This window comes from Aquila chrysaetos, chromosome 3 (assembly GCF_900496995.4).
Source record: "Aquila chrysaetos chrysaetos chromosome 3, bAquChr1.4, whole genome shotgun sequence".
In the NCBI taxonomy this organism is placed as follows: Eukaryota; Metazoa; Chordata; class Aves; order Accipitriformes; family Accipitridae; genus Aquila; species Aquila chrysaetos.
Window position 1 is genome coordinate 72,295,900 of NC_044006.1, and position 288,358 is coordinate 72,584,257.

The window sequence follows — 288,358 nt, forward strand, 5'->3', positions numbered from 1 at the left end:
ATGCCTGAGATTTTCTTAATGGTGCATGCACATTTTGCTGGCTCCTTTCCTCTGCTCTCCTTAAAATACGTTTGTTCTTGAATATTGTAGGGCTGAGGTCCTAGATTTATTTTTTTGGCATTGTAACAAATAGAAAGACACCATACCATCAGACAGAGTGGGAGGAAAGAGGTGACTTTATCCTCATCTGAGGAACTAACAGATTAAATAATTTGCCCAAGCTCATACAGAATGTTTGTATCATCAGCTCAGGGGACTGAAACCAGGTCTTTTTTCAGAGTTTTGATCACAGGACAAGTTTTATCATCCTGATCTGCTATATTTTCACACTGAAATATATTACTTACCTCTAGAACAGGTAAAACTTCCTTACAAAGAATATTTGTAAGGAACGTGTCCCCATCCAGTCAGCAGATCTATTGTGGATGACTCCCAGTTTTCTTCCGTAATTTGTGTATTTGCACTGCAGAGTTTGGAATAAACGAAGTTCATCTGTATTGAGATGTGATACAGCACTGGCAAGAACAGTCATATCAGACAAGTTTAAGTTAATAAATAGATAAATAGAAGTACAAATCAGAAGTTGGCTGGTCTGAAATCCAACATATTATAACATATTATAAATCCACAAATGTGAAGGTTCAGCTGAGGAAGGAGTAGAAGGGAATGTGTCTCTTTCAATGAAATCGTAATGTCCTGTTTATTCCAACCACCCAAATGATAGCTCATAAATCTTATTTGATTGCCTAATAAATGCTAAGTTACTTGTACAAAAGAGGAGCAGCTCTGGCAGAGTTTGAGGCTTAGCCTAGAGCAGTCCCCAGTCTGGCTGGGAGTGGTTAAAAGAGTCTCCTGCACGACTACTCCTTGGTGGTTGTCTCTCTCCATAATTTTCAGTCTGGAGGCTTTCTGTCATGCTCATATGAAAGTTTTTGGAATTTTGGAAACATTCCTGAGAGAGGAAAATCAGTTTTGGCCCACATCTATTCTTGTAGTCTGAGGTCGGGAAACAGCACAGCAATGGGATCAGAAGGAAGGGTCTTGCATTTTAGTTGCAGTCCTATGAAGCACTTAGAGCATGAAAAAGTGATGTAATTACATATGTTTGAGCACTCATGTAAGTGAAAGGCAGGAAAAGAGGCCTGTCTTGCCATAACCCAGGTGTGGACCAGGGCAGGATGGGTGTATTCAGCTGTCAGAGATGCAAAGGACTCTTCACTCTAACCCACTGGCTGCAATTATGCTCCCAGTGTTCATTTGCTGGGTTGAAGTTTCCTGGCCATATCTCTCTGCCACTACATGAACTTTCCTGGAAATGTTGACCAAATATAGCTTAAATGATATCTTTTTCTTCTTCTGAGAACATATGAAGATATGAAAATCTGTATTTTTTTTTTTTTTTAATTTTAACATGGAAGTCACAGTTGGAAGTGTTGGCCTGTGTTTGAATAGACCAGCAAATAACTGCCTTTAAAAGGGAGAATGGGGCTTGGAAATGGATCTAACAGTAAGATTGCTTGTTTATCATTGCAACGAGTAACATGATGAGATGTGTCTACTTTAATTTCCACTAATTTGGCAAGTTACTGGAGTAACTCTAGGTCCAGATTTTCAGAAGATCTTGGAGGCTTTTGAGTGTGTCTGAAAATCTGGCTCTTATTTTAGGTGTCTAAATGGGAATCAAACACTTGTAAAATAATCTAGCCCAGTTGTGGGTGCTGAGCACTTAAAAATCTGGCCTTCAGTTCTCGAGAAAATCTGGCTGCTAACATGTTTTAAGACTGAAAAAAGCATGGCTAGAACATCAAGCCAAAGGAAACAATTTGTCTTGTAATGACAGGGTTGAGAGGTAGATGATATTCTTTTAAATAAGTACAGTACCTAGGTCTGGATGATCTCTGCTTCCAACTAGATGAGGATATAAAGACACTGGTAATGAGATTCATTACAGCAGCTTTCTAATCTCTTTCGCTACAAAATACATTACATTTGGAATTTAACTGTGTGTGCAGCACACCAGGTGGCCAAGCTGCTTTTACTGGGAGAAAATAAAGAAGCTGAAATGCACTGCTATATAGTGCTCTTAATGCCTAATAATGTCATAGAGGAAGAAGTATGTTCTTGCTCTCTGTTGCTGATGACTGCCGAGCGAAGCACATGTTATACAAAGTCACATATGCTGGAGAATAACGCTGCTGCGGGAGCCCTTAGCTCACTGGTATGTGACACTGCAATGTGATTAGGAAAGAAATTACATACTGGCAAAGAGCTTTCCCCCATTTTGGGAGTGAGAGAGAAGAATTACCCCCCTGGAAATGTTATATCTGAGTGAATTTACTTTTCCACGGGCTGATATTCTTCTAAGGAAGAAGGATGTTCTAGCTGTTGCTCAGCAAAAAGGACATTTTTTTACTTTATTGGCCCAAAGTGGTCACAGGGTTGTGGACCAAATTCCACCTTGGGTGAAGAGGGGAGGATTTCACCAGTTTCAGGGGAATTTGAGTCTGAGGTTTGTGTTGCGCTGAATTTGAATATGGAGACTTAAAAATAGGGCTTCTAGTTCACATCCCAGTCTCTGAGGTGTTCTTGCTAACGGTGGAGGTGTGTTGACATGGCAACTCCCTAAATCTAGCCCTGAATGCTGTAAGCTTAGCTCCTGGCCCACCAGGACTCGAAACTCTTCTGAATGAAAGACTAAGTCAAGGCTTTCCGTCCGCTGAGGGTGACACTTTATCATATAGGTGAAGTTGGCCTTTGTGGGTTTTTCTCCTAATCTCATAAAAGCCCTCAGATATTTTGCATTTTAATTTAATAAGAACAGAGCTGTGCTGCTCACCTGTAGTATTTGGTCATAATAAAACTGTGGCAAACACCATTTCTCTCCCCCGGTACCTGAGCTTTCTGTGATGCAGAATTACTTTACCTTTTTCTTTTCCCTCTCTTCTTTTTGGTGCTGAGCAGAAGTTCCTGCTAGGATTGGTAGGAAGCCGTGGACAGGCTGTAAAGCACAGTGCAAGTATTGAATGCTCTTCCCAGCTGTTTGTTGTGGATCAGATTTGCTCTTTGTCATGGGCTGGGATCCAGTTGCAGGACAGATGCTTTACAGTTTTGTTTATTGGATTTGCTACACAAAGAGTTGTGCTCCACATTGACAGGGAGCAGGTGGCTTGTAGAAAGAAAAAAAAAAAAACCCACACCATGTTTTTGTATTTTTTTGATGGTTTACAGATTCTTGTCACATACTGATTGCAGCTGGATGTGCAAAAAGGCAGGGCTGGAGGTATCCATGCAGGCTGCCATCCCGTATCGCTCAGACGCAAACACTGATGCACCAGGACTTGTGTTTTCTCCAGAGCTCGGGGATGCTCACACCATGGCCCATGGGCAAGCTTGGCCAGCTCATAACCTCCTTTCCCATACCCTTCTCCCATGACTTCTTACTCCTCTTAATGCTGTGGACCATGTGGGTGTCTCTGGCAGTCTACCATGTTAGGTCCCAGAAACCCTGGAGAACCCCTGAGGAGTGACCAAAACGCACCCAAGCCTCACTATGTAGTACCTACATACACACGTGTGGCAGGTCGTGTGGCAGGTCTGCTTCCACCTCTTGTCACGTACAGGACTCCTGCCTGTCATTGCATGGACGGAACTATCATTTTGGTGACAATTATGTTGGATGTCTCCTTCACTGTCTTCACTGATGTCAGGGATGTTGCTTAGAATGGAACGAGAAATGAAGTTATCAAAATATGTAGGTAAATGGAGCATTGATTCACTTGAAAAGACAGCAGGAAACTGAATAGACCACTAAAGCCTGACTTTTGGTTTTGGTCCCAAATAGAGCTAAGCAGTAGCTGTGCTCCCTTCATGACCTTCTGTTTCCTCCATCATGTGACCAGACATGAGCCCTTGTGCAGCCAAAATTTAGGTGTCTCCCAGTCCTTGCTGGATCTCTGAGCATAACAGTCATATAAAGGTACGTGCAAGAAGTTCCCCTTATGGGACTGAGGGATACTTATGCGAGGTCCATGTGAAACCCCACATCCCTGGGGACTCCAAAGGAAAGAGAAACAGCAGCAAAAAATAGACTAGTTTGTGTAGCTATCCATGGAATGCCTTCACCGCATAATTTTAAGGCAAAATCCAGGGGGGGGGGGGATATGGAGGGCTGTTAAAAAATAACCATATAAAAGACTGAGGAGTCATCGCTGTCAGGACATTTCCATGTCTGCGTGATTCCTCCATGCTATGTTGGTTGTGCAGAGCACAACTGGTGATCTCTCAGGGATTTTTTCAAGCACTGCTAGCCAGTTATACAGAAATGCTTGGACAGTGGGACCAGCATTCAGACCCTAACTCATAAACAGAAGTTGAAAAACCACACTGCCATGTAGTACGACTGCCATTCTGGTGTGCTTAGCCATGCAATTATTTCTGCGTATCAAAGCATGGATAAGAGCACTTTCACTCATGAGTTTGTGCAGCAAGCACTGGTGAAGCCATGTGAAAATCTCCATGCCCTGTTCTCAGCCTGCAGTTGAAGGGTAGATGAGGATGAGGATGACACACGTGGTCCTGGCAGCATGAAGGAGCAGATGAGGAGCCAGGATCCTTTTATTCATAGTCGCGATGATCGGTGTGTGAGCAACCCTGATGTCAGCATAGGTTTGTATAAACCAGTCAAGTTAATTAAGTGTGAATAGGTGCGGATTTGGGAAAGCTCAGCCTCTATTAGTGGCAAAATCACAAACAGGAAAAGGAGCTGACTTTGTGAGACCGCTCACAGCCAGCAGGTTGCCTGGCTCTGGGCATGACTGAAGAGCTTCTGTGGAAATTTAGGAACTAAGGAGAGAAATTGTTTTACTTTAATACACAGGGAGGTTAACAGGCGCCCACTGGAACCCTTTTAATTGGCAAGTAGCCCCACAGAGGCTGGGACATGTTAAAATAATCATCCTGGTAACCCAAAGCACAACTGGGCTAAAAGTGTACACATCTATCTTGTGAATTCCTTAAATAATAAACACTGGACAAAGTTCAATAAACAACCAGATCAAATCTTGCTGAGGAGGGACTGGGAAAGCAGCTAGACAGAAGTGTCTTTTGGGCAATGCTCTGCAAAGAGGAGAAAATCACAGAGACGCAGGCTGGAACTGATGTCTGCTCTGGAAAGATTTACTGGCAATGTGAGGTGAAGTGTTTTGGGCAGGGCAGGTGCCTTTTATTCATGTTCTGAAGCAGGAGTTAGAAAACTTTTCCAAGGGCTGAATCAGCCTTTCGGACTCGTTCAGTGGACCAGAAATTAACGTCAGTCCGTAATAATGCCAAAAAACAATATGTCCATGAGCTGTATGAAATGGAATTGCGGCTTGTGGAAGGGCTACAAGTTCTCCATTCACACGTCTAAAGTACGTGGGATTCAGTGCAACAAATCTCTTTTCTACAGCCTTCCTCACTATCTATTACTTCTCTTTGTTGGGGAAAAGTTTAGTGTCCCTAAATCACCATCAACTCAAAGTATGCCCTCCCTGAAGCATCGTTATAGTTCCTTGCTAATGAAAGTACTTTTCTAAACTCCTGGCATGAATCTACCATATGATGCCTTCAAGAAACCCCATAGCTGGGATGACTGGACCAGTCAGCTTGGTCCCAGCTGAGCGGTAGGGATTAGATGCTGTGGCAGGATGAACCCAAGCAGAGGCAGCTTGAGGGTACTCCCAGGAAGAATTTGTAACCCATTCCATCCCTCTTCCCTGGTGAATCCCAGTCCAGACCTGGCGGATAAGGTTTATGGTGTTTTATGTAGTGCTGGGAGGAGGTAGGCTGTGGTGTTGTGCAGTTGGGTGTGTGGGTGGGTGGGCTTTTGGGGGGGATATGAGGGATGTAGACCGTGGTGGGATCCGTGGGGTCGTATATAGGAGGGCAGTGGTGCCACGCATGGGGCTGAGGGAGGTGGATAACACGTAGGGGAGGGCCGTGGGGCTGTGTGGAGGGGTCAGGGTTCACTTGCAGACATTGTATTGAGGTTGCTGGTGTATCCTGGATAAATATTGCTGTGACATTACCGTCCTTGAAAAGGAAAAGGTTTCGGTATCTCTTTTTTAGCCAAAATGGAGAGATCTCAGCCTTGTGGATATAACACCCTTGTCATGTTTAACGAGATACGTGTGAACTGCTGGCTTTCCTACAGCCTACCTGCGCTTTCGCCTAAGCCGTTATGCCAGGCCTCTTATCACGCAACACTTTGCTGTTTGCACCTTGCTGATGGGTTGTCAAGACGGTGCACGGGAATGTCACCGCGCAGTTTGTCACCGTGCCGTCTGAGTGGAAGCAGGCGGCAATGACGTGCAGGTCTCCTTCCCTGCCCACCTCCTCCCCGCTCTGCTGCTCACGGCAACATCCCCGTGACTCCTTCCAGCAGGCAGATGTGACTGGGGGGAGTCTCTGAGGGCTCCGGGTCTCTTCTGTGGGTCGGAGGATGGAGTTCAGCCTTTCCCCGCGGTGGTACTGCAATTCCCAACCGCAGGGCAGCAGCACGAGGAGGGGTGCCGGGTCCCGGCTGTGGGTGCTAGAGGGGAGACAGCCCACCCAAACCCACTGTTGATATAGGTATTGATTTCTGCAGAGAAAAAATCTTCTCTCACAATCTCATTCTCTGCCATTTTGTCCAAGTGCAAAACCAGTTAAAGAAGGAAGTAAGACTTCTGCCCTCATGGCAGGTTAATGCTTGGGCCTTGCAAGGCTGTTTCTCTTGGGATGAGCAAGCAGCTACGTGGGCCAAGTACTGGACTGATATTATTTTGTTTATTCATGAAAAAATGTTAACAAAATCCTGTTTCTCTAAATGCAATGGAGGCAATGAACAGGCAGCCCCCTTGACCTAAAAACTCTGAATGCAAGCATCTTGTCTTTTTGTCCCTCCTTAAGACCCTGCTTTTGTAAGACTTCGTGTCGCCAACATAAATCCTTGGCTAAGCATGGCCAAAAGCAGGGAATTACTCCTTTAGGAGGCTTCAGACCCAGCCAGAGGGAGCTGATGTGGGGTAAGACCACAGGCAGCACTGCCCAGTGCTCATGGATCAACACGACTTGACCAAAGCCGAGCCCTGGCAGAGTTCCTGGCTATGATGGGGTCAAGCTTGATATTCCATCCAAATCCTCCGTATCTTGGTGAGTAGCTCCCCAGTGCCTGCTAGTATTATTACAGCAAGTGGCAAGTGAGTCCCCAGCTGAGCAGGGAATGGACCCTGCATGTCCTACTGCCATCCATCCCCTTGCCCAAAGCACTTGAGTATGACAAAGGAGGACCTTGACTCTGCAGATGAGCTCTGAAAGGTGAAGCAGTGGTGAGCTGTAGGTATTTATAGGTGGAGCCTTAATGGAGGAGCAGCACTCATCAAATCAGTTAGGTTGCTGGTGGGGCTGGTTGTAAACAGACTAATGCTGAATTGCCGTCAAGTCTCAAAAGGACAATAGCGTGAGTAAAACAGCAATTTATGGTTGTGGTGGGCTTTGAATGAAGTGACCTCTACAATGGGCCTCCAGGAAATGAGATAGGGGAAGCTAGATGGGAGCTGGATCACACAGGTTTCAGTTATGCCTCTTGAACACAGAGAGCCAAAATATTACACGTAGAAAGGTGAAAGGGAATACTTGCCATGATTTGAAACACTCTCTCGCCTGCCTCCTAAGTATTTTTAAAACCGAAGGAGAATGTCAGACCTTTGTCTTGCATGAAGAATGAGTTAATTTCCTATAGAAGTATGAACATTTTGCATGACCAGCAGAGCCAGCGTGGAATGCACAGAGCTATCTGTGCAACAGTGGATAATATGTACACTTTGCTGTATGCGGTTTGTCCCCCCGAAATGTTGGCTGAGTCTTTAGCTGCTTCCCAAATCTTGGTCCTAGGAAAGTCACTGGGATCTTTCTTCCTGCATTCAAGTGGGTGAAGATTTATGCTGAGGAACACTTCTGCCTGGGTCTAGCTCTGCAGAGTGTGTTTGGTCGTCCCACGGAGGTCAAAGAAGAGTGGTCATTTGTAGGAAAGCCTCCTGCTGCTGCCCCTCTGGGGCTGATGTTCCCAGGGAGGGGAGAAACTTCCTACATGAAACAGAGTGGAGGATTTACACCCACATAGCTTCAGATGGGATTCATCTGGTGTAGTTTATGGATCTAAAAGACAGTTTTAGATGCAAATTCAGAGTTTGAGTTTGAAGCAGTCAGTCTGGGCATCCTTTATAGCCAAGTGAAGGGAGAAAGGGCATTCAGCTCCTCCAAGAGGTACCCACAGAGCCCCTGTACTATTTGAGCTCATGTCTGACCACCATAAAGAGAAAGCTCTGGCCCAGATGTCTAATTTACAGAAGCCTAAGGTATTCGTGATCAGACCCAAATCAGCCAAATCAGGTCTGTTCTCCTTTTGTCTTAATGTTACAAACCTAAGGAGGAAGCAATGTGTTGCTGCAAAAATAATGCCAGCAGGATTTCTTCATTTCCTCTGTTTCCTAGCTCCAGGGGGGACAACGATCTGCATGGGCGATGAGTCAAGGTTTCCGATGCTACCTCCCTGTGTCAGCATGGATCCGGTCACATGCAGATTTGGATCAGCTTGCTAAGAGGGTGAGAGGGACCTGAAGCGGACCTTGCTTAAACAAAATTGAATTAACCTGGGGGGAATCAGCACCTAGAAGCTTCTTTTTTTTGCCTAAATTTGACTCTTTGGAAACATTGACTCAATGTATTACTGCAGGTAGAGCCCATCTCTTAACACAGCGTAGCTCAGCTGGTCCTTCTCAGAGCAATCAGCATCTCTTGTGGGCACTGGTTGCTGGACCAGTGTATTCATGTAAAAGTTTTGGCCTCTGTGGGATTGTGTAAATGTGTCTTTCTCAAGTTGCCCTTGAAAATTGGCCAGATCCCTGGATTCAATTTGCCTGGACTTAGTAGACAATGGGATGACAACATGAAGGATTTATGGGATGTGCCCTGCACGTCTCCGAAGTCAGCATCCTCACAATACAGGGACAAAATTTGGTCCTGGTTGCAGTAACCTCAGGCTTGTCGCTGTATCTTGTAGCACCATCAGAGGCACACAATGTAAATGTTTATTGCCTTCTTTTCATGGGCCTGTGTCTTGTGTTTTGAGTTTCATGCAATGCAGTGAGGAGGGCCTCCGGAGAGCGGTGTTATAAAAGAGCCAGAGGCCAGTTGCCTATGAGACTCCAGCCCAGAGAAAAGTCCCCGCAGTTTGACTCCATCAGGGCAGCAGGGTATTGAGAACAAGGGAAAATTGAGTCAGCCGCAGGATGCCATCCGGTCTTTAGGGCGGACAAATGCATGTAATCTCGGTCAGGGCTGTAAAAGCAGCATTGCTAGGCTGGAGGAGAGGAATGCATGGCCAGGGAGCTGCGATAATGGAAGGAGGGGCTCGGAAGAAAGAGGAGAGGAGCAGCATTCGCTTTCCCTATCTGCGAACTCGATGCAGAGAGACATTCGTAGTCTCCAATAAGCAGTTCATTTATCTTAATACCTTTTTACTCCATCGCTAGAAGAGTGATCCCAATTAAGGCAGCCCAGCAGGGCTTCCTGTATAAACCTCCTAACACCGCCAGTTACGTTATTTGCTACAACCAGCCAGAGTTATGATCACCAGTGAAAAATAAGCTTCCTATCTGGCAGCTGGCCAGATTCATCCTAGCAAAACGACAGAGTAGAAGGACTGGGAGAGGGAATGCATTGAAATGTAAAACAGTTAACATTTCTACAATATATGTCAGCATCCACCAAGCAGTGTGGGCAATTAAGTAATGTTACATTGTACACTTCACCTTGGAAGAAAAGCTCATTTTGATGGAATAAAATACCCAAATGCCACAGACTCTACTGCTGGTTTCACATCTAAAGCAGTGTTTTCCCTTCTATGCACAACGCTTAGCACAGAATTAAGAGGGGGAAAAAAAAGCAGCATGATTTTAGACTTAGAAGATAAGTAAAAGTGTGGGCCTTCTGCCAAGTTTCTCACCATTTAGCAGTACTGAGATGGGATAAAGAGCAGATTTCTGACTGCTTCCCACAGCCACTTTTCTAGTTTTGCAGAGCTGTTTTATATTAGAAAATTGTTGAAAATCTTTCATTGCATCTTTTCTTCCTCTGATTTAAGGGATCTTCGTGTCTCCTCCTCCCCCTGCTTTTCAGTGGAAGCAGCCTCTATAGGGGCCCTGACCTCGCACTGCATGGGAGCAGTTTGCTTGCAGGAATGATAAAGCTCTTTAGCAGAGTGACCAGGGAGATTAGTTGTGGCTGCATATGTCAGTACTGCTGCACTACTTTTTTTTTAAGGTAGGGGTGTGCCAAAATTAAGTGTCATAGCACTGCTGGAAATCTTCCACATCACCCTATGGACAGCCTTGAAACTTGGTGACTTTGCTGAAAAATAAAACTGTATGTGCATCTGGGCTGTTAGTCTGAATAGCTGAACTCGAGAGATTAATGGAAATTGCCTGTTGCTTGAGTTCACCAGAAGGGAAAACCTGTCTTTCAAAAAAAAAAAAAAAAAAAAAAAAAAAAGAAAAGAGAGAAAAAAAAGGATATAAGCAAAAAAATGTAGTCTCTAAATTCCTGTGGGTTCTATTAAAATTCTTCCTCTGCTGGCATGTTATTGGAGAGCCTTTAGCTTTGAGAACTGATTGTCCAGTACTGCTGGCTTGTCTTTTTTAAAACCTAGATGCTGACTGGAACCAGATGAAAAATTTTAACTCAAATGTCTATTAGGGAACTAATTCTGGGAGGAATTCAACAGACTTTCAGGCTCATTTCTGATACACCCGGAGGCTGAATTGGTAAAGAGATACGCTGCAGAGCAATAGAAGGAGAGGAATGGGGAAGGAGAGAACAAAAAAAAAGTGGCAAAAGTGTTTGCAGGGCTGGGAGGTGGAGGGGCAACATTTTAACTAGGTCTTCTTTTGCCTTTGGTCCATGAATCTCACGATTGTTACTGTTAGTTTAGTCATTAAACATGATAAAATCATGAGATTCAAGGAAGAAAGCTCCTATTTGGAGCTATGCAAAGTTTTCAAGAGGTGTTTTGGATACACAAACTGTTGTTAAGCAAATGTAAAATGGCTTTTTCTTTTTTTCTAAACCTCTCTGTTTGGGGCATTGGAGCCTGGTGCTGCATCTTCCTTTGGTGTGGTATTTTGGAAATTTGTTGGGCTCAGATTCTGAATGCAGGCTCTGCTCTTAACACTTTGAGGGTGTAGGAGGCTGGCTTTGATATTTTGCATAGGTTCTGCTGAACCTATTTCAAGCTGCAGTTTGATGGTTTACACAAGAAAATAGCCGAAGAAAGTAACATTTAAAACCTGATTGTTCATGAACTACCAAAGCCAGGAGAAACTGTGTGTAATGGGAGAGCTGGGAATCCCAATTTTGTAGAGATTCCCTTCTGGTCATCAATTTTATGCTTCCGAATAGTTGCTGGTCTTTCCTACTAGGCAGGAAATCAGTTTTTCAGACCTCCCAGAATACCCAGAAGAGCAAAACTGGGTTTCTCAGGCAGCCAGGACCAAATGACTGCCAACAATGCCATGTCTAACAGCGGGATGGTTATTCAAATGGCAACAGAAAGTCCCCCTAGAAAGCATCCGTGTGCCATTAGGGACATCTGAGCCATGGGGACTCCACTGCATTCAGTTGTCAAACACAAAATGTCCTTCTGCCACCGCTTCACCATGGGGTATGTTGCCTCAACCGGCTAAACCCTTTGCTGTTATGGACATGTGTGCAAATTGTTTTCTGGACTTTGGCTTACCATTTATCTAGAGCTTTTTTGATAGCAGAAAACCTCCTGTTCTTTGTTTGCGGTACAGCTCTGACACAGACAAAATGTCCAAAAGGTCTAAGGCACCAATCCTGCAAGGACTTAGCCTCCTGAACACATTGACTTAATTGGGACTACCTGAGCTTATCGTTAAGCCTACAGCCAAGCCTTTCCTGGGCTGAAGCCTGGATTAGTAACCAGGACAATAAACTGCTGGTGGTGGCTTAGAATGCCAAGTAGCAGGTCTAAAACATTTAGATGTCCGAGGCCTGAATCCAAAGAAAACAGATTCTATATTTCCATATTTTGAACTGACCTGTATGACATGGGGTCTTTTTTAATGTTCCCACAGCATTCTGTTAATCCCTATTCCTTGTATTAACTGGAAAATGAACGTACTGCCTGGGGTAGCAGCTTGGTTTACCTTCATGGAACGGCTCTGGTTGCACGCCAGCTCGAGCAATAGGCTAGCGGGATCTATGTTTTTCCTGGGTTGTTTTCTGTTGTGTTCACTATTATCCTTCTTATCTCTTTGGCCTTTTAATGATTGCAGTGGTCCTGTTAGTTTGCAGCAACATTCAAAGATCATTATGTGTTTCCAAAAATCTTTGGATATAAACCACTCTGTTAACTGAATGCTGTAGTTGTCAGTGTGTCCTCTTACACCCAAATAATGAACATTATGACCCTCCTATCCTTCTTCCAAGCTTCCCTTTTTCCAGCTAATACCCTTTTAATGCCTTTTTAACCATCTGAGACTATTAATGGTGGCAACTCCAAGCACCTTCTCCTGCTGTTGCTTCCCATATGGCCTCTGAAATGGGACCCAGTAGCTTGAATGGTGTCTAGCTATGGCAAATCCCTCCCACAGTCGATGGGAGTTTTTTCTGTGGAGGACAGTGGGTGATGGATCGGGCCGAATGAACTGGTCACTCACATTTATAAACACGGATGTGGCAGGTTGGGGGACACACAGTCAACTCCTGCAAGTGTGCTTGTGAGGCTTTAGTCTGCTCCCTTAAAAAGCAATTCATTTACTGTTCCTTGGTAAGATTCCTGGTCTGTTTAACAGGACAAATTCATCCTCTGCCTGACCTTGGTGAGTTTTATGGCAGCACTGCATGTAGCTTCTGTGCTCAGCTGAGATAGCTCTGGGTAAAACCAGCAGTGGGGCGAGCCAATCTGTCATTTTCTTAAGGATCACTGCTACAAGCACAAAACACTATCAGCGAAATGTCCCTTAAATATGAAATCCTATTACATGTTCTGGAGAATGAATACAGAAAATACCCCTGTGTAAGCTGAGACAGCAAGTAGCCCAGTACCAGTGCCCTGAGTTCCCTTTCTTTGTGTGGTGTCCTGGTGCTATTTTAGTCCCAAATAATCCAGGACAACTTCTGTGAGCAAGGGGCTCCTCTGTGTACAAAAAGCCTGGGCTAATCTGTGATATGGAGAGCAAATTCAGCCCATGGCTTGAATGCACTATGCAATCTCCAGGTTTCCTGAGCCCCTGTGAAATTAGGTAAAGCAATGCTCTGACAGCCCCAGCACACCCAGTTGGTAGTCACCCACCAACAAACTCATATTGCCCTACCCAAGATATGGAAAGATCCCATTCCTTCTTGTCCCAGTTTCAGCAAGAGGGGAAATGAGGCTTAAAGCCTGTCTTTGCTCTCACTAATTCTAGTTCTCTTGGCTAGATGGGTAAAATTCATCTCCACTATAAACATCTTCAAATATTTACATACAATAACAATTATGGGCATTTTGATTTAAATGATTAAAACACCAGGCTTGACTAGACACTAATTGCTATTGATTGTTTAATGATATTGTGGAATGGTAATGCAGGCTTCATATTGACAGTCAAAAGCAATTGACCGAAAAGTCATTATCCATTTTTAGCCTTACAAGTAAACTGCCTGAATTTTGATTGAAAAATATTGTACTAAATGTAGAAAAACCTCCTAAAGAAAAAGGATGCAGACTCTAACCTCCATATTATTGAAAGCATTTAAATTACTCTTCTGACCACACAGTGGGAATACAAGAAGAAATTTAACCTTCATTTCCAGAAGGAAGCTTTGACTACAGTCAGTGGTTAGAGCACTAATCTTTTGGTTCTGGGACTGGGATTTAAGTTCCTTCTCTGATTTTTATGTGCAGTATGTTTATGGCCTCATCTCACTCCTATAATTGGCATTGCATTTCATCACAAAACCATTATACATAATTTAGCTGTGTTCTTCATAGGTCAGACCTGAGTAGAAGGTCACATTGGAGCTACCTAAACCATATGCATTCTGAAGATAAACACTGAATCTTGATTTTCATTTTGCTGCCAACTCTTTCTTTTTTTTTTTTTTTTATGGGAAAGGGGGAAGGGAGGATGCAAGGAAAATCCTGAAAAATGCTGTATTTTATCAGTAACAGTATACTTTTAGTGTTCTCTCTGTATATTATTATGGATACAGCTTGCACCATAAAGTAGAAACCTACTGGGTAAGATCAAGGGTCCACAAACTCACCATCTTCTCTCTGATCATGACCAGTATGGGAACTGTGACAATATTATTGGAGCTAATGTTCCTCAAAGGTGTATGCAAATTAAGGCAGAATCAAAGCAGAATCATGGACCTACAGAACGCTGAGCCGTTGGGAGGATCAGAGCTGGACCAGGGCTTACACAGAGCTAACCAGCTCCAGAATAATCATCCTGATGTTGGCCAAGACCAGCTTCTGCATCTCATTTCTTTTAGCGGTTGTCCAGGTTTCAAATCAGATCCAAGTTCAGGAACCAGATTAATCATCCCCAGAGAAGTAACCTCGGTGGATTTCAGTTCAACAGTTGAATTCTGCCCCTCCTGAAAACAGAAAGTCATAGTTAATATGTGAAACAGGAATGAACCTTGAATTAAAGGAAGGATTTGAGGAAGTGACCTGGTAATTGTAGGGTGGGCACCAGCTAAGCAATCTGAATATCCAGAAACCTCCAGCCGTTTCCCACACAGGCATTTTCCAGGACTTCTCTGCGAACGGGTCAAAACGTGGCTGGGTGAATTGCAGTGGTAAGACCGGTGGGCAGAGCCATTAGAAAATCCAGCCATGCACACAACATGGAGCCTGGCACCCAGAGGGGTGTACTCTGGGTATTTCTTTGTCTTCTAGCTGTTTGCACTGGGGTGAGCTGTCTCCCATGCTTAGACTGTCTTGATCACAGTCAATGGGAGGGAAAACAGAACGGCTCCACCAATAAACTCAGGAGAGAGAAGCACAATTTAGGCACTTAAATTAATTAAGAAAAACACACCTTTTCTGTATCATTTATTGTGATACTCAGGAATCTTTTCTAAGAAGCTGAAAGCAGTCACTATTCTAATCAGTACACTGAAATCTCATCTTCTCCCCTTGTTCGAAGTACAAAGCTATTTCATTACAACTCCAAGAGGATGGGCTGCTAAATAGGATGCCTCGATCAATATTAAATCACAACTGCTTTAAGAACAAAAATATACACTTTGATAATTGCACTGTAACCCCATTATATGACAGGTATAAACCACGGCTGCTAATGAGTTGTCATAAAATAACATGAAAGCAATCAAATAAATTTATAAATAGTAATTTTGTTTTGAAATAATTCAGAATGTATTTTCCTACATGGAATATTCAAAATTTACTTTTAAATACTTTTCTGCAGGAAATGTGCAAAATATTTGCATATGCTACAATAAAGAAGGAAAACGAATATTAAAAGGTTTTACCTGCCCACCAAGCACAAATCGTGCCCTTTCAGCCTAGCAATGCTACGAGGTTTGTTTCAAGGTAAGGCCAACGTTTTCAAATATTTGTTTTCACTGGCATACCCCTAAAATCTAAACATAATCAACTAAAAGTAGCCTGATTTTTACAAGACTGTTGAACCTTCAGTGTCTATAGAAGCTGAGAACAATTTTTATTCATCTTTAAGGCCAGAAAACCTTCAGAACAGCTCATGAAAAAAAAAAAAAATCACATCACTACCATACCAGTCCTAGTGGTATATCCAGCTAAAAATTCTCTTCAAGAAAGAAATCTCATTTTGGCTGGGATAACACAATCTATGGAGAATCTTTCTTTATCCTTGGTATTCTGCTAAATTTCTGCATTAGTTGGCTTTTAGGAAAGGAAAGGAGCATGGGCATTTTTCTATTTAAAATAAGTTGAACTTCCAGGTGCTGAATCTAGCTGATAAAGTTTCTTTGCTGAAAAGCACTTTAGGAGCTGGTGTTCACGCACTACGAAGATGCTTGATGATGCATAATTACCATTGAGATTGCTCAGTTTTAGGCTCAGTTCTGGGAACTTTGGTGCTTTCCTGCAACTTTGCAGAGACTATTGCCCTGTTTGGGAAAGGAAGGGAAAAACGACTTCCTCTAGTGCTCGGTGGCACTGAGAAGCTGGGAGTCAGGTACTCTGCTCCCTGCTTTTGAATGACAGAAGACATGAGCCTAATATGGGATGACAGCTTCTCTGATGTGTGCAGTTCTTCTCTAACACCATGGTCATTCCCTGTGCTGTTCTTACATGAAGAGCACACGCTTCTCCTCTCCATGAGCATTTAATTGTAGAGTGGAAAGTCACTGGCCAAGCTTCATTGCTTGATTTGTATGCTATTTCATTGGAATTTTAGGTGCCTCACCCTGAGAAAGATCAGAGGTGGTATAGTCCAGGTTGCCTAATGTACCTAAGTACCTTTTCTTATAACAGAGTTTGACCCTTCTGAATAACTGCAGACTAGACTCCAGCCTACCTAAGTTTGGTGCCTTGCCTCTTTGCCTGACAATACTGGGAGGCAGTGGGAAGCCCTCAGTGCCAGCATTCAGCAGGGAATCTGGTCTACCAGGCTAAAAAAAAGGGTGTGTGGTGGTGACAGCAGCAATGCTGTTATTTTGTACAGTGGTATATCCAGCCAGGAAGAAGACCCTGGTCTCTAAGTCACGCTCAGCAGGAGGAGGATGGCACCCCTTCTGTCCACCCCAGTCTGTGCCAAACAGCGTTGGGATTATCTCTGCCTTCATCACTCTCCTAGGGCTGCAGAGCAGCCAGGACTGGCAGAGTCATAGGGCTGGCCAGAGAGAAAGGAGACATCTAACTTTAGCCTAACCGTAAGGGCTCTTAGCTGGAGGAAATCAAAACTGGGCTCCAGGCCCAGCTTCCTGGCAATCCCATGCAGTTTTCTTTAACTCGTCAATGGGGTAACAGTGAAGAAGTCTGTAGCAGGGACCTGAAGCCTAGATCTTTTCCCTTGACCACCGGCCACTCCTTTCCCCAGTTTTTACCTAGTCCTTGGGAAACGTCTTTCAACCTCTTTTCTCTCCTGGAAATTTTTGTATTCCTGCCTGCAGACATAGCCCAGCTGCAAGGGAAGAGTGCAAGAGCAGACACTTCTAGGTTGTCTTCTATCCTCGCAGTTAAGGACCTCTCAGGAGATAGGAAACAGGGAGACTAGTCTCCCCTGGACTGAGAAGACATAAACTACGGCATCCTGCTGTGGGTGAGCATTTAATTGCCAGAAAAATGGGCCAGAGGCTGGTGACATCTCCACCACCATGTACTGCCATCTTTGCTGCAGCCCTAATCACGTCTCTGCACCTCTAGCAAAATAAGAGATGGCCATCGTCTTCTGGATTAAGGACATCTGGTGATGGTTGGTGACCACAGCTATGCAGCCAGCGATCTTTCAGGCTTAGTGTACTTAGCCATCTCCAGGGCAAGGCAGACTTGGTGTATACACAGGCTGTTTGGGACTGTTGATGAATTTCAAATGTTTAGGTCTCATTTGAAGCAGGATTTGAGCTAGCTAGATCCTTTTGTAAATGACTAAAAATGGTTTATATGTTTGTGCCTTAATATGTGATCTTTTGATAGGATTCACAAGTATTGAGCTGGGAAATGAAATGCTTTTGAAATGTCTGGCTAGGAAAATGCAATGGCTTTAATTCAAGTCACAGAGACTTTCTCTGTTTATTTCAGGATACTCAGTCACCAATTCTGGTATAATCCTATGCACACTGGAATTAGAGATGGAGAGAAGAGCTTTATGTGTTTCTTTCCAAGATCTCTTTTTCTTAAGTGATTGGTGCTCTCCCCTTAAATTGAAAAGTTTCTATTCGAAGTGTGAAACTTCAATTATGGGTGGTGGTGTCTTCTGTATATACATTCCACCTATCTTTATATCTGACCTTTCTGGTGTTAACAAGAGAATTACTAAGCATCTAATAGGTAAAGTGCTCTGAAAAAAAAAGCATGTAGGCACTTTTACTACAGCTTTGTTTTTACTGCGGATTGAATAAGCTGGAATGCAATGCAGGTATTAATTACAATCCCTTTTGCTGTGTAATCAGAATATAGGCAATACTTTCCACTTTCCTGGCAGTGGCCCTGATCCAGCAAAGCACTTAGATGTAGGAATAGTCCCATTCAAATGGGCAGGAATTTTATAGGATCGGAGTCAAAGCGTGTGTGAAAGGGATTTTTTGTCTGTGTGTGAAAACATGTATGTCCACATATATATAATCCAGATGAAATTTTTTTGTTAAATTCTTAAAAAACAATTCTCTAATTTCCGAATATTAGCGTCAGACCTAAAAGGAGGCAAATGTTATTGTTCGCTTCACAGCAGTTACTGTGAGGCCTCTGTCTGTTTGATAGTACTCCTACTAACCCGCATGTAGCACCATGCCAAGGTGGCCATATGACCCTGGGAAAAGAGCTGGCTGGTGGGATGAGTGGGAAGAAGTTGTTCGTCCATCCATGTAGACATGCCCTTAGTCATGCTGAGTGAATCACATTTTAAAGAAAAAAAAAAAAAGAATTCCTAGATGAGAACGTCCAGTTCTTTTGGATTTATGATAGCACAGTCTGAAGTTAGATCCAAAATTTGTGGCTGACTCTTCCCTCCAATGATCCAAGCCAAAATTCTGGACAGGAATAAATATCCTGGAACTCTTGGAGAGTTTGAGATCCAGACCAAAATTCTGCAATTCATATCCCTCCCCAAGGGATTGCAAGGTATTTTTCAATTGAACGGTTGTTTTCTTCAAATAACGTTAGGCTTCAGAATTTGTCCTTTTGCCTCCAACTCCATTTTGTCACTTGCAAGCAATCTATACTAACACATCCAGGTCAGGCGTCCAAGGTTTACAAATCCATCTTTGCATACCTCTCTCTGTTTCCTTGTCTCATCTTGAAACAGGAATAAAAGCTCTGCGTGCTAGTAAAGTGCAGGGAACTGGTGCTTGCAGTGGGGTTCTCAGCACATGGGTTTTGTTGATTACTTTTTTTGTCCAACTAAGAATGACAAAGAAAAAAATCCTAGGACTTGTATCTGTTAAGGTCTGATTGGACACCACCACAAAGACAGGGAGCAAGCATGGGTGATTAGGGGGCCAGCACTTTGGCTTCCTCCCTAGACCTCTTCTGATTAACCACGTAGACATTCCCTTGCAGTCTTAAGGCCTCAGTCCTCCAAAAATATACAGCTTTGCTTAATTTTGCACATGGAAACTTGATATATGAGAAAATCCATGCAGAGTCAGGGCCCCAGTGAACAAGGCATTGACTGAGAGAAGTACAGTGAGGGAACAGCTTGGTCATGGTCAAAATCAATTGCAAATAGCACCAGGAACAAAATTCTGCTCTCCTTAGCATCAGTCCACTAAACCCTCCCAAGTGACTCCTTCAATAAAGAAGTGTTGTCATCCTCTCCGATGGCCATTGTGTAGCACTGTTACAGGTGGTTCTTGACACTTGGAAATGTGCAAAGATAAGCTCTGGAGTGGGACAGGCAGATAATTCAAAGAACACCTAGAGATCGAGAGAGACTGCAGCTGATTAGATGAGAAAGCAGGAAAGCTGCCTTCTTGCTTCTCCAGAAGAAAATCCTACAAGACCTGGTGGAGTCCCCTAATTCTGTAACACCTGGCAAAGGGTTAAGCACTAGAGAGGCTCCAGCCTAACAGCCACACTTGCTGTGAGTAGTTAGGAGTTCTTTGGCCCATTCTTCACACTTTAGGAGGCCCCTCTCAAAACAAACATACGTCAATAGTTTAGAGGCAGAAACTATCAAGTCATGCTGTGTTACTCAGAAACAGAGAGAAGAAACCGGTATAATGGGAAAAAGAAATGATCTCACCTGCCTGGTGGTAGAGAGACATTTCTCACAACATTTAATCTAAGAACTAGTCTTAGCCGCTGGCCATATCTATCATTCATCATGACTTAATGAGAGAGGAATTGTCTCGCATTGGGTGCAGACCTGTGCAATAGCAACAACAATAAACATTTTTGCACTTATAGTGGAATTCTTTTATCTTTCTTTTTTGTTTCTTTTGACATATTCAGCACCACACAGCAGGGAATAGTTTGGCTTTATATAGACCTGTACCCTCTCTGTGTGCTTTGCAAAGTAATGGATTGGTATAGTAGCAATGATACAGTTGTGCTGCTTGGACTGTCAGCTCAGCAAGGGCTCACTGGTGGATGTGGAGCCTATGGAGATGAGGAGTGCTGGTCAGGGCATCAGAGATATCCTTCTTCTTCAAGCTTTTCAGTGGTAATTTACCAGCAGGATAAAAATATACGTTGCAAAAATCCCACTTAACCGTTGTAATCCTTTGCATTTGGATTCTATTCCTGAGACTATGGTGCAACGAACAGACAACTGGTTTTTCAAACAAGCTAGGTCAGATACTGGATTCATTTTTGCTGGAGTACCATCAGGGTCCATGAAGACCCATAACTATCTGCCTCTCCATCATAGTCCTACAGCACAGTATGTGTCTGTGAATGGTACTGTTTTTCTGCTGCCTTAATTGAGATGAAACATCATCCTTTGGTCACTTCTTTTTTTCCCTATGACTCCTGCTCAAATCAGGTGAACTTGGAGGTGTCACTTCGTATCTGAGTGTGCTTGCAATAAGTAGCGTGCCTTCCAAAATTCCCTCTCTGTCCAGCCACCGTGTGGTACAAGACAATGTGCAGTCATGGCTAAACCTACCAATGTGAAGATCTTATACAGGAAAGGCAACGCTAGCCAAGTTATTGTGAAAGTATATGGAAAAAAGTACCCCACTGATGTCCAGATCACAACCAAAGAGGTATCAAAATATGTTGTTAGCTTTTTAGCGATGTCAAACCCAGCTCTCTAGAGATTTTGTTTTCTGGCAGACAACCGGAGGCAGAAGAATGACAGCCTCAGGTTTTGGTAGAAAAACACCTGGCAAAATAGCAAAAAGGTGAGTGCTTCTTAAAACATAGAGCCCACCCCAGGAAGGGAAGAGAAGTGGATTCAGAGCACTCACAGGCTCTTTAGGAAGATGGCCTTACCTGCCACATAGCCTATGCTGTCCCTCCAGGGCACAAAGATCACAGTGTTTGCCAGATCTGTGATCTACCTAGACCAAAATACAATGTGGCAGTTAAATGAACAAAGTGTGAAGTAAAAAAGGATTCTTTCTCTCCCAAAATCTACACTTCTCTAGACAGTCATTGGAACAGGGGATCAAGAAACAATAGTACATCTAAAAATCACAGCAATTATAGAGTGGAAAAGATGCTGTCAAAAATGCCACCCTTCCTCCCAAATGTGAAGTCTCTTATCCCAAGGAAAGTGGTGATGGGGAGTCTTGGAAAAAAAGGATATCAATATTTAATATTAGTAAACTGGACTTTCCCCCGTTCTTTTTCCCCAGGAGTGTTCTCAGAAAAGTCTGGACTGCTTTTGATTATATTGAAAAGAATCAACCTGAGGCAAACAGTCAGTGTGGAAAACCTTTTCTTATACCACCAAAAGTTTGCAGAGTTGTGAGAAATGGAAAGCAGAACATTTTAATGAAAAGCATTGACTTAGATCAGTAGTAAGCAGTGTTAGCTTCCCTAACAACAATATTGTTTATTCATGGATGAGATTACAAATAACCACATTTCTAAGTACAAATTATGGCATGTGCATAGGAGCTGCTCCAAAACCCCTTGAAGTCCATGAAAGTCTTTCCACCAGTTTCCCTGGATTTTCACTTGGATCAAGCCCAAAGGGCTGAATTTGTTAAAACAGCTTAAGACAGGAGAGTGTTACTTTGAGCTAAAATTTGCAAGGTAATTATAAAAATAGTTGGCCGTTGAAGTAATGTACAGGGAAACCACTGTTTGTTAATGAGAATAGCAATGGGCTTAATATGTCTAACTGGAGGTAATAAATAAATCAGTCTCAGATTGAGAGTCTGGGTAGTTACCTGAAGCTAGGGTAAAAGAAGCTCTAATGTTCTGACATATGTTGTATAATAGGGACTGAATTTGATAAGAATTTTGGAGATTTGTCTAGAGACAATAGAGCTTTAATAGTTGAGTGCTTTTTTATAAACCTTCTTAAATTATTGTTACTTGAATATAGTACTGGATTACATGTACCAGCTATAGATAAATTTGCGAAGAAAATATTGGATTGAAAAAAAGAAATTAAAGAAAGACTCCAGTCTCACATTGTTTGACGCAAAGCACCAAAACTCAGATCTTTGTATGTCCTGTTCCTATACGACTCGTGTGTACAACCCTTTTGAACTTTTAGGTGATTTTGATCCAATTCAAATAGCTTGCTTCCTTCATTCTATAAATTTCCATCTGTTTTGATCATACTAGTGGAATAGTACAGGTTTCTTCCAGCAGATAAAACAACTCCTTTAAATTCTTGTGGGTGTTAAATGTCTACTACCCCAGTGCTAGTTGTTATAAAAACTAATTCTAAGCTATGTTCCACCTTGAAATGCTTTCATTTGAAATTTCTTCAAGTCTTTTTACAGCGAGCAGGTTATTTGGAAGTTTTTCCTTTTCATTGCCTGTATAAATTCATAGACTGTGTGTCTAATTCCTGTCTGAAGACAGGTACAGGTCTCACCCTGAAGGTCCCTGGAACTGATTCTTTAGAGCATCAGCTAAGGCTTGGTTTGCTTGTACCGGGGTTACCGGATGGAGTTGTTCCCCATATGCAGTGCCCGATTCCTCCTGTACATTTTTTTATAGCTTGGCAAAAATAGAGTTAAGTAGTGGCCAAAATACTGAGCATATCTGGGTGACAGCTCAGTGCACTGTGCGGTCACAGACACTGGCGAGAACCTGATCTGCAGGTGTGGGTTAAGCTTCATGAATATTGGGGTGGAGAACACAGGTCCACAGTATGTGCACGTGGATCTGGTGTGCTAAGTCAGCTGGCTGGATGCAGCACCCATGGCATCCCCCATCTACCTCCTTACTTGCCAGGCATAGATGAAGAGACTCTTTCTGGTACAACCCAACATTGCAAGCTTAGGTGGGATTTATAGGCCACTGGTGCTTGGTCTGTCCTTTGTGAGGACAAGCAAGACTGCTCGGAGCTAAGGCAGGGGACAGGAGGGACTGGGGACAATCTGTCTTTCTGGAAAGCCAAGGGAAGCTCTGTTTATCCAACAGATGCTGCAGCTCTGTCATGAACAGGAGATAAATTCAGACCTGCCTGCCCCCAGCTGAATCCAAACCCAATCCTCCTTCCTTCTCCTCTGGCAGTCTTGGCCCAAAAACAGTGGAGTACTCGTGTCCTGGAGTTGTCCTTTCCTTTTGTGAGCCCTACACACACTCCCACAGGCAGAAACACAGAGATTACTAAATCAGGAATGTTCTGTCTTTGTAGGTGGGAGAAAGAAATGGGAAGGAAGAAGATGTACCTGGAGACAGAATGGGGAAAAGCTACAGAGCTAATTTAGGAAAGATGGCTTACTTAGCACAGCACACAAACACTCAAAGGGACAGCATGCGGAAACACTTAGCAACCTGGGGTGGAAGAGAGAGCTCATTCAAAAGAGCATTTCCAGAACAGGACTGTAAGTGAGGACACAGAGATGTCCTTCTTCCTCTGTACCTAAAGTAGCTTCCTCTCAGCCATCTTCCACCTTCTTTCCCACTGGGGTTTTTTAAGGGCAATAGTTCAGGTGGGTCAGGGAGAAAAAAAACCCTAGCAGTTAGGGTGGCTCAGGCAGGTAAAAGATATGCTCTCCCATTCTTCTCTTCAGCGCAATGAGTCAGTGTCGAGAGGGGTTGACGGCGGTAGTGGAAAGGGGTGACCTTTCTGCATCTGCCCCAAGCCAGGGAGATGGGATGTGAGGCTCCTTGGGAGGAAGGGATCTCGAGGCAGTTTGGGGCATAACTGGTGGGAGGTGAAATAGGATTTACTAATAGTAGGTGAGGACACAGGGTTAAATTGAGGGGTGGCAGCAGGTCTAGCTGCTGGGCAAGGAGACAGGCAGAGCTGTGGGCAAGCAGCGATGGAAACAGTGGGCTTTCCAGGGCTTTCCAGATGACTCTGAAGGCATGCGTAATAAGAAGAGTTGCTTATTAAAAGTGGCAGACTGACCGTTGCGACTTGGCCAGTCTTTCCCGTGCAAACTGTCCCATCCCACTGCATGTGTAGGATGTTTGAAAGGAAATAGGTAAAATCTACAGCTGTTGAGGGGCACTTGGCACAGCGTGGTGAGCAGCACAGCCACAGCAAGGGCAGCCTTGAAGCTTGTTGTGATCCTTCTTCCAAGGGAGCATGCTGCTACTGAAACATCTGCAGCCTCTCAGATGGGCAGGGTTGTTGGGAAAACTGCAAGGAAGTGGTTGAGCCAAAGATCTGAAGCAATAGGAGTCAGGAGAAAGACATCTTAGGAAGATGGGTCTGTTCTGAATATCGCTGAGCAGCTGAAGTGCAGAGGCATCAGCATAAACAGAGCATCTTTGAACACCCAGCTTTCCCCTTTCTCCTCCAAGCTATACGAGCACGGTTCACATGTACAGCAGAGAGGAAGCCCTTCCAGCTGTCTGCCTGGCACGTTCACAGCAAAACAGAAATCATTTTGGCTTTCAATGTCTAGAAAACCCTCATACTTCCTAAAAAAAATAAAAAAGACCCTTTTGTAGCTGAGCAATGTGGGAACAAACTCTGAGTCTTTCTGTTGTTTCATTTATCTTTGTTAATAAGCAAAAATACTAATGGCCTAAATGCATGTGTCGTGGAGATGGCTAGTGTCATTCCGCTCCATCATCTTGCTGATGCTAAAAGGACGCAGTAAGGGACAGTGATGCAATACTGCATCCAGCACACTCTGGTATTATTAATATTGCATTGTGAAAGGCCTTTATCAGCTAGATTAGAGCAGCAGTGGCGGTAACACTAGGAAATGCCTGCGCATTATCAGTACAATAATAATTATATAATTGTGCCCCAGAACCATGCTGTCATTAAAGAGGGCTCTGAGATACAGAAAAATCCAGTGGCTGAATTCTAAAGAAATTCATTTGGCCAAAGTCCCTCTCATCAGTAACCTATTTTTCTGACTATTGAGGAAAGAGGCTGATGATTTTCCTGCTCTGCTCATTTAAGGATCACCTCCAAAATAATGCCCTTTATGAAAAATTTCAATCAGGTTTCAGACCTTATCATAATGCGGAGGCAGCTCTTCTCAGGGTCAGCAACGATTTACATATGTATAGTGTGCTGATCGCAACTTACTGTCAGCTGTTTTATTTTTGGATTTCTCATCTACTTTTCACAGGACAGACCACACAGTCTTGAGCTCAGCTTGGGGAAAAGCGACTGTACGATTTCCAGCATGGCTTTCAGTGAGTTCAGCCCTTACATTACCACATCCACCAACTGATTTAGCAAACAAGATGGGATTTTTTTTTTTTTTTTTTTTTTTTTTTATCCCTCCCACAGCTTTGCCTACCAATTTCCTGAAAATCAAAGCTTTGGGTTCATGCTTTAGTGGAGATAATATCTTTTGTATTGGCAATTAAGCAGCAGTAGGACTGAGCTGTGTGTGAAGTTCAGCTGTGTGTCTCAGACCATTGACACCAAGGCTAATGTATCGCTGAAATCCTCTCCTACCAACCCAAAGCAACATACTCCTTGAATCTTCCACATAAACAGCATAGAAATGGGGCTAAATTCTCCTCTTTGCTTCATCACTTTTATATTGCTCCTCTCCTTTTCCTCCTTTTGCACAATTCAGCTGGAAAAATAGGATCATACCACTGAAGCTTGGGTTCCTGTTCATGAAATCATTGTGTGTTTTTATGAAACACCATTAAATATCAAGTTCGTAACCAGGACTGAAAGCAGGATAGGACCCCAAAACAACAGGCTGCAGAACAAGGATCTTTTTTTGACTCATGAAACTTGCATTCCTGAGAAGTGGCCAATTTCAAGCCATTTACCTGGGGCATGTGGACTCATATCCCAGCACCCCAAGTAGGGAAGGAACATGGATCCCGTTTAGGGCCTTAACCCCACTGCTGTCACTGAGAGACAATAGTTATAAACTGCCCTATTTTTGAGGGTCTGGGTCTTGTTAATACGAATTAGGAGTACTCAGACCTATGAACCAGGGCCAGGTAGGTATCCAGAAGCATGCATAGAACAGTGGTTGTTGGCATGAGTGGGGTTGGGACAGGCATCTGCTATTAAGATGTCTTTTCTGGGTCTGGGTTCTTGCTTTTCTTTGCTCATTTACACTTCTGTAAAAGGGAGGTGATGACTGTGAAAGGCACTTCAGGGTCTGAGCAAGTCAAGGGCAATTGTTTTTCCTCTTTGCTGTAGCAAAAAGAAACCTGATGGAGAATGGAAATGTTTTCCCTCAGAAAGCCTCGTCTCTGTGACACTTTACAGTGTTATCAAGCAAGACACACCTCGCATTGCCCAGTGTACACAACCCCTGATTAATCCCATTAACTTCAGGATCCTCCTCACATGCTTAAATCTAAACACGTGTCTAAGTATTGTGCTAAACTGGGATCCTGGTGCTCTGCTTCTCTGCTTATAAAGCTAGATTGGTTTTATAGCAAGTTCACTTGAGCTTCTTGAATCCATTTGGGAAGCAGCAGCCTAACCTGGAGTACTTTGCTTTTTGTTTCCTATATCTCTTTGAGCCAGGTAAAGATAAAGGCAGCAGAGAGTTTGTGACCACGCAGCATCCAAACACAACATGTCAGAGGCTTTAACATTGTAATTCAACAAAAAAACACATGAAACCAGTTTGTCTGATTTTTACTTTCCCTTGTTAAAACTCACGTCTCCTGTTTCTTCTTCTTCTGTCTCATGATTGCACCTCAGGGCTTCGGTCATGACAGACCTCTCTCCTGCTTATACAAATGCTAAGAAAGGATTCCTGCTTTGAAGAGATTGCAGTCTAATGGAAGATGCTGCAAAGAAAGAAGGAAAGGGAAAGAAGCAACCCTGAGAGGATGTTGAGAACATATGGGTCCTTAGCTGGACAATTAGATGTTTTACAAAAACCATAACCAACGAGTATAAATAGTGTAAGAGCTGATGGATCTGCTACAGCTTTTTCTTTTCTTTCAATATTTGTTCCCTTACTTTGAAAGGTGTTGAAGCTAGGTTTGGAGGATGAAATAGGATGAGTTTTGTCCTTTTCTGAAGAGCAGAATGTTGTTTTTCTTTTTTTTTTTTTTTACCCTTTCATCTTTTTAACACCTCTCCAGGTGTCTGGAATTTCTAAAAAAATAAGTCAGTAGGACAGTAAATTCATCAGTAGAGCTCCCTTTGATCTCCTCAGAATGGATGTCTGCAGATATTCCCCCAAGTCCCCTGTCCACTTCTTATTGACAGATTTGACTGCAACTAAACCGTAGGAGGCCAGAAATAATCTGTCAAAACTCCTTTTTTTTTTTTCCATGTTTCAGTAAACACAGCTCTTTAGGGATAGCATCTGCTTCCTGAAGAAGACTTCCACTTTGGAAGAAAAGCACAAGCATTTACAGGCAATTTCCTTTTCCCTTCCCTTTTCCTCCCTTACCCTGTCTTGCCTTGTCTTCCCTCTATGAATTTTTCTCTTGATATCCTCATGAAGTTGATGTCGTTGCCCATTACCCATAACTCGGTCCCTACACAAGAGTTACTTGCCAAGTGAAGCAATTCAGAGGAGGGTACAGCTCCAGCTGCTCTGACCTTACAGTGGAATAAAAGGCAGTGGGAGGATGAAATTACTGTGATACAGTCTCAAATGGATAAATAAGGAAAGTTTGGGGTCTATGGCTCCTCCCTTCTTTTAAAATCGGTAACACTGGCTTTCCGTGCATTTATTCTAAAAAGTATGTTTTTAAGGTAGGCTGTTATACCTTGTGTACATCTGACTAACCATCTGAATCTCAACTAGTCACCCTCAGCTCCCTCTGCAGTCAGTGGAGATCTGGTCCAGGGAGCCAATGATTCATTTCACCCTAAATTAGATACTTAAAATGGATGAGAGAATCGTGCCTTAGGTGCCTGTTTGTCTCCATTGACTATGAGGGAATGACTCTCTGAGTGACTAACTCACCTGCAGCCATCTACATATAGACATCTGAAGGTTGGTAAGGCAGACCTTGCCTTCTCAGACTGATTTCTGAGGTTTAATTTCATTCTATCTGGTTTTGTGCCACTTCATTCATCCTTTGTTAGCTAATGAACCTAAATTCTGTCCTCGGATGCTGTGAGATGGGCCTTGGAGGATTGGTTTTAATTATTGCAGAATTTGCAAATATTTACATTTCTACTAGTGTATACTGGCAGGTGTGCCTTTTCTTGTGGAAATATATGATTACATTTGTGATATAGACATCAAAAATCTGTTTCATATCCAAGTGGTTTTATTTCTACTAACTATTGAGAAAATAATCATTTACCAGAGAAATAGTTTCTATTAATATTCATTATCATATGCCTTGAAAACCCATACACAAAATGTAATTACAGGCTGTATTAGTTTTGTAATTTGTGCACCTAACTTGCAGGTATTTAAGAACCACACCGGTTATAGTATTGACAGAAACTCTCCACTTGCAGTGTTTCACAGTATCTGGATGGGAAAAGAAAAAATGGTGGAAAGATGTGGGATATTTCCATAGCAGTCTGAGAGAGACAGCCAGGTTGAGCTGTCTGCAGTAATGGAGAGTTTTAAAAGCTTTATATGGAAATTGGAGGAGGAGAAGTTCTTAATGCACGGTTGAGGTATGTATATATTGAAGGGCTTGACTGAAACCGAGGAAGGGTTGGAAGATTTTGAGTTTGACTTCATTTTGGAAATGGAATTTGGAAAATAAACACCAAAATATATGTTAGTTTATCACGGTTCAGTTGGAGATGGAGGAAAAGTGAAGTAATAGCTAACTCAGGCAATTGATTTAATGTTACAGCATGTTGGAAACTTAGCAGCAGATACAAAAAGGAGGAAAAAGACTTAGGGGTGAGATTCATCTCTCCTAACTTCAGGGACAGGATCCATCTCACTGAAATGTGGGCGTATAGAGAGTGATTCACTGACCAAACGTAGGAGTCTGCTTTACAGTGAGACAAATCGCTTCCTAGGCTCTGCCGACCACGTTGACTAGATCCCCAGTGCCGGCAGTGGGAGTGCAGACTTCCAGCTCACATGTAGACTCTTGCATTGCACCATCCTACACTACCTCCTACCCAGGCTGGCTTTAGGGATGGGATTCACTTCGTCTAATTTCAGACATCTCCACAACACACATCTACATCAAGCTGGTCACCCTGGGCTCCCTGCACAGTCAATGGAGAGACACAGGTATTTTTAGGAAATGAGTCATGACAGTGCAGAACTGTCCCTCCCAACTGTTGGGCTACAAAGCCAAAGCCCCTCTTGCTTGATCCTGCAATTCCTGTACACTTGTCTGTATTTAAAAGAAGGAAAGGAGAGGCCATCGCCTCAGTCTTGCTGTAACCTGAAGAACAGGGAGCTGCAGGCTCGCTTTTGCAGAAGGCTTGGAAGCCAGGTTTTCCCTCAGCTCCCTTTCCCCACCTGCAGGTACTCTTCAGCTCAGTCTCTGTGCCTACAGCCAGCTCTAGACGTACAGTCCAGAGGGTGGCATTGCTGTCACCTTGTCCATGGCCCTGATTCAGGCATCGACACCTGCAGCCCAGTGCAACCCCGGACCTCCTTTCGTGGTGCCCCACTCTGCGTGTTCAGAGCTTGAAGTACCTCCAGGCCCTACCTAAACGATGCTAGAGCCCAGCTCTGTACTGTGGCTTCCACACCATGGCCAGGTAACGAGAAGTGCGTCACCATGCACCGCAGGTGTGGGCAAGCACGTCCTTTCTGGGGCTCAGAGCTCATCTGGGTCCCACTCTTGCTGAAACTATTATTTCAGCAAAGTATTTGCCAGAGGGAATTGGTTATGGAAAAGTTCATTGTGATTTTGGCTTGATTTTCACAGAGTTATTAATTTGGGGAAACACTGCTTTACCCGTTCTCGGCTTCTAAGATCTTGTGCCAACAGTGCTCCTAGTTGCGAGACCAATAAAAAAGAAACAAAACCCATCGCTTCCATATTGCTTCTCTCCTTTCCCCAATTTATAAGGTCCCTAGGTGCCTCGCAAACTGCATATACATATGCACAGAGGAGACATTTAGCCATCATTCAGAGGACAGTGACTATTCAGCAGCCAGCTGGACTGTTAAACTGTTGGTTTGGACAGGAAGGGAAGAAAATTGCTAAATGCCAGGGAAAACTGAGGAAGAAATTTAGATAAGTGGGACATAATTACCTGAGCTGGGACTGAGCCAGGACACTAGAGCAAAATATCTTCATTGTTTGGGTTCGCCAGCACCATCAAATCTTCCTGGGTCAGGACTTTGGTCTTTTACTGTGCATGAAAGGGATCACTTCTCCCTGAGCAATGGCACTGTTGGTGGGCTACGATCTGAGCCAACAGCCCCAAAATGTTTCCTTGTAGGACTTTAACCCTGCCACCTCCCCCAGCCCAGATTTGCTTAGCTCTAATAGATGCTTGGAATCACTTCTTTCGAACAAGCAACTGTTGATTTAGTACCAAGCCACAGTTTTTCCAAGTGCAAAACACAAAATATAACAAGCTACACATCTGTCTCTGCATGGAAAGATGCAGTCCAAATCCACTGGAGACAGGAAGAGCTAATTCAGCACTCTTGCCGAGCTCCATTAATCCACATATTTAATACAAACACAACGTTAGAACTAATTCTGGCTCTGATGTAGAAAGCAGATGTAAAGGCTGTTTGTGTGTCAGAAAATCCAGCTTTTCAGATTACCCATCATTTGTGGTTTGGATGTTAATGTGGTAGTCAAACCTCTTAGGATTATCTACCTGTCAAGAAGAGAAAAGTAGTAGTATTTTCTGTTAGGCTAATGTTAAACCACATAAATGAAGTTAGTCCATTGCCAGCTGCCTTAGAGGATTGTCTAAGGATCCACTGTGGTTATCCTGTTTCAGAACTAAAACTTGTTTATCTAGCTTAGTGAACTTAATTATTTGGATTATGTATGGAGGGCAAGATCATCAAAGATGACTCCATTTTCTGTGTTTCAATGTCTGGGTGCTCAGCGAGGTTACACTGGAGGAGGCCAAAATTTGGAGGCTGGCAGCATAACCAGGAGTTCTACCCTGCCGAGTGCTCTACAGGCTCAGATTCTCATGCAGGTATCTGAAAAAAAGCTTCTGTTCCTAAGCCAAAGGCACACAGAAATGCGTAGGGCAGAGAACAAGCAGTTAACACTTATAAATTTCTTTCCCATCCTTTAGGACCTGACCCCTTGAATTCCCTTTGTGTCTCAACTGGCAGGTCCTCACTGCAACAGATTTCAGTTTGCCCTTGAAGCAACGTACGTGACAGCAAGAGGGGAGGGAGTTTGCTGCTGGGGGCAAAGCTGGGACTGGTACAAGTAGCAGTGGAGAGGAGATGGGATGAAAAATACAGCTGGAGTATTCAAAGGTGGCCAGTGCACAATTTCCTGAAAAGTCAGTGGAAAAGGTTTTCCTTCCCCCTAGCCAAAATCTATGAACCCCTCGTTGTGCGGAGGCAACCGCCACCGTGCAGAGGAGCTGGGGCGATAGGTTAGTCCCTGTGCTCTGCAACACGCGCCTCTGCTCCTGGGAAAGACAGGGAAAACAAAGAGCAACATTACCATAAGGTAAAAACTCTTCGGTGGGGGAGGGATTTTAGTGCTGGTTCTTGTGATCTTTACCATCTGTAGAACAGATGGAGCTTCATTATGAGGAAGGGAACACCTTGAGAAGCATTATAATCTCACACCAGCCAGGAGAGAAGCAAAACCTGACTGTAGTCAAGATCTCTCTCAGGGAGGATTTCGGCTTGTGTTTATGAAGGTTTAGGGAGCAGGGAAAAGAGGCTAATGAATGATTGGCCAAAAAAAAAAAAGCTGCCATTAATTTTGTTAGCATCTGAGACAAGAAGAGCAGGAGTGGCTTTATTTAGTTCTCTGTCTGAAATAGCAGAGTGTATATTTTTTAATCCTGGGAAGCAAGCCTCATGCTTGCACCTCAGAGCTGAAGTTAGCTGAGTGGTTTTTTGTTTGCAGGGTTTGGTGCAAAAAACGCATTTATTTTTGTTTGTTTGACCTTTGTGCCTTCGCCCTCTCTCTGCCCTACGAAGTGTCTCTGAATCTGGCATTCTTGCAAATCCCAAACTCGCAGCAAATCTCAGCTCTACCCTTCCGTGTTTTTCCTGCGTTGGCATGCAAATACCAGGAAACCGCAAGATTCATCCAGCTCCCGAGCAGTGGATGCAGCACAGATCGGCGAGGAGGCTGCGCAGGCGTTCCTGCCTGACACGGTCGGGAGAAAGCCGGCCGCAGCAAGCCCTGTAATGGGGGGCACGCAGACCCTTAACCCCCGGCAAGTCTGCACCTGGCTTCTGCACCACAAAGCCATAAATCAGCTGCGGGACACACCAGCGACCCTTGGGTTCCACCACCCTCCTGACAAAACCCAGTTGAGCTTCAAGTGTGAAATGAAATCCAGGTGAGTTAGATGGCTGCAGAAACAACCCCGGGAAGCTCCAAATCCCTAAGGGTCAAAAAATGCAGCTTTGGGGGAGCAGCCTTTGCTCTTCATGATTTCCTAAAATTCCCCTCTGCTAGTTCCCATGGTCAGATATTCCTGAACCTGAAAACTGTAGTTGCTCAGATAACTTGGCATATTTTTGTCACGCTTGCAATGATTGCTGTGTTTGCCTACTAGAGGCCTGAGAAGCATTTTTATGAAACAGCCTTGTCCACTAGATACAGAGGACGGGACTGGGCAGCAGGAGCCCAGCTACAGACTTTCTCCAGCTTCTCCATACAGCTTTTTTTCCTCACCACTCTTTAGCTGTCTTGTCTCTTCCTCTGTGTTTATGCAGTGCCTAGCACTACAGGGCTGGGGTCTCAGCTGAGCTTCTAGCAAGCAGCACCATAATACAATAAAGACATGCTCCTTTAGAAACTCTACCACCTTCCGTGAATAGCTGCAAGTTTGGTTCTGATCCAAGCAACCTTATCCACAAAGTACAGAGAGAACCTGTCATGGTGTGAAATACTGAACTCTGCCTCTATTTGGAGGAAAGCCACAATTTATCAAGCTGAACACCACAAGGAGCGGATCCGTCTGCCTACCTAAATCTTCCTTGCTAGTTAATAGCTAGGCAGGGAGTTTTGTCTCATATTTTTTTTATTTTTCAAAACTCAGAAGATCACTTATTCAAAGTGTAATGACTGCAGTAGATGGGACTTGTAACAGATTCAGAATTAACATAATGATATTTGATAATAATCATAACATTTCATAATATTGATTGCTAGAGAGAACTGACAGCAAAAGAATGTACCAGCTGTCTGTACGTGTAACATCTCCCAGCTTTTTAACTTTGTCTCCTGATGAAAAGTATCAGATGGAAGCTTTATTTATTTCTTTTACTTATTGGGGTATGTTCATTCATAGAGAGAGGGAAGAGAAGTGGTAGAAATGTGCACATTAAAGTATCTTCCCAGGAAGGTAAAGACCTTAAAACCACGATCTTGGCCCAGATGTATTTTCTGACCTCTTGCTCAGCCATGCATGAGCACTGTGAAGAGAAAGCCCTGATCCAGCCCCTCTAGATGCCCATCGGGACCCCATGGGCTCCAGGAGCTTGCCCAAGCCCATGGATGGCGGCTGTGGCTGAAGCTGATTTCAAGAAGGGACTGCTCCCTCACCCTGAAGCCAAGAGCAGTGGCATACTTTATACCTGTATTGCTAAAGCCTTTTTTTTCCTCTTTTCTCCTTCCAGCCTCAGGGTGGCTGCGTCCAAATTGCTTCCTACCCATAGCAGGGTGCACGAACCCCTGAGCCACGCTGGGGACGGAGCCAGAGAGCACGAGCCAAAAAACACCCCAGGGACGGTGCAGCTGTGTGGGTCACTGCAGGCCAGCCCAGTGCATGAAGCCATGATTTTATTTATGGGCACACATGGAGCCTGGATTCTTCATGGGTCCTAATTCAATGGCACATTTAATCCTTTGCTGGACGGAGCTGCTGGGGTGGTGGTGTGGCTCTTCCAGAGGCTAGATGCTTTGAACTTCTTCATTTTTACCATAGTAGATCCCTGCAGATGCCAGGCAGGGATTTAACTTCCCAGGTGCTCAGCAGTTTCTGAAAAGCTACATATGTCAAGAGGAGCATTGAAAATCACTAGTCACATCAGCTAGCATTGTCTGGAAAAAGTGAAGTGTTTCCCAAGACTATGCAAGTTTGAAGAAGAGAAATCAGCCTACCTCTCTCAAATCTTATCCCAGCTCTTTAATTATAAAATCTTACAGTTGGTGAGCTTCTTTTGACCACTCAAAGGAGAATGAACTAGTAAATTTATACTGTGGGGAATTTATATTGTGGGAAATCGTTGCCACTCCTACCACAACTTAAAGGTACGAGTGCTTCTCCGTGCAAAGAAACAATTCAGAGGGTCTGTGCACAGGGATGTATGTGTATTGGAGAGCTCACTTGAGCCTCCAGCCCCCTGCTTTAACTCTTTACCTATGTTCTGTGATGAGTTATATTGCAACCCTGGAAATTTTTGGTGAGCAATTTGTTATGCACGTGCAACGTAATGACATTGCGGCAACATCTGTGGCTGGCGTTTTCTGTCATGCGATGGAGTTTAACAGCAATGCGAAATCAGGGCTGAGAGGCATTATCTGAGAGAGAGGGGGAAGGAAGGAGGGAGAGAGAGTATGTTGACTTAAGAATCCCTCCAAAGAGCATGGGATAAGAAAATAAGGAGACTGGTGGAACAGTCAGTCCTTGTTTGGCTGGCTGGCTGCAGATTGAAAAGATCAAATATTTACTGGTGCTCCCAGCACAGAAGAATAGCTGGATCTCTGGCTGATTGGAAGCAAAGCGATACTGAGCACTGTTAAAATAACATAATGCTTAATGCATAATGCAGTTTTTCAGCCAGCACTCTGGTATTCAGCTATACCTGTACATGGGAAAACTATTCATCACTGCAATAATTTTCTCCTTGGAGAAAGATGAGTTGGGGAAGAAAATATACATTCAGACTGGGGAGATGAGTGATTTTGTAAGGGAAAAAAAAAGCCACTGACGTGAATGGAAAGTAAGCCTTCCACAAAAGAGTTCATCTGCCACTGGCAATGCAGTCCCCTCTGTAGCAGCTGGCTATGCAATGGACAGGAGAAGATGGACAGACTCACTCAGCACCCATCCTCTGCCTGGTCCTTGCTGCAACGCCCGCAGCGCCGGTCCTGCTGCCGTCCTCCTGCGCTGAGACCCAGACAGCAGGCACAGGCGACCAGCCTGCATAAAAACCTGCTTTTTGCAGGGGATGCTGGAGAGCTTTGACTGGCTTTCATTGCTGAACTATCCAAACCCGTGAAAATGAAGGGCTCGTGAATGAGAATGCGCCCCAAGCAGTTGCACTTGTTTTAGGGGTACCTGGTTTAGGAGATGGCAGCAGTGCCGAGGTACCAGCCTGCGTGTTGCGAGCAGTGCATAATGCAGATATGATGTGTCTGAAGATCCCCTTTTTAGTAATCAGGGAAGTAACAAAAGGCACACCCTGAATTTCGGAATTGCTAAGATCCTCTGGTCTAATGACTTCAGCTGGATTTGCAAACACTTGGCACCTCTACAGCCTCAAGCTTTGCTTCTTGGGATGGTGGATATAAAACCAGGAGGACTGCATTAAGCATGGTAGGTGAAAGGAGAATGAGGCTCAAAAGACACATGTGCTTTAGCTTGGTACTCTCCAGCCTTTTAAAGCCTCGGCGAAATCCTGAAGCTTTTACCTAACGTTGATTCGTCCTTGCTCAAGGAAAACATTCTCTTGTTGCAGTGGATAAGTTGCCAGAGGAAATTCTTAAGGATTTCTCTGATAATGAAAAGATGATCGGAATGGCTGTGTAAAAAGCCTAAAATGGTGAGAAAGTAGCAGCAGAGTGGTTTGAGAATAATACATTTGCTTCTCTGTGTGTATAGCTCCACTGCATCTTTTGTGTAAATTCTCAGCATTCCTGGAAAAGAAGAATATCAACCAAAGGTGGCATTCTCCAGGAAACTCTTTGAAAAGAATCATCCTCATATTCATTCACTGGAGACTGCCGATATACTTGTGTGTGAAATTGTAAAGCCTTTTGAGAGAGCAGTTGAATTAAAGTTTGCAGTTGTTGGTCTGTGAGACAAAGAATTTTCCCAAATACATTGTGCTATAATCCCCTCCTCCCCTTTTTCCTGTTAGTCCAAAAGTTGGTCATTTTAAGTAATTGATAAAATTGATGATTTTTAGTTAGTCTGCCCAACAGAGTTTGTTCTAGGAACTGTGGTTGAACCAATTCCTAAACATAAAAAATGGAAAATATTGGAGCAGAAGTGCTTAAAACTTTGTTAGAGATCCTATACCAAAGTTTAATGCAGTGATTCTTTCAGGTGCTGAAAGGTAAAAATTATTATATTAAACATTTCCTATGGTTATTTATCTGTGGATCCAATAACCCAATAATTGACTTGGTGATGGTAGAACATCAAAATGAAGGGTTCATGAATGAGAATGGGGAGAGAGTGGTCCACTCTGCAACAAACTGCTCCATGGTTAAATTCCTGTAGCAAGTCATCAAGTCATGTTCTCTGCTAATGAGCTACAGCCTACAGTTTTTCACCCAGCGTGCTTTTAATTCCCGTGTCTTTCATTTCTCTTGAGGGACTATGGAAGAGACAAGTGAGAAGTTCAGCTGCCATTCAGCCCGCATGCAACTGCAGAATTCAGTCTGAATCAGCCCATCTAGGAGACACTGATTTATTGAAGAGGACTGAACACATTAGAGATGGTCTGCTGGAGATGCGAGAATATATTAAAACACTGAGAGAAACTTCAGGGTCAACCAGATTCAAAATGGAAATCACAGCTGATCTTAGTTAATAAACTATTGGGAAAATGGCAGGAGAAAAGATGATTTTTGATCTTGCCAAGCATGAAGACTTGTTAGTAGGATGGCCAAAGCGCCTTAGATGCTCTCCATAAATGTCAGAGAGAAAAATGCACATACTGGGGAAAAATTTGGTTTATGTGAGAGCTAAATGCCTCATTGGAGAGTCCTGTCTCCCTCAGTTACAGAAGCAGCCTGAGGTGATTAAGTTTCCAACTTAGAAGCCCTAATGAGATGCCCAGTCAGGAATCTTGAACTTGCCACATCCCAGAAATGGTTCCTGGGGAGGGTGAATTTAGATCATTGCTTTTCCATGCAGTGAAGGATGGCTCCCCGGGAGAGGGAGGAGGAAGGCTGAAGCGATGCAAAGGAAAGGGAAGTTTAGAGAGCTGCTGAATACACCCTGGTCTCTGCTTCTCATGCTAAGAAGCAATTGAAATATTAAAGGTAATAAAACATGATTTAGTTCATGCTGTGAACTTCAGTTATTTACTTCAGTTCATGCTTTGCATTTTATCTGCTGGGCCTCAGACTGTCTATGTTGATAAATCACCATGTTCCAAGTACAGAAGGGGGGAAGAACACTTTATTTCATAACTATTTAATTATGAAAGCAGGGGAGGAGGGAAAAATGCATGAATCAATATCACTTTTCCCAGAGTTATCAATATCTCTAGCGTCATCCTTATTTTACCCTTTCTCAGCCAGGGATCTTCATCCCCATTTTAAGGACAGGAATAGTGACTTGCCCAAGAAGCCAGGGATAAAAATGAGGTTTCCAACTATGGTTAACATTTTCCACTCTAAAAAACTGCACAATAACGCTGTGCTATGATTAAAAACCAGCCCCACTACCCCAGGGAGCCTCCGGACCCAAATCCTCCCTGCTGCAAACCCCAAGTTGCACTCACAACTTGTAGCACGAGGAGGTTGCCAACAGCAGCACAGTGATGCTCAGAGAGGAACTGTTCTTGCAGCTTTAGGGGCCTACCCTTAAAATGACAAATTGTAACACTAATTGACAGAGTCCTCGATAATTAAATGGAAGGTTGAAAGTGATTTCCTTTTTTTTCTTGCATTTCTATCCTTTTGCCACCCCCAACAAAGGACAAAACGTCAGTCATAACTTCAACTCAGCAGAGCTTTGTCACTTTATCTCCGTTTTAAATGTTATTTGAATGTTAGCTCTTTACATTTGCTTTTCTTTATTTAATAAAAAAGGCAAACTGATCATAATAGGCATAAAACCGTCATGAGAAGGTCATAAAATGCATATTGCTTACTGAAATGAACAGGGCATCTCCTGTCCTATCTATCTGGTAAATAAATACTGAAGGAAGTTTCTCTATCTTGCTGTTGTTTGTACATTTTTAAGTGCTCCGAGATGGTATAAATTGCCAGATTGACAACTCTGCTTGTTGCCAGAATAGTGACAGCATAGACTGCAGGCAGGGTGAGACACCGTCATGCTAATGTGTTTCAAGCCTGTTTTGGACCAGACTAGGATGAAAGAAAATATGTGGAGTGAAATATCAAGTGTGTGGTCCATGTAATCTTTTGTCTCTATGGTCTAATATAGATGGTGGTTGTATGTGCCAGATTACAGAAGAAAAAAATAAAGGAAAAAAAAAGCCAGCATTAAAATAATTACTAAGCAAAGACTTGGCCAAGATTTACAAATACAGTGATTTCAGTGTGGTTGGATGCCATTATTTCTGGGTGTGCAAATTAAAACACCTTAGAGACCTGATTTTCAGAAAGCATGGAACACTCCTCCTCTGTGAAAACTGTGCTTCTTAAACAGCATGCCTCTCCCGCAAAACCTAAATAATACTTCTGAGTATCCAGCTCACATACAAACAGGACATGAAAATGCCAATAGCTTGTGGCAAGTAGGAAGTTTCTCTCTGTAAATTGCCTTTGGATTCTACCCAACCAAACGTTCATTAAAAAGGAAAGAAATCCCTAGACCCACAGGTTGCTAGGAAGTCCTTTTGAAACCTGAACAATTACTTGGGACCTGATAATATTCCCAGCCCATGAGTCAAATAGGTAGCTTGGGTGCTTTTCCTCCTGCTCCTGGTTTTGTCAAAGTGGGGGGATTTAAAACTATCCAGAGCCTCATCAGTTTTTGCTGACCCAGCGTGTAACATTGAGCCAAAAATCAGGTCAAGTCCATTCTGCTGAAGGTTGCACAGCAAACTATATGTATGCATCTATCATACATATATATGTATCTATACATTATAGCTACCTGTGGGAACAGGAGAAAGGGAAAATTTCCTTCACCTCTACCCTCGATTTGGGAAGAAAAAGGACAAAAGGTACTTTTTTAAACAGAGACGCTGCATGAATTATGGGAAAATTGTTATTTAGAGGGTTGATGAGGATATCCTCTTTAAATAGAAGATGTGGCAAGCTTAACCAATAATTCCACTTTTTAAACCTGCAGGTGGCCCTTCTGATAGACAAAGCAGTAACGTGGGTGTTTTTTCACCTTACCTAGGTGGCAGTTCATGGGCCAGGAGATGCCAGGTCAGCTTTTGGGAGCCCAGTTTCATAATAAACTACAATCTGTGGCTGAAAAACCTGTAAGCCCTCCATTTATCACCTCCACAAGAGCTGCTGTCAAGGCAGAAACATCTCAGCAGAGGTGGGTGTACGCACAGAAGCTGGTGCTGGTGTGTTCCTGCGACGTCTGTACCGACCGACGCAGCTGCGGGAAGGGGAACCCAACTGTGTTGCTTCATCAGCTCTTGCAATTAGCTGCATCTAATCACAGGACCAAACAATAGCAATTGATGAATTAATGAGTTGGCAAGAGACGATCAAGAGAACATATTGTGGCTTTCAGAGCCTTATGACTGACGTTGCGACGTGAAAGAGAAGGAAAGAAAAGCAGGAAAGAACAAATGTTCCCACCCGCTTACCTTCCTGTCCTCAGGAACTGGAAAGGTTAGTGGGCAAAGAGGAAAGCTCCTACAAGAGTTAAAAGACACATCATATGAAACAAACCTTGCGCTGAAGAACCTGCAGTAGATAAAGGAGCAGAGATGGATAGGATGGGAGAAGTGCAGTATCTTTTTCCCCGTAGCCCCCTGAAGCCCCAGTTGGATGCATGAACTCGCACTTCGTTGTGCAGGAGACACATGGCAGAGCCTTGAACTGAACCCACAGCTCCATATTTAGGACAACTTGTAGACAAGTGTTTAACTTTACACATGTGCTGAAGGTCCTTTCGAATGCTTAAGAGCTATCCTAGGAACTCAGAAACAGCAAATGCAGTTCCCTGCCTTTTTAAGTAACCACACCTCTTTCAGAAACTGGTCTCAAGCCATCTTCGGCCCACTGGATATTTTGTTTAATTCCATTCTTGGCCACCACTGACCGGCTGCTTTTATAGCAGGAATGCTCTCCAGCTTAGCCTGGACAACGAACGATACTGCCCTGAGTTGTGACCATGTGATCTTTATCACAAAATCTCTCTGATTAATTTTTGTCCTTTTCTTTTACATATTATTCTTATTCCAGTTATTGCTAAGCTTACACTGCTGGGAAGCGCTCTGGGCTAGGACACCAAACACATTCATACGGTGTTATACATCTCCTTCCTTCTTTGTGATGGAAGGAGTCAGGGAAACTTGTGTCCATGAGTAAGCCTGAAATGAAAAGCAATCCATTGCCACTTCAGTTTGGAAGAGGAGCTGTAGACAAAATGCTAACCTTTGAAAAGCCGTGAGCTTTAGAGACCCCACAAGGCTTCCCATCTTACAAATCACATGCTCTTTGGGGAAGGCGAAGTTTTGGTGCCTTTCCTGGCACATATCTGCGTGATTCCAGTTCAGATGTTGCGTTCATACCCACTGGACACTTAGGAAGATTCCAGAGAGCCAAGGAAGCACTTGGCTGAGCAAAAGAGTTATTCGGGGCTTGAGTCATGGTGGAAATGAACCTCCCTGAACCTTGAGGCCCCAGCCAGGATTGTGAAATCGCTGGGTGTCTGGAGATCTCTCCTCTTCCGTGAATAACAGCTTTGCTCAGTTGACTTTTGGAATCCATCTTTTTTGTCCTATTAATTCTGCAACAACATCTTGGGGGAATTTATCTTAATCCACAACATGCTCATGTTTCTGTGTGTCATAATCTAAATTTAGGCAAAGAGAAAACTACAGTCCACTTATTCTCCCTACTGAAAGAGAGGCTAAGAGGGAGCTTTTACTATTTGCACAAGCTAATGGAGATACATCTCCTAATTCCCTCTTTGCCTCACAGACTTGAAGCTGCTGCTTGCTTGCTGTTAAAGCTGGTAACTGATAATAAAGGTAGCAATTATTTTTACGTTGCAGGATGCCCAGTACAGAGGCTATGCAAGAGCCTCATTACTAAACTGTATTCAATATTTATTCATGTATGTAAATTCCACTGGTCAAAATCTTGACACACTCACAGCATCACATATTTCATTCAGTTTATCCTCTGTAATTGTTCCCAACTGCTCAACAGCTCTGAATGATGAGTCCCATTGAGAGCAGGAGGTACAACGAGTGTAGTGGCTTTTGCTTCATAAATAATCTCCGAAGCTTGAGGACTGCAGATGACCTTGTTGCGTTTGAGTTTGGAGCAAGGAACGCACTGTTGAAAAGCTGTTTGGTGGGTTTGACTTTTACACTGTGTTTACATATGTGTTTCGTTACTTTGTCTTCTTGAGGAGAAGATGGATGGCACAAAGAGGTATAGAGAACATGAGGTGCAAGAGGTGTGTAAGAGTCATCGCTGTAAATAAATTTGATATTTTGACTCTGGTTTGGGGTTCTTCTGAGTATTCATTATACAGAATCACACTGTGCAGTTGGCAGGAGCTGATCTAGTAACTACAATGCATATATATTTTAGGAGCAAAAGTTTAAAAGGGAATGCACACAAGAAAGGGTGGAGATTGAAGAGCAATAGGTTAACATATGTTATGGCTTTTATTTAAAATTTATCTCCTGATTCTTCATCTCTGTCTGGAGGCCATTTTGGCATGACTCTGACTACATTCAGAAGGGCTAGTTCAGTGCAACTTCAAGATCTTGTTAATTCAGAGCCTGAAATGGTGGGCATAGCAACACCCAGATTTTTTCTTAAAACTTTCCTCACATTGATGGCCTTGGCATCATTGGAAATGCTCGGTAACTATTCCTGAACTGCCTGGCATTTGTGCTGCAGAGCTAGTAGTGCTTGACAGTGGTGCAGTCAAAGATAAACCCAAGAAAATGGAGTTCTTACATGTTATTTGGGCAATGTGTTGTTTACTTCTTAGATACATCAATGCTGAAATTTTACCCTGTCCTCACTGCTATGCCCCAGGGTGCTGCCTGCCTCTTAAAGCATCAGCTAGTTGAGCTTGAGGGAGAGAGATCCCTCTGAGAGATCTGAGCATTAATAATACACAGATTATGCCTTCCACCTTCACATAGGGCAATTTGGAAGACACTACTAATGCAAGTACTTGTTGAAAGACAAAATCAAGAGACAAGTATTTTCAGAAGGCAAATCAACACCAGCACAAGGAAAGGAGGAGAACAAAACACCCGAAGTTGTTTAACATATCTGCAACTTGTTTGTTGCTTTAAGCAAGACTTAAGCATTGAAATGAAGCCCAGAGAGGAGATGGAAGAATACAAACTTTATTATTACTACGTGTAAATGTGGATGTTTTTAAAGGAAGACTTGCCACAAGTAATCACAGACTAGAAACTTGCACTGGGGAACCAAAAAGTGAATGGCTGGAGTCCCAAGCCCAGACAAGTGAAAGGTAATCAGCAGGCTCCATCTCTCAGAAGGAAAATAGTGAGGAGACTTGCACTCCCATTTAAAAAACAAACAAAACTGATCTTGGCACAAAACTGATCTTGGCTTTATTATTACTGCCTAAAGTTTAAGAACTGCATGGTAGTGATTATCATTTCATCATGGAGGGAGAGAGACACTGCTCCAGGCTCTGGCTGAAATTACAGCATCTTGTCTTCCACGTACTACTTCTCTGCATCTCCAAGATCACTGCCTATGTGGCAAAAGGCTGTCATTGAAACCTTGGCACGGCCACTGCCTGCTACAGAAAAGACACACTTGCTGAGCTGATGTTCATGGTCCTTTGACATTTGTCCTTTTTTTTATTGTTTTCTTTGAACTAGGTGATGTTAGACTGAAAGCATATGTTGGCTGTTTGTATAAAGAAAATCGTGACCAACCAGCACATATAAATTACAGCTGGTCTTGTTACTTCTTATTAGAAAGAACAAATCTGAGAGGATGTGGTTTGCACTCACCCTGACAAGGTTCTTACATCGTGTCTGTCTCCAGAGCAGGCTTTGGAGCTAAGGAGTTTTGTATTTCTGCTCTTCCATGATGTAAGCTGGCCCATCCACTGAGTTCAGGCTGCGTCACAAGCTTAGCAGGAATTACTGTGAAGAGAGGAGAGTATGAATGATTAAAAGGAGCCTTGACCAGCTAAGCTGCGAAGGCATTTGACAATAAAAGTCTATGTCGCTGTCACAGTAATTAATGCTGAAGAGCATTTTGGTGCCATGAATATTGTACTCAAGGAATTATATCAGGCTGTTAAAAATGCATCATGAGAGGGCACATTTCATTTGACTTAGTTTCAAAAAGGAACAACTAATAATACAAAGACATAAAACCGTGCCAACAGGGAAAATCATCCTTTCTTCTCTTAGGTTGCTGTAACCAGACTCTTTCAATTACAGAGATCCCAAGAATGTGCCCAGTTGTTAAATTTAAGCTTATCAAGATTCCAGCAATACTGTCCGTTGTTGCCAACAACTACCGGGTGTCTCAGACGGGCGCTCTCGACAGAAAAATGAAAGCTTTCCAAAAAATTGCATGCTGAAGCAAAGGTGTTCCACCACATCTTTTATACAGCGTGCAGCTCTGGTCCTCCAACCCCTCCATCTCAAGAAGGAACTATTAGAACTACAAATAAACGGTACTAAAAAGGTGAGAAGGTTGCTTACAAATATAAAAAGGCTTTATTACGAGGAAGCTACATCTGTGCTAGTAAATGAAATGGTCTGGGTCCCTGAGGACAGGTAGCCCAACACAGCTTTCATGTGTATAGCTAAACTCTTCTTCTGCAACAAAACAGGTGGGTCTGCTCCCTGCTGCCTCTTGATCTGTCCTGGGGAAGGAGTAGCATCTTCATTACTGGAGAGTTTAGAGAACAGGTTAAAAAATGCCAGGAATAGTTAAGCTCTACCTGAACCTGCCTTGGGACTGGGATTCGGTATCTTCCTTCCAGCCCCAGTGCTTTCAGTTCTGTTAGTTTATAAATATATCACTTCTTGCCCTAAGACACGCTACAATTTTTCTAGGCATTTTTCAAGTCTTACTTTTAACTCACTTCTGAAGTGGCTGCAGGAGGTGGTGAAGTAATCCTTGTTCATAACAATCTTTGTATTGTATGTCTGCACACAATGTCCCTTGGGATCCAGCCCCGGTACTGGATGTGTACTAGACATGACTATTTTAGCCATCACTTTTCTATTCAAGCTGTAGGATGCTGCTCTGCTCTTCCTTTCATTTGATGGCGTCATCTGTCCTATTCTTCTTGCAGCTTTTTGTTTGTTTTGTGTTTGAGGAACGTTCCTTGATTCTGAACTGAATAGAGAGGTCGCTAATGGAAACCCTGCATCCGAAACACTGGAAGTGAGAGAAAAACTCTGCCCAGCTTTGAGGGACAACTTCTGGTTGTTAGGATCTGTTAAGAAATTGACCTTCATTTTTGTGCCTGCGGCAAGGGAGCCCACCTTCGAAGCACAGCGACAGAGACTAGTCTACTCGGTGTGCATCAGCTTTCTGACTTAATTTCCCAATGACCTGTAGCTTGAGCTGTTATTTGCACCAGGGTGTCCTAGCATTTTACATCCCCTCCATGTGGCTATCGATCTTCATAGGGCAAAGAGCAGCAGCCCTCTGCTCCCCTATTGTAAAGGGAGATGGGAGGAGAGGGTGAGTGGTACCAGGGGACAAAGCTGCCATCTGGGGACTGAGGTCCTGAAAGAATAGATGTTCCAGCTGAGCTTTGTGTTCTTCCCCAAGTGTTAGATACTAAGTCTGATTAATACAGCCTTCTCTTGCTTTGTCATCAAAACCTTTGGTGTTGTCTAAATTCATGAAAAACATGTTTCTTTTACCAACAAATTGATTTGATTTTCTTTGATAAATTATGAGTTATCATATAAGAAGAAGCACTTTGTGTGCCCGGTGACAACTTCCTTTGAGGTAGAGCATATTAATCTGCATACCGCATTTGCTTTGAAGTCAGAACAAAATCCTGAATCGTGATTTGTGTGCATGAAAAAGAGACAGACGGCAAGCTCGGTTCTGTTCTGCTACATCCATGTAAATCCGGATCAATGCCAAGGCTGCAACAGAGATAAGGATTGGGCCCAGTATGTTATCTCCATGCATAGCCCATGCTTGGAAGGAAGCAAGAGACAGGAAACAGAGAAGTGAAAATTCCCCGTTTTAGCTGTATGTCATCTCCCTGGTGAAAGATGTGTTGACCGGAGGATGATCTTGCACATTAAAGGTAATATTGTGTATCTGTATAGAACAGCTTACAGTGAACTAGAAATAAAAAAAGTCAAAGGAAGCAGTTATGGTGGTAAATATCAGTGTGACACAGACAAAATAACTCAAAATGCTTTTTACTGACACAGCGTCAGTAAGATGTAGAGCCTGTTTCTCCACTCATACCAGTTTTACAGCCACATAACTCACCAGACGGCAACAGAATAATCCTTGATTTGTGCTGGTTCAAGAGGGTCAAGCAGTTACCCAAATTTCTTAGTCCACCCTCTCATTTTCTTCTGCCATAATATAACCTCTTCCTTCCCAAAGCTGCCATTGCTGAAGCCTGTGGGCCTCCTGCTCTGACAGCTTTGGTGCTGTGGGACTCGCTGGCTGTGGGAAGATCCTCCTGCCCTATGTTAACATCCCTGAGAAAGGAATTAGACCCCATGTGTGGCTGTCAGCATCCCATTTGCAAAAATCTTGTTCAAAGACAATGTGTATAATGCTGCAGTCCATGGAAACCTAAGTGAAGGAAGCGTTACAGTGGAAGGGAGATATCTTACCTTTTGTTCACCATTCATCACCTTTCTTGCTCTGATCTCCTCTCACTCCTACTCCTTTGACCAAGATATGGACCTAAATATCACCCTTGCATTTGGGTATATTATAATTTGGCTTATGATTTTTAATTCCCACGTGTCTTTGAACACACCTTGCTAAAGGAAAGCTGATGGGTGGGAGAAGGTTAACGCAGAGACGATAATGGAGCAGGAAAAGCAATCACAGGCATCTGTGCTTGGGTAACATGGGAAAACCACAGAATAAAATAAAGAGGTGGTGAAATCATTGGAAAGGACTAGTTTTATTATCGTCATTGTTGGAGTCTGTACCACAGCCTGTAACGCCCAAAACCACAGAAGCAGCTGGTCCACTTCTAGTGAGAGAGCTCCCTGCATTCAGTGTGGTGGAGCTGTGCTCTGCAATGGATGGAGACATTGTACGCCCACCCAGCACAGAAACACTGGGGTGCTGAGGCTGGAAGGTGCCTCTGGAGACCACCTAGTCCAACCACCCTGCTCAGAGCAGGACCAGCAAGAGCAGGTTGCCCAGGACCTATTCTAGCTGGGTTTTTAATATCTCTGAAGGAGATGCCATGCACTCTCTGGGCAACCTGTTTCAGTGTTTGACCACCCGCACTGTAAAAATTTTTTAATTTATTTTAAATGCAATTGTCTGTATTTCAAATTACACCCATTGCCTCTTGTCCTGCCACTGGATAGCACTGAGAAGAATCTGGCTACATCTTCTTTACACCTCCCATTAGGTATTTATGCACATTCATAAGATGCCCCTAAGCTTTCTCTTCTTCAGGCTGAAGAGTTCCAGCTTTTGCAGCCTCTCCTCTTACATCGTATGCTCCAATCCCTTAACCATCTTTGTGGCCCTTAAGTGGGACTCACTCCAGTATGTCCATGTCCTTCTCATACTGGGAGCCCAGAACTGGACCCAGCACTCCAGATGTGTCTCAGTGGTGCTAAGCAGAGGGGGTGGATCAACTTCCTCGACGTGATGGGGATGCTCTTCCTAATGCAGCTCAGAGGGCTGTTGCCTTGCTTTGCTGTAATGGCACATTGCTGCCTCATGTTCGACTAGGACACCTGGGCCTTTTCTGCAAAGATGCCTTCCGGGTGGTTGGCTCCCAGTAGGTACTGGTGCATGAGGTTGCCCCTCCCTAGGCACAGGAGCTGGCATTCCCCCCTGTTGAACTTCATGAGATTCCTGTTGGGCTAATTCTTCAGCCTGTTGAGGTCCCTCTAAATGGCAGCATGACTGTCAGCTACTCCTCCCAGTTTTCCATCATCTGCAAACTTACTGAGAGTGTCACTCTGTCTAGGCAATTAATGGTAGATGTTGAAGAGCATCAACCCCAGTATTGACCCCTGGCGTACACCACTAGTGACTGTCCAGCTCCATTTTGTGCTGCTGCTCACCCCTTGAGGTCAGCAGCTCAGCCAGTTTTCAGCCCACCTCACTGTCCACTTATCTAGCCTGTACTTCATCACTTTGTCAATGAGGATGTTATGAGAGACGCTGTCGTAAACCTTGTTCTAATGAAGATAAACAACATCCACGGCTCTCCGCTCAGCCACCAAATCAGTCACCTCATCGTAAAAGGCTATCGGTTTGGTCAGGCATGATTTCGCCTTCAGAATTCCATGCTGACTACTCCCAATCACCTTCTTGTCCTTCATGTGTGTGGAAAAGGCTTCCAGGAGGATTTGCTCCATCATCATCCTAAGGATCAAGGTAAGGCTGACTGGCCTGCAGTTCCCCAGATCCTCCTTGTTGCCCTTCTTGAAGACCATAGTGACATTTGCTTTCTTCCAGTTCTCAGGCACCACTCCCAGTTGCAATCACCTTTCAAAAATAATTGAGAGTGGTTCATAGTGCCATCAGCCAGGTCCTTCAGCGCTCATGGGTGCATCCCATGAGGTCCCATGGACTTCTGTATATTCAGCTTTTTTAAATGTTCCCTAAGCTGATTCTACTGTACCAGGGGCAAGTCTCTTTGCTCCATACTTTGATATAGGTCTCAGGGTCCTGGGATACCCGAAGGCAAGACTTATCAGTAAAGACAAGTAAAAATCAGCACAACATCCAGCAACAAATAACGAGGCAGCCTTCCTTTTTTCCTTGTCAATAATTACAAGAAATGGTGTATAAACAGAGTTGAAACTAGGTAGCATGTAGTGGCCAATCTGAATAAGATACTAATGCAGCTCAGTCCTTCCTAGTGTTCATGTGATTGCCAAATAAATACTTTTTTTACTAGAATAGCAGCCTCTTTGACCTATCAAGAATGTTACAACCACTAATGCCACAGTTTAGTCTCGTGCATTTTCCTTAGAAGCCTATAAATACTGTAGAGTCTTGCTTATAAATACTGTAGAGTCTTGCCTATAAATACTGTAGAGTCTTACTTACACAGAAGGCAACTGGGGTCTTCAAATGGCTTCCCTTTAAACATACCTCACTGTAGTATTTGAGGTGTTTCTCAGCGTGTGATAGTAAGTGAAACAACCAGAAAGGAAAAGATGCAATCTGGATGGTGTTGGATCTATTTCAACAATTTTTTTGGTGTGTGTTATATCTAAGAGATCATTTGCATCTACACCATCTTTGGCTTTTCTTGAAAAAAAAAAAAAAAAAAAGCTCGATTTTTTTTTTTTTTGCGGAGGGAGGGTGAGGGGGGAAAGAATTGTTTCTGGATCTTATCAAGAAATAAAATAACACAAAGTACATCTTACGAAAGAAGAAGCACACTGTGCCTTTTTTTCCACTGGCCTACTGCCTAAGGGAAACATTCACTGGCAAATCTAAAACTTGTTCAAAACCCTTTGGAGAAGCAGACTATTATTAAATTATTTATTTTATCTTTGAAGTGTTTCCATTTTTATACTGTTAAGGATTTCTCTGTAAAAGCCGGGGTGCCTGAGAATATTTGGCCTGTAGTGATCTTTGAAACATAAGCCTCTTTTTTTCCTCCCTGTCTTTTCTTCTCCCCCACTCTCTCCCTCCCAGTTTCTTCCCAAAATGAATGAGGATCTGTCTGATGCGGAGAGGCTGTACTCATTGGGGAAATTTAAGGAGATCTTTAGTAGCTCGAAACAACCAGAGCTTGGTTTGCACTCTGTTTGCTTAAATTTTTTTTAAGAGAAACAAACCTGGCAGAATCAGAAAGGGTGGGAGACATATTCAAATGCTCTCAAGTGCTTATTAAAATGTTATGTAATTAAATGTTAAGATCACACCTTAGCAGTATCTTTTGAAATAACTGTACTAGCTGAGCCTTCTGAAACCAGCACAGGAAAGCAATTCATTTGCAAGGTTATCGGTCATTGAGGCGTATGCCTTAGGGACCTAATTTAACGGGAGAACTCCCATTGCCTTGCGTGGGCTTGGCCAGGGCCTGAGGAGAGCCCTGCTGTTGTTTCCTAACGCGGTCCTTGCAGGCTCGAAAGACAAAAAACATTGCGTAGCCATATGACAAGCACAGTGCTTTGTGTTGGGGTGAGGCGTCGGTGTGATCCTGACGGGGGGTAGCAGCAGAACTAGCGGGGCTGAGCCCTCCAAGGTGGTGGGTACAGGGTTCGGGAAGGATGCTCCGCTGGGTGCTGGATGCAGAACTGCTGCCAGTGGGAGCTGCGCTACTTGAAGACACAGGGACCATCACTGTCTCTGCAGGATTTCTTACTGGGTAGCAGAAGGAGGGGACACAATATACAGGCTGGCATGTGAGCCTGGTAGAAATGTGCCTTTTAAAACAGCATTATGGGGCTTCCCTTTCCAGTGGTGGCTTTCCAGTTACCACAAGGAGGGTAACTATTAATGCTGCCTCAGGCTCAGGGAGCAGAAAGGGTCCTGAGCGTTGGCTGAAATGGATGTAGAGGTGCAGCCTGGGCGCCGTGAGCATCTGTGTGTCAGCGGCTCCATCCCTCGGTGCGGGAGGTCCCACGCCAAGAGGGTGGGTTGTACGGAGTCGCGTGTGTGGAGGAGTTAGGTAGCGAAAAGGATGGGTTGTCCCATCGGTGGGATTAGGACCGTGCGTGTAAGGGAGAATTTCTATGCAGCTGGGCTGAAGCTGAGCTCGGCAGTGTGGAGTTAGCAGAGTGGCAACGGGAGGGGTAGGACAGGTCCCAGTGCAAAGGGGCTGATGAGGCTGTTGCTGCTGCTTCCTACAGTGGATAACGTGCCAGCTAGTACTAACCCATAATGCTCAATGATCATCATGGGGAATTCCTAGCTCCCACGATTACTGGTAGTGAGATGTTTTCCCTTTTAGCTAGCACTCTGATTGAAGGGCACAGCTAAAATGCACTGAAAGCCTGTACACAACGCTCCATTTATATTGCTGAACTTTATTCCACAAGGGAGGGCTTCTGTGTTGGTCTGTTTTGTCTTGTGCAACCTTCTTGCTTTCTTAACTGCATACGATGATTAGGTAAATGAGTCTGTTCTTTCGGGTAAGTAATGGGCATCCTCACTCTAGTGCAGTCTGGGTCACAGTGGATCATCTCACACTTTTTCACTCAGCATATTGCCTGTCATTAGAAATCTGCTCATCTTTCCTTCATTGCTAAGGCCAGTTAAGTGCACATGGCTGCAAATGCCTTCAGGTGCTGCCTCTGCTCCCACACCTCTCCTTTTACAAAATATTTGAAGCTTAACATGCTGAAAGTGCATCTTGTGAATGGGGACTCTGCTGTCACACATTTAAAACCACACTTTCATGATCACTAGTGTCAGGTCTGTGAGATGCCACATCAGCCACTTCTACAGACCTGAGTTTGGGCAGCCGCATATCTGCACTTCCATGAACTGGCAGGAATGGGACAGGGTAGAAATTTTGCTCCCAGTTGTGGGAAGACTAAACACTTGATCTGGCAGAACAATTCCTGATATGGGGTGAATCTGTGAATAGTTTTGAACAACCAGTAAGCCCCTACCAGATCGATGCTGTATGCCACATGGCCTTTTAGCTCAAGCACTTTGAGCCCAAAGCCAGAAGTGGTGTGTCATCAAACTATGGCTGCTTAAGCTTGCTGCAGGATCCATATCATGATGGGAAAGCATAAGTTCGTAATGCCAGGCTGTCCACTTCATATTTTTTGTGAAATAACTTAAGTGAGTGCAAATAATGATTGTGGGACCCAAAAGCAATATCAAAATATTAATAATTGAGAGGTTTGTGTTATTCTGGGTAGCCAGGACAACAGGCCAGCTTGTGGTTCCAGGGAAATCAGTGGAAGCCAATGAAGCAACATTTCAGCCCTCAAAAAGGCCAAGTTTGGGAGGGGCCCACTAAAGTCAAAGGAACTGTGTGTGCCTCGGAGTGTCCCTGAGGCAACTCCTTCTGTTAGACTGAAGGATTTGAAGAACTGGGTACAAGGACAGAAGGAAAGCCATTTTCCTCGTGTACAACATAAAAATCAGATCCAATAAACACATTATTTTTGTGTCCCCTGAATAACATCAGGTTTTTTTCAGGCTTTTAACATTTTCATCTACTACTTGCAAAGCCCTACACTCTAGCTCCCTCTTAGCAGATGGAAATTGGAGGGGATAAAAAAAAAAAGGCTGTATGTGCTGGCATATCCATATGGCATTCAAGTGAGAAATCACTTGGAACATGGGGCCTCGTGTGGGGTCACAGCCTCCATACGTTCTTTGATAGGTGCAAAGGGTCCTGAAACTTGTTGCTGCTGTGACAGCGGGGGAATGGGGTTGGTATAGCACAGGCTGAAAATCCCTGACAGAGAAGGAGGGGAAGACAAGAGACATGAACAATCCCCAAGGTGTTTAGTTACCTATCTGCCCCTGAAATCTCAGGCACAGTTGAGAAGACAGGCCTGAGTGCTTTTGAATGATTTGCAGCCTCTTGCTGTAAAATTATAATTACATCGGAGCAAATATATGCTGGCTTTATCATGCATAATAAACTCCATCTGAGTGAAACCCTCTCCAGCACGGAGGATCTGCAGAGGATGCTGCGTGCCGTGCGGCGAGGGTTTAAGTGATGCAGGAGCCTCATGTGGGCTTTCTGTCTTACTAGAAGGACATGTGAGGACTGCACGTGCTACAGCAGGAGCACGAGCAGATAAAAGAGACGTTCGTGCATTCTTCTGAGTGGCTCAGTAGTCTGCTCAAGTCACCTGAGCAGCTACTCGAATGCCAAAGACTGGCTTTGAGCAGGGTCTTTTCTCTTGTCCCCTTGCATTATCTAAATCTGTTCTGGTACATCCATCTTTGGCTTTTCATTGACTTCAGCAGGTTTGGCATCAGCCCTGTGTACGCGTGTATCTGTCTCTGTAATTCTCCTAGCTGTTTACATATCTGTCTTATGTATTTATTTTCCCTAGTACCCACCACTGCAATATATAAGGCAGGAATCATCCTCCACAATGCCAATTTCTTTTGGCTTCTTTCCTGTGCGTGTTTGGCTTTGCACTTTTCCTCTAAAGTTACGGCTGGGATTCTCAGTTATTCTTCAATGTTGCTCTAACTCTGCTCAGATGAAGGGTCTACCGCCAGCTTCAATGGGAGCAGACTCAGAGCAGGGCTGAGTTTTTCTGGGTATCCTGCCCTACATGTACAACAGAAATAGCCTGGAGTTGCAGTGTATCCTGCGACAAACAAAAGGTAGTGGACCATGACTTTCCCAGAAGATCAGAAGGGCTTCAGAGACCCTGCAGATCCTTTCCCACTTGACCAGGCTTAAATGTCAGCTGTTGCATCTCTAATTAGGAGTTAAAATAGCTGAGATGGATATATTTTTTGAGAACAAAATATCATGTACAAAAAGGAAACTGGCTGTATTCAAAACTTGATTCAGAATCATACCCACAGCCCCAAACTCCCATATATATAAGTCAGTCAAGGGAACAATCCATTTGTTCACATTCAGAGTGCCAGGAGGAGGCTGCGGAGAAGTCACAGGACTGCAGCACTTGCAGACCTCAGGATCTTCCGAGGCCAGCTCTGGTTCAACCCGTGTTCAGCCTCTTGCCAGCTGGTTGCTGTGATCCTTCCCAAGCTCCTTTGCAGGGAAAATCAGACAACTGATGCTCCAAAACCCACTGAAGCAATGGGGGGTCTTGGGCTGAAATCCAACTCTGTGCAAGACTTTCATCTCACCAGTGCTAGCGATTCAGCTCCAGGACGACAGAGAGACATTAGCTTTGTGCCCCTCAGAGCTCCTTCCCGAAAAGCTGCTAGTTTATGTGCCCTTATATTAAAGACTAATCTTAGTTACAAGCTCTGACATGGACTTCTCATTAGTAACCACCTATGAACTTCAACTGCTTCAGGTCAAGTTGGTTGTTAGTTCTAATTTTTCAAAAGGAAAGAGCTTTGTAGAATATCACCTTTCTCTTCATTTCTTTGCTTGTGCCTAACTGGCCCTTGGAGAGCCTTATAAGAGGTATGCACCTGTAAGGATATGTTCATGTAGCAATAAAACAAAAGACAACCAAATCCAAACGCAGCTAAGACTTGTTAATCTATTGAAGTCCAAAGAGCCAGTCATTATGTATGGACAGCTTTATACCAGACATAAGTATTGCTTGGCATGGGTCCTTCTTTAATTGCATTATACAAACATAACAGAAAATTGACCCAAAGGGGGAAAACAATTTTATCCTTAGAACACTCTTCTGACTAAGTACAGAGCTTTTAATTAAATTCCCTATACAAAGTGACTGCCTGTCTCTCATGTTGAGCCTAATTGATATCAAAGCCATCCTTAAAATCAATATTTTTTTCTGGAAAAAAGAGCAAATACCCTCTCCACCCCAACAGAATTCAATAAATAATTTGATAGTACTTGACTCCTAACTGTAATCTTTGTCTCATTTGAGCAGAATATAAAGTGAAAATTTGTCCCCACCGCCCCCCAGCATTCCCATTGCACCACAAATCAGGAGCCACAAAATGTCAGTATTCCTCCTCAGCAGGTCTGCTGTTTCCATTTATTTCAGCAAACCACGCTGAGCAAGGGAGGAATTTGAAATCTTCAAGTGGCAACACATTTATGCGGCTTTTGTTACCTATTTTATATTTTTCACTTATTTATGATTACGGTTGCAGTTGGATCCCATTAGAAGTCTCAGTAAGATCAAAGGCTTGTTAGAGCAGGCAGTAGACAAACCCATACTCTTTCAAGCCTGCTCGGGAGGGTTTGCAGTGTACGTACCCCTGCTGCAAACCCGTAAGCAGGCGCTTAACTTTACTCCTAGGAAAAAAGGCAAGATGGGGCCCTGCTTTGATAAGACAAACACACAAATCAAAGGAGCGGGCCTTGTTCGTTACCTTTGCTTTCTAAAAAGTCTCCTTCATCTGTCCTTCTTGCTTTGTGCGGGAACCCTGTCAATCTATCTCATCAGAGCTGGCAAGAGAGTTGGTCCCCTTTGCCAGGAGCAGTTTAGAAAACCGAGGGAAAAGAGCAAGAACAAAAATGAAGCTAAACGCTAGGGTGGTTGTTTCTTTTTTTTTCAATTATTCAGCCAGGTTTAGTGAAGCAGGGAGCTGAAAGTCTGGCATTGGTTACTGCCCCGCCAAAAAGACGGTCTAATCGTAAGTCAAAGCAGAGTTAGCATGTGCAGTCCTTTTGCATTGCCTGTTCCTGATAAAAGCAGGAATAATCTCTGCAGAGACCACTGCCTAGCGAGGGAGCACGGACTTGAAAGCTCAGCCCTGATCTTCAGTTTCTGCTCTGTAATGTCTCTCTGTTGATATTGGCCCTTGGGGACTCTTGCTACAAGCACAATTTTCTTTCAAGAGCGTATGCTAATTGTGGCATTATGGGTGTATTTATGATCTCTAGCTGACTGTGGCAGGTAAGATTGGGAGGGAAGTGATACTGAATCTACAGACAGATCACACTCATAAAGCATGATTTTGTGCTTCCCCTGCACTGTGACACCATGAAGCACGAGGCATTAGCATAAAGAGAAACCTGCCTTGGCGTCACTGGAATAAAAATTCATCCATGATTTAGGTAGCCAGCTCCATGGACCTCACAGCAGGCTTGTGCACCAGCATAACGACCTGAAACCTGGTTTTCGTAGGCAGCCAGCGAAGCAGTCTGCCGTCCTGGGCTTTGGAAACGAGGAGAGTCTGGGGGAAGGTTGGGGCATGGAAAGATGATGCTATTTTACCATATTATGCATGGCCCTTTGTTCCAAAAAGCATCATTCATTTAGTCCTGAAAATTAATTAGCTTCCAGAGTGGTCCTGTGCCTTCACACCTTCCCTTCGGTTCACCTCAGAGGCAAAAACCTGGTGGTTGCAGAAGGAGGTAGCCCTCCTAAAAGGTCACTTTTTCAGGGGTTTCTCATTTGGGGTCCGCATCCCATGGTCCTTTTAATATCTTATTGCTGGCTTTGGCAGACAGATGTGATCAGATCACCATGTGAGTGTGTTTGTGCACACCCGAGTCGCATCCTCAGCTGGGATTGCAGGTGGCGGTGGGGAGCCGAGCCAGCGCCCGCGCGGTGCACAGACGGCCCTTGGAGACGGCGTGCGTTCAAACACACCACCGTTTCTCACCTGACATAAACTTGTTTCAGCTACACACAATACAAATAAAATATTTAGCAGAGGCTCGCCGTACATCTGAATGCCAGAGGAAAGTGAGAAGGGCTGGAAATAAATATTGACGTGAAGGTGCCAAGGCTCACGGTTAAGTCAGGTGTATGTGTCGCTATCTTACAGGCTCTGCTAAATGACCAGAGCCTGACTCTGCTCCCAGATGCAATAGTGTAAATCTGAAATAACTCTGCCAATGTTATGGTCACACCACTTCAAAACTGGTGCGTATGAGCCTCTGTCCAGTGGGGCTGAGCATTTCAATGCAGTCAGGAAGACCCAGACCCCCCTTCCTATTAATATTTATGCAGGATTTCTTAGGCGTCTTTGGAAGAGGCACCATAAAATTTCTGTCGCTGTAGGGAGGGCCCTGAAAGAACAATTTGCAGGCAGTTATTATCATTATTAGACATGGTAATTGAATTAGTAGTTATTTAATTATTATTATTAGTGTAATAAATAGTTCTTGCCCTCCTTGGTCCTGCAAAATGCAGGCTGAGGAAATCCCAGTAAGAGGGAAGAGCTCCATTTGGAGACAGCTATTGGAAAAACACTGCAGTGAAGAAGGAACCAGAGGAAATATCCATACTCACCCAGAAGGCAATTTCTGCACACTCTAAAATATTGCAAAAGATGCTACTTCCAGAGGTGCATTTTGGTTCAGGGGGGAGCTACCCTGGGAGCCGAAATTGTTGATTTATATGTACATATATATATTGGGGTTTGCTTCGACACATATATGGCATAGAGGCCCCCGGTGTAACCGGTTAACTTTTCCATGGATAAGTTGCTTTGAGTTATGAGAAACATTTATTTACTGATGGAGGCCGTGTGGTGACAACACAGCCTGTGAGGCAAAGCAGGTGGAAAGAAGGGTCCGTCTTGGCCAGTCTTTAACACGAGCCCAAGAGATAAGTGTTTCCAGTACAACATGCCAAAGCGATGCAGGGAGATTTGTCTCCTACCCAAGCTAATGATGGAGCCATGTCACCATATGTGTGGTTAGTTTCCAGCAGCTCCTCACTTTTTCAGCACGAATGGAGGATGACAGATTGTATATTAGACAAATTACTCTTCTCTCGAAAGCAGCAGTCACAGTGATATCCAAGTGCCTTCTTCACTCTCTCTTCACTGAACAATTTCTGCACCATCATTCAAAGCTCTTTGCAATATAAAGGTGGTCGGTAAGCAAGAATTACAGTGCAGCTCCAGAGCTCCCAGCCAGCGCTTCCCGAGGCTATGCCTGTACCAGCGACCACAGCAGGCGGCCGTCCATCCTCTGATCTTCCTGCCAACTGGCACGGCCATGCTGGCACCCACATGGACAAACCCACTTCTTCTGAAAAAACAGGGTGGCCAGATCCCAGCTGCCCGCTGAGAGCAGCCCTGCAGGCTCCAGCCAGATCCTCGCCAAGGAGGATGCTCGCGGGGACAGTGCCGACATCTCCTGGCTAGGGTTTGAGCCAGGCTCTGGACCTGTGTCCACCCTGCGATGGGTGGCAAAGGGGTCTCCAGGTGTAGCAGGGTGGATTGGTTCCCTGACCTCGGGGCTGCTCCCGGGAAAGTCTTCAAAGAAGCAGATCCAGCAGCACTGTGGGAAGGAGATGGGGAATTGATGTCCTCAGGGGAAGCCTTAGGGATTGCCTCAGACGACAAATTCACTAGTTGCCTCGGGGACAAAAACTGGAAGGCAAACATGCTCCTTAAAAACATCATGTCCCTGGGCACACTTTGGTAGAGATGAACTTTTTTTCACCGTGTTTGCAGCTTTCAGAGACAGATGGTGGTTCCCCTTGCAAGCTCAAATTTTTAAGGCATTTCTGATATTAAAGACTCATCTCAGTTTTCAGTTGAACCCCGAGTCCCCGGTAGTAATTGCCTAAGGATACTGCGTGTAGGGTCACCCAGCTGGTGATGACAACTGGTCTGTAGCGGAGTACCCTCATGGCCTACCCTCTTTTGAGTACAAACCCATAGATCCCATCAGCCACATGTTGTCAGGGGTCCGGTGCTCCACATTACCTTCCTTTCATCTGCGTTCGCTTTTGCCTTGCATCATCCACCTTCCGGCACATCTTCCAGACACCACCCAAACCACAGACCTAATTCTTGGGTTTGCTCTTCAGCAATCGCTTCTGTCCTTCTCTTTGCCCCCTCCTCAAAGTCCTGCTGCTGCTCTCTGTCTCCAGGACATCACTATGGATAGTGCATTGCCCTCTAATGGATAGATTTCAAACTGAGCTCCTCGACCGACCAGAACTGTTGGTAGGATCCTCTGACCCACTCACTAATGAGGCAGGAGACTTGATATCTGCATCCAGGCCACTTTCTATTCCCCGCTTCTCTTGAATCAAAATAAAAAACTTTTTTTTTTTAATAGCACAGACACAGGACTGAATGTTGCAGCTATTTTTAAGAAGAGACAGATGAAATCTGTGCCAGTATGAACCCTGGTTCCTTCGTGTCCATGAATGCTTTAATTGGCTTCAGAGTTAGGAAAGCATTAACAAAGCTGATTTCTGTGATTCCACACATCTGGATTTCAGGGTGCTTTTTTTTTTAGCTTGCCTACTCCTGCTTAAAGTCTTAAGATTTATTTGTATGTTTATAAGATGTTTCTTTTCTCATTATATGTACATTATAGTCACCATTAAAATAGTACAAACAAAAGGAAAAACAGAATGGACTTGCAAGCAGCTGATAATTAATTACACAGAACTTTTGAAAGGGTGGCTTAGCATCTTAAGCAATTTCTTTTGCTGCCAGATACATGGGCTTGTTTTACAAACTACAATCAATCTACCGTTGGGGGGAAAACTGCAAAATGAACTTAGTCATCTGAGCTCATTTTCAGTTTCAAAAACTGAAAGGCTTTGGAGTATAAAGTACCCTCTGCTTTTAATGTCAGTAAATAAGTTGATCTGTTTATATGGTTTTCAATACAAGTAAACTGCTTGCCATTTAAACAAGTTCAATCAGCTGTGAAAATTGACATTTTTAACCATAAAATCAGACTTCATCCTACCATGATATTAAATATTAAGGAATCATTTAAAGGACAGTATACATTTCAGAAACCTGCCTGGAGAGATGAATGCCAATTTCTGCCATTCAGAAATAACGTACAAAAAATGGCCCCTTGGCTTGGGGCCTGCTGTTCTGTAAAAGCCACTTTACAGACTTATTCCAACATGGTAAATCATCATTGCTCTGAGAAGACGTTCAAGCTTCACATTTAGCCCTTGCGTGGCAAAAACTCATCCTCAAAGAGGACTGCCAGCGAGGATGGATGGGAGAAGGGCATCGTATGCTGATGCTCTCCCTGGTGATAACATGTCCGGGTCTCTGGGAGGCTCCGGCAGGGCTCAGCATCCTCCGGTCCCTGGAGCCTGGGGCTTTGCGAGCCTGGGAGGCATCTGCCCAGCCGTACCCTGCCCGTGGAGGCGAGCAGTGGGATTTCCAGCTCCCCTTGCTCATACGCATGGCTGCGCTCGCAAGTGGCACTTGGGAATGGGACATTCCTGCTACCATCGAGACTTCAGAAGGTCTGCACATACTCCTCTGGCCCCTGCCTTCTCTCTTTTTTTTTTTCTTTTCCTTCCTTTTTTTTCCCTGTTTCTATCCAATTTTGGGGACAAAAACCCCGCGCTGCTTCTGACCGGGCTTACAACGGACACAGCTTTTCACAGCTGAACACCCCTGATGTTTTGCCTGTGCCAAAGGGGTCTCATTGTGTAAGGGGTTTCCTTCTGAATAGGACAAAGCAAAACAGCAAAGCAGTGGGATTACTGGGCTGCTGAAGGGAGACAATGGGGAAACAAAACTCAGGCCGGAGAGACATTTATTATTCGGAGGGGCATGGCTGCCCTTACACAATCCCTTTTAAAGCGCTGTGAAGTTTCTCTAACACAATCCAGTTCTGCAGCCAGGCAGAAATCCAGCGCGTTCGAAACCTTTTCATTCCATCCTTAATTTAAAAAATGTGCACCCATTTACTACCACAAACTGCAAGGGTATTAAGGTATAGGAAGATCTAACAACAGGCTTTGGGGTTTCTCTGCTTGAGCACCTCTGGATGTTTCAAGCACCGAACGATGACGGCAGTCAGCCCTTTCCATGCTGACTAGTTGACGTGGAAATCTGAGTGGGTGCAGGTTTCAGTGATCTGCTGCCTGCTGACCGAGCACATCTCTGTCGTTCCCCGTCCCGTACCGGCTTGCTTTTGGCTTCCCGCCTGAATTTTAGCTCTAATTTCCCTCAAATGGCCTGAGGCTTTTCCGCTTGGGGGCAAGGAGAAGGGCCAGCCTTCTCATTGCGGCTGTGGTAGTGATCTGCATCCACGGTGGGGTGAGATTGAAAGGACGGTGTTAATTCTGGGGATGCTGGGGGTACTGGTAGGGTCTGTGTTTGCTCCCTGTGACCGTGGTCCTTTCCTGTCTAGAAATTTTCTCCGGGCCCCCTCCAATGCTGGAAGTTGACCTTACCCATACAGGACCACTCGACGCTGTCTCACTTGTCGCAAGTGCTGGGTATAAGCCCCCCAGATCAGCCCAAGGAATTCATTTCCCCTCAGCTTCCCACACGCCAAGCTGTGACTATCATCTCCCTGCCCTGGGCATAGTGGGGAAAATACTGGAGAGAGAACAGTAACTCATCCCATGGGGCTGCTTGCTATAGGGCTAGCTCTTGGCGCTCCTTTGTTCCCCTACAAAGGCATGAGGAAGGGGGAGAAGCCAGTCCCATCATAAGTAAACAAATGCGCTGAGTTAAATTTTTTAAATGGAGTCATAAATAAAGAACTATCATCGGAGAAGTCCCTAAAGACACTGGTTTTGCTAGGGTTTTTTTTTAATGTTGGCAGCTTCAGCAACTTTTACAGAGATGTCAGAGTAAATAGCCTGCGATCCTACAGCATCTTATAAAAGTCTTTAACAACAAGAAGATTTTTATGCTTTCATATTAGACGGGTTCCTAATAGACATTCTGTTCATGTCTCCTTATTTTATGTAGTGTAGAAAAAAATAATAATCCCTGTCTGCAGCGTTTCTTAAAATGTACATCTTTAGCAATTTCTGACTTAAGGAAGAAAGAACTAGATGCCTTTTGGACAGAAGACGATCAGGGTTTTCTGGGATTTGGAACATCCCATAGCTTCTGCACCGGCCATAAACAGGGAGGGAGGGGAAGAAATGTTTATTCTGTTTAACTTAACGAACAGAAATTTAAGTGAGACTTAATCACACTGTACAGGTAAATTTCCTGATACGCTATTAGAAGGCTCTTTCATCTTGCAGATTAAAGGCAACCTGGGGAAGCTGTTGCACAGTGAGGTAAAGGGTGCATTAACTCTCCTGGCTCAGTTAGCACAAGGTGGGCCACTTCACTTTCAAAGTGGAGTAAATTTTCTCTCATGAGGAGAGTTACTACAAGGAACATTAGTACAGCTTGCTATATGTTTACAACTTGCATTTGGGATAGGGTTGATTTCCCCCCATAGAAGAGGTTAAAACCCTGATGAGATACAGTAGCTGAAAGCTGAATCTCTCAAAATTAAACCTAAAAATGAGCATACACACTTAACCATAGGCATTTTTAGCTCCTGGAACAACTTACCTAAATTCCCCATCATCTGACAACTTTAAATCAAGCCTGGATGCGTTCCTAGAAAATACACTCTAAACCAGCTGAAAGTCAAGAGCCTGACGCGTGATTCCCATAGGGAGGGTCTACAGCCTACATTATGAGGGAGGTGAGACCAAGTGAGCAGAATGGTCTTAGAGCTGCTGAAGCCCATGAACAACATGTTCCACACCACTCTCGACCAACTGCATCTGCCTCCAGAGTGAGTGCCTTTAATAAATCATGGGTTTTTTTTCCTTTCTGTATCAATCACTTGTTTCAACTCTGGAGCTTTCTCAAAGGGAATGTTATAGGGCCCCAAAACCTTCACCTATGGCTGAAATGCAAACAGTGATGGGGTTTTAAAACACGGAGCTGGTTTTACTAAAGTCTCCTTTCTTCCTCATACCTGGAACTCATCCCTAAAACCTTCAGACTCCATACTTTTCTAAATCTACTTCCAAGGTGACAGATAAGGTGAAGCCCACTCAAACTACCTTTGGAGTTGTCTACACTGCAGATGTCCACCTGACCCAGTCACCATGTATAGTGGAAGGAGAGAAATAAGCCTTTGTAAAGACTGATTCTTTTCCAATGTTAGGGTGAGGTGAAGAGTGCCCTGGACTCCCTTGGCTCTACCAACTGGATTGGCAGCGAGCATAGGAGGGCCCGAGGGTGATGAGCTCGGATGGATTTAGAGCCAAGACAGCGTTTCTTGTATCTTGAAACAACCTCCAGAGGAGAATTTAGTGCAACCAGGTTGGAAGGGGGAGGTGGTGGAGGCAATTTTTTATTAAACCTACTGATATCTCTAGCGGAAACCCCAGATAAGCTTCTCAGAGTTGTGTTCCTTCACCAGGGCTGGCAAGAAACAGTAGGCTCTAAGGTAAATACAGGTTAGCTGCAACTGCTAATCCAATTCTCTGCACAGGTCCAGCTGGAGGGCTAGGTGCTGAGGCTGCCAAGAGGTGCCCGCTTGCTAGCAGCACAGTTCCCTGCAATTGCAGGAGCTGTGCTGACTGTGTATAAGGGCAACTCAAGCCTTGCCTGTAGTACCAGCTACCTGCAGCCCTCTCTGAAAACTGGCTTTCTTTTTTCCTTTCCATGCGTGTAAACCATCATCAGAAGGTCAGTGTTTCCTTTGATGTTGTAAACAGACAGCCCGCTGGTTCCATGACTGTGTTTGGCCTATATACTTTTTAAACATCGCTTTCATGGATCTCTAGTCTCTTTATTTCCAGCTATTATCAAATCAGTGCGAACTCACGATGGAGATACTTACAACACTTTACAATGAGGTAGGAATCATTCAAGCTACAATTGCATCTGTTTTTGTTGCAAAGGTATGTCCTTTTCGCTGTTGCTACACTGATAACCTTGGAGGCTTTGTTAAGCCAGAGTGGAAGTTTGGAAGTAAAAAGAGTGTCTATACCAATTCTGGAGATGTGACTGCAACTGAGATGGAGGCCTAATTAGCTTGGTAAGACCACCATGCTCCTGTGGGTACTGTAAGCTTGATTCAAGCTAGTGCACCAATGTGGTGTAGCACAGTGCTGTACAGTCAAGCCAGACTATTCAGAAGTAGATCGGGCATCTCACATTATACAATATATCCATACTAGAGTGTTCATAAGACTTTATAAAGAGGGCTAAGACTGGGCCAAAGGGAATGGCATCCTAGAAGTCGGGATAATTTCTTAACAAGCAAATCTCTTGCACTATGAAATGGTTTCCAGTGGCAGCGCTATTGGTTGAGACATTTAAATCTAGATCTGAAAACAATAAAAACCAGCAATAGGTTACAACCATCCAAAAGGCATCTTCCAGCTCCACTTCCATTGAAACCATGAAAGGAAAAATGGTGATGGATTTACCATCCTGAGTAATTCTGAGGCCATTCCTGGCAGTTGGCACTGGACCTGGTCTGCAAGACTCTACCCAGACACCACCCTCCCTACTCCACTAGCTTATGACTGCTACCAGCTAGTAGGTTAGCCACATTTCTTAAGCAAGATGTAAGAAGTTGTTCAGATCTTCTGCTGAGCCATGACGAAGCCATTGTTCCACCAGGGTGTAACAAGGGCTGCTTTAGATTATTCTGTGCATATCTGTGTTGGCCTTGCTACTATGACATCCAAGGGCACTTCAGCATTAAGAGGGTTTTTTACGCAAACAGCAGGGTAATAGACAGGTTTTATTAAGTGCTTCTAAAATCTCTGCAGACAAATTTAATTCTTTAATGCACAGAGTTCCAAGAATTATCTTGGTGGTTATTGTGCCTTTGAAGCCCAGAACAGCCTGGATACCAAACGCAAAAGGCAAGTACCAACTGGAAGTAGATGGAATTAGGGTTGCTTAGTTGTGTGGAGATGTGAAGTGAGGCTGGGTTCAGACAAGGACCTTCTTGTTGTCAGATTGTGGTTTTCTTGTTTACATTGTTCTTTCTGATCCAGCAAATCTGTTGTAGCTAAGCCACATGTGTGCCTGCTTATAATAATTGGTAAAAACAGAATTGAGGGAGTTCAGCAGTAACCGAAGGCACCAATATCCCTTGACCATTCCTAGAACTGCTGTATCTGAGGAATATGCAGCTGGAGCAATACACTGGGGATCCATCTTACATTCCCCGGACAAAGCAATTTTTATATACCTTAGTCCTAGAAGTTAGAGTCTGCAGATCACAGCAACTCCAGTGGGTCTATAAAATCACAGCTCTTCTTACAATAGAGGAGAGCCTTTGAAGAAAGCAGAAACAAATAGGCTGAATATGGGTTGACTTCCTGATTTGACTCCCTCCTGTTTATCAGGACCCACACCCTGTCTCATTCCCTTTATGCTCTTTATACATCAAATGGCTGAATAGCTACTGTGAGTAAATCTGTCATTATGGGCTTACTTAGCATTCAGACCAACTTTCCTTTTGGATGCAACTTGTGGGATCCTAACTTTGCAGACCTAAGACGACTTGCTTAATTTGTGTTCATACGAACAGAAGCTTGTACGTTTTGAAATGTTACAACCAAATAATCCCATCTGTACTTTGGAGTCTCTAGCAGGCTGACTTACAGTTGCCTTTTTGCAGTAATTATGGAACTTCCTTGGTAGGAAGCATTTCGGCTGAGCTAAACCTCAGTCCTCTCGGCTTTCAGTTTCCTCACAAGATGAGATTTGTAAACCCTGTGGAAAACTTTGCATTTTGCATTTTAATGATCTCTAGGAAGACTGACCACTTAGTGACAGCATCTCCTACCTTCTTCAAACATCTCCAGTCTCCTATACTTCAAAATCCCTGTGAGCTTTCAAGGTGGCAGGAAGGTATTTTTATCTCTAGCCTTTCCCTGACTTTTGGGCATTTCAGTTTTTTCATTATATACAGTGAAGACCCAGAGAAGATAGCTCTCATCTTCCAGTTCGAGCTTTGCCCATCCTCCTGATAATGAAATACACTGTTGCCTGGTTTCTTCCTGCGCAGCATTTTTGGCCATAGGTGGGATACAATGAAGTCTTCACCAACATGAACAATTAAAATAAAATTTCCCTGCTGCTTATTTGTACTGTATTTTGAAAGTATAGTTGAAGATTTTTTTACAAACTGGATTTCTCTGGATCTGGATTTTAGGTCTGAATACAGGTTAATAAGGGTTTTCTAAATGCCAGTCTCCTCCTCCTGTCACTGGTGAGAGTTGCTTAGTATTTCTGAAAAATCAGATCCATTGCTAAAATGTGCTGCCAGACAGAATTTGATATCTATTGTTAAAGTTCATTAGACTGAAGCCAAAAAAAATCCCCGTCTGGTTTGGTGCAAAGCTCTTTTTCCCCTGAGTGCCTTTGGCTACGAATTCTGCATATTCTAATTTCAAAGTATCATTCATTTTCTATTTGGTGATAAATGCTTTCCTGCGTAAGAGTCTTTTGATTGCTCTGCTAATTAAAGTGGATAGTTTCCTTTTATGTTAGGTGACTGGGCTTCTGGGTAACTGCAGTTTGCAGGGAACAGCCAAGGTTATGTGGCAGTGTTTATTACCTTCACTCTCATCACCAATGGGTACATGTTCTGGAGCTCCAAATTCTCAGGAAGGAAATGAATTAAGAAAATGAGGAATTTGTCATTTTGGATGCTTTTTGGTCCCCCTTTCCTAGGAATGGCTTTTCATCTGTTTGCTGTCCCAGATTTGTTACACTGTGAGAAAGTTTTGGTGACTTAAAGGGCACAGAGACAGAAGTAGGAATGGAACTTCCATGTTGTCCCCTTTTCTCCCCTCTGAACCTATTTTGGTCAGCATAGATATTTGTGATAGTGGCACATGAATGTGTTCTGGGAAACTGACTCTTTTGTGAATGCTATTTTAATTGCCAAATGACACTGTGCCTTCACTTCTGCAAAAATGCCTCTCTCTTGATCTGAACTGCTCTGGCAACTGCAGGGGACTTGGTGTGAAATATTAGAGAAAACACAGGAGAATACCCTAAACAGAACAGAAAATGAATAACTATGGCCGGTCAGGGCAACCTATTCAGAGAAAAGCCTCTGCGGGTGGAGATCTAGCTACCCAGGGGACCGTTGTTCTTCCAGGCTGGACTTCTCCTGTGATGGATATGAGCGACAAGCTACCAAAGAAGGGCCTCAAACTATCTCAAGTGAGTATCTGATAAAGGGCACTACTATAAGCAATATAGCAATACTATACCCAGTACCTAAAGGAGGCCTACAAGAAAGCTGGAGAGGGGCTTTTTACAAGGGCATGTAGTGACAGGACAAAGGGTAAAGGCTTTAAACTGAAAGAGGGTAGATTTAGATTAGATGTAAGGAAGAAGTTCTTCACTGTGAGGGTGGTGAGGCAGTGGAAGAGGTTGCCCAGAGAGGTTGTGGATGCCCCATCCCTGGCAGTGTTCAAGGTCAGGTTGGATGGGGCTTTGAGCAACCTGGTCTAGTGGAAGGTGTCCCTGCCCATGGCAGGGGGTTGGAACTAGATGATCTTTAAGGTCCCTTCCAACCCAAACCATTCTAGGATTCTATGATTCTACTATATAAGCAAAACTCTTTCCAGTGAATGGGACTTACAGAATGCATAACAAAAGATCAAGGGAAGATGTGGAAGTTTTGGGGTGTCTCTGGAAAAACGTCACTCACATCTTCAGGATGCTCCTGCCTGTAGACGCGTGTTCCTGCAGGTCTGTAACTATCATGGTCTGTCTGTACCAAGTGTGCACATGGCTTAGGAGTGCTGTTAAAATGTGACATTAGGATCTTTAGCTGTTTTCACACTGCCAAGGTGACCAGGAGCTCTGCTGATGGTATGCAAGTGGTTTTGGTGAGGGCGAAGGTTCCTGTTGTTTCTGAAGTCTATGGAAACTGGTCTTCAGAGCTCACATGGAGCAGGAAGGGGTACAAGCCTTAAAGTTCACCTCCAGAGCTAGTGTCTGAAGGGATCTTAGACTCAACAGGATCAAAACTCATGGACCAAAGTTTGTGTTTAATGTAACATCATGATGACAGTTCTTAGGGAAGCTCTGCTAACCGTCTTACTTCAAGTGAAATTTGGAGATATCTGGAGACCTAGTCTGACTGCTCTTCTCTGAATGCTAAATATTCCCCTCAGAGCCCAGCTTTCCCTGTCCTGAGCAGTGGCAGAAATTGTGAGCCTTGCAGGTCATGTCAGCCAGGCAAAGCAACCATGGATCCAGCATCTGTGTATAGGGTAACTTGGTTTTAGTCAGACCCCTGAAGCAGCAGGAGCCATAAACTGAAAACCTTATAACAACACCATTTTCAGACTCCACAGAAATAGAAGAAACCCAAAGTGAAACTCCTTAGGCTTCAATGCTTTGATCCTCACAGGACTCTACATGACCTGAGCTGGAAGCATTTAAATGATCCTCGCAAACAGAATAAACCTTTGAGGTTAAGAAGAGCTTGGAAGGCAATGTGTGCTGATACCCCCATAACCATGTCTGCCGGATATCATGTGAGGGCAAAAAAAAAAAAAGAAAAAAATTTGCCCTGTTATTGGAGACGTCGCTCTCTGCCTGCCCTGGTTAAGGTGCTGGGGTGCAAGCTGAGATCAGTCCTAGCCCCCACACAACTTTCCCCTTTGTACCTACAGCAGCAGACTGCATGGTACGCTGCATTAGTTATAAAGCTACACTGCACACTACTTTGACTTGTCTATAGTAACCAGGATTTTCCTTTTATAACCCAGACATTATATATTGTCTATATGATTTCCCCAGAACTGGGTCTCCTGTTGTCTCTGATGCAGAGCTGCTGGGTGAATCACCAGCAAGATTAAAGAAGCTGCTATAGTCTTCTTGTTCTTCATTTCCACAGTTGTGCCTCTTCCTTATAAACAGTATCAGAAACGAAGAGCCCAGACCTCAGGAAGCCACAACACAGCCTCCTGGGTCTCGTTTACACAGCATTTCCCATTTCTAGGAGCTGGTGACCTGCAAGAAAGCCACAACCTCCACCTGCAGAGATGCTCCTGTCTGGAAAGCAGAGCACACTTAAACAGAGGGAATCCCGGCTTTCTCAGTCCATGTTTTGTATTTGCATTTGCAGTGACAGATGAGCTTTGCCGCATCTTCAAAGCCGGGCCAGTCTCAGGTGGGTGCCTTTGAAACTTCCCTGCTTACGCTTCAGGAGCTGGATCCCAGGATTTTGCCTTTGGGCCATCCCTACCCAGCAGCTGCATTGCCATTGCTGAACAGTGACTCTGACTTTTGCTACCCTGTTCTGAAACCTCCCTTAAAATGCGGAGGGAACCAGGGGAAAAAAAGACACCGCGACAGACGGGTGAGTCTAACACTCGGCCACTCCAGCTGTAATGGCTGTAACAAGTTGTCATTCATTACCAGGCAGTCTTACTTGTGAAACAAATGTTGTTCACCTTCCAGGTATCCTCTTGTGGGCATGATGCTGACTGCCCTGTGGAGGTTAATTGTCTGTTTAGAAGTGCCACTTTAGAGTAATACGCTGCTAATATGTAGCCAGCAGGTCCCGAAAAATAAATATTCAGCCAAATAATTCTAGAAAGCAGAATTTCTCTGGATGTTATGGAGTCACCATGAATCCTCCTAATAATGCATTTTAAGCCTGGCTGCATTGGTTCACTGCAATCGTAATTCCAGAGCACCCGTAGAGCTGATGTGGATCTGGGGAGTTGTTTAACAGATGGTTTCTTTCAGAAGCTGGATAAGAAGAGCTGCCTGTTAGATACAGGACAAGCAGCTGTGTGAGGATATTTTGAGTGTTCAGGTAGCCTTCCAGCTCAGCACATCTCTGGATTTAGTTGCTAAGTTGGACTGAGTGAAGGTAATGGTTAATATGGATTTGTATAGGTCCAGGAACAGTACAGCTTGTGTTCAGGCAGTAGATCTCTGACTTTAGGAAGAGGATAGGCTGCAGTAACAGTGTATGGAGGGCTCCTTTAAGTCTGAGGCAGCAAGGTTAGGCATGGGAGCAGAGACTGGGGCCAAAACTCTGCCGCCGAGATGAAGATGAGAGGCAGTTGCAGACTCTGGGGACAGTGCTGTTCCCCGAGTTCTCAGTCAGGGTTAGAAGAAAGTTCCTTTCTGTGATTCCTTAACCTTATCACAGGATGATTATTGTAAAGTCCAGGAGAAACACTGTATCATTCCCTATTTCTTTTAGTGTAGCCTATATCTGCATCTTGGTGTGTTTATGCTGAAGGATTGAGTACTGAGGTCATTGGGGGAGAGCCATTACAATCATGTGCCGCTCTGCTAAAGCCAGAAAAGTTGGACTTGCTCAAACCAGCTTCAAGATTTCTTGGTCTTGTAACAACTGAGAGGATGTGGGTCCCCATGGGAATTGTACCATCCATCACTGGGATTTTCAACAGAGGCTGCATGAAGATTTTTGGTCTATTCCTGCCTTGTGAAGTCCCAGAGTTGAATTTACCTTCATACAGCTGTGTCCTTATCTCCTCCAGTTCTTGTAACCACATCTCATTGGCAATGCAAGCCTTGTGCTGTGGTGGGCTTTTTGCCTTCTCTGTGAGAAGATAAACACATGGCAAGACCCACAGCTGTGTGTTTGCCATTAAGGGGAAAGAGTTCCCATCAGCTTTGATGGACACTGGCTTGTGTTTCATATGCAGCTCAAGAGGGGAAAAGCCAGTTCTGGAAGCAATGATGTTTGCTGTTCATATCACATCAGTCATTTCTCGTTGTGGCATGCATAACCAAGTGAGTCGGATGCCTTTCCTTGATGTGGACATTTTTTCTATAGGATGTTTAGTGGCACCCTAGTCAAAGATCAGACTGACCCCTTAAATCCATTGTTAGCACTATGAACAGCATCATGATGAGCAGGTGAGTTTGCTGTAGTAGGAGTGTAATTGTAAAGAAATTCAAATCAATATAGGTCTAATCTAAGTTAAACTGAGCTTTAGGGATTAATCAAATCTTAATTACAGACCAAACCACACAGCCACAGTTATTTCTAAATTCAGTCTGAGCATTCATGCGGGTGCTAGAAACTAAATATCACCTTTTTGCATTACTGTTATTAAACATTACACATCCATAACCTTTTCGGTTGTGAATTATTAATGTGTGTAGTTATACTTTTAATTAAGACAAACTCTTAGGGACAGATTCTACTACTGTTATTTATCTTGTGCCTTTTCCCACCAGGAGCTCCCTTAACTTCAATGGGATGGTTCATGTGACAAGATACTATTAATTTATATTTATTTTTGGAAGAGTGAATAGTGTGTTAGACCGTGTATTCACTGAGGCAACATTCATGTCCAAAATAACTTGAAATCTAAGACCAGCAGACAAGAAGACACAAACTAAAAGAGAAGAAAGAGCGATACAGACAAAGGATGGACAAGCAAGGTAGTAAAATTTATAGCTAACATCACTCCTGTGTCCAGAATAGGTGATAAAGAATTTCTGAAGGTCATAACTGAATTAGGTGAGTGGACAGCGTGAAGGTGCATGACAAGTTAGTATTAGCAGTAGTACTGTTTTGTGGGCTTAGCTGTGGATCAAGGTCTTACTTTGTTAGGCACCATATAAACCCAGATCAAGGTGAGAGTCCTTGCCCTGTTATCCTTCAGTTAAACCATTGCTGGTGAATGTAAAAAAATCCATATAAAAAGAGTGGAAAGGAATTTGAGTACACTTATTAGTTGCAGGTGCACACTACCGTAAGACTGCTGCAATGATAGATGGCAGGGGATCTCAGGATAATTTAAAGGCACTTCAAAAGGTTTAGAAAAATCTTCCATTAATTAAAAAAATATTAATTAAGGCAAAAGAAACTGAGTTATGTTGACTTATATTGGCTCAATACAAGTCCTCTGTGGGGGCTAGTGAGCGTTTATCTCTGCAGCCACTAATTACAGGTGTCTCTTCCAGCCTGGAGGACCTGAGCTGCTGTCAGCAGTGAAAGGTAGTTAGCAGTTCCCCGTTTGGAGTATTGCATGAGGGAAGATGAGCCCAAAAGGGGAATGCACTTGCAGAAAGCTTGAAAAACAATGAAACACCTTGGTAACAGCACTGACCAGCAGAAAATACCTCTGAATCGTTATTGCACCCTTCTCACTTAAGCTTTCAGCTCAGGGTACAGCTTCTGTCAAACAGGCAAACAAAAGGTTGGGATGTGTAAGAAACGGGACAGAGTAAATTTCAGCATGGTATAAAACCAAGGCTTTTCTCTCATCTGGAATGCTATATGTCACTGCCAAGGGAATTAAAGGATGTTCAGATAAGGATGACAAGAATAATTTGAGACCTGGGGAAAAAAAATCTTATATGGAGAGAGATTGAAAAGATAAGTGGTGTTTACGGTGGAAGGGAGCTAAATAAGAAGGTCTGTGATAAAAGCTTGTGCTGTCAGGGCTATGGCAAGGGAAAGAGAGGAATGGTGAAAAGGAACCCCAGAGGTGTGAGCGTGTCCGAGCCTGTGGGCAGAGGTGCTGCCGAGCCCGCTTGGGAAGACATCGGGGTGGAAAAGCCGGGGGCATCGGGAAGGAGCCAGAAATCCTGCTAGGGCTGCGGACTTGACTTGGGCTCCAAAGGCAAGGGACACACACCCGTTGCCAAAACTTCCCGCCCTAACTCTATGCGCTATCAGAAACAGTGAAAAGGGGGCTGGCTCAGCTTTTTTTTTCCACGTCTCCCAACACAAGGCATAAAATAAAAGAGTAGAAGGCAGGAAATTCAAGATTAGTAAGACTTGCCACTGTAGAAAACATGATGGGTTTGTGGATCTCAGTTCCACTGGCTGTTGTAGCGGCCGAGGACTTAACGAGATTCAAAGAGGGACTGACCATTCTTGTGAGAAATTAAAACCCGGTATTGCCACAGTGAACACGAACAGACTGTTTGGAGCAAACAGGCATTCTCCAGCTCCAGGGGTTACACCGCCTCCTAACTATAAGGAGCTGAGATAAGGCCTTCATGCAGAACGTGGTCTCCAGAGGGTTTCCTTGCACGCAGCCTGAGAGAAGGTCCGGGGCAGGATGGAAGCAGGTTGGTTTTGCTGTGGCCAGACACATGCCCCTGAGATACAGCGTCTGTGAGAGGGGCTGTGCTCTGAGAAGGTCAGCTCTCATGCAATTTTAGCTTCCCCCATGGCTTGGGGAAAGCAAGGCAGCTTGGAGCTCTGAATGAAGAAGAGGAGTCCTGGGCTGTACTCACAGCTTCACTGCTGGTTCCTTAGGTGCTGTTCTCCACACCACGGTTTCCTCACATGTAAAATGGCATCAGTGACACTGACCACACTCGAAAGTTTGATGATCGACTACTAAAAGGTGCCACACAAGTGCTAATAACCTGTACTTTTTGGTCACGTAATGTGTGCTTAGGTCCGACAGCGGAACTGTTCCCCAGCAAGAAGCTCCAACTGCCTTTGGTGTCACCATCCTTGCTCCAGACAGCAGTTAAGCATTTCGTCTCCCTCACCTCATTCAGAAAACCGTTCCAGCAAGAGGCTAAATTAAGTTTACCCAAAAGCATTTAATTTAGCTTCACTAAGACAGTTATCCTATATTAGATAAATACCCACTGGGTTTTAAGAGCATATTTGTTTGAAGATTAACTACAAGGCAGAGCTGTTTATCCAGTGGAGCAACTGGATTAACGAGGTGAAAACTGAAGCACCTATCCTATTATACTACAACTGATGACCTAGTTTCGATACTTTGGTGTTTTGATTTATTCTAAGTCACTTCGCCTTGTGCTTCTCCTGCTCCTTCTGTCTAGGCAACGCTGCTGACCTCAGTCTGTCCAGCTTCAGAACGGGGGAACTCAGTTAAAAATGGTTCAGTAGGGTCAATGATATTAAAGGAGTCTTTGGGATGCAGTCTGGGGTCTTTCTCACTCTTCCTCTTTCTTGCCCTGCTCCCAGAACCCCATCCTCCTCCCATCTTTCTGCATTACAGGCTCTCTGCAGACCTCAAATCTTTAGTCTTCAGCTTCTTCTGAAACATCAGTCTTTCTTTTGCAGTAGGTTTGTATTCATTTGTCCAATAATGTTCCTCCAAAGCAAATTCTTTCCATTAGCCAGAGGAAGCAAGTGATTCATGGCTGCGCTGGGCATGCTTCAGTTGCCTGAAGATAGGTGTCTAGTGTCACCTGAGATGGTCTAGCATCTCCGACTTGCTGCTGCATAGGAGCACAAGTAGATTTTATATCGTGCCTACCTGCCCCAGATGTCCTGGATATCCCTACATCCATTTACCACATACCTATTTTTGGCAACAGAGTACTGTATTTTTGTGCCTAATTGGATGCCTCCTCCTTCATTTTGGGATATGAGAAAAAGAAATGGGGATGTGAAAGCATTATGGCTGTAAATTTAGACTTTCAAAGCGAAGGAGCTAAGAGTCAGCTCCTGTTGACTTTGAGCATATTCTCTGAGTTTGTTTGAAAATACCAGCCATGTTCCTTACAAGGCCATAGGTAGCAGTGCTACACAGAGCATCAACAGCATGGCATCACAAACTAGTCATGACAGTCTCACCTGAGCCATTTTTGAAGAGCTGCTTTAATCACAAATCCAGCAAAAAGTTCATCTTTCCAGTGATAAGGAAATCAAAATCTCTAATCTTCCTCTAAACAGAGGGAAATGTGGGGGGTTTTGTTGGTTTTTTTATGCAAAAAACAACTGATATTCTAGACCAAGGATGTGCAGCAGACTAGTCCTTATGGGCATTAGAAAAATGGATCTAACTCCAAATTTGGTGCCAGTTTGAGTGGATCTTTGATCAGAGGGCTTCCAGCGTTCCCTGTCAACGTAAACACTCCTCTCATCTTGTTTTTTATGCAGTGACACATGGGAAATGATGAGTTAGTTGGAGAAAACAAGAATGAGCAGTAGATTATAAGAAGGGCAAGGAACTAGCTTGAAGAGAAACGACCACCAGTTGTGCTGACCTCGTCTATGGGGCTAAAGATAGAGATAGAGCTTGGCACCAAAGGTAGAAGGGAGGGAAAAGAAAATGTGTTGGTGACATAAAGTTGAGAAGCATTGTCGGTACTGAAAGGGCTCCAGATATCCTTCAGGAAAGCCTGGATGACCTCACAGATTGGAATAGCAGAAAAAGGATGAAACTCTAAAATCCTGAATGCATGACCTTGCACTTTGCATTAATTCCCGCCATAATCAGAAATTCTGTGGATTTGCTGTGATTGCAGAGCAGAAAGACCTAGCTGTATTGGTTAATCATCACATCTGAGCTATCAATGTCATGTCACGTCATGTCAGACTAATGCAATCCTGAGATGCATCAAGAGATGCATTTCTAGCAAAGACACAGCTGTATTAATTGCATCGTACAGGCGGCTGATGAGGCCTCTTCTGGAACAGCATGTACAATTCCCATCACTGGTGTTCAAAACTGATAAATTTGGACTGAAACAGGAAGGACCACTGATCAGGGAAATGAACAAACTGCTTTGCAAGAGGAGATTACGGATTTGACTTCTTCAGCCTGGGAAAGACAAATGTATATAATGGCTGCTTATAAACGTATCAGGGAGGTAAACACAAGGGGAGGATAGACCTATTAGCCTGAAGGACAACACTGGCACAAGAATAAACAAGAATGAATTGGCCATAAATTTAAGCTAGTAAGAAGTGTGCAAGCGACAGGAGAAGCGAGTCTGTAGCAGTCTGTTCTCTGAACCATGGAGGAAAAACCTGGTTAGGTTTAAGTTGGAGCATGATCATTTATGAAAGGGGAAATATGGAATCTGCAACTGTTAAAAAAAAAAACCAAAGAGGTACCTTTTAACTTGGAATAACCTTTTTTTTTTTTTTTTGCAAGTCCACAGTCCACAATAATGTTGCATGGATGTGAAAGGAGGAGATGTCAGCTGCAGGATGCCTTTGAGGCAGAACTCCAGCATCCATACTAAAACAAAGTCCTCACTGACATGTAGTGTTGCTGTCGCTTAACTATTCTTCATACGCTGAACCCAAGAGCCCCATTTCTCCAGGCATTCTGCAAGTGCATAGGTGCAGTCCCTGCCCCAAAAGCTTACAAACTAGGGTTGGACTTCTTGTTTTGTTAAAAACGTTTTATGGTGTCTCAGGATACTTTCCCAATGGGGCCAAACCACAGAAATAAATTCACAATATGCTTTTACTGTTCGACTGATATATTAAACTGGATTATAGACTTGTATCATAGGAAATTATACTTGCGCTTTAGTTCCATTAGCCTACTTTAAACATTGGTATTAAAAGCGGATACTTACTTAAATACCAAACTGTGCCTGGGTTATAATCTGTTTCTCTGATATCATAGATCATTTGCAAACCACAAAGCCCCTTTGATCTTGCAGAATGCTCAACTGAACTTAAAAGGAAATTAAATGCAGAGCTCAATTTTTCATTAAATTGTCACCCACTGTTTTAGAGTTATGACTCTTCAGATCTGTTTCTTCTAACAGGTGGACAAACAGAATGTTAATACCATGGTATCTGTGGAGTTATAAAATCTGCACTGAGCAAGAGATTTTCTAATTATTACCGCTTCTTTATTAGCAAGACTAAAATCTCATTTTTCCAAAAAGTCTCAGGACACTCCAAAACACGACTGAAAAATCAGGGCTTTAAAAAACTGGGGACAATTCTGTAGCCTCAGATGGTTTAAGGCAATAAGAGCTGAACAGATTTTATAAAATTGGAGCTGCAAAGATCAGGGCTTATGTGCAATTAAAGAAGTCCTTGATGGGTGTCTTGCCTTTATAAAACCAGATATACTCCTTAAGATCTGCAATACAGATGCAGACTTTGATTATGAACCTAAAACTGCAGCATTAAATCTTGCAGGTGGTTTTACCAGAGACATCAATGGGCGCAGAACCAACCTCCGTGAGAAATTCCCAACTCACTTTATCTCACTAAGCAGGATCTCAGCAATTGTTTTGCACCCTAGAACTGCCTATCTAGCTCCAGCTCCCCAAAACACCAGCTGTGCAATGCCTCGAAGAGGCTGCATCAGGAACCTGGGTGGTATAAGCCATAGGCGTGTGTTGCATGACTCTCTCGCCATCTCATTCTCAGAGAAAAGATCTATTGCAGATCCATCCAGACAGCCTTTGGTGTCTTTAATCCAAACTGCGGCAGGTCACCATTTTAGGCTTGAAAGCCTCCAGGTTTGGCAAAGATTGTGGTTGTAATAGATAGACTTATCAAGCTACCCATTAAGGTCACAGTCTGATGCTGCAGATACAGCAAAGACTGGCTGGAGGGAAAGAAAGAGATTAGGAAGCTGCCTGTTGAATGCATCCATTAGTAACATCCATTCTTTGGGATGAGAGTTAGGGTTGAGTTGTGCTAAGAGCTAAGCAGAATTAAAAGATGACTTGTGCTCCAAACTCATTTATTCATACCAGAAAGCTGTCGGTGAAGGGGAATGACTGCGGTGAGCGAGGCTGCTCTGAGTTTGTAGAGCTTCCGTCTGAATCGGGCACAATTCTCTGCTTCTCATTTCTTTGTTTTGTAGCTGCATTTTGCTTACAACTGGGATTTTTTTTTTTTTTTACTTTTTAATTACAGCAATTTTTTAATTGGAGGAATTTTGGGTGGGTTCTGTCAGGTCCAACAAGTCCTGTTCTTGGAAATCTGTTTTTTTTGGCAGGGTTTTGTACAAATCTCACTCTGGTTTCAGAAAACTTTCTCTTTTGAGAAGTTGGCTGAGCTTTTGTTTGTTCGCACAGTCATCCCTCTCTCCCAGGAAATGCGTTCGGATTGAACGTCTTCTTCTGTGAACAGCCTGGTTGGCTCACCGGGCTGTTAGGAACAGTGTGCTGGCTGCATTTACTGCTTTTATACTAGAACCTTAATGCTCTGACAAGTTGAGAAATGAAGAGCAGAAGATGTTTTTGAACTGTGGAAGGAAAGAAACGGTGAGGGTGTCTGGGCCTAGGTGGGGAGACAGACATCCCTTTTCATCCTGAATTTCAATGAGACTATGAAAGCACAGCTATTATTTCCCAAAAGAGGAGTTTGGAAATACTGGGCAGATGCTTTTATTATAGTAATATAGTCAATGTTAGTACAATAAAAATTAAAGGCAACCGTTTCCTCTGAGCCAGGGAGAGAGAGAAGACACTCTTTGCATACTCTTTTTCCACAAACACTGGAAAGTACTTTAGGATGCTTTGAAAAGCAATGGATTAAGACAGAAGTGTATGAATTGCCATGCCCAAGACCTATTACGAAGCATGGTTAGTATTACAAAAGATTGCAACTGAGGTCTGTCAGCCCAGGTTGTTTTCTCTGAGCCCTGAGGAAACTAGGGTTTTTAACTGTAACCTAGTGGAAAAAAGCCCAAAGGGTTGCCTTTTCCAGGTATATATCTTCAAGATCATAGATGTTCTGAAAAAAATTTCCAAACCAAACTGTTCTAAGTGGATCACCTCTGAGAAATGTCCTCTTCACACTCCTGACACCTGAGTGAGAGCAATTCTACTGGCATGGACTTGGCTGATCCTGAAAGATTTGTCTGTCTGATTGGTTTGAGAATCTTTCCTTAATTAGTAAATCAGTGCATAAAGGAATAGCTCCAAACTCCTTATGAGATTCCTTATGGCTTGGGTCAGGCTCCCATTGACACTCCTCTCCAATAGTGGTAAAAAAGCAGCAAGACTAGGAGTTTCTGTTGAGGTCTTGCTCATCGACCACCCATTGAGCCTCACAATGCCATGCACATGCATACATACGAAGAGAACATCCCTGGCTACAAGGCAACTATAGGAGGAGGCTAAAAAAACCCATACGGGTGCAAACATAGCAGGGAAGCATGAGGCAACAGCAAGATAGTTAAAACTGGCTTGAAAATACCTTGGACCTCTTTACCCCTACCACATCCCCACTGTGGTGTTTTAGCTATTGTGTGCGAACAAAGAGCAGGGAGGAGAAGCTTTAAAAATGGCACTGCAGTCAAAGAACTTTTTAATAATTCTTTACACTTAGCCTCCATTAGTCTTTTAATGTTAATTAGGTCTCCTGGGAAGTAAATGTTCTTCCAGGACAGCCTTTTGCTGGGAGGCAGAGTATGGATTGGAGGGAAGATCATCATTCTTTGGGAACAGAAGGCTCAGAAATCCCCTTTGATAATTGGCAGGTCTGGCTTACTTGCAGATTCCCCATGATAATACCTGTCTATCTGGGTGGGAGAACTAAAACCCAGGAAATCCAATAGAGAGGGTTAAGTCTTCCTTTGTGTGGTCATAATTTTTTAACTTCAGAAAATGATGGGCCCTTACAAACCAGCGCTTAGCCTCTAGCAGCTTGTTGTTGAGGGCTCCTCAGGGCTCTGACTATCATTGATGATGTGTTTGATATGTTTAATGCTTAGATTCAACTAGCAAACTACCAATAATTAGCCCTTAACCAGCAATACTCGGCCTTTGAGAGAAGGGGAGATATATAGTACAGAGGGATGCTGCAAGCTTCCCAGTATGTTTCTGTCTAGGTACTTCAAAACCTGCGATAGCTGGAAAGGCTCCATCCAAGGGGATGACCATTTGCACCATGGTGCTTAGAGGGTCTTGATCCATTTAAGCATTTTGAAGGAACAGCTTACTGACAAGTAAAAAACTTCACCACATCTTCCAGGCTCAGGAGAGCAAGGCTACCAGTATATTTATTATACGACTACATCACATAACCTCCAGACAGAGTATGTTATTAGGATTTATTAGGTTATAATCCTTTTTTGATTAAAAATTATAAATCAGCTCATGTTTGATGTTAACCCATAAATGCATAGCACATGTCAAGCAAGGCGTAGTATACATGGCCCCTGGGCATGCATGGAGGAGCCCACCCTGCTGCTTCGATCGCTTTGCAGAAAATAATGGACCCGATCAAAGGAGTGTGGCCCGTACCGTGTCGGGGACATGGCTTTCAAGAGGTTAACTCTTAGAGATGGAGCATGCTAAGCTGTTGCTTTTGATTTATTGTCCCTCTTTTCTTCTTGTTTCTCCTTGAAACATAAAAGCTTGCAGCCCACAGACTCTTGACATTTCTTTTAAATGCTCTTGTCATTCAGAAATTGCCACAGTCATCTCCCGCAACTTTGCACTTAGTGTTCCCAGCCTGTTTGGGGTTACTTGCAGAAGTTGAAAAGGAAATACGAATAGATTACAGGGCTCAATCCTGCGAGGTGGAGAGTTTTCTAGCTCTGAACCAATAAAGCACTTAACCATTTACTTAACTTCAAGGGTGGGAGTAGTCTGACAGAACTGTGTTACCACTAACTGAATTATAATCTTGAGAATGAAATTGTGAAGATGTCTGCAAAATAAACAGCCACTCTAGCTACTGAGGGCAGGTGACACTGTGTGGGATTTTTAAAGGATCTTGTTGATTTATGAGCACAATTATGGCTTGCACTGGAACCTGCCACTTAAATGCTTTTCTAAAATCTGCTTCACTATGACTTGGGGTTAGGTCCCTGGGCTCCTTGAATTCTCTTTTGCACAGCAGGACTGTTTTTCTGCTCATCCTGACCGTACCACACAGGTCTCCCTCTCTCTAATGCATGCTAATGAAGGATGGAGAGCCTTTCAATGCGCAAGACAGTTCAAGAGGTTTACAACTTATTATCCCAGACCCAAACAGCTCCGTGGGAAACTCAGTCTCTGGCCTTTGTAGCCATTTAGGGTTAAGAATAAAAGTTGAGGGTTAAGAATAAAAGTTAAGAAAATCCTGCGCTTTTGGGAAAGCACCTTTATTTACTTCAACACAATGCAGGAATGCCAGGTGGAGCTTTCATCCATTTATGAGCTGTTGAACTAACAGCACATTTTTTAGCTCTATTAGCTACGTATACGAACAAAGGTAGAGAAAATCAGCTTGTAAATGGCGCTACATTCAATGTGAAAACAAGCATAATACCACCTTCAATATTGCCTTCTGAAAGACAGCCAGAGTGAAGACACCTATCAGGACCGTCACCGATCTCTGATACGAAAGGTCCTATGGTTCTGACCTGGCTGGTGCTGTTGATTACAGATAGTGCTTGGGTTTGGTTTCTCAGCTGTTGCAAACCTTATCCTCCATCCAGTGCTCATCTCCAGGAAACGTTCCCCGTGATCTAGTCCCTGTAGACAATGATATTTTTTTCTTTTCTTGGAAATTTTCTTTATTTATCCTTTTTGGTGGAATTTTTTTTTTTTTTTTTTGTGTGACTAATGCTTCCAAAATCCTTTCCTTTCAGCCCTGAGCACTAGGGAACCTGAATACTAGCCAGCTCTTCTAACGACACGTGGAACTCGTATTTCCTGGCTGAATCCTGACAGTTCACTGGGCAAGAAATCTTTTTTTTTGGTCTCACACACACTGTAAATTGGAATAAAAATCTTAACTTTTTCAAGTTGCTTGTGGCTGAATGTAGCAGTTGTTTCAATGAAAAGGTCATGCAAGAAAAGCATGACACGGTGGTGGCAGATCAAGGTTTCAGACCTCTTCAGAGGAAGGGAATGGACCCAAGTTTTCAACTCCTTGGGTAAGCGCTTGAAGACGAGGTTACTATGGAAAATGTGATCCCTTCTCTTTTCACTGCACCTTTTCAAATGCAGTGCTGCTGGAGTCCAGAGAGCACCTTGCCTTCTGGCTGGGGCATCCCGGGCATTTTGGGCAAGCAGCAGTGCTTGCGGACACCAGAGTGTGTGTACGGGACCTGGATGGGCTTAGCGAAGCCAGGGACATCCCCAGGCATGGCGAACAGCAAAGCTTCAAAGAGTCTTCTCGGGAGCTTTTGCCAGGGAGATGGAGACACAACTTTGCAGTTACCCAAGTGGGAAGGCGTTATTTTTTTCAGTGCAACTGCTGTTTTAAATGTTGCCCTTTGTGATTTGCAAGATGAGGCCTCGGGTGGCTTCGGGAAACCATGCTGCACTGGAGAGGCACAGCTTTCTCTCAGTAATCCTGGGTAAGATAGCAGGGACAAGTGACATGAAAGGTGCGTTTTTCATGACGTACGTGGAAAAGCCAATTACATGTAATTAATGTTGGTTAAATGCTTTGAAGATGAAAAGCTTTTATATAAGTGTGATTAACATCTATTCTGCCAAAATGATTGTCTTTCTCGTGTTTTAAGAAGCTTAATAGCATGCTTCAGCTTTTCAGTGTTTATCTCTGAGATGTGATGACCCCATGTAAAGCATTCACTGGAAAACTATAAGAAAGGCCTTCAGTGGGAGTTGATCTTGGCCACAAACCAAGAGTAAAGAGTGAGACACTGTGGGACACAGATGATTCACCTGTCAACAGCTCAATCTCTCACAAAGATTCCTAATCAGCAAACCAGTTGAGCGATGCTAAAGTATTGTCCTGATACAAGGTCTTAAACTGTGAGCAGTTACTGCAGAATGGCTTATGGAGCCCATGGAAAGATAGTCTGTGCATGCTGGATCCAGTTTTAGAAGGTGCACGGTAAGGTGTACCAGCTTAAGCTTAGCAGGAGTCCAGGATCTGGCACAGGACCGAACAGACACCTCCAAATGGGAATTTTGCCACTGATTTCAATGAACACAAGAAATGACTACATTTTAGCATGCACAAAAATAAGCTGTTATTGACTGAAGGCTTATAGTCGATTGTCTTGCTCCAACATATTTTGCTTTCCACTGTAAATAAAGTGGATTTCATTGTAAACCACTCACAGGAGATGAGAAACAATAAGGGTCGGACACTGAACAATAGGCGTTCTGAGAAAATGGTGAGTTCATACATTGGCAGTTGTTGTTATTTTCTGAAAATGAGTGCAGATGTTTTAGTATGCTGAAATCACTCAAGACTTTTATGGCAGAAAGAGGCCATGGAGTAAATAAACTGGTGACAGGTATAATGAAAGGCATTCAGTTTATTTGCTTGTTCAGAGTTATTTTATTCAAGGGAGCCCTGTTTTGCCTACCACAGGCAAATCCTCGAGACCGTCTTGAAGATGTATCTCCCTGGAAAAAAGAATCATGCAAGATCATGTAGCAAGCCCAGGGCTTCTGGATGACAATCAAATGGGTTACTTAATTCTTTGTAAGCAATTCCTAGAAAGCAACGCTTCCCAGAAGAGACATATATGAAGGCTCCGCTTTTTATTTGCCGGTGGGGAAACACAAGGGCTGTACCTCCAGTAGTGAGGGGAATGCCATTTGAATCGTTTGTGGTGCCGTTGCCAGGAAAAGTGTTCACATATCACCGAACATCATGCTATTGTATCAGCCAGATAAAGATCAGGGAGGTTTGCAGGGCTACAGGAACAGGCAGAGATCACGCTCCTTCCCTCCGCCAGTTAGCTCCGCAGATGAGTTGATCACCTGGTGGGTTAGGACCAGTCCCTGCAGGTTTTCCCTGTACGGAGGAGGTTGCAAGATAGCTCTGAGGGGTTGTTGGGATCACCTTTTTCTCCACCGTTCAGCCAACCCAGCAAAACCCTTCCCCGCACTGCCCTCTCGGCAGTGGGGGGGGAGCGGGTGCCGGGGTCAGTATGTGCCGGGGTCAGGCGGGGTCAGTTCAGTATTAGCAGCAATTGCAGCCATGCTTGCTATCAAGCGCTGGGGCAGGGTCACTCTGAGCTGTCGTCCTTCAGGACACCTCTCCTGAGGTTCAACACGTCCCTCAGAAGCACCAGGGACGGGGCAGTGGGCGGCATTCAGGACTCACAAAGTGCCATCTTTACCCAGCCGCAAGGTCTGTGCTTACCGTGTCAGTCTACACGTGGCAAACCGGGTAAGACAACCCGAGCTTCACTTGGACCTGCTAACTCACACAGAAGATGGATGAGGTCCTCAGGGCTTATCTGTCAGTTCACATGTATTAATACTTTAGCTGCTTTGCCTTCACTGGCATTTTACCTCAGGTTAATTACTCCGTATTTGCTAATGCCATGTAGGAACATGCATTTTTTCCCCCCTGGTGAAGAGAAGCTGGATCCAAAGAAGCACTCACCTTTAGTGCAGCTTGCCAGAGCACTGGCAGCTTTGTCTTTCAAAAATGAGATTGGTAAAAATGTCAAAACTGTTTCCATGAGGCTGTGGCCGCAGGTGGGGATTCCTGCACTCTCCCACCAGGCACCAAGGGGCACTGCTGGAAAAGGGGCATTGCTCGGGCTGGACCTCTCCCTGGCATCTACCGTGCATCAGGTTTTCTAGTCTGCCACCTTTCATAAACACTAAATGCCCTGAAAAAGAGTTTTAGAGGAGAGAGCTGCAAGACGACCAACCTTTCCCTCAAAGGGAAGCGTATGGTAACTTCAGCTTTTGTTCCTGTGACCTGCCCTTGGAGGACTGAAAAGCGCTTTGAGCGCACACCCAGGAGAGCAGGAAATCTTTCCTACGGATCACTTGTAAAATGGCCCGGTTTGAAAAACACGCTGCAGAAAGAATGAAGCCTGACTGCAAAGGAGAGGGGTTTTTTTCGCCCGTGAATAGGATTTCAAACTAGCAGCCAAAGTGAATCATTATACATCCTTGCCATATGCCACTTTCAATCAATAAGGCCTTATGCTCTGCTAACAATCATCCTAAACTATACCTATTAACAAGAACGCACATTTTCATAGTAATATTCCATGCACGTCACCGCACGCAGACTGCAAACAGTCGAGAGCGATCACAGCCGAAGGGAGACGGAGTTTCTGAAACAACGGGCTAAGTGTGTGGATGTACACCACACTGTAGAGGCTGCCGCTCTTACACGTGTAGGCTGGTTTTTGCTTTTAATGGCATACGCTCCTACAGACTGATGTGGTTTTTTCTGTCTTTCAAGTGTATGCTTTCTTGATGACCCAGACTGTTTCTCTCCTGATGACCCAAGACTTTCTCAGAAGTGGCTGATGCACTGAGGATAAAGTGCAGCAACAACCATAGGGGGATGAGATATGGCTTCAGCAGGACCCCTTCAGTTTGGAGGGAGATGACAGCAATCATCATGAACTAATCATCAGTATTAGCTTGTACCTGAACTAATCTCTCTGTGAAGACGTGGAAACCTGCTATAAGAGAGATGCAGGGTTTGAGGGACGTGGTGCAGGAGCAGGAGACGCAGACTTCTTTTCTTACTAATCACGGGGCACCTCTGTAGCCCACCTGCTATTTCTTCTGTCTACTTGTATTGCAAACTCCTCCTGATGGGTGTCGCTTTTCCAAAAATACTGTGCTTGCCGCAGAAGTTATTGACTGAAATGCCACAGTATGAGCTGCTCAGAGCAGCCAAGTCTTACACTATGGGCACGAAGCGCTTGGTAGATTCACCCGACTAAAGCAGAAATCTGCACTTGAGCTAGTCACCCGTGGCTCCCTTGCTAGTCAATGGAGAGCCAGTCAATACAGTCGATAGAGTCTATGGTGATTCATCTCTTCCTAAAGTAGATGGTTAAAGCAGAGCAGATGAATTGCATAATAAAAACACTTATTTCTTCTCGCTGCCTGGAAAGCCCAGTGTGACAGCTCGCATTTAGAAGTCTACTCTGTAAATATCTGAAATGAGGTGAGTCTAATCCCACCACTGCCCTCACAACCTTCCCCTGCCCTGATGCTCCGTGCATCTCAGGCATTTGCCGGTGCAGCTCGCTCTGTATACTGTAGTACAAAGAGAGTTACAGTTGGGCAGAGGGACGCCGGAGCAGAGTGGCAGTCCCACGCTCAGGTAGCTAAAACGTACACCTCTGAGCAACAGCCCACAGCCCCAGACCCTCTCATGTGTCCCCAGACCCCAACCCCACCTGAGTCACGGCCATATGACTCAAAATGCAGGACGTGAGCTGTGCATTGGGATTGCGTCACCCCTGGGTGTCTGGTTGTGCAGGAGCTCAGGCTAGACTATACAAAGTTCTTATGTCTATGGATCCTGGATTAGTAGAGCACGCACAGGATGGCATGGTCCCAATACAACAGCCTTCAAATGCTACCACATAAAAACCCCTTCTATCTTTCCCTCAGAGGGTGAATTTAATCTTTGCTTATTTCTATGTTTTATAACTAAAGGCTGCTTCTGCAACCCTTGTGTAGATATCTTACACATGGTCTATGTGATACCCTTCATGAGTAATCCTCGTGTGTTTTGCAAGGTTCAACATAAAAATTCTTTGCTAATCAAAAGGCATTACTGCTCAGATGTTTCTGTGCTGCAAAATAACCCCCAGTCAATCAACCTCCCCTTCAAACAGTCCCTGTCTGTGCTTATTGCTTTGCAACCTTGTTTCCTGCCAGTAAAGGCTGGAAAGGAGAATGTGCTTACCTTTGAGCAAAGAGCTGTACGACTCTGGGTGTCAGTAATACCACCAAAACATACCTGATGTGGTGCAGTGCCCTTTCGCTGGCTTTCTGTGCAAGCACATATCCGTAATAGCATCATTTGTTGCAGATATTTCACTTAGTTTCTTCCTCTCTGGCACAGTATGCACTCATAGAATCTTGAAGTCCTTATTCCTCAGACAATTCCTCTTGCCTTTGATGAAGATTTGTAATCCTGGAAGGGCTGTGCAAAATTTATACTACTAATTTTTCATATTTGGAGATATTAATGATGTACAAGTTATTGGATTCAGTACAAGATAACTGGCCAAATTGCTGTAGTCTATTTTACATGTGAAGTAAATATAAGTGATCAAAGGATAACTTCTGGCTTGAAAAAGCATTAATACTACTAGTATCAGCTGAAGTAATTAAACTGCATGTATTTGTCTAAACACTTAGTGTAGCTGTTGACCATATGGCATCCTCTCCCTTCTTTTTAACATCCACAGACATTTTGACATCGGCAGGATCTTTAGGAATGAGGGCAGTCAAGCTGGGCAGAAAATAGTTTTCCCATCACGAAAATGCTCAAGATCATGAACACACCCTTACTCCAAATCGGAATGAAAGCTCCAAATCACAGCCCCAGAACCCAGTTCTGGCAATGACAAAACCAACACGGTCCCATCATAGTTTCACATCTGGAAAAAATGGTCAAACACCTCCTAACATTTTTGGCTGCCGTTTCTGGCCGATACAAGACGCACCTGCTTCCAAAGCAGCCCCGCATCCCTGGGGATCCCATGATGGGGGTGCGGGCGCTCCTTTACGGCAGCCACTCGGGGATAAAGTCAAAAGCTGGAGCTGAGCAAACAAGGTGGTGGGTATTTCACACAGAAAGGTTCCTTTTAAATGACTTTAAAGGGCTGGGGCTAGTTGAAAGGCAGATTCGCATCTGCCCATGGCGACTCATCCCTACGGTGTCCCCAGGCACGACGTATTGCATGGTTTGGGACACAGGACTGCTTTCTTACACGTGTCCTCTGTGACTTTTTAGGAAGGATGGCAACTATCGAGACAATTATTTAGTAACCCGTACTATATCCAGAGACGCAGTGCAATCTCACGCTCTTGGCCTGTTGTTTCAAACACAGCCAGTGGGGCCAGTTCTGCACAGACATGTTGAGCTGAATTCAGAGCAAACTCAATTCCTTGTGCTGCAGCTAATTAGAAGGTAATTCCAGTGGGTGAGATACTGGAGAAGAGCTTTAGCCACAGCAAACTGTGATCTCCAGCCAGATTCAAATCCACACCCCCCAGCAACTGCAGAAGTGTTTTTTCTACCCTGCGCAGACCACATTTATTTTGTGTGTCTTCAGTTTTTTCACCCTTCATTTCCCTTTACATAGTTTTATTTTTCCCAGTCAATAAGAATGATTTTATTCTTCTTAATTAGATTTTTTTTTTTAGGTTTCCCATAGTAATTAATGCACTTTTCTTCAGCAGTATAACCTATTACAGTAGTTAAAATGTTAAATCATGACTGCTGCCAGATCTAAGGGACCAAGAAACATAGGTTTTTCAATAGCCACTTTGTCTTCATCTTTTGAATTAGACTGCAGCCTGCTTTACATTTTTGGGTAAGTAATAAGATTTGTTGATTTGAATGAAGAACGATATAAAAATAAATTGCATTGTACTTTTAATTACATGGTCTTAATTTTTGTGGTGACACTCCAGGCTCTCATATAATGTTGTTTAATGTTTACATCTCTTTATTGATTTGATAATTTACATACAAAAATGTCATTTAATTTGCAAATTTCTACATTCGTTGTTGGGGTGCTGTGCTCGTTAAGGAATCAGGGGAATTCTGTGTTTTCCCCCCATCTCCTTCATGCACATGCAGGCACGTATGTTCCATATTTGCTTTTTCTTAGGCACCAAATCCCAGCTACAGAGATGCTTTTCTTCTCCACCGCTGTGAGACCGCGATGCTTTCTATGCTCAACATATCAAACCGGGGGCCTGGTGTGAAATGCATTGCTGCTCCAGGGAGCCGTTTTTTTGGGACTCCTTGGAGGTGGTTGAAGATAGCGGTGGGTAGGTCAAGAGCCACCGCTGGACATGCTAGCCTTGGCAGGCTCTTTCTTCACTTGGAAAGTCAAACACCCTCACGGCACCGAGAGTGGTTTGAGTCCACCCATCCCATGCAGAGGACGTGGTGGAAGCAGATCTTGCAGAAGTCCACAGAAACCATAGGATGAGCCCAGTTAGATCTCCTTTGGTTTAGGGTGAGGATGATGTCCTTAGTGCTCTCCAGATGCCATTCAGAAATAGCTATGAGAACGCAACCAACCAAGAGCAAACCTTCAAACCTTCCTTCCTCCCTCCATCAAAACCAACATCTCTAACCTACCTCTTCCACTCACCTCAGCTCTCTCCGAGAGGAGCAATGGACATTACTCCATCCTGCCCCAGGCAGTGTTAGCCACTTGGCTAACTCCCATCCTTTGTGGACTGGTTTGGAGGCGTTTGTCTTTTAGTTTCAGAGCTCCAGGCATATTTCTGAGTTTCTAAAAGTTAAGCAAAATTAAACTTTTCTTTCAAAAATCCATCACCATAAAACTGTTTTCCCCCCCTCTTCATTAATGATTTACTTTCTGTGGAACAAATGCACCAACTGAGGACAGAATCATTATTAAAATCTCAGTTAACAACACAATATTACTTTGGTCCTTTCATTTCCTCCACTATTATAAAATTCAAGATTCATTTCATCTATTAATATTAGCAATCTATTTTTTTTTTAATTTTGACCAGGCACAAATTAAAGAGGGAATGATATTATGGAAGCGGCACTAGAACTTACTCCTTTTTTTGTAAAATCTATTTTTTCCCCTTCCATCAGTTCTTTCTTTGCATCTAATATTGGCTTCTTTTGCATTGATATTCCCAGTGACTTCATTTGATACCTGGCATTACTCCCATGGAAGTCAACTGGAAGAGGCCAACAGACTTCCTTGGAAAGTGATTAAAATTAAGGGTCAATGAAGAGATGAAGGTTTGGGAGCAAGGGAGCTGGGTTCTGGTCCTAGCCCTGCCACAAAATTGCTCTGTGACCCTGCGCAAGTAATTTTATTTCTCTGTACTGCAGTTCCCATGCATTTAAAATAGGAACAAGAGTGTTTGCTGCTCATCGTTCAGGTCTCCTAGCAAATAAAACATGATGTATAAGAGCTAAATGAGCAAGAAGGCACAGATCCTTCTCTCAAGAAATCTGTGTCCTAGAGTAGCAGCAGACAGTGAGGACAGGGGCAGGACAGAGATGCACTCTTATTTTTCCCCGAGCTCATGAATTGCTCCTGTTCCCTTTATAACAGATCATTGTCAGTGGGTTCTAATGAGATTTCCTTTGTGCCTCCCTAACGCTAAACATAACTGAGATTCCTTTGCAACATTTCACGTGGAAAAGCTCCGCTCATGTGCAGTGTTTCCTTGTCAAAGAAAGGCTGGATTTTTAATGCTCTAGAATAATCAACTTCCACAGTTATGGCACACTTATTTCTTAGCTTGTTTCTGTACCCCTACAATCCTAGGAGCTGCACATCAGCTAAATATGCACGAGATTGCTCTTGCGATCTCCTTGATTGCAAACAGGGGATTGCTATTGTGGCAGGTCTTCCCAAACGCTGAAGCGCTGAATTCCAATGATTTCAGTGGCAACTGGAGGAAACAGGAAAAGAAAGTTGGATAAAGGATTCTAAGAGGCCCCAGGTACAATCAACAATACCTCAACCATCCCTGCAAGATCTTTGTCTAACACCTTCCCGCAGTGACAATTCCACAACAGCCTGTGGGAATATATCCCTGTGCTGAACTATCCATAGCACTGGAAAGTTTTTCCTGATCTTTTACCTACGACTTTCCTGCTGGAGCTGAAGCCTATCACTCGCCCTACTTGAAGAAGGTACAAGGACACATTGTGCCTCTTTGCATCAGCCTTGCACGGATTTGGCAAGTTGCTTTGTCTCAGCTTGGTCCCCTCTTCAGACCACACACTTCTCTCTCTCTCAGCCTTTCCTCAAAAGCAGGTTTTCTACACCTCCAATCATTCTTTTTGCACCTCTTCAGGCTTTTCCCAGCTGAGCTGTGTCTTTCCCGAGGTATGGAAATTGTTCTTGAGCCAACACCCCACCACTGCCAAGCTGAATGGAAAGATTGTCCCATGCCTTCTGCAGTGTGCCCCTCTGAACAGGCATCCCAGGAGGACCGCTGGATTTTTGCAGCACTGGATTTCTGCTGTACTCCCATGCATTGCAGCCCCGGATCTTTTTCCGCACGGTAGCAGCCTGGCCAATTGCTCCTCATCTTGTATTTGAGAAATTGATTTTAACTCCCCTGCCAGGGAGTGCAACATTTTAATTACTTCTGTGGATAAAGCCCGTTGTTCCCATTCTGATCAGGACTTAAGAGATAAGTAAAGCAAAGCCTATCAGAGATCCTGCAGAAGCTTGAGCTGGAACCCAGGCCACCGGAATACCCCCAACCAGTGCCTCTGCCATATGTCCTTCACCCTTCTCATCCTTATTCCATGCCATCCTTATTTTTTTTAAAATCTTTCTTCTCCTCCATTATTAAATTCTTTTCAGATCTGGTGTTAGTAGCCACTGGCAACCATTTAAACTACTGTAGGTGAATAATTACGGGTCTGTGCACTATCCTACAGCATGGATAGGCCACAAAAAATGGGAAACAGATTAGCGGCTTGCTGGATTATTGATAATTTCCTTGCTGCCAGTTCCTCCTTCTCAACACAAGTGAGTGGCATTTGGTGGCAAAAATAAAAGAGGAGATCAGTGGCCTTTCGCCAGGAGAGGGTTGGGTGGATGTGCGGCCAGGGAAGTCAAGACATGAAGTGCAGTCTTCCTGCCAAAGGACCTAATCCCAATTTAGGGGACATCAAGACACCTACAAATAGATAAAAACTTGAGGCTGGCTACAAAAAATATTTCTGTCTTGCTCTTCCAAAATCCACGTAGAGGCACTGCCCATGCCAGGAACCCACAATACCCTGGCATCACAGCCTGCAGGGCTGGCTGCTCTCACTTGTGAATACATTTATCACTGATAATATGCCAAAATGTCCAAGAGTTGAATGCCGGGGAGTGCTGGGAAGGAAAGCAGGTTCTTCTCACAGGCATGACCGAGTGCAGCAGGACTTTACCTGCATCTGTATTGGCAATGTGTCACTCCTGTCTCTCTACAAAATTGATGGAGCAGTGGTTGGATTCTTAACAGAATAGTTTTTATACTTTGTCCTGTTTATGACATGTGGTATGTCCTATGCTATGAAGCTAAGGAAATAGTCTGAGAAAGGGCACTAGGGCAGCTAGGCGAGAAGCAGTTGATGGGAGGGTAAAGAGGTAAGAAAGACCAAGGTGGAAGCCCATGAAAGCCAGATATTGCCTGGATGAGTCCATCAGGGAGTCCTTCAGCATCCCAAAGACCTGCCGTGTAACTGGGAGGGCTGAACCAGGAGAAGTCCCCCAGAGCTGAGGAGCGCACGCTGCAGATGGTGACAAGGGGAGTCCAGGACTTCAGCAAGGGAATTTAGCCCTTGAAATACAGCTAAGCAGCCCAAACGATAGAGCAAGGGTCGTGTTGCGCGGCCAGAAATACGAGGAAGGGACAAAAGAATTGGCCTGTTTTGGCTTTGGCAGGCTGAAGAGAGACAATCTTCCAACAGGTAAAAGCTGGAGCAGAGAGAAAAGCAGGAATCCGTCCCCCATGTGCTCAGTAAGGGCCAAACTGCAGCAGAGAAGGTTGAGGTTACGCAGGGGGAAAACTGTTCTGCAGGTGAAGCTCATGATGTCCTGGGAGCCTGGAGCAATGTGCAGTGCCCAGCACTGCAGGAAGAGGTTGGATGAGCATTTCCTAGGAATGACACAGGTCGAATAAACACTGCGAAAGGGAGGAGGATGGACTGGATGACACCTGAAGATCCCTTCCAACATTCGCTCCCTGCTTGTACATTGCCAGCTGCCAGCGTGTGGGACGAGTTTCCCCCAGGCGGTTTACACCAGCATTTCCCCATGATGAGCAGCAGCAGAGACAGACACTTTATGGTGTAAAAACAAATTCTGGTCCCAATAAAGACAAAAGGAAAACTACCTTGCTAGTGATGGCCAATTCATTAGTCAGTACCATCTAACACAATAATGTTGCACGCTAAAGCTTAGTGCATCTGCCTTGCTCTATTTATACTGTGGTCTTGAGCGTTTATCACCTCCTGCTAATGGCAGTATTTGCCACAAAAACTTAATTATTTGCCTTCTCTGAGAGGGTATTTTTCCTGATTAAAGCCTTCCTGAGAGCAATGCAGGAAGCACTCGGCCCCACCGGGCATTCTTATACCCTAACCACTGAAATCTGGGACAAAGGCCAATAATCTGGGACAAACTCTAAAAATACACCAAACACTCCAGGACATATTTTATTGGTCCTTCCATACATGCCTCGAGTGTGTCAGGAGGCACAAGGCCACAGGTAAGAGTAGTGAAAGTAAACCCTCCAGTGCAGTCCAGCTGGCTGCAGGAGGGATACAGATGCTTTTCTTAAGCAGAGCCACTTCAGAGAGAGACACGGCACCTCCGTATGAACTTTCCCGATGTCAAAGCCTAATTGCAACCAGTTTAAAAACCCCCGAGTCTAGCTTTTTAAACAAAATATTGGAATTTGAAAGATGTTCTTCTGCCAACCAAACACCTGGGGAGGGAGGAAGGCGAGGGAGCTGGAGAGATGACAGGCCTTGGCTCCAGGCTGCTGTAGCCACCAGATGCACTTTAAAACACCTGCATTGCATTTTCAGGTAAAACATCAACAGCTGAAGACAATGTGGGCCAATACCTACTATCTTCTTTTACAGAGGATGGCAACTTAAATGGATAATCTTAGGGAACAGTCTAAGGGCAGTGACAGAACATGCTGTTCTCACTCTGCAGATTCAAGGGTTGCTGTATTCTCAGGCTCTTTTTTAGGTGTTGCAAAACCCCGTGGGATCTGCTGGCAGCCACCCAAAAGAGTGCGGCACTTAAAGCTGCCCTAACCTGGTCCAGACACACTCCAAGCACAGAGGAGGTTGAACACCTTGCCCTTCGCCTGCCACCCCCAGTCGGTGTCAGCAACGTCGGCTGTTGTGCAAAGCAAACCCGAATGACCAGGGCGACTCGGCAGCTCCCAAGCTTGCAGCGCTGCACCCTGACTAACCTTACACCGAGGATGGGAAGATTTTCTTTTGCCCTCTTGCTCGTCCATCTCGCGTAGAGGGTCTGTAGATAACGTCTATGCAAACAAAATGATCTGATGATGGGACCTGTATTTATTTACCTCCAGCTTTTAATGGAAGGACAGAGTGCTTTACGGGCACAGAGCAAGAGATTACTAGACTGCCATTACTGGAGGCTGTCACAGTCACCAGGATTGTCACCAAGAAGCGATTCTGGTGTTGCTACCACCAATTTGGGAGCCCATTTTCCTGACTGGCATCCAGGCAGTCTTAAATGTTTCAAGCAGAAGGGATTTTGCTGCCATAGCACTTGGTAATCTGTTTGGATGGTTAAGTACCATCAACCGATAGAAAACATCTTCCTTCCACCGAATGTACATTGACTTCAACTTACTGCAGCATGCATTCTTGGAAGTTAAGAGAGATATTTATTTTTTTTTTTATGAGCTAAGCATCACCAATGCTGTATTTGTATTTTACAGTGAAACTGAGGCAGAGAGCTCGGAAGCAGGGCATTAAAATGAACGTCTAAAGTTCGGCACTGTAGTCTGTTTACTTCAATACTGTGCTTTTCCTGACTCCGGGCCACCGGCTTTTGCAACAGCCGGAGCTTTTGTACCTGAGGTTCAGGGAAGTTGTTCCGCGAGCTGCAAGAGCAGCACAGCCTGGTGTTTCAGGGCAATTTGAATGCTGGTTTCTCATCACTAAAAAGCACAGTAGCACTTAATGGCGTAAGACAAAGCCAGCGGCCACAGTAACCTTAAGTACAGTGAGTCTTAATGAAGAAAATACCTGAAAGGAACCTCAAACATCAGGCAGACCTTTGACGCTATGCCCTGGTTTAAAAAAAGATAGAAAATGCAGTCCTTTACCAATTAAGCATATACCGTCATTGCAGAATTAGTCATATGATGTCCGTAATCCTCCTTGTCTGAGCACAGAAGTGTCCAACTCGAGTGTGGGCGTGCTTTGGTTCCCGGCTAGCTGGCATGACTTGGGGGTATGGATTAGAGCCTGGATTCTCCTTTTTGGGGGCGGGTAACATGCTAATGGTACAGCTACCTTCCAGCACCAACCATCCGTCCTCCAGAGCCTTCTTGCAATTAAATTCCCCGCCCAATAGGCCAGACAAGTTCTCCTGGATTTAAAGGGAAATAATTATACGATGACTCTGCTGGTTACAGCGGTAAAAGTAATCAGCTATGCCCCAGAAGTCCTAACAAAATCCACGGATGAGTAAATCGACGCTAAAGATCCAACCTGAACAAAGCTTTGGTGTGCGGCTCTGACACCGGCTGACACATGCCGGTTGCTGGTATTTACGCTTTAATCAAAATACAACTGAAAACCAAGGGAAAAGTTCAAATTCTGGAGGATGGCAAAACTGCTGGTTTATGGGCATCTCGGTAACAGACACCTTGGCTTGGTATATTCCCCTCTAATCTGTCAACATCTGATGCCTTGCTCTTTAGTCTGGAGCTAAGAAAAGCTATCAAAAAATACCTTCGTATAGTTTAGGGCCCATTCTGTCTGCCGTATCACTCGCTATTTTTACTGGCTGCACTGAAGCCAGACCGCAAAGGGCAAATTTGTCAACGTGGGTGGGCTTTTTTAGTGTGAAAACCAAGGGCTCGTACAGACAGTAGCAAAGACCATCTGCATCCAAGTCTGGAAGTTCAGGCTCTAATTTAAAGCTGCTTCAAATATAGAAATTCTAGCAAAGTTAATTGTAGCTGCATTACGGAGAGGTGACAGCAGTGAGTCCTTAGAAAGCTGAGGAAGGTTTAAGTCTGCCTCAGGTCTGTTCCCTTTAGAGTCAGGCAAAGCCACCGAGAGCAGAGTCAGGCTAATACTGGGTATAAAACCTGCTGGGAAATTCTGCAGGTGAGATACTGACCATAAAGCAACAGCGTTTCTTGAAAATAGGGATAAAGTTCTTTAGCAACCCCCCCTTATTTCCACACGTTGATAACTGTGCAACATCGCCCTGCTGTATTAACTGGTCTGTGCTTTTAAAAGCTTCCTAATTCTGCTTACAACCGAGAAGTTAGCTTACCATTATATTAAGAAACCTCTTCATAGTGTGGGTTGGTTATTACCGGGAAGCGCTTAATTACAACAAAATGTGTCGTTAAAGCGACAATTTATTTACTCAAGATTATGAATAAAAATAGTTTTTTCTTACCCATGCATTTTGAAATGGGAAGTAGAGGCTGGGATCCCAGGAGTTTCTTTAGGCTGAGTGATTTCCTACAAGCAGCTTTAGGAACCGATATGGAAACTGCAGCCTGCGAACCAGTTTGCTGTCTTGGGTCTGCAGCACGCATTTCTCACCTGTTGCAAGTACTGCCAGTTTTGCTTAAGAAGACTGGAAACGGGTCCCTTTAATTGCACCAGGGCTCTGCAACCTGCAACGAACCAACGCCGAGCTGAAATATAAATCACTGTTAGTGAATACTTGAAGAGATAAAGGAAACGTTGGGTCCCCTTCCCCCAGTATTTTCCATGTTTTATAACACCTCTGTCAGTATAAATTTCCATTCACTGAAGAAATTACATTTCACGAGAGCTACAATAGGATTTTAAGATAAATGACATGCGAGCACTGCAGTTTTGTACAGGCTTAAGTGATCCAAGTATCTTTATCACGTGCGGGGTATCAAAATACATGAATTTGACTTGTTACAACAGTCACACAAGAAAGATTGAGTGTCATATGAGGCTGCAAAGCATAAAACCATCTTAGCTAAAATTTATTTTAGCGCAGGAGGGTTTTTTAACTGTTAAGTATAATTATTTAAAAACGGTCTGAGCTGTGCAGCTCTAACGATAACTGGAAACAGGAAAAAGCTCTTGAAAACGCCGCTTGTAAGGGCACTTCTTGCAAGCGCTGCCTGCTCTTAACACTTGCTACCTTTGTTCATCACTATTTCCGAAATTCTTGGAGGCTGATGAAGTTTTTAAGTGTCATCTTGCTAAGGCTGTAACATTATCTCCAGCGACAATACTCACTCCTGGGCTTTTATGTTGCAAGTAGAGAAAACATTTTAGCTTTTCAGGCGGGTAAACATCTCCCTGTGAAACAATGTAAGCAAGACAGACTGCAATTTAATAAATGAAAATTCAGGGTATCGTTTATCCCGGGGCAAAAATCGCCCTGGGTCCGGCTCTCTATCGGTTTGCTCTTTGCAGCATCGCCTGCAGCAGCGCGCTGTCCAAGTGCAAAAGGCCACGCTACGCCCGCCTTATTGGGTGGCTTTAGGACAACATCCAAAGCGCTCTGGGCCCGTTTCCTCAAAAGCGATGACAGCCGCGTGATAAACGTGCTCCCAGGTCTCTGCCTGTAAAGCGCAAATTCAGGCGCTGCGAAACGGGGCTTTTCATAGCGCAGCGATTAAAAATAGGAGCAGCATTGGCCAGGGAGCGTTTCAGCCTGAGCAGGGACGCAGCTCGAGCGATCGCTACGTTAGACACACTGCCTGCTCCCGAGGGTTAATATTTTCTTGGTATGAACTAAACGTCTCATTTTAGCTAATCGTGGGGATGCCGGTACGGTGAAGCGCTGGGTCGTATTTTATCACCCCACACGTTTCTCCTTACTTCAGCCACTCGGTAGCTGTTTAAGAACTTACTCCTTGACTGAAATAAGCAGAAATATTGACCCGTTACTTGCTTTTGAATGAAATACGCAGCCGTATAGGAAATATTGACCCATTATTTGCCTCTTCTCTTGAGGCTCTAAATGTATCCTGAGCTGCTGCAGCCCATGGCCAGGACATTTGCTTCTCCTTTGACCACTGTTTTGCATTCCCTTTTGCACCCTGCGTGGTCTTCTCAGTGATTTGTCCCACAAGCACCCGGTGACAACATCGGTCCTCGCTGCCTCCAGATTAAAAACCACCCAAACCCTACCTGTGAGCGCTTGTTTCTGAATAAATAGCGATCATCCCTGACCCATCCCTTTGACACACACGTCTCCTTTTTATTTTCCGTCCCCGGTTTGACTAGCTGCGTGACATTACCCACCTTGCTTTTTCCGTGCCACTGACCTGCCCAGCACTAGCTCTTCATGAGCTTGGTTTTGCTGCTTTTTGCTCCAAAACTTATTTTCTTGAGCACTTTTGGTAGCCTTACCAATTGCATTGCCCGTTGGCGCATGCATTAGCTGTAACTTTCCCCCAAGAGTATCGTGTTTAAAGTCGCAACCACTATACTCCTGCCGATGAATTCCTCTTTACTTATAGTAAACATACGAATGAGGTATGATACCATGAATGATACTATTAATTAGTTTATTGCAACTGCACCTAGGAATCCCATTCACAGTTAAGACCTTGTTACGCAAGTGCTGTACGTATATGAAAAAAGTCTCCAGCTTCAGAGAGGTTACAAGCCCTTAATAAAAGCTTCCTGAAGTTTCCTGCGAACTTCTTACTGTAAAAAAATATACGTATTTCTTCTTGGAACAAAACGCGTCTCAAACTTTTAAAAGAATGATTCATATTTACTCTTATCTCCCTCCAGAGGAAAAAGCAAATGGTTTTAGAAATATTTTCAGCCTTACTCCCCGTCGGACAAATTAAGAGGGACCTGACCTGCGATTTACCACCCTGTGCTGACGCGCAGCGTCCGTCGGTGCCGCAGCCCTTTCTCCCGGTGAGTCAGTGGACCTCGCGGACCCAAAGCCTCGGGAATGACCCAACTTCAGCATCTCCCCTTCCTCCTCCTTCCCCTTAAGATTCCTTCGGTGATCCCTAATGCCGTATTATTTAGTTCTAATTAAAATAAATCGCGGGGAGAGTTCAATTCCCGTCACCCTGGCAATAGAAAAAACCTTGTTAACCCTGAAACGCCCTCAACCTGGGGTCTGCTGAGGTTCCCTTCAGCCCTGGCACCCCAGGACACCGTCCCCCACCCATCGCTCCTGCAGGGTCTTGGGCTCAAGGGACTTTTTTTGGGGTGCGGGGGGGGGGGGGGCTCCGGGGCAGGCGGGACACGAGTGGGGAAACCCCATTCTCACGAGCCTGGAAGAGAAGGATTGTTTTTCCTCCGAGGACGCGGTTTATTCCTACCCCTGGGGGTGTGTGGGGGGGGGGCCGCGCTGCTCTCTCCCGTGGGAAGACGGCGGGCGCGGGGGGGGGGGGGGTAAGGGGCTTCCCGGCGGCCACCCCCTTGGCCCCGCGCCCCTCCATCCTCCTCCTCTCCCCCCTCGCCACCCCCGACCCCCGTGTCCGTGTCGCCCAGTCCCGTCCCCCCCCCCGCCTCCCCACGGGGGGGGGGGGGCGGGCGGTGCGCGTCCCTCCGCGGGGCGCGGCCGTGACGGGCAGCGCCGCTCCCCACTCAGCGGCCGCGGAGCCCCCGCGCCGCTCCGCCCCCCTCCAGCCTCTTTGTATCAAACATCCGGGTTTCCCCCCGCTGGCTCCGCTTTGGCTTCTCCTTTTTTTTTTTTTTTTTAGAAGCCATTTTGGACTCGGTTCAGGTTTTTTTTTTTTTTTTTAATTATTAAAAAAAACCCACCCCAAACCAACAACAAAAACAACAAACCTCCCCTTTCCCCTCCCCCTCGCCTTTTTTTTTTTTAAATTTTATTTTTTTTATCCCCCCCCCCCCCTTCCTCCCCATACATGGCAACTCCCGACCCAGCCTCTGCTCCCGCCGCCCCCTCGCTCCGCGCCCCGCGCAGCCCGCGATGCCGCGGCCCGCCGCCGCCGCCGCCAGCCCCGCTCCGCCTCTCTCCGCGCCCGCTCCGCGCCTCCTCCGCGGGCTCTTGCCTTCCGCGCCGCAGCCGCCCTGGATGGGGGGTCGGTAACCTTGCAAAGTTTCGCCGCCGCCGTCTATCGCTGCCGGTGCTGGGAGCGCGTGTGCGTTGCACGGGGAAGCGGCGTGGGGAGCGGGGGGGGGGTGTGTGTGTGTGTGGAGGGGGGGGGGTGTGCGTGTGTTGCGCGCCTTGCACACGGCTGCGCGTGCATTTGCGCGGGGAGGGTGCGCGCACGCGTGTGCGTGTGCGCTCGCCCCTGCTGCTGGGGGAGCCGGAGGGGCTGGGTTGGGAGGAGGAGGAGGAGGAGGAGGAGGAGGAGGAGGAGGGGGAGTCGGTGTGTGGTGCACGCCGCGCTCCCAGCACAAAAGCCCAGGGAAAGAAACTCTTGGAAAGCTCGGAGCTAAACGCCGGGGCCAGGCGGGAGCAGGTCGAACCGTCCGGGGCTGTTCCTCTCCACTGGATACATTTTGCAACTGCGAAGGAATTAAATCCGATTTATTTTCTTCTTTTTTTTTTTTTTTTTTCCCCTCCCCAGGATTTTTTTTTTTCTTTTTTCTTTTTAAGAGAGAGAGGGAGGGCAGAGCCTCGCTTCTCCCCCCTTCTTTCACTCTCTCGATCTTTTTCTTTTTATTTTTGCTTCCCTTGGGGATAGAGGGGCACGCGAGGAAAAAAAAAGTAAAGGAATATGATTGCTTCGTGGCTGACTTTCGCCTTGCTTTGTGGAACTTTCTGTGCAGGTAAGTGCATTTCTGCGTGTTTACCTCCCGCTCGGGCTTACGGTCGCCTCTCCAAATGCAGAATTGAATGGGCCGTGCAATTATTTGCAGCCACCCTCCAAAACAGAGCAGAGCAACCAGCGAGCCTGCAAACTGGGGGAATGACCCCACCGCTGCGATCCGCTTAATTTTTTTTTTTATCGTGATTTTTCCTTTTTTTTTTTTTTTTAATTTCACCCCCCCCCCCCTCACTCCCCCCCCGTTTTCTCCCTGCTCGCAGGACGAGCCTTCCCGTGCTGCTTTTTGTTCCCTTCAGGCAGCCTGTGGGAATTAATGGCAATGTAAACACGGCGCGATATCGAGGAAACTTTACAAAAATGGGCATTTTACTTCTAGGCGGGTGCTGCCGGAGTGGAGCGGGGGCGGAGGGGGGGGGGAAGCCGGTGGTGTGTGTGTGGGGGGGGGTGTGTGTGTGGTGTGGGGGTGTGTGGAGAAGTTGGGAGCAGCGGCAGGAGACCTGGGGGTTACTCCGGAGCCGCTCAGGTAGTGGCCATGTGTGTGCCCCGCTCCTACCGGGCTGCGGTTGTGTAACCCGGGGGGGTGGGTGTGTGTGTGGAATGGGGACACCCCCCCCCCCCCCCGGTTCCCCCTCAGCCCCCCGGGACGCCGCGGTCCCGTTGGGGATTGCCCGTTAGCACGAAACGAGCCGTTTGGGGCTGGCTGGCGCTGCGGGGAGCTGGGAGAAAGTTGGGAAAAAAGGGGGTGTGCGGGGGGGGGGGGGGGGGGGAGCATCCCCCGGGAGGAGGCTTTTTGTGGCGGGGGTGTGTGTGTGTGTTTATTTCGTATGTTCTTCATCCCATTGGTTTTATGGAACTGGGCTGGCCCCCAAACTTCAGCTCCAAGCTGCGGGGTGCGCGTTTTGCCGAGGGACGCGGGGTGGAAGTTAGCCGAAAGCCCGGGCACGGCCGGGGGAGCAGGAGGGGGCACCCGGGCAGCGCTCCGGGGGGGCGGGTGTTCTCTATGGGGTGCTCCATCCCGCAGCCCTCGGGGGGGGGGGGGGGGGGCGAGAGGGGTCAGACCCCCTGTGCCCCCCCTCCAGCACTGAAAACGCGGGCACGCTTGAAATCCCCACTTTCCCTCCTTGGTTTGGTTGTTTTTTGGTTTTTTTTTAATTATTATTATTTTTTCCCCCATTCTTTTTTATTATTGCTGCGTATCCCCCAGGAAGAAACCGAGGCAGCGGTTTTGCCCCCCCCCCCCCTTTGCCTGGTCACCACGACCCCCCCCTGAGCCCCCCTCCCCCAGGGGCTGAGCCTGCCGCCCCCCCCCCCCCGGCGCTGGGCAGTAACTTCTTACGTTACCTCCATTTCCCAGCCCGGGGCGGGGGGCGGTGTGTGTGTGTGGGGGGGGGGGGGGTCGTGGGGGCGTCTGTTTGTGGCCGAGGGCTTCCCGGGGGCAGGGTGTGGGAGGCAGCGAGATGCTGCAACCGTGCCCGTTCCCCGCTCCGCGATGGGCAGCCGGGGAGTTCCCGTCGGTTTTGCCATCGCGGCTTCATTGTATTGCAAAGCGGTGGTGGTGGTGGTGGGGGGGGGTTCCCCGCGTGTGTGTGTGTGTGTCGTGTCCGTCCCCCCCCCCCCCCCCCCCGCCACGCTCCGGGGAAGGGGCTGGCCGGCGGGGCCGGGGTACGGGGCAGGGCGCGGGGGGGAACGGGCGGCGGAGCCGGCCCCGGGGCGCTCCTGCAGCCGGGCTTCCTTTGTTCCGAGTGCCCATTAAATATGCACTGCCACCGCCTGCCTTTGGCATTATAAACAGTGCCATCGCTTAATTGTTTCTTTTTTTTTTTTTTTTTTTTTTTTTTTTTAAGTCACACCGAAAGTGTGAGGCTGGGAGGGGGGCAATAAAAAGGGAGCGGGCAAAAAAAAAAATATTAAAAAAATTAATTTGATGGTGAGCAAAGCCAGCTTGGGTGGTTTTTTGTTTTTTTTTTTTTTTATCTGATCACTGGGACACTTGTACGCAGCTTTGTTTCCATGTGTTAGGAAAGGGGGTTGTGCGGGCTTGTATTTACATAGCAGTGCTGAGGGAGAGCAGGTATTTTGGAAGAAGCAGGCGGTGTGTGTGTGTGTGTGTGTGTGCCATCAGTATTCGTGGTGCTCGGCGTTGCTATCATCACAACAGCTCTCTTGGCTGGAAAATTCTATTATGTGCATAAAGGAGATTTATGGTCAATGTATTTTCTTTCCATATATCTTGGAATCCTTTTATCTCGGGTGATTCAATAAAAGAGATGGCTTCCGGGTTTGGGTTTTTTTGTTGTTGTTGTTTTTGTTTTGGGTATGGGGTTGGGTTTTTGTTTGGTTTTGTTTTTTAACCTGATCCTATGGCTCTGTGCTTATAGTGGCAGAAATCTAAGTTGGAGGAAAAAAGCAATTGCTTTAAAAAAATTAACCCTGAAAGCTCCTTAGATGTATCATGTTATGAAAAAGATAATATGATAGGGCATACCTATGCTGAGTTTTTCTCCCCCCTGAAAATACAATAAAGAAACCCCAGAAGATGAATATAATTCTGTTTATTTGGAAAGGTCCTTTTGAATCATTAAATCAGTGCATTAGCAATTCTGTAAATCCCTCCCTCTCTTTTAAAGCCTTTCTGCCTTTCTCATGATATTTACAAGTATTTATCAATGTGATCTTCATTGTCCAGTTTTTCCTAAAGCTGTTCAGTCAAAAAAAATAAAACAACCTCAGATACCCGAAGTTGCAATGTGTTGCTGTGATTCATAGCACTGGGCTTTGCTTGAAGTATGTCTTTTGTGTGTGTACATGTTAGGACTGTGCAAAAGTGGTGGGCTTTTCGAAAATCGCTTGACCTCCATTGTTGATGCTTCTCATCGCTACCTTGGCTGGCTGTAACAAAGCAAGCACGGGCTGCTATTCTTTAAAAAAAAAAAAAAAAAAAAAAGAAATCTGTTATGCTTAATTTTTGGAATACTGAGGATTCATTGAGGAAAACATTATGTTCATTTTTAGCCCTTTGTTTGCAAATTTTCTGCAGCCCAAATGTTCAGAAATCATGTTTTAATCTATGAGCTTTAGAAAATACAGAAGGTGTAAAAGGATTTGTCTTGCAGAATGCATTGCTAACACGTTTTCCCAAGCCATTACATTACTTTTATTTTGGTGCAAGTTTAAGTAATGCCATGCAGCAATGAACTGTGCTGCAAATGGATCTGGTCTCCTCTTTCACTGTCTTGTATTTATCCTCTTGTGCTTGAGAAAGGGAATAAAACTGGCTTCATTAGCTTGCTAATTAAACACAATGAAGTGCATGGCCCAAGGTTAATGGCAATGGCCTTTAAAAACACAAAACTCTTGAACAGGTGTTTGGGATATATATTTTTTTAATCTGTCATCAAATCTAGATAATTATCCCACCGAGATAACCATTGTCACAGTTCTGTGGAGAAGAAAATGCTATGTTAGAGATGTGAGTGCGCAGTGTATTATTTTTAGTGGCATTATTTATAAACACCTCTCCAGGTCCTGCACAGCCTGTGGTTTAACTCCCCCTGCCCGCCCCCCCCCCCCCCCCCCCCCCCCCCCATTTCAAAGCATCTTCTGCATCCTCCCTTTGATGTATGTTTTTGTGGATCAGGCAGGGTTAAATATTCAGTATCCCTGGACTGGAGTGAGAGTCTAACCTGAGCCTGGGTAGTTAGCTAAAGTATTTACACGCTGAAATTTCTGCCATTTCTTGTGTCTTTGAGCAGCCCATCCAGGCTGTAACGCTCCTGCTCGCTTGGTGAGATAGTAAGAAACAGCCAATTAAAGCGGAGGTCTCTTACTCCCCGCGTTCGAGCTGTCACCAGCCTCCTGTCCACTCTGGTCTCCATCAGCTAAAACACGCTTGTCAGGTTTTTTTGTGCTTTACGTGACGCAACAGTTGTAGACCTCCCCTGCTGCCACTGAATAGATGGTAGAGAAGAAAGAAACAGGCCAGCCTCACTTTTTTCCTCCTTTTTTTTTTTTTTTTTTTTTGGTTGTTTTTGTTCTCTTCTCTCCCTCCCACCATTTTCCCCCTTTCCCCACCACGCACGCACTCCTTGCTTTGCAGATCAGCCTGGAGGGGTTTCCTGGCTTCACCAGTTCTGGGAAGCAGGACACTGGTTCAGATGGAAGAGGAGCAGCTTTTGGAGCGTTTGTAATGGGATGATAAGACCAGCCCAGGAATCCCACTGCTGTGATTTGCATGGTGCCTGTCCACGGGGTGGGTTCCTCTGCAAGAAGTGTTGTAGGTGTAAAAGGAACCAAGGGATGTTTAACTTCATTTATCAAGAGCGAAGGAGGTGGATGGAAGAGATGGTTTGAGGCTGGGCACCCAGCAAAGGTGTACTTGTGTGCTCTGTCCACGTGGTGCCTGTTTCTAGAAAGCCGGGACAACTATAAAATAAAAAGAAGTCAAAGTTGTTCTACTTTGGGCCTTGTCGTGGAAGGTGTTACGGCTGTCATATTTCAGGGCCTACTTTTAGAAGCACTTCTAAAATTTAACGTTAATAGTAGTTGACCGTGTGGAGCTGCGCTAGAATAGTGAGAATTAAATGGGATTTTAGTAGCACTCCATCTTTCAAGCCCCGTAAAATATAACACCTTTTTACCAAACACACCCAGGACAGTTATTTCGAGCTTAATGTAGTAGCTGTAGTCTAAAAGTTGCAGAAGCAACTTGATAACCCTTGTGCTTCTGGCTGTGTGTTCGCTGGATGCCCCTTCTCCAGGGAGTACCGCACCCGGCGCCGGGCTTCTCCTTATGGTGGTGCCTTCCATCCCTCGCCTGGAAATCCGTGTATCCAGCCCCGTCAGCCGGTGCTGGAGAAGCCTTGCTATAATTTGGGAAGGGTGGAGGCAGGGGAGAGAACCTGGTTGAGTTCAGTCATCATCACGACCCAAGTGAAAGCCCTGATGGCGTCTCGCCCTCAGCTTTGGCGACCGAAGAACTACTTATGCACTGGAAAAAGCCGTGCGAAGGCAACTCTTACGAAGTCAGGGTTGGTCGGTACCTGCTTCAGAGTTGGCTTTTTCTTGCCGTTGGACTGAAGGAGGGGTGTCAGAAAGGCGGCAGCATTTTCCAGGTTCCTTGGTCAGCCGCGGGCAGCGATGCGGGCAACGTGGTGCCATGCCTTGGCACTACCGCAGTACCCCGGCTCCGGCGCTCTCGCTGTAACAAAACATTGTGGGAAGTTGGGAAATGGGAACCACGGAGCGTAATCTCTGCTTTAAAGAGGTGTTGTCTTTCTCTTTTATCCTTCCTTGGCCTTTGATTTTAAAACTAGCAGGGGGGTGTGATTTTCTTGCCTGGCCAATAGTGCTGCCTGGATCTGAATTATTCAGTGTAGCACTTGGCATTCTGCACCCTGTTCCCACTTAAGCTCTTTTTCGTCTGTTCCTTCATGTGGAGATTTTCACATCAGTGAAATTGGATGTGTTCAAGAGAGGTGTTTGTGGCCGCAGCATTCACCAGTATAAGCTCTCCTCTCCCCTGCCTTTCCCCTCCATTAACCACTGAGGATCAACTAATGTCTAATCTCTTCTCTTCATTATTACTTCAGCCTGAAATAATTTTGTATCTCTTTAGTCATTTGTACCTTTAAGGTATATTAAAAAAATATACATCACCTCCTTCCTCCCCTGCCCAAAAATCTTCCTTGTAAGTTTTCTTGGAGCCACTCAAGTCAGAGGGGCAGAGAAGTAAATTAAAGATGAAACACTCTGCCTGCATTCTGCAGACCCAGCACATTTTATGCTTAGATTTGAATATAACCATTGGTCTTTTTCACCAATTTTATGTTCTTTTCTTTCTGTCATCTTCCTCCTCTACTACGGTATAGCTTCAATTCAGACTAAAAGTTAAGAGCAGCAATTGTCAGCGTACACTGTAAAATAATAATATGCTTCCCTCCAGCACACAAGTGCCTCTTATTTTGCCAGTATTTGAGTCTTGTTGCTCTGATTATGTTATTGCATGTGGCATTGGTCCATTATGCTACTTAAGAAAAAAATACGTTACTGATGTCTAGGTGCCTTGAAAAAAACGGCTCCTCTTTTGCAAAGTGCTGTTTGTGTAGAGAGAAGGTCCCTGCCCCAAAAACGCTGAGCAGAGGGGCCAAGCATGAACAAATGTTGCTGTCTGCAAGTGCTCCCTGCTGTATCGTGAAGTGGCTTACCCAAGGTCACACCAAATATTTTGTACCTATACTTAAAAAACAAGCTGCATGAGGAAATTTTCTGTATCGGGTAAAATCAGGCTTTAATCTGGTAGTGTGCTCTGGCCACCTTACGCGATTTGGTTTTTTCCTTTTCTTTTGGTGACTTTGTTGGAGGTGGTTGAGGTGGTTTTGCTCTTACAGAAGATCCTTTCCTCCTAGACTGGGTTGCCCGCAAGCAGGGACTGGCTCATGCATACAGGTTTGTAAATTTAAATATAAAAGAAACAGCACAAGGAGGGAGCCCGTTTGTGCTCGGCTGGAGGAAGATGCGAATTACCCGTTTCTCATTAATAATTCTGCAATTTCCAGCTTGGTGTGCCATTTCATCGCAGATTCGGTTTCGGATCTTAGGGGAGCTCTGCGGGAGGAGGGTGCGGGCAGGGCTGCCTTGCAGGCGCTGGGCAGGAGGCAGCCTGGACCCGAAGCACCATTTTTTTGGCTCACCGATAGGTTTGGGAAGCAGGGGCGTATTAAGGAGCTGAAATGAGCCTGTTAAAATGTTTGCACAGGAGCTGTTAGAAGTAAAACTTGTATCCGTGGATGTTTGCATCCTATTCCTATAGTGCGTAATTTATGGGACGTAACAAAAGTTTACCAGGTATTCCCACCTCTTTTATGGCGGGAGTGACTTCTCCGAGAGCTTGGGAGTCAGTGGCAGGGCGTGAGTGTTGCTCCCCATCCTCTTGGGTCCGCGGCTGGTGCTCTGACCACCATATTATGCTTTTTTGTACACCTGGAATTAAATTTGCGGGGACGAATGGCATGTTCTGATAATTTTATGAAACCAGAGGTATCGTTTTGTTTTCTTTCTCCTGTCTCAGTCTGATACTAATAGATCCATATACGAGTTCCTCCTCTTTATTTAAAGAGAATAAAGCAGGTTCACAAAAAGATGCAGCACTTTACAGTCTGAGCTACACTAATTTTCATCTAAGTGGATACTCGTGCAAATTAAGACATGGATTTTGAACTTGACTCTTCATGTCTAACATGTACCCTTGTGTGAGGACGGAAGAAGAAAAACGGGCTCATGGCAGCAGAGGGGGTGTGTTAATCCTCCTCCAGTAAAGCTGGAAATGGAATGTATTGCTGTCAGTTTTATAGAGAAATAAACACAAACTGGGAGAGATGAGTGTGTCTCTGGCACTTCCCAGACCAATCCAAAACCCCAGGCCTGTGCTGAATGAGCCCCCAAACACAGCGGCAAAGGTGGTCATTTTAAAAAGTCCATGGTAGCTGACACTGCCCTGTAGTGTCTTAGGTGCTGTGACTGTCTACCTTTTTTTATTTAAAGCTTTTCCCATTATAGAACTTGTTTTCTAACTGGTAGCAGAAGTTTAAATTTTCTATGTGGTGCCTGTAGTGCTAATGTAATGCTTCTTCCTAATTTATTGCTCCAAGGTGTGAGATTATAAGCCTTTGAGTGGATGAGAGGGATAAAGTTAGCTCCATTTGTGCCTGATCTATCAAATGGGCAGTCTAGGCAGCTAACCCTTCTTTCCTCCGACATTATCTATTTAAAACGCCTTGTGTAATGTGTGCAACTTTTAAAATTTGGCTTTTAGGAATATTTTGCTTATACATAATTTACCTCTGCAGACAGTTTTGAATTCCTGGGGAGGGAGGAATGCAACGTGGGTCTGAAGTGAAGAAATGTTCAATCAAGGCCTGTCTCCTTTTCGTGACTTTTTAAAAGCATTTCATAAAATGAGGGTATTTCAGGCTTTTTAAGCCCCTTTAGTGCTGTTTTCATGCATTGCAGTCTCTGCCTTGCTTCTGTGAACTGGTGGCTGTTGCTGCAGTTTGGCTGAGCTGTCCACAAACTCCCCTCTCCAGTCGCTCTATTTGCCATTGATACTTTCTTTTTCTGGGAGATGAGGGCGTTTAAGCTTTGACACAGTTGATGTTCAGGCCTTTCTCTGAGGCAGCAAGCTGAGCTTTACAGGATTAGAGTTGTAGGGGGACTATGGTACTGGTCTTGGAAGAGCCTGTGAGCTTTGTAGGCGCTCAGGTGTGAGTAAGCATTTGCTTTGCTTCAGACCTGTACGTTACCGTGCGGATTTGCAGAAGTCCCCATACTCAGCAGAGGGAAACTACAGTTGACTTGAGATGCGGCTGCTCAGCAAAGTGCCGATTTGTGGTTATTTTGGTGGTAGCTTTGTCCTGGCAAGTTCACTCCTCGGACAACCGAGACATGGCAATGCAACCTATTGGTGCGCAGCTCACTTGTTTCTCCAAGTCTTTATTTTTCTTTCCCCAGTACTACAACTGAAACACAGCAGGATTTGTGTTGCCACTTTAGCTCCTGAGAGTAATTAATGGGTTAAGAATGCTAATTCCCCTATATATGTGCAGGCTGAGAAATTCAGTTGTCCTTGGGTTTTCATGGTGGGAGTATCCAGTTACAGCTTGGCGGCTATTGGGTAGCTCTCGGCACCCACAACTTATCAGGCACTTTTATTTTTATAGGAAAGTCTTTGCTAAAGCACATTCTTACGCCTGGGGCAAGGCATTTTCCCAAATACCTAGTGCAGTTGCATTGGATAACACTCACCTGCTTGGCTCCTGAAAAGCGAGTTTGGGGTGGTGGCCATAGGCACTGTTGCTGACATACCCGAAGCAGTTCCCTGCTGTGAAATTCCTGTTTAGGCAAGGAGCCTGGGATGCACATGAGATAAAGCTTGGTGTAACCAGAAGGAGAGAGGGATGGTGCATTCGATGCTCGGTGCTGCCTTACTGGGATGTCGGCTCTGGCTGCTGGCAGGCGTGGTGTGGAGTTGTGAGTGCCTGACTGGTGATAATACCGGAGCTAATACCGGAGCCGTAGCATCTCCGGCTGAAATGCTGCGTGCGGACCCTCGGGTGGGGATGCTCTCACGGGGTGGGACCTGCCACAGAGCCGCCTCATCCGTGCTCCTTCGCTTCCTTTGAAATGTTTCGAAGACAAATGCTCTTTTTTTTTTTTTTATTTTTTTTTTTTAGAACAAAACAAAACAAACCCAAACAAAAAACCCACAAAAACCCCAACAACCCAAAACTCGTGGAGATGGACATTTTTATCGGATCACTGTTGTTTAACTGCCTCGCTGTTACAACAGACCTTAGTCCCTTCCTCAGGCTCCTGGAGCATCTTTTTAAAGTGAAAGCGAGAAGCAGGGGCCTGTAGAAAGGGCAGGCTCGGCAAGCTTAGTTATAGCAAGAAATTCCCGTGTAGCTTTTAATCACCTTTTAGAGACTTTGAAGCAACACGGTGGCCCTCTGTTCTTGATTTCCAGGCTTCTTTACACAGGTGATAAAGAAAAGCAAAGTCTGATGGAGCATTTCTGATGAGCACACTTGCTGTTGCTGGGCAGTTCCCCTTGTGGGTGCAGCTTGGTGGCACAAAGCTCGTTTAGCCTGAATTTTGAAGGTGGTGGATGCAAAAAAAAAAAAAAAAAAAACCAAAATCCAAAAAACCCCCACTGAACATACCGTCCCTGCAAGCGCGTGTCCCCACGGCTGTCGCCTGGCTGAAGCCCTGGCACCGTGCCTGTTTGCATCGGCAGGGAGTTTGGCCCAATGCGTCCGTTCCTAGGGGGTTATTTTAACATTTATATTGTACCTGAGATAACTGGGGAAGTCTTTTACAGATAATTTTTATGGCTATAGATAATATTGCGTAGATAGCTTCTGCTGTCATCTAATGGGATGGAGTTAGTCCTGTGAAAAGCAAACATGAGAAACCTTTTTTTTTTTTTTATTGGTAATAGAATTTCCTTTCCCATGCAATCCTGTACAGATTGGCCATTTATTATGTAAATAACAGCTAAAAAGTCCTTCCAAGGTAACTGTAAGCCCCACAGGTAAATGAGATCGCTCCTACCCTGTCAGATAAGTGAGATGCAAGCGTATCTGGCTGTGTAACTGTGTCTATAGGCTCCTTCTCAATGAATTGCTGATGAAAGAAGAAACCCCGAGCAAGGGACGCGCCGTTCTTGCGGCCTGCGCTCGAGAATCGCCCCGTTGATGTCCCCGACGCTTTTTGTGCACGGAAATGATTTCGAACCAGCTAACGTACAAAACTTTGAAGTGCGGTATGGCAAGATAAAGTCGGCTAAAAATAGGTCTGAATATGAAAGCCAGGCGAAAACTCGGAGCAGGGGGAAGCAGAGGGTCGTTTTACAGGCATTGTTGATAGAGTTTCAGGGTCCCAAGAAGGGAAGATGAATGTCTTTCTGTTATAGTAACAGCTGCTCTCTGTCCATTGGGATCTAGTGTTTGCCGATCCAACTCATAATAATTAAACAAAAGAGTTATTTCATAGCAGTCTTGGTGGAGGATTTATGTTGGAATTTTATCTTGCTCCATTTAGACTTTTCTTCGTCTATTAAAGAAAAATACAAAGTTAACCTCTCACCTGGACCTTGCCTCTTGTCAGATCCAGCTAATTACTACTGGGAGGAAGCTAGCCCTTAACTGGGTATTCAGAGTTACATTTAAAAAAAAAAAAAAAATTTCCAAGTTTCACTAATGCACTTGCCCTTAAAGAGCTCTTCAGGGTTTTTGTATCCTGAATCCCCGTGCGGTTGGGTGACCCTGCAGGGTTGTTAGTAGCTCTCTAGTATGGCCGTGTAATGCCACATGCAGATATCTTTTCTTCTTTTCTGGTATTTTTTAGGGATTCTGCCCCCCTCCACCCCTCATTTTGAGAGCTAACAGCTAGTGTGAACAAGCAAACAGCCCCAGAGGAGTCCCAGATGCAGAGCAGAGCAGCATTTTGGGAATGGATCTACACTGTGGGACTTCATTCCCATGTAGTTAACTCTGCAAAACCCCCCGGTATGGGTCAGTCTTAGAGGAGTCACAGAGGTCCGTAGCAAGGAAAAGCTTAGCTACTTAGTACCTTCTCGTGTATTCAGCCACGACTTTTAAGACAATTTGGGGTTACGTCTGCACTCCAGAATAAAACAGTCCCTGGCCAAGTGGCGTGGCACGGCACGGCTGGTGCCATGTGCTTCAATTCTTCTCCCACCCGAGCAGGATGGCCACGCTGGAGCCCTGTCCCTGTCCTGTCCCTTCCCTGGGGCATGGGCTGGGAGAGGCACCGGCCAGAGCTGTGTCACTTGGTCCTCCTCTCTGCAAATCTCTCCTACCGTTTTCTGTCATTTGCCTCTGTCCCTGCAGAGGGTTTCCAGAAGATTGCACCTAGAAATAGCTGGTTTGTAACTCTCTTTCATCGCAATGGCACAGCTTTTTTTTTTTTTTTTTTTTTTAAATACGCTGAAGCTACCATTTCTTGAAGATCACAGGCTTGAATTTATCCAGTGCTGAAGCACCACGAGAAGCTACCTGAAGCCCAGGGCTCCCATGGCAGGATCCTTTCCCAGGTCTTAATGGGATACATACCTCCGTGTAGCTGCCTTTTGAACCCTGTCTGTTAATTTAATACCATTTACCCTTCTCCGAAGGAGAATAGGCCCAGTTGGATGGTAAGGTTAAAACCTGAGCTGTGCTATGTTTATATTAATAATTTCCACTGGTGAAATATGGATCTGAGACTTTCCTCATTCATTTAAACCTCATAGTTAATAGGCAATAGTGGAAATGTACCATGTACATGATTATTGCAGTGACCTGATTTCACATGCATTTCTGATCTAACGTCTGTTTAAAGAAAAAAAAAAAAAAGAATGATATATATATAAAATTGATTTTGGGAGCCCTGGGAAGGAGAAGGAAACCATTTATTTCAACCCCCAAATTCCTTTGAGCTGTAGAAACATTGTCAAAGTAATTGTAGCCTTTTCAATTTTTTCTGTGTAGATTTCTTTCTGTGTAGTCTCAGAAAAACTCTGCTCTGTTGATGGATGTCACTGTTTTTTTACTTGTGACAAATATCTCCCAAGGTATTGTTTGAGTGATGTAAAATTGGTTCATGTGTAAAATTCTAGCTTTTCATGAATACTTTATCATGGATATGTGTTTGCCAGCTTCTTCTGGATTAAGGTGTTATACCTTTAGTGGTTTGCTGCGGGATATCATCTTAATCATTTTTGCTGTAATTTAATCATCTTAATTAAAACTGCATTGCATTGTGGAAAGTAATTTGGGTCTGGAGAGCAGTGGGTTTTGTATTTGGTTTTTTTTTTTTTTTTTTTTGTCTTGTTAGAAGATGGTAATGGTCTTGGCAAGATTCTGCTAAAAATTAGCACAGTGTACAAAAACTCATGTTGCCAAGTTAGTACAGTATTTCTCCAGCTAATTGTGGCCTTGAAGAGTATAATATAAAAGGTCATCTTTGTTAGTGAACTGCAGGCTTCTCCTGCGAGACAGAAATCCATGTCCTTATCAAGGATGAAATCTTGGCTCCTTGGTTACACAATTGAGCTTTGCTGTAATTTGGACATCATTAGGCTCTTTATTAAAGCAGCGGAACACTCTAATCAATCTCGGTGCTTTGCTTTCTTAAACGTACTTCTGTATGCGAATTTGTGTTACGGCTTCCCTTTCTTTCCCTCCTCCACAGACCCCAGGAAAGGGAAGGGTCTGAAGATGAGGTGGGATGAAAAGTTGCTGGTTTCCCCTTTTCAGGGTGTTCTTTGCCCAGAAGGTTCCTATATGTAACAGTGGTTTTGAGAGCTGGGATGTTCAACCTCCTCTTCTCATCTTTTTGTGTTGAGAAGAACCAGGAGGAGACCATTCTGGAAAGAGCAGCCACTCGGTTTGTGATGTTAAACTTAAACAAAAAAACAAGCTCCACAAAACTTTATGAAGCCAAAATTTAATTTAAAAAGTGGTTGGCATTACTTTTTCTTTAAATCCAAACAAAAGGGTTTAATTTTTTGGGGGGTTGGGGGGAAGCCCCAACCCAAAACAGAGCTCTTTCTCTGGCACTGGTCATGAGGCAGAATTGTGGGGGAACGTAAGGGGGTTTTGTGCTTTTGCCCCTTTTTTGTGTTCTGGGTCTTGTTTTCATTAGGGTGTTAGCACTCCCAGGGACGTATTTTTGTGGCTCTGACTTCTGCATCGTAAAACATTGCTGGCGCTTACCATCTCTTTGTTTGATTGCTGCTTCTTTAACCAGCAGATATTTTTCTAGTTGGATAGACAAATGGCTCTTTCCCACTTACTGGACAGCTAGATCTGATTTTGCACAGCTGTAAAAGTTAGACCCATGCTTTGGCAGAGCTTCATTCACAAGGTTTTGGAGACTCTAAATTTTGGTGCTTTCTATCACCTATATTTATTTGGGTGGATGATGTGCTGGAAGCGCCTGTGTCCTTGAGACACACTGGCATTAGAAACGCTTGCAGAGGCAGGAACAGCAGTATCGGATCATCTCTGCAAAGGACTGTCTTCTGCAGTATCCCTTCCAACTTCGCTTTCATACATCTTGAAGATGATAATCTGAGAGTACTACCCCAGTGGGACGTGGAAGTGCTGTTACTTGCACGGACAGATGAGGAGCGGAGCAGAGAGGCAAGCTCTATGGGAGTGATGCTCGGACCCTTGGTGGTGTTTGGGCAAGTTGAAGTCTGTGGTCCCTGATCCCCAAAGACAGGCATGCGTTTGTATGTGGACCTCTAAAGTTCCCATGCTGAGAGGTAGATACCTAGGGTTGTTGTTATTTTGATAATGTACCATATAGATGGCTTTACCTCAAGCACAGATGCTGTGACAAATGCCTAGTTTTGCAGTCGGTTGCTGTAAGTGCTGTGGCTCTGCTCAGAGTAACGTGTTATGCCTTTAAAAATAATGAAAAACTGGACAAGAGCCTGTGTTGTGCTTGTGGATGAAGAAGGCTCTGTCCAGGGACTTTTGGCATCCAGCAACTTCTTTTCAGGAGTCCTGCTTTTCCTTGAATCCGCTTACGGAGGGCTCCCGACCTCATGCCGGTACCACCGTTAGCGGCTGCTTGCTGCATGGATGCATGCCGAGGTGCTCAATGGCAATTGAAATGGGTTGTGCACCACCTCATTTACAACCCCCTGGTTGGTACTTCCCCAGTTTCTGCCTAACAGATACACGTGCTCTTCAGGAGATCTCCCCCGGTTTTGCTGGTTTGTGCAAAAATTTGCTCTTTGAGCAATTATGAGAAGTGAATGTTTCTGCTCTGAAGGGGTGAGCTTTCTTGGGCTGCAAGTTTTTAATGAAAGCTTTAGGTTATGAATGTGTCATCGTCTCATTACTGTTCCTTACCGCTTGGCGTCCTGTTGGTCTAAGCTAGTTTAACTGTCTCCAGCCTAAATTGAGTGCTGCTTTCAGTATTTATAAACTCTACAACTGTTAAAACAAACCAAGCCTCCAGTTGCAGCAGTGGCAATGGGGTTGAAGACAAGGAGTTGTCTCTGAGGAATATAGTCTATTATATGTTGGGTATAAATCAACCTCTGAATTGTGGGTGTTGGGAGGAAAATTTCCTCGGGGACTTGTAATCCAGAATCAGCCTCCCATAAATCTGCTTGGATCTTCTCCTGAAGCGTGTGGCAGTACTGGAGAGCTGATTATGGATGTAGACCATGGACCTGCGAGTGTGAAATACTACTGCTCCTTCCCTTCCATCACCATGTTGGACGGACAGGTCTGAGGAGCAGATTATTTTCAGTATGTTAGAAGTGATGAGTTCATTGTCCTGTTCTCTCCCTCCCCACTCCTTCCCTCCCAGTAAAACCTGCAGACTTGACTTCAGATATTCAGAATTGAAAGCGAACAACACCAAATATAACTAGGTTGGTTTTATTTGCTTTCTGGGGTTTCAGGTGTGAGAACACACTTTGGTTGCATTTTTGTGCTTTTTATATTTCTTTTCCTGTTCCTTGAGGGCTGGAAAATATTTTTCTTTAAATGGAAGGTGATATTTTACATCTTCTAAATGTTTCTGAGGGATGAGTTTGTAGTAGACAAAAATCCAGCTCTTTGCTGGGTAGCGAGAAATCCTGGCAAGGAAGAACAGGGCAGGAACTGATACCACCAAATCTGCAAGGACAGGTTGGCTCTTGCCAGCTGGACGTGACGGTGTGTGAAGTTTGTCATTGCACGTCTTCTTCAAACAAAGGCTTGCTTTTTTTTTTTGCCTTTTTATAGTGCCACCAGGTTGCTAGCAGCTCTCTTAGTGCTGCAGGTTAAGGTACTGCTCGAAGGATGGGTTATGTGAGCAGCTTTGGTCCTTTGGGGGCTTTCCATGAAGAGCAGCATATGATTGCTGTCTCCGAGTTTTTTGTAGTTGATGAAATTTTCCCCAGAAAGGTAAACCATTCTTACGGCAGCTCTAAAATGTCATCCCTACTCTGTGCTAGAAGAACACCAGCGATTAGGGCAGCTTTATTCTCTCCAGTAGCCTGGTAGGTTCATCGACCTCCAGATCCAGGAGGCTGGAGGATCAGGCACCTCCTACAAGACGTAGGACTTGTCCGTACCTCGCGTTGGTCACCTCCTCTTCGTCCTTGCGTCCATCCTGGTTTGCACACTGCTCAGATGTGGCATTTACAGGAGGTTTCCCCTAATGGGAAACATGGCCAGTAGCAAGTGATATATATGGGCTTGGTCTGTGTTTTTTTTATTAACCTTTTTCTTTTATCGCTTCTCATGCAACTTGCCTACTTCTCTTCTTGCCTTTTTTTTTTCTTTTTTTGGTTGTGCTCTCTCAATGTTTTTCTCTCTTTAGAAGAAATTATCTGTTCCGACTTCAGTAAATGTTTTCTCACTTGTCAGAACAAAAGCAGCTGAGCCTGGTGGGTTTTTTGTTCGTGTGTGCGTGCGCGCGCGCAGGGAATGTGTCAGGGTGTTTTTACGGGCACTGCTGCCGAGCTTGTCAGCAGCGGCTGGGCCAGGAAAGCCAGGCTCCTTTATAGATTACATATCTTTACAGATTTTTATCTCCAGTTTGCAGGGAAGGGTAGCCTGAAGTCAGTCTTGACAGTTCAGTTGAGGAGTAGGCTGTAACCACCACTGGTGCAGTGCCTTTGCCAGCTGACTGTGGACAGGGACCCTCTCGTGGCATCTCCTTCACTGGAGAGGTCGTCCTGTGGTGATGGTCGTATTGATCCTTCTGTATTTGCAATGAACTCTGCTCCCTTCCCCTCCCCGTGTGCTTGTTGCTCCTCACAGCTGGAGGAGCCTAACTGGAAGTGGAGAAACCTGTCCCTGCCCTTTCCCCGTTGAGGGGACGGTACTCTCCGACTAGGTCTGTGGAGTCCTAGTGACAAATGATTTGCCATTAGTCAGGAGTCCTTAAAACCCTGCCGGATAAAGGCTTTTTATTTATCTTTCTCCCAAGTAGCTGTTTGGGGGTGGATGCTTGTAATTCTTTATGCATATTTCTTCTCCTGCTCCTTATGTTCACAGGGGCCTGGAGAGGAGCGGAATCAAACCCTCTGGGCTGGAGCATCTCCTGCCCCGGGGTGAGCTCCCGTTCCCAGCATGACCATGCTTGTCAGGTTTTTTTTTTTTTCAAGGTGTGGGCAGCGCCCGCTGTGATCTGATCCATTTTGGCTGCAATCTGAGGATGTTACAGGGTCCTCTTGTGTGTAAGGACATTGGCACTCATCCCTCCCCCTCTTCCCCTCTGGTATCTGGGACGCCCTTATCTACAGCAATTCTGTCCTTTGGTGGAGGATGAGCTGTCAGGAGTTAAATCAGCAGGTAACTGGACTGAATTAAACTGGTAATGCTCTACTAAACCCCTTCTCCCTCCCCTCCAGTCTTTGGAAATGCCTTTTATCTGGACAGTAAATTAAATTATTGTTGTTGATGTTGCTTCAAAGAAGCTGCGAGAATGAGTTAATGGGAGCTCCTGAGAGAAGTCTCCCAAGAAAGACTCCTCTTAGTAAAAAGTTAAGGCATCTTTTTTTCTTCTCTTCCCTAATTTTTCCAAAGTTAGAATAGAAGCGATCATTCTGTCTTTTCAACTTTCATGATACATTTACAAAGAAACAAAAGTCCTATAAATGTCTTAAGTATTATCTTTTCTTGCAGGCTTCATCGTAAAAATATTTATTGAGGCCTCACTGGCTTAAAGTATTGTGGTCAGCATCATGAAAATAGTGTTTTTCTTTGGTGTTTTTTTTTTTTTTTTTTAGTGGTACTTCAGGAGAAAAAAAAAAAAAAAAAAGAAACCAACCCCCTAAGAAAATCCTCATAGCCTGGAAATACTTGTTTCCTTGGCTTTTTGGTATTTCTTTACCAGATAGGAACCTGAAAAGGAAAAGGAGCAGTTCCTTTCTGTTGTCAAAGCTGAGCTAGCAGCAGAAAATGAATGTTTAAAATAATGCTACAATTTAGTAGTATACAAAGGTTCTTTAAAAAAAGATAAGGTATAAAAGGTGTACTTTTTTTTGTGGCTTGGTTTGGGTTTTTTTGAGGGGCGAGAGTGTTGGTTCTTTTTTTTTTTTTTTTTTTTTCCCTTCCCTTTTAATTATCCTGTTTTTGGAGCTGTGGAGGGCCCAGTTCCCAGGGAAGAGAAGGAAGGGGAACGTCAACTATTAACACGATTTGGAGAGGAAGGAGTGGGGTAATGGGAAGATTTGCAGGAAGGGAGACAAGGCGGCCTGTCGGTGCTTCCTTTCACCGCTTCCCTTACTTTTTTGTTTCTTCACCTCTCCTGCCTCCGGATCTTGGTATCACGCGACTTGATGCTTTTGATATCGGCATCTCCTACGCATCTGTTTGTCCCTCTGCTAAACCCTTTCTGTCGAAAGCGTGCTGGCTTTTGTCCGTTGGGGCTGGACAAGTGGCACTTGGGCGTATGGTGGTGTGGGAAGGCGGTGGCACGCGTCGGGGTGCGGGCACACCTGGGGGCTGGCTTGCACAGTGGTTGCTGGAGGTTCCCTGGGATGTGAATTAGTGATTATAAAGTAAAGGGGAGATGTTCCTGAGCTTTCTCAGTACTGATGCCCCCTTTGAATTTCTCATGGAGACATTCATGTTTGTTGTCAGACACGTAGTTGAAAATGCACACCGGCAGTGGGGCACTTGTGGGTCCCGGAGCACCACTTGGAAATCCCTGGTGCCAGGAAAATACGGGGGGGGGGGAAGTGGCTTGGAACGTATTTAAGAGTCTCAGGCTGTTATCTTTTTATGAGATGTAGCTATCTAAATTTTTCTTACTGTTTCCATGTCTGTAAAGACATGGGGCTTACCCCTGTTGTGAGCTGTGGTGGCGTTTAGCCAGGGCTGGAAGCTGGGACTGACGGTAATGAAGATCAGATTTTGGTGCAAGAGATGGACTTTCTGGAAGTGATTGACGAACTAATTCCCCGCATTTGTCAGTGAAAGTACAAACTGGAAATCCTGCCCCCGTGCTGGCCGAGGAAAGACAAAAACCAGTCAGGGAGAGTTTCTGTAACAGGGATATCGCTCCAAAACCCAGCAGCAGTTTCTTGTTTCTTGCCTGGCAGAGCACACTGCAGCCTCTCCTTCTCGAGCAGTCGTGGTGGCTGACACAAACTGTATTTTTCAAGTAAGAAATCATCTTTTCTGCAAAACACAAAGGTCGCCATGTGTATGTGCAAACCTTCCCTCTGTGAAGGGAATAACGTAACCTCTGTCCTTTCGGGCTTCACCTCAGTTGATCTGTACCACATGTCCGTCAAGGTAAGCTGGGTAAGTGGCTAGCAGTCAAGGCAGGAAAAGAGAAATCCCATTTGAGGCTGACCTGATGCCATCTGACATTTTGCTTATTTGAAAAGAGGAGGTTTGGTATGGAAATGGCAGGGCTAGTTCGGAGTTGCTGCAGCCCCTTACGGCATATTCATCTTCAGGGTGAATTACAGCCTTATAAAACAAAAGGTTTTTTTACTCCGTGGTAAAGACTTTTTCTACCATGGGCCACTTAAGTCTGCTTGAATCCTTGATGTGTTTGTGTGCCTCACTTGAAGCATGTTGAGAAACCGTTGTATACCTAGTTAAACATGTGCATTATTAATTCTGTAAAATTAAAGCCTCCTTAATTATACCTCCACTTAGGTTTTATGGATGATGTGGTGCACGTTCCCTACTTGTAAGCAGGGCCAATATATTCTTGCTCTCTCTTTAGCCCTCCTTCTTGGAGAAGCTGGAAGTTTGCAGCGTGCTTCAAAGAAGGAGTTACCACTGCAGCCTGCCTGCTCTCTGGCAGATGCAATCCCCTCCGTTAGGAAGCATTCAGCTACAGGTTACAGAAAATAAAGCACCTCTCCATAGTGTAGTATTTTGTTTTTAAAGGGGGTCTAGAATTTATGAGCATGGGTAGGAAGTTTAGATTGCTGCTCTGCTTGCTTTTTTGGTCTTTGTGAAACGGCCTTAGCTTTGAGGCGTCTTGATACTTTCTGTTGACTTTGTGCCAGGGTGAGGGTTTCTCGAGCCTGCCATCCAGCTTTCCATGACCGTATAGTTTGGCGTGTGCCATCAGCGCACAGCAGATACGAGTGGTCCCGTCTTGGCACGGGAACCCTTACGTGCCCTGCCCTTACTCCAGCTACTGGTATTTGGACTGGCAGAACAGGCACAGCCGCTGCGGAGAAGTTTAAGGCCATGAAATGCCTGTCCTTGGGAACAGAAGTTACTGAAAGTTTGTGTTTTTCTCACTTTTGGTTGGCACATGTGATATCTCCAGGAGGAAAGGCAGCATCTTTTCTGTTCATCCTCTCTTCTCCCAACATCCAGCAGCCGGCTGGCGAGGTGGCTGCTCCTCTGTCCCATCCACATCCCACTTGGTGGACCAGCGTTCTGGGCCAGGGTTGCATTTCTCATCGTGCTCTCCGTTGGGTGCAAGTAAAGAGTGGGAAGAGCCAGAAGAAAGGTCTGATGGTCCCTGTCCCACGAGGACGTAGGGAGGGGAGCGCTGCGGCAGCGAGCAAGCCAAACGCTCTGCCGTTACACTTTCTGCCCATGTCCCCTTCTACAGTTGCATCTCGTCCAACATTCCTGATTTTCCTTGGCCCAGCACTCGTCTCTGAGATACCCTGCTGGGTGCTCTTTAAAACGTATTGTAGTCTGGACATTGGCTCTATGGGGTCTACGGGCCACTGGCCGGGCCGTGGGATGGGAGCCGCTCTCCGAGGCGAGGTCCAGCCCGGCTGCTGCGGGAGCAGGTGGACCGCTGCCATGGCCCTGGGGACATCCGCACAGCCATCCTGCCCCGGAGGGGTGTCGCGATGGGCCAAGGGGTGATGAGGACGTGCGGTTGGTGGGATGTGGGGCGCAGCAGGAAGGTGAACGACATCTGGGGACCCTCAGCAGAGCCATCCCAGGAGAGCAAGTGTCGCTAGCTTCCAGACGCTTGGAGGATGCATGTGGCGGCTCTTCCGTACCCCTTGTTTCCAAGCAGTAGTGTGCATTTCAGAGTGCTATTCAGGATTTTCCTTCTTGGAAGGAATTGCATTGGGTGAAAATCCCCACACGGAAAAGCTGCTGTTGTCCTGGTAGGATCATGTTTTGAGAGTGCCCTCTAATTCGAAATCACAGCTGAACCAAGACTTGCATCTATTTTGGGTTTTTTGTTTTGTTTTGTTTTGCTTGTGTCCTGGTTTCAGCTTGGATAGAGTTAATTTTCTTTCTAGTAGCTGGTATAGTGCTATGTCTTGGATTCAGTATGAGAAGAATGTTGATAACACACTGATGTTTTCAGTTGCTGCTAAGTAGTGTTCATACTAAGTCAAAGATTTTTCAGCTTCTGATGCCCAGCCAGCAAGAAGGCTGGAGGGGCACAAGAAGTTGGGAGGGGACACAGCCAGGACAGCTGACCCAAACTGGCCAAAGGGGTATTCCAGAGCATGTGACGTCATGCCCAGTATATAAACTGGGGGGAGCTGGCCTGGGAGGGATCAGTGCTTGGGAACTAACTGGGCATTGGTTGGCGAGCGGTGAGCAACTGCATTGTGCATCACTTGTTTGGTGTATTCCAATTCTTGTATTATTGTCATTATTACTATTATTACCATAATCATCATCATTATCATTATTACTATTTTCCTCCTTTCTGTCCTATTAAACTGTTTTTACCTCAACCCATGAGTTTTACTTTTCTTTCCCAATTCTCTCCCCCATCCCACTGGGTGGGGGGGAAGTGAGCGAGCGGCTGTGTGGTGCTTAGTTGCTGGCTGGGGTTAAACCATGACAGTTTGCATTCCTAAAAATCATCCAGACTTTTTCTCCTCTTTAGAAGCAGCAGTGCTGCAAACCTCTCCAGCTGCCGTTACAAAATGAGTGAGTTATTTTAGCTAAATTGAGTAGATTGGACTGGAAACACTTCTGGAAATACTGTGCAGGTTGTGGACCAGCTGTTGGCAAAACTAGCCAGGGTTTCATACACACTGGGCCCCAAAAAAGAAATGGTATTTTACCGTAGTGAGTTTTTTTTTTTTTTCCCCCTCTTTATTCCGCTACAAGCACAATCCTGCACTTTTTTAATTAAAATTTGAGCTGTCTCAGCAGTGGGCGTGGGCTGTAAGTCTGTGATGTGAAAGGGCAGTCGTTCCCTTCATGGTAGCTGGTTTCTCTGCTTCCATCGGGTGGTTGGTGACCTGAGACAACAGCATGTGTGAGGGGACAGAGTGGAGGGAGGGTTTTTTTTTCTCTGATAGCAGAGTTTTCCTTGCCTTTCTAACCCCCTTCGTGAGCTGACTCTTCCTCTGCTGCACCCAACGGGTGGCCCAGCGGCAGAGGGAGTAAGGGAAGAATTTACAATAATTGAGGTAACTCAGCAGAGCATCCCGCGGGGAGCAGGAGGGGTCCATCGGGGACAGGTAGACCCGCGCCGATCTTAGTCCAGGCTGGCACTTGTGAACATCTCCGTTTCCTCTAGTGGTCTCTCCGTGTCTGCCTCAGTCTAATGCTCTTGGGCCCAATCCAGCGTGTCAGAAATTTTCTGCCGTCCCAAGAGTGTATCCTAACTCTTTAATTTAGGGCTATGATTGTGCACGAAGCCTTGCGAGCCTCCTTCCTTGCCCGAGCAGCTGGGGCAGGCGCAGCGGGCTGGATGGGACCGAGCACAGAGCAGCCCCAGTGGCATTTGAGTTATTTTTCTTTTGGATGCAGTCAAAAATTCTCCTAGCATCTTCTCCCCTTTTTGATGGGGAGGAATATTATCATCAAGCAAAATGCAGAGAGCCAAATTCTTCAGCCTGATGCTACTCTTATTACTTGTACAGCATGTGTCCTTTTTGACTCCCTTCTTAAATGATTCCCCTTTCCAGTTTGGGTCACTTCTTAATCCATCAGGTTTTCAATCAGGCATGCACAGATAGGAATTTTGTTCTTGTTTTCTTGCTGCACTTGCTTGTTGTCCACTGTCCCGTATCTGGGCAGGTCAGCCAGAGCCAGCTACTCTGTCCTGCCTGTGCAGGAGCAGCAAAGTCCAGACACAGCCTTGCCTCCACTGGCTACAGTAAGCTACCGTCATTTTCTGAATGAATCTAGCTTTAATGCCTTGCTGTCAGGGATATTTGGATGTAAAAGGGACCTTTTCCCCAACCTCCCAAAGGAAAAAACCCTAAACACTTTAAGGGGTTGTATTCACAAGCCTGCAACTTTTTCCAACCAGTTGACCAAGAGGTTGACAGAACTGGTCAGATGCTGCTGGTTACATCCCATCTGCTGCTGAGATACTAAAGGAGTTCTGACTCCCTTAGAACAACTAGAATTAGTCTTTGCAGATTGAGATGTTCCTGCTCTGTACTGAACATAGCATTTGAAAACAAAAGAGGAGGTGGATGCTAGCCCCTCTGTCACTCTTTCTACAGAAAACCTTGGAAGTGCTACAGGAGGAGCTGCTCCCTCCAGTTCCTTGCAGTCTGCCTTGGCCAAAGCCTTGCTTCCATTTTGATGCATTTTTAGCAAAAACATGATACTTGGGAGCGTTGGCAATTCATTTCTTGTCGCAGAGTAGCAGCTGTATGGTGCAAACTCCCGCAGCTAACTTTGCAGCACCAAACTAAGGTTTTTAAACGTCGCTTGTGGTCCAACAACACACGGCTTTAAACAACAGCTTTAAATTAGGCCACACTCAGATTTTGGGGAAGACAAGGCAATGAGGAGCTGCGGCTCGGCGGCTGAGTAAGCGTGTTGTAGCAGTGAGATAAGCTACCGCATCCTCCCTCCTCTGCTGTAAATTTTACTGGAGGTGAGACACAAGTAGGTGACCTCCCAGGACCTCGTTTAACTGTGGGTGAGAACTTCCCCGCTTTGCCTTTGTGACGATTTTAGAGTGGTATAACTATCACGCAATTGTTAACCTTCTGGTAAAAATACAATTTTGGGGGGAATTTTACTCTTTAGCTGCTTTTTCTTAACTTGAGTTGTAGCTTCAATGAAAACACCCATTTCATCCTGCTGTGCACAGGGTCAGAGACCCTGCATACCTCGTCCGAAACCTAAAAGTACTCGGTGAACTCCATGGATAGCTTTACTAGGGGTACTTGAGATTGCGGTATGCTGATACGCTGCTTTAAAATGCTATGTGCGCTATTTGGCTGGGACTTTTCGTTGCGGGCTCCACGTGCTTTGAAAAGCACTGCTCCACTCTAGGCAGGAAAAAGGAGGATCTGAGGGGGCTCAAATTGCCACGATTGGCCTCGGAAATCCTCTCCCCGACTGTGTTGAGCAAGAGTCTTGCTCCTGGCATTGGTGGGGAGGGATATCGCCCTTTGGAAGTGTTTCAGAAGCGTGAAATGCTGTCCCTCCCAGTGTGCCGACCCCGCAAGGCTGAATTTTTCCCCTTCTCTCTCTTGCCAGTGTAATTTTTATACGTGCAAAAATTTTGCCTTGAATTTTTCAAATTTGCATTATCAGCACAAATTACTTTCTCTTCTCTCCTAGGTGTAAAAAACCATTTTGAATGGCCGATCTGCTTTCCGAGGAGTTATTTAAGCGCAGTAGGTCATCAATGTATTGCACGTATTACAGCCATGCCTTGGCATTTGTTTTGCGTTTGTAATCCAACACCCAGCTGCTTCAGCCTCAAACTCCAGGCAGCTATTTAGTGGTTCGGCTAGTGTTGAGGAATGCATTGTGGTGCTGTTTACTTCGTTACGTGCAAGGCTTATATGGAGTACAGTGAGGTTCAATTAAAAAAAAAAAAAACAAAAACAAAACACCAAACTCAAAGCTGAAAACCCAGGCTAGGAAATGAAAGCTTAAGACAGATGTTAACCCAAATCAGGGTAGAGGGACCCAACAAAGAAAATTTGGGTTATATTCTTCAGTCATTGCAAGCATTCTTGATGATGAGAGCAGAGATTACTTACAGTGTGATAGGGAACTGGACCAAGAAAAAAAAAGTATCCATCTACTCCTCTGCTGCAGCTGTTCTGTTGCTTCTCCATCTCTGGCTGAGCAAAAAACACTGAAAAACCCCACCCAGAGCAGTAAATGGGGCTTTCCTCTGGGTATACTGAGTTTTTGCTGGTCCTGATCTAGGTTCATGTTTCCGTTGTAGTCTTGGCGGATGGTTTCACCCAGCATTTCCACATGCCCAAACTCTCTAGTTTTACTGCAGTGCTATGGGGCGAGTTGCCCTGTGCCTTAATTTATATCTAGTGTGGTAGTGAAAGTGCGTGAAGTCAAGGCAAATTGAATTCATTACGTTTAGCTGGATAATTAGGATGCTGCTAGCTGGTTACGTAAAGGGTGGTAGTAAGCAAAGCTTTTGATCAGCTGATGAGGATTTTGTGCGTATTCCTGCTGAGGCTCTCTAAATCTCCTGGGGGGTGAGGAGCAGTGGTGGCTCTTAAGAGGATATAAGGTACTGAAATCTCGCTGCTCCGGGGGAAGGGGGAGAGGACAGAGCTCTTCCCGCTCTTTAGCTGGTGGAGGTTGTCATGATGGTGTCTTCTTGGTCACAGAACAGCTTCTCGTGACAGACGAATGTGTTGTCTCTGAAATAAGGAGTGATTAATGGGGGGCTATTCCCGTCCCCATGCTGTAACAGCTGGCGTTGGAGGGAGGGATCTGAGGATACAGAAAAATTTAGGAAGCTCAGCCCTTGTCCCTGACCGTCACGCTCGTGGATGAATTTGGTGGGGTCAGGATGAGGGTGGTTAGCTGAACTCCCAGTTTGGGCTGACCGCAGCAGGGGAGACATACTGGGTCTTGCCAAAAAAAAGTGAAAAATGTGCTTTTCTGAACTGGGAAGTTCAGCATATGTGTGTGTAGTCTTTTGGAAGAGCCACTGCACTGCAGTGGTACCTGCAAATGCTCCAGCAAACAGGGTGTGATGCTCAGTCATAGGGCTGTGCTGGTCCAAAGTGTTAGTACCTGGCCGGGTCACCTTATGGTTTTGCTGCAAGAAGAGCACGATAACCTTCTCCTCGTGCTTTATAAAGTGTGGGCCCGTTGAACTCGGATTTCTTTAAAAAATAATGTATGGCCTGAAAAGAATAAAAGGTGGGATTGGGATATAAATCTCAAGGCAGCTTGGCTGTGTGACCTGGGCACCCTGCACAGCAGGGTTTTTTTTTTTAAATATTGGGCTAGAGAGCAGTTGTTCTAGTTTTAGGCTTGGGCTGGTGGTTGTGGGGTTTTTTTTTTGTTTGTTTTAACCATTTGTCATTGGGCTTTCTAAAGATGATATCATCCTTTTCAGCTTCTCACTGTTCTTGTGTGGAAGAAACAAGTGATGTTCCCTGTAATGGTACAAGAATAAATCCAGGTAGGCAGTGAGAAGTTCTGAAGTGCTGGATAGACACAGCCAACAGAGCAGGTTTAAAATGCATTTGGGTTTATTTGAGCAAAAAGTCCCTTGGCATATGTAGCTGCATCTGACTTGGCACTTATTTTTTGGGTTCAGAGATCTGCTTTAAAGCTTGTGTATCACTGACACATTTTTGGGGGATGCCGTTATATCCAGCAAGCAAACTGTGCTGGGCTCTAGGCAAGGTTTAATGAGTAAAGGTTGGAGCACTGACCTTTTCCACGTGTATTGTTTTGGATGTGATCCTGTTGTAGAGCCTGGTGTCCGACTGCCCTGCGTTTGCGGCTGGAGTCGGGGCTTTATCAGCCTAACTCAGCATTGCTTATCAAATCCTGGGACAGGAGTTCAGTTTCAGTGCCAAAAGGGGAAGCTCTTTTTTTTTTTTTTTTTTCCTCAGAGGAATGAAATTTGAGGGAAATGAGAGACACTGTGGTCTTCTCCTGCTCCACTTCCCAGGGTGCTGAACTGATGGAGGCTGGGGAGCGAGGTGGGACTCCTCCCCACCGGTCTCCTAAAAATGAGTGCAGAGGCTGCATCCTTTAGAAACAGACCTCTGCATCATGCTCCCGTGTTGAAGAGAGGGGGAAAAAAAGAAATCTACGCCTATTTGTAACAAAGCAAATAAGAAGAACTAGTATTTTATTGAGGGGACTGAGACATCCCTTAATTCCAATAAGCTCTTTGTCGTTTACAGCGGCAGTAAAGAAGGATCTTCCTGCCTCAAAGCTGATGCTTCCAGAAGGGTTTCCTCCATGTACAGAAGCAGTCTCTAGATTCAGAGAGGTGTTGGATCCTGCAAATGTCTTCAGCTGCAAAATGGTTATTATCCAGCTATTTTTGTAGCAGAGGGCACGTAAAAGTGGCTGTGTGGATTTGATTTGCCTGTTTTCCCTGTCACCGTAGGTTAGGTATCTTGTCATACTCTGCAGTGGCTTTCATTAAAGTGGTTTCCAAGCAATAGCACTTCAGTGGTTTTGTTTTCTTTCCTTCTCTCCCTACTTTTCTGTCGGCACATTTCAGGTTTGAGAAGGGTCAAAGAAAGCCAGGCATGTTTTCGGTGCTTTCTCACCTAGCCTTCAAATCCTTCCCTGCAACCTGGAACCAACTCCTACCTGTGCCCCATTTTTCCAGAGTCCCAAACCTTTGCAGTACCAGGCTTATTAAAAACTAGCTGGTGCTTTCTTATATGTTATGGGATAGTCTAAAAATAGCGTGCTGCCCTTTTTAACAGAAGCATGTATTATTAAAGAAAGAATGAATAGGCGACGGAACCAGAATAAAATCCCCCTTCTTCTCACTGAAGACAAGCTTAAAAAACCTCTAAACCAAATTATTTGACCCTTTTGAAAATGCGAGCTCCTCCTTGGGAACTGCAGCATAAACTTTGAGTTTCTCAGCTTGTGGTGAGGTGGTGGTTTGCCTTCACAAATTAAGTACCCAGGTGCTGGGTGGTTTTTTTTTTTTTTTTTCTTCTTTTTTTCTCCAAGAAGAGCAGCAGCAAGGATGGAGCTGGAACAGCATTTTCCTAACCACTCTATGCCCTTGCATTTCTGCCAGGTGCTCGTAGGTGGTTTATATATAGAGATAACGGGGCCGATTGTATTTATCTTGCCTGGGATGTAGCAGTATAAAATACTCCTAAATTGGGCTGGTAGCATCTGACACTGCACAGTCATTCACGCGGGTGCTGCGGTGTGTAAAATGATACTGTGCTGCTGCGGTAGCATCTTATATTCGCTGCTGGCGCAAATGAAGCGAACAAGATGCCCTGTGCCTTTTCTTGTCTGAATGACTGGTTGGGACAAATTATTGCAGGGTGTTTATAAGCAGCAGGCTTTTCTCTTTGGCTCAGTTTTCTGTGTGTTGCTGGTTGAATAACAGTGTGTATAATAAGCAATTAATGTCTATACATTTAATTTTAAAGGACACTGTAAATAACAGGTTTTACTTCCCTCCTTCCCCCAACTGTTGCATTGAATTTCACTCCCTTTAATTATACTAACAAATGTGAAAAAATTATAAATATTTATAGTGGACTGGGTGGCTTTATTCCATGAGTGAGTGAATGTCCCAAGGTTGATTATAATCTTCCATTCAATCACAGATCAAAAGTATCTATTATACAACTTCAAGAATGAAACATCAAACTTCTGCCAAAGGCAGAATGAAACAACATCAGATGTCAGGAACATTGTTAGTACGAACCGTGGTGTGACTGGCCAATACGTTTTTGTTATACCTGTTCCTGAGCAGCTAAAAAGTGAATTATATGGCTGTAATTCTGGTGTGACAGTGCATTTTAGATGCTGCCAATAACTAATTTTTGGAAGACAAATGTCAAGCATTGTGCTTTGACATTGACTTTGATTCAGCGCGTCTTTCAGAGTTTTAACTTGTTAAAGGATTTAGCGTAAAACCTCTACTTTCAATATTGCATTTATATCCCAGGTTTCTCTCTGACAATCTGAGTTTCTTCCCGTATCCTTTCCACGCGTGCTGGGCACAGGAGAAGCCATCCTCCTGGCAGACCAGGGGGTTACTGGAAATGCTGTATATCCATTCATCTTGAAGAGTATTAGCAGCATAACCCTTTGTATGTCCTCAAAAATTTTTTTACTTAGTTTTCTGCCTTTTTTCCTCACTTGAGAAATGCTGTGCCATTACAGAGATGGGTCTTCTCTTGCTGCAGTAAGAATATATAGTTTCAAGTGGAGCTGTGGAAGGGTTGACTGTTGATCACTTGGTGGAAAGTAAGAGCTAAAAGTTTGATATTGTTTAAAACTGGTTGGTTTGAATCAGCGTATGCCTGCTTTTGCTTTATGAGTGTATGGTTGAGAAGAAAGGAAAAAAATATCTCAGCTTTCACCACTGAACATTTGATTGTCACTTTAGTGTTAGTGCTGTGAGAAGCTCTCGGCGGATGAATTCCTCAGTCTGTGTGCTTCATCTCTGTTAAACTGCTGGGACTGCTTCTCTGGGCTCTGGTTGTGTATCTACACCAAGCTGCTCCAAAGAGGAGCTGTCTGAGGTTTTGGAAATGAGGGGAAAAATTTCATCTCTATCTTATATATATGTGTGTGTATATATATATAAAAATTAGAAAAATAATATATATTAAAAAAGCATTGCAGCTATAACCACTGAATAATGGTCTGTTTGATTGAAATTTTATTTAAAAGAAAATGAAGAGAAGACTTTCAAACCTTCTTTCAGTTCTTTATTAGCTATTCTTCTTTGTATCATCCAACTGCTGTAAGCCAGCCAGGTAGACTTTTAATGGTACGGATTGTATTTTATAAAGAGTCCAGCATAATGGAGTCCTAACTGGAGCCCATAATAGAGACAGTGATCATTATTGGCAATAAAAATGGGCAAATTTGCTGGAAGTGTCTTGTGATTTTATAACTTTAGATGTCTGTCTTACATTATGCTTAAATAAACGTGTCTCAAATTAGGAATTTAGGGCTTAAATTGGACTAATATTCCCACAAGTTTCATGATTTTTGTTTTGACTTTGAAGAGCTGAAATAAAATGACTTTGGTTTATTGCTCACCCCCCTCCCTTTTCATTATTGAAGAGCACTGAAGTGACAGTATTTTAAATGTGGTCAGATGAAATGTTGGTTATGTAACTTACTGTTCAACTGCAAATAGCAGGTTTGAGCTGAGGCTTGAGTAGAAGACATGTCAGACATAGATTTCCATCCTTTTTGTTGTTTGTTGGGTTTGTTTTTTTTTTACTTTTTAGTTTTTAAAGTAAGCTGCAGTGATGGGCAAATGCTATATACTCTTTTGTGTCTCTCCTGGCATTTGCTCCTTTGGCCTTTCCTCTCCAGCTACCAACCCTCCAGTCATTCCCACTGCGTCACCTCTATGAACATCCCCCAGCCTTTCCTTCCCCCTTTCAAAGTTTCCTCCATGCCCAGTATCACACGATCTTTTTTTAAGCTCCTTTTCCGCATCTTTAAAGATTCTTAACAGCTCCCTCTCTGGTCGCTTAGGTGATGTGGTGCTTTGCTGTGTCACTCGGACGATGACAACCTTAATCATCCGTTTGTGTGGCAATCCTGCGGGCGGGTGTCCCCGGCTGCTCTTTCATGTGCTCCTTAAACGGGTCCATGAAGATGCTTCTTTTTCCTCCAAATTGTTCTTTAAGACTCCAGAGATCCTACAGAGAGTTGGTACTCACACATGCTAGGAGAAAGGCCCTTTTGATTTGCTCAGATAGATAGTTCAGGGAATCCTGGAGATACAGTTCCATAGGAGGCTGAGGGTTTTAACTTTCCAAACCCCATGAATTTTAGATGGTGCCTCTGTAAAATCACATTATCTGTGTGTCTTGTTGTGAATTTCTGTTCTTATCTCTATTGCTCTCCCTTTCCGTTGTTTCTTCTCGCATTAAATTGCAAATGATGGAGTGGCAGCACAGAGGGAGGAAGGCCGGGAACCTTTCCTTATGTGCTTGAATGGCTCCTACCACACTGAGAGCTTGGTCCTGTTTCATACCTTTCAATACTACTTAATATAGACCTTTTCATTGAGTGACATGCATAATTCCCCAACAACACTGTCTACTGGCACCTTCCTGGGGCTAGCTTGTGCTCCCTGCATGGGCGGGCAGCTTTCGCATGTCTTTATATAGACCACAGTAATGTTGAGATACTCAACAACGACCCATTTTATTTTCTTCTAGCCCCTTCCCAAAGTTGGAGTAAATTACTTACGTGGCATGGTTGCTGGTAAGGCTCCTGGTAGTCTAGCTCTTGTAAGTCAACCGAAACTGGTTGTGAAATGCTTCTCCTGTACTTTAACCTCAAGTTGTGCCATGCTGGGTCTCAACAGGCATGCAGTGGGAAAGAGGACTTGTGCTCACCATGCTGGCTCTGCGGTGGGCATTTGCCATGTAGCTTTTGTCGTGTGTAATAAAAGTCATATTTACGGATTGGTAGCACGCACTGTCCCGTTCCTGAATGGCGCTGATTTGTACTTCACAGCCCAGGAGGCACCCAAGTGTGCGCCAAGGGTGAGAGCGGTTGAAGCTAACTGGGAGCCAAGTGCAAGAAGGAGGAGGAGAAAGCAAGGTCCTAATTTTTCTAAAGGAAAGCATGGCTGAACACCTGCTGTTCCCCAACAGAATAATATGAATTTGCATCAAAAAGGGGTCCCAATCAGTTGTGCTGGCTGCTTTTGAGGAGAGCAGTTGTGTCTGGAGGCATTCTGTTGGGGGAGATGTCTTCCAGTGAAAGCATTTTCCACACAACGGCCGTGGGGCCCACCCTGCGGCTGGCATTTAGAGAGGGGTGGAAATGCTATTTAAATTTCAAATGGACTCAAGTTTTCACAGTTGCCATGTCAATAGATCAAGTTCCTTGAAATACATTTTAAGCGGAGTTTACACAGAGCCGCAGGAGCCCGCATTGACTCCAAGGCCTGCCTTTATTGTGCCTCCAGCAGCGGTAAGTCAATATGGCATATTGAAAGCAGCTCTGCTCCGCCGCCGAGTGAAAGTTAGCAAATTCCCCCCCGGTCTCCTTCCAGCTCTTTTCTTGGGTAGCAGCATGTTTAACTAACTGAAATGGTCTTTTTTTCTTTTTCTTTTTGACTTGTTTTGGGAAGGTGGTAATTAGATCAGGCTATCAAACTCATCATGCCTTCCAAAATGCCTGTCCAGTCAAGGCTGAAAAACCAGCGTGACACAAGGGAAGGTAGGAGGAAAACAAGGGTGACCGGGGCGGGGGTGGTGCTGATAAGGGCTGACAGTTGCTTAGTACAGAACAATAGAAAATAAAACTCGGAAAACTAGACTGGCCAGAAGAGTCCTCCTATTTTGTTGCAGGAGCTGATAAAGGTTGCAAACCATAACTCCTGTGGTCCCAGGAGCAACATCCTCTGGGAGTGACCCGATCTGACCCTCCCTCCGTTACCCTTGCCTACTTGTGGTTCTCACTCATTTATCTTCCCTCCCTATCCAAAATAGCTCCAAACCTTGTAGGTCCAGGCTTGCAGCAGGTGTGGGTTGTGGGCAGAGACTGCTGGAGATGGGGTTGTCTCCAAACAGAGGTGGGATGGGAGCTCCCAGCGTGTCTGGAGGTGGCTGCTCCTGGGAAAGGCTCTAGACCTTGTCATTAACTTCCCCAACTGATCCATCAGGGTGCAAATGTATCCGACATAAATGCCATGAGTTAAAACCGCTTGATTTTTTTCCCCCTCCTGGTTTTTTTTTTCCTGGGGGAATGGTGCACGGAGCAATGCGTTGTGCTTTTGCGCGCTGCTGTTCATGGCTGACGCTGGAATCAAATTTTGTCTCTGGTCTTCTGGCGTGCGTCTGCATTTGGTGTGTGGGTGCGTGCAGTGAGTCTGCAGCGCTGGAAACTGTCGTCTTTGATTTCTACAAGACGTGTTTGAAATGCTTGTGGAGATGTTGTGTGCGCTTCCTTCTCCATCATCCGCTCATGCATAAGAAATAGTCGTTTCTCCTTGATGTGACTACCATCCAGGCTGTCCCTATTAAAGATGCTCGTTAACTATTTCTTGCTGCGCGTTCCCAATGGATACCTGAATCTGAACGTCCTCATGCCTGGTGAGCAGATGCCAGCAGGTACTTCTGATTTTGAGTTTGACCTGCTTCGATATTTCAAGATGTGGCATGTTTCTAGCTATCTGCGGTCCTCCTCTTTGCGCTGGTGTAGCGTGTGAGGAAGCCGGAGCAGTACGCAAGCTGGAGTCTAGACTTTGAATTTTAAATGCTCTGGTATGAGTTGTTTTGTTTCTGTTTGGATTGCGCCTACCACTTTTATAGCCTAGTGCTACCCTGCCAGGATAAATCACTCTTGAGGTGACCACGCATTTCCTGAGAAATACTGTTAACTTAAGCAAGCAAACGAATGACCTGGCAAATCGCCGTGTGATGTTGGGCACTGATGGTGGAGCCTTTGATTCTGCAACCCAGGGAATGTTGCTCTCCCTTTTCCAGGGCTCTGGTAAAGCTCTGTTATTGTGGTACTCAAAAAAGGATGGCTAGATTTGCATTCTACCAGAAATAGAGGGTAGCATAGGAGAAACATATGCCTTGATTCCTAAATGGGGTAAAAGAAGATATTTAGGAAGGAAAAACAGTTCTGTGACTAATTATTTTTAATTGTTTTCTTTTTAAAAAAAGATCAAGATTGTTAGAGTGCATCTTCCCCTCCAAAACATCTACAAGTGATCAGGCTACCAAACAGACTAATTAGATGTCAAATAGACTTCAGTTCTTAAATTGGTTTAGTTACACAATGCAAAACATCACATTGAGAAACAGATGGTGTGTCATTTTTAATATGTCTTGTAACTTGCCTGAAACCACTTCAAAGTTTCCTTAAAGAAAATATTGCTACTACTGACCAAAAGAGATGCCACTGAGCATGTTTCAGTATAACAGCAAGATGTTGGGCCAGTGTTTTGCAAATACTGTCGGTGCCTTCAGAGGCTTAGAAGTAGAGGTATCTTTTTAAAGGAGTTTATATTCAGTGAATAAAGAGCTGGTGCTCTTTTAGAAAATTGGGACCTTTTAAGGTTGGACAAATTGGACACCAAAAAATCAAGGCTATAATATAATTAGTTCTGAAAAATTCTTTCTCTGTGCGCAGACTGTATAGTTCAATTGGAAAGCCTTTTGGGGCACGCGTTCCTTAGAAATGCCTGTGTTGCACTGGAATCTAAAAGACACATTGAATACGAATATGGAGAACCAGAAACCCCGCAGCAGCGGGGGGAACCCTTAGCCTCATTTGCAAAAACATGAAAATGGTTCAATATCTTGTAACTCGAGTCATTACAGCATTAATAAAAACAGCATTAAGTGCTGCCAGGCTGTTCCATTGCAACCTTAATTACTGAAAGAGTAGGAAATGAGTGTTTGGGTGAAAAACAGGTTTAGGATTGTGGTGGAGACTAAGTAATACTGAAGTGGAGGGAGGGCTGTGCTTGAGTGATCAAAACTAGGAGATAACCTCAGCTGTATTTTGCATCCATACCCAAAGCTATGCTGCAGTGGCTTTGGAGGGTGTATTTGTTGCATAGGTGGAAAAGTCCATGAGATGCTGACAATAGCAATGAAAATGAGCTCGGTAGTTGGTGAAGAGATGAGATTTTTTTTGATAGGCTCTAGTATATATAAAAGGTCAGTTTAAGTATCCTTAGATGATTTAATGCTTGAAGAAACACGTCTTCCCATTAGAGGTTTCTTTAAATATTATTAGAAGAGTATCAGTTTGCCTTGGGGTGAAAATCAGAAAATAAATCAGTATAGGCAAAACAAGGCAGAGGGTTTAATTTCTCTCTAATATTCTTCATTCATACACAGCGTTAATTTCATTACTTAAAATTTGTTTTTTCTGAAGGAAAGTAATAAATGCAAAGGATTAGTTCCAAATTAATATTTTAACCTGTTGTGCAAACTTTAGAAATATCTTCTTCTTTTATCACAAAATAATCCAAAATGGTGGAATTTCCTCCCTCCCTTCCATCCCAAGCTCTTAAATGGCAGGAGGAGCAGGCTAAGCTTTGCTGCGGGGGATCCTTGTGTCAAAGATACTTAATTGCCTTCGAGTCTACTAATCTAATATATGAACAAATACCGCAGCAATTAATCGTGTTGATTTAAAACCCATTTCCCCTCTTTTTTTTTTTCCCCGCTTCCCCCTCCCCAAATCTCTTTACATATTCATCCTGTTGGCGACAGACCATCGGTTGTGAAATTGGGTGATGTATTGACGTTTTTGGGTTGAAAAGCTATGGCTCACAGGGTGAGTGCTACTTTAGGAGGGAGGGAGGAGATGGAGGAGTTGGTTTGGACGCGTTGGCGGTGGGGGATGCTTTCTGCTGGGATGAGGTGTTGTCTAAAACTGCTGTTGCATGTGGGACCTTTGGTTATCCCCATGGGGAAAGAGGAAAAACCAGGCTGGATGACACCTTGCCTGGGCAGAGAAGAGGGGAGCTGGCCCTTTTGAGTTATTTTCGCACCCTTTAGTCCCCCCTGCTGGTAACACAGTTTATAATTAACCTCATTAATATGGTATACAGGGCCTCAATCAATCTCTGGGCTATTGCTCCCAAGGATATCTTGCTAAAGGACTATACGATAAGCGTGTTTGGCACCAGAACGTGCTGAAGATCTTTGTCCATGGCGCTAATTGCTTGTGTCGTCCTTCTCCCTGCTGCCAGCTACACACGGTTCTGGAGATTTTCCTGAATGGCAACAAGTTTCCTTGGAAGGAAAACAACCTTGACTGTACTTTAGATAATTTTATATGGCAGCAGTCATTTTTCAGTGCAGCTCTGGGGGATTTGAGGAGGTGGAGGCAGTTTGGAGGGGGACCCAGTGTGGACCCAGCGGAGACCTGGGTGGTTTTGAAAGGTGCTTCTCACCTTTGGGTACTTCAGAAAAATCTGATTCTAAGTGAAAATAACGCCCATACTAAAGGCGTAGAATAAAAGAAGCAATGAGCAGGGTCACTTGCCCTTATCTTTTTTTCTGGCTTCCCCAAAACGGGAGGGCATGACAGCATGGAGCTGCCTCAAGGTCGTGAAGTTTGCAGAATAGCAACCAGGTGGATGAGAAGGCAAAAGTGAAGACAAAAAGGCTGGGATTAGTTTTGGGTTTTTTGGGAAAATGGTCACCCAGGGTGTTTCTTTTGTAGGCTACTTTCTGTTGAGTGCAAATCAAGTCATTTCATTTTATTTGGCTTTTGGCACGACTTTATTTTTTGGTACCTGGTGGGTTTCATCCTATGTGCCTTTGTGGACCCTTCCACATTTTTACTAAAGATTTACAGATCTTGGGGGGCACCTTTTAATAATACTGGCAATAGAGTTGCTTTTATTTGCTGCTTTTCTAGACCCTTCACAAGTAGTCCTGGGATGCTTAAGAGTCTGTGCATCGATACCTTAAAACTCCTAATCCCTTGAATTATGGTAGTGCCTCAATTTGTAGACTGGGACCCGTTCAACTCTTTTTAAGCCAGAGCAAGACTGGAAGCTTTATTTTGTTGCAGAGGAGTTATGGAAACTTTCAGCACGACCACACTGTTTCTCTTGCAGTGGGAGTAAAGATGCCGGAGCATTTAAAAGAAATTTGGGGGAGGGGAGGTGGGTTCTGGGGTGCCTTTGCTGATGGGTGATTGTGGGTGTTTGCTGACCTTCCTGGCAGCGCTGGGTTATTGGCTTCCTGTGATCCTGGCACGGGAAAAGGTGTCGGAGGAGGAAGCGAGGAACAGCTCTATTGCCCATCTCACACATTGAATCCTGCCTTTCTTGTTATTTTAATTACAGACGTTTTACTCGTCCCTTTGTTTGCATGGGGGCTGGACTCTAGCAGTAGCCCTTGACTATACGCTCAAACGAACAAAAATGACCTGAGAAATCTGACCTATTCTTGTCTTTCATTCTCAAAGCTATTTTCAGTAACTGTAGTTTTTGTTTGTGCTACATCTAAAAAAATAAAACCTTCTTGGCAGCCTCAATTGGTGGGCCGCAGCAGGATGGGAAGGCCCTGTAACCATTTCCCCCATTTTATTTTCCATAGAGTGCAAGCATTTTAAACAGAAAACCTGACAAGTCGTTTCCTATCATGCATTGTAATTATCTATTATAATAGGGAATAAAGGATTAATTAGTTTTCATGCTGCAGATATGATTTAATTAGTTTTCAATCTGTATCTGAAACACCTGTCTCAGCAAAATCAAAGTGCTTTCATTTATGGGGAAAAAAATTTGGGGGAGGGAGAGGAGGAGAGAATGAGTTCAAGGTCGCTGATGTTTGCTGACCTGCGGGGTCGCTCCCCGATTTTACACCCTCATCGAGGTGTGATGCATTTTTTCTTTTTAACTGTCCAATTTATAACAAGTGTTTTATTGCACTGATGTGTGCACACTTGCTCAAGACACGTCGTTGCCAGTTCACGCCACTACTCCCCAAAATCTAAGAAATTCTGAGTGTCCTCTATAGAATGCATGTGCTGACCCCAGGGAGGTCACAGCAGGGAAGGACGGACCACAAAACATTGTTTTCTGTGAAAATCTCAGCTCCAGTCACTTTGCTGGGGGAGGGCAAAGCGGCGGCCCTGAAACTCTCCTCTGGTCATGGATTTGGGGACAGTTCAGTGCTGAGTGGTCAAATTAGGTCAAAGGATGGTTTGGGTGTATGTGAGCGGCAGCTGAAGTCTCCGTTGCGGGCAGCAGTGTCTTTCCATTGGGATTAAATGTGATTTGGGAGGAAAATGGGTGTAAACCGGGAGGATCGAGGGGTGGGTTTTCTCGTGGCATCACTGCTAGCACCTGGCTCTTGTGGGGTGGTGTGGGAAGATGACCCCCCCGGCTGCAGCTTCGCCTGGGGGCCAGCACTGCCTATGAGTGTAACTGCTATCTTTTCCTTCCTAATAATAATAATAATCCACAAGAAACTAAGCTGCTTCTTCCTCTCTCCCCCTGCCCCGCCCCAAACCATATTTCGGGGTCATTCCTGGGGAAGAGGTTTCCAAAGGAACAAGAATTTTGCTTTTTGACGGTGGGAAAAATGGACCATTCCTGAAAAAAGCTTTTTTTTTTTTTTTTTTTGCGGTATCAAAAGATTTTTCTTGGCGCATATTTTTTTCCCTCCATCTCCCTTTCCCCCCACCACTTTTATTTTGAGCTCTGCCTTACAAAGCAGCCCTACCTACCCAGGCGGACGCAGGGTGCAGCGTGCTTTCTTCCTGTAGTAGTAGTAAAGGTCACGCTTCCCTGCGGTGGCTTTTTTGGCTGGGTTATTTTTAACTCAGAACAGCCCATCCGTGCTTCTCCTCTCCCTTGCCATCATGTTTGCACGCGACGGGGTCTGCGGGAGCAGAACAACAAACCGATTGCACTTGAGTTTATTTTGTTGTTGTTAATATTTTGGGTTGGGTGTTTTTTTGGGTTTTTTTTTTGGTGTATGTTTTTTTTTTTTTTTTTTTTTTTTGAACCGCTGGGGCTCTGCGGTTGGGTTGCGCCTGGTTGCTCGCCAGCAGCTATAAATAGCGTTGTGTACAAGCAAGAAGTGCCTGAATGAGGTTGAGCGGCAGGAAAGGAAAAGCCCCTTTTGGCTTCCAGCTGGCTGCCGGCCAAGCAGCGCATTGCTTCAGCAGATGAGTGTTTTGAGGTAGCGTGGGAAGGAGAGAGCAGTGAGTAAGATGGTCTTTCTCCGGTTAGAGGTGTGTGGGGATGTCTGTGTGTGTGTCTTTTGTTGGGATTTTATTTTATGAATGGCTGCCTGTGGGCAGGGCGGTGCTGCCAGCGGGGATGCTGTGGGCTGCGAGTGGTTTCTTACTGAGGTTTGATCCCTCGAGGTGTTAATGAGCGAGCCTTGGGAAGGACGTAATGGTGAGGATGCTCTGGAGGATCCCTGGCGAGGTGGTGCCGGGTTGGGAATCAGGTAGGTTTTGGTTACGATTCTGCCCCTGCTGCTGCTGTGTTTAACATCGGTCAAGTTTCTTCTCCCTTTTTTCTGGTCTGGAGATGCGCCATCGTGTTCGAACTGGGGTGTTGCACGTGTTTATGGGTGTCCCATCTCCAGAGCTTCCCACGATCTGGTTATCCTGATGGGTTTTGGACTTTCGGGCTCAGGAAGCGGGAACGGTCCCTCTGCAGTGGGAGGGATGGGACCATCATGCATCGTTTCCTTCACCCCCATCACATGTGGGGCTGAGCCGCCGGTTGGGCACCCCAAAGGTCACCCGTAACCCCAAATGTGCTTCCTTGCACCCAGGCTTTTCTTTCCCAGGGGAGAGTGATGATTTCTTGCATTACTCTAGCACTCAGTGGACCCCGGTGCAATTGGGGCTGTGCAGATAGACCAGAAGGAAACACTGAAAGTCGACCCTTGATAAATACATTTTTTCCTCTCAGTGCATAGGTAACCTAATTTTAATCAAGGACTTATTAAACAAAGTCTTTTATCTATATATATATTAAAGAAGAAAATAAAAAGTGCCTTTAAGTGCTATATATAGAAGCACAGATTAAATGGCATTGTTACTGTTGAATTAAATGAGTTTTTATCAGAATGCTTAGAGACACTTTTTCAGTAAAGCCTGAATTGGACTGGGGGAAACCTGACTTTTCTCTGTCCAGTTATTTTAGTTCTACTGAAAGGATTTCTAGGAAGAGCTGCAGGTCAGCCTGGAGACCCTGCCAGGTTTGTGGGAAGGAAAGAGGATGAGGGGAGAGTTTGCTGTCTTTGGCTTTCAGTTTTAAAAAGAAAAACAATAAAAAACCCCACCTAATTTCCTTTTTGAGTATAGACTGAATTTGCTAAATTTTAGTCTGAAACTTGAGAATTCAGTGAGTTATGAGATACTAAAAACAGGGGCGAGAAGTAGAAATATTTAGGGAATTTATTCACTCTTCCCTCTTCCTATTATAATTCGTTTGCAAACTCAAGGAGTAACATTTATGCTAAAAAATATATATTCTTTAAAAAGTACCATTAATGATTTACTTAACCAGGTAGGATTTCTTAAAACTTTGAAACTGATGAATTAGCACTATAAAAAAAGTAAGCAGGACATTAGGGATCAGCTGATATGCTGATGAAGGCAGCATTAGTTTGTAATAGTGATGGTAATGAGTTAATTGCTTATATGGCAGAACAATATATTCAAATGTTTATGGTTGCCTATGCTATGTTGTGCTATGAGTTAGCAGTTACTGTAACCATCGCTGCCCAGAATAACCTCAGATCCTGCACAGTCTGCTTCAGAAAAGCCATATATGCTGGGGTTTGCTTTGTAAAATGTTTTGGGGACTTTCCCTTTTTTTGAAGCTTCCTGCTGATTGTGGTGATCATCCTGCAATACAGATAATGCAGCATTAATTTAACAAATAAACCAATCTCCCTCTTTTTGGTTTCGTAGCTATTCAAATGCTATAGCTGCATTATGTTGCTGGATAATTTTTTTTTTTCCCTTCTGTAATTGAGTAGTCTCAAAATGCAGAAACGGCACTCTATTTATTTGAACTGTTTAGAGGAAAATTAATTGGGCTATTTTTATGATTGGTCTTTTGTGTCACGGTCTTATTTTTCACTCTCTGATTTATGTAGCTAGAGTAAAAGGACTGAAAAAAAATCTGCCTCACTTGAATTGCTGATATTTTAGCTTGGGATTTTGTAATTTCTGCTGTCGGAGCCGGAAACAGAGAGCTCATGCAGGAGAACCCGAAATCTGAAGTTTCTTTTGCGCCGTTGTGATACTGTGGCTGCTTTGATCTCCCATGATGAAATGTAAGATGCTGCAAAATGAAGGGTTGCTCGAGAGACTGAGGGGGGGCTTTTTTCCCCCCTTGAATTCTTCAGGCGGCTGGATCAGATAGGGACCCTCTGGAGGGAGCGGGACAGGGCGAGGGACACAGGCTGGAAATGCCATTAGGGGAATTTGAGCGATGAAAGTCGGCAAAGCCCTTCCTTAAACCCCAGCGAAGGTTGCGACCCCCAAGTCCTGGTGGGGCACCGTCCCCTTTGAGGCTGCAGGATCGCTCCTGGGTGAAACCGAGACACGGAGGGCTGGCTTTTTCCCTTTTCCCAAGTAGACGATTTGTTCTGCACGGTGGTCTTTGCTAACCCAGGTCATGGATCAAACACCAGGCTGAGCAGGGAGGTTGCAAACGATAGTTTGGGAAGTCTAGAAAGAAGCGGACATGGGAGCATCACCTTCAGTGCCGCGTTTGAAGTCTTCTCCTGAGCTGTGCTTTCTCCCTGGTGCTTGCACTGTGCATGGAGGTGGGAGGTTTCTAGTGGTGCTGCTCCAGTTACTCAAGCAAACGCAAATTTAGGATGGGGGTTTGGTAGCCGGTGACTGCCCAGCCACGCGTCTGTTCCCGATGACTTGCGATGCCAAGAAAACAAGGTGGCTTGAAGCCCTGGAAGGAGACACGGGGCTGACGTCTCTCTCTTCTGGCACTAAGGAGTGAGCGATTCCTCAAACCCAGCCCTTGCCCGGCCGGGGAAGGGGCTCCTGGCTGTGCTGTCTGCACAGGCAATACTAGAGGAGAAATGGCTTGGGTGCTGCCGGCACCGTGCCCTGCCAGCGCAGCCGGGAGCCGCGAGCCCGGGGCGGCCGGACCCCGCCGTAATTGCTGCCCTGGGTGTATGGTGTCCCGTGCTGCCAGGTTAGTCACATCTCTGGTGATATTCCTTCCTGTTGTGCTGTGATTTTAAGAAACCCGCTCTTGGCTGATTCCCCTAGAAGGTTTGCTAAAATACATATAAATCTGTGGTCTGCCATCCGGCAAAGTGAGCTTTGCCAAGTGCTGGGGCTGGATCAGAGACTATGGCCCCATAGTGAGCAGCTCTGGTTTGACAGAATTCATTTAAAATGTTGAAAGTTTCTTTTTTTTTTTTTTTCCTTTGAGGTTGTCATTTAGGTTATTTGAAGCAGAGAATTATCACCAACTTGTGGTTCAGTCCCTTTCCTCCCCTCTCCTTGCGTGAAGGTCTGTAAAGACTTGAGCTGGGGTTCGAAGGGACCGGCCGCCCCTCCAGCCGCTCCCCGGCATCGCCACGATGCTGAGCCGCATCGGGAGGTCACCGGGGGAGCCTTTTCTGACAGCAGGAACTTACTATCCAGGGAAACGCTGTTATCTCTGCGATAAAATGCTGTTTATGTTTTTTTTGGCAAATAGCCTTCTTAGAGTCACAACTACTGGAGGAGTTAAATTGTCCAGCTTTAAGGAGACTGAGCCAAGCAAAGCACTTGGAGCGCTGCTACTCCGTCCCTGTGAACTCCCTCTCCTTAGTGGCTTTTGCTTGTACGTGGCAGTGTAGCTCGTTGGTAGGGAAGTGTTGTCCTCCAGTAAATGAGAGATACAGGATAAGGGCACGTTAATAGTGGAAGGTGCCACATGAGAAACAAACACCAAAACCAGTTTGGGGGCCATTGTCGGTGTTTCCCTTCCCGTGTGGACTTCAGTGTGCTTGTAGGCTGCACGGTTTGTGGACAGCATAAAGGTTATTAGGAAGTTACTGTTAGCTCTGAGGCTAAAATCTGCTTTGGCTAATTATGGTACAATACCTCTACATTTTATGCTGGGGGTTTTTTTGTGGTTTTTTTTTGTTTGTTTGTTTGTTTGGTTTTTTTTGAAACTGTATTAAGTGTGTTTTCTAGTTAAAACATCTCCTGGCATGATACAGTTTTTTGTACTCTAAGCACCTAATGCTCATAGTTAGCTGAAGGGAGCCAGAAGACCTTCTGCTTGCGGTGATGCCACGTACCCAAGTTTCACTGCTCCAGAAGGGATTCACATCTCCCGGTGCAGCCGAGAAGGTCATGCATCCGTGGCAAGAGACCAGCTGAAACCACACGGCTGGTTTGAACTACGGGGAAAACGTACAAGACTTCATGCTTTAACTCCTCTGCTAAGTCAGAAAAAAAGGGGGATGAGAAGATAAGCTTGTTCCCCTTTAAAAACCCTATAGCCATATTGGTTTTATAGCCATACTTCAGGGCCACTTTTGCTTTGTCCTGTTGATGAGAGGAAGGGTGAAGCAGTCGTCAGAGATCTGGGCACGTCAGAAATCCCGGGTTGATCCCCTGCTGTCTCGCAGGCTGTCCCCTGTGGTCCTTGGTAAGTCGCTTTGCCTTTCAGTGTCCCAGCCCCTAGACTGTAAGCCCAGAAAACACTTTCCACCTGCACTAGGAGGCTGAAAAGAATGTATTGGTGTTTGCAGGGTACTCAAACTTTTAAGTGGAGGTTATGTACGCACCCAGCATATGCATGCTGAAATTGTCCCCTGGTTGTGTGTACAAGAAATTGCCGTGATAAACCCACATGTGTGTAAGGGACTCATTTTCTTAGATGAAGAGGTTGCATCAGTTTGGGTTGGGTCGAAGGACCACAAGGTCATGACAAGCGTGTTCAGTGCGAAGAACAGGGTGCATCATCCCTGACCAGCAAATCTCTTCTTTGTTGCTACTGTTATGTGCTTCTTGTGTTTACTTATGTTTACTTATACATACGTGCATTGAAATTATGGAGAGGGTTTTGCAGGGTTATTTCAGGAGCAAAACACCGTAAGCGATCTGGATGCCTGCAGTCACTGGAGGGAGTGGGTTGCAAGCATTGCTAGATGCTTTCTCTATTTGAAACTTGGGAGTATGAGATTGTACAGAGTTGTGTTTTTGAGACATACAAAGTAGCGTATTTGAGTGTACAGTGTAATTAGCAGTGTAATTAGCCTTCTAATTAATGAAAGCTTTGGTTTTGACATCCAGAATAGTGTACTGGTGGTTGGAAAGAATACGTGTCCCCGTGATGGGGTTGCACAGTGTCCCTAATGACTGCACTGAGAACTGCTGATCCAGGGCACTCCGGCAGAGCTGCCGTAGGGATCCCAATGAAATATGTAGGGCAGGGATGCATGCTATTAGGAGAATGATGTAGGCACACTGCCATGGAGATAGAGGTTAAATCACTGTGGCCTAATGCAGATTGGCACTAAACCTTGCCAAATTAAATGTTCAGCCTTTCCTCTGTCAGAGGTTGCATTAACCAATGGTGTAATTAAGAAAAAAACAGTAATTTTACTCCAAGAGAGAGTTGAGAGGGGTCTTGTACCTTGAGTTGCAAGAGTGAATAATGCGAATGTCTGTCGAATTCAAGTGTTCATACTAACAGGTTTTTACCAAAAATGAGTCAGTAGGGGGAATTAATTCTAGTGCCAAGCAGAAGTTCCTGCTGCAAAATACCGTGGCCTAAAGAAGTGGAGAAGATGGAGTATGGTTAAAAGGAAAGGTAAAAACGCTCTTTTTATTAGCGAGGTGTCGATGACAATTGACTGTTCAGTGGTTGCTTTAGCTGTATCAAATGGGCATAGGGTCAGACTCCACTGGTTTCTGCTTTTCCCCATCAGAGGAGATCCTTGGGAATGTAGTTTTCGTGCTGGGTCTCACCTTTCTTCTGACCCCATCTTTCTAGCAGTTTGGAGCCCTGCTAATTGTAAACTTGGTCCTAAGTTAGCTAGTTTTTAATTTTCTGCTGTTTTTCTGTTTTCTCCACTGAAGGAGATGTCATTCCCTAACCCTTCACTTGAAAGGAAGAGTAATGCAGGTCTCCTCTGAGCAGAGATGGTAAAGGGAGTCAGAGCAGGAGGTTAAAACCTTCTTACTCTTTCCTATTTCTCTCTTTTGTTTTAACATGGAGGGAACTGGAAGAATTGGTTGCTTGTGATAGAAATGATTTTAAGCAGTTGAGCCATTTAAACTAGGTTTTGTTCTTGCTTGTTTCTTTGGCCCTGCATCATTCATTCGCACCAGTGAAGTCTACTGGTCTGGAGAGGGCAGGAGCTCTGCAGGAGCAACGGTGCTTATGCGGTGGCCCAGACCTTCACCAGTTGTTATGTCCCTCCTGATGATGCTAGGTTTTTTATTTTTTTAAAGCTCCTTTCTGCTGTAGCTATTTGGTGTCATCTCAGCAAACTATGCAAAACCGAGTACCTTGGCTGCGGTGACTTTGCAGAGCTAGAAGGAAATGGTTTGGGTTTTGTGTTGGGATGAGCTGTTGAGGACCTGATCCTTTCTGTGCCTGGCGAGAAAACAAAGCTGTCCCGTTGCAACTGATACTTTCCATGGTGGAAATAACACAAGTGCGTGCGTGGGGATGTGGAGGAGGAGAACATCCTTTTTTTTGGGCTGGAGGAGCAGTGTGAGGAGGAGGGAACCTATTTTCTTGGGCTGGAGGAGCAGTGCAGCCTCAGTGGAGATGGCAATCTGCTAGTGAGGTTACAATCAGCCGGTCTGCAAGAAATCTTCAAGTGGAGTGAGACTCTCAGGAGCCACATAGTTACTGATAATCAAGCCCAGGCTCTGTGAAGATGGTCTCAGCAGCTGTGCTGGTCCTTTCATCTTTCCAGGATGACCCGAGCGCTGTCACGGTTGTTCAGGTATCACGAAAAACTCCCGATTTAATGGTACGGCCCTGACGGCTGCAGCATCAACCCGAGCTCTGCCAGGAACAGCTCCTGTGAGTGTTGTTTGACTTGACAGATTGAAGGTGCTCGTTCAATTAATGCTGCATCATGGTTCGCTTTCAGTAACGCGGGAGGTGTCAGCAGTTTTGTTTACGAGCCTCTGTGCTCTCCCGGTTTAAGTCATTCCTGACAAAAGGAAGTTTAAATGCTTGCATTGATTCCTGGCTCTGCAGTGCAAAATATCCGCACGTGGCAAAGACGCGGAGATTTTTCAAAGCAGCCTAAAGGATTTAAAGTGCTTTTAACATCTCAGGCACTGAGCTCCCAGGCCTTGGACCACTGCTTTTAAGCATCCGTAAGTCACAAATAGATTTAGAAGATAAAATGCTAGAGGCTGTTAGTTCTCTCAGCGCATACTCTACTTATTATTTCTTTTGAGGAAGGCACGCTTACTAAATTTATCCTTTGTAATGTTTAGAGATTGATATTCACAGATTTGGCCTTTCTAGAAAGCATGTTGGATTTCGTAAAGAACATTATGGCTTAGAAGCAAGATTTCTGGAGACTTTTTCATAAGTCTCCTCCCTGTCACTGAATAAACTATGCAAAAACATAGTCCTTAACAATTTAATAGGTGATACGTTTAAGAAAGTAAGATGCTTTCTAGTTTTCAAGTAAAAGCTTGAAAATAGCGGGGGGTGGGGGTGGTTTTGGTTTGTGGGTTTGGTTTTTTCTTTCCTTTTTAGGAAACCCAAGTTTTTAACAAAAGTAGTTAATTTTTTCCACTTTTTTTATGGACTTATCATGTTTCATATTTGAATGCTTCCTTTGAAATTTTTTTGAAAAGGCTAATTCTGTGTTTGCTGAAAAAATTCAGATTATCATATATTAAGAAGTCCCAGTATTTGGGGAAAAATGTAGAAGGAAAAAAAAAGAATTTCAACTTGCAACTATTTTACATGTCAGATATATCGGAGTTAATTGGCTTTTGTATCATGTTCATCTGCAGTGGGTCTACCAAAATAGCCTAGATGATTGCTCTGCTCCATCTGGTTATTATCTTGCTTCTTGTAATATCCTTGTGCCATGCTGTTGTGGCCAGCCGTGGCTGAGAAAAAGCTTGCTGGAGAGTCCCGAAGATCTGCTCTGTTATACGTTACCAACTTGTCAGGGACTCACTTGACAAATTGAAAATTAGCCAAATGCTTTTCCAAGCCAAAAGTAGCCTGAGATGATGTCTATGCATCATACCAAAGAGCTCTTTTTAGTTCCTTAAGGTGACTGACTCCAAATACTCCTCAGATTATTAATAGTGCCCTAATAAACCTGGAGAGCGATCCTATAAATTTCTACATGTTCGGGGGTCAAGCAGTGAAGTCAATATTAATTAATAGTCAAATGCAGTGTTTTATTTCATGTAATCAGCCTCCTGACAGTCTGAGCAGTCTTGGAGGTTAGTTACGCTCAAAGAGTGGGAGCGATGCCAGAGCATCCCATGCTCCGTCGTTATAAAATAGCAAATAATGTCGAGCTGTTGCATGTAATAGCTGCAGATTTAATACATCGCCTGAAATGCTCCGTGCCCTTTCATACGGGGCGGTAGGAGCGATGTTCTGGTGGACCTCGCAGTGGTTTCTCCTTGCCCTCTCCACCAACGCCCGGTGCAGGAGCGTTGCAAAGCAACAGAAAAAAGTTGGCATTATCACGAGGGCAGGAGAGGGGTGCAAAGACCCGGGTGTCGGGGTGACCTAGGGTGGTTGGTAGCTTCAGTGGCTTCATGGTGGCAGCTCCAAGGCAGAAGGTCGCAGGGAGAAAGGAAGGACACGTGGAGAAGCTCCGCGCTTGTAGCACAGATGGAAAAGGAGAGGGGCTCTAGAGAGAGGGAAGAGGATGCCCCTGAGGATGCCCTTAATGTCAGCTCTAGTATAAGCTAAATGACTTCAGAATTGTTTAACGTGCACTACTGGGAATATTTAAAGGATGAAGATTTTTTCTGAGGGGGAGTTGTATTTGTGTACCTGGACTGTCAGATTGCTGTGCTCAATAGCAAATCCATTTATTTGAAGGAGTGATTTATAGATTATTCTGCCTTTCAATAGCTGATCTGCAGCTCCTGGAAATTCCTTATAAACCCTTTTCCTTTGACTGGCTGGCAGTTGCCATCTCACCCGGATTTGGCTGTGGTTCAGAGACACCCTTGGTGGACAAGGGTGAGCAATACCTAAAACTCATTGCAGGACGTCTGATAATAGAAAGCCCATCTTGTCCAGAAGTTCTGCCTTCACTCATTTTCATGCTAGCTTGAAACTGTAATGCACCCCAAATGCCACCCTTCAACCCTAAAAAGGGCTGAGGGGGAAGAAAGGGGGGGGGGGGGAATTTCCAGACAGATGCACAGATTCCTCTTAGCCGAGGGTATTTGATAGTGCAAAGATGGATGCTTCATCCAGGCATTCGTATTTTCTCTCCAATCCGTTATTAAAGTGAATTAGGATACCTTTTGGCTACCATCTCTTCTTCAAGCAGCAGGCTTCTTTTAAGTTATTTATGTGAGATATGTCACCTTATTAATTATATTCCTATGTAACCTTACGGGGCTGATGCAAAGTGTTTCCCAGCGTGAGGAAGATTCACGTGTGATGGAGGCGGGCTGGATCCACAGCACTCATCTCCGAACCTGCGCCATACTTCATTCTTGGGGAATTAAAATAAAAAAGTTTGCAGAGATTTGTGGCCAGTTAACCCAGGCAATACTTCATTTTTGTGGAAGAAGAAAAGAGATTTGTGGCCAGTGAAAGGTTTACTGTTGAATTTTTAAAATATCACGTATATACACATGCACACATAAATACAATATGTGAATATAAAATAAACATATATTCACTGCCAGTGCTACTGGTTGTGCATTAGTGTTTTAATTCAATTTAAATACATTTTGCCTGCCATCCTGTTGCAGCTGGAGTTGCAGTCTCCAAGGTTGTGGTGTCCTCAGCGGAGTCCCTCACCGTAGGGCAGCCGGGTGGGGGCTCTGCAGGGTAGAGCCAAGTGTGTTGATGTTTCCAAAGGAAAACTTCTCTCTCTTTTCATTTTTTTTCCACTGTTGAAGCTGATCAATTCACTCAAAGAACATGAAATTTTGATTGACGTCTTCCTGTGTCCCAGTGTTGGCCCCTGTTCAGTGGAGCACATCCTGCAATTCTAGTTTAGACCCATCGTGTATTTATATATATTGTCTTAATGTCATGGTTAAGGCTGTTGATGAAAGACATGGATTAGCAGGTTGTCCGAATGCTTTCTGAATGGGGGTTTTTAATGCTATTAACCTGATGTTAGGCAGCCTATTTTTGTGGGGACGTATGTAGATGGCGGGTAGGAGTGGCAGCTCTATCACGCTCTGCTTTTCTAACACTTAAGGACACCGTTGTTCATCATCCACATTTCTATATCCAGATGCAGATGAAAATAAATGTTCTTGGTTTTAACTGTTTTTTCAACAAAATTGTTTAAATCCTTTCTCAAAGCTTGCCTTTCATTCTGTGAACTCTTCTTATCCCAAGTGTTTCCTAAAAGAGATGTTAGGCGATAGCGTTATGTGTCTGCCCGCTCTGCTCCCGCTCAGCCTTTTGACGTTGGTGCCATCTCAAAGGATGAAGTTTTCAAAGGTGACGTGTGTTTCTACAGCTATCCTGAGAAAAGGCTGCCGAGTTGAAAGAGTTATGTTTCTGCCATCTTCTTGGCCAGGCGTTTTCTCCCATCTGGACTGGTTTTGGGGTGCAAACCCCAGCTGCCAGATGGAGGTGCAGAAGGGATTGCCCCATGAGTCAGTCCTCCATCGACCCGTTCAGCAAACCTCTGGGGCATGCCAGCGCTGGTGCAAAACTGCGTACTTTTACAGTTGCTGCCTTTTTCTGTGGTTTTTTTCTTTTTTTTTTTTTTTTAATACTGTTTTGACTGCATCTCTGGCTGTAATGGATTTTATGCAGTTGAGGAGATAAACTGAGAAGCTCCACTCGAAGGTACCTTGTTGACAGCCTCTCCTCCACTGCAGGAGTGCTTTCTTTTTCTGGCCGTGTGTGGTTTTTAGCTGTAGTGGCGGAGTTTTGAGTGTGTATTGTCAAGCACGTCGCAAGGCTTTTCGGTCGGCAAAGCGCATGTGCACGCAGCACTGAATTGCCCAGCGTTACAACGGGTTTTCTTTTAATGCCAGCTACATCCAAACAATTTAGCTAGATCCCTTCTTTCTACATTGGTGCAAAAGGAGAAGAAATAACCGGAGATCAATTAATTTGTTTGGGAGATGGGCTTTTGGGGGGAGTTTTTTTTCTTTTAATCCATGGAACCAAAAATTGGTCTTGGCTTCAGTGAGGATGAAGATGTGTTCCTGTGGTGTGGATTTAGATTTAGCTGCAATCTGGTATGTCTTCTCCTAATGAGAAAGCTGTCTGCCTCCGCTCCTCCATAGCATTTCTTGCTCTGTTTCTTGTCTTTTTTTAAAATTTTTGTTTAAGTGTGCGCCTTCCACAAAGCCCAGTAGCATGAGCATCTTTTAGTCTTGGTTTAAGCACATGCTTATGTGCTGCCTTGGATAGGGGAGGATTTAAGTCCTGAACTGCCACTTTCCTTGAGAATCTGTCTAAAAACTTAACACAAACCTCCAGCCTTTTTCAGCTACGCCTGTGACATGAGTAAATAAACAGCTCAGTGTTTTTCTAAAGGACGAAATACATTCTGTAACTATACCAAATAACCCTTCTTGTGCAGACAGAGGTATTTTGGATGAGACCTTCCACCCAGCTGGTATTTTTTTCACTGATATCGCTGTGCCTAAATTGAAGCTTTCATTGCTGTAGCTACATCAGCCAGGGATGGGATGGCCATGATGGTGGGGGAAGCGCCGTGTCAGATGATTAAATAGCTGCTTTTTGAGGTAATTCCTCTGTCGTGGGATAGGTTTGAGTGGATGGAGGCTCATTAATGCCTGCCATTGAGTTTAGGCATTCATGCCTGAACTCCCAAGTGTCATTTTTATGATAGGGGGAGGCAAAAAAGCAGTGGCAGGAGCTGGTTTTACTGGTGAAGTGTTGGTGTTGCTTTGGGAGTAAGGGGTAGGAGTCCAGGGTGCCCGCCTTGGCTGCCCTTTGTTCTCCAGGATGGGAAAGGTGTTGTAGACCTCAGCCATAAAAAAATAATACTTAAGCCTCTCAATAAATATCTTGGCAGGTCTGAGCCTTAGAGCTGGTTTTCCAAAGGATGTCAGACCTGTTGCGTGATTGTTGGGTTTAGGTGATATCTGCCCAGGCACCTGCAAGTTTGCAAGCACGTGTTGGAGTTTGGTGCTCTGTCTTCCTTGTTTTTTTAGCGAGTGCTAAGAGGCTTTGGGTGGGATGCAGAGACACCCTTTCTCCAAATTGGTCTCCCCTCTATTGGCAGGGGAGCTTGAGTGCACGTGCAGAGACAGGATTTAATGCGAATGCATCCTCTGTCAAAATCTGTATTAGATGGAAGTAGGGTTCACTGAACTCCCCTAATCTCTGGTTTGCGTGGCTGAGCAATGGAGAGTGTCTTGGCCTACTTTGAAGTCAGAGGAAGGGAATGTGTAAGGGGAAGCAGGAGCTGGAGTTGCTAGGGAAACACGAGCGGGGATGCTTGCATGGCTCTCACCTGATCCCTGCTGCAGCAGCAATGTGGCGCAGGTTCCCTTTCATACAAGTGTCATGTAGCCTCCTGGGTGAATTCACGGTCACAAAAATCTGCTTAAATTGTCCCCTCCAGGAGTATTTCTCCCCCGAGGCTCGAGGGGCAGCAGTGGTGCCCAGCAGGACCCAAGGAAATGGGGGGACACGCAGTCAGCCCCTGGGCTGCTCCGGAGACACGCTGCCCATCGGCATTGTGGCCGGTCCCTGAGGGTTGTACTGGGGAATGAGGCAAATGGGGATTTTCTCCTTCTGGGATCACTTTTGGGGAATTGCCAACTCTCCCTCGCTAGGAAGAAATGCAGCAGGTTTGGTGGTTTCGCCACTCGTGCCCGTATTGCGGGACACGGGAACGATGCTGGACCCATCTGCGTTGTCTCCGTTTTCATTGCTCTTAGCATTGTCGTTCCCATTTGTCCCTCTGGACTACGAGTCCCAGAGTACTTTGCTATATGAATAATTTGTGCCAGGCCATGTACCTAGTGCTTAGCACACCCCGTACCGGGAGGGATGACTTTCATCAAATTTACGATTATGCAGGTATTTTTTTTCCTGCAAATGTTTTATTTATTGCAATGGTTATTGATAGCTGCACTTACCAATTCTGTTGAGGCAAAACAACGTTTTACAACTGCTTTTTTTTTTTTTTGGTGCATGTGGAATAAAAATTTGAATATCTGGATTCCTCTTGGCTTTCCCACCTTGTAAGATTTAATAATATCTTGTAAATGCTTTCATCAGCTGCTCCTGTATTCTTTAATTGAGTGCAGATGAATCTTGAATGAATGGGTTTTGTATGACTGGGGTTTTTTTTTTCATGTTTAAGCAGCGATCCATTCAGTTTAAGCAGTGAGCACTTTTGGGGGGTGGATGCGGGACTGTTTGTAGTGTGATTATTTTCTTACGTTTAGAATTAAACAGTTGAGGAGGAAAGCAATTGAAACTTTCCTGTGCTGGCTGGTTCCTTGGGAAGCAGCCTGTACCATGCAGGAATTGGAAGCAGCTGGCTTTGCTTTATAATTAATCAAGGGAGCAATTATCTTGTGATAATCTTGCCCCCTTCATCTCCTATTGCATAAGTAAACAGAACTTCAGCTTGTATAAATTGAGTTTGGCCTTCCACCTTTTGCTACCAGAGGTGAAAACTCAGGCGTGCCGAGATGAGCTGCCCCTCCATCAGCTCTGCCCGGCTCTTCGTCCCCATCACCCCGGCACGGAGCAAGAAGGGGATGACCTGGGCTGGTTCTGCCAAGAGCAGTGATGGAGCCCGGTGCCGGCTCACGGGTGAGCCATCCCCGACTCGGTCGAGGAGGGACCGCACTTCGCAGCCAAACAGCTGCGCGAGGAGAAGATGGACGTGGGTGCTGTGGGCTTCCCGCTGCCCTCCAGTAACTGATTTTTCTGTAACAAAGCATTTCTGGCCAGAGGCTGCCGCTTTGAGCTTCAAACAGAAGAAAGGGACCAATTAAAAACTGAAAGGCACCTACTAAGGGGTGAACGCGAGGCTTGCGCTGCGGTGCCACGGAGTCAGCGTCTCGAGTTCAGTAGGGTGGCTGGGTGAGATGAGCTCAGATTAGCTGAACTCCTGTCCTTAAGAGCCTTTGGTTACATCCGAACTCGCAACGGGCTTGAGAGGCGGTTGGCACGCACACTGCCGGCTTTGGGGCAAAGCCTCAAATCCCTTTTGGCCAGCTCGCCCGAGCGCTGCCAAGGGGTCAGCATTGCCACTTCTGCAGATCCCGGCGCCCCAGGCTGGGCTTTGCCTTTCCAGGCTGCTTTCAGGTCCCGTTTAAAAGGAAGGAGAAGGCACGTCTGAATAGCAGACTCTGCATTCGTCTCTGATTTTATTCCTTACTGTTCCCCTGCAATATCTTCCCACTGGGAAGGTGAAGCCATGAGCTGGAAGGAACCGGCTCCTTGCTTGTCAGCGGCGCCGGCGTGGCCCGTTTGCTCGCCCGGAGGCGGGGGATGCTCAGTGCCAGCTCCTGGTCAAAATACATTTGGTTTCTAAATTAAGACGGGGATTCTGCAGAAACACTTGGCGTAGGTGAGTTGGAAAAAGGTTTTAAGGGTAAGCAGGTTATTTATACTCTGCCTTGTGTGTCCAGCCTGTGTTTGTGCTGCTAAGTTGTTTATGTTTATTTTATGGAGAAAGACCTCTGTCATAAATACTCCTCTAACCATCAGTCAGCAGCAAGCACAGGGTGGCTGTAGGGCACAGTGTCCAGCTTGGATGGAGGAGTCTGGCTGGGGAGGGAGGTTTCAATGGGATACAAACCCTTCCCAAGGACCGTATCCTGCACCAGATGGCAACTAAGAGGGAGCAGCGGGCTGGGTGGTGTGGAGCCTTCCCTCCTCCATCCCTGGGCAGCTTAATTTTAAACACTGGAAAGATTTTCAGGCTTCTTGGGTTGGGAGCAATCACAGATTCATGCATATGATTTTTTTTTAGCAGGGATTGGTGTGTTTGTATGAGCCCTGCTATGCTATGGCAATGATGCCACTTGTGAAGTCCCTGGAAAATACTGTTTAATATACATTTTCCTTCTCTGGACATAGGTATAAACTGGCCATTGAGCACTCAGACTAGTAAAAGGGGTTTGGAGGTGCTCTTGGTTCAGGGGTGGAGGAAAAGGTTTTGGCGGGAGCTGAAACCCATGGGATATTAAAGAAAATCCCTCCCATAAAATGTCTGCAGAGATGTTTAGCCTCACATTTGTCTCATGGACTCTTTAGTGGGAAAGAGTTAAATGTCTTCTCACATGTGTTCGTCGCCACAGACTCGAGGAGGTTTCTGTTCTTCAAGAAATAAACGTAGCACGTGTTCAGCTAAAAATACTGCAGGAGGAATCCTACCTTGGCCACAGCCCTGATACGGGAGAGCAGCTGTGAGTCGTGGGGATTTTGTTTGTTTTTAAACTTTATCTGTCTTCAAAGTGATGCTGTGGTGGTTGTGGGGCGTTAGAAGAGCCAAAGTCCCCACTGACCTTCTTTTGCATCCGAGGATGGATGTGGACTAGGACTTCTCGGCAGCTATTTGCAACGTGGGTTGGAGGAGGCCATTGGTTTTGTTTGCAGTTACCTGCAAAAGCAGAAAACCTGGAAGTTACTGGGATGAGTTGAACTTCAGGGGCTGCAAGATGGAGCATCTTTGAGGTTGCTTGTCAGCATGACGATCTACTGCTGCACAGAGGTGGAGGGTGAGGAGAGGTGTCTCAGCCTAACTTTTTGCAGGAATCAATCCATGACACTGAACCTGCCTCATCAAGCAAGGTACCTGGTTCTCTGTGTTAACGGGTAAAATGGATATTGACCCCGTAAATCGACTGTCTTCCTCTAACCGTGCGTGCCTTTGATCAGTTCACTGCTTTTGAAAAGTCAAACTGCTCCCGTGCGTGTCTCAGTGGGGTGGGATTTCTTACGTTTGGCTTAACCTTCTACTTTAGGGCCTTTTACCCCTGCAGGTAATTTCAACTTAGTGTTTCCATTCTTAAACCCATAGTGTGGGGTTATTGCTGCCTCGATAGATTCGCGGTGTGGGACGGGGCTTCCTTGCTGGCTGAATTAACACCGCGGGTGGATGCTGCTGCTCATCATCGTGAAGTTGTGGGGAAGCTGCACTCAAGGGCTGGCATGCCCTGTGCTAGCTGCTCCCAATCCCAGACAGATCATTCTAAATGGTGCTTCACTTTGCATTGTAAAAGTAACCCTCCCCTCTTTTTTTTTTCTTCTTTTTTTTTTTCTTTCTTTTTTTTTGCATTGCTGGCCAGTCATTCGCCCGCCACCCCAAATCCCAATTGAGACCTGATGCTGAGGGGCAGATGAGGCAGCAAATGTATTCAGCCCAATGATTTCCACATGAGCAGGGCTCTGTGCTGGTGAAAAACATGAACTCATTGCAGAAACCTCCCAAGAACAAAGCTTTGGAGAAAGGATCAACCTTATTAGCACATTGAAGGAGAAAGGGGGTTTGTCACTGTATCAGTTTATGCTTCAGCACATTAGCGTTGTAAATCTCTTTGTGGAAGGATTGATTAAAAAACTATATTTACTTTCCCCCTAAAAACCCAGAAAGAAAAAATTAAATCCCCAGCACACTAGTTTGCTGTAAATCTTTTAAACAAAGTTTATGGGGTTTGATGGTTTGAAGGCTCCTGCAGTTAAAATGATTTTTTTTTTTTTTTTTTTTTTTTTAAGCGATCTTTTGGTTTCCCAAGTATTCTTCTGGCCTTTTCACTTGAAAAGGAAAGGCAAACTTTCATGAATTGAGCAGGGGCACTCTTTGAATGAAGCGAGGGTCAGTGCTTCTCCAGGCTTTTCTTCCCATTGTTTGAAGAATACACTGAGGATGGTAGGAGCAGATGTGTTGCTTCTATCCGGACTTATTCTGCCCCTGTTACGGATATGAGCTGCCTTTGCATTAATTCCTCCGATGGTTACTGCAGTTCAGTCTACGTTACCTAATGTATCGAGGCTGTTTGTAAGCATAGGACAAAGCTTTTCTGGTAAAGAAAGGGTTGGTGCTGTACATTGACACCATCCCATTTAAAAACAACAACAAAAAGATGAAAAATATCAGTAGAAGGAAAAATCAGCAGAAATCTTTTGGTTCTGTGATTTATGTTGCGGGATGTATACCCTGCACTTGTGGCCCCTTGTAGAGGTGTATCTGCCATACAGTCCTGGCGCAGCTGGGATCAGCAAACTTAGCCAGCTGTGTTAGTGATGGAGGGTGAACTGATGCAGCATCCAGCCATTGATTGCTGAATATGAAATGTTGTTTGTAATAGTGACTGCTGCTGGGATTTAATTCCAGAAAAAAAAAAATATGTGGAAGGTGAGGGGGATTGCATTTAAAATAAGTGTATGTGAACGATTTATCTGTATTTCATAATATACAGAAAGATTAACCATGCTTTGAGCACTAGACTACTAATGGCTTTTGTTTGGCCAGTGACTCTCAGTTTAACTATGCTATAAATGAAATGGAGAGTGGGCGCTCGTGGTCACGAATGTTTTAATGTTAACAAAAAAAAAAAAGTACGGTTTTTATTAGGGTAGAGGTTAAGCAGTTTGGCTTTGGAGCAGAGATGCTGCATTAATTAAAGGCAGCCAGAAACCTGGCAGATTTTTTTGCTTTTGGGAGGAAATCCTGCAAACAGGGGCTTGCTTCTGACTATTCAAATTGAGATGAAAATCTCTGCCTTGTGTTAGTTACAGATGTGGCATCCTCAGCTGGGCTCCGTCCCATCATGGAAATACTGTTATGTCACTGCTTGTTACTAGCTGGGTTCCCGCTGTTACGGTATCTTTTAAAGTAGGTTTTGTCTCGTGGGCACACATCATTGCAACCACTGCTTCAAGGACAGTATCTCTTTCATGAGGACCATATCTCTTTCACCTTCTGAATCTCTCATCCTCTTGAAACAGAGCAATTGTTCAGTGGAGAATGTAAAGTACATCCTCATCCCTACCCGCCACTAATGATGGAGGCGGTTTGTTTTGGTTGGGAAAAAAAAAAAAAAAATATACGTATAATTACACATCTGTTCATCTCCCTTTCTGTCCCATTCTCTTACCTTGTTCACGCCTGCGTGTGGGATACAGTTTACCTGGGGGAGAGGGCAGAGCTGGGCTCAGGTCTGTGCGACACGAGGCAGCTGTGGGAAATCCCGCTCGTGTGGGCGATGGCTCCAAAGCAGCAGGTCGTGGTCCGCTTGTGCCCTTGTAGCGGGCAAGGAACGATCTTTACCCCATGAAATGCCCATGTGGAAAATCCGTGACAAGTGTCCCTCTTCCCCAGAGGGGTATATACTGGGAAGAAAACCCGGTCTGCTCCGCTGGAGTTGCCTTTGCCGCAGCCCCCTCCTAATTCAGCCTCGTTTGGAGGAAATTACTGGTTTGCACCTGATTCGTTATCAAAAAATATCCACTTGCAATGAGGCTGGATTAACCGTGGCATTTTACAAGGCCAGCTGGGAGAAATGCATCGTGATTAAGTGAAGCCAGTTTCTACCCGAGCCATGTGCTTTACTCTCCAAAATGTCTCATTTTCGGAGGGCAGGATGCGTATTTCTCACTTTCTTTCTGACAAGTACATTTTAAAAACAGGGCTAAGCTGCAACCAGTCAAACTTACTCCATCCCCTGGTCAAACAGAGCTGGAGGGATGCTATCTTCAGCAGGATTTATGATGCATTTGTGTGCTTGGAAGGTGCTATGTGATACCCAGCCATAGATTGACCATTCAGGGAAGCGGTCGGATGACAAAAGGAGTCACCCAGCAGAAGCTCAGTGTGATGGGCTTGAGATTTTGTAGACATTAAGGTTGTTGAAGAGGACTGTGAGGCACTAATTTAACCTTCTACATAGCATGGACAGAGGAACTTTATTTTCTGATACCCGCAGCCTGTCTTTTTTTCTACTGGGTACTCTTCAGGCTTAAAATCCATTCCAAGATAAGAGTCTACTTAAGCCTTTAAGATTGCTTAGCAGTCAGTAGAGCTGGAAACAGCACGGTCGGCTGAGGAGCAAAATGATACTAGGTATATTGGTTCCAAATCCTGTGGGGATACCCATGATGTGGCAGAGGCTGTTGCTACCGACGGAAAACTCTGCTGAAGGAATGGGACCAAGAAATCTGACTGTAATGAAACCTAATCTTCACGCTGGTGTTTGAGTTGAAACCCATCTGCTTGAGCTCTCCTGCTAGTCCAGCATGAGAAGTTTATGTGCTTCCAAGAACAACTGTGGAGAAGTTGTGTCCATCTGTAAGTGGAAGATGGAAGTAAGAATCGAGAGAGAGAAATCTTCCATCCCAGGATAATGAGATGACAGAATATAGCATCAGGAGAAAACACCTGGAAGGCACATCTGGCTGATGCAGACAACTCCTCTGAAAAAAAAAAACCTTGTCAATCCTTAATCTCCTAGTGAGGATGCCCTGATTCTGGGATTCTTGTTCTGCCCCAGAAAACATCTTGTGGATTCGTCGGGCTTCCCTGTGCATTGAAATGCATTAGAAAGAGTCGCTGGCTTTCTAGTACTGCTGTGGCATGCTCTGTTCTTGCCAGCCCTTAGGCGGATGGTTTGCAAGATGGGATTTCCCAAAAGCGCTTGTTATTGACTCAGCCCTACTTCCAGAAGCCAAGGGAAATATCTGCTGAGGCACTTGGAAGTCCCTCCCGGAGTTGCTCAGGTCTGTAGGGACTTCCACATGTGCTTTGATCTTGCTGTCTGCTGCTCATTGAAACACAGATTTTGTGGAGAGCAGATAGTCGGGATTCCTGAAGACTTTTCACTTCTGTTCTGCAGCGGCTCTCGGTACGTCTTGCCTTTACGGTGATGATCCCCCATCCAGTGCAACTTTGGCATTCTCTTCAGTGTATGCCGGGAAGACAAGGAGGGCATCCCTGGAGCTGTGAGTGGGGTTTTTGGTACGGAGAAACTCAGGGCAGCGGCTTTCTGGTTTGCAGACTCTCCTACTTGATGAGTAAGAGGACACCCAGCAGGAGGGGATGAGACAGGAATTTGGGGGAAGCTGGATGCAGCCAGCAAGTCTTAGCACCAAAACGCTGGGTGCGGTGGGGATGACGTCCTCGTCTGAGCGCTGTGCTCTTCGAGTCCTGGAGTGACCGAGTCTCTGCGGGGAAGGTGGGTTGCTCTGTCCTTCACCAGTGAAAGTGCATCCACGTGAGGCTTTTCTCCAGTGGCACAAACCCGCTTCGCGCTGCTGCCAACAGCTCCTTGGATGCTGCATTGGGAAGAGCTCTTTGGACTGCTGTTGTAATGCTCTCGCTCAACATACCCCTTGTTTGCCTACCCGGTTTAAAGTGTTACTAGTTCCTGAATACAGAAACTATTTGCAGGAACTCATTAGCTTCCCTGCTTTTGAGCACCACAGCCTTTAAGAAGTGACTGCTGAAGATGTGGTCAGATATTCTATTGAAATTAAAACGCAATATGAATTTAATGCGAAATAGCTGCTCCTAAATGGCTGCATATGTGTAGATATTCCTAATCTGGAGTGGAGATTAATGTTTAATCTGTTATATTTCATTGCAATACATCCACGAGGCTAAATTGAAACAAAACAATATTATTCCAGGATAAACATGCTCGCCTGCGGGTATTCAGGAGGAACGGGAGGCTGAACAGCTCTGCTGGAACAGCTCCGTGTGTGCACAAGCCGCAAACTGATTGCAGGCAGCAATCGTCTGCTGCGATTTTAAGAGGGAACCCATGATGTGGAAAATCCTTTGCAGCTGATATGTCAGTCATACCTGAGGATCAGCCAGGAGGGAGGGATAACAGCATGTTTGCTTCCCAGTTGAGGGCAAGCAGCTTGCAAAAAACTCAGAGTAAAACTGGAAATAAGCTGCTGGGACTTAATGGGGAATTGCAGTGCAGCGTACAAGCAGGTATAATGTTGGAGAATAAGTAAGAACGCTTGGGAAAAAAAAAAAAAAAAAAAAAAAAAGGAGCTGCTGCTCCTGATCTTGATCAGTGCCTTAAGAGCAGTAAGATTGATCAAAATTTCTTGCAAACCACCATTTTCGGGGGCGTTGTCATGAGGCTTGCTCTAAGTTAGCCGGCTCTGCGGGAGGCGTCTCTGCGGTGGCTGTTCGCACCAAGGGTCATGCGAGGGGATGAGGAAATTTTCAAGGTGGTTCTGGGAACTCATTAGGCTAAAAAAAAAAATAATAGATCTATGGTGGGTGTAAGTGGTTGCTGTATTTTCCCCTTTTAACATGCCTGAGCTGCGGTCCCCCACCCCCTCCACCATCCCCTCCTCTCCCGGTGCTCGCCTGCGTGCGCGGCTCCGGTCACGCCAAACCAGAAACGCTCCTCCCTGACCCCTTCGGCTAGATTTTGGGCTAAGGAGAGAAGTTCCCAGATCGCAGGGGTTGAGATGCATTTGGGATGCCTTCGCTCCGCCAGAGTTTTCCATGCCGGGCTGCCTCCCCGTCTTGCCTCTGCCTGCGGCGCTGGCGTTGTGCAGGTGGTCCCAGGTGGGTTGGTTGGCCCCAGTGCCGATGTCCTTGCACCCAGTGCGGTTGTTGCTGGGCAGGGTGGAGGGATGACGGGCGCTGGTGGCACCCGGGGCGTGCAGGTGGGCAGCCATGAGACTCCTCCGGCCACCGCACTCCCCTGGGTCTGCTGGTTGGAAGCAGTGCAGGATGCCACATTTTCCTTGATAGAGTTAAATAATGCTTTTTTTCCTTCCTTTTTTCCTTTTATTTTCTTTATTTCTCTTTTCATGGGGGATTTTGATGCTTTTCTGCTTCAGCTATTTATACATCTAGACAACCCTGCCCGCTAGTGCCGGTCCCTATTTTAGCACAGCCCGGCTCCTTCCTTTGTGGTTGCCCTCACCTGGTTTATTTTGTGATAAAATGAGCCCAGCTTCACCCTGGCTTCACCTGCAGGGCTATTAGTTATCAGAGTTAAGAGCTATGGTATTTTCCTCCTAGTTGTATAGAGGTGCTCAAAGCCCTGGTGCTAAAGAGCATCGATCCAAGGACCAGCTGCCTGGGGTGGTGGGCACCTGTGGGAATTGGGTGAAACATCTCTGCTTTTGGGGCTTTTGTATAAATTGGTTTTGCAAATTGGAAGAAGCTTTAAAAACTTACATCCCTCTTTTGTTGCTTAAAACCCCACAAACCCATCGCTTCGAAAGGGTGCAGAGGACAGGTACAGGGCTGCAGCTTGAGATTGCGGGTGGTGGTAGTAAAGCAGTGAAGTGCTGTGGGATCCTGGACTGTTGAGAGTCATCACACCCCTGTGGCATCTTCTTGTCATAGAGAAAAATTTGATTTCATCTTAGCAAAACCCTACAGGTGGTTTGTGCTGGGATGGCACATCAGGTATGTTCCTTGTAGTTGATACCGTGCTGTTTCACCTCTGGTAGAAATCGGATGCTTTTCATCTAGCCCCAACATCATCTGCACTAAAATGGTTGATGATTAATGTGATTTTTTTTTTTTTTTCCTCCCTAAATTCAGGGAAATCTCAGCAGAAGGTTGGAGCAGAGTAGGAGGCAGCAGCAAACACCATCTCTCCCTCATGGGGAAAGACCCTCCTCCTTCCCTATTAAAAAATTAACAATAATGAAATAATTCCTTTATACTCATAACCGGTCAGAAATAACTTGACCATCTCAGGAGTCTCCTTATGTGTTTGCTGAAAATCATCTTCAGGATGTAGGGCTCACTTTTTTCTGGTTCAAGAAAATTGCATCCTCGCTGGGAGCGATGCTGTAATAAGATGTTGATGGGAAAGCGATCCAGGCACTTTGATTCTGTCTCGTATTAAACCTTACAGCAGGTTTACCTGCTGGAGTCGAGAGGATTTAAAATGAAAGCGGAGACGTTCAAATGAAGATAGCGCGCTGAGCCTGACGGTAATGGGAAACGGTTGTAAAACATTAGGGATGGTAGGCTGAAATCTCAGGCAGTCAGAAGGCAAATGAAAAGTAAAGATAAAAAGTTCTTCAGAGGTGTTTGCTTAGAAAAATAAAATTAAAACAAAAAAAAAAAATCTCATGGAAGCAGTTTGGTGCTAATGTGCACCCGAAAGATTTGGCAATTCAAAGAAAGAAAATGGTAAAAAAAAGAAATTAAAATTCCTTATATTGTTTGAAAGGCAAGAGGCTGCTGCCTTAGAAGAAGCGCCATTGGCACGTGTGGTATGTTCTGAATTTGCTTGGGAGAGAATATTGAACTGGGGGGGATGGGGATGGAGGGAGAGACTAATTATATATAATCTTAAAATGAATTAGGTGATATAAATGTAATGAAAGCAAATCCTGTTCCTGGAGAGACACTTCAGTTTGCATTTTGATATCCTAGGGCAATGGCATGTTGCTCTCTGACAGCCAACCATTTGATTTGGAAATATGTGAATAATTGGGAAGTGGAACCTCCTTTGAATTTGTTACTTGCCCCTCCAGCGTTTGAAGGACTAATTATAGGAAGAGCTGCAGAATGCCCTATGCGGGCACACATGCAGCCAATTTTATACTTTGCCAGTTGCATGAGTCACTGCACTGCATCCTGTGCTCTTTGATATGTGTCCTTGCTTAAAAAACCCCCTATATATTTATTTTATAGATGGAGAGATAAGTGTGTTACACTCCATGTCACTGAGCCCTTGCTAAAGATATCTATGGTAAAAAAAATGTGCAGCAGCTCTGGTGGAGGCTGGGGATGGGCTGGGACGTGCAGGTGGTTGGGGTAGGAATAAACACACACGCGGCCGATGGGAAAAGCGAGTGGCTGAAAGCTTAAGCGTCTTGGCAAGGCTTGTGCTGCCTGCTCAATTGAGAGGCATCACCCTATTTTAAGATGATTTTTAAATGGGTCTGAGGATCCTCCTCTCTGCAGTTCTGTGCTTACCAGCAGCCGGAGGCTGACCCCGCGCTGGGCAGGAGGGAACATCTCCCCGTGTCCAACATGACCACTGCCAATCCCTCAGACGGCGTGGGCAAAATTGGCGTGGCCAACCTGCGCTCTCCGAGGAGGAGAGAGGGTTAATCAGCTGCCTGGCTGGTCTGGGGCACTTGGTCTCTCATTTATCATCTCCGCCTGTGCCCAGCCCCGGGGTGGTGGGTTTGAAGGGGGGATGCAGGGCCAGCATTGGGGCAGGAGACACTGATCGCTTCAGTAAAAATACTTCTTAATCTGGAAAAAACAGTATTTCGTTACTTGGATTAGCTCACAAATCCTAAATAATAATACTGTATAAATATATGGATGTCTTAAAAATACATGAAGTCCTTCTTTCCCACTGAACGTAACGTTTGTGATGGGAGCAAAACCACTGCTGGGTTGGGCTGTGCAGGAGGAGGAGAGAGGGGCACTTCCAGCGAGGTAACAGATATAAAACCACAAGCCTGCGTGCGAGATCTGCAGTTGCCAAGGTGTGCTCTGCAGACCCGTTACGGTGTCTTACGTTAAGCTTTTGTTGTTTAGGTAACACAGAAAGTTTGGGATCTTCTGACATTGATGAGTCAAATATTCCTAGTGGCTCGTTCCTGACCTGATGTATAACCTTGGGCTTGGAGCTGTGCCTCCTCCTCCGGCTCTCCCCACCTGCGATAACTGGGATAATGACATTTGCTGCTGTTTGTAAAGCTACGCAGGCATGGAGGGTAAAGTAAACCGGGATGCTTCTCTGGGCTAGGATGCGGGAGGCTCCGCTCGCGGTTTCGGCTGAGAGCCGATGCGTGAGGTTGCTCAAGATGCGATGCATCCTTTGTCTCTCCTTCTTTAGGCAATATCGTCTTTGGGAAGAGACTAGCGCAGTGAGGACCAGATGTGTGTTAAGCCCTTGGGGCCATATTGAAATGCAAATGGAAATGAAATAGTGTATTACTTCCAAGAGCAGTAATGGTGGTATATAAAGATGAAAATGCCATGTTGGTAGATCATCAACATCAAAAGGGGATAGCTGGGTATCAGCCCTGCTGACAATGCTTTGTCCTGCTGGGAAACCTGCATGCAATGCAATGTTGTATTTGGGGTTTTGAGGTCATTGTTACACAGATTATTTAAGCCTGGATGCATTTTTAGCTGGACTTTGTCTAAAGAATAAACATAGCCAGGGCTGTTTTCCAGTCATCAGCTAAACAGCCGGATCGAGGGCTTGAGTCAGCGATCCTTGCAAAATGTTACTGGCTGTCTTCAAAAAAAATTTCCTAACACTTTTTGCTTTTGAAAATGTAATCGTGCATAAAGTGATGCACGTTATTTTTACTTCGTAAATGATTCTGGTGCCTGGACCGTGTGTGTGTGTGTGTGTCTTGGCTCTGCTTCTCACTTGTGTGTATGGTGCTTTGCTTCCTGCACGCATCCATGTATGCCTGAGATGGCAACCTAAAGATGGGAGTAGACCTCTTCCAAGAATAAAAGAGCTTAATTATCTCCTTCTGAAAAACCAGTGGCACAGGGACAGGAGTTATATTTTTGCTACTCTAGGGACGTGTGGCTTGTATCAGCATAACTAGCATGTAGTCCCTATCCCACTAGAAAAGCCTGCTGTAAACAAGGGACTCCAGCTCTTGCTGCAAGGCTTGTAGGTCTGCCCCTGCTTTTGATTCAATCTGTAGAACTGCTTTTCAGTAGAAACGCTGGTATCGTTCAGATTTTGCAGCGAGATAGCTAATGCCCATTAGTTATCCCATGCTAGAAATATACCTTCTATGGCAAGGAAGACAATATGTTAATTCCTCGCTATGCTGAGATCAAAGGTGGTTGTGAGACACCAGCTTGGACTGAGCACTACGGTGACTTTTCCTCTCTGCTTAGATTTTTCAAAACAGTGTAGTGGCTTGTAGATACTTAATTTGAGACATTTTAAACACTTTTTTATCCCTTCAAGGATCAGGCACCTTTTCAAGATAGCTTAGGCTGGCTGCCCTGCATGAGAATCTTTACTCCCTTTGAAACTCTTGGCCCACATCTTCTTCCAGAATACAGCCGGGCAGGCACGGCAGCTGCTTCTGCTTCAGTGTAAAGGTCACTTATGATGTGTTGTTAATGAATAATTACTACTGCATGCTTCCCTCTTTAAATGGCAGGGGCATCCTTGCTACATAAAACATTAAAAACTTGTTAAGATGGAAAATACCAATGAACAGATGAAAACCCTGCGCAAAATCTCTGTCCGTTGGGAAATGGTTTCAAGCGTTGATCCAAAGGGGAGTGGGGATAGGCTCTGGCAGGGAGGAGCTTGTGGAGACGTTGTGTCCTTCTCCCAGCAGTTGTTGGCTCCAAATGGCACTGCTGGGCTCGGGGCAGTTTTTCAAAGGGATTGGGTTCCTCGAATCCCAACATGAAAAGAAATGCAGACTGTCTGGATAGGTCAAATGGAAATCAAGAGCAAAGCCACAGTCAATAACGTACTGTGTTTGGTTTACCGGTAGGTGCTTGGGTCTTGCAACATTTGAAGGATTTTTAAATGATGTTTTTTTAGTTTGAAGACATTTAGTATAGGAACTGGACAATGGGCAGACTGGGCCAGAACAAAAGCCCACCAGTGGCCTGACCCTATCTATTGCCAAAAGGTGCCTGGGGAGGAATGGCAGAACAAGTAGGCGCGCATGGTTCTTCTTAAAACATTATGGGGCTTCTTCTGGGAAGGGGTTCCCCGCATCGCCTGCCCTTTGCGTGAGGAACTGCCTTCTCCAGGTTTGTTTTGAACCTGAACCGCACCATCTGTGATTGTTTCACCCTTCATCACTTGTTTCACTCTCATCAGTTGTCTCACCCTTGCAAAGTAGGGGCCATCTTAGAGATGGAGGAGGTTGGTCAGCAATGTTGTTCTCCAGTTTTAATTCAACACGAAGAAGAGTTCATCTCTTAGTGCTCACCAGAGGTCCCGGGATAGCTAGAATAATAGGTTATGTTTTCCTGGCATTATTATATTAAAGAAAGTGAATCCTGTACTAGAGTACTTATATTGAAAAGCTTGAACTCTGACGTGATACCTGCAGGAAATGTGTACATGTAGCAGTGGACTGAAACTCTCCCATAGTCTTTATCTTTGCTCTGACCTCAAAAAGAAAGATACAAAAGGTGGAGAGTTTCCCGTCCTTGTTGCTGCCTTGCCTGGGGCAGGTGTGTTCACCTGCTTGTTGGTGTGGAAGCAGATGGACGGTCCTGTGCTCTCTAAAAAGTTATCGAAAGCTTTGTTTGCTCTTCTCCAATGGCTGCAATGCCTTACCAAAGTTCAGGAAAATTGGCTGAAGAGCACTGAGACCCATGTGTTCAAACCTAGTGGGTAGTGTAGTGGTTTTATTGCTCAACCAGCTGCTGTCATAGTGAAACTTTTCGCATTGCCTTGGAATTTTTTATTATTTTATTTAGCAAAAAATGGAATTTCTTGGTGGTATGTCTTCCATTTCTGTTCCTGCTGATTAACAGGTGTCTACAGTAATGCCTCATACATGACCTTTTTATTAGAGAGGTGGGGGTACTTTGCATGCCTGTGTCCCCAGGTATGTCTGAACAGGGGGAGGCAGTGAGAAGATGTGTTCAGGGTTGCAGTTTGCTCGTCTCTGTGTAGCTGCCAGACCTCTGTGTGTATGTTCCTGCAGGCACCTCTCTCATCTTACCAGTCATGCACACAGAGGTGAACAAGTCCTTATTGCATCTTGTTGATGAAGCTCCTGAGGAGAAAAGAAGGGGTTTGACTGCAGCCTAAAATGATCATGTTGCAGGTTACGGAGGGAGTATTTGAAAGATTTTTTGCAAGGTGGTTTACACAAGAATGAATTGATCCTTGGTTACCCTCTTAGTGAAATCTGGAGGAGAAGGAAGAGAAAGAAATGTAAAGTATCTTCAAATTTTGGAATGTTTTGCTCTGTTAAGGTCAAGGTCTGACCTACTCTCTGACATCAGGAAAGGTCTCTGCACTGAGAGGTCAGGTTAGTAGAGGGAGGATTTATATAAAATGATTGCTTAGAAATTCAGCTAGATCTTATGTAGTGCTTCGGACATCAATGCCTGTTGATAGTCCTTTTTAACTACAGGGAAACCAAGACGTGGTAAGTCAGGGGTGGCTTGGGGCAGTTAGTGGCCTTGTGGTGGAATCAGGATGGTGGCTTTGACAGCAGAGTGGTGCAGGGTGCTGTGGGTCACAGCTGGTAACACTCAACATGATGAGAATCACCAGGGATCAAGCGTCCTCTTGTCACCACAACAGTAGTGTAATCGAGGCTGACAACCATATACTGTTGTTTTTCTTTCAGAGACCCAACTGTCTCCATTATAGAATCATAGAATGGTTTGGGTTGGAAGGGACCTTTAAAGGTCATCTAGTTCCAACCCCCACCTGCCATGGGCAGGGACATCTTTCACGAGACCAGGTTGCTCAGACCCCCATCCAACCTGACCTTGAACACTTGCAGTGATGAGGCATCCACAACTTCTCTGGGCAACCTGTTCCAGTGTCTCACCACCCTCATCATAAAAAAATTTCTTCCTTATGTCCAATCTAAACCTACCCCCTTTCAGTTTAAAACCATTGCTCCTTGACCTGTCACTACAAGCCTTGGTAAAAGCCTCTCTCCGTCTTTCTTGTAAGCCTCCTTTATACGTTGAAAGGCTGCGATAAGGTCTCCCTGGAGCCTCCTCTTCTGCTGGGTTCTCGTTGCATTTCCAGTGATAAATCTGTCTAAATACTTGTGGTGTCCCAGAAAATGCCCAGGCAAGGGCACCTCCATCTCCTTATTCTCATACATCAGCATCTGAATACGTGGGAGCAGTATCAGAGATGGGGCTTGTGGAGATTCCCACCTATCTGAGGTTAGGAAATTGTCTAGGAGTACAGTACTGAATCTTAGAATATTACTTTATGTTATTTTGCGTAATATTGGAGCCTGGTCACCATGGGAACGAGCGTCTAAATAGAAAGTTGAACTGGAAGGGAATGTACCCAGTTTCTGGGGTGGAGCTGTTGAGCTCGTGTCATCCAGAAAGCTTGGACACGGATGGAGGGTAAGTGCTTCTGCTTCCATGCCATGTGCACACTGTGGTCCAAAGTGTTTTAGTGTTCCTTATGGCTTGAGAAAACTATAAAACACCGGGAAGGAGAAGATCTGTCCAAGATCCGATTATTTTATTGCTTTCCACCTGTGAAACAGGCAGAGTTTCAACTTTCTGGGACAATCTGCTTAAAAACATTTTTATTTCAAAGTGGAATCCGGATGCCAGTGAGTGCATGTAATCAAGATGAAAGCTAATAGGTGACTTTCTCCCCCCCTCCCCCTTTACATAATATCTCTTCAGCATCTCTTTTATAACTTGTCTTTAGAGAATCACTGCAGTTATCCAGCCGTTTCTTCCGTGCCTTTCATTATTGTAACAGAAACAATCACTGGAAATTGCATGATGGTATTGGATTGTGCTACATTCCTTCCTCAGGTCATTTGACAGGAGCTTTTTTCAATAGACCCAAAGGAGAAAGGTACATTTCTGTAAACATGAGACAAGTCCTAGATGTGCTGTAGCCACTTGGGAGAAAACTCCATTGTAAGAGAGGCTTTTAAAATTGCTCATGTGGGATTTGCCATTAAAAGCGTAAAGACGGGAGAAATGGACTTCTGATTTAGCTGACAACTTGCTTCTCATCCTCTGAAGAATTTTAGGAATGTCTTTACTTCCTTTTGGAGGGCTTAAGGCTAGTGTGTGATTGCAAGGGCTAGAATGTTGCTTTTCTTCCTGCCTCCCCTCTCTTTCAGGCTAGGTTCAGCTGCCTTTGCATGCTTTGACTGAAGCTTGTTAACTCTTGAAATACCGCTGTACCCTGGGAAAGAAGCTTTTAAAAGTCAGTGGTTTCTTCGTTTGCAAAACTTGAATGATCTGGAGATCTAAGATGCAATGTAAAAGATGTCGCTTGCTTAAGGAGTTATCAAGTATTTTCATACATACTGCTGTGGGCTGAACTGAGGAAACTGATTGGGATGTGGTAACGCATGCTTGTCTTTCATCAGTGTAACACTGGCCGTAGATTGTGCTAGTGCTTGTTTGTGCACTGTACTTCGATCATATTCTTACCCTTTGAGCTAAAATGCACCAGGGTGTCAGAGCATCAGTGATTGCTCAGGTGCTGGGGAACGCAGGTTGGACTGACAGCTAAAATTTGCATGTTTTATTCTCTAGAACATGGAGAAATACGGGAATTTTGTCATACTGTAGTTTGTATAATACGTGAATGGTCTTTGCCCAAAAGGGCTTAATTACCCATCAGTACATTGAACTCTCAGGCATGCTGTAGGGAGCCGTGGGCTTTGCTGCGACGCAGGGCTCTACGGAAAGAGCCGGGCAAGCATCCCCCACGTGGTCCCACAGCATTTCTTCTTGCTGAAGCCCTTGGTTCCTCTGAAGCAAAAGTTTGGTTTTCTCAGGTGAATAAAGTAGAGACCCCAAATGGGATCAGCCAACAAATGTCCATCGTCACACTGGAACTGAGGTTTGAACTTACACGTCTGTAAGATTTTTCCCTCTGCCACTGCCTCTCTTCAGCTGGCTGGCGAGGAGAAGCTTAATGCCTGTCAAGCCATGGAGCAGCAGAAAAGTAATCTTGGAAAGCTGATTCCTAGATAGAGAGAATCTTCTTCTACTGACAGAGTTATCAAATTAATTCTTCCCTGAGTTCCTACTTGCTCATGTAATCTGCTGATTGAGTGAGTCATCTCTGTGGTGTATTTGAATTTTGGTCAATGATGGAGTTTAAAACAGTGTTTTTGAACCCTGTCCCACAGTTTAGAGCGATTGTGCTTTTTTTATTTCCTTTCTTCTTCCACCCTGCTGAGAAAACTGCCCAACTTTGAGCTTTAATTATTCAAGTGGAAGAGGGTGACAAGAAGACAAACAAACATCATTTAGTTCTTGGGGGCACGCTTTCCTGATGCTTGACCTTTTGGACTTCCAACATCTTCTTGTCCATTTACATGCATTACAGTTTTTCCAATTACCAGTGAATTAAATTTGGAATTGTGGTATTTGGAAATGTCAAGCAGAATCAATAGAAAAGCACTTGGGGCCCAATCTTAGTAGACTCAGCACATTTTAAAGCATGTTTGAAATGTCCCTGCTGATAAATCTCAGAGGACCACATGTAGATTATGAATTGAGGTGCTGCTTTTTGGGTACCAAAGCTCTCTGTGGCTTGCCAGGTGTGCTGTGGTGTGTTAGACACACATCAGTCTCTCCCTGGAGAAGACCTTAGAAATCAGGAGCTCTGAAAGGCATTTCTGCTGGTGGCAGCGGCACGGCAGGATGAGGACGGTGGGATGGAGCAGGCACACATGAAAGAGCTCTGAAAGGTATTGCCACGTGGTTATTGCTGTTCCTTAAATCTCTGCGCTCCACAAGGAGATGCTCCCGTATCCTCATCCCTTTGCCTGGAAGGAAATTTCTTTTGCAGGCTTGCTTTGAAAGCTTTTCAGAACTTTGCTGTGTGGGGGGAAAATATTTACGAACATACGTGATTTCACTTCCTCCTCCCATGCTCTTTGGAGACCTCATGCTGGCTCCCGAGGAGAATGAGAGAGAACAAATGATTATGTTTTAAATGTCATTCCAGAATTTGCTGCATATTTTACTTAGTAATTTGTGGCATCTGGTCAAAATCTGCCCTCTATTTGATTTTTAGGAGTATAGTTGGAAATATCTTAATCTTGTAATTAAACTCTAATATTTTCTGTCACTGAGGCTGCAAAGTTTGGGGGCTAAGAAAACCTTCTTGATAGCTTATTTGCACCGTGCTTAGCCCACAAGGGTCCATTTTTCATGCCAGAGAGTAGTCATTGCTGTTACAAGCCAAATAAACGGTCTGCTTAATGCTTTTATAAACGCACACCTCAAATTTAAGAAAAAAAAAATAATCTCAATAACTATATGCTTGTTTGAAAACTCGTGGTCTGGGGGGAAAACACAACCTCTTCTCTACGGAAATCCTATATGGAGCAAGGCATTTTCTTGGTGTAGTGGTGCAAAGGAAGGCAGGAGGTGTCTCCTAAAGAGCAGGGTGGATGGAGGAGAGCGGTTGGCGTTCACCTGCCATGCTCGTGGCAGAGGTCCTGCGTGAGGTGGCATCTTGGGGACAGTCACACGGGGATAGAGACAGCAGCTCAGCACCTCGGGCAGTTTGGATGGGCGGTCTGCAGCTTCACGTGTTCTCCTCCAACCCGCGCCGCATGCAGGCAGGCAGTCGGTCGTGGGGCCCTTTTTGGATGCGTAACTTTCTGTTCATCAAGGCTGACTTGATTTTGTTTTTATCCTCTTGGGTGTAGCGGAGGAGTGTGTATCTGTATTAAAAAAAAAAAAAAAAGAAGAAGAAATTAGGCCTTTTTTTGTGCGTTATTACTAATCCGGTTTGAGCTCTGCTGTCCAAATTGCCTCATTTGTGACCCAAAGTGCATTTAAACATGAACTGCAGAAGCACCACGGCATTAAATGCTTTTGATTGATCTCCCTGATGGTTTTATTAAAGAACTAAAACCTTTTTTTGGGGAGACAGATACAGTTAGCGATGCGAAGGGAGAAATCTAATTACATTTTGGCTTTGTCCTTAACTGAAATGCTACAAAATAGGATTTTTCTAATGGATAACTAAAATGATCTCTTCTTTAAATAAAATATAGAAATGACCAGCTGAGTTTGAGTCAAAAATGCGCTGCTTCCAAAAATTGATTAACTGCTGGCAACGTTTCTGTCCTGCCGCACGCCAGTCCAGCCGGTGACCTGGCCAAACCTCCTTGGATCGCTCTGCCTGGCCAGAGGAATGATTTACTAAACCTTTTCCTGAATGATCCTCCCCTTTGGGCCAAGAGATTAATCTCATCAGCTCTGTGCATGCTTGCGTGTGTGTGTGCACACTCAGGATTTCACTAAATCGAATAACATTGTCATCTCACTCTGCTCCGTCTTCCCTAAACAGGAATTTGCCTGGTTTTATGGATTTGTAAGGAGCTGGGTTGCTGCATGTCCTTCTCCAGATCCTTTTTCTATCCACCCTATTCCACTTAAAATACCAGGGAAATTATTCAGAAGAATTAAACCTTTATTGCATCCTTGCCCCGAGCTGGTAGTAATGACTCTTAAAACATGCTCCCTATATTTTACAAAACAGGTTTTACTAGCAGTTTGGGGGAAAATTCTAATAAAGATCTAATTCTTTTGAATAATATCCTTGTTATCTTTTACTGACTTAAGCCCAAGTTAAAAAAGAGATATATGGGGGGGGGGATTGCTACACAGATGTCCGTGGAAGCTGTGAAGCGTGAGTCATGGTGTGAATATAGAAGCCCTGAGTTGTCATCCCTGGTGAGCAGGGAGGATGTATTTCTTAATATTAAGTTCCTTTTTTAATTTTAAAAGAAAATTACTTAAAGCCTCCTGTCCTTTTGAGACTGGTTGTCAATGGCATCATTGCAGGTTACCATGGCAATATATGCTGAGATAATAGATTAACAGCCATTGATTGACTAGAAAACTTAGAGCTCTTTTATCGTGGGATATGCCAAATGTATTGACAGAAAACAAAATTCAAAGTAATATCTTCCCTTGGCGGTACACTCTTGCTGTTCTCGGTGTTGCATGGGCCCGGTTTTACCTGATCTGGCTTAACAATCAAAATATTTTGCAATAGTCGATGCTTTACCAGGTTTTTTTCGATCAGCCAGGGCAGTGCCCATCCCTGCATCCAGCCATCTGGAAAGGGCAAGCCCCGGGTGTTTGATCGCTCTGTGCCTGGGCACGCGCTGGCCGTGGAGGTCTCCAAAGGTGGGCTTGAAGGTTTGGCTTGAAAAAGGGGCTCTGCAGAGTCAAGGGCTCGTTTCTGTTACATGGGGCTCTGCCGTTTCAAGGCTTGTGTGAAAGAACAGGGGATACGAGCAACGAGTCTTTAAATCCTTGCGTACAGTTATGTACTTAACCACAGATGTCATCGCTAGTTTGATGCTTTGCCTAAAAACGTATTTAGACGCTATTATTTAAGTACAGCAGGAATGAAATCACCCCGCTTGGGGAATAAGTGCTGGAGCAACACTTCCTAATTGCAGATTCATTATCGGCTCTGTAGAGATACAACTGGGTGGTCTCTCCGGAGCAACATTTTCCAAACTTTCTCCCTTACAAGCCCTCCTCCGGCTTGATGTTGGGATCTGAAATGCTAGCATCAACTATTTGAATTTCTTTAATTTGCAGCCCTGCGCATAACTCCTGGGCAGGTGTCTGGGAGAGGAAGAGCTGCGGGGCAGCAGCCCTCTTTCCCTGCCTTTCCCTCCCCACCAGTGCCTCCCAGTGTGCTCTACGCGTGCGTAGATCGTGGTCCCCCCACTGAAGGATGTGCCAAAATTCAGTCCCGGGTTCAGAGGCGGCTGGTTTAGCATCCCGGCAGGCGCTGAGCAATGGGAAGGAGCGGGCTGAGCTGGCACTGAAGTAGCTCATCCCAGCAGATGCTGGGCTGCAAGGTAAGCGCCCAGCAGCCTCTTATTTCCCAGCTCTGCTCAACTATGCTGCGGTTTGAGGGATAGCTCTTGAAAACAAACCCAAACCTCAAACAAAGGGCCCGACTTTCATAATCACACATGCAAGAATGCATCCGCAGTTGCTTAATTGCTACATGCAATTACCCTCCAAATTAGAGGGCAATTACCCCAATTCAGTGTACAATCTCTGTCATTTTATATTATAAAATTACATGTACAAATAGCTATATAGGGACATAACTAAGTGTTTGCAAATAACTTCAGTTGCATACACAGTTTCATATATAAAGCCCGGTGGTTTTGACAGTTAGGCAAACAGACTGTCTGGTAAATCACTCAGTGTTTATGCAGACTATTTTGACACATCCCATCTTTTCGTATATACTTTCATTTTAGGTTTTAAAAAGGGGACAGGCAGAGATAAAGAGCTGAGATTTATAGCAGCCTTCAGCCTTGGGGAAGATATTCCCCGTGTATCTAATTATGAGTTAGGAGCCCAGCAACTGCTAACACCTAGGCCCAGAGTTGCTACACTGGATCTTGGCTATAATTTAGCAGCTGTTGGATAATGACACAGCCTCGGTGATCTGTCGGCAGCTCCAAATTAGGAGAGCAGAGTTTAGTCTCGGATCAGCAACAAGGTCCCATGCCTCAGCAGGCTGAAGTCCTTCAGTTCAAGAGGACCCTTTTTAATGAGCTCCCTCTGTGCCTTGTGACTCCCAAGTAGAGGAGAGAGGTCCTCCCGTGTTGCACGGTGTTTCAACTGCTCTTGCCATCATTACGTGCCTTGGTAGGTGCTGCGGGTCTTGCTCAGCAAAATCCTGGTGATGCTTCAGTCACCTGGAGCAGAAAATTGACCCAAGGGAATCGGCGTAGTGATAGTTTCTCAGGACTGAAGTAAAAAAGTTGACTTCCACCCCAAAACCAGGTGGTGGTGGGTAGCCTCCCTCTGCCTTCACGATGTGTTGGGAGTTATTTGGGCTTGGTGGTGTTTCGTGTAAAGGTATTTGTGTGCAGCTTTGGTTCGAGGAAGGTGTTGGGAGAAGCCACGCTGCGTCATCCCTGAAGCACTGGGTGGATGCAGTGGGATGCCAGAAACCCATCTGCTCCTCCAAAGCCTAATGATTCCTTTGACTTCGATTTCAAGCATTACTTTAGAATTTATTCCTTAAATGACTATTTGTGGATTGTGGTATTGAAATGTTTATTGTTTTCACCCAGCTGCTGACGCGAGGCTCTTTTCCATGGAGAGAACTGGGGCTGATAGCAGGCTGCGCTGCTGGAGATGCCACACTCCTGCCTGATGTGCATGCTCCTGGTTTGCTTGCTCAGCATTTTCTGCAAAGCGCTGCCTATGTAGCGAGGCAGTTCTGCCCGCGGTAGTTTCTGCAGACATGGTTGAAACATCTCTATAAAATGCATGTGTGTGGCAGGGGCCAGCAGATTCCACCTGTGTTTGTACCTCTTGCATGTACCTGATGGGAGTCCCCGCTGGGTGGGAAATAGCTTTTTTTTTTTTTTTTTTTTTCCCAACTTTTGCTTTGTGGCTGGTGGAGCTGTGTTAGGTGGGAGGGGAACAGCGGCCCAATGAATTAAACCAAGTTCCGACAGCAGCCTTCCAATACTTGCTTAACAAATATCTTATATCTTGTTACGCCCAAGTCCTGTTGACTTTCTGCCAAAAGCTAAACATGGGTGTCCTTACCAGGCAGTGCCACCAACTGAAGGAGGTCAGGAGCTTTCCTACCACGTGCCAATGCTGGCATGAGGGACACAGCAAGAGCATCATGGTGATGGAAGGGCAGGACCGGGGCGACACAGCCCCCTTAGTCCATCTCAAGCCGTGGTTTGTGACTGCACCCAAAGGCTTCTGTTTCAGGGAAAGCTTTTTGTTGCCAAAATTAATCTTGTCCCTTCTCTCAGCTGCTGAGGTTTGGTTCAGCACCTCCCTTGAGCCAGGTTGTGCTGCTGGGTGTTGAGGGAAGCCCACTCAAGTCCAACCCAACCCTAGTTGCGCTAATGCATCAGCTGTGTCCGGTGGAAGGAGACGAGTGCTTCCTGCACCCGTTTTGGGGCAATACCCTCCAATTTTTCTTGCAACTTGAAATGAGAAGCAGGACGTGGTCGATCTGTGCCTCTCCCACCTGCGTTGCTCTGCAGAAGTGTCCAGCTCGATGTTTCTTAGAGAACTCCGGTGGCCTTGGGGGAATGGGCACTTCCGAACCCATTGCCCAAGGGGGAAAGAAGAGGCAGGAAGAACTACATGGCTTCCTGGAAATACAGGAGCTCAGATTGCCTCCTCTTAGTCACCACCACCCCACCGTTCTCCCTCAGAGAGACAAAACCCTGTTTCAGTTCCCCCTTCCTCCATTCAGTTGAGGGTTTTAATGCAGTGAGTGCAGAGAAGGCAGTTAGCTACAAACTTTGGTCTCTGTGTGATCCATTACAGAGCAAGGTGTGAGTGTTTCTTGATGAGCTAAAGCAGCGGGTAGATGAACACCCAGTCCTAGAGCTGTGCCCCTTCCTGCTGAGACCGTCTTGGGCACAAACAGAAGGGTTTCTTGCAGTCCCGAGCACCCAGTGGGATGAGGATCCTTACCAAACAGCTTTTTAAAAAGATCTGAAAGCAAGTAGCAAACACACAGGGTTTTAAAGTGTCTCCTTAATGCAAGCATCCTTTGGAGCTGTTTTAAGGAAAACATGCATGTATTTAGTCGTCCAAAACTTTATACGTGCTTTTATTCAATTCATCTAAACTTTGACAGCAGGGGAGAAACCGCGAAAGGCCTTTCTCCTGGTGCGGTTGCTGTTTGCCGAGTTGGGTTTGTGTGTTTGCAAGCAGATCTTAGTCTTCAGCTGAAACTTGTTCCAGAAAAGACGACTGTCTTGGGGGAAGGGAGCCTGCGCTCAGCACAGGATTTAGCAGATTCGGTTTGCTGGTCCCAAAGCCAATACAGCTCCTGCTTCACATCTTTTTAACATTCCCTTTTCAAAGCACAGTGGAAGCATCAAATCTCACCGCAGCTTTGTGCATTGCATTGGCCCTTGTTGCAGGTGGAGAAAACAGAGGCTACACAATATTGCTCGAGGTTACAGACGGAGGTGGCTGAACCAGGATTAGATTTTGGGGCTGTTTCCCAGGCAAATGGTTCATTAAACCTTCCTGCTTTCTGGGAGATGGAGTTGGGGAGGGGGAGGAAATTTCCATCTAGGGATTTTGTTTGGGATGATGGAAATGATATTACAAAATGTATTTCAAGGACTGGACCAGAAGGTGGTAGTGAGTATTAGGTATCAGCTGCAAGCCATGTGTAATATTATAATGAAGCTCAGATATTTACTTATTCTTTTATAAATAAAAAGATATCACCCTTCCTGCACACAAGACAATGCTCCTTCGCTTTCCTGCTGATTTAACCAGTATTTAGCAAAAAAAAAAAGATGCTTAATCTGCCCTAACAAAGCGTGGTGTAAGTATCAAGAGAACAAATATCAAGGCTTTAACAAGGAGTGTCAATATTGACACTATTCTGTGTTGAGGGATATTGGTAGGTTGTTTTTATTATAGTAAGCAACTTGTCAGAGGAAAACTCAGATGGAGCTTTGCAAGTGCCGATAAAACCTGCAGGTGCTATTGAAATTGAGCTCTTGTTCGTGTGTGCTTTGAATATAATTTCCAGTTTCAGAAGTCAGCTTTATGACTTTCTCCTACCCCTCCTCCCTTGCAGTCTCTCCCATGATGCAGATTAAACATTCTTGCCCCAAAAAAGTTACTGAAGGATTGAACACCTCTTCAGCTTGCAAAGACATCTTCCTAGGCTGATGAGTTTGCTCCGTACCATGAAAATTACCCATCACTGAGTCCAGGTGTCAGTATCAGGAGCAGGTTGGACACATCACCCCTAGCTTGTGCAGAAACCATGGTTTCTCCTGCAACCTTCTTGCAGTTCCGCTCTGTGCAAGGTCATCTGCACTCCTTGCTTGACACCTCTTGGCAGCAGAAGGTTGATTCCCTACAGCAGATGAGGCTACATTGAATAGCTTGAATGCAATCTCTAGCTCAGGTGCCATCTCTAAAGGGCTCTCCATGCACTGCAAAATTGGAGATGAAGCCTGCCACCAGGTAGCAGCTTGGATGGAGACTTGGCAACTTGAGGAGCTGCAGGCTGTGGAAAGGCAGATCAGGCTCCCCCTGGCATCACGTAGGACAAGTTGTTTAAACTTGGTGTGTTGAATCTTCAGTTGGAAGTAACACTCCCTTTTCTGGCTGGGTGTTGTGAGGGTACTTACATCAGTAGTGGATGGGTGTTCAGGTAAGGAAATGATGAAGCTACAGAAGGTATCCGAGACCTGGAGCCGGTGCCTGTGCCCAGGCTGGGTGTTTTCTCTGCTGTCTGTAAGCCACTTGCTGCTTGGTGTCTTATGAGGACTGAATCGCATCACCTTGTAGACACTTTTTAGAACTGGCTGGTTTGCCGTGTTGAGTGGGAATCACAGGTTGGGTTGCATTTAGATCGTCCAGACATGGCCTTGACTGCCTTAATCTCGACGTTAAAGGTTGCACGGCCTTTGGAGAAGATGGAGTCATGAAAGCACTGCAAAATTTTCCAGCCAGAAACTTAGTTCTGCACTTTGTAAAGGTCTGGCTATTCTGGGAGCGCAGCACTTTCATTTCACCATCCTGCGGGACCCATTTGTGTTTTCTACCCAGTTGTCAACACATTTTATTGGGATACCTACGTTTTCCATGATTGCAATCCATCAAAATAATGGCCAGGTCTGACCTTGCCTTAGGTTGGGTAATCCCAAAGAGAGATGGCTGCACAGCATCTCAGGATTTACTAAATCACGAGCTTCATGGTGCCTTTTCTGGTTGTCTGCTTACATGTCATGTTTGTTTCATTCTTCTCATTTTAAACTAATCCTCAAAATGCCACAAAGCAGAATAGTTCTAAATGAAGAGGATTTATGAGGCTTAGGACAAAACAGGTCACCTGCAGATACCAGTGTTCCCTTACTTGACTCCATTTTTAATGGACGTGTCGATAATCAAGTTTCAGTTCCGTGCCATGGTGGCTATGGGGGAATCGTTTTACTTGGGGCAGTAGGAACTCCTCGGTCCTTTGGTACAAGGCTCTAAGAGGGGAAAGACCCACAGACTACAGAGACTCCTTTGTTTGTGGTGGCCAAATGTGCATTTGGGGTGGCCAGATTTGTTTGGGAACAGAGTTGCTTTTTGCTGAAGGTCTTGCGTGGAGAGGCAGCATGAGCTGTGTCAACTGCAGCTAAAAACATGGCACTGTATCATATGGAGACTTATCCAAATAAGCCTGAACTGGGTTCTAAGCGAGGAATAGGCACTGTTCTGGCCCTTCTCTGCAGGATGAATATTATCTAGTCTCAGTTACATCCTACCTGCATAAGAAACCATTTATTTTTAGGTTGTGTTTCCCAAAATAGCGGTGGAGAGGGAGAGTAAATCCAGTGTGTGACATCCCAGCAAGCGGCAGGTAGCACCCTGGGAGGCTGTGTTTCCTAAACAGGGTTTCTGTGGTTAGAAAATACTGGGTATGGGTTGCCTTGTACATCCCTCTGTTAGGGTCCTGTGGGTGAAGCACTGGCCAGACGAAACCTGAGGGGGGTCTCAGCTGGGCTCTTGACTTCACTATGAACTCCTGTTGTGAACCTAGGCAAACCCGACCTCTCCGTTCCCCACCTCACACCAGCAAGGGAGAATAACCCTCCGCACCATGCTGAAGCTCACATCGATGAGCTGTTTAGCTCCCGGGGAGGCAAACGTATGCATCACCTAAAGCATAGCCACGTGGAGATGTGTCTCCCGGGATCTGTTTCTGATTTTGCTTGAACGTACTTGGGGTTTGAATTTTGCTTCAGGACCGGGCCATGGGGAGGCTGAGACAAGGGAATGCATTTACTACAACGCCAACTGGGAGTTGGAGAAGACCAACCAGAGCGGCGTGGAGCGCTGCGAGGGAGAGAAGGACAAGCGGCTCCACTGCTACGCCTCCTGGAGAAACAACTCGGGCTCCATCGAGCTGGTGAAGAAAGGCTGCTGGTTAGACGACTTCAACTGTTATGACAGGTAATAGCCTAACTGGTTTTTCTGAATATAGGTTTAATTGCTTCTCTAAGTGCAAAGGCTCGTGATTTTTGCGTCGAGGAAAAGAAAGTAAGTCCAAGTCAATTGGCCCATTCATCCCCTGTAATTACTTCTGTTGCTAATGCAGCGCTCAGAATTGTCACTTATCTGCCTTGACTTTCTAAATAGAAGCTGCAAAAGGCACTTTTAGGGTTTTTTGTTGTGGGGTTTGGTTTTTTTTTCCTTAGCAAAGCTTTGATAATTTTGGCATGCATTGAAAAACATGTCCTGTACCATCAAATAAAGAGCAATATGTTTTTCCAAGAGCATTTGGCGATACAAAGGAAAACTTGGAATCATTTGGAGCTCTCTAGAAAAGCACAGGTATCTGGGGATGGTTAGAGGTAGAGATATTCTGGCATTTGTGATGTTGCAAAAAGTTTCACTGTTCTTCAGCTGAGTTGAAAGACAGGCCAGGAGAAAGAGTGGGGCAACAAAAGCAATACGCGTGTTTGTGTGTTACTGCCTGTAGCGAGCTGAAAAGGAGCGAGGTTTTGTAGTACGAAGGCTCCAGCCTCATTAAATAGCTGGGAAGATAAACTAGTCTTTTCTCATTTCCCTTGATGCAGTTCTACAGAGGGGAAAGAACTACAGCTTAAGAAAATAGCCCTCTGAACTTTTCACAGTTTAAAAGGACAATGTTCTGTAGCTCTAGACTCAATGTTTCTGTTAAAAAAATCCCAATGACCAACCAACCAACCCAAACCCAACCTTTTTCAAGAAGGATTAACAGAACATAAAATTCAAGGATTTGCCTTTATACAACACCAATGTAGGTTGATCTCACCTTTGCGCAATTCTCAGCTGCGCATCTTTGTAGCTTCTCATTCCAAAAGTTTTAGGATATCAGGTCCTAAGCTGTGGGGCTTAAGCTGGGACTAGATTTGTCCCGTGGCTGGAGAGTTTTCTCCCTTCGGTGCTGTACACTATCCCTGCTTTTGTGCCCGTTATCTTGTCCTGACTGTGAATTGTTCCTCATCTTCCTTCTATTATTAGCGCTGGGGTTACTTTTCCACCACACCTATTCCCTTGCCAGTTGCGCAGTCAAGCTCTATATATAGTTAAATTTTTATTCTTTCCTGATAAATCAATCCTCCTTGGCCCATTAGTCATCTTAATGCCGATCCTTCTGAGAATAGAAGGTCGCTCTAGTTTCCTACTTCCAAGCAGAAGTGTTTACTGTAAACAGATTTCTCCTTTCAGTGCCTGCTCTCGTATACAGTGACACTTGTATTGTCACTGAGTGTCTCTGTGCAGGGATGTAGTGGTTCTTAAACTTTGTCATAATATGTTGCTCTGTTACAGCGGTAAAAAGTTTCCAGGGCTCCTCACAAGCCTTTTTGCAGCCCGGGGGTTGAGCATCCATTATCCTGCAGCCTGATTCTTCAAAGCCGCAGTTCCAGGGGAAAGCTAAAAGATCTTCTGAGAATTAACAAACAGTACAAGTGTTGAAAGCAACATTTGAAATAAAGGTTAGCTTTAATTAAATAAAGGCTGTTTAAATGCAGTCTTTTTTTTTTTTCTTTCCTTCCCTTGAATGCCCTCGGCCGTCTTTCATGCAGGTAGTGTTGCATCCCAAGGTGGCAAAAATGGCTAAAAAGGTGATTTTTTTGATCTACGGTGCTGTGCTGACACCCTTTTTGTCTCTGTCTTCATTACCTTTGGATGCCAAGCTCCTGGGTGCAGCCTCAGGAGATGCACCTGTACGTATATCTGCAAAAGCGTCCCCTGGATGCAGGACATGGTCCTATTCTGCCAGGCTGCAGCTCCTCTCGGAGCAGAGGCAGCACGTGCTGGTACGTGCCAAGCGCTGCCTCCTTGTCGCTGGAAGGTGAAAAATTCAGGAATGCAGGGGTTAGGACGTTGAGGGTGCTGTGGCTCCTTACTCTGTTTTTTATCTTAAGGAAACAAGAACGTGGCACATGTACGTTTAAGGTTATAGGAAAAAGGTAGTGTTTAAAAATCGACTTGTGTGCTCTTCATTTATTTACACAGCCCCACCGGAGAGGTCGTGTTCACGTTTTCTTGAAGAGCATGTGAACCGCTACGAAACATGCCCTCGCTGCCATAGAAAAATGTGTCGTTCTCTTCCACCGTCTCATTTGTAATATTTGCTAAGTATAACATGTCATATGTACCTGGATGGCTGCCCTGAGCGCACACCAACTCAAAGACAGGGATAATGAATTGCAGATGTGGAGCAGGCTGTTTTCACTCATTAGCTTGATTTCTTAACCAACAGATTTAGCAAAGGATGTGTTTTCTCTTGAAGACTCCAATACTGATGCTGTTAAATCCAAAGGGCTTGTTATCTGATTTTACGAAAAAGCATCTGGAAACATTGCTTAACTTGTTGAAACATCTTTGTTCATTTGAATAAGTCAAATAGCTGCTTTTTTTCTTTGAAGTTTAAAAAAAAATAAAAGCCTGAAAAACAAACCAAGTGCTTCCCAGCTGACACATTGCAGGAGACATTTTGGCTATAGCCACTTTTTTCCCCCAAAAGGAATAAAGCACTGAAAACTACCCTGCGTCATGATTGAAGAGAGCCCTTTCCATTCTTCTTGTGGCAGTATGTCAGTGATACCACAGAAAGGGAGGCTTGGCATGGGTTCATAAATGAGTAATAATGTCAAACACATATGATTGTTTTGCTACTTCCTCCGAGTGGTCGAAGGAAGGAAGTTATGCATATAATTTAGCTGGGCTTCAGGAAATAGTTTGATACAGTTCTCTGCGGAGAGCAGCTCTGCAACCCTAATAACTAAAAGCAGAGGGTAACATAGCAAAAGGTGGCAGGGAAGGGAAGCAGGCATTTAAGAAAGAGAAAGAAATGACTCCTAGAGCACTGCGAAAATCACTGCATGTCTCTTTTGGCATTGATCTGTGGGAGAGGGAGGATGTGTGGAAGTGGAGTTGGTCTGATCTGTGAAAGTCCCCTAACACCTTGCACAGTGTGGAAGGAAACCTCAGTGCTGAGAAGGCTGGAGCGCTACCTGGATAACAGGCAAATACAAAAAACGGGAGCTGGAACCTGATTTTCTTAAAGGCTTTTGTGCAGGAATAAGTTTTTTAAAGGAGAAAGAAATGGCATTTGGAAATTAAACCTTATAAAAAAAAAACCAAAACCAAAACTTGCAGCCTCCCTCCTGCCTGCAGCAGGACTGTTGCTGCCGGTGTCTGGTGCCCTTCTAGTGCGTAGTTAGTGATGCTCAAGGCTGTGAGAGCAGTCTTAGCTCAGCCCTCATCATATGTGCTTTATGGCACAATCTTTAATTGCATGATCAAATACTCCTCTGCCCCGACAGCATACATACGGGCTGTGGGAAAGACATTGTTCTTGGGAATGAGGCATCTCTCCATTGTTTTTCTGCTTCTCATTCAGTTAGCGGCAGCGGCTGTTATTTATTACTCGCCATCTAATGCCTTCAGTACATATGGAAGCATTTGTTTCCTTTACGGTCTTTTCAAGGGTCTTTGCTATCCACTGGGGTATTTGAGTGCCAAGTTGTTTTCTGTAAGTGGAGACTGCCGATCTGTGCAGCGCAGCAGCAGGAGAAGGCGCGTGGAGAAGGGAATTTGGGACAGGTTTGCTCCCGAAGACAAGAGGCAGGAATTGGCTGACTTCGTTTTTTTTCTCTTCCCTTCCTCGCCGTGTCTGTCCCTCCCTGACGCAGGCAGGAGTGCGTAGCCACAGAAGAAAACCCTCAAGTGTTTTTCTGCTGCTGCGAGGGCAACTATTGCAATGAGAAATTTACCCATTTGCCTGAAGTCACCGGCCCAGAAGGTGAGTGACTGGGTGGATGGGGAGTTGGGGTGTCTTCCTCTAGGCCCAGTTGGTGATGACTTTGAGTTGTTGGATGTTGAGCAAAAAATGCATCCCACAGGATATGAAGTACCATTTTGGTTACAAAGTCCAGAAATCCTTCGGCTACGGTTCTTTAAGAATAGTTTTTTAAGGTTGTTTCACTCTGTGGGTAAAGTGTGTTGCATCAACACCTCGGATACCGTCAGTAAGGATTAGGTTTTCTTTATGGTGGATGTTCACAGTGGGATATTACAAACCAAAACGCAGCACAAGGGGAAGAGGGCAAAGTGGTTTATACAGCATGGATCAAAACTCAAACTCTGAAAAGGTATTTCACGCCTTCTTCATTAATTTTCATAGGTTACAGGTCTCCAAATACCATGAGCATCTGGGATTTTTGCATTTGATTGCTATATTGTTGGTCTGGGGATTGAAAGGGAATGGGTGTGTGTGTCAGCTTTCAGAGTTTGTGGATATACGTCAGGGAAGAAAAGTAATAGCAGGTCCTTCTTCAGAGGCTAGTAGAAAAATGATGATTCTTTTAGCTGTATGCTTGCTAAAGTAGCATTCAATAAAAATTATTAAAGCAGATGGATCTTTTCCTTAGGAGGGTTTCTTTTGCTATCAACTACCTACATTTACTGAGATGTTCCAGTAGACCATTATCAGATTTTCCTGGGCTTTCCTGTTAGGTTTTTAATTGTTTACATGGGTTTTATTATCTCCTGTTATTAATGTACCCGTAGCAACCTAGTAGAAAATATTCTTTCTCTCACAGTTTTTTGTTTAATTTGGCAAGTCTTGCTATTTTTTCCTTCCCTGCCTCCAACATAGCAACATGGCTCCATTTAGTATTCCCATTGTTTGTGTCTCAACTGCACTGATGTAATTTGGAACAAGAACTACTGTGGGAATAGTGCATTTAATTGTGGCTCCGGCAGCATTTTACTAAAAACTTGACATCTTGTCAATCACTGTAAAAGGCAAAGCAACGCTGTGAGGGATTTCGTGCTCGCTTAATACATTCGGAAGGGTTAAGATGAGGAAATTTTCTGCTTTTACGTATCCCAGCAAGAAATACCCATCTTAAATAAAGGTCAGATGAAGGCTCAGCTTGCAAAGTGTGGTTTGGACCATTGTAACTCCATTACTAATAGCCGTATGGAAAAAAGTAGACCGCAGAGCCTTGTGAATACTGTTGGATGTGATGGGACATGCCACTAAGCATTGTCAACTTTGGAGTAGAAGGAAGGATGGGGTTTGGTTGCATCTGGACGTGTAGCTGACAGTGCTGTTGCATGCCTGAAGGGTCGTTTCCCTCGTTTACCCTGCTGTTTTCTCACAGTCATATATGAGCCGCCGCCGCCAACGCCCTCCCTGCTCAACATCCTGGTGTACTCGCTGCTCCCCATCGCTGTCCTCTCCATGGCCATTCTCTTGGCCTTCTGGATGTACCGTCACCGCAAGCCTCCCTACGGGCATGTCGACATTAATGAGGTGAGGGAGTCGCTCCCTTTTATTTGGACCTTACAAGAGGCACGGAGGCTGCTCAGTAGATATTCACATCCACTTTTGCTTCACTCTTTTTGGGTGGCCTAACTTCTCTTCTCTGTCTTTTTGAAGTTGGTGGTACAGTTGGCCTCTGTGGTGGTGTTAGCAGCCCCTGTGAGGCTGATGCGTTTAGACGGGGTTATCACCGTGTCCAGGATTCCTAAGGGATGGAGTTACACAGCCCTGCTTGGTGGCTACCCTTCCCCCCAAACTCTCAAACCCATTGCCTGATTTCAGCCAACTGCAGCGGAGCAGAGATCAGAGAGATGATAAAGTTCCTACCTGCTTTATGGGGCGAGGGGAGATGCTTTCCCCGTTGAAGCTCAGTTTTTATGAGCCATTAGAGAATGCATGCAGGAGGTCATCCTCATGGCCCAGAGCCATCAGGAACTGGTCCTTGCTGGCTCTGCTGTGCCCTGCGCCTTCTGGTTCCTTCTGAAGAGCGAGCAGCTACCTCTCCCTCCCTCCTCTGCCCACTACAGCCCATACTGTGAACATTTCCCATCTGAAAGCAGCACAGAGCTCCAACCCCACACGTCCTGCAGGGTTGTGTTGTTCTCCTGGACAAATGCAGAGTTTAAACAGATACGATCTTTATGATGCTGACAGACCTGTTTATTGCCCATTGCTAGGGTTATGTGAAACACACCTAATGAAGTGCAAAGCAGTGGGAGGTTTTAGGTGTAGCTGGCTGTTGGGCCACAAAGATCAAAAAGTTCCTGCTTTTGGCAGGAGGTAGCCTTGAGGTCATCGATGTTTTACAGCCCAAAATAGCTCTTGCTTTGAAAACATAGGAGAATTCAGGTTTTGCCAGAGGATGGCAGGCAGTAGTTTGACACACAAAGTGACACTTGGAGGTGTAGATTGTTATATATGTTCTATACAAATACCCTACAAAGCAATACAGGGAATTTGGGGCTGCTCTTGCTGCAAACAGTACATCTAAATAATTTGTATTAAATAAGATGTCACTTTTTTACGCCGCTTTCCCCATATGCAATCTCTCCATTTTTCCCCTCCCTTTGTTTTACAGTCCAGCTTCAGCTGGTGACAATGTTTTTCTCTCATGCAGGACCCCGGCCCACCACCCCCTTCTCCTCTGGTTGGCCTAAAGCCTCTGCAGCTCTTGGAGATCAAGGCGAGAGGACGCTTTGGCTGTGTGTGGAAGGCTCAGCTGATGAATGACTACGTAGCAGTGAAAATCTTCCCTATTCAGGTGAGAAGGGCACTGCAGTAGGTTCTCACTCACTGGGCTTCCTCACCGGGGCTGAGATGCTCTAAGCACCAATGGAGGTGCTTTTAAGACCATAACAAAGATGCTTTTGGACTCTTCTGCTGGGGGAAAAAGTTCAAGGACCTTCCTACGCTTTTCTCTCTGTTATCTCGTTACCAAATGCTTCCTGTAGTAGTAGTTGTTGCAAGAAGGGCAATAACAAGCACATTTTGAGATCTACAGGGTATTTTAACTTTGCTGCAAAAGTCCGTGTTGTTAAAGTCCAGCAAGGCAGTGTGCAGCTGCGATGCCCAAAGTGCACACAAAGGATCAAAGCCCCGGCTTTGTGCGACCTGCCTGGGTAGATTGTAAATCCGGACCCGAACCTAGCAAACAGTTTACAGCTTACAAAGGCACAGCCCCAGCGCTGTGAAAGCTAATTGCACTGCAGCATTTCTGTCAGCTCACGTCTTCCGCTCTAGGAAACCTTTGAACACTCCTGACTTGACTCTCTAGGAGTTGCAGATGGAAAGAGTAAAGCAATCAAAAGTCAAATGAAAGAAGAAGGACTGAAGCATCTTTGTGTTCCTCCACTGTCTCCTTCTTCGTTAATTTTTTGCCCTGTATTTGTTGTCATAGTGTTGCTAAAGGAGATTTGCACATCTTCTGTCCAAGCCAGCTGTGACCTACTAGTAAATATTCAATAGAGCCTAGATTAGATTTTGTAATCATAACAATTACAGCTACAATGCAGATCTGGGTGCTGTATGCACAGGCTTTATTCTTGCAAGCAACCTTAGGAAGACTCGACAAATCTTATTTCTCAGTGAGGTTGAGTTTGGATTCCTCCCCCCTCCCCACACATGTGCTTTAGGAATAGCTGCGGATAATTTTGGAGCAGGGAGACTGAGAACAGCAACTTCCAGTCTTTCTCCAGTATCTACCCTTTAGGAAAACAGCCTCATTTTGAAGGGATACATCACATCCGAATGCTGGAGGATGATATTAAGAGGACCTTGAGCAGCTCTGACTGAGCTGAAGGAGTTGTTTACTTTAAAGGGAAGCGTGATCTTTGATGGTGCATTTCTCCCTGCTTTAGGATAAGCAATCTTGGCAGAGTGAGAGGGAGATTTTCAATACTCCTGGCATGAAGCATGAAAACCTTTTGCAATTTATCGCAGCAGAGAAAAGAGGGACAAACCTAGAGACAGAGCTCTGGCTGATCACAGCTTTCCACGACAAGGTAACGTATCATTGCGTGTACATTTTGGGAAGGCACAGAGGGAGCTGGTTGTGAAGCAGCAGGATTTGGTGTCTGATATTCTCCCAGAAGCTCCCCTGTAATCTAGCCAGTTTGTCCCTGGTGAGCCATGGCTCGGTAGTGGAGAAGTGTTCCTGCTCCCCTCCTTTGAAGACTCTTCCTTTAGCTTTCAAGGCTTTCCTACACAAACATAGGATTAATAAAGGTGGGACTTGAGGAGAGAGAGAGGCACAAAAGGCCACAGCTCACGTCTGTGGCGGTCACCATCTCTTAACGTGCGTAGATGAACACATGGGAGCCGGGTGTCGCAGACCGTTGCCGTCCCAACTCACCCCTTGCAGATGGGCTCCATGTTTGCTTTTGAAGCTTGGGGCATATCTCCCATTTCATGGATTGCTTTAGTTATCAAACATGACTAACACTCAAAATAAAACAAACACGAACAAATCCGGGGTTGAGCCAGCAGCGTTATCCCTCTGTTTAATCCAAGGTCTACTGAGTCAATCATTGCCACAACCAGCTGATACAATGCATCATCTTCTTGCATGGAAGGCTTTCCCCTTTCTGAGGTTGGATGAATTGATCTGTTTTGAGATGATTTTGTGCCTTTCTTACCTCCCTCCCATTCCCTGGCAGATTAGTGGACTCTTCTTGGACATCCAGATACTTTCTGTGCTGTCAAGGGCTGAGGTCTCACGAATGCTTCTAGTTTTTATTTCTTCTTCTTTTTTACTGTCGCTAGTGATTTCTTCCCCCCTGTTAAATCAAGGTTCAGATTTCTCAAGCACTCATTAAAACCATTTTCTAAACTGATGAGCTGGCATAAATGTCATGTAGCAGGGTCTGCGATTAAGAACATATGATGTCTTGTTTCACAGGGCTCTCTGACGGATTACCTGAAGGGCAATATTATCAGCTGGAATGAGCTCTGCCATGTTGCAGAAACAATGGCCCGTGGCTTGTCCTACCTTCATGAAGATGTCCCTTGGTGCAAAGGTGAAGGACACAAACCTGCTATAGCACACAGGTACGGCCTCTTTCGTTGACACCATTCAAGTGCTATCTGCAAATGTTTGCAGCCTCTTTGAAGTGATGCTGTTGAATGGAGGGGATTGTGCTTTTAGGAAGTAAATGCCTTTTAACCCAACAAACCCTATGCTAAGACAAGATTGTTTTTCAACCACAAATGAAATGGCGAAGGGCAAGTAAGCGTCTTGTCCGTGAAACAGTCAGTATGATTGGTAGTGCTTTATGGCAAATGTCTGAAGGGTCGGTGCTTCACTCTTCCAACAACTCTTCTCTTGACTTGTCGTGGAAAGGGAAATCTGGTTGCTGCAGAACTGCTCTTTTAAAGGACTGTGCTTGATAAATCACATTATAATCCATGTATTTCTATGGCCGTACCAAGATTTGGACTCTATTTTTCCCTAAGTGTTTTAGACTGATAACTCCACTGTGTGTCTTCCCACAGAGCTTTTGATCATTAGGTAAGAAATGGAGAAACTGTAGAAATGCAGAAAATGGCTGCTATATATTTTTCACTGTAGTTTTATAGTGCCCAAGACGTGCCAGGGTGCTTATGAGAGACACCAGAGCAGGCACCACGGTGCCTCTGCGACCTCTTGGCACACGCTTCAACCCACCTGCGTGGCAGTGCCGTGGGGACAGCGGGAACCCAGAAAGCAGTGGGTGAAACCGTACTGGTTTTAGCCCTTCTCCGAAGTCCCACGTTGCTTGCCCTGGACTAAAGCATCTCTACCGGGTGGTTTGCTAGAGGCACGGCGGGAGGGGGGAGTTTTCCAGAAGGGATTTACGCGGGCTACACGCCGTAATCCGTGGCCATACTCCCCCGCCACCCACCGCATTTCATCTAGGAGGGACTTAAACCCCACGTCCAGCTGCAGCAATTTGTACCCGATCTAGCGGGGCCATCTTCATGTACGGCGAGATAATCCCTGGTTTTGCAAGGGTGTCCCTGCCCCCAAAACAACCGCCCTCCCCGAACCTGAAGGTTTCTGAGAGCTGGGGGCTGTTGAAAGAGCCTGCAGCTGCCTTTGTGCTGTTCCTGGAGCTGACCCCTGTGTCCCTGACATTTGTCCCTGTAGAATAAAGGCAGTGGTTTATACATGAAAATTCCTGAGGGTGGGGAACAAGAGAAAGGCTATAGAAAGGCATTAAAGCAACAGATCGTGCTCATTAGTGTCCCCATCCATTTAGCAAATGATAAAAGATGGAGAATGCACCATTTGTGTGAACTTAGCACATACCTACAGAAGAGGGATTTCAGGACACAGGGGATTTCCCTTGGATTACCCCACTCCTTTTATTTTTGTTTTAAAAGAAAACACCAAATACATTTTAAATCGAGGAGTGGGGAGGGAGATGGCATTTTTTTAATGGCTTCTCACGATGCATGCGAAGATGCTGGGGTTCACAGGTGGGACTCCCCGAGTCATTGCTGGGCAGGGGTTCAGCTAACTCCTTACCGGCCCCCGGCAATACAAGGAGGATTAAGGTTATGGGATTGCTTGTTGGTGCGAAAGTGCCCCCACGTGGAAGCTGAAAATAAAATCTCTGGTGTCTGAATCGAGTTAATGCACCCGTTGTTCATAGTCTGCTCGCTTTCTTATTCTCTAGTTTGAAGCATTACATGGAAAAAAAGATATTTTCTTCTTTTCAGGACGCTTTCTTTTATTGGTGACCATTTTAGGATGGTCTAATGCATACGGTGTTAGTGGGAATTCTACTTGGCATGGCTTGGATCAGGTCTTTCTCCCTGTCCTGCATATGTTTGCATTTCAGCTTACACTTGCCAGTTCAGGGTGGTTTGTGGAAGGAAGGATAGCATGGAAAAATAGGGAAATGTATGGAAATAGGGGAAAAAAAGAAGTGCAAAAGGAAATCCCTGCATCACATATCAAGATGTAGTAGTTAACTGTTGCATGCCCAAAGGGCACTGTGTGTGAACAGCAGCGGCAAATGCCTACACAATGATACGGGTTTACATCTTGCTTCACTTTGGAAACTTATCATTCAGGCAGACCGTCTAATAATTTCTGTGTAGTACTTACTGAGCCACCGTTTTGCAAAAATCTCGTGCACAATCTGTACCATCCCAGAAGGCATAATCCCCTAATGCTGACCGAGCAAGGGAGTTTATCTATGTCATTAGGTGATGGCTGTTTTCTAAGCCTGTGGGGAAACTGCTATAGCACGGAAGCAGTCAGTCTCTAAGATGACAGGTATTAGGTAAATGGTGTTTTTCTCTGTAACGGAGGGGTACAAACTCTGCAAAACTGTACTGTGTCCCTAGAAACCCCATGTGTCCCCTTGAGGTGATGGAGGCTGGTTTCTGCTGGGGTTCCCCGGCTGTACGATGCTCTCCAACTTCATACCCACTCTCCCCATCTTAATCCTCGAGCCAGAAATGCCCATCATGCTGTGTTTAGCTCAGAAAGGAAAAATCCTTTCTTCTGATTTTTTAAGCTCAGAATCAGGGGCTGGGTGCTACAGGATGATTTTTGCTCACGGTGCTTTGAGCTGGTGCTCTGGCATCCGAGGCTGCAGCGAGCAGCCTTTCTCTATGGTCCAGCAGTTTCTCTCTTCCCAAAGAATTTTGACAGGTCTCTCTAGTGCGGAACAATTGTATCTGCCCTCATTAATTATTTTGTGCAGGCCTGCAATGTCCTGCAATCAGCAGGGTCACCGAGTGAATTGATGATAGGGAAATTATAATGCTGAGCATACCGGACAATTGCCATCTGCTGTCTAAGGTCTGTAATTTAATTAGATTGCCAAACATTCCTTTTCAGATGAAAATGCGGGAAGCCCAGGGAACAGGGCTTGACTGGCTAGGCATCTTGGTGTGACCCTTCTCCACCTCCCCTACCCCCCTGCCTTCCAGCCCCTGCAGATTTACCTGAGCTGCCCTGAAATGATCCCGCTGCAGCACAGGACTGACACAAACGTCCCCTTAAAGCCACCTTCAAGCACAAACCCACCATCTCTACTGCAAATGCTTACACCTGCCCGTCAGCTGCCCGGTCCGATCCTGACAGCTTGTCTGAGTGAGGGCTAACCCCCTTCCCTGCTTGCTTTCCAACCCTCTGAATTCTCTGGGGAAGATCGATCCGGCAATTAAAACATAAGTGCAATAGATGACTATGGCAAAAGTCTGTTGAAGCGTGTAGTCAGGGTGAAGAGGGTCCCACGAGCATCTGCTGATTTCCAGGAACGTCTAATTTTGTAGATAGGAGCAAACATCCTTACTAGGATAAGGAGTAAATGCATCCCCTTAAGTGTCTTGCTTTTGTTGTTGGGAGTGATAGGAGCAAAGATCCTTACTAGGATAAGGAGTAAATGCATCCCCTTAACTGTCTTGCTTTTGTTGTTGGGAGTGAGAAATGTGAGAAATGCCCAGAAGTGGGGGTCCACAGCTGGTGCTCAGAGCAAGAAAAGGTGCCTTACGCTGCCTGCTCTAATTAAAACACCCCCTTCATATCACTACTTGCTTTTATTTTGAGGTTAATTCACCATAGAGTTTGGCTGACTGTGCTGGGCAGCACAGGGCTGCTTGATTGTGGTTTAGGGACACGGGCAGCGAGGAACAGCCGAATTTGCCAGTGCTGGCCGTGCCGGACAGCCGGGGAAGGAAGGAAGGAGCTGATTTACTAGAGGCTGCTAAGCCTATAGACTTACAACGTGGAGCGTTGCAATGTGATTTAGACACGTGCCGTAATAAACCCTTCCCAAACTTGCTTCTTGGCTTGTCCATAGGGACTTCAAGAGTAAAAATGTCTTGCTGAAGAACGACTTGACGGCAGTGCTAGCCGATTTTGGACTAGCTGTACGGTTTGAACCTGGGAAACCTCCAGGGGACACTCATGGACAGGTAATCATTATCTTTAACAATAATATTTTAAAAAGTTGAGCTTGCCATAGTTCCTCAGGAGTGGGGAGTGTTTTGTGTAGACGCATTTAATTCTCTTCGAGATATGTATTTTTCCATAAAAGCTTGTGCTCAGGCATAAATTCCAGGAGCTGCTTTGATCTGGGTGAGCGGGGAGAGTGCTCAGACCCTCCCGACCGCTGTGCAGGTGGAGTCCCCGTGGCCCCAGGGGCATGTGGCTTCTTCCTTCAAACACACGACTTGCTGACTCTTTATTGCCTCGGTATTAAATATTAATACTCCTAAAATTATTCATTTATTTTTAAGAATTCAGCCAGGCTGGCTGCTTGGGTGACCTTTAGCAATGGCAGATCTTGTGAGGTGGCTCTGCGCTGCGTAAAGAATTTGCTGTGTTTTTATGGGTTCTTAATTTTCTGCCTTTGCGTTGTGGCAAGCGGCCCCTTGTTCTGCTCTCGTGCCCGGGGCACAGCAAGGCCAGCATCTCCTCCTTGTGCCTCTGGGGTTTTTTTGAATGCCCATCTCCAATGCAGGCTCTGTTTTTACCTTTATCTCAGAAGGAGTGAACGCTTTTGTGGGTTAGCCCCCCGCAGCTTTCCTCACTTTTGCCCTCTTTTTTGGGGCTTTTCCAGTATTTTCCATGCCTTTTCACATCCTGGCTTCCCCCTGTCCCCACTGCCTCAGGTAACAGCAAGAGCAGATGAGAATTTCCTAAAGGAAAATACTAAAGGCATTTCAATTCCCATGTTACAAAGGTGGGGTTTTTTTCCTTGCTCTGCTCTCCACTCTTCTATATTATGGGCTATAATTCTGCCATGTATATAACCACAACCACATGAGGAACTCGGTGTGGCTCTGCCTGGACGAAAAACAACAAGATCGGCACTATAATGAGGACTGAATCCCCTCAAAGCAAGAGGGGATCTCTTCAGAACAGATCACAGCAAGCCAGGGCAGGGTAGACTTTGTAGGGTTCATGCTTTCCTACTCCTGTGGATGCAGGAGACATTTTTTTTAATCCAAGGCTGTCAAACCAACACCATTTCCTACCTTTCAGGATATATCAATTTTACTCTTTTTTTTTTAATATATTTTATGTTTTTTTTTTAGTGAAAGGGGATTGAACTTTCAACGACTATGATAAGCAAGTCTGACTTGACCTCAGGGTGTTCTGTGTGTCTCCAAAGACAGCATTTTCTCATGCAGTGTGTGCTGCTGGAGCAAGATGCGGTGGGATGCAGGGAAGGCAGGATTTCATCCGTATTCACCGTGCCGCGCTGCATTTAAATTAGACCTGTAGCGTACACTGAATGAATATCACACACGTAGCTATGCACTTTGGCTTTTTCCTTCAGGTAGCTTATCTAGACTCAAGTGATCTTAATGAGAATCGGTGTCAGAAAAAACAGCTCCCTTTTGCTTGTTTTTCAAGTGAGGTGCAACTTTAGCAGAAGTAGCCTTAAGGCTAATGAAACCAGCTGTCACTCATCTCCAACCAGTGGAGGCTGATGGGCCCAACTGGAATGTAACTTGAGTTGTGTTTTTTCCCTGTAGGTGGGAACAAGGAGGTATATGGCTCCCGAAGTGTTAGAGGGAGCAATCAACTTCCAGCGAGACGCCTTCCTGAGAATAGACATGTATGCAATGGGACTGGTGTTGTGGGAGCTAGTCTCCAGATGTAGAGCAGTTGATGGTAAGAATAAAGATTGTCTCGTCCCTGGGGAGGGCTCTGTTTCAGCGTGGTTTAGTGTCCAGAGAATGGGCCTGGCTTTGTTTCAAAAAAAAAAAACAAACAAAAAATCAATGGTGTATTTTTATTAAGCAGCTAACCTGTTTTTCACTTGCTTGTTTTTTAACATAAGCTGTCGTTCTCTGTAGATAATAACCTTTGTAGTGTTCAAATCTCAAAGTGCTTTTAACTACGCTGGTTACACTGCAAATGGGCTGAGAACTCAGAGGGAGAAGGAGTAGGCGATTCCTCCGTCGGTGGTGGACGTCCTTTAGTCCTGAGCCTGCTCTGTGCTGCTCTCCGTGGCACTCTGCATTCCTGCGGGTGACCAGGGCAGGCTTTGAGCTCCAGAGAAGAGCCGTGCTCAGCTCCGGCTTGGCTGTCACACCTCACTTCTGCAGGGCAGCATGGTAGCCTCAATGGAAAGCCCAAAGTGAAGCACCTTGGTGAAATAGCAGGAATACAGGGCTGAAAGGATCTTCTTGGGTCAGCAAGCCCATTTTCCTGCTATCATAAATTTTGAGGTTTGCTGATCAAGCCCTCTCTCAGCAGTGGGCTGAGTTTGTTGTTCCATCTACAGCTTTGGAGGATCTCACTTTCTCTTGAATGATCCAAAAGAATGAACTTTCATGGTATCTCCTTTCTCAGTTTTTTTATCCTAAAATGATGCTGCTATGTGGGGCATTTTTTCTGTCCAAATAGCACATCTGCCCTTTGGTGACACCCCTTGCCATTTGCAGGATCTTGCCCCTGGTCAGGGAAGCAATCATTTCATTGTAGTAGCTCCAAGGCTGCTTGCTCCAACTGCTTTCCTCTTGTGTAGATATGGGCGCTCTAGACTGGCTATCAAGTTAATAAATTAATAGTACCTCACCTGGACTTCAAACATTTTTGTTAGTATTGCAGTAGCACCAAGGAGCTTGATTATAATTAGGATGTCTGCATAAGTATGTGGTAAGAGAAGGTGTTTCCTTCAAAAAGTTCCTAGCTAACCAGATAAAATGCTGGAGGAGCAGGGAGGTAGGAGCACAGTGGGGTGAAACAGTGGTACCCAGATCACTCTGCAGGTCTTTGTTAGATGTAGGAATAACCTTTCTCTGTTGAGACCCCCCCAGATATCCACTTGGATTTTTGCCTGTCATGTTTGTGATCTCCTTCCAACTCTTCTCAGGCAGCAGCTGGCCAAAATACTCCAGGTGTCATACACAGCACCGTTAAATTGGAGGAAAGGCTTCCTTTGGGATGAGGGGTGTTAATGCTGAACCTCATTTGCACTTTTAGCTCAGAAGTGATGTTGTCTAAATTGCATCACCTTATTTAACAGATCTGCTCCATCTTTGTGGTCAGAATCATGTCTGCTGGCTTCAGTGACCAGTGACCCTAGTCCTGATGTGTGGAGCTGAAAGGCAGTGAATGTAACTTCAGAAACAGAGCTTTGACTCAATTCCAGTTGTGGGATAGCTGGTGAGCATGATTTGGCTTGGAGACCACCAGTGCAGCTCTTCATAGCCTTGATTCCTCTTGGAGGAAGAGGAAGGGAAGGTCATGAGTGTTATTTTGCCATCCGTTCTAGCGAGTGTTTCAGTTTGGTTTAGTGACTGACATTGTGTCAACAAGAATAATGATAAGCTCTTTCAGTGATTTTTTTTTTTTTTTTTTTTTTTTTTTTTTTTTTTTGAGTACCTAAGCATCATGTTCTTGGTGTCACAGTTCATGACCAGCTAAAGTGGTCAGCTCTTTTATTTTAGTCTGGAAAGGCCCTCTTGAAATATCTCCACTCTTGAAAGAGATCACTCTTTGCTACTGAGAAACCTTAAGTGATGCTGCGGAGCACCCTGGGAAAGCCCATCAGTTAAGCCGGGCTGCCATTTGTGAGAGTGTCTATGCTTTGCCAAAGGCCAAATGATGTTTCAATAAGCAAAAGTTATTGCTACGTCCAGCGTCTGCACTGATTCTTAACAGTTGTCTCATTCCCGTGGCCCGGGGCAGTTCACAGCCATAACTGGTATAACTAAAGCATTCAGAAATCATTTTGCACTTAGGAGCTGGTACTTGGGACAAGTGCATCTGGCTCCAGCATGTCAGGGCTGACTCAAACCTATGAACAAGCCAGATCACAAAGCAAGAAATTATAAGTGTTGTATGCTTGACCTTGCTAGTCAGTGCCTAAAATGAAATTATGCTCATGCCGAAACCTTTGTCTAGGTTATTGTGTGTTGAATTGCTATGTTAGAATGTGAGGAGGATGGGCTGACTTGCTCTTTCTGTTAAAATAAATCATGGACTACTCGGCAAGCCTCCTCAAGGAGAGCGGTGGGATCGGGAGGCCCGACTGAGGGTTCGGATTCGTAACTCGACGAGGTGGAAAATGCATGGCCAGACAAGCAGCGGGGACAGCAGAGTCCATTGTGCAGGAGGAATGTAAATCACATTTGTCTGCAGTGACATGTGAACTTCAGGGTTTGCTGCGGTGGGTTGAGGTTGCTCTGGAGCCGCAGCTCACTCATGCATGGGGAGGATGCGGAGGTTTCTCCTCTCTGCGGAGGAGATTTCTGTACTAACACGGTTCTCCATGTGCACCTTAGGTCCAGTGGATGAATACATGCTGCCTTTCGAAGAAGAAATAGGTCAGCACCCATCCCTTGAGGACCTGCAAGAAGTGGTGGTTCACAAGAAGATGCGCCCTGTGTTCAAGGATCACTGGCTGAAACACCCCGTACGTCCCTCCTGGTTAATGGTGGAAAATGTTTTCCTGTGTGATGGGACTGAGGGATGTGGTTGTGCATCACTCGTTAGCTTCAGAGGGAAGCTGACCAGTCCACCCCGGTGCACGGATCTGCTCCCTAGTACTAGGGACAGTCAGCGCTGGGGAGTGAGGGATTGCTCAACACCTTCATGCTCCGCTTTCCATTTGTCCCTTGTATTTAGAGAGTAAACCAGCTGATTAAAGTCAGCCAGTGCTGAACATGGAGCGTGTGGTGGTTTAGTAGGACTCCTTTATATAGTGAAAGAATGGAAAATAAAGTCCCTTTCATTAAGAAAAAGAAAACGATCCATACCATTGGAGACGCGTTCCTCACAAGCTAGATAGCATGCAAGACTTGAACAGTTTTTTGAGGAAAAATTAATTAGACGTGAAGGCAAGCAGACAATGAAGGAAAATGCAGCATGGGTTTCCCAGAGGTAGATCATTTCAGGCGTGTGTTTTTAATAAGAGAGGTGATTTTTTTCAGACTGGGAAACTGAGCAGATGATGAAATCTCACAGGGCTTCAGTAAGAAACTAAATGCCTCTATTCTGACCAAACTGCCACGGTTTTGGCTGGACTCGGGTGTACTAACTCATTGCCTAGAAGTCAAGGAGAGCTGCGGGTTGTAGATAAAGATGAGTGTTCCAGTTCAAATGAGGGTTCAAATAAGAGTTGCACTCTTCCAGCAGTGTTGAATTTAGTTATTTTGGGGATATCTACAGAAGTGATTGCAAACAAAGCAAGGGTTTCGTAGTAACTGATAGGGTGCTGCCAGCTCTCAGGGTTTTATCATGGGAATTGTAACACTTGATGTCTTGTCTTTTCAAGCTTTAACTGCTGAATCTCAGGATGTATTTTGATATTAAAAAAAGTACTTCTGGGGCTATGAAAAAAAAGCTGGATGTGACCAAGCCCTACAGCTTTAGAAAGCAAAAGCTTAAAAAAAACCCCAAAACGCATATTTAAAGTATTTTTTAAATCTAATCTCATGATAATTTGCATACCGTGGAGAAAACTTTCTTAGTTTTTCTTGACAGCATTAAGCTGTGTTAAGTGGACCTCCTCGTCCACTGCAAAGACGGTCCCCGGAGCAGACGTTGTTGCTGAAGGTGCTTTCTCCCCCTTGTTGTCCGCAGGGCTTGGCGCAGCTCTGCGTGACCATCGAAGAGTGCTGGGACCACGATGCGGAGGCTCGGCTCTCGGCGGGCTGTGTCGAGGAGCGCATTGCGCAGATCCGCAAATCCGTAAACGGCACTACCTCGGACTGCCTCGTCTCCATCGTGACGTCTGTCACCAACGTGGACTTGCCGCCCAAAGAGTCTAGTATCTAAGTCCTGGTTCACTTTTGTCTTTCCAGACTCAGTGGATTTAAAAAAAAAAAAAGTTTAAGAAAAAAACCCACACAAAAAAAAACAAAACACAAAAATCCAACAAACACATGAATGCAGCTGCTATTTTATCTTGACTTTTTATTATTATTGTTATTATTATTATTATTATTTTTTTGGATTGGATCAATTTTACCAGCACATTGCTCTACTGTATTAAAAAAATGGACATTTCAGCAAGCATTCAGGTGCCGACTAATGAATGCAGAAAAGGTGCAGGTACCTCAGAACCTCAACAAACTCACTTCAGTTGTTTTTGTTTTATTCAGTTTTCTGGGTTTCTCTTTATCGGTCTGTCTTCTGAGCGGAGCATCTGTGACGTAAAGGAAAACCACCTACCATCTTAGAAAACGCAATGCTGCAAACTGTGGAGGAAACTTAAGACTGTTATATAAAGAATACACCTTCCTCAAAAGGATTTTTCTTTCCCATTTTGTTTTGGTTTTGGGTTCAGTTCCTTTTTTTTTTTTTTTTTTTTTTCAGAAGTGAGCTTCAAAAAAAAACAGCAGATGTGTCTTTTACGGATCTAACGGGTGTCATTGTAACATGGAAAAAAAGTAACTGGGCGGAGAATGTTAATTCTTGATGGTAGAATTGAAGGGGGGAGCGTAGAATAGGGGTGGGGAGAGTGACGTTGGACTTGGCAGCATTTGGGGAAACATCATTTGCTATGGAGCTACTTCTCAGGTAACCATTAGAGGAGGGGAAGGACATTTCTGGGCAGAGTATTAACAGCTGCAGTGTTCGGAGAAAGCCGAGTTAAAGAGCCAATGGTTGTAAGCAAGGCACTAGTTCTTTCTTCCTCCACTGTCTTGGGCTTGGGTGGTAAAAGAACAAAGCAGAACTATAATTACCTTTTTATTTTTCAACTCCAGATAGTAATGGGAAGGACGCTTTTAAGCAATGTAATTGGAAGAGGTGGGAAAGCGTGTTCTCAGAAGCACTTTGGTAAAATATTGGTAGATGGGAAAATTTTTGCATCTCGCTGTAAGTGCAAGTCAGTTCAGGAAATTCGGCTTTGGGGTTGATTATCTGTCAGCCCAAGCTACTGGTGCAGATGGTGAAAAGAGGAGAAGTGTGAAAACTGGCTCTATAATTTATTTTTTTTCCTTATTAATTTGGGGCTGGGGGGGTGGAAATACCTGAACCGGTGGCAAATGGCTCCTGTAGCATCTGAGAAGCCTACGAACTGCCCAGTTGCAGGTTGCAGAGGCAGCTGAGCAGCAGCAGTGATTATCGCAGCATCTCTCCAACTGGTTTCTTTGACGCTGCTTTCTCCTTACTCTGTGACGAAACTCTTTTGTCTTAAAGTGGTGCATATTCTAAAATACCGTTACTCTTATTATGCCATAAACTCGCTCTAGTCAGTGAATGTTCCTAATGCTGCTGATTCAACATTGAAATATTTTTTTAATTTGCAAAACATGCAATGTTTAAAAAAAAAAGTAAAAAAAAAAAAACCACAAAACACACACACACACACACGTTACGTGGCTTCCGAGGTTTAAACTGAAAAAAATTAAAAACTTCATGACCACAGACCACCTCAAACCAGAAATACCTCAGAATTTTCTACTTGTATGAGTTTTATTATATATTTTGTTAGTTGTGTTGTCTTGTAGTAAGTATATTTTAATGTAAGTTGGCTTTTATGACAAGGGAGTTTTAAAAAAAGAAAAAAAAGAAAAAAAGTTCCAAAATCTTTTAGGAAGTGCTACCATTTTTTTTTTTTTGTTTTATAAAGCACCATTGTAAATAACTGTATACAGTTGTAGAATAACTGCCTATATAAGGTACCTGGGCATTATTCACTCTTATTTGTGAAGGCTGTTTCCATTCTGTGTTATTTTTTGGTCTGTTTTAGTGAAAGGACAGTACATCTTTTTTTTTCTTTTTTTTTTTTTTTATTATTATTTTTATTTTTTTTACTTTGACTATAACATGAATTCTGTGTCTTGCTAGACTGACAAAGTTATGTCCATTGGATGGCCAGAACTTCTAAATTTTTCTTTGTGTTAAGCCAAAATGCAGTCCTAAACTAATCACCCTGTAATGAAAATGTAAAAAGTCTGTATTATATAAACGAATTGGACTTCTTGCCACTGCCAAATTATCAGCGTGCACCCTTGCACAGATATAATTTATTAAGCAAACAAAATCGCTAATTGGAGAAAATATAAAGAAAATTGAAATATATTTCCTGAAAAATATAGCTTTAAAACCTAGAGGTCACAAATGAGGACACGGTCCTTTATCTTGAAGAGACATTAAGATAATTGCCTTAATTTGTCTATCTGAATAAAGTCTTAACCTATTCTTTCAAGTTACTGAATGTATATTGCATATTAGTATGTACACACATGTAACTGTATTTCCGTGTGTAGGTTTGGAAGTTTCTGTTTCTTGATGTGCTTCTGTTGAGAACACCTTGACAAAACCAGACAGAACGATACCATTTTGACCCAGCCGATGTCCCTGGTGGTGGTTGGCATCTTTGGGCCCGATGCTGCAACATACCTATGCTTAGCATTAAGCGTGTATGTAGCTCTTCTGGTGTCATGACATTAGGCACTCACTTAATGTTAAGCATGGTCATAAAGGTTTGCAGGATCAGTATTTTTCATGTTTAATACATTTCTGCACTGAGATTTATATTAAAATGTGACTATGTTTTAGAAGTGAAGTGATGTAGGGGTTGGGGTGGAGCGTAGAGCAGTTAAGATTGAGTGAATACTTGTTTCGAGGTGGGCTTGCTCCCATTTCCCTGGGAATGGGAGCCAGTTCATATTGCTGCAGAAAGAAAAAAGCTGTACTGTCTTTTAACTGTTAATATCTGTTTGCTGTTCTGGATTTTTTCCTTCAGCATTATGTATTATGGCTAAAACAGGCTTATTACAGCAGTTGCTTTTTATCCTGATTTCTTTAAGAAGCTTTAAAGTATTTATTGAAAGTGCCATATGATTTTAATAGCCTATTAGACAGTCTCTGAAGTCTTCTCTTTTGAGAAAGCATAAACAAAAATTCTCACGTGTAGCTTATCTTACTGCGGGGAACTGCACGACCGTACAAACTTTGACCAAATGTTGATTGTAAAGTACTACATCTTCCCTGGTGTAATGGTTCCTTATAGATCATCTTGTCAACAGGATTCAGAAACTGATTTTAAAAAGAATTTCCAAATTGCCTGTGTACTCAGTTACAAATTTAAATGTTTGTAGGTATGTGTATCTTGCTATCGCAGCAGAGAAGGAAATCCTGAACTTTTGTTTATTTACAAATGTGTACCAGTTTAGCTAAAGCTGTTCTTTTAAACTGGTATTTATTTATTTTATTAATGAAGACAAGCTCTGATGAACTTATTGGTCTTTCAGCACTTGAGCTGTCAAGCAAGTAGTTTCCTCAACACTAATCTAGCATTTGAACTCTCATTGACAACATGATTTTGGTTCTGTTCAGTACTGCAGAGGCTTTTTCTAAGTCAACAATCGGGCACGTCCATAGGTGTAGCTGTAATAAGCATTTGGGGCTCTTTTCCTCTTAACACTCCCTTGAATATGATGGGTACAACACCTCTTACGTTACTTCCCAAGCACTACATTTCACTTGCCATTCAGACTTAGAAGAAGTAGCTCTTCAAATACTTTGCTGCAGAATTTTGTTGTTGACCTTCCTCTCTTGCATGGCAGTTCTTAGGTGAATATTAACCTTGAATGTCCTGGGTAAATATTCTCCTTGACTTCAGGAGCCAGGATTCCCCTCTCTCCGGTGTAACTCCCTTTATGAATTTATTGCACAGGCTGGGCTGGTTTCCTAGGTAGAGGAAGTTTGGGTTCACATTTTGAAACTGGAAATGCCACAGAAACTAAAATTGCTTTTTTTGAGATGAGAGCGCTGTGACTTGCTAATGAAATTGCATTAGTACAGCAAGGCTGGAAATTGTATGTGGCTCATGTTGACGTACAGGTGCATGTTATAAGAGATGGCTATAAACCGGTCTAACCATCAGTTAAATAGCAGCAGGCTTATAGATTATGATCAGGGATTTTAGCTAGTCCTGATCATAAAGTTTTCTCTATTGAAGACAAAAGAAAACCACTTTTTATTCTGCCTCGTTCTTCAGCTGAAATTCTCTTACAGAACATACTATGCTAGATAAGGTTACACCTATGGAAATGCTGAGATCTTTGTGTATGTTTGTTTCGAAGAGAAGGTCCATGAGTGCCCCCCAGTAACTCCACTGCATTTTTCTTGGGTCTCCTGACTCACTGCTGTTCCCACTTGTTGTTGGTTTCGGTAGAAGCAGCAGAAGCCGTGGGTCCACTCAGTGCAACGTTGCTGGGGGGTATTTCCAGGTTGGCTGGGTCAGGCCTTGCCATTAGGAATCCTGATCCCCCTTAATATCACAGCACAGAAACTGGGGAACAAAAGTTTTATTCCTCGTGTGCTACTTTCTAGGCAGACTGTCAGAACTTGCCCTGTTCTGCAGGGGAGAGATCTGGTTTTGCTCAGTTTGGGAGAAACTCTTATTGCAGAGGAAGGTGCTGGTTGATAATGTTGTGACAGTGCTGTTGTTGCAGTCCTCTTCAAGCCACACTCCGCTTGAGAAGTTGCTAAGCAGGAAGTGTCCCGCAAACTATTATCACTTTTACATACAGAATATTGTTTGGTAACATTGTAAATAAAATAGACTATATAATAGAGGAAAATAAGGACATTTTGACTTTTTTACTTTTGGAAAAATATATATATATATATTTTAGTTACATATACAAACAAAAATTCTACATTGTGTGAGAATTCTTTTATACCACAAATTATTTTTGTAATGTCTAATATGTTTCTGCAGGGAAAAGGGAGAAAGGTCTGTGTACGCACAGCAAATAAATAAATAAATATATATATATAATGTTTAAATTAAGTGTGCACTACATCAAAGTCTAGAGGATAGAACAAGTTTAGCCTGAAACCAGTTTGAGGAGCAAGTTTGGATGTACTTGGACATGCTTTGAGGATGGCACTGAGTATATGTTTAGGTTATCTTGCATGTCGCATCCCTTCTGCTAAAGATGCTTACTGCTTTTCTGTGACCATCTTCAGTTTAAACAGGAAGAGTTTTTTCATGTGTTCATGCGAGTATCCATGTGTGAGCAGTGTGTCTTTTGGCATATGCCGTGATACTGCAGTGAGTTGTGAAGTCAGGGTGTTAAGAATTTACCGAGACCAAATAGCCAGGCTGATCTCGCTCGCCGCCGTATCCGTTTATAGCAGCTGCGTCTGCTGCATTGACAATATGATCTGTAAGGAGCTGTTGCCAGTAGAGTCCTGATAAAACCAATTCCTAGAAGTTCCTTCTCTCTCAAGTGACACAACTAATCAGGCTTCACCAGAACACGCAGATATGTGCTCTGTGTTCCCAACGTCAGATTTTATGGTCTGGGTCGGAGGCACTAAAGAAAAGGAGCACTGTCGCGTCCAAAGTCCTACTTAGAAAAAGAGCATTCCAAATTTGCATAACCAATCCAAGGTATTATAAAAGTATTAAAGAAAAATGACTTAAAATGTATTCTTTTCACTTAAGCTAACTTTTCCCACTGGACCTAAAATCCACTCTGGTCTTTTTGGTTCCCTTAACCTCAACAGCATGGTGTCAGTGGGGTAAGAATTACTGAAAAAAAGCTTTAAACCAAACAATACATTGCGCTACCTTGAAGCTGGTTTGACAGTGTGCCTTTTGAAATTAGCGCTTAAACGACTTCGAGCAGGCTCCTGTAATTGCCGAGTCCTACATCTGTGTTCTTGGTGAAGTCCTGGCCCTGTGGAAGCCAGGGGGAGACTTGCCATCAAATTCTGTGGGACCACGAGTGTGTGTGTGTTCCTGGAGCACTTTCTAAACATACCTGGTCCCTTACTTACATGGGACTTCTTTTTTAAAACTCTAGTTTTAGGGTGACGCTCGGTTCCCTGACTGAAGTACTAACCTATCGAGTAAGCAGTAATCCTTTTTGTCAGGACGCTTCCACAGAAAGAGATCATACTTGTGTTATGTCCATCCAGCTGTTCTGAAATGTAATGCTGTTCTGTTGTGCCTTTATTTTTCCATGTAAAAGCAACTGCTGTAAGCTTTTTTTTTTTTCTTTTACTAGTTTTTTCTGTCTGAAAAAACACTTTTCATTGCCCAGCTGTTATTTCTGGATGCAGTCTGTGATCCAGGTATTTCAAGAACCAATTACCTCAAACCTCATGTTAAACAGTGTTGCTATCTGGATTCTCCTTGATACTACAATATTGTAACATACACAAACAGGAACCTTGCTATATATGGGTGTTTATATATATGTATCATATACATATATATACGTATATATATGATATATATATGTAAATGGAAAGTGATCCCCAAGGACTGAAGGAAAAAAGCAAAACTTTTTTGTTTTCCAACATTGAAACCAAAAGGGCTTCTCTGAAGCTCTATAATGGCATTGTGCTGGATACATATCAAGAAAGTGTTTTCTGAAAAGTGCTTCCTTTGTTAACCTTTTATTTCAGTATTTTAATGGGGCAGATGATGTGATTAAAACACTATTTCTGCATTTTTTGGCCCATTTTGAAGGAGAGGCCTCTTAATCTTTCCAGTTGTTAAAAAACAATAACAACAAAAACCTCAGTGTACAACATTCCGGTAAGGTTTAGTATTGCAAAACTAAAGCATGTTCTGGGAAGACTTCATAGCTTCTGTTTTTGTGAAAAGGAAGGCATTGGCCATACTTTATTCAACTTTTCCACTGTTTTGAGGAACTGGAGTTTAACCAGTACCCATCCTAGTCAATTAAAATCCTAATTCAGTAGTCACTGGCATCTCTGCATTGCCATCCCTGTTAAAACACCCCCCCAAAAAAAACCCCAAACCAGCCCAAACCAAAAATCCAACCATGACAGAGGAGTAGGAGGAGGAGGCTGGAGCATTTCATAGCTCCTGAAGGTGGACTTAGCACCACAGCAACTTTGTGGATAGCAAAAAACATGTTGGCAAGACCTAGAACCTGTCTGGCCCTTTCCTTTTTCCAACTACCTTCTTGCAAGAACCTCCTCATAAAAGCAGACCTTCAACCACAGCGACTTCTCCTTAATGGTACTTTCCTGAAGAGAATTCTGTTCCGGATATATTTTCTGGGGAAAAACAAAAAGTTAGACCATTCTTTTCATTAACATTTTACTGTACACATTCCCCTCCCAAATGTCTGTTTTTAAAAAATGTATCCATGTAGCTGACGTAACATTACGGTCTGTATTTTACTTGGACAAAATAGTAGCCTTCCATCCCAATAGTAATGAATTTACTATTACTAGTAACTCATTTAATTAATTAATTACTAGTAAGTAATTGTTAGTAATTAATTTACTATTACTAAAGGAAGAAAAGGAGATGTTTCTCTTCCCCTGTTTTTTCCTTGACTGTCAAATGTTTCTATGGCTATTGATGGTTTATGATTATCTTTGGTAAATCATTTACAAAAGTACTAGAATCTCCCAGAAGGAGGCATTTTGCAATGCTGCTGGCCTTCCAATGGAGTAACTGTGATGCAAAAGTCATTCTGTTGGTGGATGAGAATTGAAGGAGGTGGTTACTGCAAACTAAGTAACATTCTTGACCTCAATTCTATGCCATAAGTCCGCACAATGCCATTGTCAATCTGCTCAAACTATCTGCTTATGAATTCTGCATGATCCTCATGATAGAGTTGAAAGCCTGATCTTTCACCTGTTAATATTTTCACATTTGTCCTTAAGTTTGACAAATTTTATACTGTAAAGTTGACTTAAGTACAGTTTGATGTCAATTCTTGTGGAAAGAGCTTTCTGCATGTAACATTAGACACATACAGTTAAACAACACAGCATAGTACAAAACTCACAAGAAAATGTTTTGGCACCAGCAGAAAGAAATCTCACCCTAACCATTTGTCATTTTAAACCATCTTATTGTAAGTTTTACCAGCTACTTCTAAATTTGTGCTTTATTTAAAGAAATAAAATAAAAATCCTAAGACTTGTCTAGCGTAGTGAAATATGTGTATATCAGTTTTAGGATAAATAGCTAAGTCTTATTACGCTGTGTTACTTAACTTGTATATATAGAGTATACATAAGAGTTTGCAGTAACCTGTTTCTCCAGGATTTCCAGTTTGAATGGATTTAAACTCAAACTATGAAATTACGTAAATGATTTAGAAGATTGCAGAACAAACTGAGTGTAAATTACAGGAAGCTCTATCAGATGGTGAAATAATTTTTAAAGAGTCTTTTGGTCCTTGGCTCAAATTCAATAAGTACTGTTTGTATACCAAGATATGTGAAATGTAAATGTTGTAGGTTATATTTCACTCTTGTAGCTATAAAAATGTAGAACAGAGATAGCTTGTACTACTGAGTTAACAAAAGTTATACTAAAGTATCCTGTTAAAGAAAAAAGTATACAGAGAGTTAAGCTCGTTGCTGTAACCCCTTTTGGATTGAAGTGTGCTGATTTTTTATATATATATATTTTATATATATATATTCTGCAAAAGTATATATATATAAAATGTATACATAAAATGGCCTAATGCAGACATCCATTGTATTGCAGTTATGAAGACATTTTGGAAAGAACATTGTATCATAGTTCATGAATTTGCAGTGGATCTTTGTTCCTTTTTACTGTGGTATTTTAGAAATGAGTCTCAAGTTTGAAATTAGATCTGCCAAGTTGGAGTTTTGCTGCTTCAGCTTTGCACTGGGTGTCCGAATAAACCAGTATGAATGTAGTATTTGCCCTGTGTGAAGCAGCTACACCCCAACAGATAGGAGGAAAAAAACTAGAAAGAACTATTTCAAGTTTATCTTTTTGTATATGAAAATAAACAGTAAATTACAAATAATTGCTTCTCTTGTTGGTGCGACGTTAAAAATCACTGTTATTTTATTGTCTTTGGCATCTAGCTGGAGTATTTCCTTTTTTATAGAAGAATGTTTGGTGTTTTCATGGCATCTCTGCTATCCAGAATCCCTAACAAAATCCCTGCAGAGGCATAGCTGAGGCCTCTGCTACCCATCATTTGCTAACTCCTCCAAAGGGAAGAGGGAATTAGCTCGAATTGCTGTGTCCTTTTAAGTGTGTTGCCTCTTGCAGCACTGTGGTAACGCTGCTTATCATTCCCAGCAAAGAACTGCTCACATAGAGCATTACGTGCATGTTAAGCTGTATCAATAAAGTCCAGCAACTAGCTGCAACTGCCAGCGACTGGGGGTTTGAATTAAATCCCAGGACCGTGCAGTGAAGTGTCTGCCCTTCCTTTCCACCAGCTCTAGCAGAGGAGCAGAGAAGAGAGCAAGGGACAGTGATCACCTAAATGGTTCCAACCTGATTTACAAAAACTTGCCTGCTACTGCCTTAACAGTTGCTGGAAGTGAAAGTTACTCTGTATTGTACAGCTGCTGTAAGAACCATGATCAGTATGAACAAGCATCCCCCTGTTCATGACGTGCCCACAGCAACTGCACAGCCAGGTCCTTGACAAGGGCGGCTGGATATTTCCTCGGTCGAGGGAGGCTGTGAGCAAACACACAGCGTGCACAAGTGCTGCGGGGCTCCCGGTCGGGGAAGTGGCTGTGAGGTACCTGCCGTCAGGGTGAGCGTTGGACCTGGGACTGAGATGCAGCTTCCATACGCCATGGGTTTGTTTGTTTGGGTTTTTTTTCCCAGTTTCAGCTGAGCACCAAACAAGATTCAGTGAGGCAAGGGGGACTGGACCTGCAAAAATACTAACAAAAAAAAAAAAAAAAAAAAAAAAAAGCCTGAGCTTGCTGTACTCATAACAACACAATGAGCTCTGTAATCCCCACAACGTGAGAGGCAAGAAGATGCCCTCAGCCACAAACTGAAGCGGTGGCCAGACCTCTCTCCGGGCAAGCTGCCCGCAGTAAAGTGATGGCGTGGCAACACAGCCTTCATGTTTTGGCGTTTTCCTTTGCTAAACTGGTCCTTTTTTTCAGCAAAAAAGCCTCTCGCTTGGTGCTGGGCTGGAAACGCTACAGTGGACCCACATGAGGCCACTATGAACATTAACAGGCACCTGTGGGGGAAAAATAGTTAATAATCCAGCTGGTGTTTTTCCTGATAGAAAGCCTGAGGTCAAATCACCAAGAGGTGACTAAACCCAACCCCGCACCATCTTTCGGGGCTGGAGCCCTGGGCCGTTGCCCCTGAGCCTTGCTGGCTGGGGACTAGTTTAGCCACCCCTCTCCGGGCGGTCCCTGTAGTCCCCGAGAGGGCGAGCCCCGCGCCTTCGTTCTCCCTTTTCCTCAGCTTTCGGGCAAATCCCGCTTCGCTCCTTCCTCGCGTGTCGCCGCCGCGCTGAGGCGATGCCGCCATGGCGGCCAGGCGCCTGCACCGCCGCGGGCGGGCCGGCAGGGGGCGCCGCCGCCGCCGCCGCCGTTCCCGCCTCCGCCCGCCGCCATGGCGGCCTTCCCCCGCCGCCGCCGCTTTCTGGGCGGCTTCGTCTGCGGGGCCGCGGCGGGCACGGCCGTGTCGTGCTGGGCTGCGTGGCGGCTCCTCCGCAGCCAAAGCCAGCCGGAGCCGGTCCCCGGGCGAGCCTTGCCAGAGGGTAAGAGCCGCGGGCAGAGTGGGAGTCTCGGGCGCGGCGGCCCCGTGGCTCCGCGGGGCGGGAGCGGCGGCGCCTCAGCGCGGCCACGGTCCCCACAGCCCGCTCCCCACAGCCCCTAAACCCGCTCCATCCCCTCGGAGCGGCCTTCTCCCCGCTGCCTCCGTCCTGGGGTGCCCAAAGTGGGTCGGGAGGGCGGGGAGTTCCCCGAGTACCTGCGCCGGGCTGGGAGGGGGGGGGTAAGGCGTTTATTTGGGGATGCTGGGCTGTAACTTGCATTAAAAACACAGCTTCCCCTTGCTGCACCTGCTCACGCCAAAACGTTGGTGACACGCGAGGTAAGTGGTTTCGTGCGGCTGCCACGATGGCTGCAAATGTCCCGTGTTGCAGTGGGGAGCGGAGAACAGCTGTCCTGTGTGTTCTGGTAACGTCCCCATAATAACATATGTTTACTTTTAAACACACAGTTCAGGTCAGGCCGTAACTAAATTTCAGGTATTGCTTCCCGAGCGCTGCCCTGGGGAGGCAAGGCCAGCACGGGTGGTGGCTGCTCACTTGGGAAGGCTCTGGCCCACTTGCCGTGGGGGCTGGTGGGGGTGCGAGGCATGGGGAGGGGGCTCTTGGGGGGCACCAGGGCCTGGTGGGAATGAATGGTTTTTCTCTGCAGCCTGAAGGCTTTAAAAGTACCGGAGTGTTGGAAAGCAGGGGAAGAGGGGCTCTAAAAAGGCGAGTTGCTGTCGAACAGATGGCTGGAGCACAAGGAAGTCAGTAAGACAGATGTAAATATTCCTCCACGAGAGAAAAATGTTTGCAAAAAAAAAAAAAAAATAATCGCAAAGTGAAGCTTTCATTCATTCAGCAGAGTGTAAGCATTCTCAGTGAGGGCAGGACTCACACTTGTGCTTAACTCGTACATCTCAGTTTATGAGGAGGAGTGCGATTTCCAGCTCTGAAGGGTGAAATGTGTGTGTTGATCTCCTGTGTCCCTAACTCCTTGTTGCCTGATTTGTCCCTAAATATCTGATACCTTTTCTTCTGAAGGCCAGCCCAGAGCGATTGCTAGGTAGATGCGTGTAGGCATTAGAGTGGATGAGTTAGTCCTAGAGCTGAGTTCCTCATGTGAGGACACGGTGAAATGCACTTTTTTGGTAGAATGGAGTTTCACTGGATAGCTCTCAATATTTTTTTAGGTCTTAATTGTGGTAGTAACCTCAAGTAGTTCTGTATATGGTATGTTTACATCCACCGAGATGCTTTTCTTACTGTCTTGTTTCTGATCACACTTCATCTTTGGGTGGCTTTCTGTTTATTGTTATCCTTAGAACCAGTAGAAGAGTCTCTGCTGGAAAAATATGGATTCCCTGAAGCTGGAACAGAGACCAGATGTTACACAAATCACGCACTGTCTTATGACCAGGCAAAACGGGTGCCTAGATGGGTGATTGAACATATTTCAAAACAGAAGACACTGGGTACGTAGGTATTTATTTGCTTACATTTATGACGCCCAAAATGGGCTTTGCTGTTCACAGAAGGTGGACCCAGGAGCAGGTAGGGAGAAAAATCCTGCGCTGATCTCTAGGTATGGATTTTTCCACACATTCACAATCCCACTGGAGGCAGCAGACCTCTGGGTGGATGTCAGCTTCGTGACAGTATTAAGGCTGATGTTGCCAGTGGTTTAAAAGAGATCTGTCACTGCAGGTTGGCAGGCCTCTTCAGTATTCTTTCTCTTGGTGGGACTAGTCTGGTATTGAACGTACAACATCCTGAAGCCTGCAACATATACTTGGCCCAAGGGCTGAGTATGAAAGGGAGGAATGAAGAGGAACTAGAGCTACCTTCTGGGAGAAGTTTCTGTTACGAATTTATGAAATGGTCGGTAAGCACCAGACAATATAGCTGTGTCAGTGTAAACACTCTAAGGAATGTTGCAGGAGGGAAGCTTAACTTACCTCTTTTAAACATGAATGGAGAGAAGATGAAGTGCTGAAAATTAAAGTTTCCTTACCTGACTCAGACTTGCAGAGTTCAGTGTTGTTGCTCAAGTGCATAAAAATTGCTCTTGCTTCCTTAGCTAGTGTAGTTAGTTCTGTGGTCCAATTTATGTCAGTTTACGTACTGCCCCATATGTGTGAATGCTTGTGGAGTCAACGCCTTTAGTGGCCAGACTGTTTCATCTACAGGTCTTAAAGAGATTTGCTCAGAATGGGAAGAAAAGATGTATGTCCATTTGTGAGATAAAAATGGAGCAAAGGGCATCAACGGTTGTAATTGTTCAAAGCTAGATAGGGCATTACCTACTCGCTGCAGCCATTATTTACTTTGATGCAGTTCTGTTGTATTTTCTGATGTGCATTATCTAATACTCTCTCCCCTCTTCTTTATGCAAGACAGAGGCTCAGTGATTTTTTACTGTCAGTGGTGAATGAAATATGAGTGGTATACAGTCATTGTAAATTAAGTTTATAGCATTAGTTCAGTTTTTATAAGGCAGATTATTAGTAATGGAGGTAACTGTATAACTGTAAAATGTTTTATGAACACAGTAGCCCTCTAAATATATCTTAATCACTGTCTTCAAATTACCTTTCAAAATTAAAAGCGTGATCCTGAAAATATTTATAACCAACCCCTAAGTAGCATCATTGGTTCCACTTCTTTCTGAGAAGAAAGCAGTAATTCCAGGCTTACTTTCAAGTGGGCCTTAACAGCCAAATTGTTAAAATGATTTCCAAATGATCAGATACAACTAACCTGCAAGTTGAAATTAAGCATCCTGAGGCATTCAGCTCTGAGTTACTTCTGATAGCTACTCTAATTCAGATCTGAGTCGGAACTGTGTTGTTCAGGGAAGGTCAGAAAAACCTTCCATGTCCTGGAGTTTTGAAAGGATGTGATGTAAAAAAATTTATTTTATTGATAAGTAAGAACTTAAAAGTTTAAAAAACATGGTGTAAAGAAATTAGCTTTATGTATAAATGAGAGGTACAAAACTGGCTACAGAAGAAATTAGCCATTTTTATCAAAGCGGTGAACGGAGACTAAATGAGGATATATTTTTCCGTTTTTCAAATTTAATTGATAAATTACACTTTGTCTTAAATACTGAGATTAAATATGATTTTTTGAAAATAAGAATTCTGTTGTTTTGCACACTGATAAACTTGTCAGTGTTGCTTCCGAAGCATCAATCCTGTGTTGAAGTATCACATCACATGCTTTACTAAAAAAAAGAAAAGAGAAGTGAAGCTCCTTCCTTCTACCTGCGCTGCATAAAGATGCTCTGACCACCTCTCTGTTTTGACATCATCTCCATGGGCATATGAACAGATGGTCAGCAAAGAGGAAATTGCTTACAGGCACTGGTTTCCAAGAGATGCATTATCCATATGCATGCTCATTTTCCACCCCTTCCCTTCTTCCTTGTGGTCCTTGCATATTCGTGGGTTCTTCAGGGAGCTGCCAAGTGGAGAGTGTGCACCACACTTTGTTCTCAATATAGAGCACATATGCGCTCAGTGATAATATTGACATGACAAAAAAACCAGAGTGCATGCAGTTTGTGTGGATATGCACAGTCAGCTATAGAAGAAAGAATAATTTTAACAACTAGCAGTGATCACTATTGAAAATTGCCCCCCATGTTGTATTGCAACAGAAGGTGCTTTATGAAGTGCCAAGTTTGAGAAAATTCTCTCTGGTGTGTACAGGCCCTGATTCATGCTTAAATGAAAAGAGACTATATAATGGTCCTGTATGTTGCATCTGTGATATGATGCCTAAGATGACACCTTGAATTTTATAAAGAAAATTCAGTATGCTGTAGATACTTTGAATTATATTGTCATTTGGGAAAAAAAATTGTGGACAACAGTGATGGTGCTCTAAGCCAGTTATTTTCCAGCTCTGTTGACCCACTGCACACGGACAGCCGAGTCAGCCCTTGCACGTGCCTCTGCTGCTTTGCTGGAGCACCTTCCTTAACTATGGATGTTCTTGGGTCCCAGGCCATTCCCTAAGGTGGTGTCTTATTGGAGGCTGTCAGTGCCAGGATAATTCATGCAAGTATCTTCTGGCCATCACTTTTCCAAGGAAGTGGTCTCAAAGTTGCAGCCCACTCAGAGTAATATCTTTTCCAAGAAGTTGACTGGGACTCTACACAGTGCAAGGACACAAATGCAGGTGCACGGCCAGTAAATCTGGGAAGGAGTCACAGTCTCCCCAGCAAAGACAGCAGCTTAGAGTGGGCTGCCATCTCTGCAACAGTTAAGTTAGCTCCCCCCACAACCCTTCCCCCCAAAAGTTTTTGTCTTGCAGAAGACTTAGGCCTAGTCATTTTTGTGCATAATTCCCAAATGTCTGGAAAGACACAAGGGGAATCTTGGAAAGGAACAGGAAAGCTCTGCACTTATTTCTGTGCCCGTGAAGAACAGAACACTTAAGACTTTCTCTTAAATGGGTTTATTATTTTACCAAGTGTAACTTTATCGAGATACACTCATTCTACTTCCAGGCTAGACTTGGAAAGAGAAGAATTACTTGTAGTAGATCAAACATAAAAATGGAACTGCAGCTGGTGAAGATCTGTATATCTTCATTGTCCTAAAAAGTGATTCTGTACTGGTTTATATCTTTAGCAATCTTGCCTTTAATATTTATCTGTATTTCTGATAAGATTAACATATTTTGCTTTTGTTTTTTTCTCTATAAAACGGTAAGCATGTTAGAATTTCTAATGTGTAGTGGGAAAGAATTTAGGACTGGAGCACACATATTTAAGTTGAATTCTCTTGTATGGTTGAGGAGAAAAATACTCAATTGAGATTAATGTGTTGAATGCTTAAGCATGGGTTATTTGACAAGACATGACAGAACCAGTTCTTTTTGTCTTGTTGTTATGATGGTTTAATGGTAACCTAATAATTTAGTGTGTTATTCCTCAGGCAATGCAGACCGAAGGCACTGTAAATTCAGACCAGATCCTAACATCCCTCTAATGTTTAGTGCTGTCAATGAAGACTACCTTGGGAGTGGATGGTCACGAGGACACATGGCACCAGCAGGAGATAACAAATTTTCAACAGTAGGATTTTTTTTTTCTTTCTTTTTAATTTGTGTTTATCAGTCGGAAAGGGTCAAAAGACCCTTAAAAGTAATGTGTAGTGTTCCTTTTGCAGTTTGTTTTGAGATGGAACATGATCTCATTATTGATGCACAGACTTGGACTTGGAGTTACAAGGTCTATTCCTGACTGAGCACTATAAGATGCTCTCACAGTCTGCTTCAGGCATATAAATCGGGTGCATCCTCTGGTGACATACCTCTTTTCATTAAATCACACCTAGATTAGCTTGTTGGGCAGAGATGATGTGAGTATATCTTGTACAGTATAGTGGTAAGCAAGTCATCTCAACCTTTTGTATGTCACATTGTCTACTTGTAAAATGAAGATTATAACCTTCACCAAACAAACCTCGAAAGTGTCTTCTGAAGCTCAGTGAAAGGGAGACAGGGAACAATGACTTCATTCTGGCCAACAGGTGCTGAGATGTTTAAGGCTAGACTGGGCAAAGCAAAGATGCTGTTAAGTACTGTTCTGTATTGGCAAGGGGATTGCCTGGATGATTTAAAAGGCTTTTTCCTTTCTGGCAATGTGCATGAGGTAAATTAGAACCTTCTTTTGCCATAGTTCTTTCAGTCTATAAAATGTCTTCACCTGCCATTTATTTGAGCTGTAAGAAAAGCATGCCCTAATGCCTTGGCTGACTAACAAAACAGCCTTGGATTTATTGGATCCTCTTGTGAAATGTGCCTAATGCAGCCATTTGTCAATTAAGAAGCAGTTTGAATTTGTATTTCTGCCAGGCAGAATAGTATGCAGTGGGGCAGAGTGACAGCTCAGTGGCATGTGGTGGATGAAAGAACCAGTTTTATTTCTACTCGAAATGTCTTTGTGGTTATTTATTTATGATATCTGGGGAGTTTTTGCTGGTGAGCTACCTGTGCAGAGAGATCCTGGACCTGGCTTGAAATGCAGTGAGATGATACAATCATTCAAATACAGGATTATAAAAATTTAATTTCACACTTTAATTAGTGCAGGTAGTGTTTGCTCATTATCCTAAGGACTTCTGTCAGCCCCTTCACTTTGAAGAAGTACTATGTGAAAAATACTGACAAGTACAGGACCTACGAAGATTCTGGTTAAGATCTTGGAAATTTTTTCTCCTATATTTCCCTGCATATGCGTAGTTTTTTAGCACCAGGTTGTTCACATCTGGAGATATGTGGGCTTCAGTTCAGAGAGGTTTATGACACTTTTCAAAGATGAAATAAAGCAGATGTGTAGATATTTGACCATTATGGTCTCATAAATCATTTCATTGCCTGCTTGTTATGTATTTGTAAAATATTTATGAATATTTGTAATAAACCTTTTCTTGTAAGGGAAAGAAAAAGCTAGCCGTTAGGCAGTCAAATAAATGAAAAGCATGGGTGAAAGCATCTTTCCATTCAAAAAGAAAAGTAACTGGTTACTTCCAAAGACATTACAAAACTGACACCAGATGACATAGTAATTCCTGTCCCTCTAGAACAGGACATTCTTGTGCTACGTTTCTGTCAAAAAAAAAAAAAAAAAAAGTAGATAAATTTTGCAAGGTTTGCACCTCAGTTATGCACATCTTGATTCAAAATAATTTTGTAGGTGTTCTGACTTAGTTTTTTTCTGACCTTTTATGTTGATAATGTTAAGACTAAACTAGAAATGGATTTTGATCAAGAAACTTTTAAAATGTGTTTTCAGCTCTTAAATGTTTGAATGAAATTATATTATCTTTATCTATGCAGAGAGCTATGGCTGAAACATTTTACCTGTCTAACATCGTGCCTCAGAATTATGAAAATAATGCTGGATTTTGGAACAGGTGAGAAATTACTTGTAAGTAAACTAAGGGAAAAATACCAGGCAGTGGCATAAATCAAAAATGCTGTATTTATAAAGCTTCTTCACATCCAAGTATTCTAGAGCACTTTATGGGCCATCTGTAGAGATCATAGGAACTTTCCCTGAAATGAAAGGCAGCTCAGTCCTTACAGTGCAAAACAGTAAAATGACTACTTTCGTTCTTTATTCAATCAAACTGTAGAGGACATTTATTTAGAATAGATAAAATTACTTCTTCTGGCTGATGTGGGTAAAGGTGCCAGGCTTAACATCTCTGTCCTTAAGGAAAATTCAGTAGAAGCAAGGAACGGGTTTAGATCTTGCTTTAACATCTCTTCCTCAAAAAAGCGCTTCCAGTATGAGAGTATTCACATCTCTGTATGTGGACATTAGTTCACTTTGAATTGGAGAGCTGAGTGCTCCCCACTGTGTCGTGACTACTTCAGGTCTTAGGGGTTTCTTCGAGTGCTGGCTTCCAAGTAGCAGTCACGCAGGTTCTCTGTCCCTTGTGAGCGCCAGCTAGATCGGCTTTGAGGTGAAGTGAGTGGTTGATAAATTTAAACTTTATTCACATAGGATTTTTATTCTTTCCTTCCTTTGAGCAGAGAAAAACATTAATAAAAGTAGCATTCATCCAGTGCTTCTTGCATAGGACTTAACAGGATGTTACAACTCAGAAACAGGAGGGGAAAATGATGAATTTCACAAGGATCGCTCAAGGGAAGGTTAGCAAATTTATGTACGGTATTGTACTAAAAGTCCATCAAAAATGCATCATCATTCAACTACATACTACTTTCCAGTTTTACAAGATTGCATATAAAATCATATGAGGCATTCAGTAAGGTTATACTGTTTTATAGACAAATAAAATGCTGTAACATTTTAAGAGATTTTTTCGGTATTGTTTTAATACCTCCAGTATTTGAGCATAAAATTTCCGTATACCAAAGCTAGGCATTTGTACCAATTCAAGGTTGGAAACCCTTTTTATTTCCCTTGAGCAGGATCTCTGCCTAATCAGGAAATCATGGGGAGTGTTTGAAAATTTCCCCTGGCACTGTCAGCCCCTCAGTTTAAGCAGCTATTACCACTTTCTCCCAACCCCAGCACCCTATCCCCACAGTTTAAATACATGAGCAAGGTATTTGTGCCACTTGTTGTGTCAGTCACTTGTTTAAGGATAAATAGTTTTAAGGATACTGTGTTTCACATGTGTTGTATCCCTTCCTGGCTTCAGTACTCTCTTCCTTTCTCATTTTTTTTTTAAATTGCTTGCTGCTTGAATTGTTTTCTGAGGTGCAGGTAGACAATACAGCTTAGTCAGTTTAACAATGCGTTGTTTTTTAAAGCGGTGTTCGCCCTCCGGCCGTGTGTTTTTGCTTTCCCAGTTCCAGCTCTGGTACTAGCCTGACTAGGGCGAGTCAATTCCATTTGCTAACCCAGTTAAACTGATTTGCATTTTGTTTTGCTTGGTTACGTTTCTGCCAGATTAGAAAATTGGATCAACTGGTGAGATGAGTGCCAGAGCCAACACAGAAGATGGAGTAGGACTGTTCAGCTGGGGCAGACAAGGGGAGCAGTAGGAAAGGGGAGAGCAGGACTGCATCTTTCAGCAAGCTCTTTGATAGTAAGCTATTAGAATAGTTCAGTGGTGTGGTCTAACTGCACCTTAGTATTTATTCCTCATTCTCTTCCCACCAACATGCATGCTTCTTTCTTTCCTGACGTTTAACTGTTGTTTTCTGTCTTGTTTTGAGTGCAATTTCATGGTCACTGTAATCTGATCTCTGTCCCTGCTGCCACCAAAAGCAGTTTGCTCCCTAGCTACATTTATTCCCATTCTTTCCTTGTGCCAGGTGGTGTTTGTATTGCCATGCCGTGAGACAGCCTGAGGAGCTGAGCTGCTTGGAAGCAAAGCTGACGACAGCAGGGAAAAAATTAGCTTGTGGTCAATGCTTTTGTGTATCACGTGGCAGCTCACTATTACCAAAGAAGAAAGGGCTCATTCCCGCTAATTCTGATTCATGGGGCTCACTCCTGCTAATTCTGATTTGTGTTGGCTGATTTAACTCACTAACCCAGCACAAAAAAACCAACTGATTTTGTTCACGGTTGTTGACAGATGAAGGGTGCTAAAAGTGGCCCAAGGGAGAGGTATGAGGAACAGGAGCGAGAGAGAGAAGGGCATGAAACCTCCCCTTTTCAGAGACAGCCAGGTTAGCTAGGCTCATCTGTCTCATGTTCTGGTCTGTTTGTCCATTTGAGTGAAGTGCAACTGTATCTGTAGTAAAGGACCAACGGGTGCTCGCTGTATGTGATTTCTACAGCACTTGGGGTGTTAGATCAAAAATGGGCTATATTCTTTTGTTTTATGTAAAATAGGCATGCTCCAGAAACCTTCTTATTTTCAGAAATACTTTATGCTGTAAACTGACTCAATTAGTTTAAAAAGGAAAAATAACGTTAGTATTTCTGGAGTTACCACTTTATTTTTAAACAGTTTTATATTAAAAAAAAAAAAGGTAGACTTAGTGGGAATGGCACATAGAAAGTTTTCTAACTACTTTGAGCTACGGAAAGAGCTGTCTGTTGCAGGACATTGTTTCCTTGGAGAGGAACATATAAATCCAGTAATGTGGTAAAACCTTTCAAAGAAAGAACACCACAACCTGCTGTTTAAAACAAGTATTTTACTAATCCCGAGTGACCATCAACAGTATCTTTCTAGTGCCAAGTGTGGGACTAAGTAGAGAACTCAGATTTTCAGGACAGGTGGTAAGGCTACAGATACTGTTTTCAAACACATGCCTATCTGTAAATAAGTGAACCTGGGACAAGTGGGAAGTATGACTTGGGCCTGTGTTTAACCTTCTTCAGTCTGCGAGTCAGTCACATGAGTTTGGAGAAATGCTCCCAAACTGTCAGTAGTTCATCTTGCCCTTCATAGTATGTTTCAAAGATTATGTTGTTAAGTTTTCCCAGCTGACTTTACCCTATCTGACAAATATGTTCCAGAATGGAAATGTATTGTCGGGAATTGACTGAGAGATTTGAGGATGTTTGGGTAGTTTCTGGACCTCTGACCTTGCCTCAAACAAATGATGATGGAAAGAAGAGTGTTACTTACCAGGTATGTATATTTGTTGCTGCGTTAACAGTGCAGTGGTAATTATTTATTTATTTATTTTAAATTGATATTGTAGCCTGATAAAGTTCAACATCCTAGTACCTGCAAAATGTACAAGATGTCCAATACTAGTTGGGCAAGTTCAGTAGAAATGTTATATCTTGCCTCCACGTGAAAAGTATAATTTTAAAATAATTTGTTCTATTTAGAAAGATCTACTAAGTGTCTGTTTGCAGTCTGCAGTAAAACTATTTTCTGACTTCTATAACACAGGACAGTATCTACGCAGAGAGTTAGTGGGTTTTGCTGATGTGTAGGCATTTATTCAGTCATTTATTATGTATTTTAGAAACAGTGCAATACAAAGATAATGTGGGTTTCTCAAAACTATATAGGGTATTGGAATGCCTGTACTCCATTACTTTCAAAAGCAGTTGTTTGCTGATATCCCATATATGTTACTTAGATGAGGCCTTGCAACACAACTGAAATTCTGAGCATACCAAAGTCAATTGAAAGACTTCATTCAAGTTCAGTAGGTTTTAGGTGAATGCAGTGTAATCACTGGTCCATGGTACTGATACCTCCCCTTCTTCTTTTGGTCCCTCATTTTCATTACCTGCTTAAAAGTCTCTGAAGTTTTAGGATTGATCATGCAGAGTCTCTAGAAACTGTCACTGATAGACAGATAGGAAAGGCTATGAAGTTGAGAGGTGAATTTATTATTGCTTATCCTGACTTACTCTTTGTAAGCACGTGTTTAGACATCTGTATGATCTAAGCATAGTAAGTTATTCAAGGGAGGGAGTATTGCCCCTACTGTAATGAGATATTGCTTTTTTCAGTTGCTAGATGAAAGCTAGCATAATGCAAATAATAAATGCTGTATTTTGCGCCTCTTGAAAAAACACTTTTCCTTGAAAATAAGTACTCAGATCAACTGCACCTTCAGCTCCTGAGTGATTCAGCTGTCCAACTAGTTCTCTGAGGAGCAATGAATAAGCTTGGTATAACAAGCCCCTGTTTCGGAGGGATATGAGAGACACAAAAGAGAGAGATGTTAAGCTTTCAACACTGGCTTGTTTAGCGCTAAGGTTTAGGCACAACTTCTTCATTATAAATACACAGCTGATTTCCATTTGATTGAACTTGGAACTCAGTCATGATAGAATGTAGTTTTTCCTGTTTGCTTTTAGCTTTTTACTTCTTTAAAAACTGTCCCTTATGTCCCCACCTGCACATGTCTATAACCTCAACCATGATGAAATCACAGCTTTAGTTTTGGGTTTGTTGTTATTTTTTTTTCCAGTCAGTCAGATGTTATTGTTGTGGTTTAGGCCCAGCTGGTAACAAAGCACCACAAAGCCGCTCACTCACTCCTCTCCCCCGGCCCCTGTAGGATGAGGAGAAAATATGAAGAAAAGCTTGTGGGTCGACACAAGGACAGGGAGGGATCACTCACCACTTATGGTCACAGGCAAAAAACAGGCTCAACTTGGGGAAGAAGCAAAATCAATTTAATTTATTCCAAAACAAATCAAAAGAAGGATAATGTGAAGTAAATTAAAATCTTAGAACACCTTCCCCCCACCCCTCCCTTCTTCCTGGGCACAGCTTCACTCCCAAATTCTCTACCTACCCCCTCCAGCGGTGCAGGGGGACAGGGAATGGGGGTTACAGTCAGTTCATCACACATTGTCTCTGCCGCCTCTTCCTCCTCAGGGGGAGGACTCTTCACTCTTCCCCTGCTCCAGTGTGGGGTCCTCCATGGGAAACAGTCCTCCATGAACTTCTCCAACGTGAGTCCTTCCCGCGGGCTGCAGTTTTTCGCAAACTTCTCTGGCGTGGATCCTTCCCACGGGCTGCAGTCCTTCACGAACTTCCCTGGCATGGGTCCCTTCTGCGGGCCGATCTTCAGGCACAGACCTGCTCCAGCGCAGGCTTTCCCGTGGAGCCATGGCCATCTTCAGGGGCATCCCCTGCTCCAGCATGGGGTCCTCCCCGGGCTGCAGGTGGGCATCTGCTCCCCCACTCCTCTCCATGGGCTGCGGGGGGACAGCCTGCCATCTCCCCACGGACTGCAGGGGCATCCCCTCCTCCGGCACACCTCCTCCCCATCCTTCACTGACCTCGGTATCTGCACAGGGGTTTTACTCACATTCCAGTCTCCTCCCACACTGCAGGTTCCCCTTCTTAAATATATTATCCCAGAGGCGCTACCACTGTCTCTGGTGGGGTCAGCCTTGGCCAGAGGCGGGTCTGACTTGGAGCCGGGGGAGCTTCTAGCAGCTTCTCACAGGAGCCACCCCTGCAGCCCCTTCCCCCGCTACGAAAACCCCGCCACACAAACCCAAAACAGTTACACATATGAAAATGCAGTAATAATAATTTGTCTTTTTCATGTTCATTGGCAGTTCCAAACTTCAGCTCTCACCACATTTTCGTGAGGAAGGTGGCAAATGTGCTCATTTTCAAGTGGATAAATAAGCTGTGGTTAAGGCATATGACCAATGCCACATGACAAGTTAGTGGCAAAGCCAGCTTTAGGCTGGCAATGGTTCCTTGCCACCCAAAGGGAGAATTCTGACTTTGCTATTGCCCATTCTTCTTTCCAGTCCTTTCCCTCATCTGCCAGCGCTGATGACTGTCAGATCCTTCCCCAAGATGCTTAATTACCCAATGCAATAGAAAACCATCCATACTTATTTGCTTACTGGGCTTGTTTTCTACTGCCGTAGAAAGATAAAGCAGCACACAGAGGAGTCCAGCACTTACTGGTAACAGCATGGGATATGTCCAAAAGCACACAGCTGGGAGCAGGAGGGAGATGTTCCCTTTCAATAGTCTTGAGCTGAGCATTTGGCTTACTGTCATGCAGAGTGGTGCTGTAAGAGTGGCCAGACTTGCACACAGCTTGCTGGAATTTACCTCCTTGTAGCTGTCAGGATATTGCATTTATTTTTTATCACCAAAATTATATATTCGTCTTACAGAACAAAGAATTAAAAATCCTGAGCTGACTTGAACATGTTATAACTGGAAATGATTTTCCGGGAAGCAGCTGAATCATCTATCAACTGCATCTATCAACCGCTTCACTTTAATCTTGGTCATCATCTTCTAGTTTTTCTTTAGAGAAAGTGTTTACTTAGAAGAGAAAGATTACCTTTTCTGAAAAATGATTGTGGCTCTCCATTTTGGTTTTGAAATGTAAATTTTAGTATTCCACAGGTAAAAATAAGAGCAGGCACTGCATCTTACTGCCTTTTTTCAAAATAACTTGATACCAGGATATAGTGATGGAATAATAGTGGCACAAAATGTCCATGCTGCTTTGATTACCATATCGTTCTGTTCTTGTCTGTTGCCAAGATGTCTTCATCATCTTTGGGTTTGATGACAACTCTGGTCTTTTATGAATGTTTTATCAGTTTTGGTCTTAATATAAACTATGAAGTGAAGTTCAGTGTGAGATTGAAAATGGTGGAATGATGTTTTTCATGTTTTCATTTCACAATTTGGCCACATTCATAAATCCTTTAGTCAGCTTCCTATGGTGAGAGTCATTATGTAAATTGATTTGTATTTAAGCTGTATTTAAGTACAGATAATGCTGTCTACAGGTGGGAAAAGTAAAATGTTGATTTTGTTTTCAGTTTTTTTGTTTTAAATATTAGATTATTTGATTTGGTCCTCTTTGGCTACATTCCTAAGTGTAAATAAATACAGCCTGAGAATTGTTTTGTTATTTTGAAATCTCTTCATGGCATAAGTTCTTGTGCTTGCCATTGAAATTGTCCTTTGGGAGAGACTTCAGAGTGGAGTAGTGGTGTGTTGTTTTTTTGTGTTTTGTTTCTTCCTACATCAACACATACACTTAGAAGAGGAAACACAACCTGTGAAAGCACTGGAGAGAAGTTCTTTTCAAACAGATACCTTGGATATAATTGCAGTCATTGCTGCTGATTTTGGTAGTCTGGGATTCTGCCTCAAAACCAAGAACACTAAGAGTTGGAAGCTGAACGAGAAGGGAAGGTACCTCTTGTCTGTCTTTCAGAGTGAGCTCCGCTAGGTTCAAACAAGTGACTTAGAAATGAAAGGCTTTTAGTCATCATTGTTTGGGCTTATGAGGCTGATGTGAGAAGGTGTCCTTTTTCTTTATATGCTGTTTAAGGAGAAGTGCTGTAGTATACACAATAGTGCTGAAACTCACAACCTATAATCTGGCAACGTGACTTAAGGCTAAGCTCCTTTATGATGGTTTTTCTTCTCTGAGACTAGAACTGTGGAAAAAAGAAAACACAGAAGTACTCCAGTGAATGTGTCTGAATTGATTTGTTTTGGATCCTCTCTTCCATCTTAGGTTCCTTGGTTTTGGCTAAAGGAGTGGTGAAATACGTATCCATGGCTTTACAGGCTGGTGTTTTTCTCATCAGACATCCAAAAAGGTTATTTTTAGATCACTATAGAGGAAAAACAGAGCATCGGTCATGGCATTGTTCCCAGTTCCTGCTTGGACTCTGGTACCATTTGCTGTTTAATTCCAGAAAGGGACTTAACCTTGAACTCCTTAGATGCCAGTGTTGTTCTATCTATTGGCTGAACTTGCTGTATCCTCAGATGTGTTCTGTCATTTCATCTGTCTCCAGCGGAGGCTTTTATTGCAAAGAGTAGATTGATGACTGTGCTTGGTATCTGAAAAACATATTTTGAGAATATATGTAAAATAGAATGCCAACAGGAAAAATCTGTTCTGTGTCATTGGAGAGGCAGATGCAGGTTTTTCATCTTTGTCCAGATCAAATCAAAATGACGTTGTCTTGTTTTATATATTACTGTTCTCCAGTGACTGTCACTTTAGTGATTTTTCCTCTGTCAGCAGATTTGGAGTTTGAAATATGAGTTTTGCAATAATTCTACTGCGTCATGCTCAATGCTCCACCCTTCTTGTTCCTAATGCCATTGTAGTAAATACTAATTTAAGAAGAATTGACTGTGGTTGGTGAATGACAGTACAGTTTAGATAACCTTTTGTTTGTTGTTCGAAGAAGACATTTTTATGTACTTTTTAGTGACATACTACATTCATATTGGAATCATGTCTGCTGTTTAATTTTCAAAATGGAATGACTAGGCTGGGCCAGAGATGCACAGTAACTGTACCAGAAGATATATTTGTGTGTCATCTAGTTCTGTGGCAAGTAAGTCCTGGGAAAGAAATTGCACCTCTCAAATATAAGATGGTACTTCATGGTTTTCCCCAGTCAACTTTCAGAAGTAGTAGAGGTTTTCTCCTAGCCAAGATACTATGGGGGAAGGAATCCATGTTAAAGGAGGAAGTAAACCTGGGGACTGTTACTATTTGTTGGCTGCCTCAAATGGGCTCAAGGCTACGCAGGCAACTAACGGATCTAGGTCTATTATACATGTCCCATAAAACTTATATGCAAAGGGCTGGATCTTAGATCAGCTGGTGTAAACGACTAGAGCTCTGTCAGCCCTAAATTTAGACATGATGTACAAATGAAAATAATAGACACTGGGTTAAGATTGGAGGAGAAGAGACACCGAAGGTACAGAATAGATTTATGGGGTTGCTTTTATTTAGCACTGTACCCATCCCGAAGGTTCTTTTATTATAGGAAGAGTGGTGATAGGGACTGTAGTGAATTCAGTGTTAAGTAACCTAAATGGATTCTGTGGAAGTAGTGGTCTGTCATCATGTAAATGCAGTATCATAATGCATATACACACACCCTCTTTATTAAAAAAGAAGATTGGGGTGTCTGTCTTTTAGTGCCATAACTATGTATTTAGGCACAGCTTTTTTTTTTTTTTTTATGCCATCTCTTCCTTTTTTGCCATCTCTTCCTTTTTTTTTTTTTTTTTTTTTTCTTTCTTTGTTTTTTAGGATTGCCAAATGATTTGGCAATAGCAATCAGACCAGCCATAACAAATTAAATTTTCCTGAAGTACATACATTTGCATTTCGGAGTTCTTGGCTGTGCAGTGTTGTTGCAGATTGTTACTACGATTTGTATTTGTAGTATTTTCTGTATTGCTAGGTCTGCCTTCACACCCCTCCGTTTTTCTCAATGCCATCTGACAGAGTTCTCTCAAATATTGGGGAAAAAACCCACTATCAACAGAATCAGTGCTGCCTAACACAAATCCAAAAAGAACTGGAGTGAAGGCAGTTAATGCTGTCACAATGATCAAGTAAATAAAATTATACTGATAGCAAAGGGAATTTTTTTATACTGCCAGAAAGTCTGTTTCTATACAGAATTTGGTATCAAATTACAATAAATTTCTGGATTGTCACACCTGGGATCATATCAGCAGGAATGGTGTTATCTACAATAAAACATTCTGATGGGCCTGGTCAGTATCATGCCTCAAGTTACAGCTAAAACAAAACAAATGCCTATTCAGAGAAAGCTACAGTCTTATTTTGGGTGACAGGAATGATGTCCGTGAATTCCATCCATCAAGAAATATGACAGAAGTCTTAATTTTGTTACTGCCAGATGTAGATGGAAGTACTGTTACATAGAGAATTGTGTGTATGCTTGTTTTCAGTTCTGGTTTGCAGTATGGCTTAGTTCTAAACTCTGGTTGTTATACAGAGAGTGAAGAAACGGTTACTGGAGTGTAGAGGGAATTTCTGGAGCTATCATTTTAACGTATTTGATGATGGTACCTTCTGATGCAAGGACCCTTCAGTGTATGCTGGCAGTTAAGGCATGATTGAATGTGATTTCTGTTTACCAGGTTCTAAGAGAATCTCAGATAATTGCCAATCCAGAGCTGGCTCTCCCTGATGAAAGGCTAGTCCCTTCTGCTAATTCTCTTCACGGTTGATTTTCATTTTCTAGTCACTAGGTGGCAAAATACTACTTTTAGATTCATGAGTCCTTTCTTTTAAAACTTATTCCTACACTTTCAGAAGAAGATAATTTTCTTGCCACTCTGGGAAGCTGTTACAAGTCCAGTATAAATTGAAAATATGATAACATTTGTGTATGTCTTAAAATTTCTAGTAAGAGTAACACTCTGTTTTCTTTTAATATAATCTCAAGTGTTCTGCCATTACACCATATATATTCCTTTTCTCCTGTTTATGTAAGAATGGAGTTTTCTTTCTTATAAACTCCAAACTGTCATTTTTAGGGACTGCTTTGCCCCGTATTTGTCTGATTACCACCATGAAGGTGACATTAGTTAATGCCATACACTTAAACTTACCCTAGATGCCATTAGCAACTGTCTTCATTATTTATTGTGATACTTAAGCAGTCCACAGATATTATCAAATTTGTCCTTCAATTTTAAAAACTACGAGCAAGAACAGTTTAATGATTTGGCCAAATCGTGTGGAAAGCCAAGCTTAAGACAAATCACCATCCAGTGACTTGGCTATGAGACCAAATTTATCAAAGTTCACTGAGTTCTCTCTGTTTTAAGAAATCATGTTACTTCTGCCCTTATCTTTATCTGTCCCTGTGAGCTCTCTAAGTTTGTATAACTGCTTACCAACACATTTGTTGTTTTAGCAATATGTAAACATCTCTAAATGTCAGGAATTGCACACGTTTTAATGGCCCGTCCTCGTGACAGCTGTCCACATTTAATTGGGCATCGAGGAGTATAACAAATTTATACACACCTGTGGAATGTCAATAACAATGTCAATAATAATAAAAAACAATAAACACTATGCTGCAAATGACATTATCATAATGTTGCATTATTAGATGACACCAGTTCAGTCGTAGGCCTTCAGCCAGCACCAGATCACCAAAGAAAACAAGAGCAAAGCAAAAGTGAAAGGAATAAGCAGCTGCAAAAAGTTAGGGCAATGAACATTTTTATGTTGAACTGATTCAGACAGCAAAGAGAAATAGTATGTGAAATTTCACATTGGTTTCCCAAATGATGATGGGAAAGGAATATATTTAATGCTATAAAAAGAAGGCTTTTAACTTGAGTGCTTTTTTTTTCCTGTTATGAGGCTGTTGAAAATTTGAAAGATTAAGCAAAATTTTATAGGAATAGCAAAATGGAAATTTTCAAAGGATTACACAAAAATTTACATTGTGGCCTGTTATCAACATGGTGTAAAAGCATGTGGGACAGCAGTGATTTTCAACACGCCGTTGCTGTACTTTCTTGCTTGTATTAGTGCATGAGATTTTTTTTTGAATCACAGATACTATTAAAAACTGCTGCTCTTCTCCAGCTGGGACAGATAGCTGTTTCAGGCATTGATTGCTGAAAGATCATCTGCTGCCTATGGATAGACTAGCACAAATCAAAGTCAACATCTGTGCATGGATAATCTTAACCTATTTTCTATTCTGTTACAATAGGAGCATATGCTATCTGCCTCTGTTAGGCATGCATTGAGATAAATGGGATGGTGCAGATCAGAATAGTGATTCAGACTGCTGTAGTTAGGTAGGAAAATCCTCTAGGTGGCAATAGGAAATGAATTGTTGAGTTTGTTTTTCCTACCTATTGCTTCTGTTGCAGACTTCACTTCTACAGAATCATGCTGCTTTCCCTGGCTGTTGAGCTGTGTGTGGGGGGCGACTCTATGGAAACATTCATCTGCAGCTTCTGTATCTACTCCCATAAAAAAGAAAATCGTGGTGTATTACAGAGCATAATGATGGAAGTATTATGGCGTGCTCTAGAACTGCATTTCCTTTTTTAACAGAAATCATTGGGTCACACTGGCTGCATAAATTGTTGGTGATGCATCCTGTGCATGGTTCACATAAGTGTTAAACTGCAGAAAAACCCATATGTATTCTTTGTCATGCATATTTACTCTGTCAGAGAAATCAGGCACCCTCCTTTGATTGTATTCTCCTCCAGCAGAATGAGCTGGGAATAGAACTTTTATGCCCTGTTTTGAGTAAGGAAATAACACTTGTGGACTCTGGCCATTTGGCATCCTGAAGTTTGTTTTAATCACTTTAACAGTATTAGAACTCAGTGAAGTAATTACAGAAGTAGTTCACTGCTATTCAGAGGGCTAGTATAAAGCCTGTGCACTACTTAGATTTTATTTAAATCCTCAAAAGAGAGCTTACATGGAACTGAAGTGGTGCATAAATTACATGTATGGCCATTGCCTGTGTAGAGTTGAGTTGTATTTAGAACTACATTTCTCAAAAGGCCAACTCTTCCTCCATTTTGAACTAGTCCTCTCTTTCCTTCCCTCCTTCATAGGTTCATATACTGTGCATAAATGTTCATTATTTTGCATAGAATATATATATTTGCATAATATCACATAAGCACAGGGTCTCTTTTCCCTTAACACCCACTTCCAGCATTCAGCATTTCCATTTCATACCTAACTGTTCTATGTGCAGCTCTATTCATTCCCCAGCCTTTCTATCCACTCACTCAGTCCTCAGACTCAATCCCCTGTTCCCTCTGCTAGCTCACTCAACATGCGTTCACCTGTTTGTTTTACATATGCCATATACCCCCTGACTGGAGATACTTGTAGCAGCTCCATCTGTGTGTTCACCCTTCTTCTAGTCTTTTATACAACAGAGGATGCTGGCATGTGTATGTGTGTGGGAGGTGTTGGGAAGGGGAGGTAGCCAAGCTGAGGAGGACCTAGTACATATACATGTGGAAAAAAAAAATATATGTGAAGAGCCCTGGAAAAGGCTGTGCAGGCCATACTGCACAGGAATGCTGCAGGTCAGGAGATTGTTGGCCCGGTGACAATCTGGGGAACAGGGTTTAGTCTCACTACTGCTTTCTCTCAGGAGGCTACGGCAGCTCCAGGGTGCAGTGCAGCTGTGTACAGCCTCTGCCTTCTCTTCCACCATATCCTAGGAGTGTGCAGGAGGTGGGTTGCAGTGCAGGCTCTGCAAGCCCCCTGCTTCAGGGGAGAAAAGGAGCTCCAGCCTTCTGCCTTCAACAGTGTCAGTCACTACCTGCACTTGGGTGAATATGGAAATGTGAACCCCCTCCTCTCCCCTCAGAGCTTTTCATGCTTCTTGGCTCCCTCCCTCTCACCACCAATACGTTGCAGGTACTCCCTAGTTTAAGTGCCATCCATCTCAAATAGGTTAAACTCCCAACACCATTCATTTTGTAATTCAGTTTTAGCCCACCAGATATAACAGTGCGTCAATGTGTAGTTTTTAGTATATTTTAAAATTACCTGTGCATCAGTCAGTTTTGATTATTTATGCAGTTGATCCTGAGGGGCTGTAACTCTGGTTTCACCCACACTGAATGCTAAATGCGAAGTGCTTTGACACCCAGGATCTCTAATTTCCCTATCAAGACATCTGTCGTCGTTGAAAGGGAAAGTAGATTTGGCATAAGGCATTTATTGCTTACTAGTTTCAATGACTGTTAGATGTCTAGGCAGAGCTTTATTTAGGAGAAGGTTGGTGGCATAAACGAGATAATTTTTGAAAAAAAAAAAAAAAAACCAACACAGCAAATAAAGTTTAAACTACAGTAAAGCTGTTAAATAGCCTAATTTAGGGAAGGGAAGGAAAATATTCTGTAACAGAGTAAAGAAATCTAAGAGCACGTTTGCCAGAGTCAGTAGTAACATTACTACTACATTATTGTACAAAACATGAAAAAACTTCCTTTATTAGAGGTTTCCCTTTTTCCTAAAGGTACTTTCTCTGATTTTGGTCTAACCAGTAAGACTTAAAGACCAATCACTTAAAAAACTGGCAACAGAGGTAGAAGACACACTTCAAGCACTGAAAGAATTCATAACTGAAATGAGTTAACTGTTGCAATAGACTGATGTGAACCTTGGTTCAGTAGCCACAGGCAAAGTTTAATTTTAAAAATGTATTTTCTTTTCAGACGTGCTGAATACTCTCAGAATAAAGCATGCGTAGGAAGTGTTTCTTTTGTGATTAAGTTATACTGAATATATGATTGGACGAAGCATGTGTGAACTGATATACTGGATTAGTCTGTAAAATACTTTCAATTAATGTGATCGGTCGTGGCAGTGAAGTACCTGCTTTCTTTGAAATTGTACTTTAACTGTATCTAACAAAAGCTGTCACAAAAGCAAAACAACCAGTCCTTGCCTTTGCAGGTATTGCAAATACTGAAAATAGTACCAAATTACTGGATTTTATGTATAAAACAAGATGCCTTTGTAGTTTTTGTAGGGCGTCTGCATCTTTTTCTTCTGTTGTCATTAGAATAAAAGTACATATTTTAGAAGGGTAGTTATACAGAAGAGTTATGCAAAACTCATATTTTCCATGTGTGAGCCTGTTACACTTTGTTAGCATGGCAGATTCAGTTCAGCAATATTGAAGAAAAAAAAAGCCTAATACGGTGCACACATAAGCATCACTTTTTGAATACTGGAGAGATTACATGTATCATCAATAGGTATATTCCCTTGGACTTCCTCCTCACACAGGGTGGGGTGTCTGCAGTATACATATGTGTGTCAGCTTTTAACAGATTTCAGTGAATTCAGAGTCCTGATCCTCCCCTCCTGGTGCTTCAGTTAAATTCCTGGATCCTGGTCTGAGTGACACAGCAGGAACCCCAACATGTGCAAGCTCTTAAGTTGAATCATAGTGAATTTATGGAAGAAATAGGTGTATTTTGTTTGGGTAGACTTCTCTTCCAAGATACTGAGTCACTGAATGTACTTCTTTATGTGCAAGTCCCCTCAAAAAAATGCTTACTTAGGTAATGTAGCTTTTAAATACAGCCTGTTATGGTTAATAGAGATACAAAAAATAACTGACAGCAGGTAAGTTAGAGTTTATTTGAAGTGCATATTAAAAACCACATGATTTGGAACTGTCAGGTCAGGAACTTAGTGTAGAGCCACCGTTACTGAAAACAGCTTTCCAAGTATTAACAATGTGATGCAGTATGAGAAAGGAGCTCAACGATCCCTTCAAGTCAGCTACACTTACAGATGTGCACCAGGATTAGGGAACTGGGGTCTTGGCTGACTCCCTGTTTCCAGATGTGTTTTTCAGATTTGGTTCCAGTTCAGGTTCAGCTGTAACTGAAGTTGCATCTGCTTGGGAGATTTGAGTTCATTCTTCTGCCAGAGCTTCTTGTCGCAGATCTTTACAAATATTTAGGCAATTACTAACTAATCTTTTGACCTTTTGTCTGCATCATTGTTCTTAACAGTATAATAGAAAGTCAGTGGTGTTATAGGAGAAAGGGAGAGAACCTTCTGGGAAAGTCTTCTACCAACAGTGGCCAAATAACCTTGCAGTGAAGTGGGTTTTGCCCTGCTTTTCCTGTTTGAGAGAGAGATTGTCATCAAATAACTAGCTCATTCCTGACCAGCTATATAAGGAGCTGCAGTGAAATAGTGCTGTGGTGGGTTCACCTTGGCTGGATGCCAGGTACCCCACCAAGCTGCTCTGTCATTCTCAGCAGGACAGGACGGGAGAAAATAAGATGGAAAAAACTCATGGATCAAGATAAAGGCAGTTTAATAAAGCAAAGGCTGCACACAGAAGCAAAGGAAAGCAAAAGATTTATTCTCTACTTCCCATCAGCAGGCGATGTCCAGCCACTTCCTGGGAAGTAGGGCTTCAGTACACATAGCGGTTGCTCTAGAAGACAAACGTCATAATAACGAATGGCCCCCCTTCTCCTTTCTCTTAGCTTTTATTGCTGAGCAGATGTCATATGGTGTGGAATATCCCTTTGGTCAGTTTGGGTCAGCTGTCCTGGCTATGTCCCCTCCCAAGATCTTGCCCACCCCCAGCCTACTGGTGACGGGGGACTGTTGGAGAGACAGCCTTGATGCTGTGCAAGCATTAGCCAAAATACTGGTGTGTTATCAGCACCTTTCTAGCTACCAATACAAAGCACAGCACTATGAGGACTGCTGTGGGGAAAATTAACTCCATCTCAGCCATACCCAGTACAGGTGCTTGCCACCTCAGCTTCTAGTCTGATAACATTGCACATGATTTTGATGTGTAGTTACGTGCTGTGGCTCCTTTTCAGAGGTAGTAGGTTTAGTTTCACTTTTTTTTTTCTCTCTCAACTGATAAGATCTGTATCTGTAACATAACTTTCCTTTTGACAGGTAATTGGAAAGGATGATGTAGCTGTGCCATCCCACCTCTACAAGGTGATCCTTGCCAGACGGAGCAGAAAGTCTACAGAACCCTTGGTACTGGGGGCTTTTGTGGTGCCAAACGATCCCATAGGCTTCAGTCACCAGCTGACTGAGTTCCAAGTAAATATTGAAGATCTGGAAAAAATGTCAGGTTTAGTTTTCTTCCCCCAGGTGGACAAAACCACAGATGTTAAAAATATCTGTGAGGTGGATACCTGTAAACTGATGGGCTTCAAGGAGTTTACATTGTACATCACTGCTCGAAAAGTGCAGAGTGCCCGTACATTGCATCGGTTGGAGAAAGCCATGTCGGAGTTAAGGGAGGCAGGAATTGAGCCTGATGAGTATCTTCTAAAGCTTCACAAGAAGAAGGAAGAAGAATTGCAGGAAAAACAAGCAGCAGCTAGAGAGGGGAAAGCCGGCTGAGTCCTTGTTCAGGGAGATGTTTGGGGTTTTGTACTTTGAAAGGGGAGCTAAAGGCAAACACAAAGACAGGGGCTGTATGAATTATCCTTTTTTGAATTACAAAAACAATAAAGGAACATTTGGAAGCTGATGGGTTTGGAATAACGTTCATTCTCACGTAACATGATGCACACACATGGTTTGCTGCAGTACTTAAATGTGGGAAATGAAAATGACCCCTTTCTGGCATGAATGGATTACTGCACCTCCAGAAAAGGCTTTGTGCTGTTTTCCGAGTGAGACGTCAGACTTGGGGTTTGTATGGAATCCCTTCTAGGAATATTATAAAAATAGGCAGTGGACACCTTGGGAGTGTAACTGGAGTGTGTTTAAATGTGATTCCGCCTGCAAATGTCTTTCAGTATGATGCTGTAGAAGCAATGGTACTTTCTGGGATTTTTTAAAATTAAATTAATTTAGAAATATTTCATTTAACACTCTTTTACTAGAGACCTGTAGGACATAATCTGAATCCCTTACAGTCTTTACTTATTTGTGTTAACCAAACCAGATGATTGTCTCTTACCTCTCCTGTCCTTGTGTGCTTTGGATACTTCAGCATGTCAGTAGCTGTCAGCTGTTGTCATTTGCAGTGGGCTTCTTCCATTCATGTATAATTCTGCATTTTTTTTTTAAAAGAGTAGAAGCAGAGTTTATACAAGTTGCTACCAGTGCAGACTGAGTCTTCATAAATTAATGTAAGCTTAATATTTCACTTTCACCACTAAGTTTGGATAAATGTGTTTTCTTGCCTATTGTTTGATTTGAGAGGTGAGCACTGCTTTCCTTGTGTTTGTGGTAGTCACTCACTGGCTTTTTTCCCAGCATCAGTCTTTGGTCTATAAACTTTGCAACAAAACTGCTACATGAAGGCAGAAGATTGATTAAAAATTCTTTTCCAGTTCTGTTTCAGCAGCAACTGAAGTTGCTCAGATTTGCATCTGCTTGGGAGATCTAATGAAATTATTTTTTTTCATTAGTTTTGTACTTTATTTGTGTATACATCTTGAATTTCAGACATATTTGTGTATAAATTTTGAATTTCAGACATAAATTAGTGTGACTTTTATCCTCTGAGATTTTTCATCTGGAAAGGAGGAGTAAAAACTGGAAATACTTCGGGTTTGTTTTTTTTTTAGTGGTAAGAATCTATATAAATTTGGAGTTGTTCCTTAAAAACACCTGCAGTAGTTTTAATGTGAGAGTTAATAGTTTCTGAGAAGGGTCATGTAGTGCCAGGCTGAATTGGGCTGTTTTTGTAAAGGATGAATCAGGAGCATTATTTGGGTGTTGTGAATCATCGGCTGGATGTTCTAAAGACTGTGTAGTTTCCTTCATCTCAGTTCAGTTGCAGTATCCAAAAGCAGATCACTTTATAAAGCAGTTATGGTTCCCATGACACTTTTGTGTTTGCCAAGAACATATTTACAAAATCCAGACATTTAAAACCAGAGAAATGTGACTAGCTAAGTACATCATAAAAGCTTACTGCCCACAGAAATTAGAAATTGGGTGAAATCCTGACGTTTGCTCATTTCAATTTTAGCCCAGAATTTTGGTTGTTAATCCTACCAAATGTAACAAAAACAGTAAATCGCAAAACAACAAGCCACCTCTCCCTTTGCAGAACGTGGGAGATGTCGGTGTGTGTTGCCTGGAGTAACGAAGTGCCAGATACTTCATGTGCCTCTTGATGGTCTTGTGTGTGCTTCACTGGAGTCCAAGCAACCTTTTGGCACTGTGATGGTGTCATCCTTTGGAAAAGGTACCTGGTCATTGCTCTTTGCATTGTCTTTCTCTTTTCCCCATTATTTGAATTATTTATGTTTTTTAATTTAGCCTTCCCCCTTCCTTTTCCACTTGCTCCTTTCAGCTGAGAGGTTACAGATCTCCTGCAGTGCTCATACACCTATGGACAGCCGAAACAGATCTCGGTGCTACAGACACTTACCTGTCTAGCAAAAATCCTGTGTTGAGACAGCACCAGTTGTACGTGAGGAACTCCAGGTGTCTTCCCTTTCTGCTGACAGCTTGCCATTACAACAGCAGAAGTGCCGAGTGTGACTCTCCCGCGGAGGCCTGCTATGGAGACCAGCTGCTCCCTAACTCAGTACCTCCTTGGGCTTACGTGCCCCCTTGAATTCCTGCAAGCCCTAATTACCATAATTTTCATGCCTCATGGCTTACCGCATAGACTAGACTCCCTACATAATTTTCAGCTCTGTTTGAGCGTGGTTGGTGTTCCTCAGCTCCCGTTGGAGGGTGGCAGCAGGTGGTGAACGGTGAAACCACTTCCAGCGCTGGTCTGTGCCGAAGAGTACGTTGACCTGCTCGTTTTCTGCTGGTTTCCTCATCCGAAATAACTGTGGAGTCTGGCATATAGCAAAAAAATGTGCTTTCTTTACAATAGGAAATATAAGACAAGGAACAGCAAGGGGGTGAGGCTTTACACACTTGTTTGAGCCGCCTCTGTCAGTAGTTGCTTCAAGATCCTTCATGAGAACTGTGCTCATGTCCGTGTCCATCTGTCATTCCTGTTGCACACTTAATCACTTCCCTGCGTGCATCTGTAGTGACAATACAAACCTCTGTGATGCAGCTAAGCAGCAGGAGTCCTGGAAATGGACAAGTCTGTCCTTCGCTCTTCCACTGTTTTATTATGTTTGTTTTTAAAGCTAAATACCCGAATAGTGAGGGAAGTTGACGACTAGGCTGCCCGCAGCCTAATACAATGATTTTCTGCTATTCCCTTGACTGTCTACTCTTGATTGTTACTGCTAGTCTTGAATCGGGGTGAAAGGGATGGGAAATAGGAGGTGGATGGGAAGGGAATGGAGGGGAGAGCTGCCGCTGTGCTCAAGGGCTCTGGGCTGCAGCCCACCGGCTCGGCTTGGTGTGCTTTTGGTATTTGGCCTTTTGAGGGCAGACTGTTTCCGCAGTGTCAGCCTCGGTGGCCAAAAATGATGGGGGATACGAATCAAGTGTCTCTGGCCCGTGATAACTGTCTTTCTTTCTGCTCGTGATACCAAGATACCCATTTAAAATGAATTGTTTTCAGCGTTATATTGACAGCAGTGCAGTGTGAAGCTAATGATTTTTCCTGGATAAAGGTTTTGACAGTAATGTTTGAAAGTGCCTTTAGATTGACCACCCAAGTTGTGTATCTGCTCCGAAGACAATTTTGACTCCAGCTTCATGAATCTCATTCTAGGTGAGGATTTAGGCCTGCACTGATGTCTTGCAATGCTATTGTTTTGCATCTGTATACATAGTTTGGGGGCTGAGGGGCGGAATTTAAAGTTCTGCTTTTTATTTTTGTGTGGTTGGTTCACTTTGGAGCACCGTTTTGCAATTTTCAGTTTGTCTTGTAGTAGTAAAGATGGATCTCATTAGCTAGTTGTGCTATGTGCTGCACTAACCTGTGGAGAAACAGCCCCTGTCCTGAAAAAGTAACACATATTAGATAACCGCAGGCAACAACTGGAAGGGGAGAAGCTACACACCCAGAAATCTGAGGATTTCTTTCATCAAAGGGCTTCAGAAGTGCTGCAGCACCCACCTTTGAGTGTCCTTTCTGCCACTGGAATCATCTCCCTGAGGGAGACACTCAGGTGTCCTGTAAAATAAATGGAGGCAAGTAGGTAAGAAAACCCAGGATTTGCAAAAGCTGCTTATCTGGCCAGTAGTGATTGCTGGAGATGGGCACTGGACTTCTCTGAGGGTTTTCAGTCCTGAGCCTTTTTTTGGAATTGGCTAGACAAGCTAGGCCTCTGTCATGGAAAACCATTAAATAGAGGTACTTCTGCCAGTACACCACCTGTTTGAGCGAGATGTCCAAGCAGACACACTTCTCACAGCCTGCTCTGATTCAGTTCATGGACTTGAAACCACTGATCTTTCTAGTGGAAACTTCCAGTTTGTACAAACCCTACCAAACTGGCCAGCTAGGGCTGTGCTGTCCCCAGGCTCCTCACGAGAGGAGCAGCCTCGTCAGCCCCAGAGGATTTGAAGAAGGTCTCCTGCCTGCCAGGCACCCTTGTCATCTGTGCTGGTGGGTGGAATGGGTTGCTGAAATAGGGCAGCCTTGCTTTGGCTGCCTTTGGTGGGAGGTCTCCATGGTGAAGGAGCTCCAAAGACACGTCCCAGGTAGGGCCAGTCAGGTAGGTAAACCAGAGCTGCTTAAAGATGGGACAGCAGAGGAACAGGGAGAGATTTATTTGGTGGCAGCTTGCAGAGAAGTGGGGACCTCTGGTACTGTAATGCCTGGGTCTCTTTATGTGTTTAACCCGTGCCAGCCTGTGTGAAGAAAACCCCAAACCCTCCTGTGCCCATGTGGTCCTGTGTGTTTGTTGGCCAGCAGTGAAGCTGTGGAAGCATTATATATAAACCCCAAAGTGCTCTTGCTAGTAACCTGGCTCAGTGGGGAAGTGAGGAGCAATTTTGCTGTTATTTTTGAATTGTCTTCTCCCGCAGTCACACAGGAAAAGCTTTTCTCACCATGCAGCAAAGGAAATGTAGGAAATGTTCCTTTCTTTTTTTTTTTTTTTTTTTTTGATTCAAGTCCATCTAATCAGCTCCACCTACACAGTGGTGGTATAGCCAGTTCTCACATGCTTCCTAATAGCCATCTGCCTGTGCAATTAATGGCTTGTCTGCTTTTACCATAGCTTGGAGGAAAAGACTGAACAAGAGCTTTGAGTATTTGCTTAAAATATCTGCAGTGTCTGTGTGGATGCTCCAGGATGGATGCTCAGCGCAGGCTACGAACAACCCCCACTTTCCCGTATTGTAAAATATTAGAGCAACTGGCCTTTTCCACCCTGCCTTTCAAACAGAGCACATTTCCCACCTGCCGTGTGAAAAATTAACAGCTGTGGCAACATAATATTCCCAAAATGCTCGCTTCCAGGAGCTGAACGCGAGGCTTTTCATGTTGGTTTGAGAGGTACGATGGCTGGCATCCCAGCTTCCCCGCTGGTGCGTTCAGCGGGTGGGGAGAGATGTGGAAAACAGGTCTGGAATGAAGTGCTTCCAGCTCTGCTTAAGAAACAGTGTGGAGGTATTTAGCAGATCACAGAAGTAAATTTGGTTTGTGTCAAGAATAAATATTTCACAAGACAGCAAATAAAGTCCTGTGCAAGTTTTCCCTAGCAGCTCTCGGCAGCCGATGAGGCAGGGCTCGGCATCGAGCAGGCTGGAGCCGGGGAGGGAATGGGAGCACCCGCCGAGCTGCTGGTGCCCAACAGCTGTAAGTCCTGTCCCATCTTTGCATGGATCCTTCCATCTGGAGGAAGACCAGCCCGTCTCCCTGCCAGCCTCCTTTTAGTCCCATGCATCAAGAAAAATACATGTTCCTCACCCCATGGCTGGTTTGTGACCCAGCCAATGCTCTTCGGTTTGCAGTGCCTCCAAAAGCGGGGTGGCCGTGGCCGAGCACCTGGGGAGCCACAGTGGGACACAAAGCGTGGTGAAATGAAACCATAGCTGGATTAGACAGCCTGGCCGTACAAGTGGGCTTGAGCTTGGATTTGATTACCAGAGTGTCATAATATGCAAGGTAAGCTAAAACAGAAGGGATGAAAGCAAGGCAAGAAAGCTGACCTGAGTGATGGCAGTGCTAGAGGGGAGGATGCCAAATCGTGTCCCTCAGCCATCAGCAGGTCCCTTGGGTTGAACCTGAGCTGCTTCAGCGGCAGCTGAAGGACCTTCTGCAGAACATCAGCCCTGTGATACCGCTCTGCGAGGTGGACAGGTAGGGTTATCGCCCTATGCCTGTGCATGCGTATACATATGCTGGTCCCAAAAGGAGATGGGCAAGAGACGGAAGAAGGCTTGCTGCAAGCACTGCAGCTGTGATACACGCAGTCTGTTTCCTTTCATCACATGTGACTTCGTTTTTCAGTCTCTTCCAGCTCTGGGTACTGAGCCTTCAGCCTTTACCTGTCTTTATCTTATCTGCACCTCCATAGGCTGAATTTCATCATCTGCAAGGAGACACCACTCCTTTCCCATTCCTGTGAAGGGGGGAAGGGGAGACAATATAACCACTATCCTGCTTATTTATCTGGGACATAGTTTTACACCTAACTGAGCTCACCTCAAGCTGTGATGTGCAGCAGCTGGAGCTCCAGAAAAAGGTGCTGGGGTTCACCTAACTTGATTTAACTGTGTCTTGAAGATGTATTGCTATTCCTATTGCTACAGTATTGCTAACTGTATTGTTACATTATTAGTATATCAGACTGACTGTCCTTTTCAGTCAAGTGAAATCTAATCAGAGGATCCAGTAGTGCTGACTTAGAGCTCAGGACCTCACAGCAAGAGATGTGCTGCTGACAGGGCTGCCTTTCCCCAGGGCCACCCCCTGCCTGGGGGGACTTTGGAGCCCTGCAGATACCTGCCAGGGTTAAAGAACAAATAGAGTGATTGCTTAGTGTGTCTTAGCCTGGGTGACAACATCTTAACCTTTCCTTTTTATCTTTGTCACAGGCATCCTGTAATGTCAAACACGTGTAACAGGGAAAAGCTGCGCAGGGAGAAGCTGTGCAGGAGCAGTGAAAGGTTGCAGCAGAATTTCCCCATCCTCCCTTGTCCCAGCTCCAGTCTTCAGGTGTTTTAATGTGTGGGGAGATTCTTGTGGGTGGGAATGCAAAATATATGTTCACGTGGAGTTAGGATCGGTCTGTGGCTGTGTGGGAGAGTTTTGGCTCCAGGGTTATGTTTTCATTATATGAGATTTGTGCTGTAGCGAGTAGGAGATTTCAGGAAAGAAATTGATGTTCCTGCCATCAGGATAAGTCCCATCAGTAGCAGAGCGGCACCCTCGCCATCTCTGGGCTTGCCTGTCCTGAGCCCTTGCCAGGAAGGAATTAGGTGCCAAGGCAAGCCACGTCCTTCTTGCCAAAGCCATGTATATGAGAAGCAGAGACACATATTGGAGATGCTGGAAGCCAATATTCTGACACCCCTGCACCCGGTTTGCACCGGGGATTTGAACTCCAGGTTCCCACTCCCAGGGGGAACACATTTGCCATGGGGGTGTAGGAAGTAGAGGGATGTGAACTCTTCTGCTAAAGTGTTTCTACTGTCCCTAAATTGCTCAGAAGCTTTGGCTTCTGGGCCAACGAGGGAGGATGCAGTCCTCACTGCAGAACTTACCAGTGCTGCAAGGTGCGGGTCTCTGCCCTGTGGAGGCTATAGGTGCTGTGAAGAAGTGGGTGAGACTGTGCAGGAGTGTGTTTGGAGGCTCCCACAGAACAGCACCCCCAGGACTGCAAGCATGAACGGGAGCCCCAGGGAGGTCTGGGATTTCCCATGGCCTTAGGAGTCCTGAATTAAAACCGGAGACACTCCCGTTATGTGTGATAAGACTCCAGGGACTTGAAGATTAAGCCAGGTGATATTTTTTGATGCAAGATGTGCTAAGCACATAAAATATTGGGTCCAGCCATTCCTGCGCTCTTTTGCATGCCAGACTCTCTCCTGAGCATGACCTTCCTCACCCCAATGGTCCTTCTCACCCCCACGGCCCTCCTCATCCCCACGTACTCTTTCAAAGCAGCAACTTTGCTTTGTTCTTGCCCCTTTGTATTCCTCCGTCGGAAGCTGCCATCACCAAGGCAAGCGTGTTGCTCTTACTAATAGCAAAGTAATCAATTTGAGTCACTGTATACATTAGTAATGGCCATGTAATTCTAGTGCAAATTAGGTTTGGGCAGGCTGTGAAGCCCGAGACATCTCGTCTTCCTGAGCAGAGCTTGGATTTACTGTCCTCTGGGGAAGGCCACAGCGAAATGCCCCCCTACCCCCCTCGCAAATCCTCCCTTGATTGGATACAGTATGGTCGTCTGATTAAAATTGTGCAGTGGTTCAGAAAATGATTTTCAGCCAGTGCTTCGCAGTAAATTACTTTTTTTTTTTTTCTTCCCCCCAAGACAACAAGTACAGCTGGACACTGAAACGAGAAGCTCAGGAAAAGCAAGATGCCAGCGAGGTGAAGACAGAGGGGGGCTAGGGGAGCAGCCGGCAGCGGTGACACCCACCACGGGCCATCCCCGGTGTGCAGACGTGCATCTCCCACGAACCCAAATCCTGGCCCTCATTCCCATGGTGATGCTGCCCACTTAACACCTAGATCCCTTTTCCCACCGAGTCAGGCCCCTGGCAAAGTTTGCCGGTGCCACGAGTAGGCGAGGAGCATCTTCTGTGGGCAAATATCCCGGTACCCACCGCTGTACCCCTGCATGGGGTGTCCCCTTCCCGACGTGCCTTGTCTGTGCCTGTCACCAAACCGCTTAGGGAGGTAGATGGGAGGAGCAGAGCGTGTGTCCCTCCTGCCACCCTCCCCTCCGCCCCGATGGCCACTGCTGCCTCTGGAGCAAGGAAAGCCCCAGAGCTATGTGCCCACCAGTGCCAGCCATGCAGCGTTTTCCAGTCCCGGGTGTTAAAACCACCCACTTCACCCTGAGCGGTCACTGAAGGAAGTGCACGATTTTTCCTCAATCCATGGAATGGGGTCTCCTGTTTTCCACGTGAGCATCCCAATGACACCTGGAGACCCGTCTGTCCCTAATGCCTGATCCTGCAGTAGTTTGCTCATCCAAAACACTGCTGATGCGCTTCTGCAAGGGGAGAGCTGCCTGCTCCCTTCCATCCTGTGGTAAGGGCTTGGCAGGAAGGATGCATCTTCCAAGATGAATCTCCAGTTTCTTGGGTTGCCCAAACGAGGGTAAGGAGGTGCACCACCCTGCCAGTAAAACAACATCTTCAGCATCTTCCTGCAGGAAGGTGTCTTTGGTTGTGACTCCGGTGATGGCAATACTGTCCCAATTTCAGCATGTTGAAGCCTTGAGGAGGAGTGTGATTTAAGCACGCAGCGATCAGCCCTTCCTGATGGCCTTTCATGGACCTTGTGCCCATCTCATCGGTGCCCATCCTGTGCATTGGGTGCTGGGCTGGGTCTCCAGGCATTGGGCACCCAGTGGTGGGCACATCTGGACCGAGCTTTGCTCCAAGCAGCTCCCACCACATGGCAGGGGGCTGTGTCTGTGTAAGGACGTAGGATAAGGAATTACAAACAAAAAAATAAATTCTGTGTAAATGCTGCAGCAAATGCATGCCTCAGAAGGCGTGGTTGGCGGGGTGGAAAAGGGAGATGGAATGTTTTTTAATTAGAACTGGATAATTTATTGACTGTGGGCTCACGTGTTAATGTGTCATTTGAAGTGTCTTTCAACAAGTGGTATGGCATTGCTTATAGGTGGTCGTACACTGAACTGAAGGTCTAATTTATCATCCTTTTGTTTTTTTCTTTTCCTGGAGGGACTAAGACAGCCTGGGAGTGGACAACAACAGGCAGTAAACCAGCGTTATGTATGCTATATTTAAGATGTATGTTTGCATCGAAATAAATGTAAATCTGATTTCCTCCCTTTAGACAAAAAAAAAATTAAAAGCTAACTAGGAGTCTATCAATGGCAATGAACCACCTGACTCTTTAACAACCCTGGAAGGAGAAGAAAATTTGCACGTGGTACAAAATAGTGGAGAATCTTTGTCACAGCCGATCCCGACTCCCACCTTTGCTGCAACACGGGCTCTCTCCACTTTGTATTTGCTCCATGAGAAGTGGGTAGTGTGGGGGAGGGAAGGGCTGTTTATTAAATTAAGAAAATATATTTCACAGCATATTGGCACTGAGCTGGAAAGGAGCAGCTCGGTTGCCCACTCCCTCTCCCGGTCCCCGCAGGATTGTTCCTCACCGGCAATGATTAGTGCTTTCGTCCATCCAGTTTGAAATGTCACATTTCCTGCTGCAATTAGAAGGAGCTTTTATCCGCAGGATGTATGTGTGTGTGTCTGAGGGGGTGTTTTCATTCCCTCCAGGTGAATGTTTTAGTAAGCAACATCCAACACATAACACAAATACTTGAAAAGAAACATTTTACTATTACTAAAGACTGTTATTGCAGCTTTCACGACCTTTCAGAGATCCCTGGGAACTTGAAAGGAGTGGGCTTATAAAAGGAAGCGTGATCTTGTTTTTAAGCTGGGGCACAGTAGAGAGGTGGTTTCAGCGTGCTCAGTTCCCAAAGGGAGCCGCTCTCACCCTTGCGGGGCTTGCCAACGCCAGCCTGCTGGGACCCGACAACAGCGGTAACTCAGCCCCTCCTGAGACCACCTCCAGGCAGCCGGCAGCAAAGGTCCACCACGTTTTGGTGGAGATAGATAGAGCAAAAGATGCCAAAGGGCAAATGCTGTAGGTGAAATACTCCGTGGTAATACGCCAGCTCTGTGCCCTGCTCTGAGGCTGCTCAGCATCCCTTTGCTGGAGGGGGTTGAGCCCCGGCAGTGGGGCTGCCTGAGCTGGAGAACCTGCTTCTGGGGACTCCAAGGCAGCAGAAAGCATGCTAGGAAAATGCACGGTCCAAGGATAGGGCTTGGGTATGGGGCTGGCAGCATCCAGGCTGTGCAACGGTTGGCACAGTTTCTATCACAGACTTGGCCCGTGCCATCTAGCACTCTTCTGTAAGACACCTGGGCATCGGTGCACTCTGTATTATTTGTAATAACCAGGCCTCACGCTATTTAATTTACTAGTATAGACATATCTGAACATGCCTTGAAGGTCATGAAAGAACAGTCCTGCTCGAGGATTTCATCCTAAATTTGAAGTCCCTCTGATTCTGATTTGACAATGTATCTGCAAACATAGGATTATATTTTCAGTTCTATTAGCTATCGAGTAGACCCACTCTTTTTAATGGAGCAGAGTATAGCTCCAAATGAGCCACCACAGCAGAACAGAAGTCTTGACTATGATGTATAATTTAACAGGATTATGTGTTTGCTTCCTGCATCTTGTGTACGCATGAGAAGATGAGGTTCCTACCCAAATGACTTCAGAGTTTCCAGGTATGATCCTACAAACCCTTATTCACACAAGTAGTCTCAGTTACTTCAAAGGAGCCTTTTCATAAAAAGGAAATTTGCCTCTTTAGAGTTGAGAAGGTAGAAAATGGAAACATTGAGTCAGTCACAGTGCACCACCTATATAATTTAGGGTATGCATTTAACAATATAAGCACTAATATAATGGGTTTGGCAGCCATGACTTTCAAAATTAGAGCCCTAATATTAGATCTCTTCAGATATATTTGAGATGCAAAAAACCCTGAGGCATCAGGATACAGAAGGAGATACCTAACTTTAGGTATGTGAAGGGGGTTGTTGACCTTCAGGACATTATTTGGGGTGAAAGGTCAGTATTCTGTGAAAGGGAGATCTGAGAAAGTGCACTTTTTACAGGGTAAAGTAGATCTGCACTCATGGCCAATTGTGGTGGCTCCTTGGCCCACCTTACCTTCTTCATGGGTTTTGTCTCCATCCCTGGCCAATGGTCCTACATGTCTCCCGAGCTGGTTTTCAGCTGCTGGCACCATCCTGGGTTTGGCCCCTGTTAGTGCTGGCTTTAGCAGGCACTACAAAACAGGAATGTAGGAACAGAGCAGGATCAACATATGGAGCCCCAGGTCAGGATGTTGTCTTGATGTTTGAGTCCCCCAGAGTTCTCATCATCAAACATGTAATGTCAAAATGATGTCTTGCTGATAAAACAATGTCGTCCTCCTCTTCTGTTGTGTCATATGTCTCAAGGTTGCCTAAACAGCCTGTTTTTTGTGAATAATTTGGCAATTACTCCTGCTCATCTGTAGCCTTTCTGTAGCATCAGCTGCATCATGAAGGTCAGAAACCTTGTACAGAGAAAACCTACTTTGTCTTTGGGTTAGGTGCTGTTGGGCTAGCAGGGAAGAGGTGCACTTGCTGTAGGAGTGTCCGCGCTGCTGTTGCGCGTGGCCTGAGGACGGTGCTGCATCCTTCTCTTGGTGATCCCCAGCTCACCCCAAAATTTGAAGTCTCCCAAGAGGAGTCTTAAAACCCACCTGGTACACTGACTTAAAGATCCCAATCTGACTTTCAGGAGGCACTTTGGGAGATCAGGTCCTCACTCTCCTACCTCAGACAGAAAATAATTAGAAGCCAGCTTACACAGACTGCATTAGTTTGTTGTCAGTCTTAGTGATAATGGAGACTGAAGTGGTTCTGCTATTGACATGATATTTATTTTAAAATGTGCTTACGACCTAACTTTAAGCATTGACATATGAAAATGCTGCCCTTGGTTTTCAGAAGAAAGTCAAAGAAAAAGAGGATGAAGAAGAACTCAATGAGAAGGGAAATTCGTGAGCAGGACTTATGACAAAGGGTGCAGGTATCATGGCTCTACCAGCAAGTGTAACTCTCTTGCCTTATAGCCAATTCACTTCAGAGCACAGGATGAAAGCTCAAAACTCGAAAGAAAAGACTTCTGTGTACAGATTAGCATCTTTTCTAAAGCACTGCTACTCCACATTACCTGACATGTGTCTGTGTGTCCTACTACGTGTTCTGTGTGTCCTACTTCATGTTTCCTCGCACCATGGGGATGTGTGTTGGCATTTCACTTTTGGGGTGATTTTGCACAGGTCTCAAACAAAGCACCAGGCAATGGCCTGGGATGCTTGTGGCTTGCAGCTAGTCCCCCTCCCACTTTTCCCTCTAGCTTACTGTTTCTCATGTACTTTTTCCTCTTTTGCTCTCATTTCACTTCTTCCTTCGTTCCTTGGTGTTCTGGCACTGCCTTCACCATGCAGTTCACAAGGTTTTGTCCACTTCAGACAGGGCTGATCTGCAGGGAAAAATGACTAGATTTTGAATATAGAAAAGAAAAAGCATGAAGCCCAACATGTTAATAAGGGGCAGGCTTTAATTACCTAGCCATTATTGCATTACTCCAGAGTAGAGGAAATATGACTAATGCTATGTCTGTGCTCCTGGCATACGACTGCTGTCAAATTCAATAAGGACTTATTAAACATCACAGAGGTGTGACTAAAGAAAATGATGAGCAGAATGTGGAAAATAGCAATCATGATACTATTGTGTGCACTATGAATTTCTAATCTGGGATGGTGGGGAATGTCTGTGGGGGAAGAGCAGGAAGAAATTGCCGTATTTTGCCATCAAAGAAAATCAAAGTTAGGCTTCAGGGAAAGCCATCCTAACTGAAGTGGTGGGTCATCCTCTGGCCCAAGTGACCCTACGGTGCTGCTGAGTCTTCTCTCATGGCCTTCCTGGGTGCTGATCCCTGCTTCAGGCATGGCTTATTCCCTTTACAGGAGGCAGTCACTGACTGCAAAACTCAGGAATGGTCCTGAGAGGAAAGAACAGAGCGCAGGTCTGTCCTCCTGCGTGGGGCCAGCACTACAGGGTGAAGGTCTAATTTTCCATCTCTCTGGCCTAGGTTTGGTGCATCTTGGGCATCCCAGCTCCAACGCCGGAGCTGGACACATAGGAAGTCTGACTCTTAGCATACCCACAGCCTGTGGGAGGGCTGGAATAGAGGAGCTGTAGGCTGGAGCCTGTTCTTGCTGCTTAGAAACTCAGTCTCCCATCTGTCAACCCCCCAGGGTACCCAGTGCCAAAATATACCCATCCTGCACAGGCTGGGTGGCGGCTCACTCACTGGTGGTGTTTTGGAGAGCAGGAGCTCTACTTTGATGACACAAGAGAGTGCGAAGTGGCTGAAGATGTCCGATGGGAGATCCAAGCACCAGGAGAGGCAGGAATTCAGGGACACATCTCTGCCTGGTGCCTCCTACCAGCTCAGGACTCCTGCCGCCTCCCCAGAACAAGACACGTAGTATTTTTGCTTTCACTGCGCACATGTTAACACCTAAGCAGGTCATCCGAATTGTGCTTGCAGCCTCCTGAGTCAAACTCTTCCGAGATGCACTTTTATTTAGAAATCGGCACCAAAGACGGCTCTGGAGAGTCAAGGCCTGCTATGAAACATGCAGTTATCTCCTTGGAAGAGGTATAATTGTAGGGTCAGATTTGCTGCTGATGTAAAAACTGCGCAAACCGTGGTGACCCCATCAGGCCCGTGCCAGCCCATGCCAGCGGTACTCAGCCCTGTCTTCCCTCGCATTACTGGCTCTGTCTTTAAAACAAAGACATAACCGACAAGTGTTCACCAGTTTTTGTGCATTAAACAATTAGAACAGCAAACACAGAGGATTTACATCACTTCTCCTTTCAATACCTAACATCAGTATCTTCCTCCCGAACGAGTTTTTAGCACCTGTATCGTTTCAAAATGTGGCACAGCACCATTAACAGCTTTCCAGAACAACTGTATTGCTTTTAAATAGAGCATTACAGGGCTGAGTACCATTTCTTTCAGGGATGCAATTAGGTAGGTGATGGAGCGTGATGCCTGGTCAGGTAATTGATCAAGTGCTGGTCAGCTACTGCCCAATATTAATAGAATGATCAATGGTGATGATACAAGTTCACTAAAAGAAATGGAAATGAAGGAACAGCGGGCTCTGAAGCCGGTACTCATTGAGTTTAACAGGCATTGCTGTGTGCTAATGAAGCCCTGAGAGAGAGAAAATCAAAGCTCGAGCGTAGTGCTCTGGTTACCTGCTTACCCCACCTCTGCTGCAGAGCTGCCTCACCCAAACCCGCTTGGTGCATGGACCATCTGGGAGAGAGCGGGGTGGCTGTGCATAACACAGCTTAAGATTGTCCTGGTGGGCTGTCTAGCCTGGATCCTCTGCAAGCTCCTCCAGGGAGGGAAGAAACCCTGACCTCTGTTGAGTGAGCCACGCTACACCCAATTTATAATCAACGGAGAGATGTGTGCCCGTCTAATCTTTTATGCACCCATTTTAGGGTGGGATGACTAGCATTTTATTCTCCGCTGTCTCTGGTGACAAGATTTCCCTGTAAGCAATGCTACAAACTCTATTTGTGATGTGCAGGGAGGTACCGCTTATCACATACTCTTTGTGGACTTCCTAGGCAGGACTGCAAGTTTGCAGTACACCTGTGATGCAGGTTATAATTTTGAAGACAAATGAACAGACAGACACAACTGTCTCAAGGTCAAACATGGAGTCAATGAAACCCAGAAGTCCTGGCCCCATTAGGCAGGCTTAGCCACTTGATGAAATTATTGCACTGATTTTTTTCCTTCTTTTCCTGTTGTAATGCTATTATTGCCTGCTTAATAAACTGCACATATTAACGATCTATGAACATCTTCTAGAGAAATAAAATGAATTGGGAATTTCAATCTCTTGAAACTTTAACCAAAAACCTAAAAGCAAAACCTTAAAGACAAAAATTTCAACATAACCAAAGTTCTCAAAACCATAACTCAGCTGCTATCTCATCTGTAGGTGCCCCAAAGGTCTCAGTTTCTTTTGGTCTACATTTATCCCCTCTTTTTGAGTTTATATTGAACAAGATATATCGCTCTAGCGTATCAAAAAATTTCTATATAGCAAAATATTGTATTTTAGATGGTTTCATGCACAGCAACACAATTGATCTGGAACCGTCCTCATCAGCATATGGATGACTGAGATGTGAAGAAGCCCATCAAGTCCCTCTTTTGCTGTATTATTGGTGCTGATCAGTGACAGTTCACATCAAAAGAGCCTGGTGGTGGGCTGTAAAGCTTTTGTAAAAGATCCAAGAATCAGAAAAAAAACCCCAAATTTCTTTCAACTAAAGCCAGGTAATGCATTACACCCTGCTGTAAGTATTAAGTGCATTGGCTGAATCATTAACATCACAGTGTCCACAGTGGGACTCTTATTTTAGATATTAAACTTTTCTGCCAACCATACACCATAAGTATGTCAGAGAAAAGCAGAACAAGAGCACAAACCTCAGCTCTGGAAAGTATTTTCTTGTATGGCGGCAACTGTGTTTCTGTGATATTGCATGTATTTAGCTGAAATTTATGGGTGGAAAAGAGATGAATCATAGAGTCGTAGAATCATAGAATCGTTTAGGTTGGAAAAGACCTTTAATATCATCGAGTCCAACAGTCAACCCAACACCACCATGCCCACTAAACCATGTTCTGAAGTGCCTTCTCTATGTGCTTTTTGAATACCTCCAGGGATGGTGACACCACTTCCCTGGGCAGCCTGTGCCAATGCCTGACAACCCTTTCAGTAAAGAAATTTTTCCTAATATCCAATCTAAACCTCCCCTGCTGCAACTTGAGGACATTTCGTCTCATCCTATCACTAGTTACTTGACAGAAGAGACTGACCCCCACCTCACTACACCCCCTTTCAGGTAGTTGTAGAGAGTGATAAGGTCTCCCCTCAGCCTCCCTTTCTCTAAACAACCCCAGTTCCCTCAGCCGCTCCTCATAAGACTTGTGCTCCAGGCCCCTCACCAGCTTGGTTGCCCTTCTCTGGACACGCTCCAGCACCTCCATGTCTGTCCTGTAGCGAGGGGCCCAAAACTGAACACAGGACTCGAGGTGCGGCCTCACCAGTGCCCAGTACAGGGGACAATCACCTCCCTGCTCCTGCTGGCCACACTATTTCTGACACAGGCCAGGATGCCGTTGGCCTTCTCGGCCACCTGGGCACACTGCTGGCTCATGTTCAGCCGGCTGTCGACCAGCACCCCCAGGTCTTTCTCTGCCGGGCAGCTTTCCAGCCACTCTTGCCCAAGCCCGTAGCGCTGCATGGGGTTGTTGTGACCCAAGTGCAGGACCCGGCACTTGGCCTTGTTGAACTTCATACAACTGGCCTCAGCCCATCGATCCAGCCTGTCCAGATCTCTTTGTAGAGCCTCCCTACCCTCGAGCAGATCGACCCTGCCTCCCAACTTGGTGTCATCTGCAAACTTGCTGAGGGTGCACTCGATCCCCTCGTCCAGATCATCGATAAAGATATTAAACAGAACCGGCCCCAATACTGAGCCCTGGGGAACACCACTTGTGACCCGCTGCCAACTGGATTTAACTCCATTCACCACAACCCTCTGGGCTCAGCCATCCAGCCGGTTTTTCAGCCAGCAAAGAGTACGCTTGTCTAAGCCATGAACTGCCAGCTTCTCAAGCAGTATGCCATGAGAGACAGTGTCAAAGGCCTTGCTGAAGTCCAGGTAGACAACATCCACAGCCTTTCCCTCATCCACTAGGCGGGTCACCTGGTCATAGAAGATCAGGTTGATCAAGCAGGACCTGCCTTTCATGAACCCACACTGGCTGGGCCTGATCCCCTGGTTGTCCTGCACATGTCGTGTGAGCGCACTCAAGATGAACCGCTCCATAATCTTCCCTGGTACCGAGGTCAGGCTGACAGGCCTGTAGTTCCCTGGATCCTCCCTCCGATCCTTCTTGTAAACGGGCATCACATTGGCAGGCCTCCAGTCATCTAGGACATGTAACATGAGGAAAAAGAGAGCTACATTAAACCATAGCTGGAATTTGTGGCTGAGTCATGGGAACAGTTTATAGATCAGCAAGACAAATTTCAGAGGTACAAGAGACATTCATCCAAATACTGTACTTCGCTCTAAAAGTGTCTTGCTTGCAACCGTTATAAATTGAATTATTTCTGATCAGGAAAAAATGGGAGAACATCTTCCCATCTTATTAATTTTGTACAATTTGTGAGAAATTTGAGCCTAACTCTTGCTTGTAGTTGTCCTGTGGTTGTTGTGGACAAACACAACTTTACACCCCCTTTCTTGTTTCTAGGCCTAAGTTTCATTTATGACCAATTTAAGGACTTTTAACATTGATGGAGTATTAAAAAAGAGATCTTAGCAGCAAGCTAAATGATGAACTGCCTCATATGGTGTGTCCTTAAGAGATCTTAAAGTTTCAGGATCTGAAGTGTTCAGGCAAACAGTGAAGCAGAGTAGTTTCAACATTCATGTTATAAATCAAGAGCCGCTAATGGAGGAAACTAATACATTAGCAGAGATTCACAAAGCTTGAAATAGTCAGGGCTCCAGCCATGAACACTTCACTGTGGTCTCTTCCCGCAAAGCTGTCCAGGGGAAGCAGCTGGGATGGAGAGGTCTCCTCCAGCTCTGTGAGAGTCTCGCATGGCTCCGGTCCAAACCAAAGCAGATATCCTTGATTTTGGTGCAGAGGACATGTCTGGAGGAGAAAAGGAACATCTTTCTCTGCTGTTACCTGTGGCTTTGGCCATGGCCTCCTGGAAATTCTGGCAATGTGTTTGGAGCAAGGTGCCCACACGAGAAAGGACGACAAAAACTCACTGGGCTTTTGCAGCTTGGGTCTGGATGTGCTGTGATGGCTGGCTTAACGCTCTAGCGTGGAGGCAGCCTGGTACTCTTTTCTTTCTCCTGCTTTCCCTATCTGTTTCCCAACATTTTTCATGCTGATCTATATGCTTTTGAATACAATTCTGTCGTTTCACAAGCAAGGGGACTCTCGCGGCTTGCTATGAGGTTTTTAGCAATTGGGACTTTTCCTGGAAGCCCTCTTGATGGTGCACTGGAAAATTAACGGTTCAAATCCCTCACAGTGAAATGTGAGATGAAAGGGTCAGCGCCCTGTGTCTTTCTGTCTTATAAATACCCCCCCCGCCAACTTCCAGCTTTGTGGAGAGAGACAAAACAAGCTACTTGCTGGGCTGACCCCCCCTTCAGACATCAGTTGACAGTCTTTCTCCTGACTTGAGGAGTAGCCTGAGAAGGGAAGAGAGATTTCTGAAGTGAAAAGTGCCCTGTGATGAGATACTGGAGCCAAAGACATACAAACTGCTCCTGGACTCCCAGCCTGTGGATAAGAAACTCTAACTGACACTTATGAGTGAGTGGGGAAAAAATGCCTTAAACCCATGTGACACTTATATAACTTCAGGCCTGGGATGTTTTTCTTACAAAGGAAGGACGAATATTGCCAGGGGCAGCTTTCATGATAAGAGCAAGCCAATAACCTCTGAAAATGGAGAGTTACTGAAAACCCAAGCCTTCAGGAGAAGCCAGGATGTTCCACATCAGGCTTGTGCCCCTCTTGACTGTAGCAGGGCAGGGAGCTTGGGCAGCTGCTGGTGGCTCCCAAAACCGGCATAAGCCAAAGACCTGAGATGAACAAGTGTTTTGGGTGATACAAGAGACGGGCAAGCAGGATTGCTTGGTGGATGGAGATGCTGAAGAGTGCAGGTACACAAAAAGAAGGGGAGGAAGGTGCTGTGTTGAGAATGGGGACTGACGCCCCACCTTTGGAGCAAAGGAGACCTCACTTTGCTCGCTGAGGTGGGCCCAAGGTAGTAATTTTTCCTGAGAGCTTCCTAAAACCAGCAGGTCCTCCTTACTCCTTGCAAGCCTTTCCATCCCCTCCAAGAAGCAGAGAGGGAGAGCACAGGAGGACTAGAACAGATGACCTCCTGAGGTCCCTTCCCACCTGAGTTTTCCTCTGAACCTATAGGAATGGTATAAAGAAGTAGGTGCTTAGGAGCAACCATTAATACTGCACCTTTGTAGGTATAGAATATATGACAAGGACAAGGAAAGGAGATGGGGAGAATGATTGCTGTGGGCCACCTTTGAAAGTAGACCTGTGCACAGGTCTTTTGCCAGGTTATCTTTAAGAAGCTGCTGTTTGGTAGCCCGTTTGCTGATGCACAAGTATTAGCACCATATTTGGCTTCTGCATTCCTCATCAAACCATGCACTGCAGCCCCTCGTGCTTCCCTAGGAATGGGGGGCGCACGGTGCTTTTACAAGCAACCTGAAGAGGGACTGGTCTTCAAACTCACCTGCCTGACTGCTAGGGTGATTGCTTAATCACCATTTATGTGCACTAGAGAGGTGTCTGGAGGCAAAATATGTAGGTGCAGAGGCTGACAGGCTGAAAAAGGCTGGGCCTTTATGCTTTTGGAAAAGTAAGTGTGTCCCCCACAAATAGTTCTCTGAGGTCTCATCTACTAATATTTAACATTAGTGGGTCCCAACTCGCTCCAGGCAAAAAAAAGACACCCCAGTGCAAAGACTGTACAGGACTTGGGTGAGTCTCATCCAACTCATCGGTCTTACTTCAAAGACACATTTCAATCTCAGCATTAGGATCCCATGTACACAGTTTTTGCTGTCTCGCAATTGCTTTCCTGCCCTATCTCTGTGCATGCTGTCCTTTTTGCAAACGGATACAAGGCGGCAGGAAAACATGTTTCATGAGTGTCTCCTGTGTAGTCACAGCTCTCTTCCTTTGTGAGCTACACCCTGAAAAGCCGAAGCTGCCTGACCCTGGCATCTGCATTTGCATCACTCTCCTGTTCCTCCTCTAAATCCCCACCTGAGGTCAAGCTTTGAAAGAAAGGTCAGTTCTATTTGAAGGCTGTTCAGAGAGAGACTGAATCACTTAATGATGAGTCATGTGAAAATTAAATTGATGCAAATGTTAATTTGACAACCTGAAAGTCTGGAGAGAGTTCCAGCCGGACCACAGGCTTTGTGCTAATGCAGCTGTGCTTCCGCTGGCCTGGAGGAGGTTTTGCAGCAGGTAAACATGGAGTGGGAGAGACGTCGCTACGCCAAAATTATCTTTTCTTCCCAGAGTCTGACTCATCACAGGTATCTCGCAGGAGGGGAATCTCTGCAAAGAGCCGGTATCATCACCGTGTCACCGTCTGGCAGCACTCCTGATTAGTGGCTCTGATTCTGGGCTGTTGAATTTTTTGTAATCAGCATCAAAAGTGCTGGACACAGCGCTGCTGGCTGACTTGCAGAGCGGCTGAACACTTCCAGCTCTCCTAATAAATCATTAGCTACTCCAGAACGATCACTGAAGTGTGCAAGGAAATAAGCAATTACCTCCTGCCCTAGAGGAGCAGATCCAGTCGAAAACAAGAAAGTGTCTGGGGATAACAATATAACTAGAATAATTAAATGCTCTTTTATGTTTGTTAAATTCGGGATTATATTCATAATTTTAACCCCCCCCCCCCAAAGTAGGGGGTAATTAACATTGAGGCAACATTACTGGCATTGACCGACCTTCGCATCGTTTGCGTGAGCACAGTCATGACGTTTTGCACCTGCTTTGCATGGACGTGAATGACTAGAGCAAATGTAAGGAAAAGGAGAAATAGGATCTGTATTTGCCACATACAGACAAAGGTCTTAAGGTTACGCAGCCAAGCTCACACAAGTGTGGAAATGCCAGAATTAAGGTTGTCTCTATGGTGCTTGCAGCAGAACATCAAATGGATGCTGAGTCCTGTACAAACTTTCAAGAGAAATCTAGCTAAAGATGGGTTTCTTATCAAAATATAGTCATGTCAGTGCGCTACATCAAGTGACATTTGAAATGCCCTTTATTTTCAGATTATGATTTAATGCAGAAATAGGATGACTTGCTTTGTCAAAAGTAGAGTCCACTCAGAAAGCTTGAATTCTTTCTATCTTTAGAAGTGACTGCTAAACCTTGGCAACTTTGTTTGCCCTTTGTCAAAAGGATAGTTCTGGCCTGCTACATTTTGGGTGGATTTTTCATTCTTTTTTATTTTTTTAACTGTCTCAGCTCAGAAAGCAGTCAGAAAAGGCTTTCAAATAAGATTTATTATATTACTTGTATACCTAATTAGGCAATTGCTATACTTTTCTTAATCATATAAATTACTTTATTTATTTCAACATTGATTCACTTTGAATACCATTTCTGGGCATCGTGATAGACCTCCAATTAGTAAATAAGAGTTTATAAGAACTTTAATAGGTAACATTTATAATTAAATATTCAATGAAACACAACCCCAGCTTCCTTAAAGATGATAAAACCTATCTTCTTTATATATGCAAAGTTAAACATGTAACAATAGGGGGCTTCACCAAAGCTCTATAGATTTCTTACCTCCTCATTTTCTACCTTTTCTGACTGATCTGGACTATATCTAACTGTGTTATTATTTCATTCGGGAACTGATAAACTGGTGCAGGTTAAACACAAGCAGTTCTAAACTTTGGCCCAGGAGGTGAACAATATTTCTGGAGTCTCTCCTGCCTGTTTTCCTTGTGGAAGCTGATTTATTTGCTCTGGAGCAGGCTGCGCTCGCAGTATTTTCTGGCTGAAGTAGAAGTCCTGGAATTCCCGGGGGGGAGACTGAACTCGACACACTTTCAAGCCAAGAAGTGTTCAAGACAAATAATTTGGACAAAGCTGGAAGGAAGTACTAAGATAGAACTGAAATCTTTGATAATCAGCCAAGGGTAGGGGAAGTGTAAAATACCGAGGGACAAGTTCTGCTCTTTTATTCAGCATCATCTCTCTGCAAATAACACCAGTAACATTCCTGCAGGGCAGGCATGCTGGAGATGACTAAAATTTAAAATGTTTAATTTGCTTAACCAGGAAAGGAACAAAATTTCTCAGCATAAACAGATTTCATATCTGTCAGGCTGGTTTTGTCCCAGAGAAAAAGAACAATCAGACAAACAGAACCTATGGGATAAAATATCAAAACCAGAGAAGAAAAATCTTCCAGGCTCAACCAGTCTATTGATTTCCTTTCAGCAACATGTAGCTCATTTGCCACGTTGCCAGCTACTACGGATTTAGTGTACATTGCAAAATAACTTGATGTTTGGCTTGGTGCTCCTAGGACCAGTGACAAGACAGAGGGGAGTTTGGCTTTTATTACAAGGTCTCATAAAGCCCAGCTGCTGAGGTTGAGGTGAAAGTATGAGAATGTCTCGTTCTCCTGAAGCCTAAATTCTCATCAACTAGGGAAAAAAGAACTAAAAATGAGTTAGAAAAGTAAAAAATGAAATGCACACCATCTCAGCAATGAGATCTTGGTTCTTCAGGGTCCTCCTCGGTGAGGTTTGGAGGGGTGGGATGGGGAGGCTGGTGTTGGCGGTGGGGTTGGGGGCATCAGCGCTGGGAAGAGCATCAGAGGAATGCACAAGTGCTAGGTGTAGTATGCATCATTCCCAATTTATCTGGCGGGGGGTTCACCTCCCCCCTGGGATTCTGATTTATTTCCACAGATGAAGGCTTAGCTGGCTTGTGCAGGCTGAGGATGAGGATAAAGAAAAGGTCAACGGCAGCGGGCAGCACCGCCATCCTCGCAACACCCACATGGACCACGAGTGGGGGGCCCCACCACTATCCCCCCAGGGACACAGCACAGCCTCAGTCACGGAGCAACATGCAAAGCATCCGGCATCCAGCACCATGGTCACTTGTTTGTTTGTTATTGTTGTTGCCACTTTCTTCTCTATAACTGAAGGGGGTTTTTTTTATTTATTTTATTTTATTGGATCTCGCTGAGCCTTTGTAAGAGAAGGGAAATGTATGTGGGAGGAGCGAGGGGGAGGTTATGGCATGGCTGTTGTTAGAGACGGGGCTAATGGCCCAGAGATTTGATAAATAATTCTGTTTAATTTAAGCCTTGGGAGCTTCTAATCGAATTGCATCACCTGTGGTTCTGTTGCTTTCTTCCAGGCCAGAGAGAGGGAAGAAAAAAGCCCAACAGAAAACCCCAACCTTTGCTACAACCAGCTGTGAATAGAGGCTTTCCAAGCCTGAGCGAGCCGGGTGAAGTTGAAGGGAATTGTGTTCTCTCTAATAGCCCTTTCCCCTGGAGAGCCGAGGGGATGGATGCTGCAGCCAAGGCACCGTTTGAAGAAGCCTGGGCAGCTGGCGAGGTTATTGCGGGTACCGAGTCAGCCAAATACACCGGCGGGGATGTAGAGTAGCAGCTTTGCCTTGCTCAGTGGCAAAACAGATAGCACGTGGTCCCCCCAAAAGCTCACCCCAAAGTCAAACACCAGCTTTAGCGTTTCCTTCCATCAGCTCATGAGTAAAAGAAGCCTGGGGCGAAAGGGAGAGAATGTGCCTTGCTGCTGCTGGCATCGACGTGTTGTAACATAGATAGGGCAATAATAGCCCATCCTAAAGTGATGAGGGCTACAGAATATCTGAGCTTAATAGTTACTGCTCTTTTAAAGGGGAAAGCAGAGTTTTCAACCAAAACACTGACTTTTTAAAGGTTGTCTTCTTTACGTAGGTTAAAACTGGGATCTGTGTCCCAGAAGTTGCATTTGCCTTGCTGCAATATTTTGAAAATACCTGGGGCCTCAGGCTTGGAAAGCAATGCTTGGAGAAGGCTGCTAATGACCTGGAAGATGACTGATTTTTATCCTCACTGAATTGGCAGTAAATCTGAAAGGGATATCTGCATCTTGATTTTAGTACGAATTCTTTAGATTTCCAGCTCCACAAGCACAGGGTTAGATTCCTGCTCTGCAGACTGTACTGGGCTCACGTCTTTTTTAGCTCTCAGTCATCCACGCACAGCTCCGCTCGGGTGAGAAGGGGCAAGAGAGACATGGAGCGGTCCCAGAAGCAGATGCTGCTGCACAGCAGCCTTTGCCTCTTCTGCTCACACCATTCAGCATACTTCTTTCTCTGTTACTACTGAGAAGTAGCTCAGATGTAGCTGGGAGCAAAGCAGGCTGCAAGCAGTAAAAAGGCATCCTTATTTTGGGTTAAAAAATAAAAAAAAAGGAAAGAAAAGTCCGCAGAGGGATTTAACTCTAGAGGGATCATACAGCTAAAAAATGTCCCTGTTTGAGCCAGAGCTTCAAAATCTGGTAAAACTGGACCCAGTGAAGTGTGGGAAGTGCAGAGGGGGACAAATTTGCAGAGATGGCTATGCATCGGGGGGGGGGGCAAGGAAGCCCAGTGAAGGGCTAAGAGCATGCATGGCAGAGCGAATTCGGTGCTGGCTGGGTGACCAACGCATGATGTACGCCTTTTGGGGCACAGGAAGGAAAACCAGCAGGAATTACAACACCCACTGTGTTTTTCTGAGCTCAACTTTTGGCGAGCATCAACGGGCTCAGAATCAGCGCCGTGGCCTGAGGGAACGCACAGGGAATTCCGGAGGAGGGACAGGTGGAGGGACACGGGTCGTGGGCATGAGAAGGGGCAGAAAGGTGCAGCAACAGAGACCCACGGCTACAGATGCCTGCTGTGAAGCACCTGCAGAAGTTGAGCTGGAATTACGCGCCCCATCCATGGAGATAAGATGGAGCAGAAGTAATTCTGGTGGGTCATCTGAGTTTCCCTGGGAGAACACCGTCATGAAACTCCTGTTCAGGTCACCATAACTAATGCTGTCCTGTTAGGGGAGGGCTGTCACTGGGAGACAAAGGGTGCCTGAAGCTAAGACTGAGGCACGGTTGTGTATGTGCATGGGTGAAGCTTGCACCGAATCAGCCAAGGGCTCACATTGAGTCCTGTCCCTTCAGACTCATTTTGAGGGATGTTTTTTCTCTGTTTAGACCAAAGACCAGGCCAGCCCTTAAAAACAACGCTATCCCATGCAGCTCCACAGACGGCTGTCTCCTGCAATCAGATCAGGACAGGCAAAAGCCTGCATCCAAACTGCGATGCATGGGCTTTTTAAGATGCCATGTGAGAGCAGGCATTTGCCTTCGGGAACCAATCGCAGGATGAGGAACAGGGTGACTTTTATTTTAGCAAGGATGGGAACAAGAAGAGACCACGGCGATCATCTGATTCGCCTCTCTGCACGGTGAAGGAAGGTCGTGAGAATGTGCCCAGCGATTCCTGCAGCCATCCCAGGCTTTTTGGGTGAGATGATGGGCACCAGCTGCAACACTTACAATTATATGCCCCCTCTCCAAGTGTGTGCCTACCCATAGCCCAAGGAAACAAGAGCTGAATGCAGATTTCAGAAGAATACTATAATAATCGTAATCACACTAGAGCTGTATTGGCTACACGGATGTGTTTGGGGTGTGCGTGTGTGATCATTTGGGGGGGTTAAGCTCCTGCAATATTGACCTTGTCATTTTCCTGCCATTGATTTTTTAAAGGAAACATTCAATTAAAATCCCATTTAGTCTGGCTAAGCAGGAGCCTGTATTATTCAACTGATAAAGAGAAGATAAAGCTTCAGAAGCTTCAGACATTATGGGACTGACTGCTGAAGTTTGCGCTAGGACATAAATCCTCCTGGAAATCTGGTTTACTTGGATTAAATGCTACAATATTCAGCCTGACTCTTCATTTCCCTGACATCTCATGGACCCTGCAGCCTTGAGCTGGGCACTAGGTAGCTGCATGAAGAAACTGGAGAGGTTTGGTGCCTTAGTGTGGCACCAAGAAAGCTGATGGGCAGAAAGCTCCCTAGGCTGGCTCAGCGGGAGCGGGGAAAAAAGCTCCATGTCTTCAATTCTGCCCTTTGCCAAGAATTACAGGTCTTCCAGCGGGTGTTCCCACGCACTCAGGCTTTGTAAACTATAATTAGGGAACTGCTGAATAGGAATTTTAAATAACCACATTTTCAATGTAGCGCTCTGAAGTTGGAATTAGCAGTAATTCTTGTGTAGATTTAACCATTTATAAAAACGTCATGGCCTCTGCGTAAGGCAGCCCTGCATGAGACTTTTTTCAAGTGTTTGGACCTACATTATCAGAGGATCTCCGGGCTGGACTATCATAATCACCGACCATTTATTTGGTGCTTGTACAGAGTCTCTTTAAAAAATGCAGTTCTAGTCATGCCTCCTGAAGTTCCCCAAGAATAATCTGCTTATAAATATCCCCTGAAGTCAAATATGCCAACCATACGTAGCCTTCAATTTGAAGCTAAATTTACTTTCCTTTCTTGTATGTCAGACTATTTGAATTACTGAAACAATAATGGAGCTGGATGATTATTGCAGCACACATGCCCATATTTTAGTTGCAATTAAGCTAGTTGCACAAAGAAAGTCACTCTTTCTGAAGCAAAGTCCCTAGTTTATTTAATGAAACCAAACACTTTATTTCCAAAAAAATGAGACTGTGCAAATACGATCATTATAATTCAATTCCAGAAGAACTAAGACAAAGATCAAGCCAGGAATTCATTAAATGCCTTATGTGTCAAGATGACCTTTAAGGTTTCAAATTTTTAGGCCTTTTTTTACAGACTCTCAGGGTGAACAAAGAAGCACCGATCATATTTGTTGCTTAGCAAATGTGGAATTTTCTGATCATTTTATGTCTACATATTTTATTGTGCATCAAGATAATAGATATGGGCTGCAGACTACAAGAGAAATAAGGTGCGCTGGAAATGCAAGTATGCTGAGCTCTTCTTCCACAAAGGAGTAAAAGTTATTTCAAACAAAGCATCAGGGATTGCATCTGCCACCCAAACCCATTAAAAAAAGCACATACTACATCTTCTCACCCTTCCACCCAAAGAGAGAGAATTTTTCTAACCAGAGAACCATCTTGCCCCAAATCTGGCATCATCCTCAGGGTTGCTCCTGGATGGAGTCTGGCCCCATGTCCTCTTTCCCCCAAAAGCTAAACCATTTTGAAAATTAATTGTGTTTTACTGAGAAGGACTCTGCACGAATCTCTATTACGTTCTGGTGGCTTCTAGGAGAGTTAGCTATTGTAAAATTGGGTATTTTAGGTGTCTGGATTCCAAGTTAAAGACGGAAGCCCAAGTTAGAGAAGCAAACCAAGGACAGGGTTTGCAGAAGCAATACTGTTGCACAGGGCAGCCACCTACCAGGAGAGAGAAAAATCACCGTGCTCCTGCCTGCTTTGTCTGGGTAAAAGCTCTGAAACCTGCTGATACCAGTGACCGAAATGCTGGCTTATGGTGTGGTAGCTCCTGTGATGTGGGACACCCAACCCAAAGTAGGGGTTGCTGGATCTCGTGCCTGCTGGGGACAGTGGAAATCCAGTTCTTCAGGGCGGACCAACTCTACCCCATAGCTGGTCCCATCCCTGCATTTCTGGGCGTAAGAAAATTGGATTTTGCCCACACACCTGAGAAGCATGACCCAACGTTCCTGGGGTCCCCGATAACCATCTCAGCTCAGGATTTCCACGTGCCTCCTCAGTCCAGCGCGTGGCCACCAGAGAAGGAGAAACAATTATTATTTGCTTATCGGGGATGGGAAATGGGATGGGGTGGGGTGACTTTGCCCACGATTACACAGAAATACTGCGGCAGAGCAGGAAACTCGTCCAACTTACCACTCTTATCCACTCCCGTTGTATTTTTCCTGCGACTGAGACTTTTGGTATCAGAGAGAAAGGGTCTGATTGACAGCACCAAGGGGTGAGAGCTTGCCTTCCCCTACAAAACAGGTACGTCCCGCTTATGAAAGGACCACCTGCTAAGTCCTCAGCCTCTCTGCTATGGCTATTAATAATCACTTCCCGTGATTTTCATAGCTTTCTGATGCGGACACTTGACCTCTTGTAATTGCGTTCAGATTCCCCACTCATGTTACACAGGATATCCAGCAGCCGTGGCGCTGGGGACGGGCTGAACGTCTCCTCCTCGCCGCTCAGCCCCGGAGCCCATGTGCTGGTATCCCCACTTTTATCTCAATAGGCATCCGATGCGCAGTTTTTCTCGTCGCTGTTCTGGCAGCTCTCCATTATCCATATTCAAATTTAAACGCCAGGTTGCACCTGTTAGTTTAGCTGTTGATTGGGAGGAACCGAAGCGGAAAGTGACCCCGCGTGTCCAGCTAAGCAATCCCTCGCCGCTAATGGAAAAGAGCCGGCTGCACTAAAGCCGCCAGCGTGTTCCTCCAGGCTATTTGTATCGCCAGTGTTTCTGTCTTATTGACTGCCTCCTTGGAAAATAATTCTGTTACTTAATTGATTGTAACATTTCTTTCTTTTTTTTTTTTTTCCTCTGCCAGTCCATCAGCCTCGGGACTTTATTTCTCACTTTTATTTGTCCGCTGTTGTGCAGCAATAGCTGATTTTAGGATGGTAGGCAGCACACACTTGTTCTTCCAGACCATGCGTTAGGGAGTTTGATATTGTCCCAGCACAATGTCTTTCTTCAATGAAAAACAAGTGGGTTTTATGCAGCTCTGGCTTTCCAGGCCAACTCCATTCACCTGTATCCTCTGCTTTGCACAAAGACTTGCATTTTCCAAAGTTGTTTCCCGATTGTGTGGTTTCCTACGTGTCTATGGGTGGGCCCCAGAAACGGGGGCTTCAGAATGAAAGGGTGTGAAAGAAATGTTAGCCGGGGACCTTCACTCAAGCAGCACAAACCACATGAGTCCCTCAAAATGCCATATCAACACAGCAAGTCGGGTCCTTCCTGGTGAGAATAACCATCAGCCAGGAGAACCGTCAACCTGGGCCCTTGTGGCAGCCCAGGACACACGCAGGGGGGAAGCAGGGACAATGCATTTTCCTTTCTTTCTGCTGTTAAAAACTCTGAAAGTCACATATTAAGCTAGCCCTTGGATCATCCTGTTGCAGCCCATATCTGGATACCTCACAACAGGCCATAAGGAGCTTTCAGAGGTCCCTCAAGCTAGCCTGTTCCTATCTCCCATCAGCCAGCACCTTCTCAGGGTAGCTCAGCTCAGATAAGAGATGTTCTTATTTTCTTCATGTTCGCAGTGTGACATCCCAGTCCTGCTGAGGAGGGATGATATTGCGTGTATTAGGCAACAAGGAGAGTGGAGAGGGAGGGCAAAACAGCTTGGCAGCTGCTTCTCAAGTAGACCATCGACGACTATCTGCTGGTAAATTTAAAATAAATCAGGAAAGAGTTCTCATTTACAACTTTCCCTCATTTTTCCACTGGCTAGCAGGCAGACTTTTGTGTCCAACAAAATAACAAGCATTTCCATGAGCTGTTTATATGACAGGGCATTGGAGGAAGAGGAATGATTAGGCCTTGGGGGTGTTAGCGGGGTCATTTCATACTGTGGTTATTGGTGGACTAATAGAATGGATTATGTGCCTATAATTATCATTTTTTGCTGCTGGGTGGTCACCATTTCCCGTTGTAAATCTGCTTGTCAGGGCACCAAGACATTTTTCCGTGGGTGTTTCTTATTGTTATTTAAAAGTAAGGAAATAATTTCAAAAGCACAAATTAAGCTTGGTTGCCAACAGGAAGGAGATAAAGTTGACTGAAGGAAAAAAAAAAGCCACTGGGAATCTGACAGTCCTTCCCACATGCAACCACACTCCTGCGGGATGGGGGGATGCGTGGGCTGCCACCGGCCCCCACGTTCGCTCTGACGTGGAGAGCTGGGAATCAATCACTTTGATGTCTTATCTTATCCCTGAAGATAGATAGCAGTGGCTTGTTTGGTGACTGCTGTAGTGCTACTTTAACAGACCCTTTTGAAGTACTAGAGCAGCACTTTAGTGGCTGTTGTGAGAGCAGAAAAGCTGACACCAACTCTGCTTTGGGAAATGGCCACCAGGGACGTGGGGAAGATGACGTGTTTGTGCTGAATGGCATCTTTCCTTGTCACCCATGGGTGTCACGGCTGTGACTATCGGTGGGTGGCTTTGTGCATACGTCTCCCATCCATGTGCGCCTCTGCCCTGGGCACCTTTCTGGCTCCGACAGCTTTTTCTCTAGCAGAGATGCACTTACTGGGTGTGAAGATGGCAGAAAAAGGCAGGGAGGTGTTCAAACATGTTCCTCTGTTTCTTGGGGCTTAGATATCTTGCTGGCATTTTGGGTATCCAAGCTTAGCTGCTGACTCTGTCCCTGGCATGTCTCTGTGGACAACATGAACTGGGTTCCTATCAACACCCTTAATGAGAGTCATCTTCTACCCCTCCAACCTCTCCCCACACAGGTTATTTCTTGTTCTTTCTGATTTGTTCTTCCTACCATCCAGAAGATACCACAGAGCTAAAAGCCAAAAGTTTGCTCCAAGTATACATTACCGAAATTGGCAGCAACCTTTTCCCTAGCCTTGGCAAACACAGCCCTACTGGGCACATACCTGTTCACAGCTTTTCCCCATCCCTTTGCCATGGCTGGCACACCTCTCTGCTTTTATCTTTCCACTGGTTTGCCTTGCTTTTTGCATCAGGAACAGCAGTCTGATTGTATTTTTCAAGACCTCTGTTGCCTGTTTCTTGCTGCCTCTAATTCCCAACTCTAACCTGCCCCGCACCAGGTCTCTGCTTCTCACTTGTACGATTTTCAAACAAGCACCTCTTTCTGTTTTCCTGTGGACACTTAGAAACTATCTGCAGAGTGCCCTCATTGCCCTCCTTCGAACTTGCCTTTGCTGCAAGAGAGCCCTCGGTAGTAATTAAGTCACTGATGGAGGAGTATCACGGTCATCACGCTGACAGATACCACTACATCATTTCCCAGCAATCTATTGCACCTGTTATTAAATGTTGTCTTTTCTTTAGTCTGGAAACTCTTAAGATGGCTTTCTATTTGGCATTTTTAGAGTCCCCTGAACAAAGATATCCTGGACTCTCTCAAATGCTATAGGAACTCAGGTGATGGATAAAAGAATAGTAATTTAGAGCTGACCACTTCTATCTAGTTCAGCACTGAGGATGAAATCCAGCTGAGTTGCTTTCAAAATTTTCTCGTTTATACATCAGTTGAATAAAATCCAAAGGCTCTGTTCTTCATCAGCTTGGCTAGTTTGTTTGCAATGCCACTGTGAAATTTCCTTCCATTAATGAAGTATTTCTTTTTTTGTTGTTTGTTTTCTTTTGGCAAAGAGTTGAAGACTTGAGTTTTTAACTGAAAACAATTCCCTGCCCACAGCCCAAAACAGCTCTGTGGTGCATCACAGTTTTCCCTCTTCCTGTATTATCACGCAGAATAAAAGCAGATCCTGGAACCAGTATGTTGAGATGTGATCAAGCCCGATTCACAGGATAACTCCTGCCATCTGCCACCAGAAACCTTCTGAATGACATTTTTTTCCTTGTTTTAAGTAATCAGTCCAAATGTAAAGGGCATGGCAATGGAAAGCAGACACTCTTTGGTTTAAAAAAAAAAGAAGTGTTTGGTCAAAACCCCAACACTCAGTTGCTGAATGGGTTTCACGGAAGGTACCTGATCAGCCTGGCTCACAGGCAATCGTCAAGCTGCTCTTTGCAGAACTGACCTGACGGTGAATCCTGGTACTGACACAAACCCTTTGCACCAGGAGGAGCTCCTCCCAGGTCTCTGACCCATTTCAACGTCCTCCTCCCTCACACTGGGTTTTTTGGTTCTCCTTCCATGTCACCCACTGAGCTCTGCTCCCAGCATCTCCTTTGGCTCCCCTGAGTTTTAGAAGAAAGACCCACAAACCACAGCAGTTCTCGCACACCTTGGTGGATCACCATGCACGTTTATCCAGCCTGGACCTCCTTTACAAGCATCAACTCTGGTAATCACCAGTAACAACTGTACAAGTGGCATGCTGGATTAAAGGTCTGACTCCAGTACCCCTGCTTGCACTATAAAGTCTAAAGTGTAAGTATAAAGGCAATATCTGGGTAGTACCTCCACGAAGCTTTCTGCATCGGGCCAGCTACACTTGATTGGTCTCTTCATCAGGTCATTTTAGTGTGTCACATTTTCCTGACCTTACATGAGAACGCTCATTACATTTTATTCCTTATTTTTTCTTTTTAACCTGTGGATTCAGAAGTGAAATTGTTTAATATAAAGGAGCTCCATTCTGCTTCAATTTATATAGCTGAATATTAAAATGTAATACTGTGAGACAAAGTCGCCCAGATCCCAGTTTTCATCTGGCAATAGTATTTGCTAGTGAATCATTGCTCAAAATGGTTCTTCTCAGTTATTTTACATTGTGGAGAAAAAGTGGCTTGGTAGCAGGATCCCTTCAGATGCCTGGACAAAACTGATTGTCTTTTTTTCTAAATTACTGTTTAGAAATCCAAAGATGTTCTCTGCTGTTTGCTGGTATGTGAAAAGGCACACAAAATGGCACTTGGGGGTTAATTTTCATGACCCTGACTCTACCTCTCAACAAGACAGATTACATTTTCAATTCTATTCCTTGGTGTATAAGAGAGAATCATTTTGTAGAAAATGAGAATTGATCCAAATCTTCACCCTAAAGTCAAACTGCAGCATTATTGACCATAAAGCAAAAAAAAAGGATGCATTTCTTTAGAATAGTGTTCCCCCTGATATCCTCCGTGCCAAAACAGCATGAAACAGGAGCAGAGCTGCCACCTCAATGGGGAAACCAAAGTCTGGAGAAGGGCAGGCCATGCTTGGGAGACCCACGTCTCTCTCCTACGGGCTCATTTGCAGCTTGCGTGCAACCTTCACAACTTTTCTTCTCTTCCCACGATTTGGCTCACTGCCTCCCTGCCCTCCGTGCCTCTTCGAGCCTGACACCGCAGCCATCGGGGACCATATATAGCCCGATGCAGATAAAAAGCCAAGGGGATTTTTCCAAGGTGTGAACGGGAGCTAGGCGCCTCTCTCTTGTTGAAAATCCCTGCGAGTTGGCATCCGTGCTGCCCTTCGGGAGTCGCGGGGCAAAGGGAAGCGCTGGCGTTTGGGTGATGGATGCTCCGCAAGAGGGTTGTCAGGGGCATCGGGAATTGGGCACAGCTCAGGTGTACCCTCCCCTGGGCTGGGGACACTCCACCTACAAGGCAAGCAGGGTTTGCCACTTCATCCTGCTGTCCTGGCCAGGCAGAGGTACAGATTTTACTTCTGGCCATACCCCGGGCCGGCTGTCACTTTGGGAAAGGTCATTTTATTACTCTGCTCCTGCGTCTCCTCGCTCACGTGTGGCTTTGCTCCTCTTATCTGCACTGCCAGTCCTCTGGGGATGCACTGGGAATCAGCCCTGCTGATGAAGCCCGGCCAGGTGTCTCTGGTTGGGTATAAAGTCTGATGCCATTTTATCTTCCCCTTCCCTTGAGAGACGAAACATGGTTAAAAAACAACAAAAATGTTCCTAACCTTTGCCCTGGGAGAAAAATGCTTGAAAATGTGAGCCTACAGGGCAAAACAAGCTGAAACTCCTCCCTTTCATAAGACATATAAGTAAATTCCCAAGTTTTACTTATTGTAGGGCTGAAGGCTTTTACAGCCCCCCCACCCCATGGCACTGAATATTTGGGCTGGCACTACCAGTGCCGAGCCAGGCGTACCAGCGTTTCGTTCTCAGCACCTTGTGTGCCTGCGTGCGGCCAGGCTGGAGAATGCTATTTTATCATCCTGCTTCATAGGAGAGGAAAAGAAAAAACCCAACAGATCCCCAACCCAACAACAAAGCCTTTCTGCAGGAGGCAGAGGGCAGTGTTTGCACACACATAGTAATTAGAAGCGCAAGTGGGTCAAGTTTGTTCCTGATGCTCTCTCCGCTGTCCTCTTTGGGGTGACGGTGGTGCCCCGCTGGGTTTCGGTGAGATGAGACGGATTGATGTCCAGCTTGGATGCGTTTGGAGAACCTCATGGGGGTGCTTGTAGTGCTCACCTCTTCTGAAAAACTGCCACGAGTCCCCATGCGAGCCCCTTGAGACAGGGGGGAGCACTGCGTGGGGGGAGCACTGCGTCAGGGACCCCTGATATTTTTTATTTTTCCCCCCCCCCAGCTGGGGGAATTGCGCTGCACCCAGGAAGGTCAGAAGCTGAGTCACAAATGTTACAGGTTCCGCAGGCGGCAGCTGCTCACAGGTTTGGTTCTTTGGTCCTGTCCCTTGAGCACTCATGGGTCTGGAGAGACGGAAAAAGTGCCCACTACGCTATTCTGCTTGTTGCACTTAGTATGGCTCTCTTAATATTATCTGTATGGGGGCAGCTGGTTTTACACCCCTCCGTGATAAGCAGGAGAGGGGCAATGTGCCTGTGTGCACCTTTTCCCTGTGTACGTGCCTAGGAGGCTAATTTGATCTCCTCCCTGCCTCCCCCCGTGCCACCTCAAAACAAACCTACAGCGTGGCAATGTGCCTCGCGGATTAGCAAGGGGAGACTATGGGAGAGTCTCGCTTCTGGGAAATGACACCGGCTAATAGCACGACACAGGGCGTTTGCAGCCTTGGAGCCGACCCTTTGGCAGGAGTCTGTAGGTCTGAAATCAATACCCCCTCTGCTTCCCGTGCCCCCCTGCTCCTGCTTGGTCCCTCCAGGGATGAGCTTTCCCAGGGTCACAGCCCAGCTCGGAAAAGATCTGCCTCATCCAGATCACCCCCCCATGGCAAAACGGTCTCTAAAGGTAAACATGTGGAAAAATGGAATGAAAACTTTTTCCAAGCTAAACTCAGTTTGCGTTTACAAATGGGGCCGCTTTGGAAAATTAATAAATTTCACACTTCCGTGCTGGTACCCTCACGGGAAAAATACTGCAGCTCTGAAGCTCTGTTCCTACAGAAACAGTTGGTGTGTGCCTATAGAGACCATCATAGTTTGTATTCATTTGAACAGGGAGTACATAAAATTTTCCTTAGCATCTCTTTGATGTCACCTGCAACCTTCGTTGCAAGAGGCAGCTTCCCCTCTCCAGCACCAGCTGCATCTCACATCACGGTAAAGATGGCAAAGGGAGATTCTTCTGCCACTCGATACTAACCGTCCTGTGATTAAATTCATCCTTACTTTAGCTTCATTGTGCCAATGGAGCTGAGTCAAGGATTAATTTATCCCACATAATTTACGAGGTCCTCGTGAGTTTATGGCAGAAGAGAAATATACTACATGCCAGCAGTACACCCAAACAGCTATTCGAAAGTCCCGGCTCTGAGCTGAGCAGGCTCTAGGAGACTGCTGCAGCAGGTGGTATTTAAAGAGATGTAAAACACAGCCATGTCTAACTAGTTGTTAAACCGTATGCCTGAGAAATGCAAGGTTAGCTCTAAGATAACATTTCATAGCCGTCAGAGACATGGCACTGCTCTCACTAAAGTGTGGGAATTACTGTTCCCCACTTTGAGCCAAGCAGCTATTGAATGCTGAGGGATCCCCAGGCTGTTTCCAGTAGGGATGGGAACTGGCTATAAGAAGATATTTCTTTGATTCAGTCTTTGATGCACATGTTTGGTCCCTCACTGCTTTAGGAACCAAACAAGAGCACATCTCCTCTTCCAGGCTCTGTCCTCCTGTCAGCACCTCAACCTTTCTCAATCATTTTTTTCTAATGGACATCCTGTAAATGCCTTCTCTCTCTGCTTAGCAACCTGTTTGCTCCTTTTGTGCCAGCCACATCTAGCCAAACACACACACACACAGAGCATTCTGCCAGCACCAGCGCACAGGTTAATACTCTGGCATCCAGTCCCAAGGCCAGGCCTTTCTTACACAGTTTAATTCCGATCAGCCTCACATGTTCTTCTGGTCAGTCTTGCAACTTCAACTACGTGTATTGCAAAAAGCTTATTTACCACATCCATCTATCCTGAATAAAGAATGACATTTCCACCTACATGGCACACAGTTGAGACCGGGTCCCAAACCTATTAAACCCCCGGGGGTCCCCCCGATGGGATGGCGATGCACTCTTAGGTTCACTCTAAATGGGATTTGTTTTGTTAAAGATTTAAAAAACTATAGAAAAGCAATTATTTTTATAGTGTGTTTCTGTTGGGACATTTTGACAATGCAGGCTGATTTTAGTCCTATCCAAAGCTCCTCAGAGCTCCTGTGCCTCTCCATGTTCATCCCAGCTGGCCAGGACACCTCTCTGTGCAAGCCCACCTCTGCCCTTCTGCAGGGTGATGGCTGCCCACAGCTCCAGCCTTTTTGTTCGAGAGGAACCTCATCTCCCTCACACCTGCCCCAGGCTTTGCTATCCTAATTGTATTCTCAGTTTTGGAGGTTTCCACTGTGAAATCCTGTCCAAAACCCTGTCCCCTTCACACCTCTTTGGGTGATACATAGGGATAACTTGGAAGGCAGACCTGAGCCCAGCAGCCTCCTGTACTGAAATTCACTTTTTCAGGCAGCACTGGACAGTGTCTCCCCCACAGTTTCTCTATCTTAGGATTTCCAGTTTCCCTTCTTCCAGAGTTGTGGAAGCAAAAGCAATCTTGGATTTTAAACGTTTCACAATTTAAACAGCTTCCTTTAGAAAATGAACTAAAATCTACCTATAAAATTATTTTAACAAAACTTCTAGCTTTTAAAAACCCTGGAGACCTTAGTGGGAATTCAGAAAGCGGTGATGGCTGGGAAAGCCTTGGGGGGCTTTGCTGCAGGGTGGTGAAGGGATCAGTGGTACTTTCATGGGTCAAAAGCAGCATTTGGGAAAGCACCGCACCAGTGGGAGGCTTGAGATTGGCACGGGAAGAAGGGAGGTGGGAATGGAGATTAGAGATTTTGGAGGCTTTGGGGGACTTGAGAGCAGACAAGGGACTGATTGGTCCCTCTCCGTTGGTATTATAGGTCCCCCATGAAGAGAAACAGGAGAGAAAAGGACAGAAGCTGGTGGTGGTCAACAGGGCTGCCCATACTGCCTTACACCCCTTTCCTTTCCCTTGATGCCAGTAGAGGACTGTCAAGGCAGGAGGCAAGCAAAGAACAAGACCACTTATCCCAGACTCCTCTGACATGCCCAAAACAAGCCATTTGTCTTCCTAGGGAAATGCTTACTTAAAGTAGGTCAACGTTTGTGGTCAGTCATGCTTTCCATTTTAGGTGTTCTTCAAAACTTCAGCAAAGCTTCAGACAGGGTAATTCCAGGTGACTAAAGCCCTAAGATTCGTACCACAACATCCTTGCGTAGTGTTGGTGGTGCTGGGACGGCCATGGTTGCTTACAGCAGCTCATCATGTTTGCAACAAGTGGATATACCTGTTGGGAGAGCGCCATGACTGCTCAAATCATCTAAGGGAAGTACTTTGAGAAACGCATCATTTTAGGGGGTAAGATGTTTCTTGCTACTATGTGTTGGTGAAAAAAAAAAAGGGAAAAGATCTTCACTAGAATGACTTCACCCTATCTGATTTTCAGAGCTGGAGAGAAGCCCAAGGGAGTAACGGGCCCCTTTGCTGCTGAGTACGTGGGAGCTTGCAGGAGCTGCCTGCCCTGCAATGCCTCAGCAACACTTTGGGCATCAGCCTGGCAAGAGAGATGGTTAGGCAATGTGTGGGTTGCAGAAAAGAGCTGGTTCCCCTTTGGTTCAAGGAGAATAATGTCCTCAAAGCTCCAAAATCTACTTTTTAAATTTTTTTTTTTTTTTTTTTTTCCCCCAAGTGAGACTTCTGCTCCACTGTCAGGGCTCTGATGTAAGCTCCGCGCAGCTCTCCTTCATGGGACACTGGCCGGAGAGAGGTCTTTGCAGCACTGCAAAGCAGCGCGCAGCCCCCGGTGAACACTGCTGATGTGGCAGCTGGTTTGGAGCTGCAGTTGCCTGGTGGCAGCGCCTCAGGGTAGGACCAGACTAAACTTCCTATGTGGCAGGAGACACCTCTGCCTACGTGCTCCAGGACTCCGGCAACGTGCTGCCCTCAGGCACTGAACAGCAAATGCAGCAAGTGGGGTTATGGCATGTTACTGCTGTAGGGGTTCACGTTTACACTGCATTTCTTTTCTTACATCAGAATTCTCTTTAATACACATTCAGAGCTTGTATACAAAGAAGGTTTGCTTCTTAGGAAAAAACTCCTGGTAGGAATCCACTTGTTCCCCAAAATCATGATGGGGGACTATTCTTTGTTTAGGAGGTGTCCAGCTCTCCCCTGAGCACTCTTCACCTAGCAGAAGTGCTGCGTAAGTTATCACAAAAAAGCCTACCATGTCTAGCTTCGTGGGAAGTCAGATCTGGGAAGAATATCCTTCCCTACTTATTTCTGCACAAGTTTTTAACATCTGGCTTGGTGCTCAAACCAGGACACATCCACTTTGAACTATTTTGTCTCCATAGATGGTGTTGGTGTGCCCTGGTGTGTCTGACTTCTGTGCCTCCAGGGATGCTCCGTGCCAACATGTGCATTGTATATATTGGGATATGCTCAGTAAAGACAATAGATTTAATCCTTGGTGACACTGTGTAAATAAAACAGATTTTAACATCTGGTCTTCTGTCTTTAAAACACAATGGCACTTCATAAATAATATAGCATTACAGCTCCCAGAAGGCATTTACAAGTACTTTATTAGGTGTCATGTCAGTGCTCCATTTTGCAGTAACTGCCCAGAACTAGACGTCCTATAATTCAGTTACACTGTAAGTAGCTACTAATGAGGCATATTATTATAAAGAGCCAATGCTGTACAGCTACACTGCAGTAAATCTGGAGTAATTCCAGTGAAATCAGTGCTAAAGAATGGATTTGCCCCTATGAAATGAACAGCAAAGTCTCACTCAAAAAAAAAATATATATATTGAAGAATGATTGTAAGACTTGGAGGAGAGGTTTGTGGAAACCTCCTAATTCTTATTTTCTGCCCTTCCCTATTCTCTTTTCCACTCTGTTCTCATCTGTCACTCATGTATTGAGTATCCTGACAAGTCTGCCTGATGATTAATGCTCCTATTTTGTGGGTTTGCATAGTACCTCCTGAGTACTTAACAGGTCTTAGAGAGTTCAGTTCACTAAGCTCTCAGATTGTCTGGCAGTCCCCAATGGCTTAATAATGTAAAATCATAAAGCGGACTGCAACTGATTCCTCTTTCCTGTCTATTCTTTTATCAGGGACTGCTATGTGGGATCTGGAAGATAGAAACATAATTAGATGTGTGCTGAGTGGGATTTCCCTTTAGCAAGCACAGTTCTGACCTCCAGCTCCAGTTATAACCAGGGGTTTGGAGGAGATGGATTTTCTGGAGATAATAATGCTTCCTTTGCTATAGGATGGAGAAGTTCATAAAGCAGCTTTCTGTGCATAGAAAGATTTCTAGCCTCTTTCCTGAGACTGCTTACTCAAATATGCTCCTGTAGCAAAGCTGAAATTGTTACATGCTCTCATAGTATATAAATTGGGATGCAACATGGCTGTATGATGTAATCTAAAAATGACCTCATCGTCCTTAAAATCAGTCTCATTCACCCAGTTTCCAGCTGATAGATTTATTCTTATCCCAGAATGACATTATCTCCCATAGTAGACTAAGAGGCTTGTTTCTGATCTCTGCTAATTAATTGAAAGTGTGTTTCCAGAGACAAACCCTGGTGTGTATGTAAGGATAGGTCACTCTGTGGGCATGTGCATGTATACGTGTGCGTGTGCTTGCTGACAGCACACCAATCCTGCTAGTAAGTCACAATCGAATTTACTGTTTCTTTTTGATCTGAACAACGTCATTACCTCCCACTAATGTGGTTAGGAGGGAGACGGAGATGCTCTGGGATGTTGGCTGGTAGTAGCGAAGCCAGCACCAGAGCACGTGTGCGAACCACGGGCTTTGGGGGCAATTGCTACTTGCACAGGAGAGGGATGCTATACCCCGATCATAAAATTGGAACGATGTTTGAACTGGATCACAGAAGCATAAAATGTCTCAAGTTGAGACTGCTTCGACCAGCAGTAGTCAGCAGTAGGACGCCCATCGAAACTTACCTTCGTGTTGCAGTTTCTGCAGTTTAAGACGAGTCAACCCTGATTCAGAAAAATACATGCGAAGCTTGAACTGGGCTTCCCTGGGGCTGCCCATGGGCTCGTGATGGGCAGATGCTTCCAGGCACCCCTCAGAGACAGGAGTGGTTGGCACTGTGCAAGTCAGCACCCAGCTGGGCTTGCAGTGCTTCTGCTCTTCTCTGGACAAAAGGGGTGAGGTGGAAGATCTATGTGTGTCTGGAGGCACTCAGGGAATAGCACAGAGCAAAGCCTTTTCTTTAATATTAAGCAGTAAAATATTAAGCGGACTGGAAGCCAGCTACCCCCTCCTAGGAGAGCACCCGACTCCTGAAAATCAGTCACGCTTCTCCCTTCTTTCCAGCCCAGCCCAATTGCCATTTAGTTATTTCAAGAGACCAAAACAACATCTATGTGAGGGAATGAAGCACACATCGCTGCTCCAGCATCCCCTATGCTTTTGTGGCCACAGTGCCCAGAAAATGGGTTCAGCTCTCCATGGGTGGAGACAGAAACATATTTTGGTCTTCCACAAATGAACCAGCTTCGTCTGAGGTGGATCTACAGGAGAAGAGCAGGGAATCATTTAGTTTTGGAGGGGGAAAAGCCTGGTCTTGCAAGCGTGCTCGGAGCATGTCTGCAGCCCAGACTCCACCGGGTAGCTTCTAATTGTGCACTATGATAAGCCTGAGGAATGAGGTAGGTGCTGGGATACTTGGTCCTGCGAAGACTGGGACATGTTGGGGAGTGCTATCGGCAGACCTTTAACTACCTGGAAACGTTAATGTAAAAAGACATTAGCAGCTCTGAACTTCAAGGGCCTCCTGAGCCCTGCCTCTGCAGAACAAGAGTTTTTCACCGTGGAGCCCCAAGCAGTGTTTAGGCAATCGCGACCCCTGTGTGGAGGTAGGGCTGCGTACTTCCATCTGCAAAATAGGTGTGATGAGGTGAAAAATGCTACGAGCACAAAGCGCTTGGCCGTTGTGCCAGTAGGAGCAACCAAATAATGTAGACAAGCAGAAATAGAAAAGTGTTTGCACTGTGTTCCAGTGACAGAGAAAAAATTAGAAACCAGGTATCTGGTCTCCCAGTTCCCTACTCTGGATATAAAATCAGACTACTTTCCTTTTGGTGCAAAGATGTACTCAATTTCCACTTATTCTACAGAAGAATTTGCCACACTTGTGTTTTAAAAGCACCACCGTGTTTTCTCACAGGTCTTTGTTACGCAGCTGATCTTTACTCTTTGCATAAAATATCTTTTCTTTTCTCACATACCTTGTGCAAGGTCTATTTGCTACCCATCTCCTCTTGCCTGGCATAGTGAATCACTGTTCACACAATGCTGAACGAAGCCACTAATTAAATATGTGATTTTTATTAGGCTCTAGACAGGCTATACTTACAAGACTGTGCAGTAAATGACTTGTTTGTACTATTCTTTAACTTATCTCCTGCCCCTATCCAACTGCTTTGAGTGCAAACAACTATGCTCGCAAGGAATGACGGCCAATTCTCTCAGGATTCATGCTTTTGTACACAGATCCAAATTCATAAGTAAGGAAGCCTGGAAAAGTAATTACTTGGCCGCTTGTGACTCATTTGGTTACCCTGAAGTAGCTCCGAGGCTTGAAAGGGCTCTCTGTGCTCACGCTGAGCTGTTTGCTGACTTTGCAGGGAGTTCATTGAAGTGAACGGTGCATACCCACTCCCGTACTCACACGTGTCGGACAGAAAAAAAATTGGGGTGAAAACATGCCCAAAGAGCACAGTCTTATGCAGATCTCCATCATACAGATCTCCATCCCTTCATTCCCTTAGGCAGGAGCAAGTTGCCAGTTTTGTGGCAAAACTCTAGGTAATAATAAATCATATTGCTCTGCTGGCCCTACTCATGTGTGTGAAACAGCCCGGCTGGATTCAGCCACCTCTCCCAAATGTTCTGCGCTGCCGGTGTGCCATGTCGCTGAGCAGTAGCTGGGGGCACCCAAAGTTTTATCTCCTTCTAAAACAAATTGGTTATTGTGGTACCTCAAGGGGGTCTGTGCAGCAGGCGAAAAATGGGTGGAAGTAGGCAAAGAAAAACATCACTTTGCAGTCACTCTTTCTATGACTGAACAGATTAAAAGCAGATGTGCAAGAAGACACAGCTTCCCAAATCCCAGCATAAGATTTTTTTTGTTTTTTACAAAACACCATCCAGCCTTACAAAGATAAGAAAGATGTTTGTGGGAAAAAAAGCAGCTCACCTTCTGTTTCTCAGACAAATGCTCTTTTATAGTGTGGATGTGTGCTATTTTCTTATGGCTTTCAAATTGGTTCCTTGATTTGTTTCTTTATCTGCTCCCTGAGACTTTCCTGATTAGTTGAGATTTTTGCACTCACTAGTTGATTAAATAATGAATACATTTGTTTGATTTGCAGTTGCTTACTTAATTAAAATTTCTTTTCAGTGCCCCAATTTTCATTATGATTTCAATTTTGCATTTAATCACTGTGTTGTTCTTTGCTGCCACCTCTCTTAATAGAGGTCTACTCTCCTGTCAGCCTTACTGCAAAGCTTGGCTCCAAGCTGCACATGGGCACACACTAGAGAGAACCCTCCATTTGTGCAGCTGATTTAGAACCTTGGGGGGAAGGATGGGAGGAGGTTGAATTTGCAGGAATATCCAAAGAGTATAGATGCATTTTAGGATAGAAAATTAAGGTAAACTATTTCTAACATTTTCTGGTCAAGGAGCATCACATTCGCCTGTGGAGGAAGATCAGATTTTATATTTAATGGTCTGTAGGCCAAGTACAAAGGCAAGTCTCTTCGCCCCACAGTGCAGCGAGAACGATCACCAGTACCAGTAGGTCATTCATAGCAGTGGGACAATATTTCCTTCAGCAGAATTTGTGTGATGAGATATGTGTTCAATGCTTTAATGCTGCTTCATTTTAGGATACTGCAATTTCTTCCCTTTTTTATTCTCCCTTCTCTCTCTTCTCACTTTTTTCCCACATCTGATCCCACTCTTCTGTCTATATTTGCTTTCCTGCAGTGGACCCCAAATTTCTATGTCCTGGACTTCTTTCTCAGTCTGAACCTTTTTCTATTCACCGGTGGGATCATGCATGAAATGCTTAATGTTGTCCCATGACCAGATTTTAATGCTCATATCCCAGTCTAATTAATAAGAGTGAGGGAAATCCCGCTTTTGATGCTGGTGCAGGCTGCAGATGTGGGCACATGCCCCTGCCTTGGTTCACAGTTGAAGGGCACCGTAAGTCAGAAGTGTATTATTGGTGTTTCAAAAGAAAAAGGCATCTGTCATCCCATGTGCAGCAAGCTCAGCAGTTTTTTTTTATTGCCAGGCAATGCAGAAACACTGCATGGCAAACCCCTCCCCAGGCACACGATAATACTCTTATGATGGGGTTCTTGGAGAATAAATTATTTATGATATATTTGGTTGTCTGCACAAGTTTTACAGTAAGAGTCATCAAAATATCTAGCTGGAAATGCTGATCACCACATCAGAGGTGAAGAGGGTGCAACACAGAGGGGTTCGAGGGGACAGGCACTGAGGACAACTGATACTTTGGGAAGCTGGGAGGAGGGAATGACCAGGGTTAATGGCTTAAATCCTTATCCATCCAGGAAATCCCTTTAACTCCACTGAAGTGAATATATGTCAGCTTAGAAATCACAAGAACATCTGGTTTATGTATTTGCAGAAGCAAGTTTTTTCAAGGACTCAAATTTTGCTGTGCTTCCATGTCTGCAGCTTTTAATTCAGGAAGAAATACAAAAGCATCCTTTAAAGCTGTCCACAAATAACAATGAGTCTTCTGGAGTTACGAATTATTTTTGCTAACACCAAAAGCAGTAGGAACAGATCTTGTAATCTTGACAACTGTGCGTGATAAGTCTATGACAAATGTGCCTTTTCATAGAAATTAGAAATCAGCTATTCATAAAAAAATGGAGTTGAAAGAAACCTTGAACATTCATCTTTCCCAGGCGTAGGAGAATCAGAGAAAAAGCCTTCCTTCCCCTAAAAGCTGTTTTGTTTTTAGAGTAAGAAAGAGACATATAATAAATGAGTGAAAGAAAGTACCTCATCCATCACTTGTTCGAGAAGGGACTAAAGTGTACTGACTCTGAAGCAACCTCATGAGGAAGTTTTCAGAAGGTATGTACTGTAATGTGGACCTTTAAAATAAATATCAAGTGACATCAAGTGCATTAATCTAATGTAAACAGTTATGCTTCCTCATTCTGGATATTTCAATAGCTCTCTTGCTTAAGGAACAGCAGCCCAAAGCTTTCCTGCTCTGGTCTGTGATTTGGAACTACCCTAGTCACCAGCTGCAATGACTATAAATGTGGGTTACACCTGATTAAACATCTTACACCAACCACTGAAAACATTAATTTCTGAACTATTCACCTGCTTTTTTAATAGACCATGGTGTTTGGGAGTTGGAAGAATCCATGGTATTGGTGGCACAATTCCCCTTGTCCTCTAAAGCAGGTCAGATGAATCACGCCCTGCAGGTGGCTATTTCTCTGCACGGACTATAATGAGAGCTATACCAGCTGAGATGCAGAAGTTGGAAGGATATTAATCTTGCACATCGTGTGCCTCTATTTTTTCTACTATCTGTATTGACAGACCAGGCAATATACATCCCGGTCTTATCACTGGCAGAAAGATATACGTGTGCAGCATGGAAGGCAGGAGCAATGACCAGTCACACAAACTGAACAAGAAGTTGTCTTTTGTCTCAGTTAGTCTTTCCAGGTGGGATTTCCTTTAATATTATTTCTTGTGAAGTTAGGTGCTAAAAGGTCCATGTGCAGTCTGTGGTGAGAGACAGGTGGCTCACAAAGGGCAATTCACCCCCTCTTAAATTAGATATCTCAGATAAGTGGGGTGAATCAGACTCTAGAGGAATTTATCCCTTTCCACCAACTATTTATTAGGTTCAATGAATAATGTAGTTTGAAAATTTAGCTTTTGCTGAGTGGTAACAATGGCAGCAAACTTGCTATGAAAGAGCACTTGGCATCTAAAGCTTTGAGTTAAGTTGCTTGTAGGCACTTTGTTAAAACTGCCTCCATAGATCTGAGAGCTAAAATGTAAGGAAAGAAAATCAATCTGATGCAAGATTTGATTGTTTTCTTAATTCTCTCACAATTTAGCAACCTTCCCATTGTAACATCTAGCAGCTCATACTTGTTTAACTTGTGGAATAACCATCCCTAAAAAGATAAATCCCATTTTGCCAATAAAAGACTTGTCCCACTATAAAGCATATGCCTATGGAGCAGTTGATCACCTCTTGATGCTAGTGTCCCTGGGGAAGACTTTTTTGACTTTGTATTTATCACAATCTGAAGCACCATCAGCCTTAATGTCTCAAATTTAATTACCTCTTCTTCACGCAGTTCATAATTCAGATGGTTTTGTTGTAAATCAACCACAACATAATAACCTAAGTCACTTTTAAGCACTCACCGGACAAGTGTATGTTCTGTGCTTCAATAAGTATTGATAGCAGTTTCAAGTTATAGAGCAGAGATTCAATTATATCTAGGATTAGCAGCGTCTCAAGTATTTCTGATCAGTGCATTCATTATGGAGTGAGTGCTGGAGAAATCTGTAAATAAATCATTCAAATGAAAAGGGGATGCTGTCATCCTCTAGTCTGATGAGTGAAAAGAAGATGCAAAACACATAATCCCCGTTGGAGATGTCTCATTTGGAAGGTAGCTGGAGATTTTGGTACGGCAGCACCCATCTCCTGTATGGAAGGAGCGTAGTCCAAACCTCACTGAATATCTGGATGCACAACCCATCACACAACTGAGTCAACCCGGAATTAGTGGAAATGTCGTAGAATATGGTGATCTCTAACAAATGCATGACTGACATAATTTGGACCTTCAGTAATATCGACTGCCCCAAAACCTGCTCGGTAAAGCCCGGGCTGGTCCTTGCACCACATCGGCAGGACAGGCTCCGGCTGCACCACAGTGAAGACCGGCTCTGGGAGGAAGATGATGGCTTTTGGTGATGGTTTCTGAAGAGGCGGACTGAGAAACTGAAGTTTGAAAGATACAGGCGTTGTTACGGAGTTCCACAGGCTGAGACATGGAGAAATATGGAGGGAAAGCCCCAATGCTGTGAAAGAAAGAAAGAACAGCTCTTGGCAAGAACAGACATCTAGAAAGTGCTTGAAAATTATGTGTGACTGAGCATCGCAATCCTTTAGACATTTTGGCTTATGTTTACCCACGATGGTTAACAATAAAGGAAACAGAGACTAGCCCTCTAATGAGCTTTCATTCCCTGAGGCACATGTTGCCTTTTTTCAGGTAACGGCACCCTTTCCCGTGCTAATGATTTTCTGCTGTGTACCAAGGCAGATTTTTTTTTACCGTTTACCCTCCACCTATGCACGACAGATGGTACGATGTGCAGTTTTGGGAGCTAGTCTAGGGTGCATGAACTGATATGCATTAGGCTCACAAATTCAATTGTGTCTTACCTGTCTGCCCGAGGAAACCATCTACTAGAAGAAGTGAAAAGCCAGAGAAAGGCAGCAGCTTATGCTTGTTTATTGTGTTTTTCTTTGAAAAAAAAAAAAAAAATAGTTTTGCCTTTCTGCCAGAACTTTAAATCACATTTCAACAGAATATGTCGAGGGCTTAAGGTCATCCTCTTATGAAAGCACAGGCAGAGGGTCTGGGAAACTTCAAGCTGAAATAAGGGTTTCTGGCCTAGATAAATTCAGGGCATGCAGCAAGATGCTTTGCTCTTATGAGTTTAGGCCCAAAGCCTGCAAGCTCTGAAGTACTTAACTTTACTCACATGAGTAGATCAGCTGAAGCCTGTGCATCCATTTCTGGGAGACAGGCTAAGCATGGGCGTAAATAACAATAAATCAGGTAAAAATCAATGCTTTCCAAGCTCTGCAGAGGGCTGTGCCTGCTCATTCAGTTACAATAATGACAATTCCAGTTGGTCCCCATCTCCCCCCCCCGTTTTACCTCTGATGGAGGATGCATGGTTGAGGCTCGGGGCAATCTGTGTTGACCCACACGTGAACTAGAGACTGATGAAAGCAGCATTGTGGGGCTCAGCATAACATAATCATTGAAAAGGGCAAATATGGTAAAATAAGAGTACTAATCGCAGGAACAGGGCTAGTGCACATCCCTTGGCTTGCCAGGTGCAATAATTTTTTTTGCCCCAGATTATACAGGGCTGTATTGACAACAAGATCACACTGTTTGTGCCCTAGACAAACCTTTGCTCCTGGGGATTATTTCTTTCCTCTTGCTGAATTGTAAGAGTGGGGAGAGAGAGTGTCAAGATGTGTCTCGTCCCTAAAGAACAGACTGGAATAACTTGAGCCATCACCCATGCTTGGTACAGGGCTGAGCCAGACTTTTTTGCCAAAGAAAGGCCAGACAAGGACAGACTGACCGCCTCTTGTGCCAGCACAATATTGCACTATTTTTTGCACTGGGAGAAGAGGAGTTGCATTATTGCAGTATAGCCCTGCAATAATACTGCAACCAAGTTATGGGAGGTCAGACCTAGAGCATCTGTTGACCAGCTCACAAATTACCTTGCAGGACAAATTTCCTCTGTAAGCAAAAGTTTTAAAAACATCCCTGGCACAGCGGCCTGGGTGGATGTAGGCTCATAAATTGATGTACATGTAGTAAGCACTTAACACTGCTGACTCTTTTCAATGAGCAATGAGATCTGGCAAGGGAAAACAGGTCAGCAATGTTGCTTTATTTATTTGTCTATTTAAGCTATAACTCTCATTGTTTTTTTGGCCCCACTCACCCCTTCCCAGATCTCCAAACATGGCCTGTGGTGAGACATGAGACAGCTCTAACTCAGATATTCATATGATCACTCCTTCTTTCTCCTGGATCCTTGCAATGTGTCATCTAGACCAGCATCGGCAGCTCTTGCTTTGTAAGTATTTCACACCAGGAAATACTGGTTTGAAAACATGCAGGAAAAGTTCACCTGCAGAAGGAAGAGTGTTAAATGGGAGTGCAAGGGAAACATAAGAGGTAAAAATCGCTGAACCAAAGCTTTGTAACCTCAAGTTGCACTATTTCGAAGGTCACTTTTTTACTTTGACCCAATGTGGAGGTAGTGATCAAAGTCTTGGATGTTCTTTGCTGCAGTGTAAAATATAGAGCAAAAAAAGAAAGCTTGTTCCTCCTGCTGCCTCTCCATTCCACTTGCAACAGGTTTCTCAACGCGTTCTGCCCAGAGACTTATGCCTCTACGGAGTGCAGGGCTGTAAACAAGAGGACAGTGAAGGAAAAATTCTGCTAAGCATTTTTTAAGGAAAAAATGACAAAAGATGTTAAAATATCATTGCTTTAGATGGAATTTGCAAATTAAACTGCCTGGTTAACTTTCATTGGTAGCTGAACTAAAAAGTAGGTTTGTCCTTCTCCCCATCTCCCACAGCCCAGGGAAGCACAGACACTATTCCAAAGGCACCATTTTTTCCTGTTTTCAAAAACCATGTTTCCAGAATTTTGAAAAAAAAGAAATGTCAGCTAAATGAAAATTTCCTACGGAGAGTTTTGGCCAAAAGCCAGAGGGGAATTACCAGTTCGTCCATTCAAATGGTTGTATGCCAGAGGAACCAGCACAGGGGATGTGGACCAAGCCCTGGCTTTTGAGGACATTAGAAGATATAGACGTGTGACCTCATTTTAAAGCAGGCTGCCATGGCATCAGTTCCACTGGTGATTAATGGGTTCCTGGTGACTCAGACCCACGGTGATGTCAAGCTCTGCTCATATGCAACCCAGTTATCAGAAATGTAATACAAGTGCAGAGTTTAGCCAGATTTCAGATTTTATGGAAAAGGGCTGAGTACAAGGTTTAATGTATTATACACATTACGGTGTAAAGAACTGAGATCGTGTGGAACAGATATTTATTATAAGATAAAGAAGCACAACAGTGATGTCCAGATGATTTCTTTCTCCTTGACCTTCTGAGGGAGCCTCATGCCCTACTGTAGAGACCAGACCACATGCGTTAATTCTTTTTTGATCAACACTTGTATTGGGGTCATTCTGCATACAGCATTTCGTAAATTTCCTTCTCAATTCTGTGCCAAAAAGAATGGAAGGATTTGGTACATCCTGAAGCTTTGAACAGGAGTGAACTTGCTTTTGGACCATTCCTTTCTCAGTGCTAGTGTAGGACGCAGCATTTCCCCAAATCCTGATCTGTTTATCTAACCACAGTGAAGAAGGTGACACTACCGAAAGTTCACCAGAGGAAATGCACTATTGAAATAATAAATATGCTGACCTTTTCTGCCTTCCCTGATCTGATGTGACAGCAGAGGTCTAAGACAGAAAACCTTTTTCATTTTCCCTCATCCTTTGCTATTTTGATGTTCTTACTCTCTTCTCTGCTTTGCAAGCATGAAGCTTTGTACTTGCTTTCTCCTACCAGCACCCGCAGAAAAAAACACTTTGAAATTAGGTGCTGGAATTTGGGCTGGGGAGGTAAAACCTGGCCTTTGAGCAGACATGGCTCCACACTCCAGGGTGATGGGGACCAGGAGCTGAATGTAGGTGCAGTCCTTTGTACCCACTTTGCATGGAAGGATGCAGCAAGGCTGGAAAGACCCTGGCTTACAGGGAAGGGGGTGAGCACAAGGAAGCCAGGAGCAATGCCAATTTTGAGAAGGTGGCCCCTCTACAGCATCTACTTTGCCTTGTTGCACATCTTAACCCATTTTCTTATCACATGGTCTTGTGGGAACAGGCCTGTAATTCAAGCCATATTTTTTTTAATTGCCACTGGCTTTCCTCGCCACTTGGCATATGTACAAAAGGAGGATAGAAGAGCTTTTATGGGAGTAAAATTCTATGATGAATCACTTATATACAAAACAGACCACATACTAATGGGGAGGCTGGGAAAGTTGCTTTGACCATGCCATTAACTTATTATTATGCATCCCAGAAATGAATGGAAAAATCTTTTGCTTCACAAAGTCTCTCCTTAGCTGCGGTACAGCAACCCTTCCCATAGCTACTCAATTGTAGTGTGTATAAAGGAGATTAGACAGTGCATTTGACATATGTAAAATTTAATTGTAGCATTTCCATGACAACAAAACTGACCATACTCTTTCCTGGATGCTGATATGAGGTTTGAGTGTTGACTTCTCCCAGTTATTACATACTCCAGAGCTGATTTCATATCCTGCGTGCAGCCTTTTACCATCACCTACCTGGCACTAAAGACCATTATCTGACCAAACTACCTATTTTCTGAAGAACTTTCATGGGGAAGGACTGGAGGATGGCAAATCACAGAGAGAATGAACTTCCATGCCAACTGCTCCAGCCACCTCAGCATGGGGATGTTTTGGGGCTGGAGCCAACTCCTCACAGGCACACGGTCCTTTCGCCACTCCAAGGCACGAGCAGATTGAGAAGCACAGCCCTTTCCCAGCCCCTTATATGGAACAGATTTCAGTAAAGGAGATAATCCAGCCCGAAGGGGTTATACAGATAATACCCAACAGGCATGATGGAGGCATGCTCTGCTGAAATCCCCTTATATGGCATAGCTGAACAGACTCAGATCTCCCAAATATCTGATGCATAAAACAACTCTGCATGAGGTCATCATACAGCAGACAGAAAGCCACGCTGCAGTGACCGAGTGCATCTTCCAACCACTCTCTTTAAAGCCGGATCCCAGAGCAGTGCAGAATCTCCGACCCGCCGGTTCCCCGTGCACCGAGGGCAGCTGCCCCTGCGCCCCGCACGGGTGGTTGGACGACCACTGCGGCGCTGCAGAGTGGTAAATGCATCGCATACGCTTGCTACAGGTGTGATTTTGGAGAGGTTTCATCTCATTTCACTTCAGGTGTCTACCGTGCAGGCATCTGCAGAAGAGCTACTCGCCCTAAACTCCTGTTGAAGCCACTGGAGAGAAACGGGCACTTCTAGCACCATTTTTCTGCCCCGGTTTAGGCATTGGGACGGAGCCAGGCCATCGACATCGTAAAGTCCTTTGCTCCTTGCTGGCTGTGCTGGTTGGTTCCCCAACCAGACGCAGACATTTTCACTTAGTCAAACAAACCCATCATTTGCATGTGAAACCTGGCTCATCTTTAGATACTTTTTTCTCACCCCCACTTCCAAAACAATTACTTAACTCTTTTTTTTAAAGTGTGTTCTTTCATCTTTAAATTGACAAAAAGCACTTAATGTAGGTACTACCAGAACAAAATGACATGTTGTTAAGGCATTTCCAGAATGTTGTTTATATCTACAAAACTCTGTTTCTTGAAAGACTTCTTTTAATTTTTTTTGGAATAAATATGAAGTATTCCTTCCAAGTCCAGAACTTGTAAATTTATGACAAAATTCCAGTCCTGTCAGACTCAGCTCAACACAGCTATTTTACATTTCAAAACAAAAAAATATGAAGTGACTGGTTGCTACATTTTCTGACATACATCTCTTTTTGAACTTTATTATAATCGCTGTGCAGCTGAAGAACAACTCTGAATATCTCTGACTTCATAAAGCCCATGGTGCTCCAGCAAAGGATGCTGTTCACGAGCCCGACCCAGAGGGCCCAGTGCCAAGTCACCTCCCAGCAGGGAAATTCTCCTCTTCCCAGCAGAGCCATGCACCTTTCTCCACGATCCCCATTCCTTCATCAATATAACCTGTACCTTGTTTCTCATGCATTGACATAAAGTATGTCGGAGTATGCTGTGGAGGGATATCTTAGCAACTGGTAATTTTGGGGTAGGATCATTACTTGTATGGTCAGCCATATGTTTTACAAAAAAGGTATCAGAAATAATATCAGCCTGGCATATTGCTAAACCCAAGTCTCCTCTGACAGTGGAGACTGTCCTCTTGAGCCTTTGCAAAACTTAAGCCAGTACTAAGTATTTTACATTTTTTTCCATTTAATTGAAAATTACCAGTATCGTGCACTTTGTAAGATGAAAAACCTGAGCTGTTCTGAAGCTTCTAAAATTCCCAGATTGAAATTTTTCTTCTGGAGAATGTCATGTAATACAAAAGGAGCTGATGTCTTGCGGCTCTGCTCCGTAGGGGAGAGTGGGAGGGAACTGGATTGCAACTTGTCTCCATCTGAGATTTCCGAAAGGGAAAACATGCTGAAAAATTTCAGAACAGCATCGTAACTGCTGTATGTTATTGCTTGCTAATTGCATAATTTACTGCTCAGAAACTGTGTGGTTTGCACATTCTTGTAGGAGTAGGGTCTACTCTGCTGCACCTCCTGTTCCTTGAGCTGTTTGTTTGTTATAGCATTAAGCAGCTAGTAGACTGAACCTGAATTAATTTGAGGAGCACAGTGGCCCATTTTGCAAAGAAGGGGTGGATGGTTCTCCAGCCTCCTCCCTTCTAGCAGTTTCAGTGCCTAAACCTTCCTAAATCACATTTAGATGTTTAATCCTTTATTGGGGCTGGTCCTAAGTAACGTCCCAGGAGGGGCCCTGCATGCCAAGGTGGGAGACCTGCTGTGCCACAACACACTGTATTCCTCCAAGCACTGCTCAGCATTAATTTTTAAAATCTAAAGGTTTATATGTGCTTGCAGCTGAATAAACATGCATGGAAATCACGGACACAGGCAACACTCGCTTGTCCATGCAATGGACGCTTAGGCACCCCATGTGAAAAATCACGTTTGAAGTACATGTAGTTGCCTATTTACACAGGTACAAAAGCATGTGTGCTAAGCAGGTGCCTGACTTAAAAATGTATCATCTACTCAGTTTTGTTCTTTTTATTTACACTTTCTTCAATAATTTCACCTGCTAACAGACGCATCAGAAATGCATGATGCTCTGTAATGGCTGCCTAGCAACTCAGTGGGATGAACAAACTCAGTTTCATTTAGGTGTTAAATAATCTGAAGTGCAGTGAATTTATCTTACGCAAACATCGGAGGGCTTAATAACAGCAGCAGCGAAACACAGCATTGGCGTAATGGTGATGATGTCCTAATATAATGGAACAATTGATATTTGGTATTTTTGAAACTGCAGTCTGATAGGTTTCTTAAAAGCACATATCTACTAAAATGAGTGAATTGCCTTGGTAAAGATGGACGGATAAAGTAGTGATCAGATCTCTGCACACACTCCAGGTATGCTCATCTAGGGCTTCATGATCTACCTAAATATCTGCAAATTTTGATGTTCGGCAGACCTGAAGTTGCTGCTTACTAAAAGAACAATTCTTACTTCAAAATATTTGTCTTCAACTCATTAAACAGTTGATTTCAGATTGTTAATTTTACCTTGTAAGCAGAGTAAAAATTGACTTTGGGGAAAGAAAAGGTAAAAAACCCAACATTGTTTCCACACAGGAGGTATTTGTGTTGCAGAGTCCTACCTGGGACGGACAGAATCTGCCAGGTAGAGATGGGGGACAGGAATGTATGAAAATGGTGTAGAAAAACTAAACCCACTGTGGTCCATGAGCATTTCATGCTCCTACATAGTTTAGTAATCCTGATTAAAATGATGGTTAAGACGGTGCAAGGAAGGAGTCAAGACTGAGCTTTCCTATAATATATATACGATGAAGATAGCAAATTCACAGCTTGTGAGGCTCGTGGGTGGTTGCTTCTGCTCCCACTGAGAAGAGCAATAATTTGCTTGGAGGTCACAGTTGTGCCAGGCAGTGGGGAATGCAAACTTAGGCGGCTGCTATCCTGGGGCATAATCAGCTCAGTTCAGCTGGAACTTAATAAAGTTGGTACAGCAACCTGAGATGGTTACTGTGTGGTCCTGTAATGCCCAAGTTGTTTCAGAGATGGGGAGAATGAGGGGAGCTGCTGGGGAAATGCCATTTCCCAGTGTATTCATAGTTTAACCCCAGTGAGCAGCTCAGCCCCATGCAGCCGCTCACTCACTCCCTGCAGTGGGATGGGGGAGAGACTCAGACAGGTGAAAGTGAGAAAACCTGTAGGTTGAAATAAAGACAGTTTAATAGGTAAAGCAAAAGCAAAATAAGGAATTCATTCACCACTTCCCATGGGCAGGCAGGTGTTCAGCCATCTCCAGGACAGCAGGGCTCCATCACATGCAATGGTGACTTGGGAAGACAAACGCCATAACCCTGAATGTCCACCCCTTCCTCCTTCTTCCCCAGCTTTTATTGCTGAACATGACATCATATGGTCTGGGATATCCCTCTGGCCAGTTTGGGTCAGCTGTCCCGGCTGTGTCCCCTCCCAACTTCTCTTGCACCCCCAGCCTGCTTGCTAGCGGGGCAGTGGGAGAAGTAGAAAAGGCCTTGACACTGTGTGAGCACTGCTCAGCAAGAACTAAAACATCCCTGTGTTATCAACACTGTTTCGGTCACAAATCCACAGCATAGTACCATACAAGCCACTATTAAGAAAATTAACTCTATCCCAGCCAAAACCTACATCCAGGCACTGGTGACAATGTCTGGGTGCGAACTGGATATAGTGTATCAAAGTGACTCCTCCAAAAGCAATGCACAATTATTAACATAGATGTTCACTTTCCCAGTGGATTTGCAATAGACTCACACTGATGGGAAAAACAAAACAAAAGCACAGCACAGCTTTGAGTTAGAAAAAACCTGAAAATTAATTTTTATTTAATATTCTGCTTCCCCCTCTAAGTTTTCTCCTTTGGCAATAACAGAACAAAATCAATTATTCACATAGATCTGTTGGAAATCAACAGTAAAGCCTAGCACATCCATATCATTTCACAATAGCAGCACTTAAACAGTCCTTACAGAGGCAGAATCTACTTCAGAGCAGTGGGGCAGATCTCAGTCTCTGCTTGTCATGGAAAGCAAAAAAGCAAATATTTTGCAAGTCAGCACATGTGCGTGGAAGGTAGATTTTCAACAACAGTTTTTAGATGACCCACATAAATGTTTTTCTCAAAGAACAGGTCCTCCTAATTGCAGAATATCTGCTCTGTAGATGGAGGTCTTTGTGCCAAACTGCTCGCTAATCCTCTTCCCTTGTAAATGTGTTGGCAGAGAATACAAGTCCATTAAGACTCACATTTAATATTTACAAATCCCTATTTATCTATAAATGTTGTCCCATTTCTTTCTCCGTCACTCTATCAATCATCACCTGCCTGTCTGCTCCCTACATATGTTGTGGTGGAATACGATTTGGTTTGGGAGAACCTGCTGCTTTGGCTTTTTGCAAAGTCTCTACAACAGTTTTCGTTACTTTAAAAGTGTGGTAAAACACTGCATCGTCTCACTTAAGCTTCTGTTTTGCCAAAGGAAATTCAATTACCTTTAACATATTTCCAACCAAATGGAAACATGGACTGTGTAACCTGTGTAGGTCTCCTCTGAGAATAGTCCTTGCCTTTCCTTTCCACTTGCTACTGAAACAGAGGCAAAATCTGCTGGCCAGACCTCCCCTTTTATCAGAGGCAAAATTAACTTGTCCCTCATGTGTTTTGGATTCCAGTCTAAATCTGGACACTGGGAGATTTTCTCATTGATTTTGACCTTGAAATAGGCCGTGTGGGTGTAGCTGAGCACACCTGGCTGTAGGATCTGAGTCGCTGAAAGATATTCAGGAACAAAGTGTTAACCAAGTCCACTCCCAGTCTCTTTTACTTCCCCTTATCTCACCCAGCAAGTCCCTGTTTCTTTTGCCTAAGAGATCTTCCTGTTCTAGTTTGTATCCAGCTCAGAGATTTGAAACCCTTCTAGGGTTTTTTGGGGTGTATTCAGTTTAATGACAAGATGCAGGTGTTTTGACTTCACCCCTGTCTCGGGGTCCCGACACAAGTACAGATACTCAGTCGAACATTTTGCAGGCTGCATTTAAAAGGCCTGTTACAGTGCATGCTGCTATCTGGTAGGCAAGATAGGCGCTGCCACCCGGGTGACGAGTTTTTCTGAATAACACACTGCTCAGAAACAGGGGCATGGGCAGCAAAGACCACGTAGGGTACAAGCGGGAGGTGGGGTACCCACCTGCGCGCAGTCCTGAGCTCTGGTTCGCAATATCGGTGCTGCCCGGCTGCCCGCTTGACGCTGCAACCCGGCGCTCTCGTCCCCTACACCCTACCCCCTTTTCTGTGCTCTTCAACAGCCCATAAATTATCCGAAAAAAAAAAAAAAAGATGCTTTTGTCCTGCAGTCCTTTGTCTACTCCTCCTCAAATTCCTGCTGCAGTTTGGGACTCCGACCCTTTCCGCAGCGAGAACTGGTGATATCAGAGGCAGAGGACTGTGACCTTTAAGTGTGAACAAGTCAGAGGAGGAGATAAGTTATAAGAAAGTTCCTGCATGGAATAATTCGGTGACAAGGTGTTTTGAGGGACAAAATAGTTTCAAATATATAGGCTGTAATTTCAAAGCTGAGGGGGAGCCCTAAACCATATCCAAATACAATGATTAACTAAAAAGTGGCTTCAAGACTTAAGGATTTATTTTGTTATCCAAGCCCTGTGCTATCCCGGTATATACGGGGATATATAGGCCTGAAACAATACCAGATTAGAAGCAATGCTGGCACTGTAATATTTGAAAGGCCTATGCTACGAAAGTGTGAAAATACAGCCAGTGAAGGAGAGAGGACAGAATATATATGATAATAGTAATAATAATTTTATATGTTTACATGAGATTGAATGAATTTGTTTTGTTGTTGCATTTTGCCTACACTAAAAGCAGAGCATTATATTGCTCCAAATTTCATTAACACTGAAGATACATGTGGACCTGCACATGATCAGGTCTCTAGTGAGCCAAAAGACTAAGATAGTCCTGTGGATAACTTTGGATTTAGAACTGTCTCAGCTTTTCATTTTTTGGCTATATCCTCTGTCCATGCTTCAGAGCCAGATTCTTCACGCTGGCAACCTGGATCAAAGGCAGAGGTGATGTTTCAAATTTATAGACTTAGCTGAGAGAAAGATCAGAGTCATCTTGTGACTACACTGTAGAAGTCCAGCAACACAGAACTGTAGCTGAAGGAAGAGAAAAGGAAATAATAGCTGGTCACCATGAAGGAGAATTGTGACCCCAAGTTTTGGAAGCAATTTTAGAAGGAATAGAGTCAGGCAGTAGGTCAGGAAGGATTTTTTAATATCCTCATATCAAGGGTGAAGGATGAGCCTTGATTTAATCATAAAATCAAAAGCAGGAAGATGGTCTTGTATTTAGGTAAGGAAATAGAATGCAGAAAATCAGTGTTCAGCTCCTGCCTTTGGCCAGGCCTCAGTGGGTGCTCTTGAGGTTTTGTATTGTAAATGTATTTTAAGACTGTCCTTGTGGTTAAATTGTCTAGTCATCTACAGAGTTTGAATGGGAGAAACCTTAACATGGCTCTGAATTCGGGGTTCTCCTTGCAACTGGAAGAGGTCTTGTTTCTGCACCCGTGCCCGTAACATGGAAGAAACAACAACTCCGAGGGACGCAGAGTTAAAGCAACGCTGTCTGAAAAATGCTTAAATAATATTTTGTGGCTAAACCCCTTTGCAGAAAGCCTTACAGAGAAA

At 44.5% G+C, this 288,358-nt stretch overlaps 2 protein-coding genes and 1 long non-coding RNA gene across 10 annotated transcripts; 2 read left to right on the forward strand and 1 right to left on the reverse strand.

The window, feature by feature from the left end:
• Positions 1-86,950: 86,950 nt before the first annotated feature.
• Positions 86,951-97,620, reverse strand: LOC115339762. 3 transcript variants are annotated; one of them, XR_003922824.2, is made up of 4 exons: positions 97,082-97,620; positions 94,672-94,915; positions 87,631-93,624; positions 86,951-87,538 (listed from the first exon to the last, which is right to left on the reverse strand). It is a non-coding gene; the product is annotated as an uncharacterized LOC115339762 (long non-coding RNA). The 3 variants fall into 3 exon arrangements; XR_003922825.2 differs by having other exon boundaries at positions 86,951-93,624; positions 94,672-94,894; XR_003922823.2 differs by having other exon boundaries at positions 86,951-93,624.
• Positions 97,621-98,517: 897 nt separating this feature from the next.
• ACVR2B (activin A receptor type 2B) lies at positions 98,518-196,320 on the forward strand. 2 transcript variants are annotated; one of them, XM_030009951.2, is made up of 11 exons: positions 98,518-98,981; positions 177,413-177,620; positions 181,355-181,464; positions 182,831-182,982; positions 184,109-184,252; positions 185,349-185,492; positions 186,389-186,537; positions 190,287-190,401; positions 191,971-192,109; positions 194,731-194,861; positions 196,031-196,320. In XM_030009951.2, exons 1-11 carry the CDS (start codon positions 98,930-98,932, stop codon positions 196,223-196,225), a joined length of 1,539 nt encoding a protein of 512 aa, XP_029865811.1. In that variant the 5' UTR covers positions 98,518-98,929; the 3' UTR covers positions 196,226-196,320. The 2 variants fall into 2 exon arrangements, with proteins under 2 accessions (XP_029865811.1, XP_029865810.1); XM_030009950.1 differs by lacking the exon at positions 98,518-98,981 and adding an exon at positions 137,229-137,300.
• Positions 196,321-206,725: 10,405 nt separating this feature from the next.
• Positions 206,726-237,205, forward strand: EXOG (exo/endonuclease G). 5 transcript variants are annotated; one of them, XR_003922666.2, is made up of 11 exons: positions 206,765-206,925; positions 208,245-208,394; positions 211,869-212,008; positions 213,775-213,851; positions 216,890-217,004; positions 230,098-230,250; positions 231,235-231,293; positions 232,223-232,360; positions 232,469-233,066; positions 233,706-233,806; positions 236,565-237,205. XR_003922666.2 is itself a non-coding variant. In XM_030008896.1 (6 exons), the coding sequence occupies exons 1-6, from the start codon at positions 206,778-206,780 to the stop codon at positions 230,554-230,556; spliced, it is 1,089 nt and encodes a 362-aa protein (XP_029864756.1). In that variant the 5' UTR covers positions 206,726-206,777; the 3' UTR covers positions 230,557-230,686. The 5 variants fall into 5 exon arrangements, 1 of the variants encoding a protein (XP_029864756.1); XR_003922664.2 differs by having other exon boundaries at positions 232,469-233,224; positions 233,706-237,205; XR_003922665.2 differs by having other exon boundaries at positions 233,706-237,205.
• Positions 237,206-288,358: the final 51,153 nt, after the last annotated feature.

Excerpts from the sequence above, each read along its gene's own strand:
- ACVR2B (XM_030009950.1), top strand. The coding sequence starts at position 137,246 with ATGGTGAGGATGCTCTGGAGGATCCCTGGCGAGGTGGTGCCGGGTTGG. Across the intron at positions 177,621-181,354 it reads GACTTCAACTGTTATGACAG|GCAGGAGTGCGTAGCCACAG; the intron begins GTAATAGCCTAA and ends TCCCTGACGCAG. Across the intron at positions 186,538-190,286 it reads AAACCTGCTATAGCACACAG|GGACTTCAAGAGTAAAAATG; the intron begins GTACGGCCTCTT and ends GCTTGTCCATAG.
- EXOG (XM_030008896.1), top strand. The coding sequence starts at position 206,778 with ATGGCGGCCTTCCCCCGCCGCCGCCGCTTTCTGGGCGGCTTCGTCTGC. Across the intron at positions 208,395-211,868 it reads TTCAAAACAGAAGACACTGG|GCAATGCAGACCGAAGGCAC; the intron begins GTACGTAGGTAT and ends GTTATTCCTCAG. Across the intron at positions 217,005-230,097 it reads AGAAGAGTGTTACTTACCAG|GTAATTGGAAAGGATGATGT; the intron begins GTATGTATATTT and ends TCCTTTTGACAG.